The sequence below is a fragment of the Misgurnus anguillicaudatus genome, unplaced genomic scaffold (assembly GCF_027580225.2).
Source record: "Misgurnus anguillicaudatus unplaced genomic scaffold, ASM2758022v2 HiC_scaffold_33, whole genome shotgun sequence".
NCBI classification, from domain to species: Eukaryota; Metazoa; Chordata; class Actinopteri; order Cypriniformes; family Cobitidae; genus Misgurnus; species Misgurnus anguillicaudatus.
Window position 1 is genome coordinate 1,748,140 of NW_027395283.1, and position 224,651 is coordinate 1,972,790.

General features: G+C 38.0%; 5 protein-coding genes, 3 long non-coding RNA genes and 1 pseudogene across 17 annotated transcripts; 7 read left to right on the plus strand and 2 right to left on the minus strand.

The window, feature by feature from the left end:
- Positions 1–9,976: 9,976 nt before the first annotated feature.
- Positions 9,977–60,801, minus strand: LOC141363260 (NACHT, LRR and PYD domains-containing protein 3-like). Of its 8 annotated transcripts, XM_073865866.1 has the most exons (20): positions 60,507–60,800; positions 59,590–59,674; positions 59,306–59,404; positions 59,011–59,124; positions 58,672–58,785; positions 53,095–53,208; positions 52,743–52,856; positions 52,501–52,584; positions 50,532–52,352; positions 46,442–46,615; positions 42,913–43,089; positions 40,673–40,846; positions 29,906–30,079; positions 29,538–29,693; positions 28,691–28,864; positions 28,008–28,181; positions 26,555–26,728; positions 24,926–25,099; positions 18,500–18,676; positions 9,980–11,068 (listed from the first exon to the last, which is right to left on the minus strand). In XM_073865866.1, exons 3-20 carry the CDS (start codon positions 59,353–59,355, stop codon positions 11,062–11,064), a joined length of 4,146 nt encoding a protein of 1,381 aa, XP_073721967.1. In that variant the 5' UTR covers positions 59,356–59,404; positions 59,590–59,674; positions 60,507–60,800; the 3' UTR covers positions 9,980–11,061. The 8 variants fall into 8 exon arrangements, with proteins under 8 accessions (XP_073721974.1, XP_073721973.1, XP_073721970.1 ...); XM_073865869.1 differs by lacking the exon at positions 53,095–53,208 and having other exon boundaries at positions 9,978–11,068; positions 60,507–60,801; XM_073865868.1 differs by lacking the exon at positions 59,011–59,124 and having other exon boundaries at positions 9,979–11,068.
- Positions 60,802–69,346: 8,545 nt separating this feature from the next.
- On the plus strand, positions 69,347–72,252 carry LOC141363273 (uncharacterized). Its single transcript, XR_012368826.1, has 4 exons — positions 69,347–69,452; positions 69,875–69,962; positions 70,253–70,340; positions 71,207–72,252. It is a non-coding gene; the product is annotated as an uncharacterized lncRNA (long non-coding RNA).
- Positions 72,253–73,186: 934 nt separating this feature from the next.
- Positions 73,187–101,093, plus strand: LOC129437059 (uncharacterized). 2 transcript variants are annotated; one of them, XM_073865913.1, is made up of 3 exons: positions 73,187–73,496; positions 88,243–88,795; positions 99,322–101,093. In XM_073865913.1, the coding sequence occupies exons 2-3, from the start codon at positions 88,561–88,563 to the stop codon at positions 100,407–100,409; spliced, it is 1,323 nt and encodes a 440-aa protein (XP_073722014.1). In that variant the 5' UTR covers positions 73,187–73,496; positions 88,243–88,560; the 3' UTR covers positions 100,410–101,093. The 2 variants fall into 2 exon arrangements, with proteins under 2 accessions (XP_073722014.1, XP_073722015.1); XM_073865914.1 differs by lacking the exon at positions 73,187–73,496 and adding an exon at positions 86,454–86,702.
- LOC141363154 (uncharacterized) lies at positions 75,560–79,281 on the plus strand (annotated as a pseudogene).
- Positions 101,094–103,381: 2,288 nt separating the features above from the next.
- Positions 103,382–106,110, plus strand: LOC129424502 (uncharacterized). The gene is made up of 6 exons (XR_012368809.1): positions 103,382–103,643; positions 104,324–104,463; positions 104,874–104,967; positions 105,104–105,224; positions 105,310–105,424; positions 105,551–106,110. It is a non-coding gene; the product is annotated as an uncharacterized lncRNA (long non-coding RNA).
- A 3,276-nt stretch (positions 106,111–109,386) lies between these two features.
- LOC129438997 (uncharacterized) lies at positions 109,387–136,173 on the plus strand. Its single transcript, XM_073865720.1, is given in 6 exon segments — positions 109,387–109,631; positions 109,718–110,228; positions 111,833–112,769; positions 117,919–118,183; positions 128,010–128,496; positions 135,044–136,173. Coding segments are annotated over 5 exon segments (3,267 nt in total). The 5' UTR covers positions 109,387–109,631; positions 109,718–109,780.
- On the plus strand, positions 119,747–122,969 carry LOC129430136 (uncharacterized). Of its 2 annotated transcripts, none has more exons than XR_012368803.1 (8): positions 119,747–119,977; positions 120,457–120,512; positions 120,624–120,668; positions 120,796–120,876; positions 121,384–121,462; positions 121,593–121,656; positions 122,067–122,167; positions 122,550–122,969. It is a non-coding gene; the product is annotated as an uncharacterized lncRNA (long non-coding RNA). The 2 variants fall into 2 exon arrangements; XR_012368802.1 differs by having other exon boundaries at positions 119,748–119,977; positions 120,597–120,668.
- LOC129437119 (E3 SUMO-protein ligase ZBED1-like) lies at positions 130,463–134,184 on the minus strand. Its single transcript, XM_055195287.2, has 2 exons — positions 132,489–134,184; positions 130,463–132,162 (listed from the first exon to the last, which is right to left on the minus strand). The coding sequence occupies exons 1-2, from the start codon at positions 133,309–133,311 to the stop codon at positions 131,405–131,407; spliced, it is 1,581 nt and encodes a 526-aa protein (XP_055051262.1). The 5' UTR covers positions 133,312–134,184; the 3' UTR covers positions 130,463–131,404.
- Positions 136,174–147,520: 11,347 nt separating the features above from the next.
- Positions 147,521–204,584, plus strand: LOC129438977 (uncharacterized). Its single transcript, XM_073865721.1, is given in 8 exon segments — positions 147,521–147,765; positions 147,852–148,404; positions 165,753–167,051; positions 170,491–170,555; positions 173,717–174,287; positions 194,224–195,221; positions 199,500–200,010; positions 203,605–204,584. Coding segments are annotated over 8 exon segments (4,929 nt in total). The 5' UTR covers positions 147,521–147,753; the 3' UTR covers positions 204,525–204,584.
- Positions 204,585–224,651: the final 20,067 nt, after the last annotated feature.

The following is a 224,651-nucleotide window of genomic DNA, read 5'->3' on the forward strand; positions in this document are numbered from 1 at the left end:
ATCTGTTACAGCATGAGATGCAGAGCGCGAGTCACGTGACTGGTGCGAGCAGCTGTGTCACGTGTTTATATTCGCGCTTTGGTCCAACGCGAGCCGCTCGCGCCCGCATATCAAGACGCGCTGACTGACAGTGTTGAGACCACGGACTCTATGGCTGTTTTAACTTCTTGTATTTCCATCTTACAAAACCGCCTTTTCTGACAGTTGTTGTTTTATATGTCGGCTCAATGATGACTTGCTTATCCACAATGCATTAGATATCTTAATAAAGGAAACGCATTAAAACGATTAGTAACAGTTAATCACCCATCGCGCCCAACACCTGCACCACTGAACGCGTATCTACTGACAAACATACACCTGATTTTACTGCTCTAACGAAATCTAAAAGTATAATTTCTCTTATTAGAAGCTAGACCAGGGATGGGCAACTTTGATAATGAAGAGGGCCAGCATTTTTTTCCTTTATACCAAGGGGGCCAGAACCACACGCACAATTTACATCATTCTTAATTTTCTTTATTAAGAAACCACAATAATACAATTAACCTGTCTTTAAAGATTTTAACTATAAAACTTAGCAATTATGCTAATTCTGAATCATAACTTTATTTTCAGTGGACAAGCATTTTAGATAAAACTTCTTAACTGCATTGCTCTAATATCTGTAACAAGCAAGGCACTTTTAAATTAGTACAGAGGAGTTTTTCATCCCGCCCTTAGAGAACAAAATTATTTGAAATAAATAATACATAAATACAAAACAAAAAAATATATAAAAATGTTAATAACAATTTATTTTACCCTTCAAATCTGAGAGCAATTCTGGCCCGAGTACGAACCGTCAGCCAAACCAGTGGCATTGTTTTGAACCCAACTGGACCCGAATGTAAACTAGCGTGTGTTCAGTCTGCAGCCCCGGTGGCCTTGCAACAAATTTGGCGAGCTGCTCCATTTGTTTGTATGACGATGACACCAAGGTAACAGCTAAAATGTTCATTTAAAAATATCTGACATGTCTGTCTCAATGAAAATTAACCTATCGCCAGCCACACAATGTCGCAAGCGCTCTTGGCAAACAAAGGAGAGGTTTGAAAATGACATTGACACACACATGCGAAAGTTCAGGGCTGCAAAAGTTCATTTGGCAAAAACCCATTAATTTTAAATAACCCGAGACCCGATTATTGTACCTGACCCGTGTCCAAGGCTTGCGTGAAACTTTTAGACCCGAACCTGATCGGATCTCAGGTCGGACCTCTGGTTTTCGGACCTGTGAAGACCTCTACTTCACACACGGGACTATGCTTACTGTGACGACCCGCGGGACCTAGCGCCCCCTCCTGGTTGGGAGTATTTACATCCTAATACAAAAATCATAATTTTACAAGTATTTGATTAAGTATAATATGGGCCAGCGGGCCGTATTAAAATTTTCCCCGGCCCGTGTGCACCCCTCGGGCCGCCAGTTGCCCATCTCTGAGCTAGACTAATGTTTGCCAGTTATTAAGATGGCTGTTGTAGTTTAAATAGGGGTAGTGAAATAATTAGCTTTGACAAAAACAGCATAAAACAATGTTATGTTACATATTGTAAACTTTTTTGTTATGTGTACTAAAGTGAGTAAATAAGTTAAATTCTCAATGAGTGTGATATGGCTCTTATTTACCCCTTTAAATGTAAATTAAAGCATCTTACAGTGCACTTATGTTGTTATGTAGTTTTAAAATACAACATATGAACATGTCTGGATGTAGAAAAAGCCTAGTTGGACATCTTACAATGTACTAATTTTGTTGTATGCAGTTTGAAAATACATGTTTGTAGAAAAAGCCTATTGTACAATGCACTGATTTTGTTGTTATGCAGTTTTAAAAATAGGAAAATGTAGTCATAATCACTGATATATCTTCGGCCCCTTATATGAGATGCTTTTCATGAACTGGCCCCCATGACAAACTAACTGAATAGCCCTGCTCTAGTGAGAGCGTTCAGCGTTGTACAAGACACGCTTTACCCAAAAAGCAAGATGGCAAACAGCAGCTGCACTCCGTTCAAGTCTGCACCAAAAGCTAAATTAAAATATAGGCTACTCAGGTACATAATTACTTGTGTATCTACTTATTATTGAATCAATATTGAAGCAAACAAATCAATATCGAATCGAATCGGATCGAAGCCTCAAGAATCAGAATCGAATCGAATTGTGAAATTCCTAACAATACCCAGCCCTACTTAATTCATGTTGTTTTTTGTATTTTATTTACACATTTATCATTTTTATATAGTCTCTTTTATAAACTCTTTTCTTATATGTCAAACTCATTTATTTTATATTGTGTGCTATGTGATTTTATAAATTGGTTTCAAAGTCTTAATGTCATGGGACCACAATGTCATTAATTATTCATTAACTTTGCTTTGTATAGGAACACACTGAGAAAAGAACTGTTCAGATTATTCAGTAAATGCTTTGTTCATTTTTACTATGATTACGTCTCATGACTTCTGCTATAGGCCTATTCTCTCGGCTGGTAAATGAAAGTTTACATAATTATTCAGTATTTTGTCAGTCTTTTTATTCTTTCTAGGAAAGCTAAAGGACCTGTTATTGCATGCTATGGTACCACAATATAAATGGACTGCAAGAGCTTGTAGAGAGGGGTAAAGACTGCTGAGAGGAACACCACTATATTTTGAATATACATTGCATACTTGACAAACTTGTCACACTTTCACTGCGCAGACACCATATATTGTATAACCGGTTCTTTCTACTGCACCTTTCATTTGCACATTGAAGAGAATAATAAAAAATCTTCACTTCCTATCAAAAAATGCTCTTTCATTTTTTCAGCCACATGTTTTGAAGGTACCCCCACAATGTGAAGTCAGTGTCATCTAGTGGTCAAAATGTTTATAATAAAATCAGATGTACACATCAAAGGTATTTGGATCAATGACTAAGGATTTCATCAGGCCAATTCTAAAATACAAAAAATCTGTTGCAATTGCTCAAACTTTAAGAATGTTGTGTAGACATAAATTTGTATTATAATATATTATTAAACACCCAGGAAGGAGGGCGCCCACTTGCATGGTGCCATCACTCAATTAACCATCCCACGGAGTCTCAACGATGCCTCAGGTAGGGGAGAGTGGGGTAAAGTGAGACATCGGGTAAAGTGAGACACCCCCTGTATCTAGGCAACGGAACACATTTGTGGTCCTATGACTATTATGTTTTTAAGCCCCTCAAATTTCCCCTTGGCCATGAAGGACAGGACCTCATGCTGCTGTGGTTAACATGTTTTTTTCACAAAAATATATTTTTTGCTTGTAAAAGTAAATTTTCTTGCTGTCAACTTAATCAACTGTTGTGCCAAAGCAAATTGATTCAGGTAGAAAAACTTATATCACACATGTTTATGAACTACCAACATATAAAACCTTGTGTTGATGCTAGCTGAAGATTAGCCTGAATTTCCAAGAGAGATAGTTTTTTTCCAAAATGTGGCGGTGGGGTAAAGTGAGACAAATGCTCTGGGGTAAAGTGAGACATGAGGCACAAGTTCAGTTTAGTCTAAAACATATTTTAATGTAATATTACATTACATGTGTTTTTTTTTTTTAATGTTATAAACAAAGCAGAAAAACCATTATGCCTAGTCAATACACCAGGAAGACAGCCTGGGGAAAAACACCCCTTGAGGAGATGGAGAGTGCAGCTGCTTAGGTCAAGGAAGGAAAGAAGTCTCTAATGCTACGTACACACCAAACGCGAGGCATCATGGTATTGTGGGTTCACACCAGACACAAGTTCAACAATTTGCGCAAGTAGATTACATACAAAGTCAATGCAAAGACGCAATCAGACACGTCCTCGCCAGGGGCGCAATGAACAGTTTCAAGGGGGGTATGCAAGACAGAATTTTGGGCCCCTTCCTTTAGAGGATTGTTTGATTTTCATACCATAATGTGTAGCTATATAAAATTACTCAGTTGAGTGCGTTTATTTAATTTTACAGGTCGCATTTGCACTAAAAATAAATGCATGAAGCAAAATAAAAAGATTTATTCGAAAAACGAATAACCTACCATTTTAATCTGGTAAGGCAGAAAACATTCACGTGATTTTAAATAGATCACTAAAAGAAGAATAATGCATGGGGATGGATTTCTGAATTATGGAAATCTATGGAAATTTGAAGCAAACATTTGAAGCAAACAAAACTTAATTTAAAGTCGAAAATTATGTCTATTGACCGCCTCCATTTGTAACGTCATATTAGCCTTCAATCCATTAAAACGCCCAATATATGGCGTTCAAATTTAAAGTCTTAATAATCGAATTAAATTAAAACAAAACATTAACAACATTACAACAATATTTAAACACAACAATACTCAAACATAAATATAAAACAGACATTCTCTATTAGGATGCATGTTAAAAACAATCTGACATAGCGTTTATAATAGCTGCACTAAGTTTACTATTTTGGGCAAAACCTCCGTTGCAATCCTGAATAAAAATGAATCACTTTCACTTTGAAAATGATGCGCTGTCACATTAAAACCAGCTCTTAGTGATTTAAAATTTAACTCAATTATGGCTTAGACAAATCTCCTATTTCATGTTTATTTAGAAAATAATATTTTTAACTCCGCCTATTAAGTTATTGTCCGTCTTAAAAATGCAATAGTTGTCAGCAGCTATGCTAATATTTCCTTAAATAAAGCTCTTGCTGTCCTTTTGTATTAACACAAATATTTTTTATTTTTCATGAAACATACAGTTTACGGATCAGCATGAACGCTTTTAGTGGCATGTGAGATCTTACCTTGAAATGCCAAACTGTAGGACTGACGACTATTTGTGGTAACTTTGCGTAGCAAACCCACCAAACTGATCCCAAACAAAAATGTTGTCTACTCACCCATATCCATATCCGCACAATCAAATTAAAAACCACCAGAACCGCCAAATATGTAATTGCATCTAGGTCATGATTGCACGCTGTTTTTTTAAAAGTGTCTCAATTCACAGTCATTCACAGTAGTTTTATATTAATTTACTTCACATTTTACTACAGTGGTAATAATTAAACTTGTACAATAAAAAAAATGCAAATGCTCCGCTCATATGGCGTCATTCGCATCGCCCCAGGCGAGGATGTGTCTGATCGTGTCTTTGCATTAACTTGGAATGTAATCTACTTGCACAAATCGTTGAACTCACGTCTGGTGTGAACCCACAGTAAGAGCAGCTGCAAGGGATAGAAATATTGATAGATGGTTCTGATTGTCTTTTGCGCTGACCCGCAGACACTAGCTGGCTCTAAGGGTCTTTTGTTCTGACCCCCAGACTGCGTTCTAATCTAACTGGTTCTATATGTCATTTGAATGTTAATTAAAAAAAATTAAATTGTCGGAGCCAATGGTCTACAGTGGGCAGCGCTCCGACATGTGGTGCTTTCACACTTTCTGGCACCCGAGTTTGATTCCCGGCTCGTGGTAATTTGCCGATCCAAATACCCTTCTCTCCTCCCTGTCCTTTCTAACTTTTGAATTATGTATGTATTTGATTTTGGTTCAGAGTTACTGTACTTTCAAGTGTTTAGAAAAATAATGTTCTTAATTGACCAATCCCCTTGATTCTGTTACTAGTCCAACATTAGTTCTGGAATGTGTGGTTGTCAAGCTAGCCGTCAGGATTTTATCTGTTACAATATGTGCTGTTATGGTAGTTTCAGAGTGTAAAAAGTAAGTGGATCAGTTTACCCCGAGCTGGTTCACTTTACCCCCTTGATTTTTCTGGGCTGTCTCAGTTTAAGCTGGGGTAAAGTGAGACATAAGACCACTTTTTTTTAAAACAATCATATTTTCACTGCTCTTCGTCCTGAATACATTCTGGTAATTTACATAGCTAGGAAACATCCTGAATTAATGGGAAATGTGTAAATTTGACTGATATATCATTTTAGCTCGCTTAGAGGGGAGCGAATGTAAAAAATGTCTCACTTTACCCCACTCTCCCCTAAGTATTAAGGGATATCAATATCAAGTCCTATACAATAGATCGGTGTTGTTGGATAATTGCGGTAGATAGTTTGCCAACCTGTTTGCCACTGAACCTGCATTAACGACAACAGTGGGGCCTTTGTCAAAGGGGTTGGCACGCATGGTCGGGTTGCAGTGAGATTTTGCCGTTTTCTTGTGGTCTTGAATAGTTTGCCACTGAACCTGCATTAACGACGACAGTGGGACTTATGGCCTTAGTCAAACGGGTCAGCGTGTATGGTCTGGTTGTGGTGAGATTGAGGTTAGGTCATGTCAAGGGTTATGCACTGAGTTACGAGAAAGGAGAAACCTCAGGAGATGGAAGGGGTGAAGAGTAGTGTTACAGAGGGTCACTCAAATAACCATCCCACAGAGTCTCATCGGTGCCTCAAGTATACATTAAGGGATATCAACATCAAGTCATATACAACAGATCTTAAATCAGGTTATTATTAGGTGATGAAACAGTTTTTCATCTAGATTAATTGACTGTAGCCTTAAATAATTGTTGCACCATAGGGCATGTTTTTATCTTAAAATGAATTAAATTCCTTGTTTTTGTTCTCATTAATTTAAGTTTAGAAAAAAATAAATAGCATTTCTTTTGAGTTTTTATAAGTAATCATCGCATATGTTTGTTGTAAAATTTGAGAGTTGCCATCAAAAATGTAGGCGTCACATCATTGACCCATTTACAAATTACAAAATGTACTTTCACAAACAAACAAGCTTATAACTCATTAGATATAGGTAATCTAAACTTAAATAGAATTTTCATTATTCTCAGTTTGACAATTTACAACCATGTCTGTATAAAGAAATCAGACGCTCACTCTTGATTTTCCTCATGCCCTGCCCTGTGAGGTCATTGTAAACAACAATTCATTCATAATAAATGATGTCTATAAAAGTGCACATACTGTATGAAGTCTACTGCATTTGGTAGCTAAACTCAATCTTTGGGATTCTTATCTTTCTGTACACACTGGAAGAACATCTGAAATTGTGCAAATATGACAGACACCAGGAAAAAGTTACACTCCCATATGACATGCCACCAGTCAACCCACCAGAGCACGAACTGGATATCAGTCCACCCAGGTGGAGTAAGGTAGAACAAACCATGCGTAGAGCAAGTGCCACGTCTTCAGGCCTAATGAAGTTCCTTATAAAACGGTTAGTTCCAATCCTTGATTCTGATTGGTCAATAGGTGTGCTTTATTCACGATAAAACACTGCTATGACTGCTTCACCCAACGGTTCTATTTAATATCACTGCGCCCTTAGCAACACATAAACATATAATGAGACAAAGTCTGAGAACAGTTTGTTGTTTTTATTTGAGCTTTCATGTTGTTGTTCGCAGTCAGGGACTATTTTTTCTAGCGGAAGGAATGCTTTTATTGATTTAACTTCATGAAAGTTGCACTAATATTTTTTTTACTTTAATATTGTGTGGTAACCGTTTTATAAAAGCAATAAGGTACTCCGCTTCGCGTCGTGCCTAACAACGCCCTTCAGCCGTTACTTATTCACGATACAGCACAGCCTCTTGTACCTTATTGCTTACATACAGGTTCTACAAAAAGGCTCCAGCTGTCCTGCGATTCCTCTGGAAACTAGGGCTGCACGATTCGTGCTAAAATGTGAATCATGATTTTTCTCCATGGGAATTTAGATCCCGATTCTCTCAAACGATTCTCATATGTAAAAAAAACATTTATTGCACTCAAGTAACAAAAATGTTCTACCCTGGACTTTTAGTTATAATAAAGTGTCTTCAAAGTCTCTTTTCCTTATTTTAGAAGATGAGTAACTTGTTAGCTGTTAAACATAAACAATAGAATGTTGACACTAATAAATAAAAGTAATTGTACAAAAAAGCACAGGTGCTATTTATTATAATCAAACTGGTCAACCTTAAAACTTTAAAAACATGAAACCTATAAAGAACTAAACAATGATACAGAGTCCGTTTCTCAATCTGAAGGCTGCAGCCTTCCGGAGGTCGCATTTCTATCAACTTATTTCAGAATATTAACAATTACAAAGTTGATTATTATTCTTAGTTAATCGTAATTTGTTGTAATATGTTTATGACTTGCGAATGTAATACTCAGTTAAGTTAAACCAGGATCGATGACGTATGCAGCCTGCTTAGGCGACCTACGGAGGCTGCAGCCTTCCGATTGAAAACGGCCAGAGTTAACTTATTTCCTTGCCTTTTTTGGAACCAATATTGTTGCATCGTCACTCTCTACGTCGCCACCAGGATTTTCCGCAATGGCGCACGTTTTTCCCTCTCATTTGTTTGAAAATTTCCGCTCCAAATCCATCAAGTAAATCGAAGTGTTTAGGTTTGCCGCTTTGTTCCACGTCACGTGAGTAACAGCCAAACGCTGCAAATGAGGAGGTGAGAGGAGAGAAACGATCGGGTCTGATTGGTAAATGAGTAGGGTTTGGTTTTACACTGCATGAGTGTAAGCAAGTTTAACTGACATGACATATTGTAATGTAAATACATGAACGTAGTATCTGAATAGAGGGAAATACTGTACATGCAAGAGAATCGCCGTCATTTACAAAGAGGATCGCTTGTATGTATAAATCGAGATCGTGATTCTTTTTTTTTCGATTAATCGTGCAGCCCTACTGGAAACTGATGAGAGTTGTGTGGCAAAAGGAGATACCAACATCCTGGCAGATACCATCCTTGGCTCAGTCCCTCACAACCTCCTGTGGACAGCCTTTGACTACTTTAGCGTGAGAAAGGTATTTATGGACTTGTCTATCTCTGGGGAATACGGTGAACAAGGTAAATTCCCAAAATGTGGGCGTGTTCCTTTAAATGTTTTCAATCCGCCTATTTTCAGCAAATGTAATATGAAATATAATATTATATTATGTGAAGAAATTCGCAATTAAAGCAGGATTACTTTGTCAAGCGTAATGTGTCGTAGCAGTGAGCAGGTCATAATGGTGTCTCCTTATATGAAACATCTGACTCCACTAATCAGGCTCCTTTCAGAATGTTTGAAACGTTTAATTAACAAACTGATGGACTTTCTGACATTTCTTATTTTCTCTCATTTTCAGCTGGGCAAGTTCAAATAAAATTAATATTTTAAAATTCATATGGTGAACATTATAATTAAAGCAACACTATGTAGTTTCCATGTTAAAAATGACTTACAGCTCCCCCATGTGGTTGAAAAGCGCAACAGTGCCTGGTATCAGACACTCTTCTGCAGGCAGGGGGAGGGGCGGGGCTGTGTTTCCTACCCTCCACCACCACTTTCAGAGTGTGCTTGTAGCAGCTAGGAGGCTGCTCAGGTTGCAGTAACAGTACAATTTGTCCAGTTAAAAGTTGTTCTATCACTGAAATAATTTTAGAGACATTATTTAAAGGTAAAAAGACTACATAGTGTTGCTTTAACATTAGCATTATCATTTTTCTTATTTTATTTAAGAGTTACATTGATCATCCTATCTGTGATATTATTTGCTCTTTGTATAAAAGTGACATTCAACCAAAAGTAATTATTTCAATAAAAATATATTTCAAGGATAAAATTATTTTGCCCACTTTCGTTTACAAAGATGTGAAACTTATCGAGTGGTCAGGGGTGTTCAATGATATGCTCACACAAAAATCGCTGCAAAAGATGCTTTCCAACAGCTGTTTTAGCATTCGTTGTTAACTTGTGGACCTATTTTTCCAAACGCCTCACACCCGTACATTCTTCCGCTTAGAGCTTGAATAATAGACACTCCAGCCCAGTTGGTGGCGCTAATCCGCCATTGCCAATTGCAAGAATAGAAGTTCCCGGCGCGGAGTAATACCGTACCTCACAGCACAACTAATACAAGTCAATGGAGTTGGCAAAAACATCGATAAAACCTGTTGGAATGCGTATTTTGCAGCGATTTTTGTGTGAGCATACCAGTGAACACCCCTGACCACTCGGTGAGTTTCACGTCTTTGTAAACGAAAGTTTAATGCATTTTAGGAAGGATTGTTCCAGTGCACCATTAAACTCATTGTAAAGGTAGGAGCTGAAACACAAACACCCAAAAATTCTCGGGGCAGCCGCATATGTCGAAATTTCAGTCAAAACCGTTCTATTTCATCATAAACAATCTGAAAACAGGGCTTTAAGTGTAAAATACCGAACTTGTCCTTTAAGTTTCAACATGTTAATGAAATAAACAAACAAACGTAATACTATTTAAAAAATTAAGATGATGTATCACATCATTTTGATTTCACTCACAAGCTGTTTATAAAGAAAAGACTAAAGTTTGCAAACACTTAGTTAAAACAATAATACTTTGATGATCAAACCTAAACAAGATGATCAAGTTAAGTTGGATTTCTTCACTTAAACACAATTGTAATTTTTGCCATCTTTGTCACTTTCACCTTTTGCTTGCTTACTGCTAACATTGCTAACATTATGTTTTGGGTCAGGGGTTGTATACTCCATTACATGTAAAGTGATATTAATAGTGCCACTGCAATCTTGTAGATACTTCACATTTTTATTGTAAATTCTATTTACATTTTATGGTATTTTATTTACCTGTCATAAATAATGTTTATCTACTGTCTATATACTAACATGTATTTACTGTAAATGTTTTGTTTTGCAACAATACAACAACAAATTAGTCAAAAGTGCTAAGAAATACATTTGAATTTGATAATTCCAACACATTCTTTGTTGTAAAGGGCATGATCTCCACCTCTCTGCTGCCCTCTTATTACTCTTAACTAGGTTAGGAAACCTCTCCAGCTCTCTTAAATAATTTAGGAGCTGAGACCTAGTCTTAACACTTATGAGGCTTTATACATACGGCTTTATACATTTATACATATACAAATCCAGTACTGAATAATCAACTCATACGGGTAAGAGGAAGTGTCTGTGATGTCACTATTGTGTCTTCTTATTCACCTTCAGATCATACTGAAGATCAGACATCTTTACATCTTTATCACCAACTGTAAGTTGAAGAAAATGAAAGAGAAAGACAATCAGATATGAGATGATCATCAGTGTCAGATGAAGAGATAGAAAAACAAACTATTAGTGCTGTCAGTCAGTGATAGAAATGAAATCTTCAACATAATAAACATGTCAACAATCTGTTTATCACATACACATGAGCTACAACAATACAAAAACACATTTCATCTATTTCCTCTGAATATTTGATGTCAATGTAAGAGATGAATGTATTGATGTATGTATGTAGTATAATATAATGACACACTGACAGTTTTATGAGTTCACACACAAACAGTAAGAAAATGAAGGTGATGCTTTATTTTAAAAGTCCTGGAGGTTGACAGTCGTGTAAATAAAGAGAAACAGCATCAATGTCAAAGCTCGACAGAGAGTTGTGTGAAGTGTCCATCAGATTTTAAGAGTTGACTTTCTCTTCTTTTTTCTAATCTTCATCTGTATCATTTACCATCAGTACTTTGTGTTTATCTGTTGTGTATATATTGTGTTTGTGTTGTTATTTCTGTCTGTATTCTGATGATTTCATAAATAATGCTTAAAACATGAAATAAAAACCAAGTTGTTATAAAAAGAGTTTAAGATGAACATCTAGTCAAGTGTGCATAACTATAGAGGTGTCGGCCTATCAAACAAACCCCATTAACAAACATCATATATAATGTGTAAGAAGAGTAAGATCACAGTATTAAATCCTGGAGTGAACAAACTCAACATCACAGTTAGTAAACAGACTCAGACATTGGATTGAATTGTTATTGTGTTGATCTGACAAAGCATCAAGTGTTGTTCATGTACACTTCATATTTTCTGTTTGTTGGGTTTAAAGGATACACCGCCTATAACAGCAGCAGATCAATTTATATGGGGTCAGATTTGTTTCGTATTTCTGAATAAATATACTATGATCCACAAATAAATATAGAGAGTTTCATAAATATTTTTTAAATCCACAAATGCACAATAAGCGAACCATAAATATATGTTAGACATTTTATAAAAAGGAAGGAAATTCACAAATAAATAAAATGGGATTTGCAAATGAAAAAATATTTATAAATATATATTTTTATTTTATTTATATGTGAATGGCTTCCTGCGCATTTGTGGATCGCTTTCTGTGCATTTGTGAATCGCTGCACACATTTGTGGATCGCTTTCTGTGCATTTGTGAATTGCTGCACTCATTTGTGGATCGCGTTCTGTGCATTTGTGGATTTGAAACATTTCTAACGTCAAGACGTGCACAAGAATCCACAAATAGGTGGACTCCGCCCACCGTCTACTCCAGCCAATCAGACAACAAGCACACTGTGCTGACCAATCGTGGCAAGATTTCCCTCCAACCAATCACATTTTGTTTTACTGTTAGGTCGGGAACACAGTTGAATTTCATCAGGCAATCTTTTGTAGGCTGCATACATCATCAAGACTGTCTTATTTTAGAAAATTAACTATTATAAAGTTGACTATTATTCTCAGTTAGTCGTTAATTGTTGTAAAATGCTTATGATTTGCGGATGTAATGCTCAGTTAACTTAAATTAACCAGACGTGATGACTTATGCAGCCTGCATATGCGACCTCCGGAGGCTGCAACCTTCCGCTTGAGGTTCGGGCACTGTTGACAGTTGTCAATAATTCTTTACTTGGGATTCTCTTAATACACTTTGTGGTAAGGTATGTCAAGGTTAATATTTGTCAAATTAAATTGATTAAAACCGGTTTTTAGCAGTAGTTTACTCCACACGTGGCTTTTTGATTCCTTCTGTTGCCGTGTTGGTTTGTTTCCTGGCTGACAGTAACTAAGTTTAGCATTTTGTAAATTCTGTTAATATAGCATATAGCCTTTCTTGAAATAATCCGGCTACAATCTTAAAGACGTCTTGGTTTCAATTTTGCTAATCCCTTATGTAATATCAAACTCCTGTTCTCAGGTAATTTTAATCCTTTTAAGGTTCCATTTTAATGTGAGGTGGAAATTGGAAAGGCTTGTATAGTTTGGTCTGTTCCTGATTATTTATATTATTTGACTAAATTATCAATAGTTGAAGAACAAAATACTGTTTTATTAGATTATAATCTATAGTTTGGAATAATACTATATAACCCATTATATTTACTATTAATTTAGTAATTTCCCTGGTTTTTCTTCTTTCTTGTAAAGCTGTTTTGAAGCAATGCAACTTTGTAAAAAAACACTATATAAATAAATCTGGCTTGGCTTAATTTAAAATTAAATTTACACCCCATTTAGAAATTACAGATGTGTGTGTGTGTTTGTTTGTTTACATATAATATTTAATTTACTTAAGATAAGATATTGTGTTCTATATAAATCTGTACTACTTATTTCAGCGCACTCTAACAAATGTCTGCATCTAAGCTTACTCAAAGGATTAGCTTATTTATTTATTCCTTCAAATTATTGATTCATAAATAAATGAGTTCATTACACATTTCATTCATTCACTCCTGTCTACTGCAATTGCTGATTGAGAAACATGGCATTGACCTTCAGGCCTTGTTCATTAACACAGTATGACAAAAAAATTCAATATCCTCTTGAACTTGAAATATGAACACAAATTCATCCTTTACTTCAGAGAATTCCCCGCTCAGGACCTTCCAGAGGGCATTTTGTTGATCATCTGTAACACCTGGTCAAGTAAAGATGCAAGTCGTAAAACATATAAAAATCACATGAAATGATATGAAGCGTCTGTCATATCCCTTTTAGGCAAACATCTACATCAGCTGAATGCACCCCCACTCCTAAAAAACACACACAATAAAAAACAAATAACATACCAGTTGTTTGATTGCATACTTGTGTGTAAAAATCCAGCTTACTTCTATGAATTTTACTGTTAATGACAGTAAGAGCATAAGCTTGTTCAGAGCATGAAGGGAAAATAAAAACAACACTGTAAGACTATCTAACAGCTTTGACATATTAAACCTTCTTGACATTAAGATGTAGACACCACAGGAATTTCTTGTTCATTTAAAAGATACCATAATGCATAATGTGTAATTAAATGATCAGTTCTGTAGTAGGAGACGAGGTAAAACACATTTGTTTTGTCATGTCATAAGAAAATGTACCACGTTAGATACAAACTATCTGTAAGCAAATGTCACTACATAACTATAATGGTAGCAAAGACTACTCTGAAGTGTAGGGGGCTAGTTACGAATGAATATAGCAGTGTACCAGGGTGTCTGTCAGAACACAATAAAGAGCGTTGAACCAACTTGAGCTGTTTATTAGGCACACAAGAGAACATACATTAGATAGGAGAGAGCCAGCATTCAGTATTTATGAGGTAGCACACACCGCACAGAACTCTGAATGAGAGGCACAACTTGGACAGCAGAGCAGTCTAGGGCTGCAACTAACGATTATTTTAATAATCGATTAATCTGTCGATTATTTTTTCGATTAATCGATGAATCGGATAAAAAAACAAAAAAACAAGAAAAGCATTCATTTCCAACCCCTTATTCAAAACAGAACTTAAATCTTTAGAAATTGCACAAACATGTTGCTCCTTGAACATACCTGAGCTGTTACAATAATAATAAAATAAAATAAAAATGGACTAACACAAAAAAATACACATGTATGCTTTACATCTGCCAAATATATAGACTTTTTTATGATGCATTTCCCATCAAGAAGCCTCTCTTGATGGGATCAAAAAGATATATAAGTTACTAGTACACTCTTAGAAATAAAGGTACAAAAGTTGTCACTGGACAGTACTCTTTTAAAAAGGTACACCTTTCTTTGTTCCCAAAAAGTGCATATAAGTAGGTATGTTGCTAACTCCGCTGTCGCGGCTGACTTTTTGGTTCCGCTCAACGAAACTCAAGATTTCCTCAGGCGGCGCGCGGTGTTGTGGAAAATAATGCTTCTGTTGGTTTGTTGATGGTGAAATTTCTGAGTTTTAATTCTTAACATCACCGGAAGAAGCATAGGTACCTTCTCGTTTTCAGTCACCACCTTTTATGTTTCACTACTGGCCGTGCGAGCTCGCCAAAGTCTGTTGTTTGTAAAATCATCGCTGTTTTTACTGAAGTTGAGTAAAGACATTCTTGAAATTGTAAAGACATTTAGTTTAATTGCTAAACTACAAGTGAACGAAATTTTAATAAATTTGAACGACTACCACATGTGGTTTTACCTCTACCAAAATCTGCTTGAATGGTAAAGAATGGGACGCAGCCGTATAGTTAGCCATGTAGTAGATGTCTGTATATATAGACTGAATAAAGAGTGTTATTTGGTGTAATTAGTGGTTTGTTTTTTTATATATCTGACTTTTCAGAAGTAGAATATGTAGAGGATATGGCAAACAGCTTATCCTGAAAGATTCAGGTCAATATCTTTAAAATTGTAAAAGTTATAGCTAAAAACTTCATAATTTTCATGATTCGGTCACACATTTTCTTGAATTTTAATGGAAAACATGGGACCAAATTAAGTGATGATTTTCGAGTTTCAAATGGCCAGTATTTTGTTATTCTTTAACCCATATACATGATCTTGGTCTCATTTAAAAGCTTTTTTCAAGCTCTTTCTATCTGAACAACTCGTTTTAGCATTTAACCATTTTGAAAATTTTAGCAACATACCTAATATTAGTACTTCAAAAGTACATATTGGCAGTTCAAAGATACATATTTGTACCTAAATGGTACATATTAAGACCTTTTATAAAGGGTACTGCCCCAGTGACAGCTTTCTATCTTTTATATTTGACGTTATGTGTTTTCTCTGATCAGATAGCTATCTCATTTGTTAAAACTGTTCCATTTACATTTGGCCACATACATGTGTCTTGTGAAAACGGAAAATGCTTCTTCTACTCCCGCGCAAAATGCAAATACACCATTCATTACTTCGCCTTAAAAATGGAAGACGATGTTTATGCAACAAAAGACGGCACTTACTGTATATGTTGTACTGTATGTTGGGCTGGGAACATGCGTCTCCTTGCTCGGCATGAGCTGGAGCGCGCAGGAAAGAGCAGCAGGAGAGTGATGGCGCGATGATATTACGTACAGGTCCATGACGGGGAAAAGCGTTCATACAACTCTCTCTCAAAGTTTTATTTCATTGTTTAATATCAGTGGAGTTTGTCATTGGAGTTTTTTATTCGTTCTAGAAACGTTGTTTACCCGCTGTCGTTGCTCCATAAAGCATAAGCGTTTCGTCTTTGTTTGTTTTGTTTGCCGGCTAACTTCCAGGTGACGCGCTTACGTTTGGGATGAGTAAAACTCTAGCCGTTTCTCAATGTCAAGGATACTTCCTTGGCAGGACTAGCCCTTACAAGTCACTTCCTTCAGAGGCGAGGCGAGGCTCCTTTTAAGCATTCGGAGAACACGTTAAATGGAACAGGCTAACAAGTGCACGTCATTACGTCATTGCGTGATTGAAAGGTGTGCTTTCGGTGCTGCGCGCATAGGATTGTGGGTGATTTCAGCGCGTGAAGAGCGCGAAGGATACAAATTTGCATCCTTTCCTGTATATGGGATATTTCTCGAACGAAGGACTCAGTCCTTGGCTGAAATTTCGAGGATCCTCGACATTGGAACAGTCCTTCGACGGACGTCGATGACGTAGCATCCTCGAAATTCTAGCTTCCGAGGATCCTTCCTTGACATTGAGAAACGGCTACTGACATGTGGTTTTCCTCTACCTTTGCTGGGTTTTTTTTATCTTTTCTCCGCCGCTCTGTCTTTTCTCCGTGCTGTCTATGAGCCGCCGAACTCTGCAAGCAACAGTGCGCGGGAGAGACCGACGCTGCGTCCCAAACCGCATACTTCCATACTATATAGTAGGCAAAAAGCACTACTTCTCGTACTCTTTGCCTACTATATAGTATAGAAATAGGCTGTTTGGGACGCAGCATGAGTGTGTTCACTCCGCTCCGCGCTTAACTAAAGTGTTTCTTTTTTTCTTTTTTAAATTAAACGTTTCTGCGTCACGCGACACGACGAATCGATAATGAAATTCGTTGCCAACTCTTTTACTAATCGATTTTTATCGATTTAATCGATTCGTTGTTGCAGCCCTAGAGCAGTCGTTGATAAAGGTAATGGTGAATATTGGTAACAGTCCTTTAATGAAGCTCTGCACAGGATGAGGGTATGCTCCTTTAAGAGAGATAGACCAGAGCTGTATTTATGAGCTTGGTTGCATGGCATGTGAATGGAGATGCATGAGTGCCTGGCTATATTTGAGAGCTTAGCCAGATCATAGGCAGGTGGAGATGTGGTTTCCCTGCAACAGATAACAACAGGATTCCCAAAGTAACACTAATGCTAATAAACATACATAACATTGACAAATTAGCTACAGCTTCTCCCCTCATACATCATCAAAATAACATAAACAGACGTGTCTCAAATGACAAATTTTACACCATTAGCAGTGTTTACACAACGTATGTAATATAACTGACATTATTACAGGATAAACACATTGATGAACAGCAAAAGAAAGTGATTTATATAGCGTTACAGCGTAGTAGATTCACAGTTTAGCTAATAACATGTTAGCGCTATTAATAACGAAAATTTTAACAAAAAAAAAAACATGCAAATCTAACTGTACTCACTCTAATGACGCACATGAACACACCGCGTAACAATCTGGTGCTATTGTCTCCACAACAACACGATTCATGCCTCACACAGCGAGACACTTGTACAAAACTAGCGCTCTTCCGCCATTGCTTTGAGTGAGCGATACTCGCTGTCATAATAAAAGTCCTCCTCCGTCTGGGTCTTTTGCACAATGTTTCTAGAAAAGACTCTGTGATTGGTTGAAGGGAGATCGTGCCACGATTGGTCAGCACAGTGTGCTTGTTGTCTGATTGGCTGGAGTAGACGGTGGGCGGAGTCCACCTATTTGTGGATTCTTGTGCACGTCTTGACGTTAGAAATGTTTCAAATCCACAAATGCACAGAACGCAATCCACAAATGAGTGCAGCAGTTCACAAATGCACAGAAAGCGATCCACAAATGTGTGCAGCGATTCACAAATGCACAGAAAGCGATCCACAAATGCGCAAGAAGCCATTCACATATAAATAAAATAAAAATATATATTTATAAAAAAAATTCATTTGCAAATCCCATTTTATTTATTTGTGAATTTCCTTCCTTTTTATGAAATGTCTAACATATATTTATGGTTCGCTTATTGTGCATTTGTGGATTTAAAAAATATTTATGAAACTCTCTATATTTATTTGTGGATCATAGTATATTTATTCAGAAATACGAAACAAATCTGACCCCATAAATTTACATTTATTTCTAATATTTATATTCTAGGATTTAAATTACACTGTACGAGTTTACTTTAAACATTTATTTAAATGAGCTCTGCTCACCGTACTATCTGTAGTTTATAATGTGGATCATCTTTTAGATCAGAGATCAGCTTCACTCCTGAATCTGTAAGTTTATTCTCAAACAGATACAGATCTCTTAGGTGTGATGATGGGTTTGATGTCAGAGCTGAATTCAGAGCGACACAACTTTTATCTGTGATATTACACCGCTCCAACCTGTAGAGAACAGAGACTTTAATGAATTATACAAAACTACAACGTTTGTAGACACATATATTGTCACGTATCTGTATACACAAGGAGACGAAGGAAAACTGGATACAAAATACACAGGAATCTTTATTAACAGGACTAGGATGGCAACACACAGCATACACAGACGAGAACCAAAAAACCAAAAAAACCTAGGTTAGTGGCCCTTTAAGACATCTTAAGTCAGTCGGGTGTTCATGGCAAATCTACCACCACAATATAATTTCTTTGGACGGTTTGTTAAAAGCATCTGTTAAAGGCGGAGTCCACGATGTTTGAAAAACGCGTTGGAAAAGGAGATGGGCCGACTACCAAAACACACTTATAGCCAATCAAATCTAATCAAATGCCGGGTTGTGTATGTGTGGGGCGGGTCTATCAACAGAAGGTCCAGATTCTATTGGGATAGGGGCGTGTTTGTTTGGGTGATTTCAAATATCAACATTGGCTTTCAAACATCGTGGACTCCGCCTTTAAATGGCTAAATGTTGTTTTAATTGTAGGATAATGAATTTTAATGTAGTTTTAATTTTAGCACTATTTTCTAAGGTGGCCGACAGGAAGTAGTATTTAACATCTACCGGAAACAAATTCCTTGTATGTAAGTATACTTGGCGAAATAAACTGATTCTGATTCATACAAATAGAAACCCCCCAGCAAATCAAAAAAACATCTTCATCAGTTTGACAACAAATGGACTGCAGATGCTCGCAACACAAACAAATACAGAAATGGAAGTGTTTCTGAGGGATTGCATACGTCATCAAGACAGTTTTATTACAGTAAACTGAGCATTACATTCACAAGTCATAAGCATATTACAACAATTTACGATTAACTAAAAATAATAGTCAACTTTATAATTGCAATTTTTCTGAAATAGGACAATCTTGATGATGTATGCAGGAGGTTCCAGAGGCTGCAACGTTTTGGAAAAGGGAGTCGGGCTGACTACCAAAGCACACTTGTAGTCAATCAGCAGTTAGGTGCGTGTCTACTATGACATCATTGCCTGGGTTGCGTATGTGTGGGGCAGGTCTATCAAAAGAAGGTCCAGATTCTATTGGGGTAGGGGCGCGTTTGTTTAGGTGATCTCAAATGTCAACATTGGCGTTCAGAGATTATGGACCCTGCATTTAGTGCGATATGAACAAAAATTTGTATCCCAGTATTTTTTTTAGGAATGGCGTTATCCGATATCCAGAATTTTTTATAAAAAGAATAAAAATGTTACTTAAAAGTCAAAGCCCCTTCAAATAGAGAGTTGGTAATGGCCCAACAAAATGATTCTGGGTTGCAGACATTGTTTGAGGATGTTATTTCAGCTGATGCCTGACCAACGACCACCGGCAGGACCCGCTTAATATCCGCTTAATCTCTGCTTAATCTCCGCTTAATCTCCGCTTAAGCTCCTTATCCGTTTATATGTGTGTATATACATGTATATCTCTCAAGGGTTTTTCCCTCCTAGGACTTTTATTTTTATTTCCTCGGCTAAACAACCCGGGGTTTTTGTTTTTTTTCTCCTAGGGGGTTTTTTACCCCGGGGAGGTAGCCTGCTTTGGCTTAACTTAGCTTCTTCTTCTAGACGTTACATTAGAAATAAGCTCGCACATAATGTCGCGTCAGAGCCGCAGCAAATTTGACTGCTTATGCTATTGTGTATTATGTTATGCTATCTGTCGTTTTTCTGTGCTTTTACTGCTTCTATTAATGTAAAGCTGCTTTGAAACAATTGAGTATTGTGAAAAGCGCTATATAAATAAAATTGAATTGAATTGAATTGAATTATTTCTTCACAAGAGGTGAGAAGTGCTGTCAGTGGATATTTTGTCCAAGATGAGCTACTTTTGAGGAAATATGATCCTTGTTAAAAAGGTTTGATTGGAGAGGCTGTAATTCAAGTTGGTATTAGTGCTACCAAAACAGTTCTGTGAAATGGTAATGAAGGTTGCTCATGGTGAAGTAGCAGGTCATTTAGGAATAAATAAAACTTATGCTACACTACTACACTTAAGGTGAGACATAATCAATCAAGTGTATATCACTCTAAAAGTTAAGGTGCGCTTGAACAGTTTCACCAAACATTAAAATGATTGTTACGTGCTTACTGTGTGGAGTTGAACCGTGACTGGGAGGAAAGTATACCCTGGTTATTACTTGCAGCTAGAGAAGTACAACAAGAGAGCTTAGGTTTTAGTCCAAATGATCTGGTTTTTGGTCACAGTGTACAAGGTCCTCTCATTGTTTTGCGGAAAGGACTGTGTGAAGATGATCCTCCACAAAATTTGTTGGAATATGTGAATGGTTTTCGTAGACATTTATTCGTAGACGTAAGAAAATCTTGTCAGAGCGCAGAGTATGATGAAAAAGTACTATGATTAACATGTAGAATCTCGTGTTTTTACACCAGGTGATCAGGTGCTAGTTTTGTAGCCTTCATCTGGATTCACCGGCACCAAATCAGCACTCTTTTAAAAGGGACTTGTTTGAACTGATGAGTGGAAGAGAGAGACGAGACTTTGTGCTTGTTGGTGTTTGTTCGCCCGTTGTGTGGCTACCGGTGTCTCGAGGGGTATGGAGGTTGCGGGAGACCAGAGCCACTCAACGAAGGAGTTCTTATTATGATCTGCCGTCCCAAGAATGGATTTCTGGATCTTCTGTTGGTTTTGTTGATTTAAACTGATTACACTTGTATCACTTACATGCACATGCTGACATGCTGACTATTCATTTACACCAGGGGTGGGCATCGAGGGCCACAGTCCTGCTGAGTTTAGCTTCAACCTTAATCGAACACACCTGAATGTCATTTCCAAACAGTCCTGAAGACTTCAATTAGATTGTTCAGCTGTGTTTGATTAGGGTTGGAGCTAAACTCTGCAGGGCTGTGGCCCTCAGGACCAGGAGTTGCCCACCCCTGATTTACACTGACTACTAAACATTAGTAGTCATGGTTGCGCAGAGCCTAAAACCGTATCAATCTGAACTGTATTGGCTAATTCCACATCCAACAGCTCGCCCCTCGATTCTAAAAAGCTGTTTGTAAACTGCTGTATTATTAATATTACTATCAAATGTTTCAATAAAAAACCTGAGTATTACGTCCGCAATCATAAGCACTTTTTGGGGGATTGCAAAAAGTGATGCACCAGTCTGGGAAATGTTTCGGGCCATTTCTTGATCCGAAAGCTGCATACATCATCAAGATGATTTTATTTAAGTTAAATGAGCATTAAATTCGCAAGTCATAAACATATTACAAACATTTATGATTGACTAAAAACAATAGTCAACTTTATTACTGTTAATATTCTGAATATTCTGAGACCATCTTTGGCCGTTTCTCAATATGCGTTCTTGTCTGTACTTGTGTTCTTGTGGACTTGTAAAACGTCATCAATTGCGGCCCAAGTACTGTCCCAAATCCAAGTTCGCATTAAGCCAAGTTCACATAACATCCCCGGATGTGTTCTTGATCTGCCCATTTAATCGAGGATGCATCAGGAGGTGACTTGTGCGGACTTCTGATAGCCAAGTTTCCCAGAATGCATTTCGCGTCAATGGACAAATTTCCTTTTGGATATACAAGTTCCGGTGAATCAGCGGGTGGTCAGGTGCATATACACTGATGAGGGAAGCCTAATCTCGGCAAGTCCTAAAATTTGCCGCGATCTTTGTGCAGCTGCTCTGCCCTCCATTGTCTAAAGCAGTGTTTCCCAATCCTGGTCCTTGAGGACCCCTTCCCAGAAAGTTTTAAATGCCTCCTTATTTAACACACCTGATTTAATTAATCAGCCTGTTAGGAAGGCGTGTTTACCATTTTGGAAGAAGGCTGATTAGTTGAATCAGGTTTTTTAAATAAGGAGATGTCTAAAACTTTCTGGGAGGGGGTCCTCAAGAACCAGGATTGGGAAGCACTGGTCTAAAGGTCAAACATAAAATATTCCCTGGCGTTTTTGTCTCATTAATTTATTTAACTTTATTATTACTTTATATATAATTTGCAACGCATGTTTTTTCAAACGGATGAGTTCTTGATTTGCTGGTGTTTTTTCTATTTGCATGTGTTTTCCCTTGTTGCAGTGCAGTGAGCCCTGTCGGCCACTGTAATTTTCATCTCCACAGGTTGTGATGTGGTGAAATACTGCAATACATTGATGATGTATCGACAGGGCTCTTAAGTCTCACGCATTTCAATCGGTTCACACGCTCACACGCAACGCCTTGTATTTCTCACACTGAAAAGTAAAAGATAAATTGCCCTGCTATAAACAATTAATGGACGAGCCGCAATCATTTGTCAAGTTCAGCTGCTCGGAGTTTAAGCGCGCTCAACTTTACACAGCGCCAGGGGCATAGCACAAGGTCCCGGGCCCTATGCATAGGCAGTCCTGATGGGCCCCCCCATTTTTCCATACAGTTTGTTCATGTAGTGATTAGAAAACTATATGATAACCAAACAAGACTTGATTCAGTCATATTTTATTTAGCTAAATGAACAAGACATTACATTTTTACATTACTTAGAACATTTATTTTTATTATGCTTTATTACTTTAAGGCATAAATTAAATCTTAAATATGCCATTTTAGTTTTGTACATTAACAAAAAGCTCCATTCATAAAAGACAAACAAAACTTGTGTCGCTAGTCAATTTATCTGGAAAAAAAGGCAAAACAAAACAAATGCTATTGCTTACATACTATAGCCTATTCATTTAAAATTAAACATGTTTCAAATTAGGCTATTGTTTTGTATGCAAACAGTGGTTAGTATACAGTTTATTTATTTAGCCTTTCACCTCAAACTGCATGTAGCTTATAATCAAATTACCATCTAAAAGTGTATATTCTGCTTTTTCGATGGGTTGTCTCAGTTAATTTTAGCACTAACAATCGCGGGGATATTCAAACAGTTTAGCACTATAGATTTCGTGTTTTAGTTATGTTTTTTCCTTCTACTGTCTTTTCTTTATGTTTTGGTGGCCCAATTTATCTTTCTTTGACAAATACATTTCAACCACATCGCAGAAGTTTGCGCTCTACCAGTCGCTCAACTAACAAAATGCGTGTACAGATAGACTAAACCATTTGGCGCATTAGCAAGGGGTGGGACAGTGAAACTTCAGATAGTTTTTACTTATACAAAATATAGTCAAACAGTTATTTAGCAAATACACTAACTTTACATTTCATTTGACATTATAATGAAAATATCCAGGTAAAATAAAATATATTCCAGACTTTCAAGGGCCCTTTCTCTCCTTGGGGCCCTGGTAATCAGTACTGATTTAACCACCAGTCCGACACCCCTACACAGCGCCGCAAGAGCCGACAAGCATTTGACATCAGAGTACCACGAGAAATCTTGTGAAAGAGGCTAATTTCAAATCGCTCGTGTTACTCTGATGTCATCTGCTCTTCGGCTCTTGTGGCGCCGCATGAAGTCGTACACACCTATAAATGCATCCTACCAGGCAATCAGAAAGAAATTAGAAGTTGTTTCTGGTTAAATGATATTATTCCACTGCAAGCACGTTCGTTACTAACATAGATTTAATGGAGTGGAAGTTGGTAGAGCAAGATCCGATGAATGCGGTAGATATAACCCATTTTTAAGCATTTCGATTTTACGATTCCTGGACAAAATCATTGCTTTTGATCAAAGACAATGAGAGCTAATGTTGGGGAATAAAGCCAAATTTGTGCTAAATTATTATTGATTCAGTCAAAAACTCCAACAGCTTTGCAACCAGAAGCTTTAGTTACCTAAAAACTAAGAAAAGTACAAGAAGCTTCCTGAAATCAATGTAACAGAGATGCATTTCATTATTTTTGCCCTTTCACCAAATGTTCTGCATTACTGTATGTTTACAGTAAGCTCAAGTAAAAAAAGTACAATTCCATAATCTACTTAAAGTGCTCTATTTTATGTACTAATTTTGTACTTAATCTAGTCTACTTTTGTTTTTGTTTGTTTTTAAGTACATTAATTTTAATTAAAATATGCTCAAATATATATTTTTTAATTTTTTTAGGTAGGCCTACAACTTGTAGTAAATTTGAACCCATGAGACTGGTCAGATCTCTCATTGACTTTATATATCCTTTACATTTTAGTGTGTGTTTCTTATTTAAAAGAAAATATAAGAAATTTATTATGTTCAACTAATCCTCAGTACATGTGACTATCAGAGAGATGATCTTACTTTAGTATCTCCAGTTTACAGTCAGGATTCTTCAGTACATCAGAGATCAGCTTCACTCCTGAATCTCTTAGATTATTTTTAGACAGATCCAGATGTGTCAGGTGTGATGGGTTTGATCTCAGAGCTGAACACAGAGCAACACAACCTTTATCTGTGATATTACACTGCTCCAACCTGTAGAGAACAGAGACACACAGTTTGTTCACACACAGATCAAATCTACAGTGAGTTGAATTTGTTACTCTTTCTGTCATCATTTAGTGTTTATGGACATTTTCATTTTAGTTTCATTTATGTGTGTTTGTATTTTACTGAAACACATCAGTGAGATTTACACGGAAATTAACTGTTGATTCCTCTATTCACACATTATAACATTTTCTCTTATGTTTCTCTATCTAAATGATTTTTGCTTTTATTCCCAAACATAATTCAATTTTAATGTTTTAAAAAGATGTGACTTCAGTAAGAGTTAAAATGTTGTGATGAATTTAGGGCTGTGGAGGTGGCAATGCACCAATTCACCACAGTGGTGCGGTGGTTATAGAATGTGTGTGGGAGGGTATGTATATGCACGCACTGATGCTTATAAGCTTATATATAATGCATACATATATTTTAAAATATAAATATGTAAACAAGGATCAGATATATGTTTCTTAAAAAACGTGCCTGTTCATAAGCACTGTATTTTTTCCACCGGTGGGTGTTCGTCACAACGTCAAATAATGATTAGGTTACCGAGCAACAACAGGTGCAGTCACGTTTTCCGTGTGATTTTAAATGGGAAATGTGAAGCAACTGAGCATATGTGCTTGGCCATTTTGGTGGGTCCTCAAGCCTAGCCCCGAAGCACCCACGGGATCAGCCACTATGCTGTTGCACTTCCATCCGTAAAACAACACTTGGTTCAACTGAGAATTTTTTTGTGGTTATAATGTTTGCAGCCACGCTGAAAACACGTTTTGATAGCTTGTGTACTAGTAGTGCAGATTGATACTTTTTCTCAACCATATCTTGCCTCATTGTTGCCTCATCACTGATATCAGTTGCCTCCTCTTGCAAATAGCCCACTAACTTGGAGTCTGCTGGCTGTTTGTGTTCACGTGAACTTAAAGACATCTTGCTGTGTGAGACGGTAATTCATATTTGTAATTTTTTTGTAAGAAGGACACCACCGTGGGTCCCACTTTACCACCCGGTTGTGTGGTGGTTATGACAACTGTCACACCCCCAGATGAATGTTAAATCACTTCAGTTATCAAATCCATTACTTAGATTAAAAACCTATATTACCATTACAAATATTATGATCATTAACAGTTTGTTTACAGAACAATTGGTCCAATTTAACAGTTAGCAAAAACTTGAGAATTGGGTGGGGCAGAGGGGGACGCTGCTGCAAATACCCCCTCCCCTAACAGATATTCTCACTCCAAACTTTTGGTAAATTGTATGAGCCCTGTGTATCAATGTCTCATTATAATTCATGAGACTGATCAGATCTCTTATTGACTTTATATATCCTTTACATTTAAGTGTGTGTTTCTTATTTAAAAGAAAATATAAGAAATGTATATGTTTAACTAATCCTCAGTACATGTGTGACTATCAGAGAGATGATCTTACTTCAGTAACTCTAGTTTACAGTCAGGATTCTTCAGTAGATCAGAGATCAGCTTCACTCCTGAATCTCTTAGTTTATTCAGACACAGATCCAGATCTATCAGGTATGATGGGTTTGATCTCAGAGCTGAAGTCAGAGCAACACAACCTTCATCTGTGATATCACAACCATACAAGCTGTAGAGAACAGAGACACAAGCAGTTTGTTCACACACACAGATAAAATCTACAGTGAGTTAAATTTGTTTCTCTTCCTGTCATCATTAAGTGTTTATGGACATTTTCATTTTAGTTTCATTTATGTGTGTTTGTGTTTTACTGAAACACATCAGTGAGATTTACACAGAAATAAACTGTTGATTCTTCTAATCACACTTTATAACATTTTCTCTTATGTTCCTCTATCTAAATGATTTTTGCTTTTATTCCCAAACATAATTAAATTTTACTGTTTTATTTATCAAAAGATGTGACATTCAGTAAGAGTTCAAATGTTGTGATGAATTTAAAGCTGTGACGGTGGCAATGCACCAATTCACCACAGTGGTGCGGTGGTTATAGAATGTGTGTGGGAGGGTATGTGTATGCGCGCACTGATGCTTATAAGCTTATATATAATACAAACATATATTTTAAAATATAAAAATGTAAACAAGGATCAGATATACATTTCTTAAAAAAAAACGTGCGTGTTCTTAAGCACTGTATTTTTGCCACCGGTGGGTGTACGTCACAACGTCAAATAATGCTTAGGTTACCGAGCAACGACAGAGACTCTGGAGCGCCTACGCGCTTTAAACAGGAGGAAAACGGCGCAGTCACGTTTTCCGTGTGATTTTAAATGGGAAATGTGAAGCAACTGAGCATATGTGCTTGGCCATTTTGGTGGGTCCTCAAGTCTAGCCTTGGAGCACCCACGGGATCGGCGACTATGCTGTTGCACTTCCATCTGTAAAACAACACTTGGTTCAACTGAGAAATCTTTTGTGGTTATAATGTTTGCAGCCATGCGGAAAACACGTTTTGATAGCGCGTGTACTAGTAGTGCAGATTGATACTTTTTCTCAACCTTGAGTGACCAAGAGAAAATATTTTGCCTCATTGTTGCCTCATTACTAATATCAGTTGCCTCCTCTTGCAAATAGCCCACTAACTTGGAGTCTGCTGGCTATTTGTGCTCCCGTGAACTTGAAGACATTTTGCTGTGTGAGACTGTAATTCATATTTTAATTTTTTTGTGACATGGACACCACCGTGGGTCCCACTTTACCACCCGGTTGTGTGGTGGTTATGACAATCGTCACAGCCCCAAATGAATGTTGAATGACTTCAGTTATCAAATCCATTACTTTGATTAAAAACCTATAATACCATTACAAATGTTATGATCTCTATATAGTCTCTATGACTATAATCTATATGTGATTTCTGTCTGATCATAAGATCACAATCTTACTCCAGTATCTCTAGTTTACAGTCAGGATTCTTCAGTACATCAGAGATAAGCTTCACTCCTGAACCTCTTAGTTTATTATTACACAGATTCAGATGTGTCAGGTGTGATGGGTTTGATCTCAGAGCTGAAGTCAGAGCAACACAACCTTCATCTGTGATATCACAACTCCTCAACCTGTAGAGAACAGAGACACACAGTTTGTTCACACACAGATCAAATCTACAGTGAGTTGAATTTGTTTCTCTTCCTGTCATCATGTAGTGTTTATGTACATTTTCAGTTTAGTTTCATTTATCTGTGTTTGTGTTTTACGTAAACAAATCAATAAGATTTTCAAGTAAATTAACTTAATCAATTTATGTTCATATTAAATGTGTGATTTTTTTTTATACAGTAATGAAATCTTGAAATCGATTCTTCTCATCAGACATCATAACATTTTTACTTATGTTCTAATTTCTAAATGATTTTTTTTTTTTTACTTTTTTCTCATCATAATTCAATTTTAATTTTTATGTTTTCTGTAACATTTAGCGCTGGGTGGAACTAAAATCCAATGTTATCAGATACATTACAAAGATTAAATTAAAATACTATAAATCCATTTACAGATGTATGATCTCTATATAGTCTCACTATAATCTATATGTGATTTCTGTCTGAACATCAGATCACAATCTTACTTCAGTATCTTCAATTTACAGTCAGGATTCTTCAGTACATCAGAGATCAGATTCACTCCCGAATCTCTTAGTTTATTCACAGACAGATTCAGATGTGTCAGGTGTGATGGGTTTGATCTCAGAGCTGAAGTCAGAGCAACACAACCTTTATTTGTGATATTACACTGCTCCAAACTGTAGGGAACAGAGATACATATGTCACCTTCTCAGATCACAACACACACATCAGATCAACACTGATTTTCTTTTGTTAGTTTATTAGGGCCTGAGCCTTATTATTTTTGCTCCGTTTAATAATATTAGGGCCCAAGCACCCTTAGAATTTTCCTTAGAATTTATTAGGGCCAGAGCACAGTGGAGCAGGCCAGAATGACCTGCACCGAAAGATGCAAAGTCCTATTGTTTTTCTTAGAATAGTAGTGCCCCCTGTAATGCAAAAAAAAAATATTGGTGCAGAGATTGTGCAAATATGTACACCCATGTACAAAAGTTGGCACCAGTGTTAATTTTGTTGACAAATAATTTTTGTCATAGTTTTTCACTGACGAAAATGAGACAATACGATAACTAAATAAAAACTAATCCATGATGATGACAACTATGACAAAAATCTATTGACATTTACATTTTAATAGACTTCTTGAATGTATGTATTTTTGTTGAATCTTCAGGTTGTTTATCACACAACTATAATGATATTCAATCTTATGAGTGTTGTACAAAGATCCTAAAACCAATAGTTTAAGCTGAAATTGTGTTACTGTACCATCGATGGGGTTTATTATACTATTATACTATCATAATTGTGTTAAATAATTATTTAAGTCATTATAAGAGATCATCTTACTCCAGTATCTGTAGTTTGCAGTCAGGATTCTTCAGTACATCAGAGATCAGCTTCACTTCTGTATCTCCTACATTAATATAATTCAGTTTTGTCACATGTAAGTAGTTTGAAATCAGAGCAGCATCACCTTCAGCTGCGATATTAAAACACCACAACCTGTAGAAAACAGAGACACAAACGTCAGTATGTGACAGGAATCACATTAAAATCCAAAATAATATAAAATAACAAACAAACAAACAAACAAACAATCTATTTTTGATAAATTTTTATTTTATGTTAAATATTTATTTTAATCTTACACTGACTATTTTCAATCAAATGTAAAACATCTTTAAGCAACCATTTGTTAAAGTAAGAGAGTTTACTTTAGTATCTTCAGTTTACAGTCAGGATTCTTCATTACATCAGAGATCAGCTTCACTCCTGAATCTCTTAGATTATTCTCAGTCAGATCCAGATCTCTCAGGTGTGATGGGTTTGATCTCAGAGCTGAAGTCAGAGCAACACAACCTTCATCTGTGATATCACAACTACACAACCTGTAGAGAATAAAGACACACAGTTTGTTCACACACAGATCAAATGTAGTAAGTTGAATTTGTTTCTCTTCCTTTCATCATTTAGTGTTTATGAACATTTTGATTTTAGTTTCATTTATGTGTATGTGTGTTTTACTGAAACACATCAGTGAGATTTACATGGAAATGAACTTCATCAATTTATGTTTATATTAACTGTGTGATTTATTTTTTATACAGTAATGAAGTCAGATTCCTCTCATTAGACATAACAACATTTTCACTTATGTTTTTATTTCTGAATGATTGTAGTGTTTTACTTTATTCTAATCGTAAAACATAAAATAGGGCCCCAGGGTGTTTTCAGACCTGTAGATCAATTGCTTTGTTCCGAAACGAGGGATTAAATGGCTACAATGTGGAATTTCATGTTGGTTCAGTTCGCATTCACAAGGCAATATTTCCAAACTGACCAGACTTTGTTAATTCAAGTCACATGCGAGTAAACTCTCCTTTAGTTGCTCAAAGTGCATCTTTTCAATTCAATTTTATTTAAATAACGCCTTTGACAGTTGTTTAATTTTTTCTAAGCAGCTTTACATTAATAAAAGCAGGAGAAAATGCAAAACAATCGGTGGACAACATAAGTAGCAGAGTACAGCAGCTAAGATTAATATACACACACACATTATATATATACAACCAGTGCCTGTCTTTCCTATACGCAAAGTACGCAATTTGCATAGGGCCCCGCGCCACTAGAGGGCCCCCTTGATCTCAGAATTATTTAAAACCATTATATCAAAGAAAAATTATTATTATGTTTAATGAAAACAAGACGCTATAATTTAAATAATTTGCAAACTTCCGAATTTGTGCGGGTTTTTAAAAATACTTAATGATTTCTTAAATCACTGATATGTACTCGGACAACATGCAGGCAGTTTCTCAATCCGAAGGCTGCAGCCTTCAGAGGTCACATTTGTAGGCTGCATATGCGTCATAAAAACGTATAGAATATTAACAATTATAATGTTGACTATTATTCTTAGTTAATGGTTAATTGTTATATTATGCTTATGACTTGCAAATGAAATGCTTATTTAACTTAAATAAATCAGGCTTGATGACGTATGCAGCGCGCATATGCGACATGATCCGGAGGTTGCAGCCTTCAAATTTAGAAACGGCCGCGTGCATGACGCAGAAGAGTGATTTGGTAACGATGCGCATATTATATGCCCACCATTGATTTAAAACAAAGACAAAGCTATCCGTCTGGAGCAGAATAAAGGGGAAAAACATGAAGCAAGGGAACAAGATAAAGGATTTGCGCGAGCAGATTAAGTCAATGTAAAGAAACGCGTCCTAGCATGGGGCGATTCAAATGACGCGAATTGGGTGACGAAATTGCCGCGAAAACACGCGCTTTTTCCTTTGAACTTCAAGAACACGCTCTCGTGCAGGATAATTTGACGAGAGAGAGAGAGAGAGAGAGCGAGAGAGAGAGAGAGAGAGAGGTAAGAATGGTGCCCACGTCGAGAAAACTTAATAGAAGACTTGAAATTTGTAAAGGATTAAAGTATATGTCACTCGTTTAATTACAGTATGTTAACTGGATAACACTGGATATAACTCATTGTATAGATAATAAAATAATGTATTTTGATTACACAAATCAAACCTAACTATATGATTGTAGCTGCTGACCAGCATAGAGAATCTCTATGGCTAATTTATAAGACATGTTGCTGATACAGTACTGTGTGTTGTACCTTTACCTTATCTTGTTAATTGAGTCTTTTTGGGCATCTTATGCCTAGAATTATTCAAGGAGATTGATTCTTTTAACTTCCTTTTAAAGTTTGATCAGTTGTGCATAATGACATGTGCAACAAATGGATATAGGGTGTCAAACTCATAGATTTGCAATATTTAAAATCAGACACTATTTTTAAAATATTTGGTGTCAACCTCTGTGACAGCTTTAAAGGGACACTTCACCCATTTGCATTAAGCTTTGTATAGTTAGAACTCCAGTCATGTTTTTAAATGGTCGTGCATCATTTCCTCAGTTGCCGCTGAGACAGGAGAAATACAGACTTCAGTGTTGCACTTCCTTCTTTCAATGACGTAAAAATCATCATTTTGCATCATTGAAAGAAGGAAGTGCAATGTCTTTGTTGAGGGAATGAGACTACAAACACCCCTTTTCTCTGTAAAATAGGCACCAAATTCTAAATCTATGTTACATTTCGACTACAAATATAACACTTTCAATAAAGATTAATGTTTCTACGGGTGAAATGCTCTTTTAAAGCTGAAACTTATCAAATCCTATCAGAGGTCCAGAATGTCATTGAAACACACCAGTGGCTTTGCTGTCATCAGTATTAAACATGTTACCCCTCGAAGTACCCCTCCCCACAGAGCCCCCCCCCCCACATAACAAATCCCAATTTAACCCCTGTGTATTAACAGTATGTATTTATATGTAATTTAATTTGATTCATTACATTTATTTAGATCAGGTAAATTTTTTAGTGCTTCTCACAACACATTTTAAATCAAAACAACTTATCAGCAAATACATGTTTCATGTTATAATCAGCAAGTTTATCAGTCAGGGTTTCAAAGTAATGTGCATATGGGAATATTATACAGCTATAAGATAATACACTATGTGGTTAGTTAACAACTAACTAACAGCAACATTGACTGGGTTTTACCCAGATAGCACAGGTACGTCTGTGAGATGTCTGGTAAAGATCTGGAGATCTGGAATACATCTGGTGTGTAAAAACATCTTATAAAGGAAAAGAGCTGCTTTACATACATTCTAAATCAAAAACGTCTTGCAGACATCTTCAATATGTCTATATGACATCTTTTAGGAGACGTCTCACAGACGTATTGCAGATGAGAAAACAATTTAAATAAGACATCTTGCAGATGTAAACGCAGACATCAAATAGACGTCTCCGAGATGTATGTGTGCTATGCTATCAGGGTCTGAATGCACTGACAGAGGGCCCCTCACAAAGCTTTGCTTAGGGCCTCCCAGCATCTAGGACCGGCACTGTATACAACCCCAAATCAGAAAAAGTTGGGACACTGTAGAAATTGTAAGTAAAAAGGAATGTAATAATTTACTTATCTAATAAACTTATATTTTATTTACAATAGAATATAAATAACATATCAAATGTTGAAAGTGAGACATTTTGAAATGTCATGCCAAATATTGGCTCATTTTGGTTTTCATGAGAGCTACATATTCCAAAAAAAGTTGGGACAGGTAGCAATAAGAGGGCGGAAAAGTTAAATGTACATATAAGGAACAGCTTAAGGACTAATTTGCAGCTTATTAGGTCAATTGGCAACATGATTGGGTATAAAAAAGCCTGTCAGAGTGGCAGTGTCTATCAGAAGTCAATCACCAATTCCCCCAATGAGTTTCGCAGAGAAAAATTGCAAAGAGTTTGAAGATATCATCATCTACAGTGCATAATATCATCCAAAGATTCAGAGAATCTGGAACAATCTCTGTGCGTAAGGGTCAAGGCTGGAAAACCATACTTGATGCATGTGATCTTCGGGCCCTTAGACGGCACTGCATCACATACAGGAATACTACTGTAATCGAAATCATAACATGGGCTCCAGAATACTTCCAGAAAACATTGTCGGTGAACACAATCCACCATGCCATTCGCCGTTGCCGGCCAAAACTCTATGGGCCCTATTTTAACGATCTGAAACGCAAGTGCGAAGCGCAAAGTGCAAGTGACTTTGTGGGCGGATCTTGGGCACTGTTGTTATTTTCCCAGCGGGAGAAATAACTCTTGCGTCAGGCGCAAATCAATAAGGGGTTGGTCTAAAGTAGGTTCATTATTCATAGGTGTGGTTTGGGCGTAACGTAAATTAAACCAATCAGAACGCTATCCAACATTCCCTTTAAACGCAAGGGCAAAAGTTCCATGGCGGGTTGCTATTATTATGACGGATTTACCAGGCGCACGCCAGGAGCGGTTATCAGCCGAGGAGACCCACGTTCTTGTAAGAACAGTCAAAGACAGAGAAGTTGTTTTGTATGGGGATGTGAGAAACCCGCCAAAATCAGCGTCGGTTAAACAGGCGTGAGAGGAAATAGCCACAATTGTCTCATCAGCTGGCATTCCCTAAAATGATGTCAGGAGACGGGGGAATCCCAAGCTTGCCAGCATAAATCGGGCACACCGTATAACGGGAGGTGGATCTGCCTCTACACATGACCTGACGCCAGCAGAGGACATCGCTGCATCCACCCTCACCGCTGAAAGGGTTTGGGGGCTTTGAAATCGGACCCAAGAAACGCAAGCAGGGTCCAACCCCAAAGTACACTTACAAATCAAGTTCATATACATTAAGGTTTCTTATGAAAACATTTTAATTATTATTTAGATAAAATAAACGTAATACAGCCACACAACAAACTTATGAAAATATTTTAATCGTTATTTGCATGAGAATTTTTTAACGCAGCCACACAATAAATAAAAACTATCACCACAATGCTCACCACTATGATTTCCCTTATCTCATGTATTAATATTGTTTATTGTAACAATTTATGATTTGCAAAAATAACTGTTGCATCTGTGTAGATTAGATAAGCAAAGTGTGTGCGCGTTGTGCACGCTATACATTATGGTCAAGCATGCGCCCTTAAAATAGCATAATGAACCACGCGCAACGCGCCACTGACTTTAGACTAGCTTTTTTTGGTCAGAGGCGCAATTGTTTTTTGAAACTGCAAAATAGCATCAGGGATGGTTTGCGCCGGAACACGCCTCCTTTTTTGCGCTGAACCGCCCAGGGAGCGCAAGTTCATTCCCTAGGTTGCCGAAGTGGGTCTGTGGAGGGAAAAACCCGCTGTGCGCCGGTGCAAAATACGAATGATACATGCGTCACTGACAAAGTAAATTGCACTGGGTGCAAGATAGGGCCCTATAGGTCAAACAAGAAGCCATATTTAAACATGACCCAGAAGCGCAGCCGTTTTTTCTGGGCCAAGGCTCATTTAAAATGGACTTTGGCAAAGTGGAAAACTGTTCTGTGGTCAGACAAATTAAAATTTAAAGTTCTTTTTGAAAACTGGGACAAAAGTATGTGAACCCTTTGGGTTTACTTGGATTTCTTCATAAATTGGTCATAAAATGTTTTCTGATCTTCATCTAAGTCACAACAATAGAGCAGTGGTTCTTCTCAATTCCAGTCCTCGGGACCCCCCTAAAGAATGTTTATATACAGTGAGGTTCGAAAGTTTGGGCACCCTTGATAAATATGAGCAAAGAAAGCTATGAAAAATAATTTATAATGTTTCGTCTTTTAAGCTTTAATAAAAAAATCACAAAAATATAATATTTCATTGAAGTAAAACAATTGAAAGTGAAGGGGAAATTACTTTAGGAAATAGATCATTTTCTCTAATACTTACTGGGCATAAATATGGGCACCCCTTTATTTAATCCTCTTTGCTACCTCCATTTGCAAGGATACCAGCTTAGAGTCTTCTTTTATAATGTCTGATGAGGTTGAAGAGTTCATGGCAGGTGATCTTAGATTATTACATACAGAATTTCTCTAGACCTGCTCTAGAGAAGTTGCTGCTCTCTACTCATCAGTCATTTTCTGTATGGTTCAGGTCAGTGAACTTGGATGGCTATGGCAGGATCTTGATTTTGTGTCAGGGAGCCATTTTTTATTTACTTTGATGTTTGTTTGGCACCAATGTCTTGAACACCAATGTTCAATGAAAGGTTTTACCATGACCCATTATAAGATTTCTAGCAGAGCAAGTCAAATTTTGACTTTTTATCATTTGGTATTTGATATAATACATGAAGCCATGTGTCTGAATAAGATGTCCAGGACCTCTGGTATAAAAGTAGGTTAAAAACAATGAAGATCCAGCAGTATATTTAACTGTAGACCTGGATCACTTTTTAATCCATGTGTGCACCAAAACCATATTGTGTTTCTACTCTTAATGTCAAGGAAGGATCCTCGGAAGCCAGAATTTCGAGGATGCTACGTCATCGACACCCATCGAAGGACTGTTCCAATGTCGAGGATCCTCGGAATTTCAACCAAGGACTGAGTCCTTCGTTCAAGAATTACCCCATATACAGGAAAGGATGCATATGTGTAGCCTTCACGGTCTTCTCGCGCTGAAATCACCCACAATCCTATGCGCGCAGTGACAAAAGCACACCTTTTCATTGACGTAATGACGCAATGACTTGCACTTGCTAGCCTGTTCCATTTAGCCTGGTGCAACCAGACTCTTGTACATTCATTTCATTTGTACAGAGAGTCTGGCCACGCTCCATTGCAAAGCGTTACTTCCGTTAAGGCGGGTCCTCTGTTGAAGTTTAAAACTATTGGATCTGCCCAGAGTCATTCTGAATCTGCCATAACCAATCGCTAACGTTTGGTCGTGACGTATGTCTGGCGCACGACCCCAACGTCTGCGTTCTTAGCCACTCCCTGCTGTTCGCTGATTGGACCTGCAGGTTTTTGCCGGAGAAAATGAAACACTACAGAGCAGTCCCAGACGTTCTTCTGAAGCGAAATGAAAATTAAACGGAAGAACGTAGGAGGGCGGAGCCAGGCTATGTTCCATTTACGTGTTCTCCGAATGCTAAAGAGGAGCCTCCCCTGCAAGTAAGCCTACGATGGCCCTTTATGGGCCCACTTAGGGCTAGTCTAAGGGCCCCGCACAGGTTTGCTCATTAGCAAAACGTTGGCCCTTTAGCGTTGGCCCTGCACGGGCAGCCCTCACTTAGACCCCAGGAAGCCCTCACACAGAAAAATCCCCAGAGTTAAATGAACACTGCTAGATGTATATATTCTCCAATCTTACAGAGTGTTAAAAAGTAACAATGAAGCAGAATTAAAAGCTCTGTTATCCTTTTTCTCAACATCTCTGTCTGAAACCTAAAATTGCATTTTACATCTTACTTGTAAAGTCATTTTCTTAACTTAGGTTTAGATGTTGGCTGTTTCATTTAAAGTCACCATTATTGTGATCAGTTGTTGTTTTAATTGGACTTTGACTCTTGACCGTTGGCTTGTAAGTGTTTTCTGGCTTCTATATGTGTTTAAAACACATGTTATAGCAAAGAAAAGGCAATTGTCTAAATGAATATTGATGGTTGATACATAAACTTGTCAAACATAATCAGTTAATGAACAGGTTTATTAATATAGCCCCCCCCCCTCATCAGCAGCATCCTTTGCTGTTAATAATGAAATACTACAGTGTAAGGTCCAGAACTCTCATAGCAGTTCATCATTCTGAAGGATTTTGATAGTGTGCACATAAACATTAACCACTGCACAATGTAGATGGACAGACATCAAGAATCAGAGTATGAATCTCAACAATTGTGACAAAGAAAATGGTAAAAAGGTAATTATTTATTCATGCCGCAGTGCATTCTGGGAGTCCTGGATGAGATTCGTTATTTGTTGATACCCAGCATGCCTTGCAGCATGAAGCTTTTCATTTTATTGTCACCATCATTGTGATTCATACTCTGATTCTTGATATTTGTGTGTCTACATTATACAGCAGTTAATTTTAAGTGTCAGTGTTTCAAAATTCTTCAGAAAGACAAACGGCTAAGAGAGAGCTGGATCTCATACTGTAGTATCACATTGTCAGAGAAAGATCCTTCTGATAAGTGTGCAAACAATAAATTAATACATACGTTTTTATGTGATGATGTTTAGACTTTATTTACTGAACTGGCCACCACCAAAGAATTGCACTCTGCCATAACAAACATGTCTTAAACACACAAAGTTATAGCAATCAAAAGACTGAACAAGGCAAGAGTCAAGTTTAACTAAATCAAACACTGATCACAATAGTGGTGACTTTAAATGAAACAAAATCTCAACCTAAAGTAAGAAAATGACTCTACAAGTAAGATGTAAAATGCAATTTTAGGTTTCAGACAGAGATGGGGAGAAAGGGGATAACACAGCTTTTAATTCTGCTTCATTGTTACTTTTTAACACTCTGTAAGATGGGACAAAATATACATCCATCAGTGTTCATTTAACTCTGGGGATTTCTCTATGTGAAGGCTTCCTGGGGCTAAATGAGGGCTGCCCATGCAGGGCCAGCGCTAAGGGGCCAACATTTCGCCAGTGAGCAAACCTGTGCGGGGCCCTTAGGCTATGCCCATACAGGCCCATCGTAAGCTTACTTGCAGGTTCACCTAGCCTTTGAAGGAAGTGACTTGTAAGGACCAGTCCTGCCAAGGAAGTATCCTTGACATTGAGAACAGCTTCTGAGCTGGTATCCTTGCAAATGGAGGTAGCAAAGAGGATTAAGAGGATATGTATGCCCAGTGAGTATTAGAGAAAATGATTTATTCTGTAATGTGATTTCCCCTTCACTTTCAATTGTTTTACTTTATTGAAACATTCTATTTTTGTGATTTTTTTTATTAAAGCTTAAAAGAAGAAACATTATTAATTATTTTATATTGCTTATTTATCTAGGGTGCCCAAACTTTCGAACCTCACTGTATATTAAAGGGAGGTAGATTAAAGGGAGGCAGTCAGTGGTCGTTGGTCAGAAATCGGCTGGGCATCACGTTGAAGGGAGGCCAGTAGATCAGTGTGATGAGCTCAGGGGCGTCGGACTGGGGGTAAAACCAGTACTGATTATCAGGGCCCCAAGGGAAGAGAAGGCCCTTGAAAAGTCTGGAATATATTTTATTTTACCTAGATATTGTCATTTCCTAAATAAATTTCATAATGAATTTCAGATGAAATGTAAAGTTAGTGTATTGGTTGAATAACTGTTTGACTGACTACATTTTGTATAAGTAAAAACAATCTAAAGTCTCATGGTTCCACCCCTTGCTAATGCGCCAAATGGTTTAGTCCATCTGCATGCGCATTTTGTTTATGTTTTTGAGCGTCTGGTGGATTTGAAGTATGGGACAGGGAAAGAGAAACTGTTTAAGTTTATTTCATGTGATTCTGCTCAAAGTTGTCCGTCAGGATTGACAGACAGCAGCTTTGCACGATTATTGTGTGACTTTTTTATAACTGATAACAATAATTACTTCATTGTTGTAAGCAGGAGTCAAAACTCAGGTCTCAGGTTCAGGTCTAAAAACAAACCTTAAAATGTTTAACAATACTTGTTCTTGTCTGAGGACATATTAGGGGTGTTTTCAGACCTGAGCTTATGTTTCCGAACCTGGTGCCTTTTTTCCTTGGTTCAGTTTGTTAAGGCATATGTGAACACTCCAATCACACTTGGATCTGCAGCAAAACAACCGCTCCAAAACCGCCTGAACGAGGTGGTCTTGGGTCATTGCAAATTAACACTGGAGTGATTCGGCAAAAGTGTCAAAACAATCTGACCCAATGGACCAATGAACCGACTGTCTTATTGCTTTATTAACCATGAACATACCTGATAGCTTTTTAGTGATGAATTCTGGTGAGCCATAATACACCATGTGCATTGTTTCTTTAAAAAGAATTAAATTAAATTAGCCTGGTAATACCATCCTCTGCTATTTTGCTTCGCTTCATAGACAGAGTCTGGCTGGGCATAATTGAGAATCGTTTTCCTTCTCGTGGGAGGGGCTTGTCTGAAGTTTAAAATCATTGGTCTAAACGTAAGCCAATCACACATAACATTTGGATGCGTTATGCGCCGGCTCAGCCGCATCGAATCTCTGCTGTAAAATACACGTATGATGTGAAAACAAACCCATCGAGCGAAATACCAGAGTTAACATGGCTATGAACGACTTTTGCAGATGATGTAAAGTAAATCGGGCCAGAGCTAGTTGAACACTATCCTTACGGTGTCTTTCCACTCACGTCTAACGGGAGGAACGCTCCTCTCTCCTCTCAAACTCTTCCACCAGACAACCATAACCACATGTAAATAAAATCTTCCTACCTTATTTTCTGATTAATCAGGAATGTCACCAAAGAATGCTTGCCCACGCGTCCTCCACCATTAACTGTGAACAATATAATTCCCTTCCATGATTTCTCGATTGTTGTGCACGTCAAGCTGTGCTGCACACAGTTTCTCGCTGACGATCAGTAAAGTTGATAAATTAAACTTTTCCAAAAACTTGTCGGGAGTAGGGCAACAACATAATCTCCATTCAAAATGTTTAACAAACACTTTTCTTGTTCGGATTTAAGTTGGCAAGTGCCGGTTCTCCACAACAGAGCAAATAGCTTTCTGTGTCTCCATGTCCACTACAAACTACAACCGTGATTCGGCGCTTAGCGTCTACGTCACGGCTCTCAGCCCGCCCTCTGTTCGTTGATTTGTCGGCCGTCTAGATGCCGGAGGAAAACGGTTTGAATGGGAGGTATCTCAGACTGAGTACAGAAGCGTAATGAAATTTAGCGGAAGTACGAAGTCTGACGTAGTCAGGCTAGGGTTAAATGGCTACAAATGGCTATCTTGACTAGTGTACTTTAAATCCATTGCAGATTTTATGATCTCTATATAGTCTTACTATAATCTATACTGTATGTTATTTCTGTCAGAGCATCAGATCACAATCTTACTTCAGCAACTCCAGTTTACAGTCAGGATTCTTCAGTACATCAGAGATCAGCTTCACTCCTGAATCACTTAGTTTATTACGAGACAGATCCAGACGTGTCAGGTGTGATGGGTTTGATCTCAGAGCTGAAGTTAGAGCAACACAACCTTCATCTGTGATATCACACTTATTCAAGCTGTAGAGAACAGAGACAGACAGTTTGTTCACACACAGATCAAACAGTGAGTTGAGTTTGTATCTCTTCATGTCATCATTTGGTGTTTATGACGTTTTCATTTTAGTTTCATTTATGTGTGTTTGTGTTTTGCTAAAACACATCTGTAAGATTTATAAGTAAATTAACTGTAAATTAACTGTTGATTCCTCAAATCACACATTATAACATTTTCTTTTATTTCGCTTTCTGAATGATTTTGGTTTTATATTTAAACATTCACTTTTATTATTTTATGTTTGTGATTCACAGTAAGAGTTATGTTTAACTCTTAGAGTTAAGTGTTGTGATGAATAAAATAATCTTTAATTATCAAATACATGACTGTCCATTACAGTTGTTATGATCTCTATAGAGCAGTGGTCACCAATCTTTTTATGCCCAAGATCCCCAACCTCTGCCTCAAAGAAAGGAAAGATCTACCCTTTTAAAGGGCCCAGACTGAACCTCCAACTTGATGTGTTTATATTTGAATGACATAAAATGCATTGATCCAATTTTCAAATGCCAAGAAAACTCATAATATTTTGGGCCCTATCTTGCACCCAGCGCAGTTGACATTGTCAGTGACGCATGTATCATTTCGTATTTTGCACCGGCGCACAGCGGGTTTTTCCCTCCACAGACGCACGTCAGCAAACTAGGGAATGAACTTGCGCTCTCTGGGCGGTTCAGCGCAAAAAAGGAGGCGTGTTCCGGCGCAAACCATCTCTTATGCTATTTTGCAGTTTCAAACAACAATTGCGCTACTAACCAAAAAAAACGAGTCTAAAGTCAGTGGCGCGTTGCGCGTAGTTCATTATGCTATTTTAAGGGCGCATGCTTGACCATAATGTATAGCGTGCACAACGCGCAGACACTTTGCTTATCTAATCTACACAGATGCAACAGTTATTTTTGCAAATCATAAATTGTTACAATAAAAAATATAAGATAAGGGAATTATCATGCAAATAACTATTAAAATATTTTCATAAGTTTGTTGTGTGGCTGTATTACGTTTATTTTATCTAAATAATAATTTAAATGTTTTCATAAGAAACCTTAATGTATATGAACTTGATTTGTAAGTGTACTTTGGGGTTGGACCTTGCTTGCGTTTCCGATTTCAAAGCCCCCAAATACTTTCAGCAGCGAGGGTGGACGCAGCGATGTCCTTTGCTGGCGTGTGTAGAGGCAGATCCACCTCCCGTTATACGGCGTGTCCGATTTATGCTGGCAAGCTTGGGATTCCCCCGTCTCCTGACATCATTGTAGCGCTTGGCGCAACGATGGGGAAGCCAGCTGATGAGACAATTGTGGCTATATTTCCTCTCACACCTGTTTAACCGACGCTGATTTGGGCGGGTTTCTCCTATCCCCATACAAAACAACTTCTCTGTCTTTGACTGCTCTTACAAGAACGTCGGTCTCCTCGGCTGTGAACCGCTCCTGGCTTGCGCCTGGTAAATCCGTCATAATAATAGCAACCCGCCATGTAACTTGCGCCCTTGCGTTTAAAGGGAATGTTGGATAGCGTTCTGATTGGTTTATTTGACGTTACGCCCAAACCACACCTATGAATAATGAACCTACTTCAGACCAACCCCTTATTGATTTGCGTCTGGCGCAAGAGTTATTTCTCCCGCCGTGAAAATAGCAACAGCGCCCAAGATCCGCCCACAAAGTCACTTGCGTTTTGCGCTTCGCACTTGCGTTTCAGATCGTTAAAATAGGGCCCTTAATGTTTTAATTTATGTTTTCAAAATTAGGGAAAAAACATTGATTGACAAAGTTCTTAACATTCTTGGCATGATTGCAAGATTGTTCCGGTGATCCTGATGGTCTGGGCCTGGACCAACTTATTTTTTCTCTTACTTGCGAGATCTACAGGGGCAGTGCCAAAGATCGACCAGTCGATCGGGATTGACGTGTTGGCGACCACTGCTATAGAGTCTACTTATTCAATTCATCTTTTATTGTAATTGTAAAGAGACATACAATGAAAATGTAATCTATATGTGATTTTCATATAATCACAATCTTACTGCAGTATCTCCAGTTTACAGTCAGGATTCTTCAGTACATCAGAGATCAGCTTCACTCCTGAATCTCTTAGTTTATAATTCACAGACAGATCTAGATCTCTCACGTGTGATGGGTTTGATCTCAGAGCTGAAGTCAGAGCAACACAACCTTCATCTGTAATATTACAATCACTCAACCTGTAGAAAACAGAGACACACAGTTTGTTCACACACAGATCAAATTGTCAACTGTACAAAACTGGTAGGGTGGACTGTAACCACGATTCCCTGATGGAGGGAATGAGACGTTGTGTCGACAGTAGGGGTGTGCACAGCAGCATCAGGAGATGTGTATGACGCTGTCCGTTCAAAAAACATAATCTTGTTGCTAACTGATAGTTTATTAAGACAACCTGTCTTCTGCTAACAAACCATTAAAATAATTGAAAAAGGCTTAATTTTTTCAGTGCACTGTACACCAAAGTATTTAAACAAGGCTAAAAACGCAGACGCTGACCGCTTGTTTGGCAGTGTTAGCTGACGCTTTTTGGTTACTATGATATCGAATGTCCGCTAAACTAATCTGATACTATTATATGCTTTTTGTGGATAATCAACAATTTGTTTACTCTTACAATTAGGCTGTAATGATTAATCGTGCAAATGCGCGTTTTCTTAATCATTGCATTTTAATGAATTACGGTGGAATCTCGGCACACCCAAAAGCCAGGGGGCGCTCTCGTGCAGAAAGTCTGTTTGTGCCACAGAAGAAGTAGCATTACAAACGCTATTCCAGAAAATGTCTGCAAGAATATTTATATAGCTGTTTTTTAAATTGTTTCAGGTATTTTCATGATAATGAAAGAGATGACAGGAGTAGTCACTGTTACTCCATGCACATACTCCCCTGTGTTTTCTGGAGAGCGTTCCTTTTACGGTACAGCAGGTGCATGCAGCTCTAAAAATGTTAGATCACAGAAAACCTCCTGGACCAGATTTAATAGAGCCTTCTTTTTAAAAAAAAGGCAGCTGATTTTGTTGCAGAGCCCCTTACAATTCTTTTTAATTTGTCAATTCAATGATGAAATACCATCAGTTTGGAAGTCAGCTTTTGTTACTCCCTTGTTTAAAGGAGGTGATCCAGCAGTTTTAACTAACTATCGGCCTATATCTAACTTGTGTGTTTTTTCAAAAAATTTAGAATCCCTTGTTTCTGACTGATTAAAAGAGTTTTTATACACAAATGAACTCCTGTCTAAACTGCAATCAGGCTTTGGGAAAAATCACAGTACCATCACTGCGGTTACAAAAGTAATTAATGACATATTTGTCGCTCTTGATGGAAAGAAATTTTGTGCATCACTTTTTCTTGATTTGTCGAAAGCCTTTGATACAGTGGATCATGCTGTTCTAAAGCATCGGCTTCTTTGTTTGGGATTGTCTGATTTTGTAGTTTCATGGTTTATGAATTATCTGAGTGACAGGACTCAGTGCATTAAATGTGACGGTTTATGTTCTGCATTAGTGAAGGTTCACAAGGGGGTCCCACAAGGCTCAATATTAGGTCCTCTTTTGTTTATTATGTATATAAATAAATTAGGCCGAAATGTGTCAGATGCTAATATGCATTTTTATGCTGATGACACGATTATTTATTGTTTTGGATCATCCCCAGCTAAAGCAGTTGAGTCTTTGCAGAAGGCTTTTGATGTGGTTCAACGTACACTATCGCAGCTTAAGCTGGTTCTCAATGCTGATAAGACCAGACTTACGCTGTTTAGTAATAGCAAGAAGGTTTTTCAAGCCCCTCCTCCTGTGTTCACTTTGACTGGAAATGTTATAGAGGTGGTTCATTCTTATAAGTACCTTGGTATCTGGCTTGATGATGCTCTCACTTTTAAGCTTCATATAGACAACCTTGTGAAGAAACTCAAACTTAAGCTATCCTTTTTCTTTCTAAATACATTTTGTTTTTCTTTTAAAGCAAAAAAGCACCTAGTTACAGCAACATTTTTATCTGTCTTAGATTATGGAGACCTGGTGTATTGGACCGCTTCAGCACAATGTTTGTATAAGATTGACACTGTTTATCATGCTTCTCTGAGATTTATTACAAATTGTAAAAACTTGACCCATCATTGTGAACTGTATTCCAGAGTGGGATGGCCATCGTTGTCTAACAGGCGATCAGGGCATTGGCATATTTTTATCTATAAGGCCATGCTGGGTCTGTTGCCATCCTACATCTGTAATGTAATCACATGGAGAAGTGCTGGTTCTTATAGGGGGGGTTTTGTCCCAGGGAGAGTCAGCCAACCTTGGCTTAACTTAGCACTTTACTGTATATGTAACATTATTAATACGCTTGCTTGTACGGTTTAACCTTAGCCGCTATATTCTACTGCTTATATTATCTATTGATTTTCTGTGTTCTCCTTTACATCTACTCATGTAAAGCTGCTTTGCAACAATTAACACTTGTGGAAAGCGCTATATAAATAAAATTGAATTGAATTGAATTGAATACATTGTGATCAAACGATCACTTGCTGCTCTTGGTTCCATTTGCCCGTACAGAACTGGAAAAAAGGGCTTTTGTTTACTCCGCTCCTTCTGCATGGAACTCTTTGCAAAAAGACTTGAAATTATCTGAACTTATTTCTTTAAATGTTATTAAGGCCGGATTGAGAGAACCTGAAATGATCTGTATAAATTGTAAATGTTTTTAATTATTTGTATTGTAACAACTTTTATAAATGTAATTGACTGTGTTTTTATTGCCTCTTGGCCAGGACTCCCTTGAAAAAGAGGTTTTTAACCTCAAGGGGACTTTCCTGGTTAAATAAAGGTTAAAAAATAAACAAATAAATAAATAAACAATGTTTTGAATGATTTTGTTTAACGAGTGTTGTTTTTTTAAATGCACGTTATAAACAACTCCGACTCATAATGATTTTAGACTGATAAGGACTTCCTACTGACCAAATGCCGTAGTATATGCACAAGCTGTGCATGAAACACAGAATCGCAGCCTTGCCATTCAGAATCGATTTCAGACAGGCATTTTTAAAGTGACTTTTGATACCGCTTTCAGATACTAGCCAAGAAACGCCCATCAAGCGAATGTGTGTCGCTTGGTGTCGCTCACTTTTGTAGCTAATGTGACTGTAGGGTTACTTCATGTCATGCAAACGGGAAGTAGAGGGGTGTAGTCCAAAGCCACTCGCTGTAGGCTTAGACAGAAAATATATCGCCTGGCAGTGAACTTTGAACTTTATCATTTTGCAGGTCTTATTTATGCTTTAACAGCAACATTACACACTAAGGTTTTTAAAAAGGTATCAGAAAGAATGTGACCTTTAATATTTCTGTCTGGATGATTTTTACTTCATCATAATTTACAATTTCAATGTTTTGTGTTTGTAACTTTAAATAAGTGTGGTTTCGTAAAAGTGCGGTAATGTTAAATTAAATCAACTTCATTTACATTACAGTAAATTTTGTTTGATAATCTGAAATACAGTTTGATAAAATCAGACCGCAATCTTACTTCAGTATCTCCAGTTTACAGTCAGGATTCTTCAGTACATCAGAGATCAGCTTCACTCCTGAATCTCTTAGATTATTATCAGACAGATCCAGATGTGTCAGGTGTGATGGGTTTGATCTCAGAGCTGAAGTCAGAGCAACACAACCCTCATCCGTGATATTACAATCACTCAACCTGTAATAATGTAAATGATAAACACAGTCAAAGAACATGAACTGAAAACTGTAATTATGAAACAAATAATACATTTCTCATTGACTCCAAAAGAAACTATACTCCTGGCAAAACGTAAATAAAAGTTATATTTAAAATTTGTTAGTAAACATGTCAACTTCGATGTGAGGTTGTAAATTTTCAACGCTTTTGTGTATTGACATTAAGGGGCAGTTTCCCAGAGAGGGTTCAGATTAAGCCAGGACTAGGTCTTAGTTATATTAGGAGATTCATTTGTTTTTACAAACATACCTCACAAAAACATTATTGTCATTTCAATAAAATTTTATTTATATAGCGCTTTCCATAATTGTTTAATTGTTTTAAATCAGCTTTACATTAAAACAGCAGAGGAAAAAACACATTTAAAAAAATGTGAAAAAAAAATATCTCACATCTTTTAATTTTACGTTGGTCTTAGTACACAATGTAACTACAGAAGAGGCAAGTTTTAAATAGGAAAAATATCAAAACTCTTTCGTTATTTTAGTGTGACGCTAATGGTCTAATCAGATTCAATGGATTGTGCTAAGCTATGTTAAAAGTGGTAACGCCAGACCCGGAGATCGGCTGAATGGATTCCAAAACGGTAAAAATCAAATGTTTAACTCTAGGGGAGCTGGAAAATGAGCCTATTTTCAAAAAAGGGGATTGTCCCTTTAACCCTGGAGAACCCCTGGGTCAAATTCGGCCAATGTAAATTGATGCTAAGAGAACGGTTCTTGGGTTCTCCAGGGTTAAAAAAGGCCAGTAGGTCAGTGGTGTGATGACCTTCACAGCAGCAGGAACTGGGTCTGTTAGGGTGTTTTCACACACATTGGTGTGAAACACAGACACCGTGGTGCAGCTTCAGAGCACACCAAATTACATTGTATTATTTTTCAGTTAGAACACCATGTGACAACTGTCAGCGCTGTCATTGATCCCTGACAGCTCTACCCCATGATGACTAGTTCTTCTTCCTTTATTTCTTTACGCCATTCCAGCATCTACGGCTATATTCATGGTTAGAACCAGTCAATCCACACACAAGTTTTATTCAGACAAGTTGATCCATACAAAGGTTGGGGGAGGGACAATTTAGCATCTCGAATTTGCCTTACTTGCATGCTTTTGGCCTGTGGGAGGAAACCGCAGTACCCAGAATAAACCCACGCTGACACAGGGAGAACATGCAAACTCCTCACAGAAAGGCCCTAGCTTGGGCTGGAACCAGGGACCTCCTTGCTGTGAGGCAACAGTGCTACCCACAGAATCACTGTGCCACCCGCTCTTCCCCCATGACCACCCCCCACATGTTTCCATGACCAGCCTGATACGAAGAGCAAAGCTAGCAAGATATGGAAATAAACAATGCACGTCTTTGTGAAGCTTCTTTGCTTTAATGCGAAATTGCGCAACTGTTCTATTAAAGCTCTTCTCACGGAGCCGTTTGCTAAAAATCTAATAAATGTCACTATTTTTGTGTGTGGAGGACAGTTGTGCATTTATAAATCATCAGCTCAAACCTCCAGGACACAGTGAATCTCTGCGACGGACCAAGATTGCCTTGTTTGTTGTTAAGCCACAATATAACACCCGGCTCACGTCACAATGGAAGCCCAGTGGCTCAAACATGTGGGGAACTTCCTGTATTTGATTCAGCCTGAGGTCAAGCAGCATTCACACCACCAAATGGATGCACCAGAGTTCGGCGACAGCCGCTCTAAGACCACCTGTTTAGAGTGGTCTCGGAGCAGCCGTTTAGTGCGCACCAAAGTGCTGCTGTTGTGTTCACAGTTCACACTGACACAAACAAACCGTACTAGGACCGAAAGCTCATTTGGGCCGACCTAAACCGTGTCAGTGTGAAAAGACCCTTAGTCTCAGTGTTGTCAGGATCGTGGATGAGACAGGGAATGAGAAACAAAATCCCATTAGCGTAGGGGCTGTACGTATGTAATGCAAGTGTATTTAAAGACAGTATAGTGGTTGAATATCTGCTCAGTTCCGGACATGTTGAGAATGGTTTGTTCAAGAGAAATGTCTTTAGTTTAGACATTTTTTGGTAAATCATTCCAGAGCTTAGGGGCTAAGTAGGAAAATGATTATCCAACCTTTTGATATTCTAGGGATAATTAAGTGACTAGATTTTTGTGACCACAGTGTATGTGATGGATTGTATTCTGATAGAAATTCTCGAAGATATGAAGGTGCTAGGCCGTTAAAGGCTTTATAGGTGATTAGCAATATTTTAAAATGTATGCAATATTTAACTGGCAACCAGTGTTAAGATGCCAAAATTGGGCTTATGTGGTCATACTTCTTAGATCAAGTAAGCACTCCTGCAGCGGTGTTTTGAACCATCTGTAACTTGTTTACATGATTTGCGTGATACCCACCGAGTAACGAGTTACAATAGTCTATTCTTGAGTTCATAAAAACATGGATAAGCTTCTCAGCATCTGATGCAGCCAGCATATCGCATATTTTTTTGATATTTCTAAGATGAAAGAATGCATCTAAGGATAGATTACTGTCGAACATCACACCTAGGTTCTTGAATGTGGAAGATGGCACAAAAGGGATCCAAAAATTAAAAAAGGAGGGACTTGTGAGAAGCTCTCTGCGATCTCCAGGACGTTTACTGAAGTTAACACCTCATCAAGAGTGTTTTGTGATGAGGGATGTTGAAAAAATCATCATGCAAGTTCAGCACAGTTGGCTAAATCATTAGAAAGTCAATCTGTGGTGTTTCCTGAATCCTGTGACACAACACGATGGAGGTATGGTGCAAAAGAGAGGCATGCATGGCTGTCATCCACAGAGGAAGCCACTGGTAAAGCCAATGCACAAAAAGCCTTTTGCTAGAACTTATATTGAGAAAGGTAAAGACTATTGGGTCTCTAACTCTCTATACTTTGCATTAATGAGACAAAGATTAATCTTTGTGGTTCTGAGGTGTTCCAAACTATATGGTGTGGCAAGGGTGAGGAGTAAAATGAAAAATGCATGGTACCAAAAGTAAAGCATGATGGTGGCAGTGCTCTTCTTTGGGCTTGCATGAGTGCTGCAGGTGTCTGAGAGTTGATTTTATAGACAGCATCATGAATACACAGATGTACTGTGAAATACTTAAAGAGAAGTTGAGATTCCCTTGGTCACCAGGCAATCTTTTAACATGATTGTGACCCAAAACACACATCTAAGGTCACTAATTCATTTTAGAAGAAGCACAGAGTAAAAGTGATTCAGACCCCATCCCAGATTGAGGTCTGGGGAGTTCTGAAAAGACAAGCAGAACGTCATTTTCCATCCAGGATCTGAAAGAGGTCATTGTTCCACAATGGAGAATTAAAGATGTAACTGTATGTTGTCAACTTGTTTATTCAATGTCTAGAAGAATTAGTGCTGTTTTAAAAAAAAGAATGGAGGACATACAAAATATTAGATTGCTTTTTTTAAATAATTTTTGTAGGGTGTACTTATTTTTGCATCACCTAATTTGGTTTAAAAGTGTTTTTTTTCCGTATCCTTAAGGTGGTAAGTGACTTTCACTCTTATGTTAAGAAACATAAATGTTTTATAAAACTGGTGTGTAAAAATACAGCAAATTGGTCTCATATTTACTAACAAATAGAGAAAAATCTTAATTTTCAACAGGGGTGTACTCATTTATGCTGTGCAGTGTATAACTGCTCAAGCACACGTTAGTATGAGTCTAGACTTAAGCCCTGTCTGAGAGACCACCACTAAAAGTTCTGCTTTTGAGATCGACTCCTGATTTATAAACAAAAGGAAAATAAAACACTTGACAATCTTTTGTTAGGAATGGAAGGAATTCTCCTAAAGTAAGTATTCAATATGCATTCATATTTTAACTGTTAGTTTTACTTACTTGATTTTTTTGGTTTCTTTAATCAGTGGCTTCAGTTTCACAAGAACTTCATCTGCTTTATTTTTATCTCCAATAAATTTATTTAGATTAAGTTCATCCAAATGCTGGTCAGACGTCAACAACACAAAAACTAAAGCTGTCCACTGTGAAGAGGAGAGTTTGGTCTTTCCTACTGAATAAGATGTCACATAATCTTGAATCTCCTGCAGCAGTGAATCATCACCCAGTTCATTCAGACAGTGAATCAGATTGATGGATTTCTCTGTAGACCGATTCTCATTCATCTTCTGTTTAATGTACTTAACAGTTTCCTCTTTCATGTAGGAGCATCTTCTCATCTGTGTCGGTAGATCCTGTAAGAGAATCTGATTGGACTCCAACGAAAGACCCAGAAGAAAACGCAGAAAAAGATCCAGGTGTCCATTCTTACTCTGTAAAGATTCATCTACAGCTCGCTGATGTAACTCAGATAATGAAATCTGTTCTGATGATTTACATATTAATCTGCTCAATATTTTCCAAAACCAACCTGCCTTATGACTTTGATCAAACACATATCTGTTGTAGTTCGTGAAGGAGATGTGAGCATAAAGAGCTGCTAGATGTTCCTGGATGCTGAGATGAACAAAGCAGTAAACTTTCCCCTGATACAAACCAAACTCCTCTCTGAAGATCTGAGTACACAATCCTGAGTACACTGATGCTTCTGCTACATCAATGCCACACTCTCTCAGGTCTTCATCATAGAAGATCAGATTGCCTTTCACAAGCTGCTCAAAAGCCAGTTTACCCAGTTTGAAGATCATGCCTTCATCTTTCTTCACTTTCTTCACATAGTCCTTCTGATGTTTGATGTTTGTCTGAATGATCAGGAAGTGTGTGTACATTTGAGTGAGAGTCTTGGGGATCTCTCTTCTCTTTGCTTCACTCAACATTCTCTCTAGAACAGTGACTGAAATCCAGCAGAACACTGGGATGTGACACATGATGTAGAGACTCCTGGATGACTTCAGGTGTGAGATGATTTGATCAGACAGACTCTCATCACTGATTCTCTTCCTGATGTATTCCTCCTTCTGTGGATCAGTGAAGCCTCGTACCTCTGTGACTCGATCAACACACTCAGAGGGGATGAGATCAGCTGCTGCTGGTCTGGAGGTGATCCAGATGAGAGCAGAAGGAAACAGATTCCCCTTGATGAGGTTTGTCAGCATCACGTCCAATGAGGTTGATTCACTTACATCACACAACCTCACATTGCTGTTAAAATCCAGAGACAGACGACACTCATCCAAACCATCAAAGATGAACAACACTTTATATTCATCACTGAAGATTTCCATTTCTTTTGTTTGTGGGAAGAAAAGATGAAGAAGATCTAAAAGACTGAGTGTTTTGTCCTTCATCAAATTGATCTCTCTGAAAGGAAGTGGAAATATGAGGTGGACGTCCTGATTCTCTTTCTCTTCAGCCCAGTCCAGAATGAACTTCTGTACAGAGACTGTTTTTCCAATGCCAGCGACTCCCTTTGTCAGCACACTTCTGATGTGTTTGTCTTGTTCAGGTAAAGGTTTAAAGATGTCATTACATTTGATTGGTGTCTCCTCTGTTGTTGTTCTTCTGGATTGTGTCTCAATCTGTCTCACCTCATGTTCATTACTGATCTCTCCACTTTCACTTTCTGTGATGTAGAGCTCTGTGTAAATATCATTCAGTAGTGTTGGGTTTCTCTCATTTGATGTTACCTCATACAAACACTCAAACTTCTTCCTCAGATTTGATCTGAATGTGTTTAGGAATTCAGCAAGATTAGACTCATGGCTGTAAAATATAAATACCAGATATTACATAAATAAAAAAAATGCATGGAGCCAAAAAACTTTTTTGTAGCATATAACATATTACTTTAGCTTATGAAATGTTTTATTAAATGTTAAAACAAACTAAACAATAATACCCAAAAATTCACCTGAAACAAGGACTCATGTCTGGTGTTTGATTCTCAGATTGCTCAGTCTTCCTACCCTCACAGTCGGGTTCGGTTACTTCTGGTCTGTGCAGCAGAATTGAGTCAATGAATCGATTATATTTCATCTACCTCTTGACAGACGTTTCTACAAACATTTAAACCGCTTCTTATACCTTTAAAAATATATATAAATTGTATAAAAATGTCAACCTGTAATCAAATGATTCATAATTGTTTTATACCTGTTATCAGGCCGTGTATCACCACTTTTAAAATTTACTGGATGATCAATAGACACGTCACTCTTCATAGACACACAGCTGATCTCTGGACCTGATCTCTTCTGATGATCTGAACTATAACACACAACAGATTAGAATTAATACTGATGGTAAATTAATGTTACAATCATAAGAAAGTACTTTTCATTATGCTCCTTCAAAAACTGTATTGAACTGAATTGTTAATGTGTCTGATAATGAATAGATCGAATTTCACAGATGTCACTGTGCAAGCAATTCTGTGCTCAATTTTTGTATATCAATACTTATGAATGTTGAATAAAATTATGCATCACAGATTATTTGAACATACCTTAGATTAAGCCTTGTATCATCACTCTTAAAATTTACTGGATGATCAATAGACATGTCACTCTTCATAGACACACAGCTGAACTCTGGATCTGATCTCTTCTGATGATCTGACCTATAACACAGTATGTTCATTATGCTCCTACAAAAACTGTATTGAGCTAAACCAGAGGTGTCCAGACTTTTTTGCATGGTGATCTACTTTTAAAATGATAAACGCTGCAGCTTAGATGTGAGTAACTGCAGTTTTCTTTTGAAAGCATTAACTGAGCTGATCATGTTGACCACCATCTTCTCTTTACCCTGCAGCTCTAAATTTAGCTCATTCAGAATGTTAGTCAGGTCAGTCAAAAAAGCCAAATCTAAAAGCCACTGTTTATCCTCAAGTTGTTTGTATTCTGTATTTTGTGAAGACAGAAGAAACTCATTTATCTCAGGAGCAGCTCTCGAAATCTTTCCAAGAATATACCCCCTGTTCTCTCCCTGTCTCGTCCCTGGGTCCCATTGACCCTGAGGACAATGGGACAAACAGACCCAGTTCCGGTAGATGTGAAAGTCGGCACACCTCTGATCTACTGGTCGTCCTTCAATGTGATGCCCAGCTGATGCCTGACCAACGACCACCGGCAGGACCCGCTTAATATCCGCTTAATATCCGCTTAATCTCTGCTTAATCTCCGCTTAATTTCCGCTTAAGCTCCTTATATGTGTGTATATACATGTATATCTCCCAAGGGTTTTTCCCTCCTAGGACTTTTTATTTTTATTTCCTCGGCTAAACAACCCGGGGTTTTTGTTTTTTTTCTCCTAGGGGGTTTTTTACCCCGGGGAGGTAGCCTGCTTGGGCTTAACTTAGCTTCTTCTCCTAGACGTTACATTAGTAATACGCTCGCTCATAATGTCGCGTCATAGCCGCAGCAAATTTGACTGCTTATGCTATTGTGTATTATGTTGTGCTATCTGTCGTTTTTCTGTGCTTTTACTGCTTCTATTAATGTAAAGCTGCTTTGAAACAATTGAGTATTGTGAAAAGCGCTATATAAATAAAATTGAATTGAATTGAATTGAATTGAATTGAATTGAATTGAATTGAGCTTCAGTACACGTGAGACGAGGAGTGCTCCTTATTAAATGTGTTTTTTCCTGTATTTTTACAGGTAAGCTGACAAAAACATTAATCTGCTAATGCTAAACAATATAGTGATGTGAAACATTTGTTGTTTTAAGCCGAGGGCATGAAAATGTATAAAGTTTGGCCCGGATTAAGAGTGCTGCATCTAAAATGGCGGACGACAGTGTTAAGAACTCCTGGGAAAGTTTGTAACTTTTAGCATGGGTAAAGATGAATAATAAGTGCTTAAAATACACAAAATAAGTGTTAATGGATATATTTATCTGAGATGAGACTGGTAAACAAGGGAATTGATGTTAAATAGATGTGGATGAACATGGATTAGTGTTGTGTTGGGTTAAAAGCAGGGCTGTTAACAGGCCTGTGATTGCATGTGAACACATTAAAACATTGAGCAGCAATATTCCTTCATATTTTCAGTTTAAAAGGGCATTTCACAGAATCAAAGTCAGACTTTGTGGTTACAATGCTTTAATATGGTACATTGATTGAGATTGTCATGTTAAAATTCAGCATATGTGGTTCAGTACATTTAAGTTGTTCATTTGAATGTCAGATTATTTGAGTTATCTTTAGAGGATTACAAAAAGTGATTTAAACATGCAATAACAATTACACTGTGATTTAAAAATATATAAATATAACTGAATACATAAAAATTAATACAAATAGTTAACAATACTGGAGTAAAATGCATGCAAAGTGCAGCGGTCATGGCTATGACTATGGATTTTATGTATTACTCAACTGTTTTTATGTTTAGAGCGTTCTTGTGAGACTTTAAAGGTTTTTGTTATAATAACCTTACATATTGGCATTATGATTGTGAGGGCAGAGTGTGTTTAGTTTGATACAGTAGCAATAATAATTATAATGAGTGAGCACATGTACTATGTAATGTGAAGTGAATTGACTATAACATAAGAGGTAATGTGTTCGGTGCTATGTATATATTCAGGTATTTGCACTGTGACATGTTATTGCTTATGATAGACTGAATCACTCAATGAGGCTCATAGAAGCAGTGTGTTAGTATCAGTGCATGAGCTTCAGTACACGTGAGACGGGGAGTGCTCCTTATTAAATGTGTTTTTTCCTGTATTTTTACAGAAATAAATGTGTTGCTTTGGAATGGACTCTGCTTCGTTCTTAAAAGTGTAACATATGCAGCAGGAAATCAGTGTGGTTGCAGTCAGCTTCCTCCAAAAAGTGCGGAAGAGCTATCTCTGAAATGAGTGTGCACAAATAGAACGATACATCTATGATCTCTTTCATGTTCAGCATTTTCCCACATAGAGCTTGTTGGTGTATAATGCAATGAAGTCGGGAAAAGAATCCTCCTCCTTGCATTTGGCAATGAATCCGTTAGAACGGCCGACCATCGCAGGAGCCCCGTCAGTGGTGATCGATACTAATTTAGACATTGGAAGCTGTGTTTTGTCGACATAGTTCTTAAATGAGCGAAAAACGTCCTCACCCTGAGTGTGCTCTTTCAAGGGCAGAAGTGTAAGCAGCTCCTCTCTCGCTGTCATGTCTTTAAACACCATCCTTATAAAAACGCACAACTGCGCTGTCTCACTAATGTCCGTGCTCTCATCTAATTGCAGTGAAAAACATTCACAGTCAATTATGTCCTTTCTCAGTTGCTGTGTCAAGTCATCAGCGATCATTTCACAACGACGTGCAACTGTATTTCTGGATAGCTGGACAGCTTTGATGGCAGACACAATCTCAGATTTGTTTTTAAAATCCTGAAACAATGTCCGTTGCCTCGACAAACGCGTCTTTTATCATTTGTCCATCTTGGAATGATTTTTTATGTTTGACGATGGACGTGTAAAAAGTGACTGCTGAAGTAATTGAGATTTCAGTTCTTTCACCTCAGCTCTTCTTAGCTCGCTTTTTGCAGGAAAATCATTGTCATAGTTTTTATGAAGTGTCCGAAATGCCTCTCCACATTTCCTTTCTTTGGAATAGCAATACTTGTCTGGCAGATCAGACAAATGCATTTAGAAAAAGACACAGTAAAGAAAAAATCTTCCTCCCACTCCACATGGAAATGGTATGTTTTCGACTTTTTGCTCGGTACCGCACTCATTTTTAAATTAGATGAAATTTTACATGAATGTTTTGCGAATAAGCTGCTGACCGCTCCATTTCGCGTTGTGTTCTCCAAAGCTCGTTTAAGTCGTTCTTTGTATTTCAGCTTACGTATTTGTCATGACTCAATAAACAAAATTTAAATATACTTATTTTTTTAATTTATTTAGTCAAACTTTATTTGTCAAGTGCAAGTCAGACAAACTGAAAAAGGGAAGGCGGTAATATATAATATATAATATTATTTAAAATGAACAAAGCCTTTAGGCCAAATTAATGCGCGATCTACCAGCATTGTCTTTGCGATCGACGTATTGGACACTAGAGATGCGCGGATGGGCTTTTATTTCATCCGCAACCGCATCACAAAACTCATCATCCGTCCGCCATCCATCCGCACCAACGTTTCAAAACCGCACCCGCCCGCCATCCGCTGACTGGGCGATGCAAGGCGCTGCTGATGACAGCCGCGAGACTAGAAAGCCCTATAATATAAGCAGTGAACTCAGGCTATGTTTACATTAATGCGTTTATACTTTAAAATGCGTTACTTTTGCTACGTTTACGTCTTTCATCTACATCACCGTTTTCGACCCTCATAAACGGATTCGTTCGTCAACGCTGCAGACCCTGTTTTAGTTTAAGAAACCAGACGTTGCGCTGAGTGTAAATGTAGATGGAGTCTTAAACAGCTGGTGTTAACGTGACAGCGCATCATTTTCAAAGTAAAAATTATTTTATTCAGGTAAATGGAGGTTTGCAACGGAGGTTTTGACAAAAATAGTAAACATCTACCAACCAGCTATTATAAATGCTATATCGGATTGTTTTAACATGTATAATAATGTCTATTTTATATTTATGTTTGAGTATTGTTGGGTTTGAATATTGTTGTAATGTGTTTATGTTTTGTTTAATTTTAGTTAGCTTATTACGAAAGATAGATTGTAATTTTAAACGCCATATAGGGCGTTGTAAAGGCCAATATGAAGGGAGAATTGTAATGGGTCAGACATTATTTTCGAGTTTAATTTAAGTTTTGTTTTCTACTTTAAAATGAATTTCGTTTCAGATAATTTGTCTCTTAATTTTAATCGATGTTTTGTTGATAAGTTTTGTGTATATAAATTAATAAAAACAATAAACTCAACGTCATTAATATTTAATGCTCGTTTAGCTAGCGAAGGACGTCCACGGACCTCGCACACATTTAAAAATTAATGCAATAAGCATTTCTGTAGGCTAAAGCTATACTTCACCTCTTATATGTTTGATTGAAGTTTGCATTTGCTGAAATTTATTTTTGCTTCAAGTTCGTTTAGTACTGTTCACTTGAATGCTTTCTTTTTAAATCATAAAGACCAGTCTCCGATCGGCGCACATGACATGGGACAAAAATAAATAAATGGCCTAAATTAAACGCACAAATTACATAGTCTGCACTAGTGTCATCCTCCTGATTTACCACCTTGTAAAACTTATTCCAGGCAACCCTTTTCTGACCTTTTATTTCCTTTGTTTTTAATTCTCATTTTTTTGAGTTTGCCACGTACCTCCTTCGCCGGCGTTGATAAGAGCTGTGTCAAAATGCGTCCTCATTTCTCTGCGCTGTTAATGATAGAACGAATGGATCCTTAACATGCCGAGGCTATCCCAAACAATTAAAACCTTTATTAAATAGAAGTGTATTTAGAAAACTTTTTCTTGTCACTGTTTTAGTATTATAAGTTATGTTTTGTGTTAATATTATTCGGTTTATGTTGCGTATATTTCTAAGGTTGATTATTTGATATACTGTTGAATAGTTTAATCTACATCAATGTGTCATATTTTCTAAAATAAATTCATATTTTTCTGATTACATATTTATTTTAATAAGTCAGAAATGTCTCCGCTGTTTATTGCTGACAGGCGCGATGGGCGCTACTGGGGGCGCGTGCAACAGGTGACCCAAATTATGGGTCCTCTGAAGGCTAGACCGTCTCATTTCAGTTCTCTTCGCGAACTTCTGAGCCTGCCACCTTGATAGACATAATGCTCACCTTTAAGGTTGTATGCTTTGAAGAACAAAGCTAATAACAAGCAGTCGATTCGCCACCCGCCCGAATTTAATTAAAATATTATTTTTCGTCACGTCATCCGCCCGATCCGCGGTTTATCCGCGGAGTCCGCGGCTGTAACCGCCAACCGCGCATCTCTATTGGACACCCCTGAGCTATACTGTTAATGAAAAGAAAAGATCGAATTTCACAGATGTCACTGTGCAAGCAATTCTGGGCTAAATTTTTGTATATCGATACTTCAAATGTTAAATAAAATAAGGCATCACAGATTATTTTAACATACCTTAGATTACGCCTTGTATCATCACTCTTAAAATTTACTGGATGATCAATAGACACGTCACTCTTCATAGACACACAGCTGAACTCTGGATCTGATCTCTTCTGATGATCTGAACTATAACACACCACAGATTACAATAAATACTGATGGTAAATTAAATGTTATTTGTTGAATACAATCATAAAGTACTTTTAATCTTTTCATTATGCTCCTTCAAAAACTGTATTGAACTGAGTTGTTAATGTGTCTGATAATGAAAAGATCGAATTTCTCAATTTTTGTACATCAATACTTCAAAATGTTAAATAAAATAATGCATCACAGATTATTTTAACATACCTTAGATTAGGCCTTGTATCATCCCTCTTAAAATTTACTGGATGATCAATAGACACAACACTCTTCATAGACACACAGCTAAACTCTGGATCTGATCTCTTCTGATGATCTGAACTATAACACACAACAGATTTAATACTTTAATTCACATTAATAATCTTCATAACAAAAATAATTACAAGAAACTTTAAGTGTTATTAAGGTTTTAGATATTTAGATTTTAATTAAAAACAAAGATACTGCTATATTTTTCTGTAATGTAAAGGTTATTTAATAAAGTGTTTCTATAAAGTACCTGCATCCTGGAGAAAAATCTTCATGTGTTGATGTTTGTGTTTGCTCCATGATGGAGCTGCAGATGTGAATCTGATCAATCTGATCTCCACAACTGATACTGAATGAAAATAACATTCAGACACAAAAAAACTTAAAGTGAATAAACAGACATTATAGCTGAGTGAATGAATGAATCTACATCTACACAACTACAAAACATTACATCAACACAAGTTAACACAGATGTTCCTTCTTTTGAAGAATCACATATAACACAAAACAAAAAAGAAAGGAGTAATATACCTCTGTTATCCCAGCAAACATGTCCCGTTTGGGCTCCGGGTGGGTCCACTGCGGGCAAAAAATTGGAGCCCACAGCGGGCTGCCCCTGTTTACGATATGAAAACCGCTAACGTTAGCTTAATTCTTGCTGTTGTTTTAAATAGGGTACACACGAATGATTGCTGGCTGCCAACAAAATAAATGTGCCTGTCTTATCAAAAATCATGTCAAATTCATTTTTGTTCATATCTTTAATATTGATTAAATAAGGGCAATAAATTATGCCAGAGCACCTGCCCGATTGAGGATTACATTAAGGACTTCCCGAATTTAAGCTACTAGGTAAACTTTAATGATGCTATGCTTAAGGACATCTTATATAATGGACTTAATAAGGATTTACTCCAGCGTATGCCACGTAATGCTTCACATTGGACTTTGGAAAGTAGACTTTGCTCTTTTGATGCCTGGCTCTCCCTTCACTGTGGAAGCTATGGATGAGGAGCACCACAGTCCCATAATGATATTCACATCACAGCCTGCTCAAGTCATGCCTGTTTTACCAAAGGAGCTGGCTGAAGTTCAAGAAGTTGCGCAGCTGGGCATAATGCCTGACACATTTTAAAAGTGCTGTGTGGCGCTTCTTTCGTTTTTGGAGCATCAACCGGAATTGAATCGCAAAGTGAAACTGAGATGACAAAATTGGCGTCATCTGCCTCTAAATGCAGTTTTGAAGTTTTAAATAATTGTAATCTAACTGATCAACGCAAATACAAAGCGCCACAATACAGCTGCGTCACAACCTCGATCAAACTGCCAGCTTATCAGTCAACAGTAAAGTTTATATTATTTTAGTCAATCGAATTACTAGCAACAAAATAAACATTACTGTTTACTTACTTTAATAAAGTAAAGTAAAGGAATTAATGAAAACTTACCTTAGAATTTACAAGAGTTCTTCCGATTCCGATACCAGTATGGGAAATGCGTCCGATCCACAACAAAATTCTGGCATCGGATTCGGCGAGTACTTGAACCCATGTGCCGATCCGATCCCATTTTCTTAATAAATCTAGTAATGTCCGTTATAAGGCTGCAAAGCGAAACTCTCTTTTCTTTTCTTCTGCAAAGCGAAACTCATCTCTTCTTCGCTGCTCTGAATGCAAACACCTGGAAGTTATCACATAGGTGACGCAACCACTGTAGAGCGGCGAAGAAATGAAGCGCTCCAAAGTATGTCCGCTATTAGTATTTCAGACTAAAAAAACGTTGACATGTCTCAAATGTCATGCTGCATTTTCGATGGGTTGCACAAGTATTAATTACTTTAAAACGAGCAACTTATTTTATAAGTTACAGTTCTAAAACTAAAATACCCTTTCCGTTTACAGTGTTAGGTTTGTGGCTCTTTGTCACTTAGGAAAAATAAATATTACTGTCAAATGTCTTTCAGATCAACACAGTCTCACCCCATGGCGTCAATATTTGACGACACTTGACCATGCGTCAATATGTTGACGCGGAGGGTATACCTTTCGCGTCATTTTTTGACGAACTGGGGACTTCAATTCTATTAGGTACGCGAAATTAAACAGTTGTCACCTGGCGTTGGGGTTAGGGTTAGGTTTGGGTAGGGATGTCATTATGTAAATCTAACCCTAAACCGACGCGAAAATGGTAAGAAAATAGGAAAGAGAATGCAACGGACTTAATAGTATTGAAGTCCCCAGTTCGTCAAAAAATGACGCGAAAGGTATACCCTCCGCGTCAACATATTGACGCATGGTCAAGTGTCGTCAAATATTGACGCCATGGGGTGAGACTGGCTCTAGTTCACTGAATGTATTTGTTCATGTTTTATACAGTAATAAGTCTGAAGCACACCATAGTTATAATCATACAGGGCTAGAGGCGCGCGCCCGCAAATAATACGCGTATTCGTTTTATTGCAGCGCTGACATAGCCTGGAATTACCATCCTCTGCTATTTTGCTTCGCTTCATAGACAGAAGCGTAATGAAATTTAGCGGAAGTACGAAGTCTGACGTAGTCAGGCTAGCGCTGACAGGTTATGACCGTCAATGTATCGCGAGAGCGATTCAAAATTAGACCTCTACGTGTAATTTCTCGACTCGCTCTCGTGATACGTTGACAACATCAACGTATGATGTCGGTTCTCGCAGCGCTGCATAAAGTCTAACATGCCTAATAACAGATAACAAAGACAACATGCTAAAAAACATAAAAGATGTTAATGAAAGTGCTTCTCCTAGCGAAGCACTGTGTCCAGATGGGACTGAAAATACTTGTTTAACATTAACAGGAATATTGTCCTTTAAAGCAACACTATGTAGTTTCCATGTAAAAATGACTTACAGCTCCCCCATGTGTTTGAAAAGCGCAACAGTGCCTGGTATCAGACACTCTTCTGCAGGGGGAGGGGCGGGGCTGTGTGCTCTACCCTCCACCGCCACTTTCAGAGTGTGCTTGTAGCAGCTAGGAGGCTGCTCAGGTTGCAGCAACAGTACAATTAGTCCAGTTAAAAGTTGTTCTATCACTGAAATAATTTTAGAGACATTATTTAAAGGTAAAAAAACTACATAGTGTTGCTTTAAAGCAGCTTTTTAGATATTCATCCAGGGGTGTGTTCATTCTACATAAACATGCATGCACATTTTGTTCTAAATGGACAGACCTTTATAAACATGTATAAAAAATGCTTTATTATAGTAAAAGTGTAGTACCCTTACGAAAATTAACCATGGTGTCATGTATAAGATTGACATGTGTTATGGTTGTTACCTGTATAGGCCGCTAGAGGGCGCCATAAACTGTAAGATCCCAGCAAACACAGAACGTTCCCCTAACGTTAGTTTTTGGTTATATTTTGGTTATTTTTTGGGAACCAAAATATAACGTTCTGGGAACATTATTTTTAGGTTTTATTTTTTGCAACCATAAAATAACGTTCCCATAACGTTGTAGGGTGGTTATTTTAAAATAACCTAAAAATAACTTATACAGAACGTTATTTTTTGGTTATTTTTTTGGAACCATAAAATAACGTTCCCATAACGTTGCAGGGTGGTTATTTTTAAAATAACCTAAAAATAACTTATACAGAACGTTATTTTTTGGTTCTTTTTTGGTTATTTTTTGGAACCATAAAATAACGTTCCCATAACATTGCAGGGTGGTTATTTTTAAAATAACCTAAAAATAACTTATACAGAACGTTATTTTTTGGTTATTTTTTGGTTATTTTTTTGGAACCATAAAATAACGTTCCCATAACGTTGCAGGGTGGTTATTTTTAAAATAACCTAAAAATAACTTATACAGAACGTTATTTTTTGGTTCTTTTTTGGTTATTTTTTTGGAACCATAAAATAACGTTCTCATAACGTTGCAGAGTGGTTATTTTTAAATAACCTAAAAATAACTTATACAGAACGTTATTTTTTGGTTATTTTTTGGTTTTCTGGAACCATAAAATAACCCAAAAATAACTTATACATAACGTTCTCTAATGGTTATTTTATTATTATGTTTTTTTTAGGAAATGAAGTGAATGCATAATTAAACCCATTATTCCTTTAGTGTGCACGTCTAATATGCGCGTGCTTGTCTGCACGAGCTTGCCGCCTTCTTCACGAGTACCCGCTTTATCTTGTGCTCAGGAAAAGTCGTTAATTTAAAAAAATAACGGTCCTTTCGTTTTTACCTCAGAGACTAACATTATTTTAGCGGTTCTTTTGTCTCTTTCTTGATTTAGTAACTTAAATATGTGAGAAGAAATATATATACGAGTGATTTCCAATCGATTTGAGGAGAATTTGAGGAGAATATAATGTTAGAAACTTTTTATTGTTGTAAAAACGGATAGCCGACTAACTGTGATCTTTTAACCTAAAGTGACTGATTTATTTCTCATTGCGTTTTAACTTCAGAGCAGGCCCGGATTGGCCATAGGGAGAACCGGGAGGATTCCCGGTGGGCCGGTCTGTTTTTTTTGGCCACGAGGGCCGGTGTTGTCATGCCACCGGGATGACGCGTATTTGCGGGTGAGAGATGTCCCCGTCGCTTTATGCACAAGTTGATTGTGTCCCGAGTCCCGACCACTTATTGGAAGAATTCTTGCATTAGTTCATTGACATCTAAAACGCATGGGAAACGCAGGACGTGCCGCTGTCTTCTGGTTTTCAAAGCGCTTACTTGGACACGAGTTTTGTTTCAGACGCATATTGAGTGCGCTTGCCGGCCGCGCGTCTATTTAAAATAAACTTGAGCCCGTCTTTTGAGCTTGCCGGCCGCGCGTCTATATTTTAAATAAACTTGAGCGCGTCTTTTGAGTGCGCTTGCCGGTGTTGTGTCGAACTCAGTTCCCCCTATGTTTCCCTTTAGTGTAGTGCTTTTATAGCGTTTTCATCACGTTACATTTAGAAAGATTAAAGATTTGAATTGGTTATACTAAAAAGGCATAATATCATGTATTTTATAATAGAATTTATTAAATATTTCATGCATTTGACAGTTTTCTATTAGGGTATTTCTTTTAAAATATAGCCTGTCTTTTTCTTTTTTTTTCTTTACTGGTTGTTTTAAAAATGTAATGTTTGCATACATAATTAAATAAATATTATACATATAATATGATTCATACTGTAAAAATAATTGACTTACCATTAAGAACAATACAGATACATTACAGAAATGCACACATATACATCTCAGTAGCCATTAAAACTTTAAATGTATAAATAATAAAACCTATAACGTGATAAAAACGCCATAAAAACACTACACTGAAGGGAAAAATAGGGGGAACAGACTTCGACACAACACCGCGCGTCTATTATATTTTAAATAAACTTGAGCGCGTCTTTTGAGTGCGCTTGCCGGCCGCGCGTCTATTATATTTTAAATAACTTGAGCGCGTCTTTTGAGTGCGCTTGCCGGCCGCGCGTCTATTATATTTTAAATAAACTTGAGCGAGTCTTTTGAGTGCGCTTGCCGGCCGCGCGTCTATTATATTTTAAATAACTTGAGCGCGTCTTTTGAGGGCGCTTGCCGGCCGCGCGTCTATTATATTTTAAATAAACTTGAGCGAGTCTTTTGAGTGCGCTTGCCGGACGCGCGTCTATTATATTTTAAATAACTTGAGCGCGTCTTTTGAGTGCGCTGGCCGGCCGCGCGTCTATTATATTTTAAATAAACTTGAGCGGGTCTTAATACAAACGGGCTGGCCTCTTAAAGGAAAATAATTTACAAAACGTATTTTTTATCCAAGTCAGATGAATTCTCTATGAATAGTCTATGAATTATTGCAAGAGGAAAAAACATCTATTTGATGCAAAACTCATTAGTTTATTTGAAAAAAGTAGTTTTAAAAGTATATCCATGATGTTTTCTTTTTTTTTACCACAATAGCCTACCTTAGCCTACGTTATTTAGCAATAGACATGATCTAAGTACTAAAATACTTTTTTTCCATTTGTTTCACTTGATCAATCTTGCTTGTGTATTGTATATCAGGGGTTTCCAAACGTTATCAACCCAACAGTTCATCTCAAGACTCAAAATTTTTTAGAAATAGAAATATAGAGGAAAACACAAACACATTTGTTTCCTTTAGTTTTTGAATAAGTTTACTTTAGTAATATTATGGTCTTATGGTAGGGCTGCATGATTATGGCAAAAATTATAATTGTTTACTGCATTTGCACGGAATATGAAATTATATATTTGAAAAATACAGTGAATTGCAAGGCTGCAGAGAACAGTGCACTACTGCAGACTTATACTAGTACTGAGGGTTTAAAGATATTATTTTAATAGTCAGTCGTGAACTAAAGTGGGCCGGTCTAAGGCATGAAACTCCAGGGCTGAAAATGAGTCCCACTCCGGCCCTGCTTCAGAGTATATCATTCTAGCGATTTCTTTTTTGTTTCTTCATAAGTAGCTTAAATATGTGAAAACGAAAATATATTTTAATTATTTCCATGAAGAGAATATGAAGTTAGAAGCTTTTGATTATTGTAAAAACTGAGAGAGAGATGCTGATTGTTGTTACTTAATAATGGAGAGGCGGCTGCTGTAAGGTCTGTTAAACTAAAGTGAATTACATGTTTATATATTTTCAATAAATATCTGTTTTAACTCTTCTTTATTGTGTTGAAGTCACTATTATATATTTGATAAAATATAATGTTATCTAAATACATAATATGTGATGTGTTGAGGTATTTTTATATAAAATAACCTGTGTTATATAATGGTATAATATTTTAATAGACATTTTTTCCAGTAATAGCAAAATTTAATTATTATAGATTTTGTATTAAATATTATATAAAAAAATTATTTTATTCCTCCTTATACGGAAATGTGTTTTACTTATTTTAGATAGATATGATAGATAAAAACCAACCAAAACACATTATGGGATGTACTAATAGACGTGCCGTACTTTTGTAAGCCTTCACTTCTTCACTGAGGCTGGAGTCTTGCGCGCTCTGTCAGTGCGTGCACGGAGCCGCGGCAACGCGCCCTGGTGAGATCATTTTTCACTCCATGTCAGCTGTGCATTTTCCAAGGTTTGTTTTTGGTTAGCCAGGAAAGTTTTCTTTACAGAAATAGAACGTTATTTTTAGGTTATTTTAACGTTTTCCTAACGTTAGGAGAACGTTCTCCTAACGTTATTCTAACGATAGGAAAACGTTAAAATAACCTAAAAATAACGTTCTATTTCTGTAAAGAAAACTTTCCTGGCTAACCAAAAACAAACCTTGGAAAATAACGTTATGGGAACCAAAAACTAACGTTAGGGGAACGTTTTGAGAACCAAAAACTAACGTTAGGGGAACGTTTTGGGAACCAAAAATTGTTAGCTGGGATACACACAACAGGGCTGCGTTCAGCCCCGACAAAACGTTGCACAACGTTTATTAAACAAAAACAGTGATGCGTTGAACACCCTGTTGTGATGACGCAAGAGTTGCAACTACGGTAGCTGAGAGGCCATTCTTTGTGTTCTTTTAAAATGTTTCTGAAGCCTGATGAAATAGTTATAAATGTGTGTTTAATACTGTAAAAGACCCTCAATGTTACAGTCACTGACCTTGCCGTCCAGAATGAAAGACAACATTCCAACTTGAACCCATCTCTCTTTACTACCGCGTGGTTTTATACATCTTGCCGCTGATTGGACCGACATTTCTGACACACCCACCAAACAAGAGAAAACGCTTCTAAAACCTGTTGCATTTCGTTGCACACCGTTTCCAGGAAACATGTCGTTCAACCCGGAAACCGTAGCAAAACGTTTTGCACCGGTGTGAGCTTGAACGTGCCCCAGGTATTTGGTTGTGCAGTAAAGTACCCAGCAAACACAAAACGTTTTTACAACGTTTCACAACGTTGTATTTTGGTTGTAATTAGGTAATGTTGCAGCACAACGTTTTAAAAACGTTTTAAAAACGTCACCCTAAATTTTATAAAACAATGTAACCAAAAAAAGACGTTTTTAATACGTTGTAAAGGCACCTAATTAGTACGTTTTTTTTAGGTAGTAAAAAAACGTAAATATCACGTCTGTTTACTACGAAAACAAAACCAGACCAAAATGAACCATTTTTGAGACGTTTTATTTAGGTGTTAAAATAACGTAATTATAACGTTGGAATAAAACGTAAATACCACGTCCGTTTATTACGAAAATAAAACCAGACCAAAATAAACCATTTTTGAGACGTTTTATTTAGGTGTTAAAATAACGTAATCATAACGTTGGAATAAAACGTAAATATCACGTCCGTTTACTACGAAAATAAAACCAGACGAAAATAAACCATTTGTAGGACGTTTTATTTAGGTGTTAAAATAACGTAATTATAACGTTGGAATAAAACGTAAATACCACGTCCGTTTACTACGAAAATAAAACCAGACCAAAATAAACCATTTGTGAGAGGTTTTATTTAGGTGTCAAAATAACGTTCTCATAACGTTGGAATAAAACGTAAACATAACGTCTGTTTACTACGCAAACGAAACCAAATCAAAATGCAATGGTTTTTTTGCAAAGTTTTGTTTTAGGCATGACTGGGTTGGTAGACATATTGCTGGTGGGCCGACGACGCACTTTGGGGCCGATACGGCATTGATTTTTGCTGCTCCATCATGCAGGGCCAGCGGCTTGCCTTCTGTTGATCACTAAACGCGTCACAGACGCAATAGCTGCTCCGCTTAAAATATCGCTTTACCCTCTCTATCCCTCTCTCTCAAAATGGGCAGACCAAAGAGCAAAGGTGTTGCTAAAAAGCTGCACAGTTCCCACTCGCAGCTTTTAGATATAACATAACATACTTCTCTTCTTTAGAGTTAATTTGTGTTATTTTAATGCCGTGGGCGCATTATTGATGCAATAAAGCAACTTTAATACGCGAGCGTGCATGGCATACCCTGCTAAAAATACAGCAAGAGTTGTCTTTTAGTGCTGATATGCTGGTTACCACCAGCTAAACCAGCATCAAACCAGCAGGGAAATTATGCTGTATGCCGATTTTTTCAGCAGGGTGCAGTGGGATTTCCTTCACTCTCACACAAATCTCGATGAGCAGCTACATTATACAACTCTGAACTGGCTCAGGGCAGCTCAGATTTAGCGTGTGCTTGCTTATATTAGTCCTTATAAAGTCCAGATATATTTTTATTTGGTTAAACTGACAGAAGTGCAAACATTACAGATAACCCCATGGGTGGGGTTTAATTAAAAGAGTTGTAACACTTGCTGGAAAATTCTATTTAAAAATAATTCAATACTATTCTATCTACATGCTAGATATGAATGATGTTTATGTTTATAATAACAGATATCCACATACTGTAGCGATCCACATAGTCCCTCATAAGCATCCTTGGATCACTGCATATGAATAGCTTAAGTTTTTTGAAAGGGCCACACACACAAAGAAAAAATTCATAATTGTCAATTATGTGAAATGGTATTTACAGTTCATTTTAATTAATGAAATTTACATTGTAAAGTTTTCAAGTTGGGCAGTTGTAGGATTTTTTAATAGAACAAAATTGTGCTATATTTTAGATAAAACGATAATATAAAGTTGGATTTGGTGACTTACACACCCAACTCAGAAATGGAAAAACAACATGTGCATATGGCTCCATAACACGTTGAGCAGTAAAGGAATAGTTCACCCAAAAATGAAAATTCTGTCATCATTTATTCACTCTCATGTTGCTACAACCCGGTATAAATGTATTTGTTCTACAATGTAAGATATTTTGAGGAATGTTTGTAATTTAACTGTTAAGCCCCATTCACTTCCATAGTAGGACAAAAGTATACTATATAAATGCGGCATCCGAACGGTTAAATTACGAACATCATCAAATTCATGTTCATTAGAGCAAATACATTTATACAGGTTTAGAATCTTATAAGAATAAAATATTAGCGTAATAGCTAAAAAAAGTTAAATAAAAAGATTAAATAGAAAGATTAAATTATCCTATATGACAAAGAACAACCAAAAGTTTTAAATTCACAATTTAATAATAATTTAATGTGATTTAAATTGTTTATGTAGTTTTCTAAGATGTTTATTTATGTAAGTGCTGTGTTTGTGTGTGTGTGTGTGTGTGTGTGTGTGTGTGTGTGTGTGTGTGTGTGTGTGTGTGTGTGTGTGTGTGTGTGTGTGTGTGTGTGTGTGTGTGTGTGTGTGTGTGTGTGTGTGTGTGTGTGTGTGCTGCGGGCACTTTAAATCCGTTGAAGTGACATCAGTTACCATGGAAACGAGGCTACAGGGAACAACAGAAAGCGGCGAAGCTCCGTGTGTCTTATCGTTTTCTTCACTTTTTCAGGTAAGTTTAGTCCCTCAAGTTACAAAAAGAATACACACAACTGTGGTTGACACCTAATTGATACGCTTTTGTTGAATATTTACCTCATTGAAATGGCTTGTGTCTTCGAGGAAAGTCCGTTAGCATATCCGTTAGCATGGTGCTAGCGCTATAGTTTTAGCGCTTGTTTATGAAAGTTTGGGCGATTGAGAACATCTAAATTTGTCATTGGGAGGTTTTAAATGTGTTGTAAAGGGTGTCAATGCATTATTGGAAGTAAGTTAATTTGTTTATCCTAAAAATATGCGATGTACTCACAGTGGATGTAAGGTTAGTTACGTTAGACAACCGTAGCAGCTTATGGGACGTCAAAATTAGCTGAAAGTATTACAATTTTTTTTTATCGTAAACCAATATAGATAAAAGTTGTTCTCTGATTTCAGGAGTGACAAAATAACCCCTCTATAATAAAAAAGCTCAAAATTTCAGCATTTTCGAAGGGAGCTGCTGACAGAGATGTTGAAAACTCATGTGAGTAAAAAGCTCATTCAATCACTTCATATGCACTTCACAACGTAATCTTGCATCTTGATATTTTCCTTTAAAAATTGTAGTACAGTTATTTAAAGAAGGTTTTGACAAACGTGAGTGACACTGCACAATATTAAATGAATAACAGTTAAGTAAACCTAAAACATAAAATTCAGCTTTTTTGTATTCTATTCTATTTTTAACGTTTCAACTCTACTTTTGCTTGTTTCCTTTTGCACTGCATCCTAAATATTGTTTGCTCGGTTACAAGTTGCATGTTATGTTTGTAGATTTGTCCATGCTGATGGCCATGCAGCAGAGTTCAAGCAAACCTGTCAGAAAACATCTCTAAGGGGCTATGTATGAACCATATGGCTAGTAAGTAAGACCTCAAACTTAAACACTACTTTTCAAAAGGCTGTGATTTATTTATTTGACAAAAATACAGTGAAAACAGAAATGTTGTGAAATTATCACAATTTAGATGAGCTGTTTTCTTTGTGAATATGTAGTTAAGTGTAATTTCTGTGATGCAAAACAGAATCTTTACTCTCACTTATAACAAACAGAAGTGCAACTTACCATTTTAAGGTAACACTAAAATAACACTAAACTATTTCTTAACACAACAATCAACTTTGATAATAATTGGAAATGTTTCTTGAGCAGCAAATCAGCGTATTAGAATGAACTCTGGTTGATTATGAGACACTGAAGACTGGAGTAATGATGCTGAAAAGTCAACATTAATCACAGGAATAAATTACAACTTACAATATATTCATATAATAAAGGGTGTAAAAAAAATCTGAACATAAACCTTTTAAGGTATTGTAAATTATAGTTATGATGGCTTGTTCCTCCAACTTAATGATACTATTACATATGTAGTTTGTTCCATAGAGGTTCCCCAAATAATGAGGACAAATTTACTAAGGGATCCAGAAAAAAATCAGATTGTGATTTTGAACCAGATAATTGCTTAACAAGGTCACAAAATTCTTGGTAGTACCCAGGATGTCCACAAAAGGAGGCAGAGCTTTTTCACATTTTACTCCCAAACTCTTCCATTGTAAATCTAGAAAAAGTCCTACCTTTTTAGCCAAGCATTCACATAACAGATTTTATAACCTTGTTCTCAAGTAATTAAAAGTATTAATCAAGTGCACATGCTCATCTTTTGCTTGAAATAATATGAACAGCAGCTATGGTAATCCTTTTGCTTTCCTGTTTTTATCTATCAGGATACCCATACAGGTTACAGAAGCTCCAGTATGGATCCAGCCTCACTTGTAAAGACATCAGATGACACCTACACTCTCAGAGACTTCAGATGATGGCAACTGGATGGACATACAAAACTGCCAAACATTATATATATTGCAATCACTGCCTCAAAGCATAAGTTTGCAGATTTTCAACTCGCTTTATATTTTTACAATAAATTGGGGTATTTGAACAGACAATGTTTACGCTTTTTTTTCTTGAGTTAAACTTAAATTCCCAATTAGTTCTTGACAATACTCTGTCAAATGACAGATTACATATATTACAGACATTGTAACATTACAAAGTGGGTTGGAAATCTGTAAACTTCCTCTATAATCATAATTGTCTGTTTAACTGAGCATGACGTGAAACACATGACTTGTATTATCTTAAAGCTATATGATTGCTATATGAACATTACTTTGTTACTTAATGAGATAAATGCTTATCCCTAGTTTCACAGACAAGACTTAAGCCTATAGTCCTTGACTATAGTCCTAGACTAAGACACATGTTTGAGCTGTCTCAATTGAAAAGAACTTTCAATGCGAGATTTTAAAATAAGCCAGTGCCAGTGATTTTTCTTAAGATTTTAGCTTTAGCTAAGCCTTGTCTGTGAAACCAGGCCTTTATGCATTTTCTTAATGCATTAAGATAGGTAAGTTGAATTAAAAGATTAAATTCGGTTTACACTTTTTTGGTAAAACATACCAAGCAGATCAGCCCAGAAAATAAACCAGATGCGTAAAATTACAGTTTGCTTGACTATTGTATGAATTTAATAATTATTAAAATCCTCATACTTGTTTGACAAATTAATATATCATTATTGAGAACTGAGATAAGTGGTATTATTAAATATTTGGTTTAACACGTTACAACTTTTAATTACCATGCAAAGTGTTGGCATTTTGTTTGGTTTTGTTTTTAGTAAACGTTTCCAGTGTTTGTATACATTTATTTTGACTTGATATGTATGTTATGGCGTCTTTGACAAGCTATTAAACGTTATTATTTTTTTTACATTATTTCATTGTTCATAATATTTATAATTATATGTCAGTTAGACGTTTTGTCATATTAGGTTGCATTAAATAAAATCCTTGTAGTTCTTAGCATAAGATATTTTCTCCAGTGATTTGTCAGTGTAGCTAACGGGCACTAAGAAGAATTGTGTTAAAAATTAGTTCAAAGCCTTCTGGAAATCTACTACATTTTTCACTAAAATAATGGAAGACCTACCTCCAGAAGGATTAGGAGCTCACAGGTTTGATGATTAACAAGTTCTTTCTGTTAACGCCCAGCGTGTTTCGGCACGTGCAACATGAGAGGTATTAATAACGTTTTTTTCACGTTGTGAAAAGGTTGTGATAATGTTATTTTCCGACGTACTTAATACGACCAAATGTCGGGTTTTTTGAACGTTATAAATACGTATTTTTACAACGTTGCAAAAACGTTTAGATTACGTTATCAAAACCTTTTTGCAACGTTGTGAAAATACGTATTTATAACGTTCAAAAAACCCGACATTTGGTCGTATTAAATACGTTGGAAAATAACGTTATCACAATCTTTTCACAACGTGAAAAAAACGTTTTTATAACGTTTTTGTGTTTGCTGGGTAGGTATTATACAATGTTTCAAAAACGTCCTTTTTGTTTTATTTAGATGTTATTTTATTTTTGTTTTTAATGTTGTGCCGCTACAATACCTAATTACAATGAAAATATAACGTTGTGAAAAGTTGTAAAAACTTTTGTGTTTTAATTTAAATCTTATCATAATCTCTTTGCCTTGATGTTTTGTATTTTAATTTAATTTCTCACCTCTTGTTTTCATTAAGTCATTACATTATGATTTCTGCCCATAATTGAGACGCATACTTGTTTTGCTAAATCCATTGTAAAGCAGTGATCGTCTTCTCTCGTCAGTACAGCAGGAGGCGCTGCAGCTCTTTAGTCCGCAGATAAACTCACTAAAGAAAGAAAGAAAGAAAGAAAGAAAGAGCGCGCGTGTGATGTGCTTGTGTATCCTCAGTGTTTTTCTCTCTTGCGTGTTTCATTGAGTGTAAACAGAGTCTTGTCTCTGTGTATTTAAGCGTTAAGACGTTGATGATGAGATGTGCTGTAAATCATTATGAACTGATCTGTCAATGCTGGATGTATTGATGATTCCATCACAGAAATCTCTCAGCTGAAGAAAGAGGTGGCGTTACTGGAGACAAAGCTGAGGTCAAGAGGAGATTTAACAATGAAACGAGAGGTTTGTACAGCTTAAACATCATTTACCTGAATCATACAACATTAAATAATTTCTAATCTTACTGTCTGTGTGTGTTGTGGTGTGTTGTGGTGTGGTGTGTTGTCAGGATGTGGATTGCTGTGAATCTTCAGTGTATGTGACTGATGATGGGAGTCTGGATTCAGTGTGGATGAGCAGAGATCAGAACCGCACACCACAGACACTGCTGGACTCCAAACTCTCTGAAGAGAAATCCAGACACACACAGGACTCCGATCTCAGTCTGACTTTACTCTGTTATACTGAGTCAAAGCTCACAGACACTCAGGACACTACAGTGTGTGACAGTAAACAGAGCTTACAGGAGGATCAAACCTCCACAGAGTCTCTGGATTCTGTCTGTAACGCTGGAGAACAGCAGCAGATCCTGCAGACCAAACTGAAGATGTGTTCAGTTAAACTCATCGACTGCACGAACCTCATGATGAAGATTAAAACTGAACCCACAGAAATGAAAACTGAACCCACAGAAATCAAAACTGAACCAACAGAAATCAAAACGGACCCTAAAGAAATAAAAGCTGAACCCACAGAAGAGGAAGACCGCACTGATGAAGATGATGATTTTATTCCATCAGGTATTTCTACTCAGTTATTATTGTGTTTTTTAAAAAAAATAACTGAGCACCTATTTTGGGTTTTCAGTCACAAACTCACTAATCAAAAGACCAAAAAATATAAGTATTAAAATGTTTAAGGGGTTTAGGAGCAACAGGTATGTAGGCTTAAAGGGTTAGTTCACCCCAAAATGTTATTTTTATCATAAATCACTTACCTCTGTGTCTTTCTAAACCCCCAAGTGCTGTGATTGTCTTGACAACACATTTTTAGATATTTTTGATGAAGTCTGGGAGGCTTCTGTCTGTCCATTTGACTTCGGATAGATTCACAATTCCCCAGAAAATAATGAAGGACATTGTCGAAAAGTTCCATCAGTTGTTCTATAATAATATTATGAAGTGATGAGAACACATATGTATGCAAAGAAACCAAAATAAATGATTTTATTCAATAAGTGGTTCTGTTTTGGGGTGAACTATCCATTATAAAAAGACTTCATCTTATTCTGAAAGTGTCACCATATAATGCCACAAGAATTCAAAATCTTTGTACAAATAATAAATATTGGTCCATTTGACTCCTACAAAATGGTGGATCAGTCACAAATAATCGTGCAAAATTTAATCGGGTAAATTAATAGAAAATTTAAATTAGAAAATTGTTATTATCTTTAACTAATAATATAAATATATACTACTAATAATATAAACTGCAACACTCTGCTACTACTCTTGACACGCGACAAAAAAAACAACAACTCCTTTATCCATACTCAATACTCAGACCAAACCAAGGCCTTGTTTATCATTGGTTACGTGATTTCTACATTAATAACACTATCGTTTTATTTTATTTTCAATTCTTCCAAGAACAGAAAGCTGTGGAGCATTTTTGTCACCCTAATGTTTGATCACTGTTCTTTGTTTGCTTAATGTTTGTTCTAAACTTTGTTTGCAATGGTGGATCGTCTACTTTTCTTCACTTATCCTAATTTTTAATTTACTGTAAATGTTGCAAATCAGTGATGCCCTGACTGGTAGAGTAATAATTTGATTAAAAAATAATTTGTGGCGAACACGGCCAATACTTTGAATGGTCCGCGGACGTGTGCGCCAAACAGGGTAAAAACGGTATACCCGTCCCTTACCTCGCCTTCATGTAGTGAGCCCCCTTGTCGCATACTTGATGTAGGCACGGATACAATGACGTTTCCGAAGAAAGTGGATTGTGGAGATATTTTAACCGTTCACGATCAATATCGTCATATCACATACCCATACCCATTTATTCTCGACACGCGCTCCGAACCCTCGCTTTAAATATCCCATCACTAACAATGACCCAGCTGTAATAACAGGACTGACGCCTTCTTTTGTCTTATGTGTGAATCTAGAAAAAGATACAGAATCTCAATTCTTCATCCTTCTTTTTGTAAATAAGAGTGAAACGACAATTTAATTGTTTTGTTTCTTTCAGATGTGAAGAGTGATTCATGTTTGTATATAGAAATAACGTCCTCAACATCAAAAGAGCGACTGACAGCACAAACTCTTTCCTGCATCACCTGTGGAAAGACATTCAGCTCACAGAGACATTTAGAGAGACATGAGAGAAAACACACAGAACAGAAACTCTTCACCAGATCTGAGATCAGCTTTACTACCTTACAAGAGAAGAAACTTCATTCAGAAGACCACAGAGAGAAGAAGAAGAAGCAGTTTCACTGTGAGCAGTGTGGGAAGAGTTTTGTTTCTTCCTCTAATCTAAATGTTCACATGAGGACACACAGTGATGAAAAGCCTTTCAACTGCACTGAATGTGGAAATTACTTCAGAACCAAAGACAATCTTAAAGTTCATCAGAGAGTTCACACAGGAGAAAAACCTTACGAGTGTCCTCACTGTGAGAAGAGATTTAGCTGTAAACATAGTCTGAAGAGACATGTGCGTTCACACACCAATGAGAGACCGTATCAGTGCAGTGAATGTGACAAAACCTTTAGTGATTCAAGTTCATTAAAAAAACACCAGAATACTCACATTAAAGAGAAACTCTATCAGTGTTCACACTGTGAAAAATGTTACGGTTATAAATATCAGCTGATAGTCCATGAGAGAGTTCACACCAGAGAAAAAACTCATAACTGTAGTGTCTATGGGAAGAGTTTTAGACAACATGAAAGTTTAGTGACACACCTGAGGACTAAAGATAAAAACCTTTCAAATGCTCTCAGTGTGACAAGATGTTTGCTTATTCAGGTCACTTAAAAGTCCATCGGAGAGTTCATACTGGAGAGAAACCTTATATCTGCTCTCACTGTGGAAAGAGCTTCTCTAATTCATCTAATTTTAGAGTTCATCAAAGGGTTCATACTGGAGAGAAACCTCATCACTGTAGTGTCTGTGGGAAGAGTTTTAGTGTAAAGTCTACATTATTAAAGCACAAGAGACTTCATACAGGTGAAAAACCTTTCAAATGCTCTCAGTGTGACAAGATGTTTACTTGTTCAAGTAACTTAATAGTTCATCAGCGAGTTCACACTGGAGAGAAACCTTAACACTGTAGTGTCTGTGGGAAGAGTTTTGGACAATGGGCTTCATTACTAAATCACAAGAGAATTCATACAGGTGAAAAACCTTTTAAATGCTCTCAGTGTGACATGACGTTTACAAAGTTAAGTAACTTGAAAGTCCATCAGAGAGTTCATACTGGAGAGTAACCTTAACACTGTAGTGTCTGTGGGAAGATTTTTAGTCAACAGTCAAACTAACCTATGCACAAGAGACTCCATACAGGTGAAAAACCCTCAGTGTTCACTGTTAGTCATGTAATCATTTATTTAAAAAAATAAAATATCAAAACTGAGTTCGTTGTGTGTGTGTGTCATGTTTGTGTGTCTGGGGCGCACCCTTAATGAGTGTCTATGTAGGTCAGTAAAAAGGGTAAAAACATGTGACCTGAGGCTGTGCTCTAATTGGCTGGTTTTGAATCTGCCATGCGCCCCAAACTCCCACTTATGTTGTAAAGGAACCAGAATAGTTTTTTATGTCTTTGACCTCATGTGATTGGATTGTTTTCAGAGGCTAATAAACATGTTGCAGATTGCCATGTAACTGCTAGATACAGTACTGATCAGTGAAAGCAATGAAATACCTTGAGGTGAAAGAAAACATTATTTTATGCTTACAACATCACCCTTTACGTTTAGTTGAAGAATAAATAAAGGATTAAGGAGCTTGGACCAGATTGAGCAGCAGGAAATTATCATGGTCGAGTTTACATGCTTTTCTAGGATTTATGACCAACAGAGTTGCTAACGTTAGCTGGATGCTATGTAAGTCAAATGCCTTTTATTGTTTCCCTGTTAGCTGTTTATAAGTCTGCGTGATATAGGCTAACTTTACTGGGCAAATTTTGTGCCGCATTTGAGCTGCCTTTGCGTGGACGTGATGTTCAGATAATCCGGTATTTTCCGGGTGTGTGTGTGTATGTGTGAGAGAGAATGATAACCATGTTTAGTTCATTACTGATAATAAACCCACATTATACTCAGATTAACACATTCATAGTACATTTATTTCATGATTTAGTTGACTTCAACAGTAACATTTTCAGCATTTTAGCTAAGCAGTAATGATATTCATCACTTGATATACGGCTACTTACAGACCTGCATTACTACAGTAAAAGTTTAATTTCAAGTTTGCATGCACCCCCCAAATTTTTTTAGCACCAGCCCCCACTGATCAAATCCCATAAGAGAGTACACACCGGAGAAAAACCTTAACACGGTAGTGTCTGTGGGAAGATTTTTAGTCAACAGTCAAACTTTTTTTAAGTAAAGGTCACGTTTTTCCTGATCCTATTTTTTAAACCCTAGTTATTGTGTAATGTTGCTGTTAGAGCATAAATAATACCTGTAAAATGATAAAGCTCACTGCCAGGCGATATATATTCTTTAACAGAATTCGCCTTTCAAAGCCTACAGTGAACGGCCGGTTCGGACTACAGACCTCTACTTTCTGCTTTAATGATGTCACTAAAACAGTTTTTTGACTAAACTCCGCCCACAGAAATTTTGTGCATGTAAACATAGCCAATGTTTCATCAAATTAGAATATCTGAATCCATCTAAATAAAATCATACTACAGAGCTTATGGGAAGCTCAAAGATTCGTTTAAAATACTTGTGGAGATAGTATTAAGGGTTTCCAGTTAGATAAATGGAAGGCAAGAGAGATTTTGATTTACTTCTGCATGCATGAACATTTGCTGGTATTTATTTGTGTGGTCTACAATAAACAGAAACAAAATACAATAATAAATTATCTCTGATAAACAATATTACAAATAACTTCAGGCATTATACTGTACAAGGATACAAAGATAAGATACAAAGATGTACAAAGATAACTGCCACACTGTTAAGTTATTAAATAGAAATACAGAGCATAATAACACAACAATATTAACTAGATTCAATACTTAACTTGACTCGAAATTAGTGTACAAGCAATTTCATATCACCTTTTCAACACTTCAACAACACTTTTAGACCCTTGCCTCCTGCAGCTGTTTCCATCTTGTGGAAAAGCAGTAAAGTTACCTAGCTTGCCTAATATAGAATGAGACATGGTTTGGGAACCCCATGCTCATTTTCTCATATTTGAGGCTTTTAAAAAATTTTCAAAACTACTTAGAACACTATCTAAGGTCACATCGAAAAGTAACTTCATGTCTGCTGCCGTGTTGGATAAACAAAACTGCTTTGGTGTGTCGCATAGACGTCGTCATCGTCTTGCTGCCCCCTCCCCGTTCTGTGATTAGTTCCGTATTTCAGGGGGGGAAATGGTCCATAGTTTTAATGCTAGACTTGCCATGTGAATAAATTTGCACGCAAGGCAGCATGGGGAAACCCAGACTAACAGTTACCGATGTTAATTTGGGTTTTTGCTCTTTCCTGATCCAGACAGTGTTTGCCGTTGTTGTTTCAAAAGATATGTTTTGTTTTGTGGCTCATGTGCAGGTTGGCAATTCAGCAGGAAAGTTGTTTGCCTCTGTTTACAGAGCGGACGTGAACACGCTGATGATGTATGATGTCTGCGTGAACAGTTTGCGCAGTGGCATGCAAAACACACTCACAGAAGAGGAGCAAAAATTGTTTGCGTACAATTATTGCATCTGAGTTCATTGATTTGTTGAACATTTTTTATACAAATACATTTAGACAACTTAACATAGTGATTGGTATCAGGATGTGAGGAGACTTTCAACAAGCATAACTATAAATGTTTCTGGATCAAATCAAATATCCTGCCTTTAAATGACTGAACACATGCAGAACACTGAGCAGAGGTCTAGTGCCCTGCAATCCCTCGGTGTGCTCGCTGTTAAAACATAAAGTGTAATTACACAATAACCTTACTGTTTTTTTTTCATGGGGCTAAATTGTACAGAAGTTTCGGTTCATAGAAGCTGAGCTTGAATCGATGCAATAAGTGTATAGAGACAGAGCGCAGCGCGTCATAACCTGAAAACCACGCCCACCGGGGGGGAAAGCAATCCAACGGTCTCCATTGACTTTGTATTGCAAGAGGCCGCCTCCTTGTCATTTCTGGCTTATAACAAAAACCTGAATAATGCCTAAAAGCGGCTTTGTGACAATATGTACAGCTAACAAGCCAAAGAAACCAGAAATAAGTTTTTATAAGCTGTCGAGCCGTAAAACCCAGTCTTTAAGGAGAATAAAGTGGATCGCCGACTACGTTTCCCCCTATTGGACGCAGTTTTACTAATAGGAGTACTATGAAAAGTTGCCTGTATCCATTTCTGTGTCTAAACGCTCGTTTTTTGAAGTCGACAGCTTATAAAAACGTATTTATTTATTTTTTTGGCGTGTTAGATGTACACCTTGTCACACAGCAGCTTTTAGGTATTATTCTGTTTTTAAGTTTAATCTGTAAATAAGTTTTTATAAGCTGTCGACACCAAAAAACGAACGTTTAAAGACACAAAAATGGATACAGGCAACTTTTCATAGTACTTCTATTAGTAGAACTGCGTCCACTAGGGGGAAACGTAGTCGGCGATCCACTTTATTCTCCTTAAAGACTGGGTTTTACGGCTCGACAGCTTATAAAAACTTATTTCTGGGTTCTTTGGCTTGTTAGCTGTACATATTGTCACACAGCAGCTTTTAGGCATTATTCAGTTTTTTGTTATAAGCCAGAAATGAAAAGGAGGCGGCTTCTCGCAATACAAAGTCAATGGAGACGGTTGAATTGCTTTCCCCCCCGGTGGGCGTGGTTCTCAAATTTGCATAACTGCGCTCTGTCTCTATTCACGCTGCGGAGATCAACAGATTTATTAACTGAGTGTGATTCGACTGTGTAGACTACTACGGTGGAAATTCAGCAATATCCTGATAGACTGAGACAATAGAATGAATGCTTAAAGAAGAAGAATTTAATGTTTTACTTGCAAGGGCTTCAACATACAAAGCCAGAGGTGGAAAGTAACGAATTACATTTACTCACGTTACTGTAATTGAGTAGTTTTTTTTTGTGTATTTTTACTTTTTTGAGTAGTTTTTAAAATCTGTACTTTTACTTTTACTTAAGTATGTTTTATTTAAAGTATTGTACTTCGCTACATTTTAAATCATATCCGTTACTGAGTAAAAAAATATTTTAAAAAGCAAGGTGATAAAGACGAGCAACGGATGTAAGTGGGCGGGGCCCGGGGGAGCGCGCAATAAGAACCATGGAGACAGACGAGACAGGCGCGCGCTAATGCAGACCCGCCTCAGTTCAAATCTTATGAAAGAAACCCCTGGTCATATTTAAGCGACCACTTTCCACTGACGCGAAGTGAGTGTTTCATTTCTATGAAAGGTAGGATTCATGCTCTTAAGTACGAAATTGCACGACGCGTTTTTAATACCATGCGCATTATCTTCCGAGGTCTAGCAGCTTCGCGTCAAGTCAAACACAACTTAGTTCAAAACGTCCTCGAGAATGCGCAGGTCATTAGACATTGCAGAGAGAGAGCGAGAGAGAGAGAGAGCGAGAGAGAGAGAGAGCGAGAGAGAGAGAGAGAGAGAGAGCGCGCGCGCGCGCGAGAGAGAGAAAGAGAGAGAGAGAGAGAAGAATAAAGGTCATCAGGTACCCAGGTCAGGGAAGTAAGAAGATAATAAACGTGTCAAATGTATATAGACATGGCACTCATCTCATTATATGCTCATTTAAACTATATATAGTTAATAAAATAACTTTCTTAAGCTGAACTCCAATAAGACAGAGATACTTATTATTGAACCGAATCGCTACAAACATAATATGTCAGAATACAAGTTGCACATAGATGGCTGCACTGTGGTGCCATCTTCCACGGTTAGGAACTTAGGTGTGATGTTCGACAGCAACTTATCCTTCGATAGTCATATCGCCAACATCTGCCGCACAGCATTCTTCCTCCATCTTAGAAATATCTCGAAAATACGCCATATACTGTCTACATCTGACGCAGAGAAGCTTATCCATGCTTTTATGACCTCTAGAATAGACTATTGTAACTCGCTACTCGGGGGATGCCATGCAAATCAAGTAAACAAGCTTCAGCTAGTTCAAAACGCTTCCGCAAGGGTACTTACTCGATCTAAAAAGTATGACCACATAAGCCCAATTCTGGCATCTTTACACTGGCTACCAGTTAAATATCGCATACAATTTAAAATATCACTAATCACCTACAAAGCTTTAAATGGCCTAGCACCCTCATATCTTAGAGAATTACTATCAGAATACAATCCATCACGCACACTACAGTCGCAAAATTCTGGTCTCTTGATTATCCCTAGACTATCAAAAGTGTCTAAAAGTGGAAGATCCTTTTCCTACTTAGCCCCTAAGCTCTGGAATGATTTACCAACCGATGTCCGAGAATCAGACACAGTCGATAATTTTAAATCTAGACTTAAAACTTTTCTCTTCAACAAAGCATTCGCATAATTTGTCTAGTAAAAGTACTTAACTCGAAATAGTTATCTGTACGGAACAAAGCACTCACAGACCAACCAAATAAATAAATAAAAACCTTATCTTAACCTATAGTCGGATTGCGATTTTGGAACTTTCGTGTTCTTGTGAATAGTATGCCATACAAACCCGTTTGCCACTGAACCTGCATTAACGACGACAGTGGGGCTTCCGGCCTTAGTCAAACGGGTAGGCACGTATGGTCGGGTTGCGATTTTGGCGCTTTCTTGTGTCTTGTGAATAGTATGCCATACAGACCCGTTTGCCACTGAACCTGCATTAACGACGACAGTGGGGCCTCCAGCCTTAGTCAAACGGGTTGACACGTATGGTCAGGTTGCGATGTTGGCGTTTTCTCGTGATCTTGTAAATAGTATGCAATATAGACCCGTTTGCCACTGAACCTGCATTAACGACGACAGTGAGGTTACAGGCCTTAGTCAAACTGGTCGACAGGTTTCATTTTCTCTTAAAAATCGGAAGGTGACCCTTAGTTACCATATATACCGTCGCAGTGGGCCCCCAATTTGCAAAATCCTCAACTGTGGATAAAACAATTATGCCTCAATAGTTAGTCTGTCTGAAACTAAGCTGATTAAACCACATCACTGTGTGACACTTGCATTACATGTGAACGGCCCCTACGCTAATATGATTTTGTTTTTCTCTCCCTGTCTCGTCCCTGGGTCCCATTGACCCTGAGGACAATGGGACAAACAGACCCAGTTCCGGTAGATGTGAAAGTCGGCACACCTCTGATCTACTGGTCGTCCTTCAATGTGATGCCCAGCTGATGCCTTACCAACGACCACCGGCAGGACCCGCTTAATATCCGCTTAATCTCTGCTTAATCTCCGCTTAATCTCCGCTTAAGCTCCTTATCCGTTTATATGTGTGTATATACATGTATATCTCCCAAGGGTTTTTCCCTCCTAGGACTTTTATTTTTATTTCCTCGGCTAAACAACCCGGGGTTTTTGTTTTTTTTCTCCTAGGGGGTTTTTTACCCCGGGGAGGTAGCCTGCTTTGGCTTAATTTAGCTTCTTCTTCTAGACGTTACATTAGTAATATGCTCGCTCATAATGTTGCGTCATAGCCGCAGCAAATTTGACTGCATGTGCTATTGTGTATTATGTTATGCTTTCTGTCGTTTTTCTGTGCTTTTACTGCTTCTATTAATGTAAAGCTGCTTTGAAACAATTGAGTATTGTGAAAAGCGCTATATAAATAAAATTGAATTGAATTGAATTGTATGTTACCAGCAATACATCAATTACAACCTTACTATAGTGATTGTATTTACTAGCTGCTGACCACCTTCAAAAGTGCATAACTCACATGTAAAAATCATTAAACAATCCCATAAATGTTTCTTACTTTAAAAAAGCTTTTTATTTTATTAACTTTTTGTTATTGCACTTTAATTGTAAAGATGTTCCTACAATTAAAAACAACTAGTTTGAGATGTACAGTCTTGTTCAAAAGACAATAGCAGTACAATGTGACTAACCAGAATAATCAAGGTTTTTAGTATATTTTTTATTGCTACGTGGCAAACAAGTTACCAGTAGGTTCAGTAGATTCTCAGAAAACAAACAAGACCCAGCATTCATGATATGCACGCTCTTAAGGCTGTGCAATTGGGCAATTAGTTGAAAGGGGTGTGTTCAAAAAAATAGCAGTGTCTACCTTTGACTGTACAAACTCAAAACTATTTTGTACAAACATTTTTTTTTCTGGGATTTAGCAATCCTGTGAATCACTAAACTAATATTTAGTTGTATGACCACAGTTTTTTAAAACTGCTTGACATCTGTGTGGCATGGAGTCAACCAACTTGTGGCACCTCTAAGCTGTTATTCCACTCCATGATTCTTTAACAACATTCCACAATTCATTCACATTTCTTGGTTTTACAGCATTTTTGATATCACCCCACAAGTTCTCAATTGGATTAAGGTCTGGAGATTGGGCTGGCCACTCCATAACATTAATTTTGTTGGTTTGGAACCAAGACTTTGCCCGTTTACTAGTGTGTTTTGGGTCATTGTCTTGTTGAAACAACCATTTCAAGGGCATGTCCTCTTCAGCATAGGGCAACATGACCTCTTCAAGTATTTTAACATATGCAAACTGATCCATGATCCCTGGTATGCGATAAATAGGCCCAACACCATAGTAGGAGAAACATGCCCATATCATGATGCTTGCACCTCCATGCTTCACTGTCTTCACTGTGTACTGTGGCTTGAATTCAGAGTTTGGGGGTCGTCTCACAAACTGCCTGTGGCCCTTGGACCCAAAAAGAACAATTTTACTCTCATCAGTCCACAAAATGTTCCTCCATTTCTCTTTAGGCCAGTTGATGTGTTCTTTGGCAAATTGTAACCTCTTCTGCACATGCCTTTTTTTAACAGAGGTACTTTGCGGGGGATTCTTGAAAATAGATTAGCTTCACACAGACGTCTTCTAACTGTCACAGTACTTACAGGTAACTCCAGACTGTCTTTGATCATCCTGGAGGTGATCATTGGCTGAGCCTTTGCCATTCTGGTTATTCTATATCCATTTTGATGGTTGTCTTCCGTTTCTTCCACGTCTCTCTGGTTTTGCTGTCCATTTTAAGGCATTGGAGATCATTTTAGCTGAACAGCCTATCATTTTTTGCACCTCTTTATAGGTTTTCCCCTCTCCAATCAACTTTTTAATCAAATTACGCTGTTCTTCTGAACAATGTCTTGAACAACCCATTTTCTCAGCTTTCAAATGCATGTTCAACAAGTGTTGGCTTCATCCTTAAATAGGGGCCACCTGATTCACACCTGTTTCTTCACAAAATTGATGACCCCAGTGATTGAATGCCACACTGCTATTTTTTTGAACACACCCCCTTCAACTAATTGCCCAATTGCACAGCCTTAAGAGCGTGCATATCATGAATGCTGGGTCTTGTTTGTTTTCTGAGAATCTACTGAACCTACTGGTAACTTGTTTGCCACGTAGCAATAAAAAATATACTAAAAACCTTGATTATTCTGGTTAGTCACATTGTACTGCTATTATTTTGAACAATACTGTATATTCCCTTGTCGTTTTTGAACTATACTAGAATCCTCCACCTCTTCCCGCTGTAAAAAAGTAACTTTAATACTCTGAGTAAAGTTAAAATGACTTACTTTTTACTTTTACTTGAGTAGATTTTTAGACAAGTAACTTTACTTTTACTTAAGTAAAATATTATTAAAATAACTTTACTTTTACTTGAGTAGCCTATAATATTTTATTACTTTTTCCACCTCTGTACAAAGCAATCAAGTCAATGTATAGCAGAAGCAACTCTCAGTATTCTTGCTGGGCTTTTTATGAGCCTGCTTACCCCAAACCCCAAATACTTACTGTCCTCCTGGTCTCTGGGCATTAATTGGGTTATTTGCCCTCTAAGGTGGTTATTACCGGAATATTAAACAGTGCATTATACAGTCTGCCAAACATGTTTTTTTAAATAATACTTTTAATAATTAAAATCAGTATTTTAAAGTGATAATCATGTCAAATGATAATCATCAAGTGTTACTACATCATTCTAAAGTAATTACTTCAATAGGATCAATATTCTATAGTGAAGATCATAGTTACCAACTAGTAATTCCTTTAGAAGGATGTAGTAACACTTGAATTATATTCATAGGTTTTTATATTTAAATTTACTGTCACATCTGTCTCATGTGCACAATCTCTCTCCCTGAATGTGTACACGGATACAAAGAGGTGACAGTAATTTATGAAAACCTGAATATAGCTTAGCCCTTACGAAAATGGTTTTACAAAAAAAAACATGGTTACTGTAGTAAAACACAATTTAATTTTAAAAATCATAGTTAAACCTTGACTAGTGTAGTAAAATCATGGTTTTGCTGATAGTAATCACTACACAAAAACCATGGTTACTACACTTTTACCATAAAAAACATGTTTAATAAAGGGAGGTACCATAATGTGTGTTATTAATTGTTCAGTTCACTAGTAAATTCCATTGCAGTTTAATTGTCTCCTGCAGTGTTTTAATCAACAGTACGTATCTACATATATTTTAATATTTGGTGCATATCATTATACTGTTTATCTTATATCGTGTACACTCTCACACACTGACAACCCTACTGACACACCAGTAACAACAGAGCCGTAAATCTGCCTCCAGATCTGCAGCCTCCTCGTACTCACTTGTAAATCAGTGAGCGTCTTCTGTCTCCAGTACAGCAGGAGGCGCTGCAGCTCTTTAGTCCGCAAATAAACTCACTAAAGAAAGAAAGAGCGCGCGTGTGATGTGTTTGTGTATCATCAGTGTTTTACTCTCTTGCGTGTTTCATTGAGTTTAAACAGAGTCTTGTCTCTGTGTATTTTAGTGTTCAGACGTTAATGATGAGATGTGCTGTAAATCAGTATGAACTGATCTGTCCGTGCTGGATATATTGATGATTTCATCACAGAAATCTCTCAGTTGAAGAAAGAGGTGGCGTTACTGGAGACAAAGCTGAGGTCAAGAGGAGATTTAGCAATGAATCGAGAGGTTTGTACAGCTTAAACATAATTTATCTGAATCAGGGGTGTATTCCAAAAAGCAGGTTATGTGACTTACCCGGGTAAGTTTAGGAGTAAGTAAGCGGATAACCTCTGCTTTTGGTTCCAAATACGGAGGTAACTTTCGAGTTATGTAAGTAACCATAGCAACTGACTCCGAGGTAAACGAGGCTCCGGAGGATGTCTGCGCATGCGTGTACATATGATGAGCGTGCAGCGGGCGTGGAAGCATATATTTTCCATAATATTACAATGTTAAAGCATTTATTTTATTACATTTACAGTCGCAAATATTTATTGCTTTCTTAAAAAATTATGATATTTTCTTTAAAGAAACAGTTTTTTAATAACATGGATTGATATTTGTGATTGGACTAATTACTATACATTAAATTATGTCCATTATTAATAAAAATTGATTCATATTTGTGTTCGGACTAAATACAATACATTTAATTATGTTCATTATTAATATATCTCCAAATATCAGTGGATGTATGAAACACATTTCCATCAGTTAATTAATGTTAACAATAAAGTACATTTCCGTATCAATTTTGTCAATTCATAAATAACCTCATCTTTCACTTACTATATAATTTGAGATTAATCTAAAGTTCCAAGGTGATACAGTGTCATACAATGGAAAGTCCAAAAACTAAACGGGGTCACCCAAAGGAGCAGAAGTGAAATAAGTACAATATAGTGAATATAATCATAGTGCATTTTATGCATACACAATACAATCATATATAAAAAAAAAACTGTAAATAAGCCTTATGACAGATTATGCACTTGATGTGCCACAACCTTTATGAAAATTAACCATGGTTTTATTGGTGTAAAGTTGTGGTAACCATGTTTTTTTTTGGGGGGGCATTGATTAGCAAAACCATGGTTTAACTATGGTTTTTGAAAACCATGGTTGTCAAAACCATGGTTATTTTGTGGTTACCATGGTTTTACTGTAACCATGTTTTTTGTTTTAACTGTAGTAAAACCATTGTTAATTTTTGTAAGAGAAAAGATAATCTTAATATATATATTAGATATAATTAATATATTTAAAGTCATATATAAAATCTATGATTATTTTTACAGGCATTTAAATAATATTATGTGTATTTTCGTTGAGACACATATAATATTGGACTTAAATGGGGTAAAATAGGTTCATATTAATTATTTAATTAATTAATTTGATCTGTTTTGTAATCACACACTTCTAAGCCGATTATGAAACATTGATTTTGACAGAAAGTATTGGTTTATAATGTTATTTCTCATTTAAAAACTTTTAAGTTATCTGACGTTTCCATGGTGACTCGTGAAATCTGTGATCCATTGACAATGCCTTAAACTCTTAAACTGTGTTTTGGAACCGACATACCCAGAGTAAGCAAGTTTGGGGTTGATCAACCCAAAGTTCAGGGTTAATCTAATGGTAAGTTAACCCTGCTTTCTGGAATACACCCCAGACAACATCAAATCATTTCTAATCTTACTGTCTGTGTGTGTTGTGTTATCAGGATGTGGATTGTTGTGAATCTTCAGTGTATGTGACTGATGATGGGAGTCTGGATTCAGTGTGGATGAGCAGAGATCAGAGCTGCACACCACAGACACTGCTGGACTCTAAACTCTCTGAAGAGAAATCCAGACACACACAAGACTCCGATCTCAGTCTGACTTTACTCTGTTATACTGAGTCAAAGCTCACAGACACTTAGGACACTACAGTGTGTGACAGTAAACAGAGCTTACAGGAGGATCAAACCTCCACAGAGTCTCTGGATTCTGTCTGTAATGCTGGAGAACAGCAGCAGATCCTGCAGACCAAACTGAAGATGTGTTCAGTTAAACTTATCGACTGCACGAACCTCATGATGAAGATTAAAACTGAACCCACAGAAATTAAAACTGAACCCACAGAAATCAAAACTGAACCCACAGAAATCAAAACTGAACTCACAGAAATCAAAACTGAACTCACAGAAATCAAAACTGAACCCACAGAAATCAAAACTGAACCCACAGAAGAGAAAGGTCGTACTGAGGAAGATGATGATTTTATTTCATCAGGTATGTCTCCTTAATTATTGTTCTATTTGCTGGGAGCACCTATTTTGTAGCCTAGAAATCTAGACGCACCCTAGCGGCCGCAAAATATATTTGCTGCCAGGGTTTAGTCTAGGCACTCACAATACACTTAACAGCTCCAAAAACCAAAATTTGGTCAGGCCAATCACATCGTGTGTAGCGTCTGTGGGGCGGGCTTAACATGATGACGACAGAGCTGTCTGCGACGGTTCCTACTTGAAAACAAAGAATGGCTGCTGCTGCTGGCGAACAGCTTTCTTTTGAAGCGGCTTTGGCCGCGACTCTGGAGGACTTAGACTTATGTTTTTCTTTGAGAGAAGAGCAAATAACTCTACTGAAGTCCTTTTTAAGCAAGAAAGATTTGTTTGGAGTTTTGCCGACTGGTTACGGTAAAAGTTTGATATACCAATTAGCTCCACTGGTGGGGAAACGCAGGGGACTCATACGTCACCTTCTTCGTTGCTCTGATTGGTCATAGCGCTATCCTATTGCGTGCAGAGGCATTTTGAGGGACAACCTTATATCCCGCCCCTTGCATTGAGCCGTTTGTGTGAAGAGTTGCCAGACCTTACATCTTGATGTAGGTCTGGCTAACCAGGCTACCTATTTTGGGTTTTCAGTCACAAACTCACTGAGTTTAGGATATCTTTAATATTTATTGAGCAACAGGTATGTAGGCTTAAAGGGTAAGTTCACCCTAAAATAATAATTTGATCATAAATCACTTACCTCTGTGTTGTTCTAAACCCCCAAGTGCTCCGATTGTCTTATGAATACATTTGTAGATATTTTTGATGAAGTCCGAGAGGCTTCTTTCTGTCCAAATGACTTCAGTTAGTTTCAAAATTCCCCAGAAAATAATGAAGGACGTGCTCTTAAACAGGAAATAATATATGGAATTATTTGTGCATCTTTGAATAACTGTAAGAATATTTGTTTTTAATCCCGTCCGAATCGGCCATGTCTGTGTTTTTCTCTGCAACCTCTGTAAAAATTCCAGAGCAATTTACCTAATGTTTTTCGCCAAACTCAGAGGTCTTTTCTTTTGATAAATTTAATCCCGTCTGGATGCAAATGTCTATGCTTAATCGCAATATCTTTTGAAAACGCGGTTCTTTTCGTGTTTTGGCCAACGTGATCTGCCGTAAGGTCTTGAGTCCCATTCATTCAGATTTATGTTTTTTTCCATTCTGCGAAATAAAATAATTAAATCAAGACGAGCTGAATATCATACACTGTTAAGACTGGCCACTGTAATATCAATAACGTTATAAGGTAAGGAACTCAACCTTATTTTGTTTCACACTGAAATGGTAATGTTAATTAATTAAGATAATAAATTGTTATTAATCATTATTTCCTAATTTCTTTGGGTTTATTATAAGCAGCCAGTTATATAAAACACGTAGACTACTTTGTATGATTTGTATAAGTTATTTTGATTTGTTAAAATCAAATTAATAAATTACATGTTCTGTAATAATTTTACATTTAAAGCAAAATATCAAACATTAGGTTACAAACACACATATCCAGAGCACGTGATCTTCTGCAACGCCAAAATGCATGAAACAGACACTCCTATCTCAGGAATAGCATGAGAATTTAAATCCCGTCCGAATCGGCCAAAATCACAGACGTCTTTTTTTGCGGTACAAGTTGCAGGCGGGTTAGTTGAAAACGCATCACTGGTACGCAGGCCGCGTCTCGATCAGATCCTCAAGAATGCGCATTTGCACGATCATGACATTAGACATTGTAGAGATGAGAGAGATAGAGAGGTAAGAATGGTGCACACTTCGAGAAAACTTAATAGAAATCTAGAAACAAATGATTAAAGTATAACCTAACTATAGTGATTGTTTTACTAACTGCTGACCAGCTTATGGAATCTCTATGGCTAATTAATAAGACATATTTATTGACGCTGATTCAGTATGTCGTTTTTCTTGTTAATTGAATCTTTTGGGGTATCTTATGCTTATAATTAGTAAAGAAGGTTGAGTCTTATAACTTCCTTTAAGGTTTGATCAATTGTGCATAATGACATGTGCAACGAATGCATAGGCCTATAGGGTGTCAGACTCATAGATTTGCATAATTTGGGGGCGGTTTCCCGGACAGGGATTAGATTTGTCCTAGACTAAAATAAATGTAAGAGCTCAAAACAACTTGTACTGACATATCTTAAAATACATCAGCGCCCTTTGTTGTGCCTTAAGATGCACACAAGTAATGTTTTAGTAAGGCATGTTTGTTAAAACTAGTTTTATTTCCTAATTACACTAAGGCCTAGTCCTGGTTTAAGATAATCCCTGTCCGGGAAACCACCCCTTAAAAGTTCAGGTTTTAAAGTTTGGGTCAACCTTTGAAGCAAACTTGTAAGTGAATTGTAATGTATTTATCTTTGTTTGTTTGAATAACTACTCAACCTATACCTTACACATTAATTCAGTGTTTCCGCTATATACATCCAACCGTGGCGGGCCGCCACGCCTGCGGTTGTGGATAGAAGGGATACAGCAAACGAAATCTCGCCGGATGAGCACTATCCTAATCCTTCACCCAAACCAGTGCTTTAAGTGGCCCAAAAGAGGTGCCGGTACTCTATATATATATATATATAAATCTTTTTTTTTTTTTTTTTTTGCTGACTCGACTCCTATATTGAAGGGGTTTTATATTCAGCAGTCAACAGACGACCTTGTAAAAAATAATAAATCCTTTTATAAGTTTCTGGATTTGCTTGAGCTAGAAATAGCCACTGAACATAAATAAAATGTGCAAAAGGATTTTGAAAAAATACCATTGGAAAGGAAAGAGCTACTGTAGAGCTTTTGAACATAAATGAAATGTGCAAAAGGATTTTGAAAAAATATACCATTAGAAAGAGCTACTGTAGAGCTTTTGAACATAAATAAAATGTGCAAAAGGTAGATATGTGAGTAACATTTTCAGCATGGTTAAATGCTAAAACTAGTTGTTCAGATAGAAAGAGCTTAACATTTTTTTTAAAATGACACCAAGACCATGTCTATGGGTTCAAGAATAACAAAATACTGGCCATTTTAAACTCGAAAGTCATTTATTTTGTCCCATTGTTTTCCATTTTGCGGGTGGTAAAACTACTGTGTAGGTGGTTCAAATTCATTTAAATTTCGCTCACTTGTAGTTTAGCAATTAAACTAAATGTCTATTACAATTTCAAGAATGTTTTCTGCACATCGCCTGAGGAAATCCGAAGTTGCGTCGAGGGGAACCAAACTGACAGCCGCGACAGCGGAGATTATCACGTAGGGGAGACCGGGTATGATTGTAACACTTTTTTCTCCAGCACCTAAAACTACCTTTTTATTTTAGCTACATGTCTGAAACTTTTAGACAATGTACCCACATTTGTCTACTACAAATGGAAACCGTTTAAATTTCTACAACTATGTCACAGACTTTTTGAGATGACGACAAATACAAGATGGTCCTTTGTTACAACCTACCCCACTACTGGGGTAGATTGTAACACATACTGGGGTAAGTTGTAACAGGTAGACAAAATGCCCCAAAACTAAGGGTACTTCAAGTGTTATGCCACAACAACAGTTTTATTTTAAATGAATAGCTGCAACAATAAAATATGTGTGAATATGGGGAGTGTATGTGTATATTGTATGTGTTTGTGCATGAATTGTCTTGAATTTCTAAATAGTTCCATGCAGACGACCCAGAAATCTTCCTCATCTGAAGAGGAGTTATCAGCCTTCACTATTTTCCCGGCAGTTTATTTTTACCTTCTTGTTTTGGCTTTTCACATGGTGTGAAAATCACAAAAATTTTCTTATTTGTATGTAAGGGTATGGTTTCCAAACACATGTTACAACCTACCCCATCACTGTCACCCATTGTTTAGCTAGCTGTATTAGCATGGTGCTTTGAAATTAGCAGAAGGTTGATATACCATTCTTTACTAGAGAAACTGAAGTTTGACTTGATACAACTTATACAACATTATCTACAACAGTGGAAGTGCTAAAAAAAATATTATCTTGTTAGTTTTTTTAACTTTCTTAACTCAGAATTAGATTTTCTGCTGTAGCTTTAGGAGAGATGGCAATACAGATGGCAACACCTCCATGTAGGATCATAAAGGAAGTCTGAGAAAACTGAAACTGTCCCATGACTCCTATCTTATCCCTGATTCCTGGAATTGGTAGTGTTACAACTCTCCCCGTGTTACAACTATACCCGGTCTCCCCTACCTACAAGGCTTGCGTCTGACCTGCAGCTATCATTCTGGCTTGGTGGGATGTCAGCCAGCGAGTCCCCTGATTCTGACCGTGTTCTTTTACTACTCAGAGTCTAAAACAAGGAGGGCATATTAAGTGTTCATTGTATTTTCATTTTAACCTAGCAGCTATGGTTGCGCTTTTCACACACCTCTCCAGAGCACGTTGACACTGCTGACCGTCCGACGCATGCGCTTTTAACTTGTAAACGCAAGGGTGTATGGGTAATGTAGTCTCTGCTCTCGGTGGGACGAATTAGGAAGCGTACATTAAGGGCGCCCTGAAAAGCCGCAGCGCAGCAAATGATTCAATTAAACCTCTGATTTTTAAACAGATGTGCAAATGAGCGTTCCGGTACGCTAAAAGCACGTTCTGGGCGCACGGAGAGGTCGTGGTACGCTCAAGAGCTATTTTTAGAAGTGGCGGTACTGAGTACCGGGGCGTTCCGGCCCACTTAAAGCACTGACCCAAACCCAACTCTAAACACAAAATTTCACAGGATTGTATGATGTATTTGTATCTCATTTAGCCAGATACGCTGTTTTCATCCTAATAATCCTACCTCCAAATCTAATTCTAAATTTTTCGGCATTTTCTGTATCCCTTCTAGACAAAACCCGCGGCGGCAGCTCGCAAAATAAATAAAGCTAGCGAAATGTCCGCCCTTCCAGACTGGCTGTCTTAAAGAAATAAATTCCTTTCTGGATTGGCGTTGTTCACTGATTTATAAATAAATCTCCTAAAATATCATCATTTCCCCCATGGGTTTAGTTTCATGCACAAAAAGATTAAAATCAACAGATGATGATTAGGCTACGTCTCTGTTTTGAGAAATAATAATAAAATAAATAAGCCTATACGAAATATGTTATAATTATCAGATTGACAATTAAAGAAGTATTTAAGTTTCTGTTCTTTTTTGTGACGCGCTGTTAAACCAAAGCAGCAGAAAATACGTCATGTTTTTAACGATTTTAAATAAGCACAAGGTTTTCTCCTTATTGTGAGTTTACACAAATAAAAATACACAATTTACAGTTTCGAATGTTATTTTACTTTTATCTGTATGGCAATAAAATAAGGGTAATTTAAGTTGCAAGGTCATCACGCGTATGCTTTTCACATGCGCATATACACGGACGCAGCGCGGGGCTGCGAGAAAAGACATGATTAAACTTTAGATTTAACATATTACGAGGTTTTTGGACATTCATTTGGAATCACTGTACTCATATTATCAACTTATCAGGCCATTGGTTATTGAGAATATAGGCTATAAACCAGTGGTCTCAAACTCCCGGCCCGCGGGCCATTTGCGGCCCGCCCTCCCCCTCTCTGCGGCCCGCGGCACCTTTCAACAATATAACATAATCTGGCCCGCAGAAAGATTTTTATTCACTTTGTTTCATATTTGTTTCATTTTTAATTTAAACGTTTAAGGGTTCGTTCACATCTCGCGTCTAACAACGCGTGTTAAAACGAGTCAAGGCGTTTCTTACTTTCTAAAGTGCTCGGGAGCGGAAGTTGCGCTCCGTGGCGTGGCCACACCCGTTGCTACGCAACCATGAGCCGCGTGCGCGCGCGCTCCGTGACTGCGAGGATAGCGGAATGCGTGATCGGACTTTAATTCCTCATCTGAAGTGAACCTCGCGTCAATCATATCATGCAATCAGTTAATCTGGACAGGACTTTGCAGTGTTTGTCCAGAGAGTATTTGTTACTTCCGGGTGGATATCAGCTGTTACTCAGAGAAGAGCCGCGGTGGGGTTCACATCAACAAGTCACCTTCTGGAGACACCGCATATATGAGGCAGAGCCGTAGATGTATTGCAACACATAAACTACAGATAAGAAAAAGAGCCATCAAAGTGCCCAGGTTAAGAAAAGAGGAAAGATGAGGAGAAACATACAGAGGATAAAAGTATGTAGGCTACTGCTATAATGAAGTATAATATATTATTATGTAGCTTACCATGCAATTACACAGAGCAGTATTAAAATTTTTTTCTGTTTAACGAGCTTATGTAACATTGACTACCCATTTAAAAGTTTTAGAATCACTTTCACTTATTCATATTTTTCCACATATAATAGCAAATTCATTAAAACTGTGGAATAACAAAGATGGAACATAATAAAGTCAATATTATGACTGAAAACAATTCAAAATAAATCAAAACACAAACACTTACTGATGGTAATTGTTTATAATAGTTTATAAATGTATACAGAAATTTTATTTGTTAGTTTAGTGCAAGGTTTTAATAGGCCCTAGTATTAAAGTATTAAATCATTAAGAAATGATTTACTTATATGAAATGTATATTTAAAAGATAAAAACCACTGCTATTTTTATACATTAAATAATAGAATTTAAACAGTACATTTACAGAAATATTGTACTTTTTTAACCTTAATATAGCTCTGCGGCCCTCCGATGAAATGTCAATTTCAGAAATGGCCCCAAGCCAATTTGAGTTTGAGACCCCTGCTATAAACGCAGCGCGCTGCTGATCGCTCAGCTGTCAATCAATCTTCTGTGCTTTAGATCGACACTCACAAAGTTTCACATTAAATGATAAGATGTTTGTCCAAAAACAAAAGGCTAAACACTGAATACTACTTATATGGGACTGCAAGACATTAATAGTCGAATCTGTTTGGAAGGAAACTTACATTATTCCCGTGGAAGAGAAGGACGTTGGTAATAAAAACTTGAAGCAGACGGACGGTAAGACTGTTTCATCTGTTTTCAGACGAAACAACAGGATCGGGGTACTCGCGGGTGAAACTCCTAATATTTGATGTAACGGGTGTAATAATATTAACGTGTTATAAGCGTTGTAGATCCAGGTCGGGACTCAATAGGCGAGAGTGAACTGCGGGTCTAACATCCAAGACCAAAATTCGACTGGATTCCGATAGGTAACAGTTTTTAAATGTCCCCGTCAGGGACGTACTGGGACTGAAATTCAGCCCGGGACTTCAAGATGGAGAGGCCTTTTACGCGAGTGCCCTTGGGGCACGAGCAGGATTTTTTTAAGTTATTTTATTTGTAATAGTGTTTTTATGGTATAAAGAGAATCAGGTTATGCCGAAGACCTTAAAGAAACTTTAGGGTAACACCTGCCTCCCCAGGTTGTATAAGCAAGTAACCACTGCACTGAACACAACCAGGTCAGCAAAACCTAATCTCGAACACATAAGTCACTGTATACTGCTAACTACCAGCATGTCATGTGTACAGTCAGTCGGAGTGATACAATTGTTACAAATACTCACACATACCCACTCAGATACTCAAAAACTACAATACAGTCCCATAAAATAGGGATTGTGTGTGTACATACTCACTTTCAACTCTCCCTGGCTCCACTTCCCCTGTGCTGGACCCTGCCTCTGCTTACTGATTGTACAGCTACATATGCATGAGAAGAACATCAGTAATAAATATGACTTAGAATAATTCCTTTTTTTAATTCAATCTGTGCTTTAGTCAGGTTATTATCTAGTATGTGGCACTATTGCATTTTATCCTATATGATAATATGTAATGTGCTGTATTTTTCTATTTGTGTGTCCTTTATAAAGCTTTGATTGATTGATTGATTGATATGCCTACCCTGCTGAAAAAAAACAGCATCAAACAAGCATGGGAATGATGCTGGTCTATGCTGGTTTGATGCTGGTTTAGCTGGTGGTCACCAGCATACCAGAACCAAAACACAAGATGCTGGTCCTGCTGGTATGCTGTTTTTTTTCCAGCAGGGTAATATGATTGCCTAACCAGCCCTGCACACTGCCCCTGTACCCATCACTGTTCTTGTACTGTCCATTCTCCTCCTCCTCTTGCTCTGCTTTCCTTCCTCCTCCTCCTCCTCCTCCTCAATATGAATGCAGGGGTCATCATCAACCTGTTTCTCTCTATCACTCTCCAACAGCTTATATACAGACATACAGGGATTCCTTAGACCATTTTACTGTTTGTACACAATGACGACGTGGCAACGTATGCACGCGCACGTTGGCAATGGAAGTATGGCAAGAAGTATAGTATCAGCAGTGAAGCAACACATATTAGTATATTATTGGTGCAACCAAACGCAATTACCAGACATTTTGATGCTGAGAAACCGTTTTAAAAACTTTTTGAGTTGCTAACACGTTAGAACCACTGGGGAACAACACCACTTCTGTTGCCAAAATGCGCGCACGGGATATTTGATCAAGTGGGCTGTAAAAGGGTCTATAGACATAAGGTGCGTTCCATTCGACCGTAAGTGGACTGCGAAGTGGACTTCACAGGGTATTCCGCCATCTTAAGTGAGATTCCAATCCGAAGGGAGCGAACATGTTCAGTTCGAATGGCACTGCGCACGGCATAGGAAATCAGGGAACATCGACACATCACTTCACAGGAAGTGGAGAGCGATAATCACCCAACTGTCATTGCGCGCATCAAGTGATCACCAGTCAGAACGGTCAGACCGCTATGCAATTATATGACAATCGTTTAAAAACACATAAATACACATAGTTAACCAAATAAAAGTTTACTTTCATATTTGCATGACAGTTACAGCAGGGCTTCAATTCTGTTAATAGTCAAGTAATAGCAGCAACAGTCAATTAAAGTGTATAATAAACATACGTTTTTTCATTACATAGTACTCAATGTTTTTTTACTGTATACTTTACATATTTTAAATGTGATAGTAAATAAAAATTAAAATATGAAATGTAGTCCTATATAAATTTATGTTATATCAATCTGCGCGACCCCGTCGTTGACTTCTTTGATGACATTTACAGGCCGTTCCAAATGAGCGGTTATTGTCCGTGAAGTCCACTTCAACTGATAAACCGTGCTCAGGGAGTAGGGAGCAGTGAACACTCCGCAGGGACCCTGTCGAATGGAACGCACCTATTATGTAGCTTCCCCCCTTTTCAGTGCTGCGCTAATTGTCTTTTAAATCCTTCTGTTTCAAATTATTGATTTATTTGGTAGGTAGCAATGTAATAAGCGGGATAATTTAGAGCGAGGCGGTTGTTATAGCGAATACAACCTCGTCAGGCTGATTCAAGCTCCGCTTTGCGTGGGGTCCTGATAAGCCTGGCGGGGTTGTGTTCGCTACAACAACAACCGCCTCGGTCTACATTATCCCTTACATAATATATGCCTATATTTAAATGCAAATATAAATGATTTCAGTGTATAATAAGTGCATCACTAATCGTGTACCTGTCATGTCCATGCTGCTGGTCCTTCCTCATCTGCACCTCCTGCCATAGCGCTCTTTTGACTGCGAAAAAGGTCTGTTAATTTGGGGCATTTAGCTGCATCTTGTGCCAACATTTAAATTTTTTCCCCTGTCTATGTTGCATTCGCACAAAACCAAACCTGACCAAAAGTAAACTCTTTTGATCGGCGGCCGGAATCGATTGCTACAGGAATTCCCGATGGCCCCTGGACCCCGTGCTTATTTGGGTTTAAGCTCTGTCTGAAGACCGTTAAAGGCTTATATTTAAGTTATTTAATTGCGCGATTTGCGGTGTGACCGGGTCGGGGTCTTTATGTCAAACAGGCCGGGTGTGGAATAAATTGTTGCCGATGTCGGTTCTGTCAATCACAGTGTGCGGATTATCAAACAGGACTGTGCGTGACTTTGCAACAGCTCTGTAACGCTAAACACGAGCACGAACTTGCACACTACATTAAAACTACAATGAAAGATCCATATGAAGCTATAAAACTTCTTTTTTAACGTATTTTTTAAGAAAATACAGTTTAGATCAAACATAGAAAAGCAATATACTATAAATATAAGGAAAAGTAAATGACAGCATGAAAATGATAAAAAAATACATGTTAGTTTACTGTAGCCTATATTCTACATTTAAAAAAATTATGTACATTTATAATCATCATGGGCGCCCCCTGCCGCCACAGCTGGAAAAAATCCTAGAGGAAACAGTAACACTGTTAATACTGGAAAAAGAGCCCCTTTGGTGTAAAATGCATTAAGTAATTTTACGGCGCGATTTTGAATGATGACCATTTACGGTAAATAAGGGTTCCCCCTCCCTACAAAAGCCAATTTAACCACTGCTGACACCTGTCTTTTGTCTAATGTGTGAATCTAGAAAAAGATACAGAATCTCAATTCTTCTACCTTCTTTGTGTAAATAAGAGTGAAACGACAATTTAATTGTTTTTTTCTCTTTCAGATGTGAAGAGTGATTCATGTTTGGATATAGAAATAATGTCCTCAACATCAAAAGAGTTACTGACAGCACAAACTCTTTCCTGCATCACCTGTGGAAAGACATTCAGCTCACAGAGACATTTAGAGAGACATGAGAGAAAACACACAGAACAGAAACTCTTCACCAGATCTGAGATCAGCTTTACTACCTTACAAGAGAAGAAACTTCATTCAGAAGACCACAGAGAGAAGAAGAAGAAGAAGCAGTTTCACTGTGAGCAGTGTGGGAAGATTTGTGTCTCTTCCTCTGGTCTAAATGTTCACATGAGGATACACAGTGATGAAAAGCCTTTCAACTGCACTGAATGTGGAAAATACTTCACAATCAAACAAAATCTTGATATTCATCAGAGAATTCACACAGGAGAAAAACCTTACGAGTGTCCTCACTGTGAGAAGAGATTTAGCTGTAAACATAATCTGAAGAGACATGTGCTTTTACACACCAATGAGAGACCGTATCAGTGCAGTGAATGTGGGAAAACCTTTAGGGATTCACGTTCATTAAAATCACACCAGAATATTCACATTAGAGAGAAATTCTATCAGTGTTTACACTGTGATAAATGTTACGGTCATAAATATCAGCTGATAATCCATGAGAGACGTCATACTGGAGAGAAACCTTACGTCTGCGCTCACTGTGGAAAGAGTTTCACTAATTCACCTCAATTCAGAGTCCATCAGAGAGTTCATACTGGAGAGAAACCTTATCACTGTAGTGTCTGTGGGAAGAGTTTTAGTGTAAAGCATACATTACTAAAGCACAAGAGAATTCATACAGGTGAAAAACCTTTCAAATGCTCTCAGTGTGACAAGACGTTTGCTTGTTCAAGTAGCTTAAAAAACCACGAAAGAGTTCATTCTGGAGAGAAACCTTATCACTGTAGTGTCTGTGGAAAGAGTTTTGGACAACGGGGTACATTACAAAATCACAAGAGACTTCATACAGGTGAAAAACCTTTCAAATGCTCTCAGTGTGACAAGACTTTTTCTAAGTCAGATCACTTAAAATCTCATCAGAGACTTCATACTGGAGAGAAACCATAAAGGAACAGTATGTAAGAAATTTATATAAATGAATCATAAAATGGCCCTGATATGTCACTAGACATTAAGAATTAATTTTCATTTCAAATATTTATATCACTGACATCAGTGGCCTGGCAAGGATATTGTCATTAAAAAAGTGGATTTGCAGTCCTCAACTGATGTTTATGTTGTCATTTTGCGTATTGGCCACTAGTTGTGTGATTGCAGTACCAGTTTTAGCTACAAGGTCTGTGATTGCAAGATTGAAAGGTCACGTTTTCCTAATGCTATTTTTTAAACCCTAGTTAGTGTGTAATGTTGCTATAACAGCATAAATAATACTTGTAAAATGATAAAGTTCACTGCCAGGCAATATATTTTCTTTAACAGAATTCGCCTTTCAAAGCCTACAGCGAACGGCCGGTTTGGACTACAGACCTCTACTTCCTGTTTTAATGACTACAATAGAACAGTTTTTGACTAAACCCCGCCCACAGGAATATGTCAGTCGCCAGCTAAGCTAACGGCAAGCTAATCAGCCTGTTTTGAAGACAGTGAAAACAGCGCTATAGAGATAAGTAAATTATGTGACCTCTAAGCACAAGAGATTCCATACAGGTGAAAGACCCGACAAGACGTTTGCTCTGTCAAGTCACTTCCCTTCTGAAAAAAACCCAATAAAACCTTTACAGAAATTCATAATGGTTTCCATTAAAATACCAAAAAGCACCATTAGCTTTTACCATTAAAGCCACTACAAAATATCATCCTTTGAACTAATTTCCTTTGACCGAACATCTTAAACTAGCAGCGTCTGCGGCCCACGTGATGACCTGACATGATGTCGGTGCCTTAAAATTAGCGGTTTAGGTGCCAAGCGGTTAAAAACTGTATGTGTGTATGTGTCCGGTAGCAAACAAACTGTTCATAACTACAATAGTGTTAATAAAATATGAAAAACAACTTGAATTAACACATTTATCATTGTTATGTCACATTTATCTCTTTTAAGAACTCGTTAATTTTATATTGTGTGCTATGTGATTTTTCTAATTGGTTTTAAAGTATTAATGTCATGGGACCACAATGTCATTTATTGTTCATTAACTTTGGTTGGTATAGAACATGGCCGGGTCTACAGGGGCTGGGAGGGGCATTGCCCCCCATATTTTCCTTCTGCCCCCCCAAAAAATGTCCAGCCAACCTTAAAATAACGGAGTCTCTTTACACAAAAAACATCTTCTTTTGGCAAGCGCTAGCGTTTACAGATTCCGCCCACTATTGTCTGATTAGCTTATTCAAACCATTGGAATTTTTTCAGCAGTATTTAAGTCACAGGAAAAGTACTACTGTTCTCTATGACGGTAACTAAAAAACGCATCTTTAAAATATATATCAAAAACAATGCAATTTAGTATTACATAAACGTAATAACCCAACACATATTAAATTAAAAAATTTTATATAGTAAAACATGCCCAAAATAGCCCCATATCCTTTCTTAGACTCACCTCATTATTTATTCATGCAAATACAACAGCCAATGGCAAGTCTCCAGCAGCATTTAATGTGTTTGTTTTAGACGTAGTTCTGTTTATTAAAATTAGAATACGCAGTTTGGTTGTGGCATACTATATAGTAGATATAAATGATATAAGATTGTTATACAGTAAATATACAGTATTGTAACAGCTGAGCATCGGGTGCAGTGCAGTTTTAAAATCAAATTTTAGCGGTTTTGTCATCGTCATTCATCAGCTCATTCAGCTCGCGTTTGAGAAAAACTTCACACGCAAAAATCTACAGACTTGTAAGTTCAAGAGGAGCTTTCACTGCGCAAGGTCATCGTAAGGTAAAACGTTGTATTTTATAATGTTGCGTTGTATTATAATATCTAATTTGCTGTGTTATGAACAAAGCAGTGTGATTTATCTTTAGTCTCGTCGCAAATCACACTTACAGTATTTTAGGGCTTGCGCTTTTGTCTGGTGCTGTTATAGGCAAACAGGATAACCTGTGACGAATTTGTCATGCATGTCAAATTGCTTACAGGATGCAACAATATATTATTTAAAGCATTGTGCTTTTTTGTGATATTTGAGGTTGCTGCAGCAGCATGATAGGGTCAGGAATTAATGACAATACAGCTTATCACATATATCACATTGAAAATACATTATTTTAAATGAAGAAAATGTTTGAGAAGTGGAAATAAAGCATCTACTTTTAAAATTTGAACGTGGAAAATGACATATAAATTTGCCTTTTATTATAAGACATGCAAAGTAATATTGGATTGAGACATCCATAATTTTAGTGTATGAATCCTTTTAGTCGAGAAATGGCTGCCCACCCAAAAATCCTGACTGCCCCCCCAGTCCAGCAAGCCTAGTACCGGGCCTGGTATAGAAACACACTGAGAAAGAAACTGGGCTGGTAAATGAAAGTTTACTTAATTATTCAGTATTTTATCAGTCTTTCATTCTTTCTAGGAAAGCTAAAGGACCTGTTATTGCATTGAGAGCATCTTGAACAGATGTGTGATATGGTAGCACAATAGAAATGAACTGCAAGAGCTTGTAGAGGAGTAAAGACTGCTGAGAGGAACACCAATATATTTTGAATATACGTTGCATACTTGACAAGCTTGTCACATTTTTACTGCACAGAAACCATATATTGTATAACAGGTTTCATTTTACTTCATTATTATGACGATCACAGTTGAATGTAATGTGGTAATAAAAAAGGAATTGTACAGGTTTATGAAAATAAAGGTTTTAAACTTCAACTGCACATTTCATTTGCATATTCAAGAGGGAATAGTTTAAAATAATTTATTTAATTCCTTAAAAAACATATAATCTTAAAACGTAAGTAATGTGATAAAAATGAGAAAATAACGTACCTGATAGAAAAAAAAACTTTTGCTACTGTATTTGTATATAGCCATGTATAAGGGAGAATAAGTTAACCTGACTATACATTTAGGTCCTACACAGCAAAATCACCAGTGTTAAATTTTCAGGGATGGTGTTAAATACACAGTGTTGATGCTGTTTTAACACTATCTGGTAATAAAATAACACTGCCATTGCTAGGCCAGTGTTATATCCACGACAGTGTCAGTGTAAAACAAGGGTGTTACCAGATTTCACACTGAGCGGTGTAAATCAAGCCACGCCTCCACTAAACATATCCTGTCAGGGATTTTACCGCCATTTTCTTTCAAAGGAGGACTGAAGAGAGCAGGTAAATCTCATAATATTCACATGGTTTAGCTAAATTAAACTGTTATTTCTCTGTCTGACTCTACGCAGCCATTTGCCAAAAAACCTAAATAAGATATTTTTCCCATTTTATTTCCCCTTTGTTCGTTATTTGGTTCAGTTTAATCAGAGCTACCTTGTGTTACGTTGTTCCCTTGTTAGTTTGGTGTAAAGTTAAACTGCTAGCTAAAAGTTTTAACCAAGAAGGATAATATTAACAGGAGATATGAATGAATGTAAGAATTGAACCATGATAAAACGCGACATGCACTACAAATTGAAGGTATGAAATTAAGTTAAATGAAAGCTTGTTTATTCACCATATGATGCTCGTTATGAGGTAATCATCTAGGCTAGATACCGTGAGTTAACGAGGTCGTTTACATGCACGTGAGTGCACGGATATCGGTTAATTATTCAAATTACTGAAAAACACGGAGAAAACCGCAACCGCATCGTCATGTGTTGTTGTTTTTTTAGATGTATGCAAACAGGGAAAATATCGCCAAACCAACAATTCGTTTTACCTCAGAATATGCACAGATTGGATGCATTGTGTGTTGTAAGCTTTTCGTGGCGCTAGATGTCAGACAGATGCAAATAGCAAATACATACGAAAGTGTAAAACGTGTATGGCGAACATTTGTTTTTCTGTCATTATAGATGCTAGTTTGGTGAAAGTACACACTGAGTGCTTAAAATCATTCAGAAGAGATGCTGTTTTAGGGCAGTTTAAAAGACCTGACATGGATGACTTCCAATGAGAAACGACTGCTAATACTTATATAAATTCATTACAGAAGGTAAGTTTATATAATTATATATATATATATATATATATATATATATATATATATATATATATATATATATATATATATATATATATATATATATATATATATATATATATAAATAATTTTATTTGACATAACTGAACAGTTAACCAATCTTTTTAGTAACGTTATATGTAGTTTTGTACATATTATGGTTATTAATCAGGCAAGAAAGTGACATGACCTGCTGCCAACTTTAATAAAAATATATTATCTTCTCATACATCGTTTTGCTATTGATGTCATATTAAATAGCAATCAAATTGATTACTATTTTGAAAATGTATAATTGAAGATTCATATTGTCTTGAGTGCTGTTTTTAATATAAAAAGAATGTTGAGTTTTCAGAGTCTTTATTGTCATTTTTTTGTGATAGGACCCTACCAGACTATATTTGAATACGGCATACCCATGAATTCTGGAACTTTTATTTCTTAACCCAGTTTGGAGGATAAGAGCTTACCAACTATGTGAGTACACACAGTACTTTAGTACTGTACACTGTCTCTAACATGATTATACTGAGATGATTTTGATTCAAATAACGGTTGAAACTGCATCCTTTTTGGTATTTTCTTGACCCTTTTTGTCTTTGAAAATCTGCAGAAATATGCTGAGGTGATGTATTGCAAAATAGCCAACATACAACAATTAAAGGATAATTGCAGCCTATATCCTGATGAAGATATGGATGACCCTCTGTCTGGTCAACAGGAGTTTAAATATGGTAGGCTAAGTGTAAATGGGTTTGCTACTTTTACGGTTTTAAAGTTTAACTGTATACTCATGGTGTTTAAATTCTGTTTTGCTAGGACGGGACAGTGATGTGGCAGCTCTTCCCTGGCTCATTCACCTCTTGCCTTCATTTGTGAAAGGAGGAAAGACTGGAGAGGGTCAATGTGCAACTGAAGCTACTGATTGTGCTGTGTAAGTTTTTTGGTATTTTGTTCTAGTTATTTATTCAGCAGTTAGTTTGCTTGCATTGTTCACCCCATGTAAATGCATACAAGTTCATAAATACACATCAAATACATTCATCAAATACACTCTTAGGTGATGAGCATCAATCCATGCTTTGAGGGGGATGAATCAGCACAGCCCTGCCTGCTCTGCGTTGGGAACAAAAGTTGCATCCAGAATTTTTGCATCATTCTGGACCAAAAAGCCATTCTCTCCATGATGAAGACCACTGATGCAGCCTTCCACTACTGTACAGTAAAACAACTACAGAACTAAATACCAGGTTGGAACGTGTTTAAGAAAAATGAAACGTCTTTTGAATTGAAATGTCTGTTTTGTTATGGAAAAATCTTTAGTATTGTGAAGGATAAGCATTTCTGCTTGCCGATAAGGTAATTGCATGTATTTTAATGTTCAAGTTTTGAGTAGGGTGGCTAATTTTTTTAACTCTTATTTGATTTATTAAAGACTTTATAATAAGTGGTTTTCATGTCACTGCGCTGTGGTATAAGATAACTTTCATTATTCCATACTGTATTCTGTTTCTAATTGTAGCTGAGGTATTTAAATAAGCAGTGTTAAATGCAAAGTGTTGTGTGTATCAATGTAAATATTAAATGTGATTTACTTTAATAAAAAGAGGTTTTGCAATATTTCTTGTCATTTTTCTTTTATAGAAACAACCCATTAGCAACAAAGGTGGCTATTACTCAGTATTTTAACACTTAACATTGTTGAATTGACATTACACTGGTGTTGACCTTAAATTAGGAGTGTTAATTTTTAACACTGTATTTCTGTGCCAACACCAGTGTAGTGTGGAAACAACAATGAATAGTGTTGAACAAAGTGTAAAATTTAACAATATTGAGTGTTAAATTAACATATAATGGGTGTTGTTAAATTAACACTACACTTTTGACTAAATTAACACAGTGTAGTGTGGACACATATACACACTTTGCCGGTGTTAAATTTGACACCGTGGGTGTTATTTTAACACCAGTGATTTTGCTGTGTATAAATAAAGCTTATGACTAAAAATAGGTGGGTATCTGATTTAAAAAAAAACTAACTTTAGCCTACTAGGACTAAAATCACAATCCACCCTCCATTCAGATTGCCATCCATAGTCACGCTTCCTCCAAAACACATGAACAGACCAGACGTTCTCATTCACCAGTGAGAAGCCTTTCCAAAGTGAATAACAACTAAACAACTGTTTGAAATCAGAATTAGATATAGCTCGTTTTCGGTTGTGTAGACGTAGTAGTTTGCTTGTAATTTTGAAAACATAAATATTGTTACGCTAATTCTTAAAGGTACACAAACTACAAAAGCAACATAGCTACGTTTACATGCGTAAACACCTTAATCAATACGATTCAGTCCGATTGGATGCAAATTAAATTTTAATAAATTAATAAATTAAGTTGTTTCAAAAGATGTGTTTCGTTTTGTGGCTCATGTGCAGGTTGGCAATTCAGCAGGAAAGTTTGTTGCCTCTGTTTACAGAGTGGACGTGAACACGCTGATGACGTATGATGTGTCCGCCTGGTCTCTGGGCATTAATTGGGTTATTTGCCCTCTAAGGTGGTTATTACTGGAATATTAAACAGTGCATTATACAGTCTGCCAAACATGTTTTTTTTTAATAATAATTTTATTAATTAAAATCAGTATTTTAAAGTGATAATCATGTCAAATGATAATCATCAAGTGTTACTACATCATTCTAAAGTAATTACTTCAATGGGATCAATATTCTATAGTAAAGATCATAGTTACCAACTAGTAATTCCTTTAGAAGGATGTAGTAACACTTGAATTATATTCATAGGTTTTTATACTTAAATTTACTGTCACATCTGTCTCCCTGAATGTGTACACAGATACAAAGAGATGACAGTAATTTATGAAAACCTGAATATAGCCCTTACGAAAATGGTTTTACAGAAAAAAGAAACATGGTTACTGTAGTAAAACACAATTTAATTTTAAAAATCATATTTAACCCTTGACTTGTGTAGTAAAATCATGGTTTTGCTGATAGTAATCACTACACAAAAACCATGGTTAATACACTGTTACCATAATAAAACATGTTTAATAAAGGGAGGTACCATAATGCGTGTTATTAATTGTTCCATTCACTAAATTCCGTTGCAGTTCAATCGTCTCCTGTAGGCAGTGTTTGAATCAAATGAGAGATAGCAAGCATAACTTAAGAGGAGAGTCAGTTTTTCAAAAGAAACATATTAGAACAAATGCCAAATATCACTGTGTTACAACTAAAGGAGTTAATGTATGGAATAGCTGCAGTGATGAGATGAAATCATGTACATCAATTAGTAAATTCAAGAGATTATTTAAAAATCATGTATTGAATGGCTATAAAAAGGACTTGAGGTTATAGTATGGTATATTGAAAGAAATGAAAATAGTGTTGTAGGTATGTATGCATGTTTGCATCTGTCTGTGGTCTATGTATGTATAGGTATATGCGAGCTGTAGGTAGGTAGATATGAGGTGAATATTTATGTAAATAAGAATTGTGTGGAATCTTTGTGTATTTATCTAATTGATAAAACTAGAGAAAGGGGGTGGGATTTGAAAAGTTTATGAACTTCTTCCTACTCCTTTTGAACATGGGAATATATTTGTGTTTTTTTTATTTTTTATTTATTATTTATAATAATTTTGGTTTGGTCCTTATTTATCTGTCATTTTTATTTTTATTTTTTTGTTTGTTTTGTATGTATGTATGTATACACAGTATTAATTCTTTATTATTATATATGTATATTTTTGTATTTTTATTACATGTTCAAATAAACTTATTATTATTATCAACAGTAAATATCAACAAATATTTTAATATTTGGTGCAGATCATTACACTGTTTATCTTATATTGTGTACACTCTCACTCACTGTACATCCTACTGACACACCAGAAACAACAGAGCCGTAAATCTGCCTCCAGATCTGCAGCCTCCTCATACTCACTTGTAAAGCAGTGAGCGTCTTCTGTCTCCAGTACAGCAGGAGGCGCTGCAGCTCTTTAGTCCGCAAATAAACTCACTAAAGAAAGAAAGAAAGAGCGCGCGTGTGATCAGTGTTGCCAACTTGGCGACTTTGTCGCTAGATTTAGCGACTTTTCAGACCCCCTTAGCGACTTATTTTTAAAAAAGCGACTAGCGACAAATCTAGCGACTTTTTCTGGCATTGTTGGAGACTTTTTACGTGACATTCACTCTTCTCAATGAGCAGCTACCGCTGCTTCTGTGGGCTCCACCCCCGACCCAAAGCATTCACAGGCGGTCTAGTCCTCGCGCAGCAGAGCAGAGTCTCTCCCAGTTGCAATCAGGGCAGGAGAAGTGGTTGTCTATCCGCGTCCAGACGGCATAATCGTTCATGGCGGATCCAGCGATGGCTTACATTAATGGCGAGATGTAAATGTAAAATGGTCTTTGAATAAAATGAATCACTGTACATAAAATAAATGTACTTGAGGGAGCTGAGCAGCAGCACATTTAGAACAGACAAACTGTACGGAGCAGACGCGTTAATGGGCTATTTACCTAAGAAACAACGTTTCCCATCATTTATCAGTGTATGTTTTGAAACTGGACTGTTTGGCCATATAAACATGAACATACACACATTTCGTTTTATGAGAACATAAGCAGATAAACAAACGAGAAAACATTTTCAAGCATTCATGTGTCTTAAAATAACATTTTTGACAGTTCAGAGAGAAAGAGAAACGTGAAATAATGTAGTAAGCCAATGTAGTAAGAATGCAAATTTGAGGTGATGACGTCACTGTTATGCAAATGACGCAATGACGTAATCTAGCGACATTTAGCGACTTTCCAAGCAAGCTTTAGCTACTTTCTATTGAAAATAGTTGGCAACACTGCGTGTGATGTGTTTGTGTATCCTCAGTGTTTTTTCTCTCTTGCATGTTTCATCGAGTTTAAACAGACTCTTGTCTCTGTGTATAAGTGTTCAGACGTTAATGATGAGATGTGCTGTAAATCAGTATGAACTGATCTGTTCATGCTGGATATATTGACGATTTCATCACAGAAATCTCTTAGCTGAAGAAAAAGGTGGCGTTACTGGAGACAAAGCTGAGGTCAAGAGGAGATTTAGCAATGAATCGAGAGGTTTGTGCAGCTTAAACATCATTTACCTGAATCAGATAACATCAAATAATTTCTAATCTTTCTGTCTGTCTGTGTTGTGTTGTCAGGATGTGGATTGATGTGAATCTTCAGTGTATGTGACTGATGATGGGAGTCTGGATTCAGTGTGGATGAGCAGAGATCAGAGCCGCACACCACAGACACTGCTGGACTCTAAACTCTCTGAAGAGAAATCCAGACACACACAGGACTCCGATCTCAGTCTGACTTTACTCTGTTATACTGAGTCAAAGCTCACAGACACTCAGGACACTACAGTGTGTGACAGTAAACAGAGCTTACAGGAGGATCAAACCTCCACAGAGTCTCTGGATTCTGTCTGTAACGCTGGAGAACAGCAGCAGATCCTGCAGACCAAACTGAAGATGTGTTCAGTTAAAATCATTGACTGCACGAACCTCATGATGAAGACTAAAACTGAACCCACAGAAATCAAAACTGAACCCACAGAAATCAAAACTGAACCCACAGAAATCAAAACTGAGCCCACAGAAATCAAAACTGAACCCACAGAAGAGGAAGATCGCCCTTATGAAGATGATGACTTTATTACATCAGGTATGTCTCCTTAATTATTGTTGTGTTTTTAACATTTTTAACTGGGAGCACCTATTTTGGGGTTTCAGTCACAAACTCACTAAGTTTAAGATATCTTTAATATTTATTGAGCAACAGTTATGTAGGCTTAAAGGGTTAGTTCACCCTAAAATAATAATTTGATCATAAATCACTTACCTCCTTGTCGTTCAAAACCCCCAAGTGCTCCGATTGTCTTAAGAACACATTTGTAGATATTTTTGATGAAGTCCGAGAGGCTTCTTTCTGTCCAAATGACTTCATTTAGTTTCAAAATTCTCCAGAAAATAATGAAGGATGTGCTCTTAAACAGGAAATAATATATGGAATTATTTGTGCATCTTTGAATAACTGTAAGAATATTTCCTTTAAATATAATTTTTGTCATATAAAGTTTTAAAGCTCATGTAACACACACTGTTTCTGCAGTTAATCTGGAGTACCTATAGAGTAGTATTACATTCTTTTTATCTCTGAAGAGTCTTTCAGGACACTCCACTACAAACAATTACACAAAGGAAATAGACAGCATTTGCACAAACACTGAGTGCGTTTACATGCACAGAATAAGTGGATAACTATCAAAAATCTGCTTATTATAGAAAACTGTTTTCATGCGTTTACATGCAAATCAATAATCTGGCTATGCAGACAACTGCGCTTACATGGGACTTGAAGAATTCAAGAAGTTTTCTCGCTGGCAGTGACTTCACCACCTATAGTACATAATAGTTGATCAAAAAGCCGACGGCATATATCTGTCTAAAGCTATATTGTTGTATCTTTTCTCGGGTCTACAGAACCTGTAAATGTTACATGAGCTTCTATTTTAACAGTTTCTCTGCCAACTGCTTTAGTCGAGAGGAGACTTTAATACGTTACTTTGCGTTTACTTCCGCGTGTGACGTTTATCTTTCATACGTGGAGATCACGTTATCAGTTTATTAAGCATAATTGGCGTAAGACTGTGCATGTAAACGCACTCACTGTCGTTTTCTCGTCTTTAATTTTTAATTCTTCCAAGAACAAAAAGCTGTGGAGAATTTTCGTCACCCTAATGTTTGATTCCTGTTTTTTTTTGCTTGTTCTAAACTTTGTTTGCCATGGTGGATTGGCTACTTTTCTTCACTTATCCTAATTTTTTTATTTACTGTAAATGTTGCACATCAGTGATGCCCTGAATAATTTAAACAATAATTTGTATTGCGTGTCAGAACACGGTCAATACTTTGAAAGCTCCGCGGACAGGTGTGCCAAACGCGGGAAAAAGGTACACCTCGCCTTCGTGTAGCGAGCCGCCTTGTCACGTACTTGATGTAGGCACGGATACAATGATGTTGCCGGAAAAGTGGATCATGGAGACATTTTAATCGTTCACGATATCGTCATATCGCTCACCCATATCCATTTATTCGCAACACACGCTCCGGACCCTCGCTTTAAATATCCCATCACTAACAATGACAATGACATCTGTCTTCTGTCTTATGTGTGAATCTAGAAAAAGATACAGAATCTCAATTCTTCATCCTTCTTTGTGTAAATAAGAGTGAAAAGACAATTTAATTGTTTCATGTTTCTTTCAGATGTGAAGAGCGATTCATGTTTGGATATAGAAATAACGTCCTCAACATCAAAAGAGCGACTGACAGCACAAACTCTTTCCTGCATCACCTGTGGAAAGACATTCAGCTCACAGAGACATTTAGAGAGACATGAGAGAAAACACACAGAACAGAAACTCTTCACCAGATCTGAGATCAGCTTTACTACCTTACAAGAGAAGAAACTTCATTCAGAAGATCACAGAGAGAAGAAGAAGAAGAAAAAGAAGAAGAAGCAGCAGCAGTTTCACTGTGAGCAGTGTGGGAGGATTTTTGTCTGTTCCTCTAATCTAAATGTTCACATGAGGATACACAGTGATGAAAAGCCTTTCAACTGCACTGAATGTGGAAAATACTTCAGAACCAAACAAAATCTTGATATTCATCAGAGAATTCACACAGGAGAAAAACCTTACGAGTGTCCTCACTGTGGGAAGAGTTTTAATGTAAATGCTGCCTTACTAAGGCACCAGAGACTTCATACAGGTGAAAAACCTTTCAAATGTTCTCAGTGTGAGAAGACGTTTGCTTGTTCAAGTAACTTAAAAAAACACAAAATTGTTCATACTGGGGAGAAACCTTATCGCTGTAGTGTCTGTTGGAAGAGTTTTAGTCTAAAGCAGAATTTACTAACTCACCAGAAAATTCATACAGGTGAAAAACCTTTCAAATGTTCTCAGTGCGACAAGACGTTTGCTTGTTCAAGTAGCTTAATAAACCACGAAAGAGTTCATACTGGAGAGAAACCTTATAACTGTAGTGTCTGTGGAAAGAGTTTTAGTCAACAGTCACCCTTAATAAGGCACCAGAGAATTCATACAGGTGAAAAACCTTACAAATGCTCTCAGTGTGACAAGACTTTTTCTAAGTCAGATCACTTAAAATCTCATCAGAGACTTCATACTGGAAAGAAACTTTAAAAGAACAGCATGTAAGAAATTTATATAAATGAATCATAAAACAACCCACATGATGTCAGTGCCTTAAAATTAGCGGTTTAGGTGCCAAGCGGTTAAAAAGTGTATGTGTGTATGTGTCCAGGAGCAAACAAACTGTTCAGAACTACAATAGTCTTAATAAAACATGAAAAACAACATGAATTAACACATTTATCATTTTTATGTCACATTTATCTCTTTTAAGAACTCGTTAATTTTATATTGTGTGCTATTTGATTTTTCTAATTGGTTTTAAAGTATTTATGTCATGGGACCACAATGTCATTAATTGTTCATCAACTTTGATTGGTATAGAAACACACTGAGAAAGAAATTGTTCAGATTATTCAGTAAACGTCTCCTGACTTCTACTATAGGCCTTTTCTCTGGGCTGGTAAATGAAAGTTTACTTAATTATTTAGTATTTTGCCAGTCTTTCATTCTTTCTAGGAAAGCTAAAGGACCTGTTATTGCATTGAGAGCATCTTGAACAGATGTGTGATATGGTAGCACAATAGAAATGAACTGCAAGAGCTTGTAGAGAGGAGTAAAGACTGCTGAGAGGAACACCAATATATTTTGAATATACGTTGCATACTTGATAAGCTTGTCACATTTTTACTGCACAGAAACCATATATTGTATAACAGCTTTCATTCTAGTTCATTATTGTGACGATCACAGTTGAATGTAATGTGGTAATAAAAAAGGAACAAAGTTATTGTACAGGTATATGAAAATAAAGGTTTTAAACTTCAACCGCACGTTTCATTTGCATATTCAAGAGGGAATCGTTTAAAATAATTTTTTTAATTCCTTAAAAATACATATAATCTTAAAACGTAATTAATGTGATTGAAATTAGAAAATAACCTACCTGATAGAAAAAAAGTTTTGCTACTGTATTTGTATATAGCCATGTATAAGGGAGAATAAGTTAACTTGACTATTTAGGTCCTATAAATAAAGCTTATGACTAAAAATAGGTGGGTATCTGATTTAAAAAAAAAAACTAACTTTAGCCTACTAGCACTAAAATCAAGATCCATCCTCCATTCAGATGGCCATCCATAGTCACGCTTCCTCCAAAACACATGAACAGACCAGACGTTCACATTTCATGTCTCATTCACCAGTGAGAAGCCTTTCCAGTACAAAGTGAATAACAACATAAACAACTGTTTGAAATCAGAATTAGATATAGCACGTTTTCGGTTGTGTTGATGTAGTAGTTTGCTTGTAATTTTGAAAACATAAATATTGTTACGCTAATTCTTAAAGGTACACAAACTACAAAAGCAACATAGTAGCTATACGTTTACATGCAACCAAATAATCCGTTTGTAATCTCATTGATGGCTCAATCATACTAAAAAGCATTCATTTAAACACCTTAATCAATACGATTCAGTCCGATTGGATGCAAATTTTGATCGTATTAAAAGATGTGGTGTATTCCGATCTTTGATCCGATCATCAGGAGAAAAATATGCATGTAAATGCGTGAATCGTAGTGTTTCTCAATCAGATGTAAAAAGACCTTGTGCGCAGAACAGTTGTGCTTAAGTTCACGTCTTATATTTACCTCTTATTTATGTATCACGTTAATCTTGTCACAGAAACATGCAATAGCAAGGCAATGGCAACACACATTATTAACTTCTGCATGCATGAGCATTTGCCGGTATTTATTTGTTTGGTCTAACGTTACAATAAACAGAAACCAAATACAATAATAAATTATCTCTTTTAAACAATATTACAAATAACTTCAGGCATTATACTGTACAAAGATAACTGTCTGCCACTCTGTTAAGTTCTTAAATATCAGGTAAATAGAAGAAGATAATAACACAACAATATTAACTAGATTCAATACCTAACCTGACTCGAAATTAGTGTACAAGCAATTACATATCACCTTTCCATAACACTGCAACAACACTTTTAGACCCTTGCCTCCCGCAGCTGTTTCCATCTTGTGGAAAAGCAGTAAAGTTACCTAGCCTGGGTAATATAGAATGAGACATGGTCTGGAAACCACATGCTCATTTTCTCCCCACTAAACACAGGACGTCGAATAGACGTGCAGATCGTGTCTATATTGGGTCCGTCGGTCCATGACCAATTCTGGACATCTATTCGACGTCCAAACTAGGTCCACTATTTGGACGTCCAACCATGACCCTACTTGGACGTCATATTTACGGGCAACATTTGACGTTTAAACTGGGTAATTTTTTGGACGTCATTTGGACGTCATATTTATGGGCAACATTTGACGTTTAAACTGGGTAATTTTTTGGACGTCATTTGGACGTCATATTTACGGGCAACATTTGACGTTTGAACTGGGTAATTCTTTGGACGTCATTTGGACGTCTATGACAGGCCTATGTCTGTATTACATGATTAGGCCTATAAAACATTTTTTATTTACAAATATCAGCATTATTGTACCAACATGATTAATACTTACGAATAGTCTATATTATTTTATACAGTATACTGTGTTTTCTGCTTTCTTTATTTATATACAAATTCATCTAAATGTACAATTAAAAATCTGTAATTAAATGCGTAGTTCGTTATATTACAATATATGATCATACTAACAATTTAACATGAAAATATTCTCACCTGTTCTCATAATGTTGCGTTCGTGTTATGAATGCAATAAGTGTGCCTTATATACAAAATGAACATATGGCCTTGTGGCTGAGTGGTTAGCGAGACTGGCTTGTGATCCAGAGATCGGTGGTTCGAAACCCGCGGCCGGCAGGAAATGACTGAAACGTTCGGTGTTGCAATGGATGGGTTAAGTGCAGAGACAATCATTTCTTTTCGCTTTTTTCATGTCTTTTTTCCTTACACGGAGGTCCTACGGATGTAAACATTTAGACGTGCAGAAGACGTCGCAAAAAAGACGTCGCCTGGCGTTACAAAACAACCCCTTTTATGTACCGAATTCGGACGTCCAAAAATTCCATGAAAAAGACGTCATTCTGACGTCACTTTGCGCAGTGGGTCGTATTTGAGGCTTTTTAAAAATAAACTTCAAAACTACTTAGAACACTATCTAAGGCCGCATCAAAAAGTAACTTGACATGTCTGCTGCCGTGTTGGATAAACAAAACTGCTTCGGTGTGTCGCATAGGCTGCGTTTACATTTTGCATTAACATGCGATCTCAGTGATCCGTTCACGCAGATCCGATCATCCGTATATCAGGACACGGCGCGTTTACATTTGTCATATAAATGTGGCTTCTGTATCTGGATGTGTGATCGGATCCCGTGCGGGGAGACGCGCGCTGGGTGGCAGCTGTCATTCAAAATGGGTACAGCTGTCTTTAGCCACATGATTTAGGGTTTTCGCGCTAACCGCAATCCCGTATTGTACAGTGCTACTGAGAAGCCAACAGCAGAGAATAACTAGCAACCCCAACAACCGTGATGTTCACATTTTAAGCGTTATATTTTTTAGCTTTAAAAGCCTTATCTTTAAAAGCCTTATAGCGTCCGCACCGCGGCTGAATGTCCTGTTTAACTTGTCCTGAACTTGACTTCACCCGCATGCTTTAAATCAACTACAAAATCCGCGTGAAACATGACCGACTCCACTGTTTTATTCTGCCTTAATAAAGGGCTTTTGGCTCTGCCTGAACTTATGTATAATTATATTTTAACCATAAACTGTTGTTAGTTATGTTTCCTGGTAATTTTAATATGATTTAGTTAAAAGAGCTAACAATTTCCTAAATTTCCTGATAGTGCGTAAGAAGTAATGTAATTTACAAACACATATAAGTAACCTTGCATAAAACCAACACTGAATGAATGTATTTGGTTAATGTTATTATGGTTTGTACGTGTTTTAAAGTAACTTAAAATGTGTTAAATGAGACAGAAACAGTCGATTGACCAGAAAGAAGCGCAACATTCACGTTGATATGTCACCATGGAAACTCAAACATTATAACGATCCTGAATTCTGCCATTAAATATTAAATCTCTCTATGAATAGGAACATATAACATATGCCTGAATAACTTAAATACAGTCAGCAGTGTTAAAATGCTTTTGAATATCGATTTATTAAGATACTTTTAAGCGTAGCTTCCATTGCTCCACAAATATGAATGTATGCGTCTCTCAGTTGCGCTCCATGACATAACGTCCTTTATTTTTGACAGCTGTCAGTGAGAGGAGATGATAGTGGGCGGGGTTTTTGTGACGTTGACCTGTAAATGCAGATACGATGGCTGGATTGCGTTTACATTACACTGAGATCCGATCACAATGCGTCCTCGACTACCTCTGCATCAGGACACACCCCAGCAAACATTGGTCCGACCGCAACGTCGTGTCCCTGGCCAAAAATAGTCGCGGTATGACGGCACAAATCGGTGAAAATATGTAACACAGAACATTTCATAAAAATGCATTCAGATACATTTGTACATGTCTATAGTTCTATGGGGTTGCATGTATAATTGTTACTTTGACTTTTACTACGCGTGCTTCAATATTTATACCCTGTTGTGAATCGGTTGTAAGAGGACGTCACTAGGTGACGTCTTTTACACGTGCATTTATAGTCCATCATGACCCTCTATAAAAAATCATAAACCTTCTATACAGTCATTGTGAAATATGCAAATGCTGTGCTTACACCTTGGTTAATACTGCAATAATTAATTTAAGTGCAAAAAGTAGGTTTTTAAGAGGTTGTGAATAGACGTCCACTGACGTCTTTTACACGTCTAGACTAGACTAGTAGGAAAAAAACAGGATAATCTTTATGAAATACACGATTTGTATACAAAGTAAATATATTAACTTTATCTTGTTTAAATAAATTATAATCACAAAGTGCCCAGTGTGATTGCAAAGCCACACTGCATTTTAGTCATTATTCCAACCTGTTTTATTATTGAATGTATGCATATAAATGTAAAACAGATACATATCCGGTCACCATTTAGGTCTGAGTTGGATGTAATTTCAAAAACTGTGCTATTCATTTAAAAAATATAGTGATAAATCTGGGGATATTACAAAATCCCGCGATAGGACAGATTATCTCGCGAAAAAGTTAAGCTTTAACGTGTCGGAAAATTGTTGAGAAGTCCTATGATTCGATGGAAGAAACAAACACAGGCTCGGCCAGAGGTTGGCAACAGCCGGGTTGAGAGTGGAGTACGCATGGTTGGAAACATAGGTGATTTTGGAAGTGATCTGGAAATGGAGGAGGAAGTGTCAGGTGCGGAGAATGGAAGTAATGAATGGAAAGTAGTTGAAAATCGGAAAAGAAAGACAAACTGGGACCAGTTTTCAGATTCTGATAGTGATAAGGGAAGACATCAGTTAGGAATACGAAAGGAGGAATATAAAGTAATGATACAATTCGAATCTGAACCTGAATCTGCTATAAATCCGTTAAAATTAACTAAAGCAATTAATAATGAGATAGGGCTGATTGAGAAGGCAAAAATGGTAAGGGGTGGTAAATTGTTATTATTTTGCAAAGATAGCAAGCAACAGGAAAAGGCAATAGGAATGAAGACGTTACTGGGGGAAAAAGTAAGAAGTCAAATTCCAGAAGAGAGAAATTGGGTAAGAGGAGTAATAACAGGAATCCCGATTGACATGACAACAGAAAGAATCAAAAAGAATATCTCTGGAGCAGTAGTAAAGGAAGTAAGAAGACTTCAGTATGTCAAAGACAAAGAAAAGAAGGATAGTTTATCTGTGATGCTAAATTTCGTTGAGGATAAACTACCTGAAAGGGTATATTTAGGATACATGAGTTACAGGGTTAGGCCTTATGTACCTCCGCCATTAAGATGTTACAAATGTCAAAGATTTGGCCATGTTGCGGCAGTTTGTAGAGGGAAACAAAGATGTGCAAGATGTGGAGGAGAGCATGATTACGGTAAATGCGAACAAGGAGTAAATCCTAAATGCTGTAACTGTGGGGGAGAGCATAGCGCAGGGTACGGAGGATGTCAAGCGAGGAAGAAAGTCTTGAGAATACAAAATGTAAGAGTGGAAAATGGGTTAACATATGCTGAGGCCCTGAAGAAAGTGGAACAGGAAGCGAAAGAAATTAAGAAAGTTGCACCTCTGGAAATGAATAAAAGCATAGGAGAGACTGAGAAAGATCCAATGAGGATTGACAAAATGTCTTTTGTAGCATTTATAGCTGAAGTGGTTAACTGTTCAGCACAAACGGAAAGTCGCACAGAGAGAATTAAAATCATAGTAAGAGCTGCTGAAAAGTATTTGGAAATAGAGGGAATTAATGTGGAAATGATCAATGAAAAACTAAAAGTACAGGTTGGAAACACCCAGGCAGCATGTAGTTCATCAAAGTGTATATAAATAGGAAACACGAAATGTTTATTAATAGTGGTATTTTTATTATTATTATTATTATTATTATTATTATTATTATTTTTTTTTTTTTTCACTAAATGTATACAACCAAGTAGTGCTCCATACTCCAATCCAGTAGGTGGCGGTAAATGCACCTTTAGTTGGTTTGCCACCCGCCATTTAAACAACAGAAGAAGAAGAAGAAGAAGAAGAAGATTATCTCGCGAGATAGTGGTGACGTCACGCGTTCTTCCGGAAGTTCACATTCAAACACGAGGAGCGATTACGAGGGAGTTTTGTCAATATATCATTCAAAATCTGCTGTTGGATAAGTACATTATGTATTATTTGATTAACGTGCTTAAGTTTTACTTGTTTGACACGAAGGCTCCGAAATAAACGTTGCCAGAATTGTCCACACTGAGTATTGCAATAATTAGCTAGAAGGCTAAAAGCTAACGTACTTTGAACTTATACATGGTATAAAGTATGTTTAAGGATACAGTCAAAGTAACTTATTAATGTAGCCTCTTGAAAGTCTCTTTCAGAAAGTAAATTATCTGAAAAATAAAAGTTATTTTGCATTAATGGAATTACAATGATTTGATTGCCTAAACATTGCACATGCAAAATATTAAATACTGTTTTGCATTAAAAGTTTAGCAGAAGTGTTTGTTTGATTAACTTCCTTTGCTTTTGTTTTGTACAAAGGAAAAGCAGAACCTCATCCAAATAAAAATAAACAAGCTGTTAAAGGCACTGTGTCCTACACAGACCCTCCAAAATATAACCACCCAAAACCCAAGTCAGGTAAATGTCTCAGTTTGAAAATACATTTAACAAATTGGAGTTGTTATTGTGGAGTTAATATCAATACTTGACAGAGCTTTTAATTCCATACACTCCAAAACGTGATCTTTGTTCCTCAGAAACTGGTCTTTTAACTGTTCCCTCAACTCCATGGGAGACAGGGCTTTTTCCTCATTAGCTCCGAAACTCTGGAATTCTCTACCATTTGAGATTAGGCAAGCAAATTCTTTTGGTATTTTTAAATCTCAGCTTAAAACTCATTTTTTTTATGTTAGCTTTTAATTGATTGATTGCTTTTATTTTTGTTTTATATTGTATAATGTCTCTTAATTCTAATCTTTATTATGTGTTGTATCTCTGTTGTTTTAATTGTTTTTGTACAGCGCTTTGAGATGTGCACTTTAAAGGCGCTATAGAAAATAAAGTTTATTATTATTATTATTATTATTATATTAATTACAATTTCGTTTTATTTACAGTTGAAGGTCAACACAAACCAAATAAAGATGTGCATTCTACAAACAATAAAAAAAAGGTATGGAAAACTGTAGATATGACTTAAACAGTCTACACATTTGTTAATGTTCTAATGTGTCATATGTCCTTGTTTGTGCTAAAGATCAAGTTTTGTGTCCACCACACTTAGATGAGGCGTGCCCGACCCCTGACTTTGTCTACCCTACATTAAGTTGTAAGTTTTTGACTGCTTTTGCTTAATACTACGAAAAAACATGATTCTTTCAAAAATGACTTTTATATATTTTGATATGAAACTCAAAAATGTATATAAATTGTTTTGGTGTATTTTGTTTACACAGGCACACTTCATGACAGTAAACATCGGTATCACAATGGTGTGATTGATCTATACCCTAGAATAAGCTGTGACACTATGAGACGTACGTGCTACTGATGCTTTTTTTTGGTGCATTCCCACACTATACAAACACATTGCTTGGCTCCTAAGTGCATACACTTTTGCCTTTATAATGTCATTCTCATTTTTAGGTAAAAATGTATTCCATGAGTCAGGGTTTTGCCTGAATGTCAACATAATATCCAAAAACTTTGATATAAAAAGTGATTTATTTTAATATTTTACACTACTATGTATTTTTTTAAAATACATTGTGCATGTGTATGTTTATTGTACTTAATGAAATTACATGCAAGGTGTCATGCAAGATTTTACATTAGTGACAACAAAGCTAAGAGTATAAACATATTTACATTTCTGTGAATCTGAGTTAATAGTTACAAATACAGAGCTTATAATATCTGTCATTGCTCAACCACGAAGACCTAAAAGTACAGCCAGCTGATTTCATAACTAATGCAGTATTACACTGTGAAGTGATTTACTGTTAATATTTTACACTACCATATAATTAACTCTATTTGTACAGGTGAGGTAACACAACGAAAAAATTACCGGATGGAGACTACCTGATTCTTCACCTATGGCCTCAGCTTCAAATGCAACATGTAAGAAATGCTATGAATACATCAAATATGTTGATAACAAGGTGATCTGCGTAAGTTGTGACATAAAGAATATGTATATATATTTCCATCTATCTTTCTATAACATTATTTCAATTGTTTTCACACTTAGGTCCAGCAACTGTCTGAGTTGGTGGATATTCTGTCAGAGACTGCGTGAACAACGTTATGAACAGGTATGTATTTCTCTTGATTTGTGTAATCCTGCATAATATTTAAGGAATATATATTGATTACCACCATAATTAACCCAGCTATTTATATTACTTCAATTCAGGATTTAATCCGTCACACATCACTTGTTGAGAAGTTTTAATGTTCGTAATGACTTAAACAGTCAGCCATACTGAAAACAAGAAATCAAAACATAATTTCAGTGTAAGCCATTACTTGTCACCCAAAGTTAGGGATGAGGATATAGTTCATAGCACTTGTTACATGGTAGATGAAACAAGTGAAGTTGTGAAGTGTTAACACATAGTGTATGTTTAAACATTGTATGCAATTGCTTATTACTGTTAATTGTGATTTATTGACCTTTTAGGTTATTTGTCTAAGGTGAAGTAATCTTACATTTCTTTCACAGAATGATGTCAAATTGTCTTATGGCAAAGTTCAATATGAGGGGTGGTGGACATCTGGAAAAGAAGTCTTTTAAAGGCACACCTTTGTATTATGTTATTCAAGGTAATTTGGGGAATGTTGATCTAAAAAAACTTGTTCTTGTATATTGATTGTAATTGTATTGTTATGCTTGATCTATTCAGGGGACATCACAGCTCACCTGTCTTTATCAGAAATATCCTGTTCATTTTTTGACACACCTAGTTAAGGGTCTTTCTCAAGGGCACCACAGTGGTTTTGTAGAGGGAGGGGACAAATGCTGTATCCCCCACAACTGATCTAACACTTATTTAAAGCAGAGCATATTTTGTACAATAATATATATAATATTAATATATAATTTTAGCTGTAGACCATAAAGATTTTGAAAGTAAGTGCATGTCATTTACCTCAAAATTTTAATTGTATTTATTTTAAAAAGAAACATATTCTTCTCTTCCTTCAGATGCTGTGAAGAGGTGGAGCCCAAATGCCACAGACTCGGAAATAGATGCAGCTATGGCAGACCACCTCAAGCACGCTCCAGGAAGAGCTGGGGTGGTGGATACAAAAAAGCCAAACAGCTGTGATGTGTTAAAGAGAGAGTTCACCAAAAAAGGAAAATTGTTATAATTTTCTTATCCACATGTTTCAAACCTGTATACCTTTATATTTTCTGCTGAACACAAAGATTGAAGAATGTTTGTAACTTCACAACCAATTAACTGTCAATATTTTTTTTACAATTGTAGTAATGGGTTGTGGGATCTGCTTTGTTAAAAACATTCTTTCACATATCTTTGTGTTCAGCAGAACATAGAAGGGTATACAGGTTTGAAACATGAGAGGGAATAAATGACTAAATATTAATTTTTGGGTGAACTATCCCTTTGTGTTTTGAAGTTGTTATTATAGTTAAATGGTTAAAAAAAATAAAAAGTGCTAAATCAGAGCATGCTTCTTTTTTTGTTATGGCCACAAATAATGTATTTTTTAATGTGTTTGTGAAGTACACGTGGTTAAAACGGTTTATGGACGTTCAGGTCTGACTGGACCAATTTTGAACTGATTTTGAACCTTTGTGAATATGTGTTAAACCTCAATACAATTTCACGATGTTACACAATGGGTGTATATTCATTTTATATGCATACATTTAAACTATGCAGCAACACATTTAAACATCCAGAAGACGGCACATTTAGACGTCCAGGGACGGGCAGAAAAGACGTGTAATTCACGGCCAAATGACGTCAAAGACGTCCGCTCAACTTTAATTTAGGGTATTTTTCAACCGCGATGGGACGTGACGAAGGGTCGTCTTTGCAACGGTCATTAAACGTCCACATGTTTGCTATATGAGGGCTTAAAACATATATTTAAACTATGCAGGAACACATTTAAACATCCAAAATACGGCGCATTTAGACGTCCAGGGACGTGCAGAAAAGACGTGTAATTCACGGCCAGATGACGTCAAAGACGTCGGCTCAACTTTCATTTTGGATATATTTTTCAACGCGGACGGGACGTGACGAACGGACGTCTTTTCAACGGTCATCACACGTCCAAATGTTTGTTGGGACAGATCGGATAACATTCCGATCACAGACGCGTTTACACTTGTCTTTTCAATGTGTATGTGTGGACAACATCCGGATACAGGTCGCATGTTAATGCCAAGTGTAAACGCAGCAATAGACGTTGTCATCGTCTTGCTGCCTCCTCCCCGTTCTGTGATTGGTTCCCTATTTCAGGGGGGGAAATGGTTCATAGTTTTCATGCTAGACTTGCCATGTGAATAAATTTGCACGCAAGGCAGCATGGGGAAACCCGACTACTGATGTTAATTTGGGTTTTTGCTCTTTCCTGATCCAGACAGTTTTTGCCGTTGTTGTTTCAAAAGATGTGTTTCGTTTTGTGGCTCATGTGCAGGCTGTCAATTCAGCAGGAAAGTTGGTTGCCTCTGTTTACAGAGCGGACGTGAACACGCTGATGATGTATGATGTGTCCTCCTGGTCTCTGGGCAGGCACGTGCACACATAGACATCAAAGGGGGCTTGAGCAGCTGCCCTTTTTATTCCTGGAGAGAAGGTGCCCTTTTATTCTGGGGTGCTTTTAATTTTTTTTTTTAATAATATGATCTTTATTCATATAACAACTGATGTCTGTCTGTTTCTTGTGTTTTTTACTTATTACTTATTTAATTTAACATGAATTTATTTAGGAATCATTTAAATTAGTTTTAAACTCTTCTAAGAAGAAAAATAGCGCTATTTGTGGTACACAAACGGTTAACAGATGAGTCCCGCCTACAAAACTCACATCGCTTATATGATTGGCTTTACCTTTCCTAAGTCCCGCCTCTCGAACCTACTTCGCTATATGATTGGTTTCTCGTGTATGTAGACTGCATTTGCGCTTGAAGCGCCAAAGCTCAGCCTGAATGAGACGGGAGGGAGGTGCATGATCATGCAGGCAGGCAACCGGTAAGTGTGTGAGGAAGAAAACATTCTTATAATAACAGTTTTATGCACAAAATATGAGACACGTTGTTACACATAACGATTCAGGCACATTGTTTTCCACGACAATCCCATATTAACCTGAAGAGTTGCAAACTTGTAACAGTATAACGTTAGTAGTGTATGTAGTTTAAACAGACTGCTCATAAAATAATAAAGCACAAACAATAAAATAATTGCTAACTACAGTAGTAGTAAGCTTTTTTGATTGCGTTTTTTTGCAATGGATGTTAAATAAGTAGCCTATAATGTGTTATACTGGAGTGCTGGAGTAGATTGGGAAGAAATCTGATGGTTCAGTATTTTACTTGCCCAGTCAGAATTTTCACTGACAACACAAAAAAGTAAAATATAAAATACAAATAAAATAGGCCTAATCTATATTTGTTGTTTCTGACAGGTGTAACCTTAATAAATATGAAACCTAAGATAAAAGGTGCCAAAGGATGTGTTGCCATAATATGTTAAATAATTACATAGAAGGTATGTGGCTTTATTAAGTGCAAAAATTATCCAGAAACGTTTTTACATGTCCATTTACAACCCTAGAATTTGTCATTTTAATTAAATGGTCTATTTTTGCCCTATTTGAAAGGGTCATGAGCAGGGTCCGAAATTAACACCCGCCAAGCGCCAAATGCGGGTAGATTTTCCGTTTGCCGACTAAATTCAAAAGGCTACCCGCCACACTGGCGGGTGATTTTCATACCAAAATATTAATGCAATATAATGTGTTTGCCAGTAACTGATCTGGGAACGAGGTGAGCTAGCCACAGAACGTCTCTACGCTCCAAGTCTCGCACTAGAGACGGTCTGTTTCTAGCTAGTACTGCAGGTAACTTGCGGTCTGCAGCTATCTGCTGCATATTAGCTATCAAAATGCATCCCCGCCCTGCCCGTCGGGCTATCTTGACTTATAGGGAGGAAAACATATATTTAAATGCTTATGCATTCTTTCACAGATTTGGATGGGTAATAATGGTGTATGAAATTCAGGCATTGGGAATTTAAATTACGTTTGAGCGCGCGCTCGAGTTTTACTTTCACTTTCGCGATCGCGCGAAAAGACGCAGTACAGGAAGCAATCCGTCATGATTTGTCATGGATTTGTTTGGCAAATCCTCCAACTTCGGTCAGTCATTACTATACTCACGTAAGAAAATTAAATCTCTCGCAGCAAGCTTTAAAGTGATATAGATTGTACGGTCAGTGAAGAGAGTGACTCTGTGCAGAATCTCTCTTAAAGCGACAGTAGCCCCTGTTTTTCTGATCGAAAAAATTATCCAGTCTGTAACTGGATGATCCAAACTGTGAGTTTTGTGACCCACTAAACCACTTTTAAATGGTGATTAAATCTGGTGTGTGGGTATGAGCAGGAAAAGTTGGTTTACATGGAAATCCAGTCTTTTTGTTTGTTTAAAAAACAACAGCATCAAAACAACAACAAATTTGTGTTTTGATAGATGTTTTGTCTTAATATTCTACATTAAAAGTACTGTATTTTTTATTCGGGCTACTTGCATTAATTTTGGGCTACCAAAAACTGAAGAGTGCCTGCCCAAGGGCTACCAGGGATTTTGAAATTTTGCAAGCCCTGCCATGAATGCAGCAAATTAAATTAATGTACATGTGACAAAAAAGGCTGTTTATTATTCTGGCCGGTAAAAAATGTGTTTGGCTGGTGGATTTTTTCATCTACCAGTCCCCGTGGCAGGTGAGCCAAAAAGTTAATTTCGGACCCTGGTCATGAGTAATAATGTTGAGCTCTGCTCTGATTGCTCTGCTCTGAGGCTCATGCCAGAAGCTCACATTAGTAAACAGACCTTATATTTTGAGCCCTTATCTGACAAAAATACAGATTTTAAGTAACAACTAATAGTTAACTAATAGAACTTCAGCTAAACGCTAGGTTATAGCATTTATTGGCATGTAGCGCTAACTCAGCAATCACAACTTTATTTTTAGCATTTTAACAAATTTGTAATTAATGTGTAATTTAATGTTTTCAAAACATGCACATTGTTTAATGGTTTCCTATAAAGAATACTAAAGAGACCATGGTTTCTGTGTTAACTGATTATTCTGTAGACATCTTTTGAAAACGAAACAATTGGGTGAGTTTGAGGAAGATAAAATTAACTTTTTTAATTATTTTTTTTAAAAAGAATCGGAATTGCGTTAATATATATACTTTTTGTTTAAAAAAAGAGAAAAAAATACGTAATTATGAGAAGTGCCCTTCATTTCACTTGAGCCCCTGCCCCTCAAAATGTCTGTGCACGTCCCTGTCTCTGGGCATTAATTGGGTTATTTGCCCTCTAAGGTGGTTATTACCGGAATATTAAACAGTGCATTATACAGTCTGCCAAACATGTTTTTTTAAATGATAATTTTATTAATTAAAATCAGTATTTTAAAGTGATAATCATGTCAAATGATAATCATCAAGTGTTACTACATCATTCTAAAGTAATTACTTCAATGGGATCAATATTCTATAGTAAAGATCATAGTTACCAACTAGTAATTCCTTTAGAAGGATGTAGTAACACTTGAATTATATTCATAGGTTTTTATACTTAAATTTACTGTCACATCTGTCTCGCGTGCACAATCTCTCTCCCTGAATGTGTACACAGATACAAAGAGGTGACAGTAATTTATGAAAACCTGAATATAGCCCTTACGAAAATGGTTTTACAGAAAAAAAACATGGTTACTGTAGTAAAACACAATTTAATTTTAAAAATCATAGTTAAACCTTGACTAGTGTAGTAAAATCATGGTCATCAGTCATCTCCTGTAGGCAGTGTTTGAATCAACAGTGACTTATATTTTAATATTTGGTGCAGATCATTACACTGTTTATCTTATATTGTGTACACTCTCACTCACTGTACATCCTACTGACACCCCAGAAACAACAGAGCCGTAAATCTGCCTCCAGATCTGCAGCCTCCTCATACTCACTTGTAAAGCAGTGAGCGTCTTCTGTCTCCAGTACAGCAGGAGGCGCTGCAGCTCTTTAATCCGCAAATAAACTCACTAAAGAAAGAAACAAAGAGCGCGTGTGTGATATGTTTGTGTATCATCAGTGTTTTTCTCTCTTGCGTGTTTCATTGAGTGTAAACAGAGTCTTGTCTCTGTGTATTTAAGTGTTGAGACGTTAATGATGAGGTGTGCTGTAAATCAGTATGAACTGATCTGTCCATGCTGGATATATTGATGATTTCATCACAGAAATCTCTCAGCTGGAGAAAGAGGTGGCGTTACTGGAGACAAAGCTGAGGAGATTTAGCAATTAATCGTGAGGTTTGTACAGCTTTAACATCATTTATCTAAATCAGACAACATTAAATAATTTCTAATCTTACTGTCTGTGTGTGTTGTGTTGTCAGGATGTGGATTGTTGTGAATCTTCAGTGTATGAGACTGATGATGGGAGTCTGGATTCAGTGTGGATGAGCAGAGATCAGAGCCGCACACCACAGACACTGCTGGACTCTAAACTCTCTGAAGAGAAATCCAGACACACACAAGACTCCGATCTCAGTCTGACTTTACTCTGTTATACTGAGTCAAAGCACACAGACACTCAGGACACTACAGTGTGTGACAGTAAACAGAGCTTACAGGAGGATCAAACCTCCACAGAGTCTCTGGATTCTGTCTGTAACGCTGGAGAACAGCAACAGATCCTGCAGACCAAACTGAAGATGTGTTCAGTTAAACTTATCGACTGCACGAACCTCATGATGAAGATTAAAACTGAACCCACAGAAATCAAAACTGAACCCACAGAAATCAAAACTGAACCGACAGATATAAAAACTGAACCCACAGAAGAGGAAGATCGCCCTGATGAAGATGATGACTTTATTACATCAGGTATGTCTCCTTAATTATTGTTGTGTTTTTAACATTTTTAACTGGGAGCACCTATTTTGGGTTTTCAGTCACAAACTCACTGAGTTTAGGATATCTTTAATATTTATTGAGCAACAGTTATGTAGGCTTAAAGGGTTAGTTCACCCTAAAATAATAATTTGATCATAAATCCCTTACCTCCGTGTCCTTCTAAACCCCCAAGTGCTCAGATTGTCTTATGAATACATTGTAGATATTTTTGATGAAGTCCGAGAGGCTTCTTTCTGTCCAAATGACTTCAGTTAGTTTCAAAATTCTCCAGAAAATAATGAAGGTCGTGCTCTTAAACAGGAAATAATATATAGAATTATTTGTACATCTAGGGCTGGGCGATAGAGCTAAAATGTTTATCATCGATATAGCATGTTATATCATTCGATAGCGATAATTATTGATATTTTTATGACCCATTTAAAATAAGGACCAGGAGAAAAATATATTACATTTAAACATTTTTATTTTAAACTTAACCTTCCTCTGATCATAATCCCTTCAGGTATTAAGACAGAAATGTCAACAACCATAGAAAACTTAAATAAATACATTTAAACATGAGTATAAATTTACAATGAACACTTAACAATTATCTTATCTAACATTTAAGGTGCACAATAAGAGAAAATGTAAGAAATTCTTAATAAAGTAAAATAATAAAATAGTGCAAAGTGTTAGATATAAACATAGAAACCTGAGAATTTAGTGCAAGTTTAGTGCTAGGAAGTTCACTAGCCGTTCACCTTCTGGTGAATAAAGTGTTTTAAAATATGTGCAGTGTTTTGTAAACATAAATAAAACTGAGGTAGACTTAGGTAGCCTACATCTATAATATAAAAAACAAACCTGATACAGTACCAGTAACATTGTTTTAAAAAAAAGCAGAAATATAAAAGGTAACTCTTCAAGTTATTCTTACTGTAAGTGTAATCATACTCGAAGCTGAACTATTCAAGTATATTTTCAGTCCAGGTTTTGTGCTAGGAACACCAGCTGGTTGACCTTCTCTGGGTCTAAAGCTGCCCTGGTGCATGTAACAATATTACCCCCAGTACTAAAAATTCTTTCTGAGGGGGTGCTGGTGGCTGGGATACACAAGTACTTTTTCGCCAGCTGAGACAATCTGGGGAAGTTGTGTTCATGTAGCCTCCACCAGTCCAGAGGGTTAGACTCACTGTCTGCATCGGGGCACATCAGGTACCTTTCCAGCTCACTCTCCACTTTTTGTTTTTCAGTGAGAGGCAAAGCATCATCATCTTGGCACTGTTTTTTGAAAAAGCTCCCCAATGACTTGCGTTGCTTCTTCACTAGGGATCGACCGATATGGATTTTTTTGTGCCGATGCCGATACCGATTTTTTTCCCATCAGCTTTAGCCGATGACCGATACAGGCTGCCGATTTTCTTTATCCGATATTTGGAGCCGATACTGCTTTTTCTCATTCAGTTTATATCATAAAAATGACACAATGATAAAACCAAATGTTACAGCTCTTAATTTAAAAAAGGAACATTTATTGAACTATATTTAACAAATAGTAAAAACAGGTGAGGTAGAACAAGTAAGAAAATTCAGTGCTGCTTAAAATACATAAATAAAATAATAATTACACCATTGCACACAGTAGCAGCAACCAAGCAGCATAACAAGGGGAACACTTTACTTTATCCATGAAAGTAACCAACTATTTACAACCTATTTGATGCTTAGGTCTAAGTTTTAGTGCACTTAACTTAATCTCTTGTAGAGCAAATGTCTTTAATAAGAAGACAAGGAAAATGTAAACAGCAATACTGATCAAAAAACAACTTAAAAAGAATTCTGATTAACATGCCAATTGCCCCACTTCTTTACCTCACACACCCTCTTGCCCTATAATAAATGCGAGGGATAGATAGTTTGCCTCAGCTCGCTTAAAACGCATAAAACTGAACAAATACATGAGGATTTGTGTACGGACTTCGGTCAGATAGTAAAGCGCGTGCACGTGGGAGAGGTGCAGTGAGTGAGACATGGATGAGAGAGTGCATGTATCTTTGCGCTCCCAGTGAACAGAAATGTTGACAAAACTTACAAAAAAAAAACACTTCTCCGGTCACATAAAAGTCATGTGGGAACTGTTTGGAACTAAGTGCTTTGAGTCGAATTTCTTATTTTTTTTCGCTGACGAAAATTCCGCGAAACTCCGTGTTAACAACCATAAACGTATGCAACCATGAACTGCGCTCTCCACAATGACGAGAAACTATCAGCAATGGATATTAATTTTTAGCCTTTTACTACTACATATATTTATGGAGATGAAAATTAAAAACCCAGCATGTCCAGCTGTGATCAGCTGTTCGGCTGATGACCTGCGTTCGCTTGCGGCATTATGAGCATGCGTCGCGTCCAAACGTCAGACTGTTGGTCGCTGAATAAAACTCCTATAAATACCACGAAATCACGGAACAACGTCAGAGTTATTTAATCCTATGACCTGTGTTTGTAACAGCTGCCGTATGCATACGGTTAGCCTAAAGGCTATTTGAAGCTCCCTAAATACAATGGCAAGCAGTTTTATAGGCATTCGCGTTTTCCATTATGACCACCAAACTTTCTTAGCTATGATTGCACGCAGATATAGAGCAACGTGCTTACACTTTCAAAGTATATGGCAATATTTCAGTCAAACGGTTAAAAGATGCTTTAAAACTTACCAGAGCAGGCTTGGAGCGCTCCGCTCTGCTAGTGGGGGGAGGGGCAATGCACGGGCTGCAGGCAGCCTCCAGGAACACATAGCTGCCTGTGGGCGCCTGTCTGTAATTAATGGCGGGGAAAAGCTATCGGCGAACGCAAGCCGCGAATCGGCCGATGCCGATACACCTAAAACCTGCTAAAATCGGCCCGATGTATCGGCCGGCCGATATATCGGTCGATCACTATTCTTCACGCCCAGTGGCATAGGTGGTCCACTGACAGCTCCTCCTTCTGCACCTTGGTCTGCTGCTCCCTCAGAAGGCCCTGCCTGTGATTGGCCCTGGTCTTCATCCATGATCTCAGACACAGCTCTCATTTGAATGGCCCCTACCTTCTCTGGTCTGATGTATCGGCCTTTAAACCTAGGGTCCACAAAGGTAGCCATGTCAAGGAGATCATCTGTGTCAGGGTCAGCATATTTCTCGTCAAGATAGGTCATTATTTTTGTCTTCAGCTCTTTTGTGAGCTGAGTGTCCCCATCATTAACTTTCAGCAAACTAGAGCGGAAAAGGTTGAGCACAGGCTTCACGTATGAGACCGTCACATATGACTCCCCAGAAAGGGAGTCTGTGAACTCCAGGAGAGGAGTTAAGGCCGCATGCATTGACTCCAGGACGTCAATATCCTGCCACGTTGGGATCAGGTGCCTGTTGTTTTTGTCAGAAGAGAGAACTTCAGTGATGGCCTTTTGTTGCTCTAGGACCCTTGCCACCATCTTTTGTCTTGAGCCCCACCTGGTTAGTGACTCTGTGACCAGCTGGTGTTTGGGAAGATTGAGACGTTCCTGTGCTTTAGAGAGCGCACTCTTTTTCTTCCACGAGTAAGAAAAGCTAGATACCACTTTCTTGCACACACCTACAGCCCTCTCCACTCTTTTATCTTTCCCTGCAGCACCTGCAGAAAAACAATGCTAGCATTAATAACTGATAATAGATCATACACAAAAACACACACACAGAAACATACACACACACGCAAGCACACAGACACACACAGACACACACATGCACGCACACAGACACACGCACGCACGCACGCACACACAAAGATGCACGCACGCGCACACAGACACACACACAGAAACACACGCACGCATGAACACGCAGAAACACACAGACATAGATCATAATAATTATAATATATTATCTCAATTACTGGCTAATAAAATCACAATAGGAACCAATATTGATGACGACCATTAAAATGACAAAGCTACTCACCAATAGCAGAGTGCAAACGATGGCCAAAACACTGCAGCCGTGTCCAGTTGTTCAGTGAAGTCGCCTTCACTACATTTGCCCCGCTGTCTGTGGTAATGCACACCATTTTGTCTTCAATCAGACCCCAGGACAACAGTGCCTCCTTCAAGCCTTCTGCTATCACTTCTCCTGTGTGGTCTTCGGGGAAATATGCAGTCTCAAGGCATCTGGTTTTCAAACCCCATTCATTGTCGATGAAGTGAATGGTCAAGCTAATATATGGCTCAGAAGTACGGCTTGACCACAGGTCAGAGGTTGTTGCAAAGTACTTTGCTGACAATATTTCTTGCTGTACAGATTCTTTGCACATTACATACAGCTTAGGAATGGCAGTCTTAGAAAAGTACTTTCGGCCAGGAAGAACGTAGCGTGGGTCAAGCACGTGTATAAGCTTTTTATAACCTGACTTCTCAACGGTGCTAAACGGAAGCATGTCTTTGGCTATATGATATGCCACTGCCTCCGTTATATCTTTGTACCGTTTTGTTTCTTTGTCATAAGGCACTGATGCAGAGTACCTCTCCATGGTCGTCTGCTGCTTGTGCGGTGTTGCAGCTACAGATGTTGTTGGTTGAATACGGCTGTGCTCCAAAGGGTGAGCGCGGCTAAGGTGGTACATCAGGTTCGTGGTATTACCAGACTTGGCTGGTACGACGGTCTTGCATAATTTGCAGACGGCATTGGTCTGACTACGGTCAGACTTATAATATCCAAAAAACTGCCATACTGGCGAGCTGAATTTTCCTCTTTTATTTACAATTTCCTCGCTCTCTGCAGCACTCATTTTCTGCTTCTCAGTTTTCTGCCGGTTACTGAAGAGGAATCGAGCACGAGACAACGCAACCAAACTTGATACTGTTACATGATTGGCTGTTAGCGTGTCACTCCCTACGTTGCTAGGTTACCAGAGAGCGAGTGCCTTTGTTAATGCAACGAAACTTGCTTTGCAACCTCCGTTTTCTTCTGACGAAAAAAAAAATTATCGAACGTTTTATCGAACACATTTTTTATTGCTATCGATCACGTGTCTATCGTGATACATATCGTTATCGTTTTATCGCCCAGCCCTATGTACATCTTTGAATAACTGTAAGAATATTTCCTTTAAATATAATTTTTGTCATATAAAGTTTTAAAGCTCACGTAACACACACTGTTTCTGCATTTCTGATGTTAATCTGGAGTACCTATAGAGTAGTATTACATCCTTTTTATCTCTGAAGAGTCTTTCAGGACACTCCACTACAAACAATTACACAAAGGAAATAGACAGCATTTGCACAAACACTGAGTGCGTTTTCATGCACAGAATAAGTGGATAACTATCAAAAATCTGCTTATTATAGAAAACTGTTTTCATGCGTTTACAAGCAAATCAATAATCTGGCTATGCAGACAACTGCGCTTACATGGGACTTGAAGAATTCAAGAAGTTTTCTCGCTGGCAGTGACTTCACCACCTATAGTACATAATAGTTGATCAAAAAGCCGACGGCATATATCTGTCTAAAGCTATATTGTTGTATCTCTTCTCGGGTCTGCAGAACCTGTAAATGTAACATGAGCTTCTATTTTAACAGTTTCTCTGCCAACTGCTTTAGTCGAGCGGAGACTTTTATACGTTACTTTGCGCTTACTTCCGCGTGTGACGTTTATCTTTTATATGCGGAGATTAGGGCTATGCAAAATATTGTGATAGTTAGCTGTATCAATAATGTATCGATATTTCGATCTCTACTATTGATATTTTTAAAACCCATCAAATCCCTCTGTGTGCGTCAAACGACCTCCTCCGCCACTGCTGTAGTTGTCACTGTCCAGTTGTCTGGACATGATTGTATCGTATCATGACCCACGTATCGTGATACGTATCGTATCGGGAGGCCCTTGCCAATACCCAGCCCTAGCCTAGATCACTTTATCAGTTTATTAAGCTGTGCATGTAAACGGACTCACTGTCGTTTTCTCTTCTTTAAAAAAAGCTGTGGAGCATTTTCGTCACCCTAATTTTTGATTCCTGTTTTTTTTTGCTTGTTCTAAACTTTGTTTGCAATGGTGGATTGGCTACTTTTCTTCACGTATCCTAATTATTTTTATTTACTGTAAATGTTGCACATCAGTGATGCCCTGAATAATTTAAACAATAATTTGTATTGCGTGTCGGAACACGGTCAATACTTTGAAAGCTCAGTGGAAACGTGCGCCAAACGCGGGAAGCACGCCCCCTTGTCACGTGACGTGTAGGCACGGATACAATGATGTTTCCGAAAAAGTGGATCATGGAGACATTTTAATTGTTCACGATATCGTCATATATCCATTTATTCGCAACACACGCTCCGGACCATCGCTTTAAATATCCCATCACTAACAATGACCCAGCTGTAATAACAGGACTGACACCTGACTTCTGTCTTATGTGTGAATCTAGAAAAAGATACAGAATCTCAATTCTTCATCCTTCTTTGTGTAAATAAGAGAGAAAACACAATTTAATTGTTTCATGTATTTTTCAGGTGTGAAGAGTGATTCATGTTTGGATATAGAAATAAAGTCCTCAACATCAAAAGAGCGACTGACAGCACAAACTCTTTCCTGCATCACCTGTGAAAAGACATTCAGCTCACAGAGACATTTAGAGAGACATGAGAGAAAACACACAGAACAGAAACTCTTCACCAGATCTGAGATCAGCTTTACTACCTTACAAGAGAAGAAACTTCATTCAGAAGACCACAGAGAGAAGAAGAAGAAGCAGTTTCACTGTGAGCAGTGTGGGAAGATTTTTGGCTCTTCCTCTGATCTAAATGTTCACATGAGGACACACAGTGATGAAAAGCCTTTCAACTGCACTGAATGTGGAAAATACTTCACAACCAAACAATATCTTAAAGTTCACCAGAGAATTCACACAGGAGAAAAACCTTACAAGTGTCCTCACTGTGAGAAGAGATTTAGCCGTAAACATAGTCTGAAGACACATGTGCTTTTACACACCAATGAGAGACCGTATCAGTGCAGTGAATGTGGAAAAACCTTTACGGATTCACGTTCATTAAAAAAGCACCAGAATAATCACATTAAAGAGAAACTCTATCAGTGTTCACACTGTGATGAATGTTACGGTTATAAATGTCATCTGATAATCCATGAGAGACGTCATACTGGAGAGAAACCTTACGTCTGCGCTCATTGTGGAAATAGCTTCACTAATTCACCTCAATTAATAGTTCATCAGAGAGTTCATACTGGAGAGAAACCTTATCACTGTAGTGTCTGTGGGAAGAGTTTTAGTGTAAAGCATGCATTACTAAAGCACAAGAGAATTCATACAGGTGAAAAACCTTTCAAATGTTCACAGTGTGACAAGACGTTTACTTGTTCAAGTAACTTAAAAAAACATGAAAGAGTTCATTCTGGAGAGAAACCTTATCACTGTAGTGTCTGTGGAAAGAGTTTTAATCAAGGGTCTACATTAATAAATCACAAGAGACTTCATACAGGTGAAAAACCTTACAAATGCTCTCAGTGTGATAAGACTTTTTCTCAGTCCGGTCATTTAAAATCTCATCAGAGCGTTCATACTGGAGAAAAACCTTAACACTGTAATGTTTGTGGGAAGATTTTTAGTCAACAGGGTAACTAACTTAAAGGTCACATTTTCCTAATCCTATTTTTTAAACCCTAGTTAGTGTGTAATGTTGCTATAATAGCATAAATAATACTTGTAAAATGATAAAGCTCATTGCCAGGCGATGTATTTTCTTTAACAGAATTCGCCTTTCAAAGCTTACAGCGAACGGCCGGTTTGGACTACAGACCTCTTCTTCCTGTTTTAATGACTACAATAGAACAGTTTTTGACTAAACCCCGCCCACAGGAATATGTCAGTCGCCAGCTAAGCTAACGGCAAGCTAATCAGCCTGTTTTGAGGACAGTGAAAACAGCGCTTTAGAGATAAGTAAATTATGTGACCTCTAAGCACAAGAGATTCCATATAGGTGAAAAACCCTTAAGTGTGACAAGACGTTTGCTCTGTCAAGTCACTTCCCTTCTGAAAAAAACCCCAATAAAACCTTTGCAGAAATTCCTAATGGTTTCCATTAAAATACCAGAAGGAACCATTAGCTTTTACCATTAAAGCCACTACAAAATATCATCCTTTGAACTAATTAAACGTCTGACCGAACATCTTAAACTAGCAGCGTCTACCATGTGATGACCTGACATGATGTCAGTGCCTTAAAATTAGCGGTTTAGGTGCCAAGCTGTTAAAAAGTGTATGTGTGTACTCTTCATAATAGTGTTAATAAAATATGAAAAACAACATGAATTAACACATTTATCATTTTTATGTCACATTTATCTCTTTTAAGAACTCATTTATTTTATATTGTGTGCTATGTGATTTTTCTAATTGGTTTTTAAAGTCTTAATGTCATGAGACCACAATGTCATTAATTGTTCATTAACTTTGGTTGGTATAGAAACACACTGAGAAAGAAACTCTTCAGATTATTTAGTAAATGCTTTGTTCATTTTTACAATGATTACGTCTCATGACTTCTACTATAGGCCTTTTCTCTGGGCTGGTAAATGAAAGTTTACTTAATTATTCGGTATTTTGTCAGTCTTTCATTCTTTCTAGGAAAGTTAAAGGACCTGTTATTGCATTGAGAGCATCTTGAACAGATGTGTGATATGGTAGCACAATAGAAATTAACTGCAAGAGCTTATAGAGAGGAGTAGAGACTTCTTAGAGGAACACCAATATATTTTATTTATTTTTCTATGCAAGGACAATGCATATTAACATAACAGCACAGCTGTAAAATATGCCAGACTCAGAGTTAGCCGAAAGGCTAGTTTTCATCTGTAGTCCTAGGCCAGATGTACAATAGGCACCCTGAAAACAATTAATAAGTAATAAGTAAAATGCGTTAATAATTACATGACTAAAATACAATAAACAATACATTTGCTACAGCAGCAAGTAAAGATACCAACACAGACATGCAACAAAACATTCATGTGCTACAAGCTTAAAAGGAGATGCAGCTAGAGGCGACAGAACATACATAAGCACAAGCAACAGTCTCTGCCATGCAGCTAAAAGCGACTAGAATGCAGCTAGAAGCGACAGGACACACAAGAGCACAAGCAACCGTTCATGAGACAACTTAAATCACTATTAAAAAAAAAACACAGTAAATAACATTTATCAGTTATAATACAAAGTTTAAAAGGAAGAGTACACATAAAAATGCATCAATATAAAATTAGATAAGAAAAACATGCTGGATGACTCAAAAAGCAGTGAAAGTTCAGTGCTGACAAGTTTGATTGCTAAGGAGCCAACGTTTTAATGTTGAGCGGAATACATTGTAATTGTTAATTTCTCTAATTGATATTGGAATGTTATTCCATTCCTTTGAAGCTTTCATAGAAAAGGCTGACTGACTAAAGTCATTTTCCTAAATGGAATGACACAGTCTTCTCTAGATGTTCCTCTAGTGAGATGACTGGTATTGGACCGCAAACCCAGGAACTCACCAAGAGGGAGAGGAGCCAGGCCATGAAGGATTTTATATGCTAAACAAATATTTGTGAACTTAACAAAATTTTCCCAAATTAATAAATTATATTTTAACAGAATATTGCAATGATGAAAGTGACGTGGTCTCTTATCCAGAACTTTAAGTGCTTGTTTATATAGGGACTGCATTGGTTTCAAAGTGGTATGGTTGGCCAGGGACCAACTGGTGAGGCAGTAAGTCATATGCGAAAAAATCTATGAATGCATAAACATTTTGGCTGCTCGGCTGGACATTGAATTTCTGATAAATCGAAAATTTGATAAATTAATTTTTACTTTCTTAACTGTTTTCATGATATGAGAATTAAAATTTAGGTTGGAGTCTATAAGAATACCAAGATACTTAAATTCTGTAACTATTTGAAGTTTTTCACCAGATATAACAATGTCCAGATTTCTTGTGGGGTTGGCAGTTTTAGTAAAGAACATACCAACTGTCTTAGAGACATTTAGCTGTAGACTATCCTGGTTTAACCATTCGCTGATCTTTACCATAGCGTTTGTAAGTTTAGTTGCCACTTCTATTTTTGATTGTCCATGTATATATAGAACTGTGTCGTCTGCATACATTTGAATATTTACTTCTGGGCACACACGTGGTAGATCATTAATATATATGCAGAACAGAATAGGGCCCAGGATTGACCCTTGGGGCACTCCAGTGGACAATTGAAGAGAATCAGACTGATAGCTACCAATACGGACAGTTTGTGATCGGTGATAAAGGTAAGATGATACCCATTTAATAGCATTATCCGAAAAGTTGAATTGAGAAAGTTTGAAGAGTAAAATGTTATGATTTACAGTGTCAAAAGCTTTCCTGAGATCTAAAAAGATGGCTCCAACAACGCTATTCTTGTCAAGCATTGATTTAAGATTTTCAATGAAAAAGCAGTTAGCCATCTTGGTCGAATGATATACTAGTCAACATTTGAAGTGGATCAAAAAGGTATATCAAAGTTGTCCTAAGACAAGAATGGGTAATAAGGATTGGTTTTATGTAAACTTTTATTAAAGGTTTTGATCCACTTCGAATGTTGACTAGTGTATTTTGAATATACGTTGCATACTTGATAAGCTTGTCACATTTTTAAAGCACAGAAACCATATATTGTATAACAGGTTTCTTTTTACTTTATTATTATGACGATCACAGTTGAATGTAATGTGGTAATAAAAAAGGAAGAAAGTCATTGTACAGGTTTATGAAAATAAAGGTTTTAAACTTCAACTGCACATTTCATTTGCATATTCAAGAGGGAATAGTTTAAAATAATTTCTTTAATTCCTTAAAAAAAACATATAATCTTAAAACGTAAGTAATGTGATAAAAATGAGAAAATAACCTACCTGATAGAAAAAAAACTTTTGCTACTGTATTTGTATATAGCCATGTACAACCCCAAAACAGAAAAAGTTGGGACACTGTAGAAATTGTGAGTAAAAAAGGAATGGAATAATTTACAAATCTCATAAACTTATATTTTATTCACAGTAGAATATAGATAACATATCAAATGTTGAAAGTAAGATATTTTGAAATGTCATGCCAAATATTGGCTCATTTTTATTTCATGAGAGCTACACATTCCAAAAAAAGTTGGGACAGGTAGCAATAAGAGGCCAGAGAAGTTAAATGTACATATAAGGAACAGCTGGAAGAGGTTCAATGTTTAGGAATAGGAATGTTTTCCCATTCTTGTCTAATACAGACTTCTAGTTGCTCAACTGTCTTAGGTCTTCTTTGTCACATCTGCCTCTTTATGATATACCAAATGTTTTCTATGGGTGAAACATCTGGACTTCAGACTGGCCATTTCAGTACTCAGATCCTCCTTCTACGCAGTCTTGACTTTGTAATTGATGCAGTATATGGTCTGGCATTGTCATGTTGGAAAATGCAAGGTCTTCCCTGAAAGCGATTGTTATAATGAAGAAAGTTCCAAGGCAGATATCACAGGGAATTAGAGTCTTTAATAAAAGATAACAAAGGCAGTCTGGAGATTTCACACAGCACTGGAATGAAACAAAGATACTTGAGTCCCGATCCGGGAAAACGACACGGATCTAATCCCCGGAGCTGGCCTGGAGCGCAGCAGTCAATAAATCAGGCACGGAGAATTGTCCTCAGCTTCACACGCAGCTGAACCTCAATGAACTTAAAGGAGACACTGGACAGGACCGACAAGACAGGACCGGGTGAGTTACTCCTATGACACGATAAAGCTGTAGAGTATACAGAGAACATGTGTAATTCAATAATCCGACAAAGAGACTGCCAAAACAGCCACCAGATAAATGCTAAGGGCAGAGTGGGAACAGGTGTCACAACAATCAGCGCGAGCGCAGATTGCAATGGCACACAGAGGGGAGAGAGAGAGTTTATACCACTAAAATTGAAGGGATGTGTGTGTGTGTGTGTGTGTGTGTGTGTGTGTGTGTGTGTGTGTGTGTGTGTGTGTGTAACAAAAAGGCAGACAGAGAAAACCAGACTCATGACAGAGATGACGTCTAAATGGAATCAAATGTGTCTAGAACTTGGATAAACCTTTCAGCATTGATGTTGCCTTTCCAGATGTGTAAGCTGCCCATGCCACACACACTCATGCAACCCCAAACCATCAGAAATGCAGGCTTCTGAACTGAGCGCTAATAACAACTTGGGTTGTCATTGTCCTCTTTAGTCCGGATGAAATGGCGTCCCAGTTTTCCAAAAAGAACTTCAAATTTTGATTCTTTGGACCACAGAACAGTTTTTCACTTTGCCACAGTCCATTTTAAATGAGCCTTGCCCAAAGAAAACGCCTGCGCTTCTGGATCATGTTTAGATATGGCTTCTTGTTTGACCTATAGAGTTTTAGTTGGCAACAGGGAATGACACGGTGGATTGTGTTGACTGACAATGTTTTCTGGAAGTATTCCTGAGCCCATGTTGTGATTTCCATTACAGTAGCATTCCTGTATGTGATGCAGTGCCGTCTAAGAGCCAGAAGATCACGGGCATCCAGTATGGTTTGTCGGTCTTGACCTTTACGCTCAGAGATTGTTCCAGATTCTCTAAATCTTTGAATGATATTATGCACTGTAGATGATGATAACATCAATCTCTTTCCAACTTTTCTCTGAGAAACTCAGAAAACTATTTTTTGCCGCAGCATTTGGGGAATTGGTAATTCTCTGCCCATCTTGACTTCTGAGAAACACTGCCACCCTGACAGGCTTTTTTATACCCAATCATGTTGCCAAATGACCCAATAAGTTGCAAATTAGTCCTTAAGCTTTTCCTTATGTGTACATTAAAATTTTCTGGCCACTTATTGCTACCTGTCCCAACTTTTTTTGGAATGTGTAGCTCTCATGAAATCCAAAATGAGCCAATATTTGACATGACATTTCAAAATATCTTACTTTCAACATTTGATATGTTATCTATATTCTACTGTGAATAAAATATAAGTTTATGAGATTTGTAAATTATTCTATTCCTTTTTTACTCACAATTACTACAGTGTCCCAACTTTTTCTGTTTTGGGGTTGTATAAGGGAGAATAAGTTAACCTGACTATACAATTTAGGTCCTATAAATAAAGCTTATGACTAAAAATAGGTGGGTATCTGATTTAAAAAAAAAACTAACGTTAGCCTACTAGGACTAAAATCACGATCCACCCTCCATTCAGATGGCCATCCATACGCTTCCTCCAAAACACATGAACAGACCAGACGTTCACATTTCATGTCTCATTCACCAGTGAGAAGCCTTTCCAGTACAAAGTGAATAACAACATAAACAACTGTTTGAAATCAGAATTAGATATAGCACGTTTTCGGTTGTGTAGACGTAGTAGTTTGCTTTTAATTTTGAAAACATAAATATTCACACTGACTTATTTGTAGTAATACTGTGGCTGTACAAATGTTAACTTTATTAAGAAATATGGTTACTACACTTTTACTATAGTAAAAGCATGGTTCATTTTCATCGCGGTATTTTTGATTTGCATACATAAGTATAAAATAAGCATAAAATACGTTAAACAATAGTTATACTATAAACTTTAACTATTTTGACTTTAAAATAAGTAGCTTTCGTTACACACATTGTTGCACATAACCAGCCGCCCAAACGACCTGCAACCACGTTGTCGTTCAGGTTGCATGACGTCATCGAAGTACGTCCCAGAACGTGCATACTCTTTTGCTACACACTCAAAAGTATGTACATTTTCCTCACAAAAACAGTACATACTTTTAGGTCGTAGTATAAGTAGGCGAATTGGGACTCAGCATGAGAAGGGGAGCAGACTTTTCAGGCGAGTCGAAGTACTCCCAAAAGTGCTATTACGCCATAAAATATAGTTCCTCTTTTAAATCCGCTAAGAAAAGCGCTACGTTTTATTTTGTACCACCAAACTTGCTCGTATAACTACTCGTCTTAAATAGGAAAAACGTTGATGTGTTTGGTCACTTCTAACTTTATCTCTAAATGGTACCATTGAATGAATGGGGCTAAGCTAAATGCTATCGAAGCGTCGCAGCGCGCTCCAGCGCTTACGTGCACGCACACAGATGATAGAGGGATGTATCAACAATTGTTAGTTAAGGTAATAACATATTTTAATATTGAAAATGAGTAGACTACTCCTTTAATTGTTCAATTCACTAAATTCTGTTGCAGTTCAATCGTCTCCTGTAGGCAGTGTTTGAATCAACAGTAAATATCTACAAATATTTTAATATTTGATGCAGATCATTACACTGTTTATCTTATATTGTGTACACTCTCACACACTTTACAGCCTACTGACACACCAGAAACAACAGAGCCGTAAATCTGCCTCCAGATCTGCAGCCTCCTCATACTCACTTGTAAAGCAGTGAGCGTCTTCTGTCTCCAGTACAGCAGGAGGCGCTGCAGCTCTTTAGTCCGCAAATAAACTCACTAAAGAAAGAAAGAAAGAGCGCGCGTGTGATGTGTTTGCAGTGTTGCCAACTTGGCGACTTTGTCGCTAGATTTAGCGACTTTTCAGACCCCCTTAGCGACTTATTTTTAAAAAAGCGACTAGCGACAAATCTAGCGACTTTTTCTGGCATTGTTGGAGACTTTTTACGTGACATTCACTCTTCTCAATGAGCAGCTACCGCTGCTTCTGTGGGCTCCACCCCCGACCCAAAGCATTCACAGGCGGTCTAGTCCTCGCGCAGCAGAGCAGAGTCTCTCCCAGTTGCAATCAGGGCAGGAGAAGTGGTTGTCTATCCGCGTCCAGACGGCATAATCTAAGGTGACCAGATTTTTTCAATGAAAACCGGGGACATTTCCTAGTTCAATGGTAAAATTTCATTGAAATCTCGCTTGTTATTATCCATGAATTAAAAAACAGGGACAAAACATTTTTCTCTGTTTTTGAATTTTTATTGTTTTAAGCTTCTTATTCAACTAATGAACGTAATTACTGTCAATCAAATTCATTTTAATTTGTTCACAGAAGATATTAAGTGCCTAAGTGCCATCACAGTTACTTTAAGTTTCTTCTTCAGCTGTTCTTATAGCAACACATGGAACAGAAGGAACAATGTCAAATGTATTTAAAACGTATTTAAAACATATCTGCCCTACTAAACAAGTTCAAAGGAAACTATTCCATAGATTTCACAGATGATTGTGTTTCCAGTGGATTGCTCTGTCCATCCTTTGGAAACACAATCATCTGAGAAATATATGGAATAGTTTACTTTAAACTTGTTTGTCTCTGATAAAAAATAGAAGGAATAACTTAAAATTTAAAACATATTTACACAAAATGTAATGCTAAGTATGTTGTGATTAGTTCATTGGTTGTCTTTTGCCCTACCAAACAAGTGGTAAGGAAACTAGTCAACATATTTCTCTGATGAATGTATTTTTCTGAGGATTGCTCTATCTTTGGACAGCTTCTCCGTGAACTCCTGGCAGGAGAGGTTGAAATTTGTTCTCACAATAAGCATGGATTTGATATTAGAAACAGTAAACCTATTTCTTGATGCTGTCCATGCATCATTCATCTGAGAGAACACCCTCTCAACTGGTGCATTACTCCCTGGCAAACACATGATAACTGATGACAATTTAGAGAGGTTAGTATTTTGAATATCTTTGTCTTGAAAGACAGTGAACACTGTGCTCCATCTCTGACAAAGTGGTGTTTCATTTTTTTTCCATTTTTCAAGTGATTCACCCTTTAGGAACTCTTGCAAGCAAGTGACCTCATCAAATAGTGCATCCTCATTGATGGTCACATTAGGGCATTTCTCCTGCAGTGTGGCTACTGCCTTCTGAATTTCTTCACGTTGAATTTGCTTTTTCAAAAGGAGACATTGCAGGTCTTTGAGATCGTCAGTGTGCTTGCTCCATGCTTTCATGTATGTCACTGCAGTTGTGAAGAATGATTTAGATGTTTTGAGAAAAGACTCTCTAGAAATTGCTCCATTGTCCACAAGCTCTCTGAGTAGTCCTCTCACCAAAACAGGAATAAAGTTTTCATCACATCTTGCTATCAGTTTAGCCTCAAAGTTCCTTAGAACTGCAGCAGACTCAACGGCACAACGGTCCTGTCCTTCAAGCATCTTAATTGTTTCATGGAATACAGTTAAGTTCCCATGTACAAAGGTCAGCCAAAGTTCAGTCAGTGGATCTTCAAAGATTGTTCGTAGGTACAAAGGGCATTTGTCTTCTGAAAGAAAAAAAGTTTTTAATGGCTCATACATTTGCAGCACTCTTTCAATTGCAGGGAGCATGGACAGCCAGCGAACATTACTGTGACCAAGTATTTTGTGGTATTCTTGACCAACAAACTCACAAAAGCTTTTTAGTCTTTCAACTCTGACTGTGAAAAAATGAAAATATCCAAAGATTTTTATGAGCAGGTACTCAACATCAAGGGGGATCATACCCAAAGCTGTTCTGGCTGTGTTATGAATGATGTGGGCAGGGCAACCTAAGCCAATTACATCTCTCTGCAGAGCATTTTTTATTTTTGTATGAACATTGACCCTACCAAGTCTATTTAGTCCTCCAAAGTTGGTGTTTGTGTTGTCTGCAGAGAATGCTACCACTTTGTTTTCAAGCTGAAATTTTTTAACAACCACCAGGACCTCAGCTGCAATTTCCTCTGCGGTTTCCCCTTTCAATTCAATCAAATCCAGCAGTTTTGTTTCCACGGATATGCTGCCATCATATATCTTGCAATATCTGACTACTACTGGCAACAGCTTTACATGTCCATGGTTGGAGGCATCAATGGACAAGGATGCATATTCAACCTGATCTAGGTCCTGTGTTGCCAGAGAAGTTGCCCAGGGTGCAAACACATTACTTACAATGACTTCACATTTTGTTCTAGCACATGTAAACTTTGGCTCATAGAATTTCCGTGTCAGCTGTGCTGTGCAGTCCATTGATCTGTAACTGTGATTGTGATGCATGGTGTGGTAAGCAAAAACACCCTCCTTCAGTGCTAAATCATATTCTTGCTGGGAGGGCTCTACCTTCTTGAAGAATGAGGTAACTGAGGGCAAACCAACACGGGCAGTCAGAGAGTTTTTATGCTTTTTTGTCTGCTGATGCTCTACCACTGCTGTTCTCCCTCCACTGGCTATTGAAAATGAAGAATTGCAAATGGTACAAAGAACTGCTGTATCATCCAGACCTGGGCCGAGAAATGGAAATTCTTTCATCATATTGTCATTAAAATGGCATTTACGTTTCTTCGAAAGGGCCATGGTCCCTTCTCTCCCTGTTCTGTCAAAATGTTTGCAACAATCTTCTTATTCTCTTAAAACATGGTTCTCCTTATATTCTCCTTGCATCCTTTTCTTTGCTTTACACCTTCAGTATTCTTCCTTAACCTATCATAATCAAAATAAATATGTTTTAATATTTCTATTTAATAGTTAACTATTTTTTAAGCATTCAATATGTACTTGTTAGGGGTGTGACGGATCACAAAACCCACAGTTTGGATCACATTACGGGTTTTGAGGCACGGATCGAATCATAAGAACAAATAAAGGAATTACAAAAATTTATAAAAAGAAGTTAGTCTAAGTAAGGTCTAAAATTAGCATTAGGTACAGAAATCGAATCAAATTAATAACACTGCCATTATTGTATGAATCAAATATAATTATTATTTTTTAGAGCTACAGAACTGATTTTCTCTTTCTCTTGCATAGTTTGACTTACATTAAAATCACTTGAATGTTAACATTTGCAAGGCTTTGAAACACGTGCAAATGATAAACTTTCCCTATTTAAATTTGCTTATTAATCCGCGAATCGCATTTGATCCATCACACCACTAAGTTAGTAATCGTATAGATGAATATTATTTTTTATTTCGCATCACCGCGTACTTTCACGCACGTGGTAGATGTCTGGGAATTCTGCGCTGAGACGACGAAACACAGGAATATTTAAAACTTGTGCAAAACAATCCCGCTCCCTTCAGTCACTGCTATAGTAAGTACATTCACAACGTTAGCGTTACTTCAATTTAACATTAATAATTAGTTACCTTGAACCTGATAACTTTGATTTTTTTGATATTTGATGATTACTTCATTGATGATAACTTGGATGATGCCCTCATGTCTTGTCGTAAATTCTTCATCTGTGACTGACATGCGTCATGCGACCAAAACATCTGTTTAGCTCGCAGCGCCCTCTGCTGCTTGGTCTGGTACTTTGCAGGCTATGTTGATCTGGTTTGTTCTGTATATTTGTTGGTTGCTTTGAACACTGTAAAACGGGGACATTTCCGGGGACAGCTCCAGTCGGGGACAGAACACCAAAAACCGGGACTGTCCCCGGAAAACGGGGACGTCTGGTCACCTTAGCATAATCGTTCATGGCGGATCCAGCGATGGCTTACATTAATGGCGAGATGTAAATGTAAAATGGTCTTTGAATAAAATGAATCACTGTACATAAAATAAATGTACTTGAGGGAGCTGAGCAGCAGCACATTTAGAACAGACAAACTGTACGGAGCAGACGCGTTAATGGGCTATTTACCTAAGAAACAACGTTTCCCATCATTTATCAGTGTATGTTTTGAAACTGGACTGTTTGGCCATATAAACATGAACATACACACATTTCGTTTTATGAGAACATAAGCAGATAAACAAACGAGAAAACATTTTCAAGCATTCATGTGTCTTAAAATAACATTTTTGACAGTTCAGAGAGAAAGAGAAACGTGAAATAATGTAGTAAGCCAATGTAGTAAGAATGCAAATTTGAGGTGATGACGTCACTGTTATGCAAATGACGCAATGACGTAATCTAGCGACATTTAGCGACTTTCCAAGCAAGCTTTAGCTACTTTCTATTGAAAATAGTTGGCAACACTGTGTGTTTGTGTATCCTCAGTGTTTTTCTCTCTTGCGTGTTTCATTGAGTGTAAACAGAGTCTTGTCTCTGTGTATTTAAGTGTTGAGACGTTGATGATGAGATGTGCTGTGCTGTAAATCAGTATGAACTGATCTGTTCATGCTGGATATATTGATGATTTCATCGCAGAAATCTCTCAGCTGAAGAAAAAGGTGGCGTTACTGGAGACAAAGCTGAGGTCAAGAGGAGATTTAGCAATGAATCTAGAGGTTTGTACAGCTTAAACATCATTTACCTGAATCAGACAACATCAAATAATTTCTAATCTTACTGTCTGTGTGTGTTGTGTTGTCAGAATGTGGATTGTTGTGAATCTTCAGTGTATGTGACTGATGATGGGAGTCTGGATTCAGTGTGGATGAGCAGAGATCAGAGCCGCACACCACAGACACTGCTGGACTCTAAACTCTCTGAAGAGAAATCCAGACACACACAGAACTCCGATCTCAGTCTGACTTTACTCTGTTATACTGAGTCAAAGCCCGCAGACACTCAGGACACTACAGTGTGTGACAGTAAACAGAGCTTACAGGAGGATCAAACCTTCACAGAGTCTCTGGATTCTGTCTGTAACGCTGGAGAACAGCAGCAGATCCTGCAGACCAAACTGAAGATGTATTCAGTTAAACTCATCGACTGCACAAACCTCATGATGAAGATTAAAACTGAACCAACAGAAATCAAAACTGAACCAACAGAAATCAAAACTGAACCAACAGAAATCAAAACTGAACCCACAGAAATCAAAACTGAACCCACAGAAATCAAAACTGAACCCACAGAAATCAAAACTGAACCAACAGAAGAGGAAGATCGCCCTGATGAAGATGATGACTTTATTACATCAGGTATGTCTCCTTAATTATTGTTGTGTTTTTAACATTTTTAACTGGGAGCACCTATTTTGGGTTTTCAGTCACAAACTCACTGAGTTTAGGATATCTTTAATATTTATTGAGCAACAGGTATGTAGGCTTAAAGGGTTAGTTCACCCTAAAATAATAATTTGATCATAAATCACTTACCTCTGTGTCGTTCTAAACCCCCAAGTGCTCCGATTGTCTTATGAACACATTTGTAGATATTTTTGATGAAGTCCGAGAGGCTTCTTTCTGTCCAAATGACTTCAGTTAGTTTCAAAATTCTCCAGAAAATAATGAAGGATGTGCTCTTAAACAGGAAATAATATATGGAATTATTTGTGCATCTTTGAATAACTGTAAGAATATTTCCTTTAAATATAATTTTTGTCATATAAAGTTTTAAAGCTCACGTAACACACACTGTTTCTGCATTTCTGATGTTAAACTGGAGTACCTATAGAGTAGTATTACATTCTTTTTATCTCTGAAGAGTCTTTCAGGACACTCCACTACAAACAATTACACAAAGGAAATAGACAGCATTTGCACAAACACTGAGTGTGTTTACATGCACAGAATAAGTGGATAACTATCAAAAATCTGCTTATTATAGAAAACTGTTTTCATGCGTTTACATGCAAATCAATAATCTGGCTATGCAGACAACTGCGCTTACATGGGACCACTAGCGTAGCCAGGATTCACAATGTGGGTGGGCCCAGAGAAAATCAGGTGGGCCTTAACCCAAAATGCATCTGTTATCAAAATATACAAACACACAACTACACCAGCTTCAATATATCACCCTTTATTAAGAACAAACGCCTGTATCGGCCCTATTTTAACAATCTAAGCGCAATGTGCAATAAACCAATAAGAGTCTCATCTCCTTTAAAAGCCAGTTGGTGGCGCCATCCCGATTCCATATTTTGACAGAATTTGTAAACAAAAAACTAAGCGGAGTAAGAAGACCACCAGTTTAAGATTGATATTAAAAATTGAGTTGTTTGTATTTGTAATGAAATTGTTAGTTTTTGGTATTAAAACCTTTAAAAGTCGTTTTCTTTCAGTCATGGAAGTAAAAATAGCAGGCTTTTCATTACTGTAAATGTATTGATAGCCCAGATGATCAGTCTTATCTCAAATAATATTTAACAAATATGCAAGAAAAGCTTTGTACTTTAAAAATACTTTAAATAGAAGCCTAATTTGTTGGTATTTGAAGAGTTTCATTGCAAAAAGAGATAATTCCGCTTTTTTTCAGAAATCTCGTTTTTTGGTTGTGCATTCCAATTAATATCAATTCAACTGCAGTTGGTTTGTTTTGATTTAAACCTTCATAACTTAAACATTACAGCTAAGTAGCACTATAAAACAAAATAATAACCTGATAACATAATAATAATTTTACAAAAATGTTAAAAACTTAGTTATATTGTTTTGCAACGAAATTCTTCATTTAAACTTTTTAAAGTCGTTTTCTTTCAGTCATGGACAGGGCCGCCTTAACCTTATGTGAGGCCCCGGGGCTAAGAGGTTTTGTAGGCCCCCCTTCCCCTCGATTTATAGCAGGGCTTAAAAACGAAAAAAATTAGCAATCGTTTCACTCCGAGCAGAATCGATATTTTAACGTTTCCGTTTTTGCGTTCCTCATTGAACATTTACGTTCCGAAAACGGTTTACTTAGAAAAAATACCGGTTAATAACGTTATTTTAATTCAGGCTATACTTTAACAAATGCATGCATACAGACTAATTTTCACACAAAAATAATAACATAACACATGATATAACTAAACTTCAACATTTCATTAATTGTTAAAACCACAAAAGAAATACATGCATTAATTTTAAGTATAAACAGCGGAAAAAAAACGACCCGTTTTATGCCGGTCTTTTACTGGTTGAAACCGCAGCATACTCTGCTGGATGTTTACGTTAAATGTGCCTCTGTAAGTTACTTCAGTGAATCCCGGCTACTGTACTTCTCCCCCACATCCTTTAATATTGCAGACAGACTTGTTAAGACAGCTTGTCGTAAGAAAAATAATAACGAAAAGGAATTTCTTGGTGGCGACCCATCTAAAAAGTAATTGACAGTGGTATAAGTCCCCTGGCTTTTTTGAGTTACAGTTTGCATCTTCATATTTCCAAGCAAGTTTTAACTTAAACATATTTGAACATTTGATGGGTAGCTTTGTGGTTATTTAAGACAAATGCTATCGGCCGGAGACTCGATGACTGCGGCGCGGGCATTTCACTCACGCTATGTGTCAAAGTCACTCACGCTTGATGCGTCAAAGTCACATGTTGTACTGTTCAATTCATGATTGGTCACTGATAAAGTACAATATTAAAGAAAACGATAAAATAACGTTATTAACCGGTTAATGGTAATTTTAAATAAACGTTTCTGTTCAGAACAATTAAAATTGATTTTGTTTTCGTTTTCGTTTTTGTTCCTGTTAAAATTTCGTTCGTTTCCGGTTTTCGTTTTCGTTCCTTGAACCGGTTCAGAGCCCTGATTTATAGTCTCTTTTTTTTTTTAAGTGCAATATCTAGGTAATCTACATCACAAAATGCATTAGTTTCTTTCGAGACATACAACAGTGAGTTTTCCCTCTTTGAGCCAGAAAACACCATAATATCATTATTAACATATCACTTGAGCATAAACACAAGACACTTTATTTAACAACCACACACAGCAACTTGTGGTGATAATAAAACCAAAATGTGTGAAAGTTTATATGTTTATAAGCTTTATGTTTATATAGTTTTTGGAATATACAAATTTGCAGAAAATTGCCACTCACTAAATGCTCACAACAGTTTTAAAAATATAAGAAGTTAAAGTTAGTTTTAAAGTGAAAATGCATTAATGATAACAAAAGATAAGTGTTTATAGACAGAATCTTGTTTTTTAATCAGTTATTTATTTTGTAGGCTATTGAAGATATAGTATGCATTGTATTTAGTATTTATGCATACATAAGTATGTAAAACGACAAAGTATGAATATGCACAAGACATGGAACAGGGAGCATACCTGTATAAGATCTTTAGATAATGAGATTATAATGGTGCTATCAGGGGATGATAATTTGAGATGGTCTTGTCGCTCTTTACTTACTTGCACCTTTACCGTTTACCTTTACTCTTTCTCGTATTTCTAAACCAACAGATGTGTGTACTGTGAGCTAACGTCGCGTCAAACTACATCGCTCCAGCTGCGCACACGTCACTGATATAAACACGAGTAAACTTAAAGGAGCGGTGAATCAAAAACTCAATTTTAACTTAATAATTTGTTATATAAGAGGTCATCATACTTAAATGAACATCCTGCAAGTTTCAGAACTGAAAACGTCTGTGCTACTGAAATATAACCGTTTTTGGCACCAAGCCAGCTAAACAATCCAGTCTAAAATTCGGAAATCTATGACGTCAAAGTAGAATTGAAACCCCCATAACCCCAAAAGGACACGTCTACTTTTGTAGCCCCGCCCACAGCTTCGCGTGACACACGTGTGTCTCAGTAAGTAAACATGTCTTTAAAGATTGACAAATTTAACCAAAATGACTTTTTAAATAATTTTTTTTCTGAGAGACTTTTATTTTGACGCGGTGATCTGTTATGATACCATGGAAACACATTTTCTGTTGTGGAAGAACCGCGTGGGAACAACACAGAAGCTAAATACTTCAATTCGGAGGCTTGGAACTTAACATTAGCAATATGCGTGGATAAAGTTTGCTTTTGAAGAAGTTCCAGCTCGTGTGGGGAGTGTTTGTTAACGTTGTGTACATGGATTCATTTGTAAAGAAGTCGATGCTGGATTTGCAGAGAGACTGTGATTAAAAGCACCACTTATATTGGATCTGACAACAATGACACAGCAGTATAATACACAGTAAGACATTTTACTTTATTTAAGTTACTGCGTTTCACTATTGCTTAAGAGATCGCTTGATATGTCCTGTTGTAACATCCGTGTCTAAACACGTTTGTTTGACTGTTTGAATTTACTAAAAACATTAAACGATTAATAAAGGTACAACACTTAACAATATGACTGTAATTTAAAGGTAGAAATATACAAAGTTAGTTATAAGGAAGGATTTATCAGCCGCAGTTTAGATTCTGATGCCCGTTTACTGTGTTGTATACGGTAATTTAGGCGAGTTCCGTTTGAAAGGTCAAACACTCAACAAAGCTTATTTTTTATCATATAACTGTGGTATGTAACGTTACGTGAATGTAAAAGCAACCTCACAAGCACAATATAAATATACAAAGTTATTGATAAGGATTTATTAGCCGCAGTTTAGATTCTGATGCACGCTTACTGTGTTTTATACGGTAATTTAGTCACGTTGAGTTTTGTTTCTACTTTAATATACGTATTGTCATTTATGTGTATCATCTTTAGCACCCAGAATCTTTTGTGGCTCAAACATATTTGTGTTCGGCTGCTATTTTTATAACATTAATGTTTTTAAAACATTTCCCCACATGTAATGACGGGGAATGAAGCTGTCCAATCATAGCAGTGGGTGTTTACGTTCAGGTCTTCAATGCGGCCCGCCCCTTCAAACGAACCATTTCTCCAGAGAGCCACTAATCCATGTTACAAAATAGCCTATTACTTATTGCTTTTGATGTTTTTGAATGTAAAAACCATGCGAACATCATAAGTAGACATCAGACAACAGTATAAAACAATAAAATCAACAAATTCACCGCCCCTTTAAACTTTATAACAACTAACAGCATTATGTGCGGGAACTCCTTTCTTAATTTAGCGGCACAGTTTCTTGTGCACGTTTGGAGAGACTTCTGCATGCCAGAGACTCAGCTGAATGAGCACAGAGAGAGCGAACGAGCGCGCGCACGAAAGAGAGAGAGACCTGCACCTCACTGGTGCCTATTATGAATTTTCAGAAATTACTCTTTCATTTGTTGGTGGATTATTTTCCTTTTCTCTGTCACATTCAATCTAACGTGCAGGAATGTCAAGTTGACAACGCGCACTTAATTACATTACGCGGAATAAAAAATATGTTACGTCTGACATTTTATTTCACGTTAAGTTACAACGGACCAATCAGCAGTCATGTAACTTGCAATTAGAGTGATTGACAGAAAACCTAACAAGTTACAAAACAATATTACCTTTTCAGCCCATCATGAACGCAAATTTGGGAGTCGGCGGAGGCCCTTGAACTTGGGAGGCCCCTGGGCTTCAGCCCATGTAAGCCCGTGCATTAAGGCGGCCTTGGTCATGGAAGTAAAAATAGCAGGCTTTTAATTGTTGTAAATGTATAGAGAGCATGATCGGTGTAATCTCAAAGAATAATTTACAAATATGCAAGAAAAGGTTTGTACTTTAAAAATAGTTTATTTTTAACGAACAGGAGATCAATAATTTACAAACGTGCCGTTTCAGCACTAGAACAGCGCCGGGTGTTTTGAAATTTAAGCATAACATAAAAACGGTTCTCATCTCATAATATTCACAGGTACAAAGTAATCATATATAATATATCTCTGGGGTAGCATTAAAATGTTTTTAAATAAATGCAATTTTTGCATTTATTTAAAGCAAAACATTTAATTACTTACCAGGCTACAGGTGAAGCAGCTTTATACGCCTTCTAACGTCTCATACTCGGTCCTCATTTATGTCCAAGTCAAGACACTCAATAATAGTGTTTTTAAACATTCTTAACATTTTATGCTGCTGCGCTTCCATGTGATAAGCAAATGCGCGTTGTCGTCCCGTAGGCGCATATTACTAACGCCATCATTAAATAACAAAAGCAATATTGCTCCATTGACTTAAGAGCAGGTTTTAGTTGGTCAGTGATGTAGTCTATTTTATTTGCTTTAAAATAGCAACTCACCAACAATGCGCCTGAACACAACTCGTTTTCAGACCAGGCTCATGGGCGCAAAAGTGGGCGCAAATGTTATCGGCAAAGACTTTTCTTTTTTTAGCTGCTGAATCAATACCTCATGTTCAGAATCCTCAACGGTAATGTTAAAGGGTGCACCATCAAGCTGTAATAAAGTCTTCTCACCGAAGGGGGGTGTAGGAGGGGCAAGGAGGCTGTTCGAAACACGCCATTTATTGCACTACTATTTACAAAATTAACTTATTCCTTATTATAATAGCAAACAAGAGTTTAAAAAAATATTTATTTTATAGGTCAAGTGTAGTGATAATTGCAACATAATTTACTCATTACGATAAATAATAGGCTTTACTGGATAGGCAGGTGGGTGGGCCTAGCTGACAGATGGGCGGGCCAAGGCCCACCCATAGCTACGCGACTGCATGGGACTTGAAGAATTCAAGAAGTTTTCTCACTGGCAGTGACTTCACCACCTATAGTAGATAATAGTTGATCAAAAAGCCGACGGCATATATCTGTCTAAAGCTATATTGTTGTATCTCTTCTCGGGTCTACAGAACCTGTAAATGTAACATGAGCTTCTATTTTAACAGTTTCTCTGCCAACTGCTTTAGTCGAGCGGAGACTTTTATACGTTACTTTGTGCTCAGTTCCGCGTGTGACGTTTATCTTTTATATGCGGAGATTAGGGCTATGCAAAAATATTGTGATAGTTAGCTGTATCAATAATGTATCGATATTTCGATCTCTACTATTGATATTTTTAAAACCCATCAAATCCCTCTGTGTGCGTCAAACGACCTCCTCCGCCACTGCTGTAGTTGTCACTGTCCAGTTGTCTGGACATGATTGTATCGTATCATGACCCACGTATCATGATACGTATCGTATCGGGAGGCCCTTGCCAATACCCAGCCCTAGCCTAGATCACTTTATCAGTTTATTAAGCTGTGCATGTAAACGGACTCACTGTCGTTTTCTCTTCTTTAAAAAAAGCTGTGGAGCATTTTCGTCACCCTAATTTTTGATTCCTGTTTTTTTTTGCTTGTTCTAAACTTTGTTTGCAATGGTGGATTGGCTACTTTTCTTCACGTATCCTAATTATTTTTATTTACTGTAAATGTTGCACATCAGTGATGCCCTGAATAATTTAAACAATAATTTGTATTGCGTGTCGGAACACGGTCAATACTTTGAAAGCTCAGTGGAAACGTGCGCCAAACGCGGGAAGCACGCCCCCTTGTCACGTGACGTGTAGGCACGGATACAATGATGTTTCCGAAAAAGTGGATCATGGAGACATTTTAATTGTTCACGATATCGTCATATATCCATTTATTCGCAACACACGCTCCGGACCATCGCTTTAAATATCCCATCACTAACAATGACCCAGCTGTAATAACAGGACTGACACCTGACTTCTGTCTTATGTGTGAATCTAGAAAATAATACAGAATCTCAATTCTTCATCCTTCTTTGTGTAAATAAGAGTGAAAAGACAATTTATTTGTTTCATGTTTCTTTCAGGTGTGAAGAGTGATTCATGTTTGGATATCGAAATAACGTCCTCAACATCAAAAGAGCGACTGACAGCACAAACTCTTTCCTGCATCACCTGTGGAAAAACATTCAGCTCACAGAGACTTTTAGAGAGACATGAGAGAAAACACACAGAACAGAAACTCTTCACCAGATCTGAGATCAGCTTTACTACATTACAAGAGAAGAAACTGCATTCAGAAGAGCACAGAGAGAAGAAGAAGCAGCAGTTTTACTGTGAGCAGTGTGGGAAGATTTTTGGCTCTTCCTCTGATCTAAATGTTCACATGAGGACACACAGTGATGAAAAGCCTTTCAACTGCACTGAATGTGGAAATTACTTTAATACTAAACACAATCTTAAAGTTCATCAGAGAATTCACACAGGAGAAAAACCTTACGAGTGTCTTCACTGTGAGAAGAGATTTAGTTGTAAAAATAATCTGAAGAGACATGTGCGTTCACACACCAATGAGAGACCGTATCAGTGCAGTGAATGTGACAAAACCTTTAGTGATTCAAGTTCATTAAAAAAACACGAGTATACTCACATTAAAGAGAAACTCTATCAGTGTTCACACTGTGAAAAATGTTACGGTTATAAATATCAGCTGATTACCCATCAGATAGTTCACACTGGAGAGAAACCTTACGTCTGCGCTCATTGTGGAAAGAGCTTCACTAATTCAACTAATTTAAGAGTTCATCAAAGAGTTCATACTGGAGAGAAACCTTATCACTGTAGTGTCTGTGGGAAGAGTTTTAGTCTAAAGTCTACCTTACTAAAGCACAAGATAATTCATACAGGTGAAAAACCTTTCAAATGCTCTCAGTGTGACAAGACTTTTGGTTATTCAAGTAATTTAAAATACCATCAGAGAGTTCATACTGGAGAGAAACCTTAAAGGAACAGTATGTAAGAAATTTATATCAATTAATCATAAAACAGCCCTGATATGTCACTAGACATTAATAATTAATTTTCATTTCAAATATTTATATCAGTGACATCAGTGGCTTGGCAAGGATATTGTCATTTAAAAAGTGGAGTTGCAGTCCTTAACTGATGTTTATGTTGTCATTTTGCGTATTGGCCACTAGTTGTGTGATTGCAGTACCAGTTTTAGCCACAATCCTACATACTGTTCCTTTAACACTGTAATGTTTGTGGGAAGATTTTTAGTCAACAGTGAAACTAACTTAAAGGTCACGTTTTCCTAATCCTATTTTTTAAACCCTAGTTAGTTTGTAATGTTGCTATAATAGCATAAATAATACTTGTAAAATGATAAAGCTCACTGCCAGGCGATATATTTTCTTCAACAGAATTCGCCTTTCAAAGCTACCAGCGAACGGGACTACAGACCTCTACTTCCTGTTTTAATGACTACAATAGAACAGTTTTTGACTAAACCCCGCCCACAGGAATATGTCAGTCGCCAGCTAAGCTAACGGCAAGCTAGTCAGCCTTTTTTGAGGACAGTGAAAACAGCACTATACAGATAAGTAAATTATGTGACCTCTAAGCACAAGAGATTCCATACAGGTGAAAAACCCTTAAGTGTGACAAGACGTTTGCTCTGTCAAGTCATTAGCTTTTACCATTAAAATCACTACAAAATATCTTCCTTTGAACTAATTAAACGTCTGACCGAACATCTTAAACTGTCAGTGCCTTAAAATTAGCAGTTTTAGGTGCCAAGCTGTTAAAAAGTGTATGTGTGTATGTGTTTGGTAGCAAACAAACTGTTCATAATAGTGTTAATAAAAAATGAAAAACAAAATGAAATAACACATTTATCATTTTTATGTCACATTTATCTCTTTTAAGAACTCATTAATTTTATATTGTGTGCTATGTGATTTTTCTAATTGGTTTTAAAGTATTTATGTCAAGGGACCACAATGTCATTAATTGTTCATTTAAGAAAGGAACTGTTCAGATTATTCAGTAAATTCTTTGTTCATTTTTACAATGATTACGTCTCCTGACTTCTGCTATAGGCCTATTCTCTCGGCTGGTAAATGAAAATTTACATAATTATTCAGTATTCTGTCAGTCTTTTTATTCTTTCTAGGAAAGTTAAAGGACCTGTTATTGCATTGAGATCATCTTCTCCAGATGCACAGTATGATGTTGTAGCACAATAGAAATGAACTGTAAGAGCTTGTAGAGAGGAGTAAAGACTGCTGAGAGGAACACCACTATTTGAGTATCGGTTGCATAAATGGACAAGCTTGTCACACTTTCACTGCACAGATACCATATATTGTATAACGGGTTTCTTTTTACTTTATTATTATGACAATCACAGTTGAATGTGATGTGGTAATAAAAAAGGAAGAATGTCATTGTACAGGTAAATTTACAGATGAAAATAAGGCTTTATACTTCAACTGCACGTTTCATTTTCATATTCAAGAGAGAATAGTTTATCAGAAACAAAAAATAACCATGGTTTTACTACAACTAAAAAAAAACATGGTAACTGTAGTAACACAATTTTAAAATTCGTAGTTAAACTTGACTAGTGTAGTAAAATCATGGTTTTGCTGATAGTAATCACTACACAAAAACCATGGTTACTACACTTTTACCATAATAAAACCATGTTAAATAAAGGAAAGTACCATAATTTGTGTTAGTAATTGTTCACTAAATTCCATTGCAGTTTAATTGTCTTGTGTAGGCAGTGTTTGAATTAACAGTGAATATCTACATATATTTTAATATTTGGTGCAGATCATTACACTGTTTATCTTATATTGTGTACACTCTCACTCACTGTAAACCCTACTGACACACCAGAAACAACAGAGCCGTAAATCTGCCTCCAGATCTGCAGCCGCCTCATACTCACTTGTAAAGCAGTGAGCGTCTTCTGTCTCCAGTACAGCAGGAGGCGCTGCAGCTCTTTAGTCCGCAAATAAACTCCCTAAAGAAAGAAAGAAAGAAAGAGCGCGCGCGTGTGATGTGTTTGTGTATTCTCAGTGTTTTTCTCTCTTGCGTGTTTCATCGAGTTTAAACAGAGTCTTGTCTCTGTGTATTTATGTGTTGAGACGTTGATGATGAGATGTGCTGTAAATGAGTAGGAACTGATCTGTCCGTGCTGGATATATTGATGATTTCATCACAAAAATCTCTCAGCTGGAGAAAGAGGTGGCGTTACTGGAGACAAAGCTGAGGTCAAGAGGAGATTTAGCAATGAATCGAGAGGTTTGTGCAGCTTAAACATCATTTACCTGAATCAGACAACATCAAATAATTTCTAATCTTTCTGTCTGTCTGTGTTGTGTTGTCAGGATGTGGATTGTTGTGAATCTTCAGTGTATGTGACTGATGATGGGAGTCTGGATTCAGTGTGGATGAGCAGAGATCAGAGCCGCACACCACAGACACTGCTGGACTCTAAACTCTCTGAAGAGAAATCCAGACACACACAGAACTCCGATCTCAGTCTGACTTTACTCTGTTATACTGAGTCAAAGCCCACAGACACTCAGGACACTACAGTGTGTGACAGTAAACAGAGATTACAGGAGGATCAAACCTCCACAGAGTCTCTGGATTCTGTCTGTAACGCTGGAGAACAGCAGCAGATCCTGCAGACCAAACTGAAGATGTGTTCAGTTAAAATCATCGACTGCACGAACCTCATGATGAAGATTAAAACTGAACCCACAGAAATCAAAACTGAACCCACAGAAATCAAAACTGAACCCACAGAAATCAAAACTGAACCAACAGAAATCAAAACTGAACCCACAGAAGAGGAAGATCGCCCTGATGAAGATGATGACTTTATTACATCAGGTATGTCTCCTTAATTATTGTTGTGTTTTTAACATTTTTAACTGGGAGCACCTATTTTGGGTTTTCAGTCACAAACTCACTGAGTTTAGGATATCTTTAATATTTTTTGAGCAACAGTTATGTAGGCTTAAAGGGTTAGTTCACCCTAAAATAATAATTTGATCATAAATCACTTACCTCTGTGTCTAAACCCCCAAGTGCTCCGATTGTCTTATGAACACATTTGTAGATATTTTTGATGAAGTTTGGGATGCTAAGTTCTTTTTGTCCAAATGACTTCAGTTAGTTTCAAAATTCCCCGGAAAATAATGAAGGATGTGCTCTTAAACAGGAAATAATATATGGAATTATTTGTACATCTTTGAATAACTGTAAGAATATTTCCTTTAAATATAATTTTTGTCATATAAAGTTTTAAAGCTCACGTAACACACACTGTTTCTGCATTTCTGATGTTAATCTGGAGTACCTATAGAGTAGTATTACATTCTTTTTATCTCTGAAGAGTCTTTCAGGACACTCCACTACAAGCAATTACACAAAGGAAATAGACAGCATTTGCACAAACACTGAGTGCGTTTACATGCACAGAATAAGTGGATAACTATCAAAAATCTGCTTATTATAGAAAACTGTTTTCATGCGTTTACATGCAAATCAATAATCTGGCTATGCAGACAACTGCGCTTACATGGGACTTGAAGAATTCAAGAAGTTTTCTCGCTGGCAGTGACGTCACCACCTATACTGCCCTACAAAGCGAAAGCGCAGTAACTACGCATTTGGTCAAAATTGAGTTAAGGGTTAAAATGGGCTTTGTGAGATCTGTTGTGTCTTGTGAAAAAGTCTCCTGGTTAAATTTTGTCCCATTTCAGAGAAATGTGTGTGCCAAAATTGCAGTAACATGTTTGACTGGCTGGTGTAAAAAACTTTAAAGCCATTTTTCTCAGTTTCAGTGTTTGCGTAGATACTGCACTTAGCCTTTGGAGGGCAGTATAGTACATAATAGTTGATCAAAAAGCCGACGGCATCTATCTGTCTAAAGCTAATATTGTTCAACTTCAACTTCAAACAACTTTATTTATCCCCGAAGGGCAATTCAGTTTCTAGTCTACCAGTCGTATCAACAAGACAAGACAACACAACACTTAATTTGAGCCTACACACAAACAGAGAAACACTGTCAGTGACATAATTTTGCATAGATGGGCATAAATAAAAAAAAATAAAAAAAGAAAAGCAACCAACAAGCAACAAGTGCACCAGCCACAGTACTTACTACGCAGCAACCACTGCTCACACTCATAATAATTAATAGACAATATGAAACAATAAATACTAATAAATAATAATAATGCAAGGTTTAGGATGCTGGCACCTATAGTTGCCGCTGTCCATCTATACATTTCCATCCATATATACAGGAATAATAATAATTAGGAATCAGCATTTAAAAATGTAATAGCAGAAGGAATAAAAGAACTTGCGTATCTGTTAGTTTTCCTTGGGGGAGCAAGGTAGCGTCGTCCTGACGGCATTAGACAAAATTCCTGACTGAGAACATGGTCAGGACAACTCATGACCTGTCTAGCCTTCTGGAGCACCCTTTTTTTCCAAAGGGTGCTCAAGTCTGTCAACTGAACACCAATAATCTTGGAACAGATTCTAACAATACTGTTTAGCCTATTCTTGTCCCGCACCGACAATCCATAAAACCAGTAAAATGTTAAAAGGCTTTCAATAAATGAATGATAAAAATTACATAGAATTCTTTGCGACACATTAAAAGAATTTAGCTTCCGCATCAAATGGATTCTCTGTTGTCCTCGCTTAATGATTGACTCTGTGTTTTTATCAAACCTAAGGTTAGAATCAAACATAGTTCCTAGCAGGCTTGTGCACAATTCAGAATTTCAGAATTGACCTCCATTCAATTCATGAATTAGAATTTGAATTGAATTGACTCCGCCCTACAGGAAGTTGAATTTGAATTGGAATTGGAATGACAGGAAGTGGAATTAAATTCGTGGCAATTCAACGAAATTCCACAGTCACACAACAGAAAGAATCTCACATTCAGTGTTAGGAAAGTTACTTTGGAAAACTGTTTGGCAACCATTTTAAATACTTGTTAAAAGTAAAGCATTCTGGGAAATGAAGTCATGTTCCATCTTGTTCCACAAAATTACAAATACAAAAAAATCAAACTTAATTATTTGTTATGTGACTAGAGTTTTTAACATTAATTGCTGGGGGATAACATCTCCTGTTAATGTAATCTGTACAAGTAGTTCAAACTAATATAATTTATAGAATATGTAATGCAATCATATCTGACATATACTGAAAGCTTATTTTTTAACACTTCATTTACTGTATAATATGTATATGAATTTCTTTGAATTTCTATTGAATTCCAATTCTGCTTCCTTTAATTCAAATTCGAATTGTAATTCTAGATCCTGTTTTTGACATCAATTCAAATTCAATTCAAGAATTGAATTGGAATTAAGGAGTCATTCTCAATTAAATTCTGAATTGTGCACAAGCCTGGTTCCTAGGTACTTGTAGGTCTCTACAATTTCTACATTTTCTCCATGAATAATGCTGGCTTCTGGATTAGAACGATTCTTTCTAAAGTCGATAATTAACTCTTTAGTTTTTGTAACATTAAGGTCTAAAAAATTGTCATCACACCAATTCACAAATTGGGATAAAGCACTTCCATGGCCCGATTGAGCCCCCTGAAGAAGTGACAGTAGAGCAGTATCATCAGAGAATTTCACAAGATAGCTGCCCAGTTGGGAAGTCCTGCAGCTATCCGTGTACATAATAAAAAGCAAAGGAGAAAGGACACAGCCTTGTGGAGACCCTGTGTTTGAAGTGAGAATACTGGACATATGGCCATTCACAAAGACCTGCTGTAATCTGTCTGTTAAAAAATTTAAGAGCAACAATAAAATCTGATCAGGGAGATTAAAATGAGAGGCCAATCCCTCAATTAGGATATGAGGCTGCATCTTGTTTAACGCTGAAGAGAAATCAGCAAATAAAAGTCTTGGATGCGATTTAGGTTTTTCGAGGTGCTTATATAATTTATCTAAAATAAAAATCTTAGAATCCTCCACACCTTTCCCGGCTTGATAGGCAAATTGTAGAGGATCTAATTTTCCATCAATTAGGGAGACAATTTCATCTTTCAATATTCTTTCGAAAGTTTTCATCACTAGTGATGTTAATGCCACTGGTCTGAATTCTTTCATTTCCCTTGGATTATTCGTTTTAGGGACAGGTATTATGATTGATGATTTCCATAAAGCCGGAATCTTACCACACTCAATACACCTCTGAAAAAGTGTTGTAAACACCTCACAGAGCTGATCCGCACAATAACGCAAAACGCGTCCACAGATGGAATCAGGGCCAGCAGCTTTACGTATGTTTACCTTCTTAAAAAGATTTGCAACATTCCCTTGCGTTATCACTAGGCCATTATTTGGAACCAAAGATTTCCGGGTTTTAGCTATATTATTCACAAAATCAGACCTTTCAAAACGGGAAAAGAAAGAATTTAAACCATTTGCCAAGTCTGCGTTTTCCACACCATCTACATGAACAACCTGCTTAGTCCCACAGGAAGACTGATTAATTGATGCCATAGATTTTATACCTGTCCAGGCTGCCCTTAGATCCCCTCTACAATACAAGCTTTCAATTTTATTCCTATAATTCATTTTGGCCTTCCTTATTTCTACCTTGACTTCTCTGGAAGCCATTTTTTTATCCAGGAGGTTTCCTGAATAGAATAATCTTTTCTTTTTGTTAATAACAGATTTAAGTTCCTTGGTCACCCAAGCTTTGTTATTTGGAAAAATAACCACTTTTTTAGATGGAATTACTGATTCCACACAGAATGTAATATATGATGAAACAGTGTCTATGAATTCATTATTATCATCACCACAACCATCATAAAAACATTGCCAGTCTGTGCACTCAAAGCATGCTTGGAGGGAGGAGATGCTGGCCTCTGACCAGATTTTCACTGTCCTTTTCTCCCGCTCAAGGCGCCTGAACAACGGTTTATATACAGGCATGAGGTAGACACTGCTATGGTAAGAATCACCAAAAGAAGGCATAGGCAAAGATTTATAAGCCCCGCAAACTGAGCCATAGCATAAATCTAGCGTAGTATTCTTCTGTGTGGTAAAACAAATCACATACTGTTCATACGTCTTTAAAATGTTTTTTAAATTGCAATGATTAAAATCCCCAAGGATAAACTTGGGTGCCTCGGGGCAGATAGAGTCTAGTTTTTGCGTGACGTCAGCAATCAGCTGGGCTGCAACAGAGGCATTAGCCCGTGGGTGAATGTACACTAATGTGTAAAATAGCTGTTGAAATTCACGTGGCAAATAAAAGGGACGAAGAGAAAAAGTCAACAATTCCACATCAGTGGTACATATCTTCTCTCTAATCACAACAGTGTTACAGTACTTTTCGTTCACGTAAAAGCACACGCCTCCTCCTCGGTTCTTGCCGGTGATATCTGGTGACCGGTCCATACGGATTGGGCTTCCAAACCCAGTTAGGTTCAAGTCCGAGTCAGGATTTGCATCACCAAGCCACGTTTCAGTAAAGGCAAGGAGACAAGTGTCTTTTACTTCCCGTTTAAACTTGGCATATGTTTCCAGCTCGTCTATCTTATTTCTGATCGACTGTACATTTGACAACAGGACCGAAGGAAGTGGTGGTAATTTGCGGCGGTTATCCAGCCGAAGAGTTTTAAGTCTCCGACGCAAACCGCCTCTTCTTCCTCGTTTCCAATGACCTGACAACGTCGGCGGCCTGAGAAGTTCTGTCGGTATGCCCGATGGTACAGTTCCCACTGCAGAGGTCCGTAAGGACATGAGCAGCTCGCGGCTCACTTTCCCGTATACACCATGTCCTACGGCGTGGCTAGCAAAGCCCAAAAGAAGTGTTGAGACGCAAAAAAGTGCAAAAAGCTCCACGAGTAATCCCATCATCTGCATTACTGAGACCCTGACAGATTATTTGTTCTATACGTACACACCACTGTTAAAAAATGTAGTTTAAAAAACAAGTACAGAACACAATTCAAACAAACAAACGACTGAGAGACTACTGGGTCGCACACTCTGAAGCGCCCCGGAAGTACCTGCCAATGTTGTATCTCTTCTCGGGTCTGCAGAACCTGTAAATGTAACATGAGCTTCTATTTTAACAGTTTCTCTGCCAACTGCTTTAGTCAAGAGGAGACTTTTATACGTTACTTTGCGCTCACTTCCGTGTGTGACGTTTATCTTTCATATGCGGAGATTAGGGCTGTGCAAAAATATCGATACAGCTAACTATCGTGATGTTGCCAATACCCAGCCCTAGCGTAGATCACGTTATCACTTTATTAAGCATAACTGGCGTAAGACTGTGCATATAAACGCTGTTTACATGTCATTTTCTCTTCTTTAATTTTTTATTCTTCCAAGAACAAAAAGCTGTGGAGCATTTTCGTCACCCTAATTTTTGATTCCTGTTTTTTTGCTTGTTCTAAACTTTGTTTGCAATTGTGGATTGGCTACTTTTCTTCACCTATCCAAATTTTTTTTATTTACTGTAAATGTTGCACATCAGTGATGCCCTGAATAATTTAAACAATAATTTGTATTGCGTGTCGGAACACGGTCAATACTTTGAAAGCTGCGTGGACACGTGCGCCAAACGTGGGAAGCACGTCCCTTGTCATGTGACGCGTAGGCGCGGATACAATGATGTTTCCGAAAAAGTGGATCATGGAGACATTTTAATCATTCACGATATCATCATATCACTCACCCATATCCATTTATTCGCAACACACGCTCCGGACCCTCGCTTTAAATATCCCATCACTAACAATGACCCAGCTGTAATAACAGGACTGACACCTGTCTTCTGTCTTATGTGTGAATCTAGAAAAATATACAGAATCTTAATTCTTCATCCTTCTTTGTGTAAATAAGAGTGAAAAGACAATTTAATTGTTTCATGTTTCTTTCAGATGTGAAGAGCGATTCATGTCTGGATATAGAAATAACGTCCTCAACATCAAAAGAGCGACTGACAGCACAAACTCTTTCCTGCATCACATGTGGAAAGACATTCAGCTCACAGAGACATTTAGAGAGACATGAGAGAAAACACACAGAACAGAAACTTTTCACCAGATCTGAGATCAGCTTTACTACCTTACAAGAGAAGAAACTTCATTCAAAAGACCACAGAGAGAAGAAGAAGAAGAAGAAGAAGCAGTTTCACTGTGAGCAGTGTGGGAAGAGTTTTGTCTCTTCCTATAAACTAAATGTTCACATGAGGACACACAGTGATGAAAAGCATTTCAACTGCACTGAATGTGGAAAATACTTCAAAACCAAAGACAGTCTTAAAGTTCATCAGAGAATTCACACAGGAGAAAAACCTTACGAGTGTCCTCACTGTGAGAAGAGATTTAGCTATAAACATAGTCGGAAGAGACACGTGCTTTCACACACCAATGAGAGACCGTATCAGTGCAGTGAATGTGGAAAAACCTTTAAGGATTCACGTTCATTCAAATCACACCAGAATGCTCAAATTAATGAGAAACTCTATCAGTGTTCACACTGTGATAAACGTTTCTGTAATAAATATCAGCTGATAATCCATCAGAGAGTTCACACTGTAGAGAAACCTTACGTCTGCGCTCATTGTGGAAAGAGCTTCTCTAGTTCATCTCATTTTAAAGCCCATCAGAGAGTTCATACTGGAGAGAAACCTTATCACTGTAGTGTATGTGGGAAGAGTTTTAGTGTAAAGTATTCATTACTAAATCACAAGATAATTCATACAGGTGAAAAACCTTTCAAATGCTCTCAGTGTGACAAGACGTTTACTTGTTCAAGTAACTTAAAAAAACATGAAAGAGTTCATTCTGGAGAGAAACCTTATCAATGTAGTGTCTGTGGGAAGAGTTTTAGTCAAGGGTCTTCATTACTAAATCACAAGAGAATTCATACAGGTGAAAAACCTTACAAATGCTCTCACTGTGACAAGACGTTTACTTGTTCAAGTAACTTAAGATACCATCAGAGAGTTCATACTAGAGAGAAACCTTATCAATGTAGTGTCTGTGGAAAGAGTTTTGGACAATGGGCTACATTAATAAATCACAAGAGACTTCATACAGGTGAAAAACCTTACAAATGCTCTCAGTGTGATAAGACTTTTTCTCAGTCCGGTCATTTAACATCTCATCAGAGACTTCATACTGGAGAAAAACCTTAACACTGTAATGTTTGTGGGAAGAGTTTTAGTCAACAGTGTAACTAACTTAAAGGTCACATTTTCCTAATCCTATTTTTTAAACCCTAGTTAGTGTGTAATGTTGCTATAATAGCATAAATAATATTGATAAAGCTCACTGCCAGGCGATATATTTTCTTTAACAGAATTCGCCTTTCAAAGCTTACAGCGAACGGCCGGTTTGGACTACAGACCTCTACTTCCTGTTTTAATGACTACAATAGAACAGTTTTTGACTAAACCCCGCCCACAGGAATATGTCAGTCGCCAGCTAAGCTAACGGCAAGCTTATCAGCCCATTTTGAGGACAGTGAAAACAGCGCTATACAGATAAGTAAATTATGTGACCTCTAAGCACAAGAGATTCCATACAGGTGAAAAACCCTTAAGTGTGACAAGACGTTTGCTCTGTCAAGTCATTAGCTTTTACCATTAAAACCACTACAAAATATCTTCCTTTGAACTAAATAAACATCTGACCGAACATCTTAAACTGTCAGTGCCTTAAAATTAGCAGTTTAGGTGCCAAGCTGTTAAAAAGTGTATGTGTGTATGTGTCCGGGAGCAAACAAACTGTTCATAATAGTGTTAATAAAATATGAAAAACAACATGAATTAACACATTTATCATTGTTATGTCACATTTATCTCTTTTAAGAACTCGTTAATTTTATATTGTGTGCTATGTGATTTTTCTAATTGGTTGTAAAGCAACACTATGTAGTTTCCATGTAAAAATGACTTACAGCTCCCCCATGTGGTTGAAAAGCGTATCAGACACTCTTCTGCAGGCAGGGGGAGGGGCGGGGCTGTGTGCTCTACCCTCCACCGCCACTTTCAGAGTGTGCTTGTAGCAGCTAGGAGGCTGCTCAGGTTGCAGCAACAGTACAATTTGTCCAGTTAAAAGTTGTTCTATCACTGAAATAATTTTGGAGACATTATTTAAAGGTAAAAAAAACTACATAGTGTTGCTTTAAAGTATTTATGTCATGGGACCACAACTTTGGTTGGTATAGAAACACACTGAGAAAGAAACTTTTCAGATTATTCAGTAAACGTCTCCTGACTTCTGCTATAGGCCTTTTCTCTGGGCTGGTAAATGAAAGTTTACTTAATTATTTAGTATTTTGTCAGTCTTTCATTCTTTCTAGGAAAGCTACAGGACCTGTTATTGCATTGAGAGCATCTTGAACAGATGTGTGATATGTTAGCACAATAGAAATGAACTGCAAGAGCTTGTAGAGAGGAGTAAAGACTGCTGAGAGGAACACCAATATATTTTGAATATACGTTGCATACTTGACAAGCTTGTCACATTTTTACTGCACAGAAACCATATATTGTATAACAGCTTTCATTCTAGTTCATTATTGTGACGATCACAGTTGAATGTAATGTGGTAATAAAAAAGGAATTGTACAGGTTTATGAAAATAAAGGTTTTAAACTTCAACTGCACGTTTCATTTGCATATTCAAGAGGGAATAGCTTAAAATAATTTCTTTAATTCCTTAAAAAACATATAATCTTAAAACGTAAGTAATGTGATAAAAATGAGAAAATAACCTACCTGATAGAAAAAAAACTTTTGCTACTGTATTTGTATATAGCCATGTATAAGGGAGGATTCGTTAACCTGACTATACATTTAGGTCCTATAAATAAAGCTTATGACTAAAAATAGGTGGGTATCTGATTTAAAAAAAAAACTAACTTTAGCCTACTAGCACTAAAATCAAGATCCACCCTCCATTCAGATGGCCATCCATACGCTTCCTCCAAAACACATGAACAGACCAGACGTTCACATTTCATGTCTCATTCACTAGTGAGAAGCCTTTCCAGTACAAAGTGAATAACAACATAAACAACTGTTTGAAATCAGAATTAGATACAGCACGTTTTCGGTTGTGTAGATGTAGTAGTTTGCTTGTAATTTTGAAAACATAAATATTGTTACGCTAATTCTTAAAGGTACACAAACTACAAAAGCAACATAGCTATATACGTTTACATGCAACCAAATAATCCGTTTGTAATCTCATTGATGGCTCAATCATACTAAAAAGCATTCATGTAAACACCTTAATCAATACCATTCAGGCTGATCGGATGCAAATTTTGATCGTATTAAAAGATGTGGTGTATTCCGATCTTTGATCCGATCATCAGGAGAAAAATATGTATGTAAATGCGTAAATCGTAGTGTTTTCTCAAACGGATGTAAAAAGACCTTGTGCGCAGAACAGTTGTGCTTAAGTTCACGTCTTATATTTACCTCTTATTTATGTATCACGTTAATCTTGTCACAGAAACATGCAATAGCAAGGCAATGGCAACACACATTATTAACTTCTGCATGCATGAGCATTTGCCGGTATTTATTTGTTTGGTCTAACGTTACAATAAACAGAAACCAAATACAATAATAAATTATCTCTTTTAAACAATATTACAAATAAGAAATCAGAAAAAATCCAAAGTGCTCAAAAATAGCTGAAAAAAATTTTGTTTGGGAAAAATTTGTTAGGTGCTCTTTGGTGTAGGGTATACTAAACGTGAAAGAAAGGGGAATCCAAGGCACTCTTCATATATCAAAAGGTAAAAAGCCTTTATTTAAATATGGCTATAACATTAAAAACATATAACAGGGCAGTAACCCACGCGTAGCGGCACAGATAGCCTTCTTCAGGGTATCTGTACCGCTACGCGTGGGTTACTGCCCTGTTATATGTTTTTAATGTTATAGCCATATTTAAATAAAGGCTTTTTACCTTTTGATATATGAAGAGTGCCTTGGATTCCCCTTTTTTTCAATATTACAAATAACTTCAGGCATTATACAGTACAAAGATAACTGCCTCTCTGTTAAGTTATTCAATGTCATGTAAATAGAAGAACATAATAACACAACAATATTAACTGGATTCTATACTTATCCTGACTCGAAATTAGTGTACAAGCAATTACATATCACCTTTCCAACACTGCAACAACACTTTTAGACCCTTGCCTCCCGCAGCTGTTTCCCATCTTGTGGAAAAGCAGTAAAGTTACCTAGCCTGGCTAATATAGAATGAGACATGGTCTGGGAACCACATGCTCATTTTCTCGTATTTGAGGCTTTTTAAAAATAAACTTCAAAACTACTTAGAACACTATCTAAGGCCGCATCAAAAAGTAACTTGACATGTCTGCTGCCGTGTTGGATAAACAAAACTGCTTCGGTGTGTCGTGCTGCCCCCTCCCCGTTCTGTGATTGGTTCCCTATTTCAGGGGGGAAATGGCCCATAGTTTCCATGCTAGACTTGCCATGTGAATAAATTTGCACGCAAGGCAGCATGGGGAAACCCGACTACAGTTACCGATGTTAATTTGGGTTTTTGCTCTTTCCTGATCCAGACAGTTTTTGCCGTTGTTGTTTCAAAAGATATGTTTTGTTTTGTGGCTCATGTGCAGGTTGTCAATTCACCAAGAAAGTTGGTTGCCTCTGTTTACAGAGCGGACATGAACACGCTGATGACGTATGATGTGTCCTCTTGGTCTCTGGGCATTAATTGGGTTATTTGCCCTCTAAAGTGGTGTAAGGTCCCTTTCCGGGTCCGCCCACAGGTCCAACGACGGTAGCCAATGGCGCGGCAGAAGTATATTTGCGCGTTGCTGTCTTTCCTTTTCGCAACATAACAGAATTGGTTTAAAGATGTTTGTTTACAAACAAATATGAATTAATATACATTACCTCGTTATTTCATCTGACTCCTTAATGAAACAGTTTAAGAATTTATTGGTGATTATTAAATTTGGATAAACGTTTGATCATTCTATTCACTCATGTTTACATTGAACTCATTCATTCGATTATCAATGTCATATCAGTCCACACCAGCCGTTGTGTGGGTACTGAACGCAAACTCGACCATACAACTAATCAAGAGTTAAGAATTTCGTCAGACCTTATAATTAATGGCAGTCAATACGTCGATGCTTAACCCTGTAGTTAAAATTAAGTGGTTCGTCAAACCAAAATAATATAACAAAAAGGCAGACGATACGCCAAACTTACCCTATTAAGAGTAAGTGGTTCGTCAGACCAAAATAGTAAAAGGCAGACGATACGCCAAACTTACCCTATTAAGATTAAGTCGTTCGTCAGACCAAAATAGTAAAAGGCAGACGATACGCTAAACTTACCCTATTAAGATTAAGTCGTTCGTCAGACCAAAATAGTAAAAAAGGCAGACGATACGCCAAACTTACCCCTATTAAGAGTAAGTGGTTCGTCAGACCAAAATAGTAAAAGGCAGACGATACGCCAAACTTAACCCTATTAAGAGTAAGTGGTTCGTCAGACCAAAATAGTAAAAGGCAGACGATACGCCAAACTTACCCTATTAAGATTAAGTCGTTCGTCAGACCAAAATAGTAAAAGGCAGACGATACGCCAAACTTACCCTATTAAGATTAAGTCGTTCGTCAGACCAAAATAGTAAAAGGCAGACGATACGCCAAACTTAACCCTATTAAGAGTAAGTGGTTCGTCAGACCAAATAACCAAAACACAAAATGGCAGACAATACGCCTACTTAATCCTGGCCGTAGATTTGCGGTAACAAAGGATGCATCAATTTACTTGTAGTCAATAATTCAGAGTAAGGCAGAATGAATGCAAAACGTAACAATTTATTAACCAGGTAACGGTACAATAATTCAAAAGCCAATTCAACCAATATAGTATATTAATCAATCATAAGAAATATCAATAGTATGAAATAGTTCAAAACAATGTAATACATTGACCAATCATACAAACCCCTTAATGGTACGACATGAGAACGTTTGAAATGTTACCTGGAGATGAAAAACTACACACAGAGCTTGTGTGGGAAATCTGTCTACAGACTCCCTGAAATGTTTGTCAGCTCTCCTTAAATACCCAGACGGAATAAACATTATGTATACATTATTTACCAATGGAAGTTTGCAGTGCTTGGTTCTTACAGACCTGTGGGACTCAGTGGGAGGCACCTCGTCCTGGATACATTTGTAGTGGGGTGCAAGCTCTATAAGGGTGTAACTCTATTAAACCTTTGTTTTATTGATATGGGAATGAAACCTGTGTACCAGTCGCGATGAAACCTTTTTAATGAAATCAAACATGAATAACAATGAAAGGAGGGGTAGAGGGGTCAGACATCTGTCTGCAGATCTACCATTTGTATGGAGATGTGATGTTTGACAATCAAGGGTATCTATCTGTCTGTAGATCAACCATTTGTATGGAGATGTGATGTTTGACAATACAAAGTTCTGATTCTCGGGAGAGGTGTTTTGGGGGTCTTGGTTTCCTGCCGTGAGTCCTGTAGGAAACTTGTTGTGTTGCAAAAGGTTCTCTTTTGATGTTCTGCTGCCTCGGGCACCTACAGGGCACACACACTGCACTCTCGGGCATCCATGCTGTTCTCTCAGGAAGGGCTGACCTTTTGGTCAGGATCAATAAAAATTCTTACAGTGGTTATTACGGGAATATTAAACAGTGCATTATACAGTCTGCCAAACATGTTTTTTTTTTAAATAGTAATTGTATTAAAATCAGTATTTTACAGTGATAATCATGTCAAATGATAATCATCAAGTGTTACTACATCATTCTAAAGTAATTACTTCAATAGGATCAATATTCTATAGTAAAGATCATAGTTACCAACTAGTAATTCCTTTAGAAGGATGTAGTAACACTTGAATTATATTCATAGGTTTTTATATTTAAATTTACTGTCACATCTGTCTCACGTGCACAATCTCTCTCCCTGAATGTGTACACAGATACAAAGAGATGACAGTAATTTATGAAAACCTGAATATAGCCCTTACAAAAAAGGTTTTACAGGAAAAAAAAACATGGTTACTGTAGTAAAACACAATTTAATTTTAAAAATCATAGTTAAACCTTGACTTGTGTAGAAAATCATGGTTTTGCTGATAGTAATCACTACACAAAAACCATGGTTACTACACTTTTACCATAATAAAACATGTTTAATAAAGGGATGTATCATAATGTGTGTTATTAATTGTTCAATTTACTAAATTCCGTTGCAGTTCAATCGTCTCCTGTAGGCAGTGTTTGAATCAACAGTAAATATCAACAAATATTTTAATATTTGGTGCAGATCATTACACTGTTTATCTTATATTGTGTACACTCTCACACACTTTACACCCTACTGACACACCAGAAACAACAGAGCCGAAATCTGCCTCCAGATCTGCAGCCTCCTCATACTCAATTGTAAAGCAATGAGCGTCTTCTGTCTCCAGTACAGCAGGAGGCGCTGCAGCTCTTTAGTCCGCAAATAAACTCACTAAAGAAAGAAAGAGCGCTCGTGTGATGTGTTTGTGTATTCAGTGTTTTTCTCTCTTGCGCGTTTCATTGACTTTAAACAGACTCTTGTTTCTGTGTATTTAAGTGTTGAGACGTTGATGATGAGATGTGCTGTAAATTAGTATGAACTGATCTGTTCATGCTGGATATATTGATGATTTCATCACAGAAATCGCTCAGCTGAAGAAAGAGGAGATTTAGCAATGAATCGAGAGGTTTGTACAGCTTAACATCATTTACCTGAATCAGACAACATCAGATAATTTCTAATCTTACTGTCTGTGTGTGTTGTGTTGTCAGGATGTGGATTGTTGTGAATCTTCAGTGTATGTGACTGATGATGGGAGTCTGGATTCAGTGTGGATGAGCAGAGATCAGAGCCGCACACCACAGACACTGCTGGACTCTAAACTCTCTGAAGAGAAATCCAGACACACACAGGACTCTGATCTCAGTCTGACTTTACTCTGTTATACTGAGTCAAAGCTCACAGACACTCAGGACACTACAGTGTGTGACAGTAAACAGAGCTTACAGGAGGATCAAACCTCCACAGAGTCTCTGGATTCTGTCTGTAACGCTGGAGAACAGCAGCAGATCCTGCAGACCAAACTGAAGATGTGTTCAGTTAAAATCATTGACTGCACGAACCTCATGATGAAGACTAAAACTGAACCCACAGAAATCAAAACTGAACTCACAGAAATCAAAACTGAACCGACAGAAATCAAAACTGAACCAACAGAAATCAAAACTGAACCTAAAGAAATCAAAACTGGACCCACAGAAATCAAAACTGAACCCACAGATATAAAAATTGAACCCACAGAAGAGGAAGATCGCCCTGATGAAGATGATGACTTTATTACATCAGGTATGTCTCCTTAATTATTGTTGTGTTTTTAACATTTTTAACTGGGAGCACCTATTTTGGATTTTCAGTCACAAACTCACTAAGTTTAAGATATCTTTAATATTTATTGAGCAACAGGTATGTAGGCTTAAAGGGTTAGTTCACCCTAAAATAATACTTTGATCATAAATCACTTACCTCCGTGTCGTTCTAAACCCCCAAGTGCTCCGATTGTCTTATGAACACATTTTTAGATATTTTTGATGAAGTTCTGGAGGCTAAGTTCTTTCTGTCCAAATGACTTCATTTAGTTTCAAAATTTCTCCAGAAAATAATGAAGGTCGTGCTCTTAAACAGGAAATAATATATGGAATTATTTGTGCATCTTTGAATAACTGTAAGAATATTTCCTTTAAATATAATTTTTGTCATATAAAGTTTTAAAGCTCACGTAACACACACTGTTTCTGCATTTCTAATCTGGAGTACCTATAGAGTAGTATTACATTCTTTTTATCTCTGAAGAGTCTTTCAGGACACTCCACTACAAACAAGTACACAAAGGAAATAGACAGCATTTGCACAAACACTGAGTGCGTTTTCATGCACAGAATAAGCAGATTACTATCAAAAATCTGCTTATTATAGAAAACTGTTTTCATGCGTTTACATGCAAATCAATAATCTGGCTATGCAGACAACTGCGCTTACATGGGACTTGAAGAATTCAAGAAGTTTTCTCGCTGGCAGTGACTTCACCACCTATAGTACATAATAGTTGATCAAAAAGCCAACGGCATATATCTGTCTAAAGCTATATTGTTGTATCTCTTTTCGGGTCTGCAGAACCTGTAACATGAGCTTTTATTTTAACAGTTTCTCTGCCAACTGCTTTAGTCGAGAGTAGTGATGCACCGATGTGAAAATTTTGGCCGATGCTGATAACCGATATGACTCTTGTCTGTTATGGCCGATACCGATATTTGCCGATACCGATATCTCTGTATAGAAAACACATTTGTATGATAATCAAATAAAGAGCTATTTTCCAAAACACATTTTTTTTAGTTTTGTAATTTATTTCCAGATATTACTGATTGGGCACCTTTACCCATGTGCAAAATGTCATCAATTTTCAGAAAAAAAAAATAATTATATTCATATATTTATATATATATATTTTTTTATAAAGGATACACATGTATCCTGAATTCACACTATGAATAAGCCAACCTTGAGTATTGTCAATAAACATCTAACTCACTTAAGACCAAGTCACTGTATTCTGTGAACATTGTACAACAGTACAAAACTTTAAAGTACAGTAGTAGGCCTTAATTGGCCAACGCCAAAAGTTATGGAGCTAAGGTAAAATATGAAAATGGAGCCATAACAAACTGGGCTGAACAGACACTGGCTTTTACAGTCTTCTGAACTGTGAGTACTGTAACTGCAAAGTACTTTAGGGTTAGACCTAACCCTTGGCCTTCCCAGTCTTTGGAAGCAGACGAATGTTGTGCTTAACAAACAGGAGCATTTCTGCTCTCTCTGTACCGATCCTATTTCTCTTTTCACTGACAACATTTGAAGCAGAGGAGAAGAGACGTTCACTGTCCACGCTAGTACATGGAGCTGACAGGTACTTGCGTGCCACTGTGGCGAGGGCAGGGAAGTGGGTCATGTTGCTTTGCCAGTACTGCAGCGGGCTCGCATTTCTGGGAAGGGTGGGCTCACTCAGGTAACCATGCACCTAAAAAAAATATAGAAAAGTGCATAAATATACATCTCTGGCAAATCATCTGGAAATTATTATTCAACATTGATTGAAATAGTATAGTAAACTAGCCTACCTGCACACTCGTTGAACTCGTTGCCTGTTCATCCTGCTCCTTTTCCTCCAGAATTTCATCAAACATGTCCAGAAACGAATGCCCTTCACGTTGCGTACACATCCTCTTTTCTTGTGGTTCACCTTCTTCTCTGTCTGGTGTAGGCCCATCTGTGGCACTGGTGCTGGTCGTCACTGACGCTGTCATCTTGTCCACAGTGTAGCAAATGGCTCGGAGTCAGATTGAGGCCATTTGGCATCTGGATCGTAAACAGCCCTAAAATTGTGACTTTAGATAACCCTGTGTCCTGATAACACAATCACCCAGATATCTACCACCTATCAAGGCTGTAAAGTGGGCGACAATTAAAACAAATGCAGTCTTCAAAGGAGGTTCAAAGGGATCCCACCAGAGAAACCTGAGAGCCGTTCGTTCGACGATTGCCAGAGACACAGCTGGGGGCACAGACTATATGTCTGTGATGAAACCACATTTAAAAATCACAATGAGCTGTTTTAATGTATATATATGTTATATCCCTTTACTGCATGATCATGTATGTGTGATGTAACTGTGTGTTAACACTTTAGTTAGATTTTGTTCACTGTAGCATGGTTCATATCTTAGGTATGAAATTATTATTCAACGTGATCTTAAACCCATGTCTTGTCTAGTATCAAATTAATCTACTCTTTATTTCCCAATCATTTCTATGTATCATATTACCATAAGCCGCATCAATGTCATTTAGTATCGATTTGAAGAGTTATGGAAACAAACTTTTATCATAATGCAAATGTGATGTCTGAAAGAACAAAGGCTTGTTTCCCCGCGCACACATTGGCCATACACCCAAAATGGGCTGGGCGTGTGAAAGGTCAAAACGGCCTATCGCCCAAGCCATCTTAGATCATAGCTCAATTGCTCAGTTCGCTCAATAGCTCAATTCGAACGATTCGCTCAGTATCTCAGTCAGTGGCTTAGTTCACTCATGAGCGCCCAGTCGCCCGGTTACCCAGGTAACCCGTCAGCGCAGTTTGGAAACTCGCTGAGACTCAACCAGAGTCCCTTGGATTTATCATCTTTTCTCTGAGCCCTGTCCTACTCTTCGGGACAGTCTTCCTGGCTTGCACTTTGCGCTAGAGTTCGGAAAACCACGCGGACCAATCCGCCCTACGAAACAACTTACGGACTTCCATCTTAAACGAACACACCTGGATTCTCTCTCTCTCTCCTTGCTCGCATCGCGAGCATAAGAAACTTCGCACCGCATCACAAAGAGCCAAAGCAAGTATAAACTCGTTTTACTCGCTCATGTTTAAGCTTTACCCCTTATGAAAATTAAGGCGATCCTTAGAGATTATCCGATGGTTTGTGCAGATGTTAAGCAATAGTGCTTTGCCAATCTTTTACTCTCTCTCTCTAGCTCTTTCAATCTTTTCTTTCTCATCTATGTTTTATGTTATGGTATGTGTGTATGTTTAGTTAGTCGTTATGTGTACTTCATTTTATAGTTAATAAACCGGTTTGCATTTTCACAATTGAATTGTTTCTGTGTTCAATGCTCACGAAATTAAAGTCACTATTTCTGCCTTTTGATCCAGCTACACGCTGCGAGTAGCACTGTATATCAGTGAGAAGGTTAATTTTAAAGGCCATGAAATTAACATTTCTTAGACGTTAATATACGATTATGGATATATGTCTTCGGTGGACGAACATATTAATTAATTGTTATTATTAATTCTGCTACGCCAGGTAAAACCTGATAAACTTGTATAATTAATTACAGTTAATTATACATAATATTCCCTTTTGAGCTAAAATCTAAGATTCCCTTGGGAATCCCCGTAGTGTTTCGGTCGGAGGTTCATAGTGTTTCAAATAACGTTATTTCCCTCCTCCCGCTGAAATTCGCTACATATAATGGTGGAGAATGCGGGCAGATTTAAACATTATTTTCTGAGCAAACCAGTTACAAATCAAATGTGTTTTTGCATTGTGTGAATGAAAAAGAACTATCAGCTATAACTGATTTCGTTCTTTCTTTGTATGAATGAAAATGTATTTTCCTGTATCATTTTCAGGACGTAACAGACTCGCGCCCCTGTTATGTATAGTTAACTGCAGTCTTTAAGGTAACCGTATTAAAAAAATACGCTGCATTACCGTCTGATTCCGCCTAATAAAGAGTAGAATTCCTTTATTTAGAGCGAAGCGGTGGTCGAGTGAGCACTCCCATCTGATAAGGCCTTTTTGTTAAATCTCCAGGAAATTATGTACAATTAGAGAAGCTGTCTATTGTATTTTTCCATTTTATTCACGTACGTGGATTTTTAAAATTGTAAGCACCGAGGGCAAGACTTTTCAATTTTAAAGGAGACAAAAACTTGATCAAGTATTTATAGTCACAACGTATGATAAAGCACGTTGGATTCTTGTTTATTTCGTGTCCCGGTAACGTAAGCCAAAAGAGGTACCGGCTGAACACGAGCAAATTACATCCGTCGTCTTAGCAACGCAGCGGCCGCCGATGTAATTACTGTATAGAAGCGAATCTTTGTCAGTTTAAAGCGTACTACCTAGTTCTAACACTAGATGTCAGTCTTGAGTGTCTAACACTTCTTCTTCTCCATTACTCTACGTCTGACTTCCGCTTTCTTTGTTTGTTGGGCGAAATATCGCCATCTAGTGGGAAAAGCTCGTTTGGTCCTCTCATAAACTCTTTTGGGAGTGTATGACAGAAATCAAACTTGGATTTTTTTTTACCTTACTTCAATAACTAGGTTATTCTACTACGTTGTAGTTTTATTTCCTACATATTGAATGTTATGGTCTTAAATTATAAATAATAAATTAATATTGCTGTGGCTTTATTAATTTATTATTTCTTTATTTAATTTTTAGTTTATTTTGATTTATTTTATTTTATTTTATTTCATTTTTTTGCTGGTCTCTCTCACTCCTTACTCTCCTGTTCTCTTTTCTATTGTAGAGATTGTATTTTTAATTAAGTTTAAATTTAAATTCAATGCAGTTTGATTTATTTTAAATTTTAATTGAATCAATTATTTACTGTGAATAGAATTCAGCCCCATAAGTCCCATTCTCAGTGAATTCATTTATGTTTTAACTGGTGCAATAGGATAAGCCCCTGTGCATCTCTTGAAAGCTAACACTTGATAGATGAATCAGAGGCTTCGCCAGCGGTGAGTTCTACAAGAGACCGGTCCCGCTGAACTGACTCGAGTGTTTACAGTCGGGGTGCTGCGGTAGCTCCCTCCTTAGCACCTTAGGCAGCAAGACACAGTGCAACCTCTGCCACCGGGCACTCCAATCGCTAACCTTGCCAGGTGACACACAAAAGCCCTAGCGGCAGTGCCAGTTGGTGGGTGACACCTTTGAGTGCGGCCCGGCGGTGTGAAGGGTGTGACTGTTGAGCGGTCGAGGTGGGGAGGGCAGAAGGCCCGGCACTCTTGGCTGCGTGCTCAGGGAAGCGCCTTGTCTCTGTGTTCCACCCTGGGTTTCCTTAAATAGTCAACGAGTGTTGGTGTAAAAGAGATGCACTTTTCTCCCCTCTGTAGCCACTAGAGGCACCAGATCCCTATCAGGTTGGGTCTAGCCCAGCCAATCTAGCTAAGCCACTCCCCTAACTCGCATGACTCCATAGTGCCCTCTCCCTGTAAGGCCCTGTCATCAAATTTAGGGTAGAGAACCTGCTAAGCTGAAACAGGAAACCCCTTTTTCCACCTCCTTCCTCTTCATTTTCCCAGCCTTAGGACTTCGTCTGTTGGCTGTCTCAATTCCCATTTTCAGTTTATTTTATTATTATTTTTTTTCTATTATTATTTTTTATTATTTATTTATTTTTATTTTTTTTTTTCTCTGTTTTCCCTTTCCTGTTTCATTTCATTTCCAGCAACCTTGCTTTATGTTTTATTTTATTTTTATCATTATAATTAATAGGGATGTCCCGATCCGATCACGTGATCGGAAATCGGCCCCGATCACGTAGTTTCAGACTCGATCGGAATCGGACGTTACCTCCCGATCAGGACTCGGATAGATATGCAGGGTTTAAATCCATCAAGGTCTCGCTCTGCTCCGCGCCAGTGTACGCGCTGCGCTGGTGCGTGTGAACTGATGAGAAGAGAATAGGCTTGTTCGACTTCATGCAGCGCCGCAACAACCGGCAGCCGGATGACGTCTAAGTTCCGAGAGAGCGATTTAAAAGCAAACTCCTCCGTATGATTTCTCGGATCACTCTCGCGGTAGTTTGACGTCACCCGGCTGTCGATTGTTGCGGCGCCGCATGAAGTCGAACAAGCCTATTGACGTGCTTTCAAATTCATTCATAGGCTTCACACTCGTGCGTGCAAGGAACCCACGACAAAACCGGGTTTTTACCGCTCATTTAAACGACGCGTTGATCGTTTTTGTCACCATGTGCTCAGACGCAGCTCCGCGTCTCACTCAGAACCTCAAGAACGCGCATTCGCGCAGGATACTGTAGAGATGAGAGATAGAGAGAGAGGTAAGAATGGTGCCCACGTCGAGAAAACTTAATAGAAGTCTAGAAACAAAGTATTAAAGTATGTCTAGCCATGTCACTCATCTCATTACAATATGTTAACTAGATAACTGGATACAACTGATTGTATAGTTTAATAAAATAATGTATTTTGATTATACAGATTAATTACGACCTAACTATAGGTATTTTATAACTAACTGCTGACCATCTATCTAGGGAATATCTATGGCTATTTTATAAGTTATTTTGCTGAATCAGTATGTTGTTTTTCTTGTTAATTGAGTCTTTTTGGTAGCCTATCTTATGCCTAGAATTAAAAGGAGGTTGATTCTTATAACTTCCTTCAAAGTTTGATCAATTGTGCATGATGACATGTGCAACAAATGCATATAGGGTGTCAGACTCATAGATTTGCATAATTTAAAGTTCAGGTTTTAAAGTTTGGGTCAACATGTGGCACAGCTTTAAAACTGAAACTTATAAAATCCTATCAGAGGTACAAAATGTCATTGAAACACACCAGTGACTTTGCTGTCATCAGGATTAAACATTGATTTTACCCCTCGAACCCTCCCTACCAACAGAGCATCCCCACAAAACAAATCCCAATTTATCCCATGTACATATACTATATATATTCTCATTATTTTTTAACACATCTGTAGTTATGCGCTGGCACAGAGTTAGACTCTTTTGACTCCACACAGAAACAGCAATGCGTGCGCCATGACATAAGGAACATCCTGGTTCTGTTTTTTCGCTCTTATTTATTCTTTTTTTATGTATTATAGAAGTATCGGATCGGGACTCGGTATCGGCAGATACTCAAAATCAAATGACTCGGACTCGGACTCGAGGGCAAAAAAACCTGATCGGGACATCCCTAATAATTAATTAATTTTAATTATTTTGATTCACTTTATTTATAAAACTGCACAAACCATTAGGAGAATTCATTAGTAATACGCTCGAATAACCAAATGTCCAAGGCGACCTATAGGTTTTAACAAAGCGACAAATTACTAAAATTTTTCCCTTATTTCCCCACACTGATTATCTGTGCCGCCGGAGAAAGGCCCTGATAATAAGCTTATAGCCCACATATATATATTTTATTGCCGTAGCTCGCTGAACTGTGCGGACTCGCATTGGCTCTTTGTGTTTTCTCTTCTACCAGTGTGTCAACATGTCCAGATTACCAAGCCCTGTCAACCACTGGGACCAGCTAGAGGCCTGGCTCAGCGCTGTGACATCTGAACTCCTGCCCAACCTCGCCAATGAACTGCAATACTTGGAAAGAGAGCAACTCGACGGCACCCTGGACAAGTTCATAGCCCACGACCCAACGAGGAGCTACAGTCACAAGGATATAGCCAAGATCACAGGTGCCATCGCTCACAACCTCATCATCCAGCTTAAACTGGGCGAAAGGAACATGGCCCAACTGGAAGAGGATGCAGCAGCTCTACAGCTCCAAGCAGCAGTGGCACGGAGGAATCAGGAGGACGCGCAGAATCGTCTAGATCAGCTGACACAGGGATTAGAGGACCAACAACCATCAACGGAGGAGGAGCACTGGAGGCTAAAGGACGAGATTGGACAACTCCAAGAGGCCTTGTCAAAACTCCGCACAGACACAGAGCACAAGGAGCAACAGGAAAAGACAGCCAGAGAAGAGCTGTCTGGAAAGCTCCAGCAGGCTGAACATCTTCTGGTGAGAGCAAAGGCAGAACTGAAGGAACGTGATGCCAAGCTGAAGGCCTGTGAGAATCACCTGCGAGCGGCTCGAGATGAAGGTCGAGCTCTGGCTCAGCAACGAGACCAGGCTAGGGACGACCTTGACTCCGCCCAAAGAGAACTCATTTACGCATATAAACTGCAAGCTGAACAAGTAAGGGAAAAAGCAACCTTTCCCTTTCATTCAACCAGTGAGCCTGCACCCCCCCACCAAAGCTTTTCTGTTGAAAAGGGGGGCGGGAGCCCACTGTTAAAGACATCAGCCAGCATCCCAGAACCTCTCACTGCCATAGGGGGGTGGGGACAGACGAATTTCCCGAGGTCACCTGCAGACATGCCCGGCGTGGCACCCAAAGACCTCGACAAGCTGGCTAAAAATATCCCAACATTTACCCCAGAGCCTGCAGGTGGCCATGATATCCACTCTTACCTGCAGGACATTGACTTTTATTTGCAAACACTGCCAAATGTAACCACAAGAGACAAACTGTATCTGCTACGGGTTACTTCCAGTCGTGAAGTGAGGAGTTTCCTTGACCGGCAGCCAGAAAACGTCAAGATGGATTACGAGCAGCTGCAAAAGGCTTTAATAGAAGAGTTTTCGGATCCAGAGTCAGAACAAGGACTTGTTACGGCGATGGACCTCAAACAGAGCCGAAACGAAACTCCACAGGCCTACTACAACAGACTCAGGCGAGCTTACTTTGGCTCACGGAATGAGCCAGGAATGGAGGAGGACTTCAACTTCAGGACCCTTTTCCTGCGAAATCTTCACTTCACAGTAAGCCAACACTTAGGGGTTATGGCCTGCCCTCGCACGATGACAACCAGGCAGCTGCGGGACTTGGCCCAGAAAGCTTATGGTAAACAAAGAGCGGCCTCTGAAAAGACTGTTAAAAACCCTGTCATTCTCCCTGTCTCTGAACTGTACCCTGAACTACCACTGGAGGGCGCACGACAGCGCCACAGTGAAAGACCTTTCAACAGAGGGCCAAGAGGGTCAAGAGACTTTACAGCCAGCCAGGAATGGTACGGCCATGAAGGGGCTCGTCCCAAGCACCAAATGGGACGCGCCAAGAGGTCATGGAGCCGGCCAAACTCATCAGACAACCAGAAGGGTGGCGGCTCGTGGGAACCTGGCCGACGACCTAGAGGTAACCGTCCTGCACCTTGCAGATCAAATACTGGTCACAGACAACAGAGAGATCAGTCTCGATACACACAGAGCAAGGCTAAGTCTGAACTACCCCAGAAACAGAGTGACACAGACACGTCTGAAACAGCAGAGATTCTGAGAATATTGAAGGAGTTAATCCAAAAGAGGCCCCACAAGGAGGACCACGAAGACAAACCCGACTCCTTATTCATCCCACAAACCAAAGGCTTTGGCATACAAACAATATCTCAAACACCAACCAACCAAAGCCTGCAAGTACCAGAGAGTGCTGTGTTAAATGTCTCCTTCCCTACAGAGTCACAAGAAACCAGCCTTAACTGCCTTCCTATTAATACCACAGCCCCAGTACCAAGCCTCCTGGGAAACCTGATCGAAAGAGGAGAAGCTAAAAAGCTATATCTATCCATCACCTTGGAAAATGAGGTTGAACTAGAAGCCCTCGTCGACACCGGAGCTGACCTAACGCTGATGTCATCCCAGCTTTTCACCAGACTCCAGAACAGAGCTAAGGCCCAAAATTTGACCCTTAAACCCCAAAGGTGTATGCTGAATGTGCAGTCTTACAGCCAGACTGAAGTTCAACTGCAACAGGTGATTCCCATCCACCTGACGATCGGTCCTATGAGCATCATACACCCTGTGTACATCTCACCAATGGACTCATACCCTCTCCTCATTGGCAAAGACCTGCTAGACCGCTTTGAACCCTTAATGGACTTTAAACAGTTAAAAATTTGGGCTCAAGTGCGAGAACCTTTACCGTTTCAATCAGCCAGATCATCTAAGGTAAACTGCCAGGTCACACAGGTCATGGACGACCCCCCAGCCAGCCGCGGGAACTTCGTCTCAGACCTAAACTTCAAAAGTTCACTGCTCTGCAATCTGCATCCAGCCAAAGACTCAGAGCCATACCCAGGATTTGAGGCACAAGTGCAACAAAATTTAAAAGATGCAGATGCCATGCAGGATGATGCATATCATCAGAAATTACAAGCCTCTAACATCGCTATCCAAGCTATGTTAAACCACCTCTTAGACCCCTCCACCTACCCTATCACAAACTCTGACCTGTCTGCTGCTCCAACCCGCAAACGTCTCAACGATGTCAGGCACCTGCTGCGCATACAACACAACATCCTCGGGTATGTCCCTGATGACCGCACTACACCTGCGCTTGTGGTTCCTCAGGCCCATAGGGGGGTCATACTAATGTATGCGCATGACACAGCATGTGCCGCACACCACCGCACAAAAGCCACTTATGAAACACCGAAACAGGTGGCATACTGGCCTGGAATGCAGCATGATGTAGCAGAACACATCAAGAAATGTCTGGTTTGCTGCCAGTTCCAACCGGCTAAGCCAAACCATGGAGCACCACTTCAAAAAAGAGGTGTCAACTTTCCAGTGTCAGACCGCCAGATAGACTGGGTTGGACCATTACCCAGGCCAACGAGGGGCAACAAACACCTTCTCACGGTCATCTGCCAATTCACAAAGTTGGCAGAATGCTTTCCAGCACCCAATGACACCACTCACCAGTATCTGGATGAACTTCATCCGGGAACAACCTTCGCTTTTCGAACGACCAAGATCTGGTACTACAGTTTCGCCCCGCCAATTCAGACAGCTCACCGTCAGCTGTCAAAGAAATTTCTGCCACACTGGACAGGACCTCATGAAATTGTGGACAAACTCTCCCCCATTGCATACCAGATCAGGATGGGCAGGAGTCAGAAGGAACCAATTTCCAGATGGGTCCACCAGAACCAAGTCAAGAGACACTCAACATTATGGCATGATAGTAAAGGGGGGACGAACCAAACTTCTCCACACTGCCTCATCACTAGAACTCTGCCACCTAGGGAACAGCCGCCAATGAAAAGAAAGAGAACTGTCCTGACCAAACAAGGACCTGTAGTGCTCGCCTATTGTTCTTTCTCTCTCTCCCTCTCTGTCACCAGGATGCTGCTGTTGATCACTGTTCTGTACATCAGCCTACAGGGGGGGTGGCCACAACCTGAAATCGTGTCGCCGGGTCCCGTCTCAGGCATCGTCCTTAAAGAGCAACCTGGACTCCTGATCACGAACTGCAGAACACATAGCCAAAAAGTCTATGTCCGACTCAACCCCCGTGATGTCTACAGAGCACACTACACAGCATCAGCACCAGAAACCAGTTGGGCAGGAGAACGATGGGCGCAGAACGCTATGATTCACGCAGAGGTTGACATCAAACACATGCTGTACCAACTTCAGAAGACACAGGCAGGTCTTGGCCGACAAACCAAGCGTCACAAGCGGTTCCTGGGAGCCCTACTCGGAGCCGCCGCAGCAGCCATTCCACCCTGCCTGGTACCCCTAAGCCTGGTACAGACCATTTTACCCTCCGCCACTGCAGGCCCAACAAACACCCTGCAGGCGCATCTGGCCTACTCCCTAGGTAGCGCAATTCCATTAAGCATAGCCCCTGAACAAGACGAACTTGCTTTTCTGATAAACCTGCCAATCATCGAGTCACACAACATCTACAGACTCAAAGACATTGTCAATGTTGGCTTCTGGCAGGGAAACACTCACATCAGAATACGCACCCCCACTGTGTGGTGGCTTACCATGACAGCAATGAACAGCTGTACCTTGCACCAAACCTGCACATGTGCAGCCTCACTAAAGACATTAATTATCTCTGCCCCAGCAAACCTTTCCTTCAGGACAACACTGACGGCATCTGTGGGCTGCGGCCCATGAAGATTGACTCTCGTTGTCCTGCCTCAGCTAAACCACGAGCCGAGGTCACTAACACCCAAGCTGAGATCGTAGGTGACCGATGGCTGGTCAACACCCCAGCCAGCACGGCCACTTTGACCTACGACCAACACGACACAGCCACCCGCATCAGTGCACCAAACCAGACGATGTGGATCCAAGTTCCAAAAGGTGCGATTCTTCACATCGATGAACTCGCACTCTATCACCTTCCCAGTGAGGAGTACCACATCGAACTGGAATTTTCAACTTTCTTCAGGGACCACAACTTCACTTTAGACCCTGAACTGGAGATGAGGATTGCAGAAGGGGGGACCCAACTAATTGATGTCACGCCCATCGACACTGCCCTCCAGGCACTTGCTCGCATGCCAGCTCTGCACAGCCTCCCTGTTTTCAGAGCCTGGACCGCCGCTGATACGGTACTGTGCCTCTCCACATGAGTAGGATACGCCCATACTCTTGGCCTCACTTTCATCCTGTACCGAAGAGTCAGCGGGATGCAGGAAACAGTGAACAAGTGCACAGCTGCCGTCCCTCGAGCCTTCAAGCGGAACCGTGGGAAGCAAGACACACAAGCCGAGCAAGAGCCCAACCTCATCGAAATCACCCCTCTGCAGGCACGCCGAAGCGCTGCAGAAAATTAAGATACACCTGCCATCCAGACCAAATGACCTGTATAACCATCGCCTATTGAACCATCGCCCACCAAAGTCTCTCAAGACCCTGGTGGCCATGAAGGGGGGATATGTAGCAAATGGCTCGGAGTCAGATTGAGGCCATTTGGCATCTGGATCGTAAACAGCCCTAAAATTGTGACTTTAGATAACCCTGTGTCCTGATAACACAATCACCCAGATATCTACCACCTATCAAGGCTGTAAAGTGGGCGACAATTAAAACAAATGCAGTCTTCAAAGGAGGTTCAAAGGGATCCCACCAGAGAAACCTGAGAGCCGTTCGTTCGACGATTGCCAGAGACACAGCTGGGGGCACAGACTATATGTCTGTGATGAAACCACATTTAAAAATCACAATGAGCTGTTTTAATGTATATATATGTTATATCCCTTTACTGCATGATCATGTATGTGTGATGTAACTGTGTGTTAACACTTTAGTTAGATTTTGTTCACTGTAGCATGGTTCATATCTTAGGTATGAAATTATTATTCAACGTGATCTTAAACCCATGTCTTGTCTAGTATCAAATTAATCTACTCTTTATTTCCCAATCATTTCTATGTATCATATTACCATAAGCCGCATCAATGTCATTTAGTATCGATTTGAAGAGTTATGGAAACAAACTTTTATCATAATGCAAATGTGATGTCTGAAAGAACAAAGGCTTGTTTCCCCGCGCACACATTGGCCATACACCCAAAATGGGCTGGGCGTGTGAAAGGTCAAAACGGCCTATCGCCCAAGCCATCTTAGATCATAGCTCAATTGCTCAGTTCGCTCAATAGCTCAATTCGAACGATTCGCTCAGTATCTCAGTCAGTGGCTTAGTTCACTCATGAGCGCCCAGTCGCCCGGTTACCCAGGTAACCCGTCAGCGCAGTTTGGAAACTCGCTGAGACTCAACCAGAGTCCCTTGGATTTATCATCTTTTCTCTGAGCCCTGTCCTACTCTTCGGGACAGTCTTCCTGGCTTGCACTTTGCGCTAGAGTTCGGAAAACCACGCGGACCAATCCGCCCTACGAAACAACTTACGGACTTCCATCTTAAACGAACACACCTGGATTCTCTCTCTCTCTCCTTGCTCGCATCGCGAGCATAAGAAACTTCGCACCGCATCACAAAGAGCCAAAGCAAGTATAAACTCGTTTTACTCGCTCATGTTTAAGCTTTACCCCTTATGAAAATTAAGGCGATCCTTAGAGATTATCCGATGGTTTGTGCAGATGTTAAGCAATAGTGCTTTGCCAATCTTTTACTCTCTCTCTCTAGCTCTTTCAATCTTTTCTTTCTCATCTATGTTTTATGTTATGGTATGTGTGTATGTTTAGTTAGTCGTTATGTGTACTTCATTTTATAGTTAATAAACCGGTTTGCATTTTCACAATTGAATTGTTTCTGTGTTCAATGCTCACGAAATTAAAGTCACTATTTCTGCCTTTTGATCCAGCTACACGCTGCGAGTAGCACTGTATATCAGTGAGAAGGTTAATTTTAAAGGCCATGAAATTAACATTTCTTAGACGTTAATATACGATTATGGATATATGTCTTCGGTGGACGAACATATTAATTAATTGTTATTATTAATTCTGCTACGCCAGGTAAAACCTGATAAACTTGTATAATTAATTACAGTTAATTATACATAATATTCCCTTTTGAGCTAAAATCTAAGATTCCCTTGGGAATCCCCGTAGTGTTTCGGTCGGAGGTTCATAGTGTTTCAAATAACGTTATTTCCCTCCTCCCGCTGAAATTCGCTACAACAGCTTGTTTTTTGCCACCTGCTTGAGGTCTGCGTCAAAGTAGCGATCTTTGTATCTGGGGTCAAGGATTGTTGCCAAGTAGTATAGTTGCTCAGAGAAAGTGGTTTCGAATCTCTTGTTCACGGCTTCAAGCAGTGCAGACTTGGTCGTTTTAACCCCACTGTCCGTTTCGGCTGTTTTGTTTAGAAAACGCTTGAGTGCCACAACAGAGGGAATCACGTCAGCAGCTGTAGCTGTATGCGAGCTAATCTCTCTCGTCATCTCTTCAAAGGGTGCCAGGAGTGTGGTCATTTTCTCAATGAGACTCCACTGGTTTGCATTGAGAGATACAGGCAGTCCATGGTCAGCCTCGTACATAACCAGTGCGCGCTTCTGTTCTAGGAGAGTTGTCATCATCAGGAATGTACTGTTCCAGCGCGTCGGGACATCCTGTTGTAGCATCTTGGTCTTCATTCCCATCTCTCTCTGGATGTCTCTCAGCCGAGAGGTACCAAGGGGGGAGCTTTTAAAATGTCCGACTATTTTTCTCGCTATAGCCAAAGAGTCAACAACGCTTCGCTGGCTTAGTACTGCATCGTGCACTGCTAACTGCCCCAGATGAGCCATACAGCCCAGGCTTTTAACACCACACTCCTCCATTGCCTTCACCATATTACGTGCGTTGTCTCGAAGCACAACATGCACATTTTCTTTCCGGATTTTCCATTCTGTAAACATGGCGTCAAATGCACTGGCTATGGCGGTACCTGGAATAAAAGGATAAAAAAAGTTTAATCAAAGACACGTTAGCTAGCTGGCACATGATATAATGCATTTTCCCCCATTCAAGTTATGCCATTTCCACATTCTAAGCAGTCATATCTCTAGTTCAACAATTGTGTAGGCTGTTCTGTACCTAACCTCTGTCATTATATGAAACTTGAAATTTCCCAGATATTTATAAACACCCCTCAGCAATCTCTGATATATTAAAAGGGACATTTCATAAGACTTTAAAATAATAAATAAATCTTTGCTGTTTTTGCTTTTTAGCTCAAAATACCCCACAAATGATTTATTTATATGCTTATGTCACAAGTTATTTTTTGGACCCAACATTCAATAGGAAAATTAAACTGCAGTAGCCACCGTTCAACCTGAAGAGGGCAGCACTCAGACGTTTTTACACCATATATTGCAGTATTGAAACAATTTATATCCAAAATGTAAAAAACTTACTAAAATCAATGAACAGCACTAATAAAGCATAATTCTTACAGATCATTTACTAAAAAAAAGTTAAAAAAAGAATAAAGTTGGGCTGCAGCTAACGTTACAGTGGATATTTTAATTTATAGCGGGCTTTTCATCAATTCAATGGTGAAACGACACTCTTCTTATCACTCGAATATATTTTACACCTCCACAAAGGCTGTTTTTACAACCTGATCTCACGTGAGATCGTGTTTTTTTACTATGGTAAAAATACATCAAAACTTTAGAGTAAAAGCAAGCTGCAGCCGATCGATACTGTATATAAGTAAGTTATACGTGCACAGCCCGAAGGACGTTAGCTTAATTTCTACTATGCCTACATTTTAATTTAATGTGTATCTGTCCAAAAAAATATCCATGCCTACCTGTATGCGAGCCAGGGAATTCTTGGGCATGTAGCACAGCTCTCTTCATCTCGAAGTTGACATCAATCCACTGAGCCATGAGGCTCAACATGCTTGTTTGGTTGAGGTCGGAACTCCAGATATCCGTTGTAAAACTGATGTCATTAACATCGCTGTCGAGTAACTTGTGCACGTGAGTGGCTACGACATCATGTAAGGCTGGCAGGGCGACATCCGCAAAGTAACGACGACTTGGCTTGTCATAGCGGGGCTCAGCGAGATCAAGCACCTCCCTAAATCCTTCGTCTTCCACTAACGAAAACGGTTGGTCATCAACAGCGATCATCTTTGTTATCGCCATGGTCAATGCCTTTTGCTTCGGGTGGTCTTTGTGGAATTTTTTCGTCTTTTCCAGCGCTTGTTCTATTGGGCTACCGACCGGTGCAGCTGCCGTAGCGTTAGCTTTTTTCCGCAGTTTGTTAGCATTTGCTGATTTCTCATATTCTTTGTAGGCTCCAGGATGCTTATTTTTTAAGTGGGTGATCAAATTGGTAGCGTTGAACGATTTGGCCCGAACTCCCCCTCGCATCACTTGGCCCTCACACTCATTGCATACAGCATAGCGAGGATCCTCTTCAGACACTTTGAAAATGAACCAGACAGACGACATCGTTGCTCCCTCATCAAAGGCAATTTACTTTTTTGCTGTCTTCAGCGTCTGCTTCAGCACACGTGTAAGGTATGCGCACGTGCAAAAACAAACATCCCCGCCCCCACACTCACATCTCCTACACAAGTCGCGTCAAATACACACGAATGATTATCGGCCTGTTCACATCGGCTCTTTTTTGACATCGGACCGATGCCGATGTGTAAAAAAATGACCATATCGGCCGATATTAAATCAGTGGCCGATATATCGTGCATCACTAGTCGAGAGGAGACTTTTATACGTTACTTTGTGCTTACTTCTGTGTGTGCCGTTTATCTTTCATACGCGGAGATAGGGCTGTGCAAAAATATCGATACAGCTAACTATCATGTTAGTTAGCTGTATCGATAGTGTATCGGTATTTTGATCTCTACTATCGATATTTTAAAACCCATCAAATCCCTCTATGTGCGTCAAACGACCTCCTCCGCCACTGCTGTAGTTGTCACTGTCCAGTTGTCTGGACATGATTGTATCATATCGTGACCCATGTATCGTGATTCGTATTGGCCTTGCCAATACCGTAGCGTAGATCACGTTATCAGTTTATTAAGCATAATTGGCGTAAGACTGTGCATGTAAACGCACTCACTGTCGTTTTCTCTTCTTGTGTTTTTAATTCTTCCCAGAACAAAAAGCTGTGGAGCATTTTCGTCACCCTAATGTTTGATTCCTGTTTTTTTGTTTGTTCTAAACTTTGTTTGCAACGGTGGATTGGCTACTTTTCTTCACTTATGCTAATTATTTTTATTTACTGTAAATGTTGCACATCAGTGATGCCCTGAATAATTTAAACAATAATTTATATTGCGTGTCGGAACACGGTCAATACTTTGAAAGCTCGGTGGACACGTGCGCCAAACGCAGGGAAAAGGTACACCTCGCCTTCGTGTAGCGAGCCCCCTTGTCACGTACTTGATGTAGGCACGGATACAATGATGTTGCCGGAAAAGTGGATAGTTACGTGTTCGTAATGTTTTTTTCTCATGTTATTGTTTGCTGTGAGGTTTTCTGTTTTGTTTTCTATTGTTTCTGTCTCCCCTGTCTCTGTTTCTAGGTACCGTGATTGGTAACATCGTGTGCCCAATAATTGGACACTCCCAGTTATTAGCAGTTGCTAATAAAAGAGGTCGTGGAGAAGGGATACATCAGGGGGAGGAGCTTAGCTAGCTGCTGGCTTGGCCAGTTTGGTTGATTGTGTGTGTGTGCGCTCTGCTACTGTTTCGGCTGCTGTTAGTGGTGGTCAGTTTTGATGCTTTAGTCCATGTAACATGGAGTGAATGTTACCAGCCCGGAGTTAAAAGAAGGGAAGTATATCACGTGATTTACATCTTGCAAACACGCAGTATTGAGTGTTGTCTAACCCAGTAGGGAAGGAGCGAGTGCCCCTTTGTATGTTTTGTTTTTCAGCTAGTGAAGATTTAGTTATGGCGTGTGAACGCTGAAGATGTTGTTTTTGTTCTTTTTGTTTTTAGTTAGTTTAGCTGGGGGGGGGGGATTTAGGTAAGTACTTGTTTTGTTTTGTTACTTTCATTCTTTTGGCACCGCTCATTTCTTTGACTCTGTGGCTCTTACAATTTCTATGCACCATTGTAAATAAACAAACCACTTTATGAGTATTTTGATGTCCTTGTCTTATTCACCACATTATTTCCCAGAGGCCTAACTTAAGTTGTGTTTAAAATTACTATGTACGCCCGTTTCATACCTCCTAACCACCAGGGGGCGTAACATGGATCATGGAGACATTTTAATCGTTCACGATATCGTCATATCTCTCACCCATATCCATTTATTCGCAACATTGCATCTTCAAATGAATATAACTCTGACACTTTTTGGTCTAGAAGCCTAATCTTTGTCCTGTTTTAAAGAAGTTTTTGACTGAAGTGTAACCAGGTGAAAATATTTAACAGAAAAATTGTTATAGCAGTTTACATTTATTTTAATAAATAAAAATAATCCAATGACATTATAATTTTATTTAAAAAATTATAAAAAGGTAATTTTTAAAAAAAAGTAATAATGTAAACATGAAGCCATATGTCTCAAGCAGTTGTGATCCAAATTTCAAGTTAAAATCACAAAAAATGAGGTTTGTGTTACAGTTTTAGTGGTTTTACCAACAACGGCCAGTAGGTGTCAACGGTTTGCTGCATACTCTTGTCATAAATTAATCAATTACTTTCACTGCATTATTTTTACTGCTAAAACATTTTGAAATATGAAAACTACATTCTAAGAGCTAAACTGACTTTCCCTACGTCATGTTTTTCTCAAAATGGTAAAGATATATGATAACTACACTCTTAGAGCTTTCCAATGATATATAGTTTGTCAAAATTGTTTAGGTTTGGAATAGGGTATTAGTGCTATACATATGTAAAAACAAACTGGGTCCACCTGTGGCCCGGTGACATTTTAGAATCTGACTCTTACTCTGTTATAATTTCTCCAAAATGGTGATAAAATATGAAAACTACACTCTTAGAGCTTTCCAATGATATATAGTTTGTCAAGATATTTTAGGTTTAGATAGGGTATTTGTGTTACCAATATATAATAACAACATGGGCCCACCTGTGGACCTGTGGCATTTTAGAAAATGGCTCTCACTATGTAATTTCTTTCCCAAAATTCTGATGATAAATGGAAACTACACCCTTAGAGCTTTCAAACGATATATACTTTGTCAGGATTGGATAAGAATTCACATGGAAAACACTGAAGTAAACGTAGGCGCCCCACTGGCGAGACAGTGACATTTAGCAGGATATAAATGTTTTGAGGCGCGCTCTCTTCATAAATGAATCAGTTACTCTCCCTACATAATTTATTTTATAAAACACTGCTGAAATATGTATTCTAGAGGCTTAGACCTTACCAACAATATATAGTTTGTAGTGATAGATTAACATTTACCTCAACAATATTGAAGTAAACTTAGGTGTCCCGTATACGGGACGGTGACGCTTAACAGGTTTTAAATATCCCATCACTAACAATGACCCAGCTGTATTAACAGGACTGACACCTGACTTCTGTCTTATGTGTGAATCTAGAAAAATATACAGAATCTCAATTCTTCATCCTTCTTTGTGTAAATAAGAGTAAAAAGACAATTTATTTGTTGCATGTTTCTTTCAGATGTGAAGAGCGATTCATGTTTGGATATAGAAATAACGTCCTCAACATCAAAAGAGCGACTGACAGAACAAACTCTTTCCTGCATCACCTGTGGAAAGACATTCAGCTCACAGAGACATTTAGAGAGACATGAGAGAAAACACACAGAACAGAAACTCTTCACCAGATCTGAGATCAGCTTTACTACCTTACAAGAGAAGAAACTTCATTCAGAAGACCACAGAGAGAAGAAGAAGAAGAAGCAGTTTCACTGTGAGCAGTGTGGGAGGATTTTTGTCTGTTCCTCTAATCTAAATGTTCACATGAGGACACACAGTGATGAAAAGCCTTTCAACTGCACTGAATGTGGAAAATACTTCAGAACCAAACAACATCTTGATATTCATCAGAGAATTCACACAGGAGAAAAACCTTACGAGTGTCCTCACTGTGAGAAGAGTTTTAATGTAAATTCTGCCTTACTAAGGCACCAGAGACTTCATACAGGTGAAAAACCTTTCAAATGTTCTCAGTGTGACAAGACGTTTGCTTGTTCAAGTAGCTTAATAAGCCACGAAAGAGTTCATACTGGAGAAAAACCTTATCACTGTAGTGTCTGTGGGAAGAGTTTTAGTCAAGGGGCTTCATTACAAAATCACAAGAGACTTCACACAGGTGAAAAACCTTTCAAATGCTCTCAGTGTGACAAGACGTTTGCTCAGTCAGGTCACTTGAAAGCCCATCAGAGACTTCATACAGGTGAAAAACCTTTCAAATGCTCTCAGTGTGACAAGACGTTTGCTTGTTCAAGTAGCTTAATAAACCACGAAAGAGTTCATACTGGAGAAAAACCTTATCACTGTAGTGTCTGTGGGAAGAGTTTTAGTCGACAGTCACCCTTAATAAGGCACCAGAGAATTCATACAGGTGAAAAACCTTACAAATGCTCTCAGTGTGATAAGACTTTTTCTAAGTCAGATCACTTAAAATCTCATCAGAGAGTTCATACTGGAGAGAAACCTTAAAGGAACAGTATGTAAGAAATTTATATCAATTAATCATAAAATGGCCCTGATATGTCACTAGACATTAAGAATTAATTTTCATTTCAAATATTTATATCACTGACATCAGTGGCCTGGGAAGGATATTGTCATTTAAAAAGTGGAGTTGCAGTCCTCAACTGATGTTTATGTTGTCATGTTGAGTATTGGCCACTAGTTGTGTGATTGCAGTACCAGTTTTAGTTACAAGGTCTGTGATTGCAAGATTGAAAGGTCACGTTTTCCTAATCCTATTTTTTAAACCCTAGTTAGTGTGTAATGTTCCTATAATAGCATAAATAATACTGGTAAAATGATAAAGTTCACTGGCAGGCGATATATTTTCTTTAACAGAATTCGCCTTTCAAAGCTTACAGCGAACGGCCGGTTTGGACTACAGACCTCTACTTCCTGTTTTAATGACTACAATAGAACAGTTTTTGACTAAACCCGCCCACAGGAATATGTCAGTCGCCAGCTAAGCTAACGGCAAGCTAATCAGCCTGTTTTGAGGACAGTGAAAACAGCGCTTTAGAGATAAGTAAATTATGTGACCTCTAAGCACAAGAGATTCCATACAGGTGAAAAACCCAACAAGACGTTTGCTCTGTCAAGTCACTTCCCTTCTGAAAAAAAAAACAATAAAACCTTTACAGAAATTAAATGGTTTCCATTAAAATACCAAAAGGAACAATGTCATTAATTGTTCATTAACTTTGGTTGGTTTAGAAACACACTGAGAAAGAAACTGTTCAGATTATTCAGTAAACGTCTCCTTACTTCTACTATAGGCCTTTTCTCTGGGCTGGTAAATGAAAGTTTACTTAATTATTCAGTATTTGTCAGTCTTTCATTCTTTCTAGGAAAGTTAAAGGACTTGTTATTGCATTGAGAGCATCTTGAACAGATGTGTGATATGGTAGCACAATAGAAATGAACTGCAAGAGCTTGTAGAGAGGAAGACTGCTGAGAGGAACACCAATATATTTTGAATATACGTTGCATACTTGACAAGCTTGTCACATTTTTACTGCACAGAAACCATATATTGTATAACAGGTTTCATTCTACTTCATTATTATGACGATCACAGTTGAATGTAATGTGGTAATAAAAAAGGAATTGTACAGGTTTATGAAAATAAAGGTTTTAAACTTCAACTGCACGTTTCATTTGCATATTCAAGAGGGAATAGTTTAAAATAATTTCTTTAATTCCTTAAAAAAACATATAATCTTAAAACGTAAGTAATGTGATAAAAATTAGAAAATAACCTACCTGATAGAAAAAAGTTTTGCTACTATTTTTGTATATAGCCATGTATAAGGGAGAATACGTTAACCTGACTATACATGACTAAAAATAGGTGGGTATCTGATTCTTAAAAAAACTAACTTTAGCCTACTAGCACTAAAATCACGATCCACCCTCCATTCAGATGGCCATCCATAGTCACGCTTCCTCCAAAACACATGAACAGACCAGACGTTCACATTTCATGTCTCATTCACCAGTGAGAAGCCTTTCCAGTACAAAGTGAATAACAACATAAACAACTGTTTGAAATCAGAATTAGATACAGCTCGTTTTCGGTTGTGTAGATGTAGTAGTTTGCTTGTAATTTTGAAAACATACAGTAAATATTGTTACGCTAATTCTTAAAGGTACACAAACTACAAAAGCAACATTTACGTGCAACCAAATAATCCGTTTGTAATTTCATTGATGGCTCAATCATACTAAAAATCATTCATGTAAACACCTTAATCAATACGATTCAGGCCGATCGGATGCAAATTTTGATCGTATTAAAAGATGTGGTGTATTCCGATCTTTGATCCGATCATCAGGAGAAAAAATATGCATGTAAATGCGTGAATCGTAGCGTTTTCTCAAACAGATGTAAAAAGACCTTGTCACAGAACAGTTGTGCTTAAGTTCACGTCTTATATTTACCTCTTATTTATGTATCACGTTAATCTTGTCACAGAAACATGCAATAGCAAGGCAATGGCAACACACATTATTAACTTCTGCATGCATGAGCATTTGCCGGTATTTATTTGTTTGGTCTAACGTTACAATAAACAGAAACCAAATACAATAATAAATTATCTCTTTTAAACAATATTACAAATAACTTCAGGCATTATACTGTACAAAGATAACTGTCTGCCACTCTGTTAAGTTCTTAAATATCAGGTAAATAGAAGAAGATAATAACACAACAATATTAACTAGATTCAATACTTAACCTGACTCGAAATTAGTGTACAAGCAATTACATATCACCTTTCCAACACTTCAACAACACTTGCTGCTTTTAGACCCTTGCCTCCCGCAGCTGTTTCCCATCTTGTGGAAAAGCAGTAAAGTTACCTAGCCTGGCTAATATAGAATGAGACATGGTCTGGGAACCACATGCTCATTTTCTCGTATTTGAGGCTTTTTAAAAATAAACTTCAAAACTACTTAGAACACTATCTAAGGTCGCATCAAAAAGTAACTTCATGTCTGCTGCCGTGTTGGATAAACAAAACTGCTTCGGTGTGTCGCATAGACGTCGTCATCGTCTTGCTGCCTCCTCCCCGTTTTGTGATTGGTTCCCTATTTCAGGGGGGGAAATGGTCCATAGTTTTCATGCTAGACTTGCCGTGTGAATAAATTTGCACCCAAGGCAGCATGGGGAAACCCAGACTAACAGTTACCGATGTTAATTTGGGTTTTTGCTCTTTCCTGATCCAGACAGTTTTTGCCGTTGTTGTTTCAAAAGATATGTTTCGTTTTGTGGCTCATGTGCAGGCTGTCAGTTCAGCAGGAAAGTTGGTTGCTCTGTTTACAGAGCGGACGTGAACACGCTGATGATGTATGTATGATGTGTCCTCCTGGTCTCTGGGCATTAATTGGGTTATTTGCCCTCTAAGGTGGTTATTACCGGAATATTAAACAGTGCATTATACAGTCTGCCAAACATGTTTTTTTAAATAATAATTGTATTAATTAAAATCAGTATTTTAAAGTGATAATCATGTCAAATGATAATCATCAAGTGTTACTACATCATTCTAAAGTAATTACTTCAATGGGATCAATATTCTATAGTAAAGATCATATTTACCAACTAGTAATTCCTTTAGAAGGATGTAGTAACACTTGAATTATATTCATAGGTTTTTATACTTAAATTTACTGTCACATCTGTCTCGCGTGCACAATCTCTCTCCCTCAATGTGTACACGGATACAAAGAGGTGACAGTAATTTATGAAAACCTGAATATAGCCCTTACGAAAATGGTTTTACAGGAAAAAAAACATGGTTACTGTAGTACGCTGTACGCTGAAGAAGTGCGTTCAGCCCGAAACGTTCGTTGTGGGCGATTAAACGCTATTTTTTAAGCTTGAACTGTGAGTGCTGTCCCTTTCTTACATTTTATACTGTAGTAAAACACAATTTAATTTTAAAAATCATAGTTAAACCTTGACTAGTGTAGTAAAATCATGGTTTTGCTGATAGTAATCACTACACAAAAACCATGGTTACTACACTTTTACCATAATAAAACCATGTTTAATAAAGGAAGGTACCATAATGTGTGTTATTAATTGCATTCAATAAATGTCGTTGCAGTTCAATCATCTCCTGTGGGCAGTGTTTGAATCAACAGTGACTTATATTTTAATATTTGGTGCAGATCATAACACTGTTTATCTTATATTGTGTACACTCTTACTCACTGTACATCCTACTGACACACCAGAAACAACAGAGCCGTAAATCTGCCTCCAGATCTGCAGCCTCCTCATACTCACTTGTAAAGCAGTGAGCGTCTTCTGTCTCCAGTACAGCAGGAGGCGCTGCAGCTCTTTAGTCCGCAAATAAACTCACTAAAGAAAGAAAGAAAGAAAGAAAGAGCGCGCGTGTGATGTGTTTGTGTATCCTCAGTGTTTTTCTCTCTTGCGTGTTTCATTGAGTGTAAACAGAGTCTTGTCTGTGTATTTAAGTGTTGAGACGTTAATGATGAGATGTGCTGTAAATCAGTATGAACTGATCTCTCCATGCTGGATATATTGATGATTTAATCACAGAAATCTCTCAGCTGGAGAAAGAGTTGGCGTTACTGGAGACAAAGCTGAGGTCAAGAGGAGATTTAGCAATTAATCGTGAGGTTTGTACAGCTTAAACATCATTTATCTAAATCAGACAACATCAAATCATTTCTAAATCTTACTGTCTGTGTCTGTTGTGTTTTCAGGATGTGGATTGTTGTGAATCTTCAGTGTATGAGACTGATGATGGGAGTCTGGATTCAGTGTGGATGAGCAGAGATCAGAGCCGCACACCACAGACACTGCTGGACTCTAAACTCTCTGAAGAGAAATCCAGACACACACAGAACTCCGATCTCAGTCTGACTTTACTCTGTTATACTGAGTCAAAGCTCACAGACACTCAGGACACTACAGTGTGTGACAGTAAACAGAGCTTACAGGAGGATCAAACCTCCACAGAGTCTCTGGATTCTGTCTGTAACGCTGGAGAACAGCAGCAGATCCTGCAGACCAAACTGAAGATGTGTTCAGTTAAACTCATCGACTGCACGAACCTCATGATGAAGATTAAAACTGAACCCACAGAAATCAAAACTGAACCCACAGAAATCAAAACTGAACCCACAGAAATCAAAACTGAACCAACAGAAATCAAAACTGAACCCACAGAAGAGGAAGATCGCCCTGATGAAGATGATGACTTTATTACATCAGGTATGTCTCCTTAATTATTGTTGTGTTTTTAACATTTTTAACTGGGAGCACCTATTTTGGGTTTTCAGTCACAAACTCACTGAGTTTAGGATATCTTTAATGCTTATTGAGCAACAGTTATTTAGGCTTAAAGGGTTAGTTCACCCTAAAATAATAATTTGATCATAAATCACTTACCTGCTCCGTGTCGTTCTTAACCCCCAAGTGCTCAGATTGTCTTATGAACACATTTGTAGATATTTTTGATGAGTTTCAAAATTCCCCAGAAAATAATGAAGGATGTGCTCTTAAACAGGAAATAATATATGGAATTATTTGTGCATCTTTGAATAACTGTAAGAATATTTCCTTTAAATATAATTTTTGTAATATAAAGTTTTAAAGCTCACGTAACACACACTGTTTCTGCATTTCTAAACTGGAGTACCTATAGAGTAGTATTACATCCTTTTTATCTCTGAAGAGTCTTTCGGGACACTCCACTACAAACAATTACACAAAGGAAATAGACAGCATTTGCACAAACACTGAGTGCGTTTTCATGCACAGAATAAGCGGATAACTATCAAAAATCTGCTTATTATAGAAAACTGTTTTCATGCGTTTACATGCAAATCAATAATCTGGCTATGCAGACAACTGCGCTTACATGGGACTTGAAGAATTCAAGAAGTTTTCTCGCTGGCAGTGACTTCACCACCTATAGTACATAATAGTTGATCAAAAAGCCGACGGCATATATCTGTCTAAAGCTATATTGTTGTATCTCTTCTCGTGTCTGCAGAACCTGTAAATGTAACATGAGCTTCTATTTTAACAGTTTCTCTGCCAACTGCTTTAGTCGAGCTGAGACTTTTATACGTTACTTTACTCCGCCACTGCTGTAGTTGTCACTGTCCAGTTGTCTGGACATGATTGTATCGTATCGTGACTAGGGATGCACCGAAATTTCGGTCGCCGAAAATTTCGGCCGAAAATGGCATTTTCGGTTTCGGGCCGAAATAAAAAATCCAGCCGAGAATGTCAACCGCGCCCCTCCCATCTGTGCGCTAGCGCTTGGGTTTCACTCACGGAGATCAGTCGTCTCCCACCCCTCCCCTTCATGCTCAATAGTGCTGCAACGACGCGTCGACGTCATCGATTACGTCGACTACGCGACGCGTCACGCTGTTTACATTAATCTCGCGTAATGGCGGCTTCTGCTCCTGGCAGTGTTATCCATACATTTATTTGTTTGTGTGCGCCACAAACTCAACAATGGTCGCAACATTTACATTTTTATTTTAATTTAAAACGGCTTCATTTATTGTTGTGAGCGCTTGGTGGTGCCTCTCTTGTGCACGCTCTCTCACGCTCTCTCTCTCTCTCTCTCTCTCTCTCTGTGCGTGAAGCCCCTAGACAGCGCCTCTCATACATGACACTGAGTGAAAGAATTAAAAGTTGGACATGTTTTCCATGCGGATTCCTCTGTGTACTTGCATTTTCACGTAAACGTCAGATGTTACTGACAGAGAAGACGACTGATTCGAGTTTATCATGAAAGGTTTAGCAATGTTTTCCCACACACACTGGTTCTCTATGTCAGTGTTTCCCAACCCTGGTCCTCGGGCACCCCCTTCCAGAAAGTTTTTGATGTCTCCTTATTTAAAACACCTGATTCGACTCATCAGCCTCCTTCTAAAATGGTAAAGATGTGTCCCTAACAAGCTGATGAGTTAAATCAGGTGTGTTAAATAAGGAGACATCTAAAACTTTCTGGAAGGGGGTGCCCGAGGACCAGGGTTGGGAAACACTGCTCTATGTGATTGTGCGCGAGCTCTCTCTCTCCTATGCCCGCGCATTCCTTCTGTAGTAACTCTGTGTAATGGCAATTTTGTAATCTGCGCCGAATTGTCTGCGATGTCTCGTTTATAAATCAAGATTTTAGTAACTTAGTAGTTAAGTAACAGCTGGTTGGATTAAACACAAGGTTATTGGGTCCTGTTTAGTCACTATTTTAATAGTCTTTGGGGTGGTTTCCTGGACAGAGATTAGCTTAAGCCAGAACTAGACCTTAGTTTAATTAGGAAATATAATTAGTTTAAACAAACATGCCTTACTAAAAACATTACTTGTGTGCATTTTGAGGTAAAACAAAGGGCACTGATGTATTTTAAGATATGTCAGTGCAAGATGTTTTCAGTTTGGACAGCTCTTATGTTTATTTTAGTCTAGGACTAGTCTAATCCCTGTCTGGGAAAACGCCACTATGGGGCGGTTTCTCGGACAGGGATTAGACTAGTCCTAGACTTAAACACTTTAAAGATCTCTCCAAACTGAAAACAACTTGCACTTACATATCTTAAAATACATCAGTGCCCTTTGTTTTACCTCAAAATGCACACAGGTAATGTTTTTAGTAAGGCATGTTTGTTAAAACTAGTTATATTTCTTAATTAAACTAAGGCCTAGTCCTGTATTAAGCTAATCCTGGACCGGGAAACCGCCCCTATATGTCTGACAACAGAACAGATAAGTTAATATGTGAAAATAGCATTCAGTTGTGTTAAAATGCTAATTTCATACCTTATTAATGTACAACTTTGTTCTTTTTTATAAATGTTTGCAATTTCTTTGTTTATTTGATTTTTCCCACCTTTTTGCTGATCCGAAAAATAATCTAATCTGTGCCTCAAAAACTGTAATGTGATCCAAACTGTGAGTTTTTTTTATTCGTCACACAACCCTAGTAAAGTTAGTACACAGTGATAGCCATAAATGCAATTGTACTAATAACTGGCATAATAATTTATTTCGGTGTTTCGGTTTTTCGGCCTTGGTTTCCTTTTTTCGGTTTCGGCCAAGAATTTTCATTTCGGTGCATCCCTAATCGTGACCCATGTATCGTGATAAGTATTGTATCGGAAGGCCCTTGCCAATACCCAGCCCAAGCGTAGATCACGTTATCAGTTTATTAAGCATAATTGGTGTAAGACTGTGCATGTAAACGCACTCACTGTCGTTTTCTCTTCTTTTATTTTTAATTCTTCCAAGAACAAAAAGCTGTGGAGCATTTTCGTTACCCTAATGTTTGATTCCTGTTTTTTTGTTTGTTCTAAACTTTGTTTGCAATGGTGGATTGGCTACTTTTCTTCACTTATCCTAATTTTTTTTATTTACTGTAAATGTTGCACATCAGTGATGTCCTGAATAATTTAAACAATAATTTGTATTGCGTGTCGGAACACGGTCAATACTTTGAAAGCTCCGCGGACACGTGCGCCAAACGCAGGGAAAAGGTACACCTCGCCTTCGTGTAGCGAGCCGCCTTGTCACGTACTTGATGTAGGCATGGATACAATGATGTTTCCGAAAAAGTGGATCATGGAGACATTTTAATCATTCACAATGTCGTCATATCGCTCACCCATATCCATTTATTCGCAACACACGCTCCGGACCCTTGCTTTAAATATCCCATCACTAACAATGACAATGACATCTGTCTTCTGTCTTATGTGTGAATCTAGAAAAAGATACAGAATCTCAATTCTTCATCCTTCTTTGTGTAAATAAGATTGAAAAGACAATTTATTTGTTTCATGTTTCTTTCAGATGTGAAGAGTGATTCATGTTTGGATATAGAAATAACGTCCTCAACATCAAAAGAGCGACTGACAGCACAAACTCTTTCCTGCATCACCTGTGGAAAGACATTCAGCTCACAGAGACATTTAGAGAGACATGAGAGAAAACACACAGAACAGAAACTCTTCACCAGATCTGAGATCAGCTTTACTACCTTACAAGAGAAGAAACTTCATTCAGAAGACCACAGAGAGAAGAAGAAGAAGAAGCAGTTTCACTGTGAGCAGTGTGGGAGGATTTGTGTCTCTTCCTATAAACTAAATGTTCACATGATGATACACAGTGATGAAAAGCCTTTCAACTGCACTGAATGTGGAAAATACTTCAAAACCAAACCAAATCTTAAAGTTCATCAGAGACTTCATACAGGAGAAAAACCTTACGAGTGTCCTCACTGTGGGGACAGTTTTAGTGTAAAGCATACATTACTAAGGCACCAGAGACTTCACACAGGTGAAAAACCTTTCAAATGTTCTCAGTGTGGCAAGACGTTTGCTTGTTCAAGTAACTTAAAAAACCACGAAAGAGTTCATACTGGAGATAAACATTATCACTGTAGTGTGTGTGGAAAGAGTTTTAGACAACGGGCTACATTACGAAATCACAAGAGAATTCATACAGGTGAAAAACCTTTCAAATGTTCTCAGTGTGACAAGACGTTTGCTTATTCAAGTAACTTAAAAAACCACGAAAGAGTTCATACTGGAGAGAAACCTTATCACTGTAGTGTGTGTGGAAAGAGTTTTGGACAACGGGCTACATTACTAAATCACAAGAGACTTCATACAGGTGAAAAACCTTACAAATGCTCTCAGTGTGACGAGACTTTTTCTAAGTCAGGTCACTTAAAATCTCATCAGAGAGTTCATACTGGAGAGAAACCTTAAAGGAACAATATGTAGAAATTTATATCAATTAATAATAAAATGGCCCTGCATGTCACTAGACATTAAGAATTAATTTTCATTTCAAATATTTATATCACTGACATCAGTGGCCTGGCAAGGATGTTGTCATGTAAAAAGTGGAGTTGCAGTCCTTAACTGATGTTTATGTTGTCATTTTGCGTATTGGCCACTAGTTGTGTGATTGCAGTACCAGTTTTAGCCACAAGGTTTGTGATTGCAAGATTGAAACTAAGGTCACGTTTTCCTAATCCTATTTTTTAAACCCTAGTTAGTGTGTAATGTTGCTATAACAGCATAAATAATACTTGTAAAATGATAAAGCTCACTGCCAGGCGATATATTTTCTTTAGGCAAGGCAAGGCAAGTTTATTTGTATAGCACATTTCATACACAGAGGTCATTCAAAGTGCTTTACATAGAAATGAGAAAATCAAATATACATGAATTTTAAATATCAATTAAAAGAAAATAAATGTGATTTTAATAAAAACTGTTTAAATGTATGAAAAAGAATAAAACAGGATAAAACTGTTAAAAATAAGAATAAAAACAAGAGAAATAAAAATAATTAAAATAGTGCATATAAAATATAGTGCAATCAGTTCGGACGCAGCATAGTGCTCATTCAGTAAATGCATAGCTAAACAGATGTGTTTTGAGTCTGGATTTGAATGTGACTACTGTTGGAGCACATCTGATCTCTTCTGGAAGCTGGTTCCAGCTGCGACTGGCATAATAGCTAAAAGCTGACTCTCCTTGCTTTGAGTGAACCCTTGGTATTTCTAGCTGATGTGATCCTAATGATCTGAGTGACCTGTTGGGTTTATATTCAATGAGCATATCAACAATGTATTGAGGTCCTAGTCCATTGAGTGATTTATATACCATTAATAATACTTTAAAATCAATCCTAAATGTAACTGGTAGCCAGTGTAGCGACCTGAGGACTGGTGTAATATGTTCATATTTTCTGGTTCTGCTCAGAATCCTGGCAGCAGCGTTCTGAATGAGCTGGAGCTGTCTAATGGTCTTTTTGGGAAGGCCAGTGAGGAGTCCATTACAATAATCCACCCTGCTGGTGATGAAAGCATGCACAAGTTTCTCTAAGTCTTGTCTGGAAACAAAGCATCTAATTCTTGCGATATTTTTGAGATGATAATATGCTGATTTAGTTATTGCTTTGACATGACTACTGAAACTAAGGTCCGACTCCAGAATCACACCAAGATTCCTGACTTGATTTTTAGTTGTTTGACCCCTAGCATCAAGGTATGCATTCACCTTGAGAACTTCATCTTTGTTTCCAAACGCAATGACTTCAGTTTTCTCTTTGTTTAACTGAAGAAAGTTTTGGCACATCCAACTGTTAACTTCATCAATGCATTTGCACAGGGAGTCAATGGGGCTGTAGTCATTAGGGGATAGAGCTAAGTAGATCTGAGTGTCATCTGCATAACTGTGATAGGCAATTTAGTTCTCTCTCATTATTTGGCTTAGTGGGAGCATATACAGGTTGAACAGGAGTGGCGCTAGAATTGAGCCTTGCGGGACTCCGCATGTCATGGATGTCCACTCTGATTTATGGCCACCTATACTTACATAATAACCTCTCCCTTCTAAGTATGACCTGAACCATTTTAGGACCATCCCAGAAAGCCCGACCCAGTTTTCCAGCCTGTCAAGAAGTATGTTGTGATCGACAGTGTCAAAAGCAGCACTGAGGTCGTAGCACCAGCACTGATAGTTTGCCTGTGTCTGTATTGAGGCGAATATCGTTTATTATCTTTATGAGCGCTGTCTCTGTACTGTGGTGTGGTCTGAAACCAGATTGAAAAATGTCAAAGTAACCATTAGAAATTAAGAATTTGTTCAGCTGATTGAAAACAACTTTTTCAATGATCTTGCCTATGAAAGGAAGATTTGAGATTGGTCTGTAGTTGCTCAATACAGTGTTATCTAGGTTGCTCTTTTTCAGGAGGGGCTTAACAACTGCAGTTTTAAGGGACTTTGGAAAAGTCCCAGAGATAAGTGATGAATTTACCACTTCTAGGAGATCTGCTTCTAAACAGTTAAAGACACTTTTGAAAAAAGATGTTGGGATTGTGTCAAGGGCGCAGGTTGATGTTTTAAGATGCTGTACTGTTTCTTCCAGAGTTTTACCATCAACTGCTTCAAAATCAGACATCGTAACTACTTTCTGATGTTGTGATCTGACTTGTCCGACCCCGGCGCAGCTCAAGGATGTGCTGATCACCTTTCTGATATTATTGATTTTCTCAGAGAAGAAGTTAGCAAACTCACTGCATTTGCTGTCTGAGAGCATTTCACTAGGAATGTGACTTGGGGGGGTTGTTAGTCTCTCTATAGTAGCAAAAAGAGTGCGTGTGTTATTTATGTTGTTGTTTATAATATTTGAAAAGAAAGTCTGTCTAGCTTTGCCTAGTTCCACACTGAAAGCACGAAGGCTGTCTTTATAGATATGATAATGGACTACAAGTTTTGTCTTCCGCCACATGCGCTCAGCTTTTCTGCATTGTCTCTTCATATTCTGCACCTCTGTTGAGTTTCTCCAAGGTGATTTTTGCCTGCCATTCTTCTTCCTGACTTTCACAGGAGCAATATCATCAATTGCACTCTTAACTTTCGAATTAAAGGAATCAAGGAGAAAATCAACAGAGTCTGCAGATATGCTTGGTGTTAAAGATATAGCCTTCATAAATAGCACACTGGTGTTCTTATTTAAACATCTCTTTTTGACAGACACAGATTTAGTTTCAATAGTAGGAGAGATTAATATATCAAAGAAAATACAGAAATGATCAGACAGTGCTACATCCTTAATAACAATTGATGAGATGTTTAAACCCTTACTGCTAATTAAATCTAGAGTGTGTCCACGATTGTGTGTGGGTCCAAGTACATGTTGAGTCAAATCAAAAGTATTTAAAACAGCTGTGACATCTTTTGCCATAATACTGTCTGGCTTATCTATGTGAATGTTAAAATCTCCAGCAATAACAAAACAGTCAAACTCTGAGGAAATCATTGATAACAGTTCTGTAAAGTCCTCAACAAATGCTGGAGAGTATTTTGGGGGCCTGTAAATAATGATAAGTAGAATGCGTGGGGTACCTTTCAACACAATACCTAGATATTCAAAAGACGGGTAATTCCCAAATGACACTTGCTTACATTGATAGACATCTTTAAAAAGAGAAGCTACACCTCCCCCTCTCCTATTAGTTCTGCAGACATTCATAAAAGTAAAGTTAGGAGGGGCTGTTTCATTAAGGACTGTTGCACTGTAGCTTTCTTCTAGCCATGTTTCATTTAGAAACATAAAATCCAGGTTGTTTGTGGTTATTAAGTCGCTGACTAGAAGTGATTTATTTTTAAGTTAACAGAATTCTCCTTTCAAAGCTTACAGCGAGCGGCCGGTTTGGACTACAGACCTCTACTTCCTGTTTTAATGACTACAATAGAACAGTTTTTGACTAAACCCCGCCCACAGGAATATGTCAGTCGCCAGCTAAGCTAACGGCAAGCTAATCAGCCCGTTTTGAGGACAGTGAAAACAGCGCTATACAGATAAGTAAATTATTTGACCTCTAAGCACAAGAGATTCCATACAGGTGAAAAACCCTTAAGTGTGACAAGACGTTTGCTCTGTCAAGTCACTTCCCTTCTGAAAAAAAAAACAATAAAACCTTTACAGAAATTCCTCATGGTTTCCATTAGCTTTTACCATTAAAATCACTACAAAATATCTTCCTTTGAACTAATTAAACGTCTGACCGAACATCTTAAACTAGCAGCGTCTAGCAGCGTCTGCGGCCCACATTTTGACCTGACATGATGTCAGTGCCTTAAAATTAGCGTTTTAGGTGCCAAGCTGTTAAGTGTATGTGTCCGGGAGCAAACAAACTGTTCATAATAGTGTTAATAAAATATGAAAAACAACATGAAGTAACACATTTATCATTTTTATGTCCCATTTATCTCTTTTAAGAACTCGTTAATTTTATATTGTGTGCTATGTGATTTTTCTAATTGGTTTTAAAGTATTAATGTCATGGGACCACAATGTCATTAATTGTTCATCAACTTTGGTTGGTATAGAAACACACTGAGAAAGAAACTGTTCAGATTATCCAGTAAACGTCTCCTGACTTCTACTATAGGCCTTTTCTTTGGGCTGGTAAATGAAAGTTTACTTAATTATTCAGTATTTTGTCAGCATTTCATTTTTCTAGGAAAGTTAAAGGACCTGTTATTGCATTGAGAGCATCTTGAACAGATGTGTGATATGGTAGCACAATAGAAATGAACTGCAAGAGCTTGTAGAGAGGAGTAAAGAAAGACTGCTGAGAGGAACACCAATATATTTTGAATATATGTTGCATACTTTACAAGCTTGTCACATTTTTACTGCGCAGAAATCATATATTGTATAACAGGTTTCATTCTACCTCATTATTATGACGATCACAGTTGAATGTAATGTGGTAATAAAAAAGGAAGAAAGTCATTGTACAGGTATATGAAAATAAAGGTTTTAAACTTCAACTGCACATTTCATTTGCATATTCAAGAGGGAATAGTTAAAAATAATTTCTTTAATTCCTTAAAAAAACATATAATCTTAAAACGTAAGTAATGTGATAAAAATTAGAAAATAACCTACCTGATAGAAAAAAAACTTTTGCTACTGTATTTGTATATAGCCATGTATAAGGGAGGATAAGTTAACTTGACTATTTAGGTCCTATAAATAAAGCTTATGACTAAAAATAGGTGGGTATCTGATTCTTAAAAAAACTAACTTTAGCCTACTAGCACTAAAATCACGATCCACCCTCCATTCAGATGGCCATCCATAGTCACGCTTCCTCCAAAACACATGAACAGACCAGACGTTCACATTTCATGTCTCATTCACTAGTGAGAAGCCTTTCCAGTACAAAGTGAATAACAACATAAACAACTGTTTGAAATCAGAATTAGAAATGGCACGTTTTCGGTTGTGTAGACGTAGTAGTTTACTTGTGTAATATCCTTGTAATTAGTAAAGGAAAAGCGGACCATAGCTTTCAGAGTCTTTACTCAACACTTAGAGACAACATTGTAGTATATTGAGTGGAACAAATAAAGAGGCTGTGCAGAACGACTTAAACACGTCTTTACTCTCTTACTTAACAGACTCACACTACAGGTGCTGGAAAGGCTCAATAAGGTTTTTCTCACAAACTTAACATAACAACGTCCTTTACAATAATGATCCACAAGGTGGCAGTCTTAGCCTATCAATACACAATCTATTACATTCCTCCCCTTTTAGTTTTAAACAAGAACATTTTCTTTCTGTAGTTTAAAATAATTAGCAACAACAAACTGTGCATTTCAATCTCACAACCAAAATAAATCACTTGCCCAATTAAATCTAAACTATAGCAAAATATTAACTCTTATTTTCACAAAGCAAAATGTCTCTTGGCAGCTTATGCGCACTGCAGATTTACATTTACCCACAAAGGTTCTGCCAGTTATAGATCCAGTCTTTTAGGTGGTACACGGACCCTCTCTGGGTACCGCCATTTCTCAGGAGAGCTTTTATTTACTGTGGGAGAGGGCTCTTCGACAACTTGTTCAGTGGGTTTATTGAGAACAGGAGGTGGTATTTGCGTCACAGGTGCACTGGGCAAAACAGTTGGACAAACACAGTCCATAGTTACTGGCGGCTCATTTTCGACCACTGGTGAGGGCAAGCTTTGTGGAAGTGTCACCACATTCCCTCGCCACGGCAACATGTGGTCAACATGCACTGTGCGCTGCCTCTGACCATCTTGTACCACATATGTGACAGCTCCCAGTCTTTTTAGTACTTTTGCCTGATTCCATTTTTCCACTCCTTCCCTGAAATTTCGGACGCGGACCGCTTCCCCTTCCTGAAAGAAGCGAAGAGATGAGCCACCACAGTCATGATGAAGTTTCTGAGTGGCTTGTTTTTCTTTAATCCGTCTGGCAAGCGTGGGCCTTAGCAAACTGAAACGAGTTCGTATTTGGCATTTCAGAAATAACTCAGCTGGTGTCCGTCCCGTCACTGTGTGGGGTGTACTGCGGTACATGAGCAGGAAATTTGCAAGTCTATGACTGAGTGACAAGGAACCCTTTTTCTCCACTTCCAACACATCCTTTGTAAGTGCACGTTTCAAAATCTGCACTGACCTCTCTGCAGCTCCATTCGATGCAGGATGATATGCAGGAACCGCAGTGTGTTTGATACCGTTTCTCTCTAGAAACTGTGTAAACTCCCTCGACACCAGCTGTGGACCATTATCTGATACCAGCTCTTCTGGCAGTCCATATGCAGAGAACAGGCTTCGGAGCACTTCAATGGTGTTGTGAGAGGTGGTAGAAGACATAGGAAAAACTTCTATCCACTTTGAATGACTATCGATGACCACCAGAAAATACTGCTTGTCCTTTTCAGCAAAATCAATATGAATTCTCCGCCACACTCTTTCTGGCCATCTCCAGTGGTGCAGCGGTGCAACTGCTGGCATTTTCTGAACAGCTTGACAGATAGAGCAACTTTTCATGACCTCTTCAATTTCCCCATCGCAGCCAGGCCACCACATGTAACTGCGAGCGAGAGCTTTCATGCGGCATATACCTGGGTGCACATGATGCAGGTCTTCCAGCAAGCGCTGTCGATAGCCTGGGGGTATAATGACTCGCTGGCCCCAAAGAACGCAACCTTGTTCCACTGACAACTCCTGCCTGCGTATGAAATAAGGCCGCAGTGCTTCCGCCTGAACATGACTTGGCCATCCATTCATTGTGTAGCTCCACACTTTGTTCAGTGTAGGATCTTTTAAAGTGGCTCTCTCTATGTCCCTTGCATCCACTGGTAGTTCTTCCACATGTGAGAAGTAGAAAATACCTCCCTCTTCTCCTGTGTTGTCGAATGAGGCACTGGGTAGGCGAGACAAAGCATCAGCATTGGCATGATCAGCTGATCTTCTGTACTCAATATCATAACTGTATGCCATAAGAATGAGAGCCCAGCGTTGCATCCTTAATGCTGCTAAAGTTGGAACTGCTGACTTTGGTCCCAGGATAGTTAACAGCGGTTTGTGATCTGTAATGAGTGTGAATTTCCTCCCATATAGGTATTTATGGAATTTCTTAACTCCAAAAATTATGGCAAGTGCCTCCTTTTCAATTTGGGCATATTTTCTTTCAGCCTTAGTTAATGTCCTTGATGCAAAAGCCACAGGCCGTTCCTCTCCATTTTTCATGACATGAGAAATCACCGCCCCCACTCCATAGGGTGACGCATCACACGCAATCTGGAGTGGCAAACGTGTGTCGTAATGCACCAACACATTATTTTTCTGTAATAGCTGCTTTGCATCTTCAAATGCCTTAGCACACTCAGAAGTCCATACCCACTTTGCCTCTTTTCTCAGCAGGCTGTGTAGAGGGTGGAGAATGGTGGAGGAGTTCGGCAGGAAACGGCTGTAATAGTTAAGAAGACCTAAGAAAGACTTCAGCTCAGTGACATTTTTTGGCTCCGGCGCTTTGTTTATGGCTGCTATCTTTTCATTTGTGGGGTGCAGACCATCCTGGTCGATGCGATGTCCAAGGTACTCCACACTGCTCTGAGAAAAAACTGACATTTAGACAGTTTCACTCGGTCACCATGTTTTTCCAAACGTGTAAGCACTTCATCCAGTCTTTTAAAATGCATCTCTTCAGATGAAGCAGTGATGAGAATATCATCCAAAAAACATGTCACATGATCCAGTCCTAGTAAAATCTGGTCCATAACAGACTGAAAAATTGCAGGTGCACTGGAAACACCATAGCTGAGGCGATGAAAAGTATACAGGCCCTTATGAGTGTTAACTGTCAGGAATTTCTCTGACTCTTCGTCTAACATCAGCTGCTGGTAGGCATGAGAGAGGTCAAGCTTGCTGAACAATGTTCCTCCTGCTAAAGTAGCAAATAAATCTTCGGTGTTAGGTAGTGGGTATGTCTGCTCTTCCATACACCGATTAATACTGACCTTGTAGTCGCTCCAGAAATGACTCAAAATCCTCCTTCGCATCATTGTATTCATCCACACGACCGACTGGCACAGCCATGCTGATTGCAATGTTAACTGCTAATACAACACGTGCCTGGTTCCTTCGGAAAAAAAAAACTTTTTTTCAAATTCCTTTACTACGACCAGTGTACGTGACTCTTACAGTTCATTGACGCAGTGGTATTCGTTTAATATCCTCGTCGCCATTTGTAGTATATTGAGTGGAACAAATAAAGAGGCTGTGCAGAACGACTTAAACACGTCTTTACTCTCTTACTTAACAGACTCACACTACAGGTGCTGGAAAGGCTCAATAAGGTTTTTCTCACAAACTTAACATAACAACGGCCTTTACAATAATGATCCACAAGGTGGCAGTCTCAGCCTATCAATACACAATCTATTACAAACATGATGCATGAGCAAGATCACTTCCTTATATATATATATATATATCACATGACCTATGACCACCCCATACTCCCAACTGAATCACCACTGCCCCCTAGAGACAACTCCAATTTCCAGTAACAAAGATATTCCCACTTACTACATTCCTCCCCCCTTAAGCAAATACCAAATCCTACCAAAAAGGTATAATATTGCAAAAAAACATGCATTAAAGGGACACTTCACATCCTTATCGCTTGTCTCTGACCTACAGTCATTTCCCTTAGACCTGGGACTCTCTGTCGCCGCACCAGCTGCTGCGGTCACCTCAGGCAGATCTAGAGGTTCCAGGAACTTTGGTTCCTCCCAATCCTTGTCCTCAGAACTGGCCAATATCTGATCTACATGTCTGCGCACAATGCTACCATCCCCTAACATGACTTTGTAGGAGACCGGGCCGGTCATCTTTGTAATGAACCCAGGGATCCACTTAGGACCGTGACTGAAATTTCTTGTGATCACTGGGTCTCCAACCTGGAAATGTCTTCCTAACATTTGATTGTCATGATGTTTCTTTTGAATATTTTGTTTCCGTTCCACCTTCATTCTGCGGTCGGAATGTATCCTGTCCAACATTGATCTTAACTTCCTCCCTTGTAATAATTCAGCCGGCGACAGGCCCGTGGTGGACTGTGGTGTAATACGGTAACTGAACAGGACTCTTGCCACTTTAGTGTTCAGGCTTCCGCCAGCTGCTTTTTTCATCATTGCTTTAAAAGTTTGGACGGCACGCTCTGCACAGCCATTGGAGGAAGCATGATAAGGCGCAGAAGTGATGTGTTCAATTCCATTTTTTTTCATGAATTCTTCAAACTCTGTACTCACAAAGCAAGACGCATTATCTGACACAATTGTCTCTGGTATACCATGATTGCTAAAACTCTTCCTTAGACATTCAATTGTAATGGTTTACGTAGCAGACGTAACAGGATAAGCATCCATCCATTTTGAGTGTGCGTCCATCAGGATCAAAAACATGTGACCCATAAAAGGTCCTGCATAATCAATGTGTAACCTTTGCCAGGGTTTGCTGGGCCACTCCCAGGGATGCAGTGGTGCTAAAGCTGGCGAATTGCGATGTTCTTGACATGGGACACATCTTTTAACAACACTTTCAATGCCTGCGTCCAACTTCGGCCACCAAAAATAGCTGCGTGCTAAAGCTTTCATTCTAGTGATACCAATGTGTCCGTGATGTAGCTGCTGTAACAAAACGTCTCGTCCTGGTGGCGGCACCACTACACGGGTGTAATGAACCCTGTCTGTGTACCCTGTCTTGTACTCTTATTTTGAAGTCATGTCTGTGTCATCCATGTCTGTAGTTCTTTGTAGTTCTTTTGTTCATTGGTCCGTGTGATGATTGTTCCCCAGGTGTGTCTTGTTTTCCCTGATTACTCTGTGTATTTAAGCCTAGTGTTTCCAGTGTCTGATGTCGATCGTTACTAGTTGTTATGGTGTTTTGTGTCCTTGTTCCTTGTTGGAGTACCTACTATGGTTTTTGCTTGTTTGTTGTTATTTTTAATAAACCTCACTGCATTTGGATCCGCATCCTGTCTTACCTGGATTTCACCCGTAACAGAGGGAGCCCCACAGTGCACATCCATCTTGTACACATAATTCTGTTTTCCTCACCACATAAGGTTGAAAAACTGAGTCCTGTACTTGTGGCGGCCACCCATGCTGAATGAACTGGGCTACTCTGGACATCACAGGGTCTCTACCTGTCCATCAACTCATTTCCACTGACGAGATGAGGGCTACATTCTCCATCATCAAAACCCGTTCTTCTTGCTCTTCCTCGAGAGAATGCTGAGGTAGAGGAAGCCGACTCAACGCATCTGCGTTACTATGGTGTTTCCCTGGCTTATATACCATTTCATATTCATATGCTCTCAAGGTAACGGCCCATCGCTGTATACGAGGAGAAGCCATTTGGGGCACTGCTTTCATTTCATTGAAGAGGGCCAGTAAAGGTTTGTAGTCAGTACAAATGACAAACTTTCTTCTATATAAATACTTATGAAAGCGCAAAGCGCTGAATGCCGAACATTACGGCTAGGCCTTCTTTATCTAGTTGAGAGTAGTTCACTTCTGCGGTTGTTAAAGTCCTGGACATGAAGCTGATTGGTTTCTCCTGCCCACTTGCTAAGCGATGCGACAAAACCACTCCCACCCCATAAGAGGAAGCGTCACAGGATAGGACCAGATCTTTTTGGCTATCATAATGTACCAACACCTCTGATGACTGCATAAGTCACTTAGATTCCTCAAAAGCTTTTTCCTGTTCAGCTTTCCAATTCCAGGGGGTTTCCTTTTTAAGCAATGCATGTAACGGTGACAACAATGTTGACAGGTTTGGCAGGAACCTGTTGTAGTAATTAAGCAGTCCCAAGTAAGCTCTTAATTCTGTGACATTGGTCGGAGCGGGGCTTCTTGTATTGCTCGAACCTTATGTGGCAACGGGTGAAGACCAGAGGCATCCACTTTATAGCCTAGGAACTCTGCTTCATGTTCCATGAATACACATTTGTTGCGTTTCAAGCGTAGACCTGCTTCCTGCAATCATGTTAATACCTGATTTAATGTTGTCAGATGGACTTGGTCATTGTGACCTGTCAGCAGAATGTCGTCCAGATATACAGCTACATTCGGGATGCCAGCTAACAAACTCTCCATCAGTCGTTGAAATATGGCTGGACTGGAAGAAACACCAAATGGTAGACGATTCACCTGGAACAAACCTTTGTGCGTATTAATAGTGACATAGGGCTTTGATGACTCCTCAAGCACTACTTGCTGGTACGCATGACTCAGGTCTAGTTTACTGAACTTTTCACCACCTGACAACTTCTCAAACAAATCCTCCAATTTCGGTATTGGATACTGCTCCAGCTTCGAAGCTTGGTTAACGGTGAGTTTATAGTCTCCGCAGATATGAACGGAACCAGTGTTTCCCACAGGATTTTGAGAGACTGTGGTGGTTATGACGTCAGCAGCTAATTAGCATATATGTGACATCATCATGTCGTGTTTGCGTTTGATCTAGTGTTGGCACCTGAAATATGTTTCACTTTTACTCTTTGATCTGTATCTGTATTTGATCTGTATTATATATCAAATTATATTTTAAGCCAAATTAAGCTGTTTTAAATAGTGAAATAAAAATGTAAATGGGAATCATGAAAATTCTATTTGTGGGGGCCAGTGTTGATTCTGTGGTGGTCCACCACAAATAAATTAATGTATGGGAAACACTGACGGAACCATTAGGTTTTAACACAGGCACAATCGGTGCAGCCCACTCTGAAAACTTCACAGGCTCAATAACCCCTTGATTTTTGAGTCTATCCAACTCCATCTCCAGCTTTTTCCTCATGGCATAAGGAACTGGCCTGGGTTTATAAAACTTTGGAGCCATGTTTTCATCCACATACATTTTTGCTGGTGGGCCTCTCCAGGTTCCCAGTTCCTCCTTAAAAACTTCTTCCTTCTGCCTTAAGACTGCCTGCAATGTCAATTCTGGCTGCTGTATCTTATTTATAAGGACACAGTTCATTCCCATCTCCTTCATCCATGCCCTGCCTAACAGGTTAGGTCCTGCAGTGGTTACGACCACTATGGGTAGCTGCTTAACTTGGTCTTTATACTTCACAGTAACCTCTGCCGCTCCCAGGGTCGGTACTTTTTCTCCCGTATAAGTTTTCAAGCTTAGTGCACAGTCCTGCAACTCTGGGGTGCTACCTGTTTTCCATAACTTATTATAATCCATCTTTGACAAAATTGTTACACTACAGCCAGTATCCCCTTTAAACTCAATAATGTTGTCATTTATATTTAGCTGAATAGTAATGGGATCCACTTTCAATATTTTTGGCTCTATTAGAGTGTACACAGTAAATACATCCTCCTCACTAGTGTCATTTTCCTGCGATTTACTTATATGATGCGTGGACTGCTTATTATCATATCTGGAACTTTTCACAAACTGTTTGTGCTTCCCTCCCCCCTTAAACTGTTGGTCTACAGGAAACGAGGATCTGCACACTCTCTTCACATGTCCCTTTTTACCACATGCATGACATTTTTCATTTAGAAACCAACAGTCTCTAGCCATAAGTTCACCTCCACACCTGTAACATGTCAATGTTGTTTTTCTACCTTGTCCTTTAAATTGTGATGACACATTATGCACTATTATACCACGGGTCTGTTGAATGCTGCATTCTGATTGGCTGAGAAATGTTCTATGGGTGTTGATTATTTTTCTGTAAACCGCACACCTTACTTTTCAAATCTCTTAAAAATAGGCACCAGAGCAATATTTGTGGTAACCATGGTATAAGCGGAATAATTGACTCCGGTCCTTTGAATTATTTGAAAATAATGCACACCTGCGGTGTAACGGCACTCCGCTTCGCGTCGTGCCGCATTACCACCTTGGTGTGCATTATTTTCTTATAATTCAATGGCCCGTCGTCAATTATTCCTTACTTAGTTGGGATGCAGTTGTACTCACAGTGCCGTCTAGAGTTTGCAAATCACGGACATCTCTGTTTGCAGTCTCCATAGCCATCGCCAATTTTATAGCGTTTTCAAAAGTAAGCCCCGGCTCCGCCAATAATCTCTGTGCATGCGATCATCCGCTATGCCACACACGAGCCTGTCACGTAGCATTTCTTTTAGTTTATCCCCGTACTTACAATGTTGAGCGAGTTCTCGAAGTACCGCCACATACTCTGTCACAGTTTCCTTTGGTGATCTATTTCTCGACTTAAACTTAAATCTTTGGACAATCTCACTAGGCTTCGGGTTAAAATGCGACAGCAGCAGAGCCGTTAAATCCTCATATGACTTCTCTCCAGGCTTGTTTGGACTCAGTAAGTTTCTCATTAAACTTTACGTCCGACTGCCAACAGAGCTTAACAGTATTGCTCGCTTCTCCTCCTCCTCCACGATCCCATTTGCCACGAAAAAGTGTCCCAACACTTCGATATATTCCTCCCAAGTTTGAGTCTGACTGTCAAAAGCCGTAAGTGTTCCCATCATAGCATTTGCCATCATTAAGCTTTGATCAGCGTTAGCTTCCTCGTCGTCATTCAACAAGCGTCCGGGTTGTTTATCTCGTTACAACATCCTCGTCGCCAAATGTAATATCCTTGTAATTAGTAAAGGAAAAGTGGACCACGGTATAGATTTCAGAGTCTTTACTCAACACTGAGAAACAACATGATGCATGAGCAAGATCACTTCCTTATATATATATATCAAATGACCTATGACCACTCCATACTCCCAACTGAATCACCACTGCCCCCTAGAGACAACTCCAATTTCCAGTAACAAAGATATTCCCACTTACTACAGCTTGTAATTTTGAAAACATAAATATTGTTACGCTAATTCTTTAAGGTACACAAACTACAAAAGCAACATAGTAGCTACGTTTACATGCAACCAAATAATCTGTTTGTAATCTCATTAGCTGCGTTTACATGGACATTTGTAATCCATTTAAATGATCAATCTGAATGAAAATGCTCCATGTAAACCCCTCAATTGGACTAAAAAGTGCCAATCTGATTAAAAATCTAATCCGCCTGTTAGGGGTGGTTTATACCGTTTGTAATCCGCTCAAAACGACATGTATACACTTGATCGGATGGATAACTGAAACTGGGGTGCTCTGCGCATGTGCAATCTTTTCTTTTTTTTAATGGCGGTTGGCAAACCCACTGAAAGGTGCATTTCCGCCACCTAATGGACGGGAGTGTGGAGCATATGGACACGTGCGATGACGTAGAATTGCCGTAATGACATGTGACGCAAATAACTCGAGTTTCTATGACAAATATGTTACCCTGTCCCTTTCCTGACAAAAATGACCAAAATAACCAAATACGTTTTTTGCACATATTTTCACATATCTTTATCTTCTTTACTACACTTTTCTGTGCAGACTCAGCAGATGCAGGACTTTCAATTAATATGGAATACTGCTAATATTGCTAATATAGTCAGAAATCAGTTAAGAATAATGCAATTGAAGTAAACTTATTTAACCACTTGCATATAGGCATATAGTTTCTCTATAAAGGACTGTCATCTGAGAGGATTTCTTTACTGTCCTGTGCATTGCTCAGAAACAGTCGCACTTTATAATCTTTTGATGTGGAATAACATTTACATTCCCTTAATGCACATCATACTTCAGTTAACACATTCTTGAGAACTGCTGAAAGTGTTGGTGTATTATCTACAACTGCACAAAAGAGAGGAAAACACAATCTTATAATAAACTACAATTCAAATTTTATTTATCAGAAATTGTTGCATTGGCTGTGGGTTTATGAAAGAGCAACTGCTCCACTCCTGCCAGCACATCATATGAAGACGGAGGACCACCACCTGTTTTTATTCTGCTTTTTAAGTTGCTGTTACAAACAGACAAAATAGCATTTAACGTTTTTTAAAAGAGACTTAAAGTACTTTAGGAGAATCAAATTTTAATTACAATCATTAATTTCAATCTTTAACAAGCATAGTAAAGATATCAAGATTATATTTGTACAAAAATTTTACATTATTTTTGGTGATTTATGTACAAAAGAAGCTTTAACTGGGTTTTTAAATTCAGTTGTATAGCCGCTAACTCTGCCGTGTACACTGACGCTCCATTAGTTAATCTCCCTTTATTTCCATACTTTAACTTTCATCAATAGCTCTCAGACTGCAGGGGTTAAAAAATGTATAAATAAAGGAATAAATAAATAAATAATAGTGTGAAAAAATACAATTATACATAAATAAAGAAATACAGGTATAAATACTCATTTATTTTTGTTTTTTTACATTTACATGTATATATATTTATGTATTTATGAATATGGCAGAAATGGCTTCCCATACCTCATACTCACTTGTAACGCAGTGAGCGTCTTCTGTCTCCATTACAGCAGGAGGTGCTAAAGCTCTTTAGTCCGCAAATAAACTCACTAAAGAAAGAAAGAGCGCGCGTGTGATGTGTTTGTGTATCCTCAGTGTTTTTCTCTCTTGCGTGTTTCATTGAGTGTAAACAGAGTCTTGTCTCTTAAATACACAGTGTTGAGACGTTGATGTTGAGATGTGCTGTAAATGAGTAGGAACTGATCTGTCCGTGCTGGATATATTGATGATTTCATCACAGAAATCTCTCAGCTGAAGAAAGAGGTGGCGTTACTGGAGACAAAGCTGAGGTCAAGGAATAGGATCCAGCTGCAGCCCCGCAGACTCACCTCCGGCTAGACACCAGTGGCTGGACACCAGTGGATAGACAGCCTACGTCATTTCCGTTTCGCCGCTAATTTCCGTTTTCACCGCTGGATGAACAGCAATTTTATTTCATATTTTCACCTCTTGATAGACAGCATATTTTTATATTTTCACCTCTGGATAGACAGCATATTTATTTTATATTTTCACCAGTGGATAGACATTCTTTGCAGGCTTAATTGCACACGTCTTTTGCGTATTGTCATTTTACTTTAATGACTTAAAATATATAATAAAACAATTCTCAATAATATGCTTAATATTATAACATCAATAATTCATGCAAACTGCATTCACAAGAACCACCTTGAAAATATATATTGTTCAGATAATTTCAATTTTTTGTGACTTAAATTCAGCCTAGATCAATGGACTATTAGTAGGGTAGGAAGGGAGGGTTCAACTGCAACCGAAAGGTATATTTTTTTAACCTAGTTTTTTGTAATCCTTAAGGTGTCTAGAAAAGGAATTTTGATGTTCCCCATGCAAATTATTGTCCCATGTGTGATTTTTTGTATCATCTTTTGTGTCCGTGCTTGATTTTCGGCTGTGAAAAAGGAAAACTTTAAATCAACATAGAATCTGTACAATACATTCTACAGACACAATCCACCCCATTTCCTCTTCGTCTTTGCACGAGGAATTGATAGATATGAGGATTGTCATGATTAGATGATGTATAATGCATAAAAACTCAAACACAAAAAATTTTAAATAAAATTGTGACATTGGATCACTGGAACTCCTCCCCTATGGACCCTATTGATATATGTCTCCTAACTTTTGTATTTTTACAGTCTGTAAGATGTCTAATAAACAAACGTTGATGATCCACACCTGAAATATGGTCACGTGTATGTCTTTTCTGGCTATATTGGTTGCCTCCCTGGATTTCCAAAAAAAGCAAAAAAGAACATTTACATAATGTCTTTTTCAAACTGGTATATATTTGTAATGCTTCAGGTGTCTGATAAACATATTCCACATTAAAATATTGTGCCAAGTTTTTTATTTAGATTGGAATCAATTTGAAACTTAGAGCAATAAGTGTGGTCGAAAGTTAATAACTCTGAAGGCCTTCAGAAAGTCCAGACTTAGCAAGCCCAAAATACAAAAAAAGCTGTTTGGAGTAATCCAGTGCCACACTGTATCAGTGCTGGCCCATCTTCCCAGCTTCTCTTTCTTTGCAATTGATGCATGCTAATCATCCTCAAAAAAGAGAAGAGTGATATCGATGGTGAGTCTGAAAAATATACCAAGTTTGAAGCTGCCTTGAAGACATTAAGGAAAAATAAAGTCAATACTATACTATAATAGCTAATTGGCTAGTTGGGGATCATTGCTAATCATGCCCAAGTCAAAGAAACACAAGGAAGAAAATGATAGTGAGTCTGAAGAGTTTAATCCTGCTACAAAGAAATCCAAGAGAGATGATGGTGTCAAATAATAATAATAATAATTAGTTACATTTATATAGCGCTTTCCGGCAGAACTCAAAGCGATTTACATATGAAAGGGGGATTCTCCTCAACCACCACCAATGTGCAGCATCCACCTGGATGATGCGACGGCAGCCATATTGCGCCAGAACACCCATCACACACCAGCTTATTATTGGAGAGGAGACAGAGTGATATAGCCAATTAGTATGGGGGGATGATTAGTAGGCCAACAGGCAAGTTTGGCCAGGATGCCGGGGCACACCCCTACTCTTTTTCGAAAGACATCCTGGGATTTTTAATGACCACAGAGAGTCAGGACCTTGGTTTAAAGTCTCATCCGAAGGACCACACTGATGGCCATGTGAGAAGGACTATGTGAGATACCTCAGTTGGATTCAACCCAGGAAGAGACTGACAACCGGGTTGTTCTGTACTTGCTGTATGCCGCTCAACTGGGGCACAAGGTGGCTGTGGTGAGGGCTGCAGACACAGACATTTTCTTCATCCTCCTACACCACGCCCAATCCGTCCCGTCGACATTGGGATCGGAAAGCACAGGCAGATCCTAAATGTCAGCGAACTGGCAGAATGTAAGGGGGCAGACTACTGCACAATACTCGGCCTCTACATCTTCACAGGGAAAGCTTTACAAGTACCTTTAGAGGCAAAGGGAAGGTTGGGTCTCTGAAAAAGCTGCAGAGTAATCCAAGTACCATGCAGCCTTCAAGTGAGTTTTTTCAAGGCAGATATTATGTAATGGCAATTACAGTTTTTTACAGATGCTAGGACACATTTCTCAATACATAGGTCACTTTTGCAAAACTCTTCACACAGTTCTCCTAACCAACTTTCAGCTTGGCAAAGCAGTTCATTTCACATTCAAAATCATGCTGAAAAGAATGATTGGAGAGTATGAGACGCTTACCACCAGATCCAAGGTGGATCTGTCCGGGCTCCCGCCCTGCAGAGACAACCTGGTCCCACACATCAACTGTGTCAACCACCGTCTGGCCATCTACAAGAGAGCAGCCACACCGATATTCTGGTGTCCCAAGCCCCATGATCCTGGCCAAGGCTGGGAAAAGACTGAAGAGGGTACTCTGGAACCAGTGTGGTCTTGTGGACCTATCCTCCCCACTTCACTCACTGGCTTGTGAGGAAACAGTCGAGGAGATGGATGGAGATGGTGAAGACGACGATGAGCAAGAGATCGATTATGAAGACCTGGGCTGTTTCTCAATTCCAAGAATGCAAAGAACGGACTTGCGTCCTTGTGGAGATTGAACTTGCCAGGCGACCTCGGAAGAACAAACTCAGAAGGTCGCGAGAACACAGAACGCACTTATGAGAATTGAGATGTGTGCGATCTTCCTGTGGATCACCTGACCTCTGCCATTGTTTTGCCTCAATGACTTCTGGGGCGTAAAGCGATTTCAGCACGCAAGTCTGCACTCGATGCATCCTCGATATCAAGAACACATCCGGGTATTTCATGCGTCCTCTGTACTTGTGTTCTTGAGAATTGGAATGAACTTCGACTGTTAATGATGACGTAGAGCGAGGACACGAGAAGGCAAGATCGCTGAAGAAACAGCCCTGCTGTATGATGAATAGACTTCATTGCCCTTGACCTTTTGACCTTTGATAAGAATCACTTTTTTCTATTTCAGTTTATTCTAAGGGGGATTTGTTATACCCTATATATACACATATTTGACTATATGAGTGGTTTTCCCTTTTGTTTCTATAAATATAATACCAAAATAACGGTTTGAATAGTAACTCCTTATTATGGAAGATGTTCAGTTGGACCAACATGTGACAATATGTGACCAGTCACGGAAACTAGGGACACAAGTCGGCAGCGCAAGTTTCGAGATAATGAGCAACAAAGTGTTTATTTTCAAAATTTGTGATTTTCGTTTTATTGCAGAATCTGTTAGTTGAGATCACGAAGAAGCCTCTCCGTGTTTGAGATAGCAGTTTTTGTATATTTAAAAGCGTAAATTTTGCGGTTGAAATAGGCTTGTTTTTCCGGAGATTCTAGCGTGCAGCGGGGGGCGTCATTGTCTGGGTGTATTTACATAATGTATAAGCAGCTTGGTTTTCGCTCCCGCCCGCAAAGGGAACAGCGTGACTACTAAATAATGATAGTTTGCCCAAAAATGAAAATAATGTAAGTAATGACTTACCCTTATGTCGTTCTAAACTCAAAAGACCTCCGTTCATCTTCGGAAAACAGTTTAGGATGTTTTAACGTTAGATTTAGTCCGAGAGCTTTATGTCCCCTCCATTTAAAATCTATGTACGGTTTCCATGTCCAGAAAGGTAATAAAAACATCATCAAAGTAGTCCATGTGACATCGGTTGGTCAGTAAGAATGTGTTAAAGCATCGAGAATACAATTTGGTCCAAAAACAGCAAGAATTACAATTTTATTCAGCATTAGGCTTGTTCGACTTCATGCGGCGCCGCAAGAATCGACAGCCGGATGACGGCAAAGTATCGCGAGACCAAGAAGAAATATGATTTCTTGAATCATTCTCGCGGTACTTGGAAGCCATCCGGCTGTCGGTTCTTGCGGCGCCGCATGAAGTCGAATAAGCCTATTGTCTTTCTTCCGGCTCGAGCGTGAAGTCACGTGACTGTAGTTCCGTGTCACTGACTTTATGCGGCGCCGCAGTCGGATGATGTCAAAGTACCGCGAGAGCTCTTTAAGAAATCTTATGGAGTAGTTTAATTCGACTCGCTCTCGCGGTACTTTGACGTCAGTTCTTGCATCACAACATGAAGACACACATACACAAAAAGTCA

Coding starts and splice junctions, on each gene's coding strand:
- LOC141363260 (XM_073865867.1), bottom strand. CDS start 59,355: ATGGAGCAAACACAAACATCAACACATGAAGATTTTTCTCCAGGATGC. Junction 53,209..58,671: donor GATACAAGGCGTAATCTAAG/GTATGTTAAAAT, acceptor ACTGTGTTATAG/GTCAGATCATCAGAAGAGAT. Junction 43,090..46,441: donor TGTAAACTGGAGATACTGAA/GTAAGATTGCGG, acceptor TGTTTTCTACAG/GTTGAGTGATTGTAATATTA.
- LOC129437059 (XM_073865913.1), top strand. CDS start 88,561: ATGTGTTCAGTTAAACTTATCGACTGCACGAACCTCATGATGAAGATT. Junction 88,796..99,321: donor TGATGATTTTATTTCATCAG/GTATGTCTCCTT, acceptor TTTCTCTTTCAG/ATGTGAAGAGTGATTCATGT.
- LOC129437119 (XM_055195287.2), bottom strand. CDS start 133,311: ATGAGTGCTGCAGAGAGCGAGGAAATTGTAAATAAAAGAGGAAAATTC. Junction 132,163..132,488: donor TCGTTTGCACTCTGCTATTG/GTGAGTAGCTTT, acceptor GTTTTTCTGCAG/GTGCTGCAGGGAAAGATAAA.